General features: G+C 44.4%; 1 protein-coding gene across 3 annotated transcripts; it reads right to left on the bottom strand.

Moving 5' to 3' along the window:
- Positions 1–157,939: 157,939 nt before the first annotated feature.
- melk (maternal embryonic leucine zipper kinase) lies at positions 157,940–277,104 on the bottom strand. Of its 3 annotated transcripts, none has more exons than XM_078569821.1 (18): positions 276,730–277,104; positions 262,817–262,909; positions 256,801–256,886; positions 256,450–256,566; positions 240,933–241,076; positions 233,999–234,067; positions 225,244–225,336; positions 210,802–210,900; positions 209,580–209,648; positions 203,389–203,487; positions 200,284–200,370; positions 189,049–189,177; positions 184,184–184,312; positions 182,739–182,973; positions 180,719–180,815; positions 175,475–175,643; positions 169,416–169,519; positions 157,940–158,914 (listed from the first exon to the last, which is right to left on the bottom strand). In XM_078569821.1, the coding sequence occupies exons 2-18, from the start codon at positions 262,875–262,877 to the stop codon at positions 158,737–158,739; spliced, it is 1,965 nt and encodes a 654-aa protein (XP_078425947.1). In that variant the 5' UTR covers positions 262,878–262,909; positions 276,730–277,104; the 3' UTR covers positions 157,940–158,736. The 3 variants fall into 3 exon arrangements, with proteins under 3 accessions (XP_078425947.1, XP_078425953.1, XP_078425958.1); XM_078569827.1 differs by having other exon boundaries at positions 276,821–276,895; XM_078569832.1 differs by lacking the exon at positions 184,184–184,312 and having other exon boundaries at positions 276,821–276,895.
- Between the last annotated feature and the right edge of the window lie 11,254 nt (positions 277,105–288,358).

The following is a 288,358-nucleotide window of genomic DNA, read 5'->3' as shown; positions in this document are numbered from 1 at the left end:
AGTGGGACATGCAGAAGTCAGGAATTACCATTAGGGCCTTGCTCACATCGAGGACATCCGAGGAGAAGAAGATGCTGGAGCCCAACAGCTACTGGATCCTGGAGGAACACGTGCATTGCATGCTGGGTGGATTCTCATGGACATGGCTCTAAGCGAAGCAGCTCACGGAAGGTGGGAGGTCTCCGGTGATGCCTGGATTTGCTTCGGGAGATCACAGTCTTGGCCAGAGGCCGCTAGGGATGATTGGCAAGTGGGGTGGTGGAGAGCAAGATCCAGCTGTTAGTGGGAGAGGAAGGTGTACTAGCGGGTTGGGAGAAGAAGTCTATGTTTGACTTGGAGTGGGAGGTATATCGGGGGTGGGGGGGGGGGGGGGGGGGGGGGGTTTGGTGCTGAGGTTGGGAGGTTGGGAGGGGGAAGTGGGGGTATGGGGAGAGAAGAGTGTAATGGGTGAGGATGTGCAAGTGGGGAGGTAGGTGTAAGGGGGGAGGAAGGTGTAAGAGAAGGAGTTTGGAGGGAGTGGAAGGAGTTTGGAGTGGGGAAGGATCATGTCCAGGGGGAGGAAGGTGTCCGGGGGGGAGGAAGGAGTCCATGGGGGTGAAGGAGTCTGGGGGGAGGAGGAAGTTTGAAGGGGGGAGTAAGGGTGGAAAAGGGGTAAGGTGGAGGAGGGGATAAGGGTGGAGGAGGGGATAAGGGTGGAGGAGGGGATAAGGGTGGAGGAGGGGATAAGGGTGGAGGAGAGGGTAAGGAGGGGGTGTCCAGGTGAACGTGCAAGGTAGGGGTCTGTGGAGTCAATGACTGCCTCTTGGGGGGCAAATAGAGGGTGGGAATGGTAGGAGGGAATGGTGAGTATGAGAAGATGGTGAGTGAGCTGAAAGGGTGGGAGGGTGAGGGTGCATCGGTAGCAGTAGAAGGGACGGCGAGGGTGGTTGGTGGGGACTCGGAGGCAGACACGGGCCCTGGGGGAGGGAAGGAGGAGGTCGGGGAGGTTAATGTGGATGGGGTTGGGATTCTCAGGAAGGTAGAGGATACATATGTTCACCTGGACATTCTGGAAAGAAAAGGGTTCTGGTTGGTGACGGTGGGAGATGGTAGATGATGCTGGGGTGGGGGTGGGGGCGGCATTGGCAGTGATGAGGAGATGGGTGACTGGGGGAGGGGAAGGGATGAGAAAGGTAACAACTACCATGTCAAAATTGAAAGTGAGCAGAGCCTCGTGTTGGACGGGCACAGGTACTTCATGGGAGTGTGATCAGTGGCTGGGCGGAGATGCAGCTCAGCTCAGAAAGAGAACCCCAGCAGGCAGCATTGAAAATACTCGGGACAGTGAGATGAGTGTGATGGATGAAGGCTCCGCGTGCGTGGGAGAATGCTTACACGAGGGTCCGAAAGGCCCTGCCAGATACACCTCCCTGCAGAATCCCTCATGGTCTGGCTGTGTGTAGCTGAACTTCTAGTGGGTGGATGCAGGGGGAGCACTCATGAAGCCTGTAAATGAAACTGAAAGACAACATTACGCATTGTTCAGTGAAAGTGAATATATTTCCAGATTATAAAGTGACAAAATGTATTCACCCGTGCAACCACCTGTGATCAGAATTTCTTAACTTGTCTAGGCCTACCACTTCTTCTAGGTGCTGCCCTGACATCCGCAGCAGGGGTGGAGACAGCCTGTGCAATGGTTGGCCCTCTTGCCTCTGATGTCTTTGGTGTGGATCCTCTGGACAGCCAAGACCTTGAGGACCCCGGCTTGCTGTGGCTGTCCTCCTGTGGGCCAGCTGCACCCTCTGTGGTGACAGAGGATGAGGTTGAGGGGATCACAGGCAAAGAGGACTTGGAGAGAGAAGGCAGCCTCTGAGATTCCTCAGTGGATGACCCAGGAGTGTCCAGCTGCTGCTCCTCTGCCCTTTGGATGCCCGAGGGCCCCAGCCTGACTCCTTGAGGGGAAGGAGCTCCTGGAGGGACGTCAAGGTGCCCCGTTTCCCTCTCGTGTTGCTACTGTAGGAAGTCACCCATGGCTCCCGCGATGGAGTGCAGGTCTGCGCACATCTCCGCATTCTGCTGGACCAGAGTCTCCATGGCGTCCGCCATCATTCCCATGGAGACCTCCAAACGTGCACATGTGGGCACCACTTCATCAGAGAGCAGGCACACACACTCCCCCGATTCGCATGCCACTATGTTGAGGGGTTCCAACAGCTCTGCGTGATGTTCACCCACCTTCTGCTGACTCTCCAGGATGAGTTGGAAGACCGAATCTAGAGGCTCGTCATCTGACTCAGACCTCACAGATGCCTCTTCCACAGCAGTCCTCCGAGTGCCGGGGAGCTGGCTGAACCTGTCTCCTCCTGCTGCGGACATAGGTCCGTGCGGTGACCACCAGATTATGAACCCGAGCCTGCCCTAGATCTAGAACCCTCCGAGGTGTGTGTCTCTGCGCTGGTGAAGGATGTCGGTAAGCGCTGTGACAGGTCTTCCAGGCTGCTTATTTCCAGTTCTTTAATTGAGGAGATGTCCTTTTGGCTGCAGGTGAGGGCATGGATGGAGCTGAGGAACTGGCTGGCTGAGGGTGTTGGTCGCTCGGCAGAGCTCCCTGTGAACGAAAGTAGAGATAATTAGTGCAACAGAGTCAAAAACAGGAGAGAGAGCACTCACAGTTGTGTTGAGAGAGGGATGATGTGGTGCAGGATCCTCATGAGGGTGTTTGCCACTGACCTCACCATCACCCCAGGCAGGGTCCACATCCTCACCAGTCAGAGCGATTGCACGCTCCTCAAAGTGAGCGAGGAGCCTAATGTGGGCCACTCCACCTCCCTGGTCTGGGACCTCTCCCTGCTGTTGTGAACCAGCTTCTCCTTCATGAAAACGGATGGAGAGAGTGTGAGCAAGACACATGGCACTGCGTGGAATGTTTGTGTGGTGACCGGAGCCATGGATGGGATGAGGATGTGAGCTCGAGAGGATATGAGCCTGATGGAGATGTGAGAGTGTGTTTGAGAGTTAGTAGTGTTGTCCCTTGAGGTGTGAAATCCCTGTGGATGCGAGTGTGTGAGTTGGGAGTTATGAGGTGGTTGACTTACCCTGGTGGAATGGATGACAGCATTCATCCTCTTGTTGCACTGGATGGCTGATCTTCTGTGTCAGGATGATATGTTGCTTGGAGGGGAACTTCCAGGTGGTGACGTTCCCATGTATCTGTTGCCCTTGTCCTTCTAGATGTTAGTGGTCATGGGTTTGGAAGGCGCTGTCTAAGGAGCCTTGCTGAGTTTCTGCAGTGCATCTTGTAGATGGTACACACTGCTGCCACTCAATGTTGGTGGTGGAGCTGCTTTGTCCTGGATAGTGTCAAACATCTTGAGTGTTGTGGGAGCTGCACTCATTCAGGCAAGTGGAGAGTATTCCATCACACTCCTGTCTTTTGCCTTGTAGATGGTGAACAGGCTTTGGGGAGTCAAGAGGCGAGTTACTCATTGCAGGGTTCCTTGCCTCTGACCTGCCCTTGTAGCCACAGTATTTATATGGCTAGTCCAGTTTAGTTTCTGGTCAATAGTCACCCCCCAGGATGTTGACAGTGGGGGATTCAGTGGTGGTAATGCCATTGAATCTCAAGGGGCAATGGATTGGTCATTGCCTTGCACTTGTATGGTGTTAATGTTAGTTGCCACTTATCAACCCAAGCCTGGATATTGACCAGGTCTTGCTGCATTTGAACATGGACTGCTTCAGTATCTGAGGAGTCTCAAATGGTGCTGAACATTGTGCAATCATCAGCGAACATCCCCACTTCTGACCTTGTGATGAAAGGAAGGTCATTGACGAAGCAGCTGAAGATGGTTGGGCCTAGGGCACTACCCTGAGGAACTCCTGCAGTGACGTCCTGGAACTGAGATGACTGACCTTCAACAACCACAACCATCTTCCTTTGTGCTAGGTATAATTCCAACCAGTGGAGAGTATTCCCCCTGATTCCCATTGACTCCAGTTTTGCTAGTGCTCCTTGATGCCACAGTTGGTCAAATGCTGCCTTGATGTCAAAGGCAGTCACTCACACCTCACCTCAGGAGTTCAGCTCTTTTGTCCATGTTTGAACTAAGGCTATAATAAGGTCAGGAGTTGAGTGATCCTGGCCGGACCCAAACTAGGCATCAGTGAGCAGGTTATTGCTAAGCAAGTGCCGCTTGATAACACTGTCAATGACCTCTTCCATCCCAGGAACCAATCTGGTGAATCTTCATTGCACTCCCTCCATGGCAATAATATGCTTCCTAAGGTAAGGGGACCAAGACTGTACACAGTATTCCAGGTGTGGTCTAACCAAGGTCTATACGATTGCAGCAAGACTTCACTACCGTACTCAAATCCTTTTGCGATGAAGGCTAACATACCATTAGCCTTCCTAATTGCTTGCTGCACCTGCATGTTAGATTTCAGTGACTTATTGACAAGGACACCCAGATCCTTTTGTACATCTAAACTTTTTAATCTCTTACCATTTAAGAAATACTCTGCACATCTGTTCCTTTTACCAAAGTGGATAACCTCACATTTTTCCACATTATATTCCATCTGCCCTGTTCTTGCCCACTCACTAAGTCTGTCCAAATCCTCTTGAAACTGCTTTGCATCTTACTCATAACACAAATTCCCATCTAGCTTTGTGTCATCAACAAACTTGGAAATATTACATTTGGTCCCCACATCCAAATCATTGATATATATTGTCAACAGCTGGGGTCCAAGTACTGATCCTTGCGGTACCCCACTAGTCACAGCCTGCCAATGCGAGAATGACACATTTATTTCTACGCTCTGTTTTCTGCCTGTTAACCGATCCTTAATCCATGCCAGTATATTACCTCCTACCCTCCTATCCCATGTGCTTTAATTTTACTAACCAACCTCCTGTGGGTGTTCTAAAAGCTGTCGGCAGTACACGGTCCTATTCTGAGAGGCTATAATGGAAGATCTTTGTTCAAAGGTGAATTTTGGAGTGGCTGTCAGCTATTTTGTTTTGTGTAAACCATTAATAATTATTTCACATTCTTATTTTTTAACTTTACCAAAGCATCCAGTTCATGGTACTGGTCCCTATTATTAGCTCAGCTCAGTCACTTCAAGAACTATTTACTTCAGATTGTAACCCTCGTGCAATGAGAAGCCATATAGGTAACAGTCTCTTGAGCTCAGCTCAGTAACAGTCACTTTGTAAATAAATTCTTGAGTGAATGTAATATTCAAATAATTATATCTCTGTTCTAATAAACATCTAGCCTTCTGACAGTTATTAAATAAATATTTAATCACGTTATTGAGTTAAATCATTAAATACTGACCAGATTTCATAGGCGCATAATTTACTGACTGACATGCCTTCAACATGTAAATAATGCTCGATGTTTCTGTTCCCTCAGAGCAACTAGTTATTAAATAAGTCGGCACAAAAATAACAACAGGGTTCACCAATACACTGAGAGTCTTGAGGCCAATTGTTAATCAGTGTATAAGAGAATAATGGTGAATTTCAAAATTAAATTTAGAATGCGCTTTAATCAATAGCTCATTGGACAAATTAAACAGATTGCCACTTGCCTTTGTTTTATAATTCCTTCTTCAACCTGAAAGACCCACTCTGTTCCTTTTCTTTCTTGAAAAGCATTAATCATTGTTCTTTCCTGCTCAGTTTCTTTCTAGCAGCTTCCAAACGCTTCCATAGTCTTCTCCACCCACTTACTTGCGAATCCTGCTTCCTGGTTGTGACCTGCCATTGCCTGAGCACTGTGGCTTTAGAGACACATCACCACCATTAATCTGTTCCTATGCCACCAATGCAGCTCTGCTACATCCATCCATTTTCTGGGCTCTGCCTTGCCCACTTGCCCCTCTCCTATTCCCTGAAGTCCAGCTGGGTGCTAAAATTCCAAGGGTGGAGGTTGCTGCTGCATCTGATTTTGGATAACGTGCCCACCCCATCATCTGGAAATCTCTTCTTGGCTATAAATCATCTTCCTAAACCCTTCTCCTCTGTCTCCTCCATCCTCAACCCAACAATCGAAGTGTGAGGAGTTACCCTTATCTGAACTCTCAGTAACATCCCTGTGCACTGTATGGCTGGCTCTGGTCAATCAGTTCCTTTAAAATAACTGAAGAAGCGACAGTAACCTTATTTTCCCTTATTCCTGCTTCCAGATCCTGTCTTTTTTCAACTGTGCCACAACCTCTTCTGCAGCACACCCAGTCACGTGGGCCAGTTTTTTGCACTGGCTGGGGTCACGGGGGCCTGGTTTGTGTCCCACAGCCTGGTTCATGTGATTGCCCAATCCCCCAACACACTCCAACACCACCCCACCCCCCACCTCCCCACCCCAGGACATAACCTCCAACTGCAGCCCAGCAAGTGCTGTCAAGCCTTGGGACATTGACCGATACAGATGGCCATTGTTGCTGCCTCTGGCTAAGCTCTGGCCACTTGCCCACTCCCCCACCGACCCCTGCTACCATACGTGCGCTCTTGCTGCCTCCAGCTGATTGGCTTGCACCGTCTCCACCACACATGAGAGCCACCTCCTACTCCCTCCAGCCCATTTCTACGAAACTGCTGACTACCCATCTTCCCTTCCTGTGCTCCATGTTAATTGATATCATTAACTGTTCCTTCTCTTCAGGTTCTGTCCCCCAACCCTTCAAATCTACCATCATCACTTCTCCTCACAAAAACCATCCCTGATGCCTCCATCCTTATAAATGACCAACCCATCGCCAACCTCCCATTTCTCTCCAATGTCCTTGAATGTGTTGTCACCTCCAAAATCTATATCCATCTTTCCGAGAATTTCATATTTGAATCATAAAATCATGTTTCCACCCCTGCAGCAGCACTTAAATGTTTTTTTTAAATCAAAGTCACCGAATACATCTTATGTGAGTGTGACCACGAAACCCTCTTCATTCTTCTTGACCTGTCAGCAGCCTTTGACACAGTTGACCACACCTCCCCCAAACAGCTCTCCTTTGTCATCCAAATGGACGGTTTTACCCTTGTTTAGTTCCATTCTTATCTATCTAGTTGTATAGCCAGCTTCTGGTTCCACTCCAACATTGTTAGCTCAGGTATCCCCGAAGGATCTATCTTTGGACCCCTCCTATTTCTTATTTACATACATCATCTAAATGCATATTGTCAGGTCCCACATGTATGCTGAGGACACTCAGCTTTACCTCACCACTACCTCTCTTGACCCCTCCACTGTCTCTAGATTATCAGACTCCTTGTCAAATGCCCAGTGTTGGATAAGCAGAAATTTCCTCTAGCCAAATATTGGGAAGACTGAAGCCATTGTCTTCGATGCCTACCACAAACTCTGTTCTCTAGCCACCAACTTCATCCCTCACTCTTGCAACTGTCTAAGGCAGAAATAGACCAATTACATCCTTCAGTTTTTTTTGACACACACAAAAGTGAGCTTCTGACCATGTATCCACTTCACCCCCAAGGCTGCCTACTCCACATCCAGAACAGTTCCCGACCCTGTCTCTGCCTCAACTTACCTGGTGCTGAACCCTCATCTATGCCTTTATTATTTCTCTAGACTTGACTATTTTAACACTCTCCTAATCTTCCAAACTCCATAAACTTGAGTTTATCCAAAACTGTTGCTTATATCTTAACTTGCACCAATACCTGTTCATCTATCAATGCTCACTGACCAACATCGGCTCAGGTGAATTTTAAAAATTCTCATTGTTTTCAAATCCCTCAATGGCCTCGCCTCTTCCTGTCTCTGTAACTCCTCCAGCCCTACAACCCTCCCAGATATCTGCGCTCATTTAATTCTGGCCTCTTGAGTATCCCCGATTTTAATCACTCCACCAGTGGCAATTACGTCTTCAGCTGCAGAGTCCTAAGCTCTGGAATTTCCTTCCTAAATCTCTCCACTTCACTATCTCTCTTTTCTCCCTGAAGATACTCCCTAAAGCACACATCTTTGATCAAGTTTTGGTCATCGGCTCTAATATTTCATTGTGTGATTCTGTGCCCAATTTTGTTCTGTAAGACCCCTGTAAAGTGCTCTGGGAACATTTTATTATGTTTAACCTGCTGCAGGCGTGCATTGACCTTCATCCACTTCCGTTGGGACCAGGCAAGCCAGACACAGCGAGCCAGAGGCTTCGCGGCCATTGCTGGCTTCCCCCACATCCAGGGTGCAATAGACTGTACACATGTGGCCATCAAGGCACCAGCAGGTGAGCCCAGTGCCTTTGTCAACACGAGGGGCTTCCACTCCATGAACGTGCAGATAGTGTGTGATCACAGGATGCTGATTCTACAAGTGTGTGCCAGGTACCCAGGCAGCTCCAATGACGCCTCAGATACTCCCAGGTGCTGGAGCTCTTCAGTGCTCCAGCCCAGCTGGATGGATGGCTACTGGGTGACAAGGGCTATCCCCTCAGAAGGTGGCTCATGATGCCTCTCGGCCATCCAAGAACAGAGGCTGAGCAGCGGTACAATAGGAGCCATGCCTCCAAAAGGACTATGGTGGAGAGAACCATCGGTCTTCTCAAGATGCACTTCCGATGCCTGGACCGCTCAGGGGGCGCACTCCAATACCCACCGGATCGTGTGTCGCTGATAGTGGTTGCATGCTGTGCTCTCCACAATCTTGCGCTGGAAAGGGGGGACGCAGTGGACGATGAAGACGTCGACGTAGCGGCTGTGGCTGCACGCGATGAGTCTAGCAGTGAGTCCGAGGATCAGCACGCACAGGGAAACGCTGAGGGGGTAGACGCTGACCTGGGCATACTCCAGGGAGGCAGGGACACCCAGGAGGCTTTAATCCAACGAACCTTCAGCTAGTACACCACACATGGACTTCCAGGACAAGCCTGGGCTGTAGGCTTCATATTTGATACATAAGTGCCAAATCTGCTTTGTCAGAAACATTAACTAAGGGCCTTGTCAATAAAGCTGAATGTCCCACAAATCACTCATAACAGTTTTGGAAACCATCCGCCTGCAGAAGAAAAGAGGCACCCTCAGCCATGGTGACATGTCTGAATTTAATATCACAAGCAAAGAAACTTAAGCCAAAAAAAGTGGTGTTCCAATTCAAAGAAAATCACAAAGACCTCATCTCGGGCCAACACAAATGCACCAGTGATAAACCCATGGTGTGCCTAAGGTGCCTTATGTTTTTGTTTCCAGGTGCTATGTCTTGGTGCTGCGCCATCGCTGGGAGTGGCATCTGGGACAGCCTCCTGACTGCTGCCCTTTTGGCCTTGATGACCTTGGCGGCTGTCCTCTGGCTCGTGGAGCCTGTGCTGGCCCCACCTGGGAGGGAGCTGCCAGTTCCACAGCTGGCATCTCCCCAGTCGTCGCAGCCTCAGCGGATGCAACGGTCACTGGCAGAGGGGCGGAGGAGTTGCTGCGCCGAGGTGAGGTCGCTTTGGACCTCCCAGCTCACCGTGGATGGTTGGACACTGAGCTGGGAAACTTGGTGCCCAGACCATCTCCCACACTGGCACTGACCAGCTGAGGTCAATGCCGATGTGAGGGCTTGCTGGTCCCTGGGAAGTCCTGACGGGTCTCCTGGAGGAGCCTCTCCACGAGAGTTGCCACTCTCTTCAGGGAGGACGCGTGGCATTCGGACATAAGGCTCATTGCACCGGTAATCTTCCGCATAGATTCCTCCAACAAGCCAAGAATAGCCTCATGTATCTCTACCAGATGCTCCCACACACCCGGCCGCATTTCCTGCACTTGCTGCATTGCGGATGACTCCAGAGGCACATCATCAGGCACCAACTGAGCATGTGCCTGGTGCCCTGCAGTCCTCTGACTGCTGGCGCCATGGGCACTCTCTCTCTCTGCCAGCTCCTCCAGCAACTGCGAAGTGCCCTCACTGCTGCGCCCCGGGACACTAGCTGATGTTCTAACTCCCACCGAGGTGCTAGGATCTACGCTGGTGCCTGCCTGGTAGAGATGGTGTGGCACTGGTGAGGCTTGAGGGCCCTCAGGTGTGAGAGGGGGCATCTGCAGCTCCTCCTCACGGCCCTGCTCCGCTGATGCTGAAAGGAAGATCAAGGACATTGGGTCAGTTAACATGGAGACAATGGGAAAAGTTTTCCCCCCCATTGGGGGGGAAGTGTGGTAGCAGGTGCGGGCAGGCAGGCACCATTTTATGTGACGTCTGCCAGGAAGCGTGCGGGCAGGGGGGTGGATTCCTCAGCCGAGGGTGCAGACGCACTGATCTCCCTGAGGCTAAGTGCAGCTTCAGGGAGATTGGCTCCAAATTAAAAATTATTGAACAAATGATAAAAAGACTTCCCTGATATGTCCCCTCACTGTCACATGAGTTGGGACATGTCCATAACTTTTACTGAAACTTTTATTAAATATTTAAATACCTTTATGAAACCTCACCCCACCCGTGGATGAGGTTTCATGCTTTTTCTGAAGCCCGCCAGAGCTCCCGGCCTCCCCACCAACCTTAAGGTTGGACAGGCAGGTCCATTAATGATGTTAATGACTTTTTCAATGGCCTCAATAGGCCGTTGACAGGTTGGCGGGCGCACAGCTGATTCGACTGCGCCCCAGCCAACCTGAAAATGGAAATGACGCGGGTGACGTTGGGAGTTCCACCTGACGTCATCCTGCGTCATTTTACGCATCAGCGAGTGGGCCCTGCCTCTGCTCGCCGACCGGAAGATCCTCCCCAATGTCAATGTGTATCCCTGTCCCCTGAATCATTATGCACTCATCCTTCCATAAGCAATGGTCAAGCCATGTTGCAAATTTCAATCACTGAACATTCAGCACTGCCATGGCTGCTGGGAGAACAATGGTGACTTCACTGCTGGGCAAATTTACCTGCCTGTGGCCTCACCGACACTGGTGGACCTGGGTGCATGGCGTCTCTCCAAATCCAGGGCCTCCTGCTCAAAGCAGCTGAGAATCACTAACTGGGCCAGCCCACTGCCATCCTCAACAGCTCGGCGGCATTATGTGCATTCTTCTCCTGAAATGAGAGAAGAGCATTGATCTGTATAAATTGTACATGGGCTCTCTTCGCGCATGGCCCACCCCAACCAGAGTGGGACATTGCAGGGCTCCAGTGTCTCGTCACCCCACTGCTGCCGAAGACTCACACAAAGATGGTAGGCCTGCCCCCCCCGCCTCCCTCACCCCCTTGGCCAAATGCTGCCTACATCACATTAGGCACCACACGGTCTAACCTTCCATACCAAGGAGGCGCAAGCACGTGGAGTGCAGAGGACAGCAGATCGATCGGTGCCAACGCCACCTTGAAGCTCCCCTCCCAGCATGTTTTCACCCTGACTTTGACATGTCCTGGAGTTCCAACACTGTGCATAGGTGCAGCTCCTCCAGGTTGCCCCCAAAACAGTCATGTGGGTCTCAGTGTACCTCATGCTATGGGGGCAGAACCCATCTCTTCACCACCCTCTCAGGGTGACCTCGGCATGGGCAATATCTGCTGGCCCACCCAGCGAAGGACACAAGCCGTCAATGATTCAATGTAGTCACTACACTCAGAGTTGGGTGGGTGGGGTGGGGGAGCGCAGCAGGGGAGAAAGCCTACCTGCTGGGTTAAGTGACCGATGCCAACATTGTCCTCACCCTTCCAGAGCGCAACAAGTCGTTGAAGCGCTTGTGACACTGGATCCAGGTGCGTTGCACCACGTTGCGGGAGCTCACTACCTCCGCCACCTCCTCCCAGGCACGTTTTGTCATGTGGGGGGGCCTCCTCCTCCCATCCAGGGGAACTAGCACCTCCCGCCGTGCTGCCATCTCCTCGAGGAGGGCAGCAAGGCAATCATCGGAAAAACGAGGGACACACTGGCCCCCCCCGCCCTACCCTCCAGCCTGGCCTGCCCGATGGCCTACTTGCCCTGATGGCCTACTTGCATCACCTCCATTGCCCCTGTGCAGAGCCCTTCGCCCTGCCATTGCGAGCAGCCTTTCCAAGGCTGCCAGGCCTTCCTTTATATAGGCCGCTGGGTCGCCATTGGACCCGACGGGCTGAGCGTGCCCGCTGCTGCCTGCCCATTCTCGCTATGCACGGGAGTCGTGAAGTACATTGGGCGGGCTTTAATTGGCCCGCCCACGTAAAATGGCAGCGCAGACCTGATTGCGAGCGTGATCGGGTCTGCGCCCCCCCACGCCCGCTCCCACTCCGCCCCCCCACCCTCCCGCCAGCCAGAAAATTCTGCCCCTAGTGTATCTAACACTTCACCCCGCACTTTATCTCCATCCTTAATTCCAACCGTTGATTCAATACCAATTGCATTTCTGTGCTGCCTTTTAACGTAGGCACTTTCCAGAAACCAAAAATGTTCTTAGTCTGTTCCTTACTCGATGCTTTTCAGTCTCAGTAAACCTGTTGGCATTTCATCCTGCTCTCTTAATTTTATCTGATCCACTATCATGCTCATTTATGTTTATATTAATGCTTTTTTCTTATTTACTAATTTTACCTATACATTTTCCTCTATTATTTTCTTCATCAGGCTGATCACATGTATCAGTTCAGTCAGGATCTCATTTAAGATGGGAGAGGCTTGAGGGGCTGAATGGCCTACTTCTGTTTTTATCAGGTGGGGTTTGGTTTGGGTGGGAAGTTGAAATGTAAAAAATTTCAAACCCAAACACAGCCCACCTCGATGCTGTCCACTTCTGCTTTTAAACAAAGTGGGATGGGAAGACAGGCAACCAAGCCACTCTCAGAAGGTGGACCATTGTCTTAAAAAATTTAATGAGGTTGGAAAGCTCAGATTTTTTCCACTGTTCCAATGGCCAGTTGGGTTTTCCAGACCTTGGGAAAACCAACAGCTGAAAGGAGGAGAGGACTGGGGCAAGGAACAGGTAAGTGCTTTTCCATCACTGCTTGTGGGTCAAGAGGAGAAGTGCTTCCTACCACCTACCATATCAACCCCCACCCTCGCAAGCAGACCTGTTAACTTCCCAGTGATTGGAACCTCCTTCCTGCCCCCACCATGCCCTTCACGGCCCTTCCTGAAATCTCTTCCTCTGTACCACCCCTCACTATGTATTCCCTGGCCTGCAGTCTCCTCCATTCCCCCTGCCTCTGATCTTCTCCACGGAGTACCTGTGATCTTCTCCCTCTTCTCCCAGTCTTTCTGGGATCTCACATCAACGTCCCCTCCTGACCTCCAATCTCCCTGGGCCTGCCCATTGATGTCCTCCACTGACCCAAGGCCCTCTCCCTCCCATTTCTCTGTTCCCCTGCTGTGGCCTGGCTTCGCAGCCTATCCACTGGACAGCTAGCCAGCCTTCCTCTCAATATACAGCCAGGAAACAGGTTTCAAAATTGGTAAGCAGGTTCTGCCATTAAATTCAGCAGGGCCCAAGAGAAACACATTCTTCTGGGTTTCTCAACTGCTAAACTGCCCCTCAACACCACCATCCCCACAGCCATTGCTTCACACCCTCCCCACTTCCCTGTAAATTCCATTGCTTATGTCCTGGCTGTATATTGAGAGGAAGGCTGGCTGGCTGTCTAGTGGATAGGCTGCGAAGCCAGGCCACAGCAGGGGAATGGAGAAATGGGAGGGAGAGGGCCATGGGTTTTAAACTTTAGGGCTGAATTTTCCAGTTTGGAGACTAAGGCCGAGATTTTCTAGCCCTGCCTGCTGCTGGGATCTTCTGGTCCCGTCAAAAGTCAATGGACTTTTGGCTGGTCCGCCACATTCGCAGGTCCCGCTATGGCAGGGCCGGAAAACCCTGGCCTGACGCAGGTGGGATAGTCGGTGTGATTCCCGCTGGCAGTGGGGTGGGCAAATACACGCCACCTTCCTCTTTTGAGCTTGTTAATTATACATCCGCAAGGTGCTTGGTGAATTTCGTGTCAGGGTGGTCAGGAAGTTGCCCTCCCTGCTGTTATCTCATGGGGTTGAAGGTCCTGGCACCATATTTAAACAGCACCCAGATAGATATTCGCTCACTGCAGGTCAGGAGCTCCACATTACTCCTCCAGAGCCCTTACGGCTGCAACTCCTACTGGAGAAGGTGGCAGATGTGGGCACCCACATCCCAAGACATATGAGGGTGCCTCTGGCATTGATTTTTGCTCATCTCGTGATAAGAGCACAGTCTGCGAAACACCCATGGTCGGGCCAATGCTCACCATTGCAGCGGTCCATATTTGCCAACCTCTTGACCTTATAGAGGCCTTTCTGCCTCTTGCTGTTCAGGTCCTTTCCCCTCACAGCCCTGTGCCAACTGGATGAGAGCCATTACCAAGGCAGAGTTGCCTGCAGCCTGCATCATCGTGTGTGAGTGAATTGAAGTTATACGTTAAGTGAGAATCTCCTTTACAGGTTTCTCTCCATCTCAAAGCCAGCAGGCAAGTTCTAAGCCCTTCACCTGACCTCTGTCTAGACATGGCAGCCCCACCCCACCTCTTCCAGGTAAAGGACACCCTGGAGGACCAGAGATGGGTGTTCCTCCCGTTCACATATGAATGCATGTGGAGATGTTGCTCTTTGACCAGGATGATTGGAGCCATGTGCAAGAAGCCTCATGTGGACACTTTTCCGGTTGCCTCCACCACCCTCAAAATTCTATAGATAGACCATTTGTTCAGTAGCATAGAAAGACTAACCGCATGATCCCTTGTCAGCCATGACCATTCACCCGTGAGAATGGAGGTTTGGAGTCGCGAGTTGGCTGCCCTTCACCAGCAATGCCCCTTGGAGGCATCTGCCTCCCTCCCTCCCCTCATCCCTGCCTCTGCCTGCAGCGGATGGCAAATGGCACAGAACGAACAGCAGCTCCACACCTCGCTGGGATCTCCATGCTATGGGACACATGAGTCAGGAACAAACCTGCTGCAATGTGGGCTTCGCAAAGAGAAGAGAACACAAATGAGCATCTTTGACATCTAGTTGCCTTATAACTATTAGGGTGTCCCTTTGACCACTTGTGGTGACCTTGAATTCCACCCACCCAAAAAGAACCTCCTCCTACCTCAAGGGATCTCACTGACTGACTAACAGTTTGGTCAAGGTCAGTCTGAGAAATGACATGTGTCACCTTTCAAACTCATTCCACCACCTTCTACCCTCCTCCTGTGACCCACCAACTTCGCCCCATCACCAAAGACCTATACAATATCACCATCCCTCTCCCTCCTGTCGCCCTTGAACCGCCCCCCCGTTACCCTGGACCATATCACTTTCCACCTCCACATGCCTTTCCTCCTCTCAGAGCTGCCACCTGTTACTGTCCCCATGCCCACCCTGACCCTGCCCCCTCCTGTTATCCAAGCCACCTGTCTTGTCCCCCTCTGTGACCCACCCAATGAGAACTTCACTTATCAGCTTCTCACCCTGGACCTGCCACCCTATCGCATCCCACTCCCCCACTGAATGTGACTGTTCCTTCCTGTCACCAGTACCCCAAGTTCATCCCCAAGGAACCCAACGTCGACAATCGTGACCCCACCCTCTCAGATACTCCCTCCAACTCCCCCTTTCCTAGACAATATTCCCCCTTGCTTTCCCAAGAGACACTCTCTCTCCCCCACTTCCCGGACTCTCCCACCCTCTTCCCCGGACATTCTCCCCCCTTCCCTTCTCTGGATATTGCCCCTCTCACCCCTTTCCCCAGACACTTCCATCACATCCCCCCCAAATTCTCCAGACATTCCCCCCAACTTTCCCAGACACTCTTCCCTGCACCCCCCTGTTCCCCCATAAGCCTGCCTCTCCTGTCCAGCCTTCACTCCTACCTTCCCCCCTTCCAGCCTTCAACAGACAGCCTCTTGTCCAGCCTCGGTGTAGAGTTTGCTAACGGCACTCGAGTGAAGTTATGCGAGGTCCCCAAGAAGAAGAAAGCAACACCTATGGATCGCAAAGTCGTGGAAGACGTGAAGCTCGCCAGGTGCACTCCAGTTATAGACAGTGGTAAAACGGAACATCCTAAATTCTCTCTGGCAGGGAACTTAATTTGGAGGGTGAACTTAATTTTGGTGAAGTGGCCTTTTAATGGGCATGCAGGAGATGCAGGGCCTTGTTTGTCCGGCAACTTGACCAGCCTTTGACCCACCTTGAAAATTGAGAGAACAAAATTCACAGTTTATCCTACTGTCGGAAAATAGATTTTTTGCCTCCTGCTATATTAAGTGCACCCACCTGCCACGATTCCTGCCACTGGCGGGAGTGGAAAATTCTACCCTTAAACCTCATCCAAATGTCTTCTCCCTTTGTACCTCGACATGCAGTTGAGTTATGGCTGCTGATTTGAATAATTTAATGATGTTCCCACCTAATCCAGGTGGGTACCAGGACTGTCCTTGTAATGTCCCTAGGTACACGATGGTTGGTGTTTCAGCAGCAGGTGTGAGGTGTAGCACTCCAACTTTCAGGCCACTGCGGCCCAGTTCCCACCCAACAGATTGATTTATGATTCGCCCTAACATGTCCAACCGATGCAGAATGACAATCACTCAAATATTGAACTGCGTAACCAAAGCAGCACAAGTCAGAGAAGGTAAGGATAGAACTGTGCCGGGCTGTTTCTAGACCATGCCTAGTCACTGGGAAACCAGGGAGACATTCAAACGATGGAGGCTATGCATAGAGGAGTCACAAGGCTGAACTCCAGTATCAGAGGCCTGAGTTATAGGGAAAGCCTGGAGAGACGTAGGCTTCACTATAGACATGGGTGGTTTATGTTATGGGGGGAGGGGATTCTGGGGGGACCGTGGTGGAGCAACGTTCTGGGCATGAAGGGTTTCCCAAGTGCAGTGTAGATCTTTTCATCCTTGGCAGGTCCCCACCCAGAGGTCAGTCTGATTGACAGAGCTGTCTTCCAGTTGGGCATAGAGCACCCAGGAGTAGGCCGCATACCCAGGTAGGCAACCTGAAGCTGCTTTTTGGAGCTTGGGTGTTCTGATCCCTGACACCAAGAGGAAGAGGATTCTGAACCAGGAAGGGGTTTCAATCCCTGACTTCAGAAAGGATCTGATCCCTAATCTCGGAGGGGGTGGGGCTTGTGGGGAGTCCGATGCCAGGGAGGGGCGTCCACTCACTGATCTTGGGGGTTCGTCTGATCCTTGATACCAAGGTATCTTTTTCTGTTGGGGGGAGGGTACTGACAGGGAGGAGCCCAATCTCAGGGGAGATGGTAAGCTTGGGGGTGGGGGCATTAGCTGAAAGTACCCCAGCTCCTTCTGGCCCACAAGCAGTGTTTGAAAGCTGTCCCCACCTTCCTTGAGCTGGTGCATCCCCCTAGGCCTGTGAAATCCAGCGAGTCAGGGTTAAACCTGCAAAGAAGATTAAACCTGAGGTTGCCAGCTTCATTCAAATATTTAAATCGCCAATCAGCCTCCTGGGAGTGAGTTGCCTTCCTACCTCCCTTTCAGTCTCCATTAAACCTGGAAGTGGGCAGGTTTTGGCTGGGTTTGAGATTTTAAGAATTTTAACGCCTCATAGAGCCATAGAGCTATACAGCACAGAAGCAGGCCCTTCGTCCCATCGTGTCTGTGCTGGCCATCAAGCACCAATCCATTCAGCCCTGTATGCTCATCTAAATAGTTGCTAAATGTTGCCTCATCCGACCTCAAACCAGCTATTTTTGGGGGTTGAAATTCACCCCTTGGGCTTTTCAGCCTGGAAAGGAGGTATCTGAGAGGTAATCTTTAAAGGGGGCATAAGATTGTGAACAATATGTAAAAGGTTAGTCTGGAATGCTACATTAAGCTGTGTGAGTAGGTCAAAGTATCACAGGTTCAAACTAGTCAAAGATAACTTTAAGACTGATGGCAAGAGGACCTTCACGCCGAGAGTCGACACTTGGTGTTGAACAGAATAGGGGAGGTGAAAACCCTGGAATCATTCAGAAACTGATGCTGCAGTAAGGGGAATGTAGGTTTGTACTGCATGGATGTATTAAAATGGGCTGAATGGTCTCCTTCCGACATATGTACCCTATGGGCAGGATTTTTAGGTCAGTGCGGGTGTGATTGGAGGGCCCGGGAGCAGCCGGGGAATGGACTGCTGCCCGCGATCGGCCTCTGACTGCAATTTCATGCTGGCTGGCCGATTAACGGGCAGCCAGTGTGAGGCGCTCGCTGAAATGCTCAGCGCTGCCGGGGTGGTGGTGGGAGGAGGGCAGGCGCTGATATAACCGGGGGCGCGGGGGAGTGTGGAACGAAAGCTCCCTGAAGGCAGAGAGACGCCTCAGGGACCTGAAGAATTTAAAAGCAATAAAGAAAGATTTTAAAATCTGGAAGAAAATGTCCATGCATCAGAATCAGTCACCTGAACATATACATGATGAAAATTCTGTCCATAGATTTTAATTTTTAAAAAATTTAATAACGGAAACCTCATCCCGCCCTTGGATGAGGTTTCATCAAAAACACAAAGTCTGCCTGGCAGACTCGCCCGTCCACCAGATTGGGACGGGCCACAAAAAATCGGGGACAACTGGAACTTTAATGGGCTCGATTGCCCTCTTAATTGTCGGCGGGCATGCTCCCAACTTTCGCCTGCACCCACCGACTGAAATATCGCGTGAGTGCGGAATGACGTCGGGACGCTTGCCCAATCTCAGCACACGCTATTTTACGCTCGAGTGGGTCGGGCGCGTGTCCGCACGCCGAGCTAAAAATTCTGTCCGATGGGCAGCCGATATTTTCTGGACCTAGGTCAGAAATAATGAACCAATTTGTGGTTTTCAATCAGCCCTTTTGCACTAATTCTTTGTTGCAGGAATCTCTATTCCACTCTTTTTGAAATCTTTATTTTTCCTTCCTGAGCTAGTGTCGAAGGATAATAATTAGCAGAAGTTGAACAAACTGTATTAATATTCATAAAAGGTGCAGACATGCTAATTGGGTGGAAAATGTTTAACATACAGTCAAGCAAAGGGTTCATTTACACAGGCAACAAATATTTATAGAGGAAGCAGTTTCATCATCAGAGCTCCTGTTAAAAATTTTAATTGCTACATAGTTGCTACATTATATGTAACCTTTATGTACTTCTGAATTTTTTTTGTCTGACAAGCTAAAATTTTTAGCACTATTAAAATATTTTTGCCCAAACTACTATGGTGAATTCATGCTGTGTGATACTAACATGCAAGCATGCCCAAAATTCCTTTGTCTGTTATTTTATAAGGGGTAACTAAGAATTATTGTGTTAAAATAAGCAGACAAAGGAATTTCATCTGAATATACCCACGTGTTCATATGTTAATATCACACAGTGTGATTTCACTTCAAGTGAGTGCTAATGACACCATCAGGGAAGCTAGTGTTGAAGTAATGTGTCAGTGAGAAGGGACTGGGACCAATATAGGGTATGGCACATATTAAACAATGTATGCATTTTGCACTGAGATATGTCAGGGAACTTTCTGAAAAGGGCTAGGGAAAATGTTTATATTTTAAAAAGCAGCCAATCTCAAAGAGGAATCATAAGGGAATGATGTAATAGACCATCTCAGTCAAGCATTGAAGAGGAACATTAGTACAACTTGCATTTATACAGCCCTTTTAATATAGAAAAACATCCCAAGGTGTGTTTCAGAGGAGAAATCAAAAAATGGACAGTGAGCCAAAGAATTGAGCCAGAATTGGTTGCAAAGATAAAGGCATGTGAGCGGTACACTCTGTCATTAATGTGCAAATTGGCCAGCAAGTTGTAGTGAGGAAGAGATACCATATAAATTGCAAATTGCCACAAGTTGCTTGCTAATTTACACCAGTTGGCTGCTAGTTTCACGAAAACAGCATCCTGCCCTTAACATTCTTGTGAGTTAAATTACTGGATTTGCACGTTAACTTCCCATTAAAGTCCCCACACAAAGTGAAGTCAAGTAATAAAAAGCATAAGCATCCTTTTAACAACATGATAATTATTGATAATTGTCAATCAACCTCTTTGGCCTAGAAAGCAAACAATTAAAAGTGTAGAAACTCATTCCTTCAGGTTTTGAATTGTTGTTGGAGATTTTCAAAATGTCAAATTTAAAATTTTATGATTTTTAAAACTTTTTAAAAATCTCTTTTCCTCTTACTTCAATCTTTACTTCCCTCTCTGTATTTCATTTTCTGGACCTGATTTGACATTGAATTCACCTTCTTTAATTCACACTCGTTCTCAGTCTTGACTGCTCAGATTTTTAATCTCAGGAGGTGTCCTGTTTATCCCAATGTTTCAAGGTCCCAGATGGCCTGCTGCCCTCGCTGCACCATTATCAGCTCACACTTCCACTAACTTTGTTGTCAAAGATGTTGAAACCAAAATGTGCCCAAACAAGTCCAGCTGATGGAGCTTACCACAAAAAACACTGTTCTAGCAAAATCTGTCCCAATGAGAAGCATCACCGTATGGTTGGTCAATGAAGCGGGTTATATAGGGGGTCCCAAAGGAAAGGAGAGAGTGAGATAAAGGTGAAAAAAGCAAAAAAGAAAAAAAACTTGTATTTACATAGTGCCTTCCACAAGCTCCAAACATCCAAAAGCAACCTTGATCTTTTAAAGTGTAGTCACTATTGTAACGTATGGAAACACAGCAGCCAATCTGCACACAGCAAGCTCCTCCAATAGCAATATGACAATGACCAGTTAATCTGCTTTAATGATTTTGATTGTGGGAAAGATATTGGCCAGGACACCAAGAGTGCATTTGGGGCCTCGGTTTAATGTCCCAACTGAAAAGCAACACCACTGACAATGTAGCACTCCCTGTGTACTCTGCTGCAGTGCCAGTTTATACTTTGTGGTCAGTCTTTGGAGCGAACTCACAACCCTCTTCTGATTCAGACTGAGAATACTACCACTGAGACTGAGAATACTACCACTGAACTGTGGCTGACAAGGAATAGGCAAGGAATGGGGAAGCCAAAGGAAATGTGAGATTAGGAAACATTAGAGATCAAAAACGAAACTGAAACAGGAATGAAAAATAGGAGATTTGGCCTAAAGGTTGAAATTACTGGTATTTCATTCTTTACAGTTGTATTTATAAGGATTGTGGCCCTCTAATTACTGAGGTATGTTAAAAGTTCATACAACATACATGGCCCTGATATGAAATGGAACATACTGGCACTTTTCCAATCCAGTATCAACATCAAGCTTTGTAATTATCCTCCTTTGAACTCATTGGGCAAGGAATGCTTGCGTGATGGGGAATGAAGCCCTTCACTCTTACTAAGATTGCACATTCATGATATCCCAATGCTTGCAGCCACTAACAAGGCTTCCAGCAGAAGTACAAAGTCATTCAATCGGCCCTTTGATTTCTCTAAAGACACTACCAATTTTAGCTCCATCTTATTCTTTTTTATGTTATGGAACCACATCAGCAAGAACTAACTGAGGTTCCCAGACACATCTCATTATGGACTTTTACAGACATGCTGTCATCTAGAATATAAGATGCTGCTCATTGCATGTCTGTGCATGCAAGCCTATGGGATTTGGTAGTACGATGTGTTAGGATCTTTTATTTCTCATCTCTATAACCTGATTGTTGGGATTGAAGGCTCCTCTTTCTCTTCTGGCTGGAAAAGTCCAATGTGAGGTGAATCTGGAAGACTCAGCCCTGTCCATGAGAATGCTGCCTTCATTACACACAGTGTGAAATGTGAGGCATTTTATTCCCCCATCAATAACTTTCTTCAACTGATAAGCAATAAGAACGAAGCATATGGTCTTTATTCCCATTTCCACCAATTATTTATGATTTGGAGACACTACTAATATGAAGTTACTTGATTTGGTTATCAGCAATTAGGGATGAGCTTCCAGGTTAATTAAAACATGAGATTTATTTTTGGCTTTATAGGGTTCAAAATTTAGAAATATGAATCAGAACATAAATGCCAATAGATGTCAAACCCACATTGACACTCTAGTTCCTAACAATCACAGGGAAACTATTCTCTGAGACCGGGTCTTCCAAACCCTTTGGGTCAGTGACCGAATGTGTAAGCAAACCAACAACATTCCTCTTCAAACTCCTTCCCTTCCCCATCAGTCCACAGGCCCTATCAGCTCAATCCTCCACTCCATGCAAAACAGCTTTGTATTATTTTAAAATTCATCAGCAAAAGCAGCAGATTTGCTGACTGGGAAAAGAACAGACTGAGCGTGCTATGGAGCAAACAGAATTTCCCCCTGAGGATGTTATAGTGTTACTGTCTGGGAATGCGACAGACAGACGGTGTCACTGTTTGAGAATGGAGAACGACAGACAGGGTCACTGTCTAGGAATGGAATGGACAGATAGCGTCACTGTCTGGGGATAGCACAGCCAGATAATGTTACTGTCTGGGAACGCATCAGGCAGATAGTGTCACTAGTCTGGAATGGAGCAGACTGTCACTGTCTGGGAATGGAGGAGACAGATGGTGCCAGTGTCTGAGAATTGGACTGACAGATAGTGTCACTGTCTAGGAATGGAGCAGACAGATAGTGTTATCGTTTCTGAATGGAGCAGACAGATAGTATCACTGTCAGTGAATGGAGCAGACAGGTAATGTCACTGTCTTTGAAAGGAGCAGACAGATGGTGTTACTGTCTGAGAATGGGGCAGACAGATGGTGTTACTGTCTGAGAATGGAGCAGACAGATAGTGTCACTGCCTGGGAATGGAGTGGACAGATTGTTTAAAATGTCTGGGAATGGAGCAGACAAGTAGTGTCACTGTCTAGGAATGGAGCAGACAGACTGTGTCAATGTCTGAGAATGGATGAGAGAGAAAATGTCATTGTCTGGGAATAGAGCAGACAGAGAATGTCACTGCCTGGGAATGGAGCAGAAAGATGGTGTCACTGTCTGGGAATGGAGTAGCGAGAAGATGTCATTGTCTGGGAATGGAGCAGACAGAGAGTGCCACTCTCTGGGAATTGTGCAGAAGGAGAGTGCAACTGTCCTGGAATGGAGTGGACAGATAATGTCACTGTCTGGGAATGGAGTGGACAGATAGTGGCACTGTCTGGGAATGGAGCAGACAGATAGTGGCATTGTCTGAGAATGGAGCCGACAGATGGTGTTACTGTTTGGAAATGGAGCAGACAGACAGTGTCACTGTCTGGGAATCGAGCAGACCGATAGCCTCCCTGTCTGGGAATGGAGTGAACAGATAGTGTGCCACTGTCAGGGAATGGAGGAGAAAGATGATATAACTATCTGGGAATACAGCAGAGAGACGATGTCATTTTCTGGGAATGGAGCAGACAGATAGTGCCACTCTCTGGGAATTGAGCAGACAGAGTGTGCAACTGTCTGGGAATGGAAAGGACAGATAATGTCACTGTTTGTGAGTAGAGAGGACAGATAGTGGCGCTCTCTGGGAACAGAGCAGGCAGACAGTGTCATTGGGAATGGAGCAGACAGGTAGTGTCACTCTCTGTGATTGGAGTAGTCAGATGGTGTTAGTGTCTGGGCATGGTGCAGAGAGATGGTGTCACTGCCTTGGAATTGAGTAGATGGATATTGTCATCGTCTGGGAATGGAACAGACATATGGTGTCACTGTCTGTGAATGGAGCTGACAAATAGTGTCACTGCATGGGAATGGAGCAGACAGATAGCGTTATTGTCTGGGAATAGAGCAGGCAGGTAGTGTCACTCCCTGGGAATGGAGCTGACAGAGAGTGCCACTGTCTGGGAAATGAGCAGACAGATCGTGTCACTGTTTGTGAATGGAGCAGAAAGATGGTGTCACTGCCTGGGAATGGAGCTGAGAGAAGGTGTCATTGTCTGGGAATGGAGCAGAGAGATAGTGTTTGTGTCTGGCATGGTGCAGACAGATGGTGTCACTGCCTTGGAATTGAGTAGACGAATATTGTCACTGTCTGGGAGTGGAACAGACAAATGGTTCACTGTCTGGGAATGGAGCAGACAGATAGTGTCACTGTCTGGGAATGGAGCAGACAGATAGTGTCATTGTCTGGGAATGGAGCTGGCAGATTCTTTCATTGTCTGGGAATGGAGCAGACAGATGGTGTCACTGCCTGGGATTGGAGCAGACAGAGAGTGTATCTGGGAATTGAGCAGGCATACAGTGTCACTGTCTGGGAATGGAGCCAACCGATACTGTCACTGTCTGGGAATGGAGCAAACAGATAGTTTCACTGTCTGAGGCTGGAGCAGAAAGATGGTGTCACTGTCTGGGAATGGAACAGACATATGGTGTCGCTCTCTGGGAATGGAGCAGACAGACGGTGTCACTGTCTGGGAATTGAGCAGACAGATGTTGTCACCATCTGGGAATGGAACAGACAGATGGTGTTTCTGTCTGTGAATGGAGCAGACAGGTAGTGTCACTGTCTGGGAATGGAGCAGAGAGAAGGTTTCATTGTCTGGGAATGGAACAGACAGATAGTGTCACATTCTAGGAATGGAGCAGGGAGCTAGTGCTGCTGTCTGGAAATGGAACAGATGGATATTGTTCCTGTCTGAAAATGGAGCAGCCAGATATTTTCACTGTCTGAGAATGCAGCAAACAGGGAGTGTCACTGTCTGGGACTGGAACAGACAGAGTGTCACTGTCTGCCAATGGAGGAGACAGGTAGTGTAACTCTGTGGGAATGGAACAAAGAGAAGGTTTCAATTTCTGGGAATGGAACAGGCAGATAGTGTCACAGTCTAGGAAGGTAGCAGAGAGATAGTGCTACTGTCTGGGAATGGAGTAGACAGATATTGTTATAGTCTAAAAAGAGAGTAGACAGGTAGTGTCACTGGCATGGAATGGAGCAGACAGAAAGTGTCTTTGCCTGTGAATGGAGTATACAGAAATTCTCATTTTCTGGGAATGGATCAGAGAGAGCGGGTTATGGTTTTGTAATGGAGCAGACAAACAGTGTCACTGTCTGGGAATTGAGCAGACTGATGTGTCACTGTCTGTGAATGGAGCAGACAGAAAGTGTCACTGTCTGGGAACGGAGCAGACAGATAGTGTCATTTTCTGGGATTGGAGCAGACGGATAGTGTTACTGTCTGGGGATTGATCAGGCAGAAAGTGTTGCTGTGTGGGAATGGAGCAGACACATAATGTCACCGTCTGGGAATGGAGCAGAGAGATTGATTTACAGTCTGGGAATGGGGCAGACAGGTAGTGTCACTGTCTGAGAATGGAGCAGACAGAGAGTCTCATTGTCTAGAAATAGATCAGACAGCCTAATTTTCTGGGCATGGATGAGGCTGAGTGGTTTACTATCTGGGATTGGAGGAGATAGATAGTGTCACTATCTGGGAATGGAGCAGACAGATAATGTCACTGTTTGTGAATGGAGCAGACAGATAGTGCTACAGTCTAGGAATGGAATAGACAAATAGTGCTGCTGTCTAGGAATGGAGCAGACAGACAGTGTCACTGTCTGGGAATGGAGCAGACCGTTACTGTCACTGTCTGGGAAAGGAGTAGTGTCGCTGTCTGGGAAAGGAACAGACAGATTGTGTTACTGTCTGGGAATTGAGCAGACAGATATTGTCACTGTCTGGGGATGGAGCAACAGATTGTGTCACTGTCTGGGAATTGAGCAGACAAACAGTGTCACTCTTGGGGAACGGAGCAGTCAGACGGTGTTAATGTCTGGAAATGGAGCAAACAGACAGAGTCACTGTCTGGGAATGGAGCAGACCGTTATTGTCACTGTCTGGGAAAGGAGTAAACAGATCGTGTTACTGTCCCAGAATGGAGTAGGCAGATGGCATCACTGTCTGGGAGTGGAGCAGACAGGCAGACTCACTGTCTGGAAATGGAGCAAAATGATAGTGTCACTGTCTGGGAATGGAGCAGACAAAAAGTCTCATTGTCTGGAAATGGAGCAGACAGCCTAATTTTCTGGGAATGGATCAGAGAGAAAGGACTACTCTCTGGGAATGGAGCAGATAGGTAGTGTCATTGTCTGGGGATGGAGCCGGCAGAGAGTGTCACTGCCTGGCAATTGAGCAGACAGATAATGACCCTGACGGGGAATGGAGCAGAAAGATAGAGTTACATTCTGTGAATGGGACAGACACATAGTGTCACCCTCTGAGATGGAGCAGATAGGTAATTTCACTGTCTGGGAATGGAGCAGTTAGAGAGTGTCACTGTATGGGAATGGGGCAGACACAAAGTGTCACCCTCTGAGATGGAGTTGGCAGATAATTTCACTGTCTGGGAATGGAGCAGATAGGTACCGTCATTGACTGGTAATGGAGCAGAAAGAAAATATAAGTTTCTGTGAATGGATCAGACAGAAAGTGTCATTGTCTGGGGATGGAGCAGCAGACATTGTCACTGTCTGTGAATGGAGCAGACAGATAGTGTCACTGTCTAGAAGCGGAGCAGACAGATAGTGTCACTGTCTGGGGATGGAGCAGACAGAGAGTCTCATTGCCTGGAAATGGAGCAGACAGAAAGCATAATTTTCTGCGCATGGATGGGACTGTGTGGGTTGCTCTCTAAGAATGCAGCAGACAGATAGTGTCACTGTCTGGGAATGGAGCAGACAGATAGTGTCACTGTCTGGGAATGGAGCAGACAGATAGCATCATTGTCCCTGAATGGAGCAGACAGAAAGTGTCACAGTTTGGGAATGAAGCAGACTGATAGTGTAAATGTCTAGGATTGGAGCAGACAGATACTGTTACTGTCTGCGAATGGAGCAGACAGATAGTGTCACCCTCTGGATTGGAGCAGACAGATAGTGTCACTATCTAGGAATGAAGCAGTCCGAGAGTGTGACTGTCTGGGAATGGAGCAGACAGATATGGTGAATTTTTGGGAATGGAGCAGACGGATATTGGCACTTCTTGGGAATGGAGCAGATGGATATTTTTACTGTCTGGGAATGGAGCAAACAGATAGTGTCACTGTCTGGGAATGGAGAAGACAGACAGTATTACTGTCTGGGAATAGAGTAGACAGACAGTGTCACTGTATGGGAATGGAGCAGACAGACAGTGTTGCTGTGTGGGAATGGAGCAGACGGATCGGGTGGAATTGTCCCAGATTTGCAATAAGTGCAGTAGCAGGCTGGTAAAACAGTGTTTATGCCGTGTCGTCCCAAACCCGCCACATTATTTATGCATTCGTGGGAAACATGCCACTGCTGCTGAGAATGGAGCAGACAGATAGCATTTCTTCCTGAGAATGGGTCAGATATAGGGGGAGTTAATGTTTCTGTCTATGAATAAACCAGTCTAACAGTTTTCGATTAACTACAGTTCCTTTCCCGGCTAAGCTAAGAAATGGATGACCAGTTCCAGGGTGTCTATTGGATGTTGACAACAATCTTTGACCTGGGGTAACCTTGGCATCTCCTTTACTCCCATGCTGGCTGGCATGGGATTTTCCGGCTGCATGCTACTGGTGTTGCCACAGTGTCACTTGCATCTCTTGGCCCCCTGCAGGTTAGGGGGTTTCTCCACCCACCCTTGAAACTGTACAATGGTTGATGCTGGGTGGGTACCAGTGGGTGCAAAATTCCATTTAACTGCAGGGTTGCTTCCTGAGATGTTTTTGGGCCCCGTATCTAAGTCTTCAAAAGATGATCTCCTCCATAAATTGTGCAGAATCTGTAAGAAATACAACCTGCTATTATGATGGACCCAAACAGTAGAATTTAGTGGACAACCCATGAATCCTCCAATGCAAAATTCCAGGAAAATTGTCCTTAAATGCCATGCTAACCCACAGGGTGGGATTTATAGGTTGGCGTGGGGGTGCGATTGGCAGGCCCATGAGTGGCCGGGGAATGGACAGGTGCCCGTGATCAGCCTCCGGCCAATCGACGGGCAGACAGTGTGAGGCACGCGCTGAAATGCTCAGCGCTGCCGGGGTGGGGGTGGGAGGAGGGTGGGCGCTGACATAAGCGCGGGTGTGGGCGAGCGCTGAATGAAAGCTCCCTGAAGGCAGAGAGCTGCCTCAGGGAGCTGAAGACTTCAAAACAATTAAATAAAGATTTTAAAATCTGGAAGGAAATGTCCGCACATCACAATCAGTCACCTGAACAGAAACAAGATGAAAATTCTGTCCATACATTTTTTATTATTTTTTATTTAATAACGGAAACCTCATCCCGCCCTTGGATGAGGTTGCATCAAAAATGCAAAGTCCGCCTGGCTGATTTGCCCGTAAGCTTGGACACGCCACGGAAAATTGGGGACAATTGGAGCTTTAACAACTTTAATTGTCTTCTTAATTGTCGGCGGGTGCGCTTCCGACACTAGCACGCACCCGCTGACTGAAATATTGCGCCAGCGCGGGATGATATCAGGACGCTCACCCGACGTCATCTCACGTGATTTCACGTTCGATCGGGCCGGGCGCGTGCCCCGCATGCCAACCTAAAAGTTCTGCCCATAAGAAATATAAAATAGCAAATCCCTGTTCAGAGACAGAATTGCTATGGATATTCCAATTGTGCCACAAAAAGTTTATTTGTTCTTGCATCGTGGACAACACTGCTAGGCCTGCATTTATTGGCCATTCCTATCTATCCTGAGGGCATCAAGAGTAAACATATGTTGTTGCACTGAAGTTAAGTGTACACCAAGGAGAGGTAGCAGGTTCCCTTCGCTGAAGGACTTTAATGAACTAATTAGGTTTTTATGACAATCCAGCAATTTTCTTGGGCTAGGATTTTCCAGTGGTTGGACAGGCTTGGCAGGCAGGCCTGGGAGCAGTCAGGAAGCCAACCGCCGCCTGCAACCAGACTTCGACCGCGATTTCACGCTGGCTGGCCCAGTAATGGTGCAGCGCTCAGCGCTGCTGGGGTGGGGACAGGGGGAGCGCGAAAGTGTGCACATGCGCAGGGGCGCACATAGTAAAAGCTCCCTGAGGCACAGAGCTGCCTCAGGGAGTTTGAAGAATTCTGAAAATAAAAACAAAGACGTTACAATTGTTATTAACATGTCCCCTCATGTGACTGTCACATGAGCAGGGAAATGTTAGAAATTAGCTTGAAAAATTTTTTTAAAATCACTAATCGAAACCTGCCCGTGGATGAGGGTTTGCAAAAATTCCAACAACCACTTGGCCTTTTCGCCTGCCCGCCAACCATAACGTTGGACAGGCAGCGAAAAATTTCATTTCATTAGATCATTAATGGCCTTAATAGGCCTGTTAATTGTCAGCTGCGCTGCCAACTCTCGTGCTCGCCCGCCGACCGAAATATGGTGCCGGTGCGTGATTACATCGCGATGCTCGCCCGACGTCACTGCACATCAATTTACACTCGATCGGGTCAGGCGTGTGCCCGCCTGATGAGCGCAATATTCTGCCCTTGGTTATTTAACCTGGTAGTAACCTACAGATCATCAGATTTATTGAATTCAGTTTCATAATTTGCCACCTCAAGTTTTGAACGTAGAAGCTCTTGGGTTGCTAATCTAATGCTAGAGCTATTCAGTTACTTTTGACCATATGGTGTTTGTCCATCCTTCCTGTTTTGTTTTCAGCATTGAGCTTTCCTGTTTGAGTTCTGTTGTTTCGATTTGTGTCTTCATCACTCCACAGCTGCAGCTGTGTCTTATCATAAAGCAGGGCGATGCAGCTTAGCAAGAAAATAATGGACATTTTTTTTGGGCAACAGTTTTGCTGAAAAAATACTCACTTGTGCTTTACCAGGTTATTCTACTTTAACTTTTCAGAGGTGCTTTGATCTCTTGAGAAAGTGGTATTGGAGAGAAGCATCATCGTCATGGAATGCTTTATTCACACATTAGGCTAGTAGCAAATGGTGTGACAGCAACATTTGGCCAGATTGTCAGTTTGTCTCATTAGTTGAGGAGTGATAAACCATTCTAGTATTATAATCATGCCTGGCTAACAGTTCATCAAACAAGATTTTTTTGGTTCAAAGTCCATGGTGTCTTAACTAAGGAGCAATTGATATGACATTAAAGCAAGTTAATCTGGGTGAATTCAAGCATTTAATTTTTTAAAAATTCATTCATGGGATGTGGGCTTCACTGGCTGGGCCAGCATTTATTGCCCATCCCTAGTTGCCCTTGAGAAGGTGGTGGTGAGCTGCCTACATGAACCGCTGCAGTCCATGTGGTGTAGGTACACCCACAGTGCTATTAGGGAGGGAGTTCCAGGATTTTGACCCAATGAGAGTGAAGGAACGGCAATATATTTCCAAGTCAGGATGGTGAGTGACTTGGAGGGGAACTTCCAGGTGGTGGTGTTCCCATGTATCTGCTGCCCTTGTCCTTCTAGATGGCAGTGATCATGGGTTTGGGAGGTGCTGTCTAAGGAGCCTTGGTGAATTCCTACAGTGTATCTTGTAGATGGTACACACTGCTGCTACTGTGTATCAGTGTGGAGGGAGTGAATGTTTGTGGATGTGGTGCCAATCAAGAGGGCTGCTTTGTCTTGGATGGTGTCAAGCTTCTTGAGTGTTGTGGGAGCTGCACTCATCCAGGCAAATGGAGATTATTCTATTACAGTCCTGACTTGTGCCTTTAAGATGGTGGACAGGCTTTGGGGAGTCAGGATGTGAGTTACTTATCGCAGGATTCCTGGCCTCTGACCTGCCCTTGTAGCCACAGTATTTATATGGCTAGTCCAGTTCAGTTTCTGGTCAATGGTAACCCCCAGGATGTGGGGGATTCAGCAATGGTAATGCCATTGAATGTCAAGCGGCTATGGTTAGATTTTCTCTTGTTGGAGATGGTCATTGCCTGGCACTGGTGTGACGTGAATGTTACTTGCCACTTGCCAGCCCAAGCCTGGATATTGTCCAGGTCTAGCTGCATTTGGACATGAACTGCTTCAGTATCTGAGGGGTCATGAATGGTGCTAAATATTGGGCAATCATCTGCGCATATCCCCACTTCTGACCTTATGGTGGAAGGAAGGTCATTGATGAAGCAGCTGAAGATGGTTGGGCCTAGGACACTACCCAGAGGAACTCCTGCAGTGATATCCTGGAACTGAGATGACTGACCTCCAATAACCACAACCTTTGTGCTAGGTATGACTCCAACCAGTGGAGTTTCCCCCCTGATTCCCATTGACTCCTGTTTTGCCAGGGCTTCTTGATGCCACACTCAGTCAAATGCTGCCTTGATGTCAAGGGCAGTCATTCTCCCCTCACCTCAGGAGTTCAGCTCTTTTGTTCATGTTTGAACCAAGGCTGTAATGAGGACAGGAGCTGAGTGGCCCTGGCAGAACCCAAACTGGGCATCGGTGAACAGGTTATTGCTAGGCGAGTGCTGCTCGATAGCATTGTTGATGACCCCTTCCATTACTTTACTGATGATGGAGAGTAGACTGATGGGGTGGTAATTGGCTGGGTTGGATTTGTCCTGCTTTTTGTGTACAGGACGTACCTGGGCAATTTTCCACATTGCCAGGTAGATGCCAGTGTTGTAAACTCTTTTTGAGTCAACCAAAAAACTAAATTAACAAAATTGGGGACAAATTAAAAAGCAGCCCCTTAAAGGGAAACTGCAAAAACAAAGACAAAATTTAAAGGAACCTTACAAACATTAAAGCAAAATGTGACTAAGAAGGTCAACAAAACACCCCAGTCCCTACAATGTCCACCAAGCATGGAAGGCCTCGACAGTGCCAGCAGACACCCCATGCTCCCTCTCCAGGGACACCTGGCCTTGAACATAGCCGCAGAAAAGGGGCAAACAGTCGGGTCAGATGATCCCCTCAATTGTCCGCTGCTTGGACCTGTTAATGGCCAACTTGGCCAGGCCCAGGAACAGGTTCACGAGAAGGTCCTCCTCCCTCCTGGCCCCTCTCCAAACCAGGTCAGCAATGTGGGACTGAAGTGCAAACAAAACAGAAGCAAAAGGTTTTTCAAGAAACTAAAAAGGGGGTTCAGCCTACAATAACTTACATACACCTGGTCCATGGACTCCACAAGGCCGCAAAAAGTGCAGGCATCTTGAGAATCCGTGAACCGACACATCCTATGGTTGTATGGGACTGCTGTGTGCAACACCCTCCATCCCAGGTCCCAGGTGGAAAGAGGGAGGACACCTCCACTGGGGACCTCCGCCACTTGACACATGCCAGGGCGTGTCCGGGCAGTGGGTGAGGGCAAGGAGCTGAAGGGTGTGCAGCAGCAGCCCATACAGAAAACCCATCTGCACCGTGCTAAAGGACATATAAGGCATTTCTGCGAGGTGACTCAGGTTGCAGGGCACTGGCTCCTGAGGAAGAGTTCAGGGCTTGGGGCCAATGTGGAATTCTATCCAAACAGGGGCACGCTCAGACAGAAGACCACCGCGCACCTGCGCCACCTCAAGGTCCAGAATGATGTCAGGGCTGAGCACAACCATTCTAAAGTTATGGATGGCATTGGCTGCGAGCCAGATGTCCACTGATGCACATTGCGCCAACTCCTGTGGAATCATTTAGCCCACTCTGCTGCCACCCAGCACATCCCTGATCCTGGTCACCCTGGCAGCCACAGCCCTCCTCTCCGCCAGCCACTCAAAAGGGTGGATGTGCAGATTCCTGAGCAGCGGCTCTCTGATGATAGTCATCATTCCTGACTGCGGAGAGCTGCGCCGCGAGGCGACCATGTTCCAGACATTTTAACAATACAAGTGAATTATCGAACTTTTCTTCACACTTAAATGTACAGGCTTTGATAATGCTTCTGCCCAGTTTCAAACCGGGGTCTTTTCGTGTGGTGAATGTGATAATCACTACTTTACAGAAGCGTTGCAATGCCAGTGTTGTAGCTGTGCTGGAACAGCTTGGCTAGGGACGAGGCAAGTTCTGGAGCACAAGTCATCAGTATTATTGCCGGAATATTGCCAGGGTCCATAGCCTTGTACTATCCAGTGCCTTCAGCCATTTCTTGATATCATGTGGAGTGAATCAAATAGGCTGAAGACTGGCACCTGTGATGCTGGAGATGGACCATCCACTCGGCACTTCTGGCTGAAGATTGTAGCAAATGAATCAGCCTTATCTTTTGTACTGATGTGCTAGGCTGCCCCATCATTGAGAATGGGGATATTTGTGGAGCCTCCTCCTCCAGTGAGCTGTTTAATTGTCCACCACCATTCACGACTGGATGTGGCAGGACTGCAGAGATTAGATCTAATCCGTTTATTGTGAGATCGCTTAGCTCTGTCTATCACTTGCTGCTTATGCTGTTTGGCACACAAGTAGTCCTGTGTTATAGCTTCACCAGGTTGACACTTCATTTTTAGATATGCCTGGTGCTGCTCCTGGCATGCCTTCCTGCACTCTTCATTGAACAAGGGATGATCCCCAGGCTTGATGGTAACGGTAGAGTGGGGGATATGCCGGGCCATGAGTTTACAGATTGTGGTTGAGTACAATTCTGCTGCTGCCCCACAATGCGTCATGGATACCCAGCCTTGACTTGCTTAGTCTTTTCCAAATCTATCCCATTTAGCACAGTGATAGTGCCACACAACACGATGGAGGGTATCCTCAATGTGAAGGTGGGTCTTCATCTCCATAGTGATTGTGCGGTGGTCATTCCTACCGATACTATCATGGACAGATGCATCTGCAGCAGGCAGGTTGGTGAGGTCAAGTATGTTTTTCTCTCTTCACCTGCTGCAGACCCAATCTAGCCGTTATGTCATTTAGGACTCAGCCAGCTCAATCAGTAGTGGTGCTACCGAGCCACTCTTGGTGATGGACATTGAAGTCCCTCACCCAGAGTACATTCTGCACCCTCGCTACCCTCAGTGCTTCTTCCAAGCGGTGTTCAACATGGGGGAGTATTGATTTACCAGCTGAGGGAAGGTGGTACGTGGTAATCAGCAGGAGGTTTCCTTGCCCAAGTTTGACCTGATGCCATTAAACTTCATGGGGTCCGGACTCCCAGGGCAACTCCCTCCTGACTGTATACCACTGTGCTGCCACCGGGATGGTGATGGTGGTGTCTGGAATCTGTAAGGATGACTATGTCATGTCATGTCTGTGAGACAGCTCTCCCAGTTTTGGCACGGCTCCAGATGTTAGTAAGGAGGACTTTTCAGAGTCGACAGGGCTGAGTTTGACGTTGATGTTTCTGGTGTCTAGGTTGATGCCATCTGGTTTCATTTCTTTTTTGAGGCTTTGTAGCAGTTTGATACAACTGTGTAGTTTGCTAGACCATTTCAGAGGGCATTTAGCCACATTGTTGTGGAGACACATGTAGGCCAGACCAGGTTCTAAGGGTGGCAGATTTCCTTCCTTCCCTAAAGGGCATTAGTGAACCAGATGGTTTTTACAACAATCAACAATGGTTCTATGGTCATCATTTTTATTGAATTCAAATTTCACCATCCCACTGGGGCGGGATTTAAACCCGGGTCCCCAGGGCATTATGCTGGGCCTCTGGATTACTAGTCTAGCGACAATACCACTACACCATTGCCACCCAGAGAATTTTCATTGAGTTTCTAGTTTACATATTTAGAGATATAGTATGACTAATATAATTGATATAATCGATTTTATAGCATTATGTTATTTCTCAAGCTGAAACTCAATTTCTTGGCTTATAAAGAGACATTGATTAACTATTTATCTCTTTGATTGTCACATCTGTCTGTCTACAAAAGCAAAATACTGCAGATGCTGTAAATCTGAAATAAAAGAAAATGCTGGAAATGCTCAGCATGCCAGGCAGCAGCTGTGGAGAGAGAAACAGGTGGAATTTTCCATGCCCGCTAGCAGCGGGCGTATTAGTGGCACGGGTGGAGAACATGGCACAATCGGTTTCCTGACGGCGGGAAGGCAGGTCGCGATTGTCCGCTCAGCCTGCTGACGGTGGGCCGCGTTTCCCACCATCGGTCCTCTGGAACCTCAGCATATCTTTATCAGGCCATCCTGCCAGGCACTCACACCCCTGCTGGATCATCCGTGCACGTTGGCGTGTTTCACAACAGCACAGAGGCGATGTGCACTTGGCGGCCTGCACTTTGGGGGAACTGGAGGTGAGTGCACATCAATGTTCTGCAGAGCTCGCCAGGGTCGCCTGTTGCGTTGCAGGCTTCAGGAGTGCCGGGGGGTTGGGGTTAAGGGCCGCCCTGCCTGGCTGGTGGTGGGGAGGTGGGGGATCAGGAGGCTAGTGCAGCCCTGCCTCTGAGGCAACATTTGAGGGTGAGGCTGAGCTGGGGGCAAGTGCAGCCTTGCCATTGAGGTGACTGGTGGTGGGGGTGGAGGGTGGGGTGGTGGTTAAGGGCAGCCCTGCCTCTGAGGCGACTGCTGACAGTGTGGGGGAGATGGGCAAAGGCAGCCCTGCCATTGAATATGGTGCACAAGCATTCAGGGTGGAGGGTAGGGTGGGTGAGGGAAATGGCCACGCATTAGGTAAACCTGTATAAAGTGACCATTCCTCTGCAACTGAGACAGTTCAGGCACAGCCACATTGATATGATTGGGGCTGGGCTCCTAGCTTATCTGCCCACTCAAGCAATGCAGAGACATCAAAGTGCCACCAAGTTCTGCAGAGCTACTCCCCCCCGGACTGCACCCCCACCATCCCCCCCTGCAGCCCGTAGCACAGACTGCAGATTCATGAGCACTTTAGTGGACTGCAGAGCAGTTGAGCTGCACACATTGTACAATCCCCTTGCTAAAGCTGGCCATGGAGGTGCTCACAGCCCTTTGCAATGTCATCATCCCGGTTTGGACCAGTCTCCCCCATGGTTCAATCTAACAGTGCAGCCTTGCAGCGCACTAATCTATGGCCATCCAAGTGGTGGCCAGCACTCTCTGTGAAGCGTTAAGGGGCCTTCACACTGAACCGGGACAGGTTCTTAGTACACCCATACTAACCACGTGTCTCTCTCTTTCACCCTGCAGGAGGAGTACATCAGGATCATGGTGTCTGGTGAACTAGCTGTGTGCCTGATGGCCTACAGAGCATGAAGAAGATGGAGGAGAGAGCGACTGAGGCTCCTGGCTCCGCAGAGGGGGGAGCAGCAACCTCAGGAAGAAGGGGCAGCAGGGGCTCCGGCACATGCCACCCAAGAGCCACAGCGAGCCATTGGTGGTCTGCGCCTAGTGCCACCCAGGGTCTATAGACACTGCCTTTCATTCCTGCAGGTGACCGAGAACCAGTGTCGCCGAAGACTGTGCTTGTCTAGGAAACTGGTCAGTCACATGTGCCATTTACTGCAGGATTTGGCGCCACGGGGACATGGAAGGCATCCACTGCCAGTAGTTGTGAAAGTGATGACAGCGCTCAATTTCTATGCCAGTGGCTCCTTTCAGGGCTCCACCAGTGACCTCTGTGGGATGTCACAAGCATTCTCCCACAAATGCATCCATGAGGTCATGGATTCCATCTTCACGAGGAACACAACTTTGTGCATTTCGCCTGAGACCAGGACAGCCAGAAAGCAAGAGCGATTGGATTCGCCCTGACCTCGGGTTTCCCACAGGTGCAGGCACGATTGACTGCATTCATGTGGTGCTCAGTTCTCCGTCAAAACACACGGTGAACTACATCAGCTGAATGTGCAGCTGGTGGGCGACCACCAGAAACGCATCCTGCAGGTCTGTGCACAGTTTCCAGGGAGTGTGCACGATGCCTACATCCTCAGTTGATCACAGATCTCTGGAGCCTTCCAGCATCCACAGAAGCTGCAGGGATGGCAACCCAGGGACAAGGGCTGCCCACAGAGGCTGTGGTTGATGATACCCGTGCAGCGGCCTCAGACTGCAGCAGAGCGACGGTAAAAAGGGTCAAGGCTCGCAACTTGATGGAGCAGACCATCGGGATGCTGAGGATGAGGTTCTGGTGCCTGGACCGGTTTGGTGGAGCCCTGCAATACAGTCCGCAGAGGGTGTCACGCATTGTCGTCGTTGTCTGCTGTGCCCTTTACAACCTAGCGCTGCAACGGGGAGAGGAGCTGGCTGAGGAGGAGTTGGGGGAGCTGCACGTCTCCTCCGATGAGGAGGGCGCTGGCGGGGATGAGTCTGAGGAGGTCCTCAGAGGCGACAATGACGGGGATGAGGCTCTCGCACTGGCCAGACGAGGCAGGCGCATTCAGGAGGCCCTCATAACTGCATAACTGCTAGGTCTGGGGAGGATGATGACAACATGCTGTGAGGTGGCCCCATAGCTCCTCATATCGCATTTGTGAACATTTGACTCCAGTCTGGCTTATGACAGCGTGAATATCCTCTGTGAGAATGCTCCTGTCATGGACACGCTGTGGAGGCCCTAATAGGCGCTCGGTTTCAGGAGAATAATGACGATATGCAGTAAGGACACTCCATAGATCTTCACATAGCCTCTGAGAATGTCTGACTCCGGCCTGGTTGAAGGCAGCTCGCTTGCGCTCTGTGATCAGGGTCATATCATGGAGATGCAACCATGAAACTTTAAAAGCATCTTATCCATTGTCAGCCTTCTGCATCTGACCCCTGCAGGAGCACAGTGTCACTGGTCACAGATGCTGAAGAGATGGGGGCCAGGCCCACCTTAAAGGTGCTGAGAGCACACAGAGAGAATGAGAGAACTCTGTGACGCCTGCCCACAACATTCTGGCAGCAATGACCAGCACCATTGAGGTGCAGGCATCAGTAATCTTTCCAGTGAGTGTGAGGATGGACCATCACTGTGTTCTGAAAGCTGCACAAAGCACAGGGAAGAGGCACTGGACGAGAGACCTGCCTTTATCTTGCACAGAAAGTTTCACATCTGAATGACACGAACACTGCTCATCAGAACAACGAGCCATAGGCAGGGAGACATCCTTAGGAGTTTATTTACAATAGTGAACAGTATGTACAAGTGATTAACACCCATGCACAGAGATTGGAGCAGCCTGCTGACTGCTACACCCTGTCTGTGATGACCTTAGCAGTCGTCCTCTGGAGGGCTGAGACCTGGAGGGCCCAGCCTGCTTTCAGGGTCCTGCTGTGTGGCAGTGGCACCCACCTCAGCCTGTGGAGCTGGGGCTGCTGCGGTCACAGGAAGAGGGGATATGGATGGGCCAGGCACTCTCGGAATCACCTGGATGGATGGCCCTGGAGTGTGCATCTGCTGATCCTCCTCCCTATGGGTGCCCGAGGGCCCCTGGCTGACTCATTGAGGAGCAGGGGTAACTGGAGTGAGATTGAGCTGGCCGACACCCTCTCGCGTACACACAGTTGGCAGCCAACTATGGCATCAGTGATGGAGTTGAGCCTGTGCAGCCATGCAGGAGCGAAGTTCTGGACCAAGGTCTCCATGGCGGACTCCATCCTACCAGTGTTGACCTTGGTGCATTGGCACTATCACCTCAGACTGAATGTGGGCGGACTCCTCCATCGTACCTTGCAATCTGAGGAGTGCAGCAGACATCCCTTCCTGATGTTCCCGAGCTTGCCTTTGCAGCTCCAGCAACTGTGACATGACCAAGTCCAAAGGCTCATCTGACTCCAATTGCCGGACACCTGGGAAATCCCTGTCTCCACCTGCTGTGGATCAGACAGTGCGATGTACTCACCAGATTGTGATCCCAAGACTACTCTAAAGCTCCGTCCCACCGAGGTGTGTGTCTCTGCACTGGTGGAAGGTGCGGGTGAGCGCTGTGACGGGACTTCAGGGAGGGAGACTCCAGATTCCTCTTCAGAGGTTTCTTCGGGGCTTGATTGGAGGCCCTGAGTCATGGACTCTGTCGTCTGTTTGGCAGATGTGCCTGTGAAAGCAAGGAGAGATAATTAGTGCATGGCAGTGGCCTGTGAAACAGGACACATCACTCACAGCATGGTTGTCTGATGGATGTTGCACTGCTGGACCCTCACTTGGTAGAGCAGCGTCAACCTCACCGTCAGCACAGAACCGGTCCAGATCCTCACCGGCCAGCTGGATGGCTCTGTTTTCAAAGCCCGTGAGGACCTTAATATTGGGCATTCCGCCACTGTTCTGCAACCTCTCCCTCTTGTTGTGTGACAGCTTGTCCTGCTCCATAGAGATGGAGAGATTGTAAGCAGGACGCCTGCCAGGCCAGATGATAAGTACACCCGGCATATGTGGGTGTTGAATAGCCCCATGGATGGGATGAGAACAATGATGGTGTGCGTGAGAGAATGGATGGTGATGTCCTTTGCACTGGCAGTGAGTGAGGGCCCTGTGGATGTGTATTGGGTTTGTGAGTGCGTGAGCTGAGTGATGAGAAGAGTGACTTACCCTGGCGGAATGGAGGAGATCATTCATCCTCTTGCATCACTGGGTGGCTGTCCTCTTTTGCAGGGCAATGGCACTGGCCACCACTGCCATCACCTCCCAAGCCAGTTTAGTGCTATTGCTGCCCATCCCGTGACCAGAACGGGGGTATAGGGCATCCAGGCAGGCCTCCACGGCATCTAACAGGCGCTCGAGAGATGCATCGCTGAAACTGGGGGCTGCAGTCTTCTTCAGTTTCAGGGCCATGTTCTCCATGCAGCAGTGGTGGTCTGAAGGCACTGAGATGTGTGCTTGTGCTGGACTTTAAACACCCTGGCGTGATGCAGCAGTGGGGTGATGGCAGGCAGGCGAATGAGAGCCAGCTCACCATGGAAACGGCATGTTTCCCAGGAGTGCATAAATAATAAGGCGGGTTTGGGACAATATGGCATAAAACTGGCCATCGCGGCTGGAGGGTAAAACATCATTTCACCCGCCTGCTACCGCACTTAGTGCAAATTTGGGAAAATTCCACCCAATGTTTCAGGTTGATGACCTTTTATAGAATTGGAAAAAGTTAGCAAGATAACAGATTTTAACAAGTGCAGAGGCAAGAAAAGGGGCAGGGGAGAGGCGATGGATTTGATTGATGAGTGGACCAGGTTTTGTGAAGGGAATTGTTCCTTTGGAATGTTAAAAGGAGAGGAAAAGATGTGTTTGGTGGTGTCATCACGCTGGAGGTGGCTGAAATGGCAAAGAACGATCACATGCACAGAGGTAGCAGCTCGTGACAGAATGCATCTCAAGTCAGAGTGTGTGCTTTGAAAGTTAGGAAGTGAGGGAATTTGGTGCAGTGAGGTAGAGATGTTGTTCTGACCTCACTGCACCTAATTTCCTCAATTACTAAATGTCAAAACACAAACTCTGTCCACAGCTGTATTCAGTCACGAGTTGCTACCTTCGTGCTTGTTCTGACCTTTTACAAAAAAAGAGTAGAGTGAGAGAGGGAGCAGGAGACCAGCATTGAGAAGTGAGAGCTGAAGCCTGGAAGCATTAATTAGGTGAGCAGGTCGGTAAGTAGTCGGTGATTTTTAAGTTTGCTTTTCTCCCTATAATTGGGGACACTAGTTTAAACTGGTAATGGGGAGATATAAGTATTGCATTAAATTTATAGCTTAACTAGTTAAACTACTTGATATAACAACAGATAATCATGAATATGTTTCTAAATCTAATTTGTTAAATAAAACACAGCAGGTATGGCAGGACAGGTGATGTGTAGCAGCTGTAGTATGTGGGAGCTAGTGAGCACCTGTGTGATCCACAGAAGCCACACCTGCAGTAAATGTCTGCAGCTTAAAGAACTTTGGCTAAGACCTAATGAGCTGGAGTCTGAGCTTCAGGCGCTGCGATGCATCAGGGGTGGGGAAAGTTACTTGGACACTGATCCAGGAGGCAGTCAGACCCTTAGGCTCGGTACTTCGAATTTGGTCCATGGTTGGGGCCAGGAGGGTATGACTGTGAGTGAGTGAGGTACGGTGATCCAGAAGGTATAACTGGAGGAGTCTCAGCACTTACAATCGTCTCACAGGTTCGATGTTCTTTCAGCTTGTGTGGACGAGAGCATGGGCTGCAGGGAGATGAGCAGACTGACCATGGCACGGTGGTGCAGAGGGCAATTCAAGTGGAAGAATAAAAAGGAATGCAGTTGGGACAGTAGAGACAGTATATTTAGGAGATAGATACTGTTCTCTGCAATAACCATGCAGGGCTTTAATCTTCACATTGATTGGACAAATCAAGTTGGCAAGGATAGCCTGGAGGATGAGTTCGTAGAGTACATTCGGTCTTTCATGGAGTGTTCCTTAGAAAATATAACACTATGTTCAAGAAAGAAGAGAGACAGAAAACAGGAAACTATAGGCCAGTTAGACTAATGTCTGTCACTGGGAAAATTCTAGAATCCAGGCGAGGTCAATTTGACTTTGTGAAAAGGAAAAGGTGTTTGACAAATTTATTCGAGTTCTTTGAGGATGTAACAAGCAGTGTGGCTAGAGGGTAACCAGTAGATATAGTGTATTTGGATTTCCAAAGGGCATTTGATAAGGTGCCACATAAAGGTTTACTATAAGTATAAGAGCTTATAGTGTTGGTGACATATCAGCATGGATAGAGGATTAGTTAACTAACAGGAAACAGAGAGTCGGGATAAATGAGTCATTTTCAAGATGGTAAACTGTAACTAGTGGAGTGCTGTAAGGACCAATGCTGGGGCCACAACTATTTATGATCTATATTAATGACTTGGATGAAGGGATCAATTATATTATAGGCAAATTTTCTGACAATACAAAGATATGTTGGAAAGCAATTTGTTAGGAGGGCACAAAGAGTCTGCAAAGGAATATAGACAGGCTAAATGAGTAGACAAAAGTTTGGCAGATGGAGTATAATTTTTAAAAATTCATTCATGGGATGTGGGTGTCGCTGCCTATGCCAGCATTTATTGTCCATCCCTAGTAGCCCTTGAGAAGGTTGTGGTGGGCAGCCTTCTTGAACTGCTGCAGCCCATGTGGTGTAGGTACATCCACAGTTAGGAAAGGTTTCCAGGTTTTTGACCCAGCGACAGTGAAGGAAAGGTGATATATTTCCAAGCCAGGATGGTGAGTGACTTGGAGGGGGACTTCCAGGTGGTGGTGTTCCCATCTATCTGCTGCCCTTGTCCTTCTAGATGGTAGTGGTTATGGGTTTGGAAGGTGCTGTCTAAGGAGCCTTGGTTAATTCCTGAAGTGCATCTTGTAGGTGGTACATGCTGCTGCTACTGTGCATCGGTGGTGGAGGGAGTGAATGTTTGTGGATGTGGTGCCAATCAAGGAGGCTGCTTTGTCTTGGCTGGTGTCAAGCTTCTTGAGTGTTGTGGGAGCTGCACTCATCCAGGCAAGCGGGGAGTATTCCATCACACTCCTGACTTGTGCCTTGTAGATGGTGGACAGGCTTTGGGGAGTCAGGAGGTGAGTTACTCGCTGCAGAATTCCTAGCCTCTGACCTGCTCTTGTAGCCACAGTATTTATATGGCTAGTCCAGTTCAGTTTCTAATCAATAGTAAGCCCTAGGGTGTTGATGGTGAGGGATTCAGTCTGTCTAATCGATCTATCCATCAGATCTGTCCTTTTATTGATCTATCGATAGATTCATCAATCTATCAGATATATCACTCCATTTGATCTATCTATTTTTCTGTGTCAAAGTTGTGTCTCATGGAGTCCATCAGGTGTCAAGCTTCAGACATAAGTAGATATCAATATTAGACTTTGTCATAGGTGTAAAACAACCTTTTAAAAACAATCCAGTTATTTCCAATTGATTTTCTCACCTAGGTAACATGGCCACATCCTGGGGATTTATAAGCTGTTAATAAATAGAAATGTCCTTCAGCAATTAGCCTGAAATAGACCCCAGGACACAGATCACATCCTCACAAGGAGCAACTTTGAGCAGTGGCCTTATGGAGGAACTGGGAGAATGGAATAGAGTCAGTGATATAGCAGTGACAGGCCGCTGACCTAGCATCACAGTTATGCTCCAGACCCCACACTACATATGAACAATGCTATGGGAGATCAACTAAAGTTAGAATAATTTATGAAACACCTCAACAAATTACTTTGTAATTTCTCTTCCAAATTCAGATAATGAAAGTACTCATTGTGCATTACTTAAAAATCTGGATGCGCTTGCTTCATCAGTTGAGCTGAGGGTGCCAATCACACACCCTGATGCACCTTACCTATCAGGGTGTAACCAATAACAGGGCCCCTGGGTAAGTTTGGGGGTATTGGAAGGGGGCAGGGGGAGTGGTGGTGATTGCAAGGTGGCAAGGTCAGATTGGTAGTGATCTGTGGTTGTTCTGTTGAGACAGGAGGACCATTCCTGTTCCTTCCAACTCTACAATTACTTAATTCCTATAGGCTTTGTGGCCTTTTCTTGAGTGGCCTTCAGAGGTCCCTTTGGCTTGGCTGCTGAAGACCCACAAATATCAGTCAGAGCTTGCTCATCACGAGTCCCGACTAGGGCAAACTTATTTAGGAGCTTGGTTATAAATGTGTGCAGGAGCCTTAATTAAATAGTAAAATTAAAGCCTAAATTTTTCCAGTCCCACTTGCTGGGGGAATCGCTGCGGGCGGTACGGATAATTTGACGGACCAGCAAAAGGTCCGTTGACTTCGGGCAGGAATTTCCGATCCCGTGGTGGGTGGGGTCAGAAAATCCCATCCTCTGTCTCTGCTTTGCTGGGGCCACCTAAAAAAAGGCCCTAACCAATTTAGCAGTGGCCCAGATGCCTGTCTAACCTCTTCTCTAATAAACGGATTAGTGTTGTGCCTGTTTTAAGATTATTACTTGTAGAAATTTCAGCAAAACCAGAGATACAGAATTAAGATAACCGGCAAAAGAACCACAGGGGAGGTTGTTACGATCCCCAATGAGATCGGTAACTTTTAAAAAAAGAAATTCAAACATTCAGTTAATAGCTGAAAGGATGACAGGACAGGGACCTCACGTTTCAAGACTTTTACTGCAACACCAGACTAAAAGCACTATTATCTAAACACAATTTTTTAGGCAACTTATACTTTAAACCAGAGAACAGAAATGTTACCTTTTTACATCTAGCACAATTGAAAAAACACTCTTCACAGGTATACCTAATACTGCCTTTTCAGTCGACATTCAATTTTTCTAGAATCAGTCCAAAATGATTCTTAGCTCCTGAGGGTTTACTTCCAATCTTTTCTCTTCTCAGCCTGGGAGCCTTTAACTCCAGAACTGTCTTTCATAGAGCTTTCCTGGAGGCTTCTCCCACTAGCTAAAGCTAGGCAAATCTTCCAGTTTTGTTTTAACTCCCCACAAATTTGGTCTTTTCAACCAGAGCGTGAGCTCCTTATAGGATTGGAATCCTCTCCAACTGGGAAATTTATGGAATATAATTTCAAACCCATGGGCATGTTTTGACCCCATGATTCGAAATATAAATTTAAAAAGCCAAGCTGCAGTCAGCAGTACAGGGCTGGGCAGCAATGGGTTAGTTCAGACATTTAGTAAAAATAAATGACTCATTAAAAGGGTTTGGACATTGGCTGACTGCTATGGTACCAGGGAGATGCTATTGCCTGCCATTGACTAATGCAATCAAGAAGTCTGATTATCCAATACAATGGCACAAAGGAAATATCATCAATACAATACACTCAAGGAATTATGCAACTAAGGTCTGCACCATAGACAATAGTACTGGAAATAGGGTCATTCAAACCCTCATCAACTTTAAATGTTACTGTGTCACCTCAAACAATAGGAGAGTTGCTCATACAATAAGAACCGATAATATTCATTTGGATATATCTGCCATGGAAAACCCTGCATTGTTTTAACCAGCAGGAGCTGATGACATTTGTCTGGACTTTGCATGGAATCAACTAAATGGACATTGAAGCAGCAGGAAATATGTTTTGACAATTCTGAGTTAAATTATTATAAAAGAAGAGCACATCAGAGTATCTGGGCTGCAGTTGGAAGAAGGTTCAGGGATGGTCACCTTGACTTAGGCCCACAATCAACACCAGACAGACCAGCTGGGTTTGGGATTGGAAATGGTTTCAGCCAAATTGTAGTGAGATTGGTCTGAGGTTTTGAGGGCTGCAATCAGAGGAAGGGTCAGGGCTTGTCACCTTGCCTCAGGACTTAAAATCGACACCGGATCGGCCAGCCGTGTTGGCAATTGTAAGTGGTTTTAGCCAAATTATGGTGATATTGGTCTGAGGGGTTTTCTTAATGTTTCAGGACAAGACGTAGTGTTATGACTGTGGTTTTGTAAATTTAAACCGTGTCAAGCTGACTGTGTGTTTGGTACTGGGAACAGGTTGTTTTAATTCTGTGGTTTTCCCATGTTATTTTAGTTAATCACAGAAGTATCTGTATTAGAAACAAGGTGGGGGTTTAGCCTCTAATGGGACAGAGTTCTGGGTAACATAACTATAATTGCAACTGCATTTCATGATTGCTGTATGCAAACCTTCTCTGAGGGCTGTGGGTAATTCAATAAAGCAATTGTGGATTATCAGAAGAAACTTGTCTCGCTGGTCATTCTGTTCAAGCCATACACATGTGAGTCTGGTGTCACGAACTTGGGTGTGGGGAGGGTCTCAGAGGGAAAAGGGGAACCTGCACACATTCCTGTGCGGGGAACCACAGCGGCTTGATACCTATAGCTGCTCTCTCTCTACAGGATCCTGGCAGACTAACCTTGTTTGAGAGTTTTCAGGGATATCTTAGAAACACTTCTCTCTCAAAGTCCATCTCCATGGCAATGTGAATCACGTGGACCTTGCATCCAGGTAGAAATGTTGATTAGTTCTCCTTGAGGCCCCAACTCTCTTTTATCTTGGAAGTAAATGCACAGTTTAAAGCACAGCTGCTTATAACCCGGCATTCTCAACACTTCCCTGGGACTTTGGAGACTCACAGTCTATCCACTGTTAGCACACAGGCTGCTACCATTGGGCAGAATCATCCCAGATTTGCACTGTGCGGTAGTGGGCGGGTAAAACGACATTTTACTCGCTGGCCGCGATGGCAGGTTTTCTCGCTGTGTCGTCCAGAACCCACTGCATTACTTATGCATTCCCGTTTCCATGGTGAGCGGGCTCTCGTTCGCCCGCCATGCCATCACATCGCAGCTTCATCATGCTGGGTGCCATATTTAAAGTCCAGCCGCGTGCACACATCTCAGTGCATCCAGCCCATGACTGCTGCAGGGAAGATGTCCATGAAAGGCAAAAAGATTGCAGCCCCCAGGTTTAATGACACGTGACTGGAATGCCTTTTGGATGACATGAAGCCCACTGGGATGTTCCCTACCCCTGCTCTGGCCACAGGACGTGCAGCAGCATGACCAACCAGGCTTGGGAGGCATGGCAGCTGTGGTCAGCGACAACACCCTTCAAAAGAGGACAGCCACCCAGTGCTGCAAGTTGATGAATGATCCCCTCCGTTCTGCCAGGGTAAGTCACTTCTCTCACACTCTCAACTCACACTCACAAACGCATCACACACCCACAGGGATCTCACTCACTGCAGTGTTCAGGGGACATCACCATGCACTCTCTCACACTCACCTTCATTGTCCTCAATCCATCCACGGGGGCCACTCACCACCCACACAGGCCAGACATACTTATCATCTGGCCTGGCAGGTGTCCTGCTTACACTCTCTCCATCTCTCTTCATGCGGAACATGCTGACACACAAGAATAGGGAGAGGTCGCAGACCGGTGAAGGAATGCCTGAGATCGAAGTCCTCGGGGGCTTTGAAAACACAGCCACCCAGCTGGCCGGCGAGGATCTGGACCGGCCCTGTGCTGACAGTGAGTCTGATGCTGCTGTACCAAGTGAGGATCCAGCAGTGTAACATCCATCAGGCAACCATGCTGTGGGTGATGTGTCCTGTTTCACAGGCCACTGCTATGCATTAATTATCTACCCTTGCTTCTGCAGGCACATCTGGAAACAGCCGACGTGGTCCATGACCCAGGGTCTCCAATCAAGCCTCGAAGAAACCTCTGAAGAAGAATCTGAAGGCACCCTCCTTGAAGTCCCGTCACAGCGCTCACCTACAATCTCCACCAGTGCAAAAATACACACCTAGCTTTAGAGTAGCCTCGGGATCACAATTTGGTGAGCACATCACACTGTCTGATCCACAGCAGGCAGCAGCAGGGGCTTCCCAGGTGTCTCGTACTTGGGGGACTGATGGAGGCCAGAAATTTGCTGAGTCTGAGTCAGATGATGAGCCTCTGGACTCGGTCATGTCACAGTTGCTGGAGCTGCAAAAGCAAGCTAGGGAACATCAGGAAGGGATGTCTGCTGCACTCCTCAGATTGCAAGGCATGATGGAGGAGTGTGTCCACATTCAGGCTGAGGTGATAGCGCCAGCATACCAAAGCACCAAGGTCAACACTGGTAGGATGGTGGCCGCAATGGAGACTTGGTCCAGGACGTCGTTCCTGCACTGCTGCACGGGCTTAACTCCATCGCTGACACCATAGTTGGCCTCCAACAGTGTGTATGCGAGCGGGGTGTGCGGCAGCCCGATCTCACTCTAGCTACCCCATTTCCTCAAGGAACCAGCCAGGGCCCATCAAGCACCCACAGGGAGGAGGACCAGCAGATGTAATCCCAGCGGCCATCCATCTAGGTGACCCTGAGAATGTCTGGCCCATCTGAATCCCCTCTTCAACAGCTCCAACTCCACAGGCCAAGGAGGGTGCCACTGTCACACAGAAGGACCCCGAAAGCAGGCGGAGGCCCTCCAGGTCTCAGCCCTCCAGAGGAGGCCTGCTAAGGTCATCACAGACAGGGCATAGCAGTCAGCAGGCTGCCTCCACCTCCACTGTGGAGGTCCAGGGAGCACTAAGACGTAGCGGCAGGGTTAGGAAAGTTAAGAAGATGTAGTTGCATAGTTAATCACTTGTGCATAATGTTCACTATTGTAAATAAACTCCCAAGAATGTCTCCCTGCCTATGGCTCCTTGTTCTGATGAGCACTGTTCATGTCACTCAGATGTGAAACCTTTCTGCACAAGATAAAAGGCAGGTGTCTCAGTCCAGGGCCCCTTCCCCGTGCTCTGTGCAGCCATCAGACGTAAGTAATGGCCAGCCTCACACTTCCCAGACACATTAGTGATGCCTGCACCTCGATGGTGCTGGGCATTGCTACCAGAATGTCGTGGGCAGGCATCACAGAGTTCGTCATTCTCTCTGTGTGCTCTCAGCACCTTTAAGGTGGGTCTGGACCCCATCTTTTCAGCATGTGTGACCAGTGACACTGTGCTCCTGAAGGGGTCAGGTACTGAAGGTGGGCAAGGGATAAGATGCTTTTAAAGTTTCATGGCTGCATCTCTATGATATGATCCTGATCAAAGGGCAGAAACGAGCTGCCCTTGGCCAAACAGGAGTCAGACATTCCAGCGGGCTGGCCTCATCATTATATGCAGATATATTACAATGATGTTCCCGACATCCGATGGCAGGAAACGTGGCCTGACAATTGCGGGCTGAGCGGACGATCGCAAACTGGTTTCACATCGTCGTGAAACTGATCGTGAAACATCATATTGTCTGCTCACGCCAGCGGGCACAGAAAATCCCAGCTATTGTCTCCAAGTGTAAACACCTTGTACCTTCTTCCCAGTAAAATCATCTGGGCCCCCTCTAATCTCTACAATCAAGCCATTCAGGCTTGCTGTCAGGCAGGCTTCGGAACAGGTCACATAACCCCCTTCATTTTTACCTTAAATTAAAGACACAGTCCCAAAATATAACAATCTTGTACATCTTGTAATTGTAACAGGTGGTGAGTTTTTTACGCGACAAGTTGTTATACAATGGAATACAATGCTTGAGAAGGTGATGAAAGGAGGTTCAATGGCAACTGTCAAAAGGAAATTGGATGTATATTTAAAAAGGGAAAATATGCTGGGTGTGAGGAAAGCTGAGGAGTGTGACATGGAGATGGCTCTTTTAAACAGGCATGAGTGACAAAATGCACTGTAACGTAAGATTCTGTGATTCTGTAATCACTACATCAGCCTCTTTGCTGTAATATTACTGCAATAAAATCATTACCGAACATTTAGAGTTGCTCCATGCAGTTCTCAGCTGTGGAATGACTGACTGATGACATCTCTACCAGTTTTACAATTGTTCCTTGGAAAGAAGTGCCTTTGGCAAAATTGAGATGGAAAATAACCTCCTGAAATGCAGTCTGCAGCTGAAGGGCTTGCAGGTTTCTTGGACTGGTTTCTCATTAGCTCAGCATTAAAGCATTGTCCTTTGGTCAGCACATTACTGTTATGGAACCTATAATTCATTGCTCTACATACAGGGGATGCCAAAGTGCTAATGCTCAAAATCAGGGATAATTCTTCATACATTTAACAACAGAGAAGGAGGAGGGAGAGAAAGTGGGCAAGGAGGGACGGAAAGAGAGATTTATGAAACAGAAAATTATGAATTCAGGAGCATGTGACCTTTTATTTTAAATCCTGACTCTTAAATCTCCTTTCAAAGCACATACATCAATTTGGGTAATGGTCATGTCATATTTCTGCATCAGCCACAGGGATGCCTGCTTGCAACATGGGCTTGAATTTCCAACTTGCATTTTAGCAGATGATATTCCCTGATGGAAGTGCAAAGTTAGAGGGCGGAATTGTCCCAGATTTGCACTAAGTGTGGTAGCGGGCAGTAAAACGATGTTTTATCTGCCGGCCGTGATGGCGGCTTTTCACGTCGAATCACCCCAAACCCGCCGCACTAATTGTGCATTCCCAGGAAACATGACGTTTCGATGGCAGGTGGTCTCTCATTCGCCCGCCATGCCATCACCTTGCCGCTTCATCACACCGGGCATCATATTTAAATCCAGCTGCAAGCACATCTCCCAGCGCTTCAAGCCCACAACTGCTGCACGGAAGACATGTCCCCAAAAGGTAAGAAGACTGCAATCCCCCAGGTTTAGTGACGCATCCCTCGAGCGCCTTTTGAATGCCATGGAGACCCGCCGTGATGTCCTCTACCCCCGCTCTGGCCGTAGGATGGGCAGCAGCATCACCAATCCAGCATGGGAGGTGGAGGCAGCGGTGGTTAGCGTCAATGCCCTGCAAAAGACGTCAGGCACCCAGTGCCGCAAGAGGATGAATGATCTCATCTGTTCCACCAGGACTCTTCTCATCACTCTCAGCTCACACATTTACAAACCCATCACACATCCACAGGGATCTCACTCCTCAAGGGACAACATCACTAACTCTCACACACACCCTCACATCTCTATCAGGCTCATATCCTCTCGAGCTCACATCCTCATCCCACCCATGGCTCCGCTCCCCACACAAACATTCCATGCAGTGCCATGTGTCCTGCTCACACTCTCTCCATCTGTTTTCATGTGGAAGAAGCCTGCTCACAACAGCAGGGAGTGGTCCCAGACTGGGGGTGGAGTGGCCCACATTCGACCCCTCACTCACTTTGAGGAGCGTGCCATCACGCTGGCTGATGAGGATGTGGACCCTGCCTGCAGCAATGGTGATGTCGTTGGTGACCACCCACTTGAGGATCCTGCACCACATCATCCCTCTCGCAATGCAACTGTGAGTTCTCTCTCCTGCTTTTGACTCTGCTGCCATGTACTAATTATCTGTACTTTGGTTCACAGGGAGCTCTGCCAAGTGACTGGCGCCCTCAGTTAGCCAGTTCCTCAGCTCTATCCACGTCCTCACCTCCAACCAAGAGGACTCCTCCTCCATTGAAGAGCAAGAAATAAGCAGCCTGGAAGACCCTTCACAGTGCTTACCCACATCCTGTACCAGCGCAGAGACACATACCTCGGTGGGACCTAGATCCAGAGCATGATTGGGTTCACAATCTGGTGGTTGCTGCACGGACATGCATCCACAGCAGGAGGAGGCAGGTTCAGACGAGCTCCCCGGCACTCGGAGGACTGCTGGGGAAGAGGTATCTATGAGGTCAGAGTCAGATGATGAACCTCTGGATTAGGCCTTCCAACACATCGTAGAAAGTCAGCTAAACAACACGCAGAGCTGCTGGAAGCCCTCAACAGAAGGCTTGTGAGTCAGAGGAATGTGCCTGCCTGCTCTCTGATGAAGTGGTACTCACACGTCCCTGTATGGAGATCTCCATGAGGAGGATGGCAGAAATTGTGGAGACCCTGGTCCAGCAGAACGCGGAGATGCGCACAGCCCTGTACTCCATCACGGGAGACATGGGTGAGTTCCTGCAGTGGCATTGTGAGAGGGAAACAAAATAACTTGGCATCCCTCCAGGTGCTCCTTCCCCTCAAGGAGTAGGCCGGGGCCCTCCGGCACCCAAAGGGAGGAGGAGCCGCAGCTGGACACCCCTGGGTCACCCACTCAGGAATCTCAGAGACTGTCCACTCCCTCTCCCTTTGCCTGTGAGCCCCTCAACCTCGTCCTCTGTCACTACAGAGGGAGCAGCCGGCCCATGAGTGATTCTGGAGGGAGAAGTGTGTGTGGCAGGGCTTTACGGATCCTCAAGCACTTTCCCACACACACGTACCCTTCCCGTATCACGCTCACCTCAATGTCCTGAGTATTTTCTATGCTGCCTGCTGAGGTTCACTTTCAGTTGTCCATCTGAGCTGAGCTGCATCTCCGCCCACCCACTGATCAGACTCCCATGCAGTACCTGATCTCGCCCAACACGACTCTCATTTCACATTCGATTTAGACATGATTCTAATTTGGTTTTACTTTTGCTCCCCCATCTTTTCCCATCCCCCAGTCACCCATTTCCTTTCTTCCATCACTGTTGACCCCTCCCCCCAGCATCATCTTCCACCTCCACACCATCACCTACCAGTCACAACCCTTTTCCTTCGGGGATGTCCAGGTGAACATGCACATTCCCTTCCTTCCCAAAAATCCCACCCCATTAACCTCCCTGACCTCATCCTTCCCACCCCCAGGGTCCGAGTCTGCCTCCGGGTCCCCACCAACCACCCTCGCCATCCCTCCTACCACTACTGTCGAACCTTCACTGTCTCACCCTATCGCCTCACTCTGCCCTCGGTCATTCTCACCCTTCCTCCATACCACGTCCACCCTCAGTTCACTCCCCAGGAGCCATGGACCCATCAGATCCCACCCTTGCACGTTTACCTGGACATCCCACCCTCCAGACCACTTCCCCCGGAACACCTTCTTCCCGACAGACCCCTTCTCCCCCGGAACCCCTTCCCCTTCCATACCCCTCCCCCTCCCGGAACACCTTCCCATCTCCGGACCCCTTCCCCCGCTGGAATTCCTTCCCCCGCCCCTCCCCACTCAGCACAGATTTCACCGCCCCCCCTCCGCAACCCCTTCCCCCGAACCCCTTCCCCAGAACCCCTTCCCCTCCAGAAACCCTCCCCCCTTCTGGACACCTTCCCCCACTGGAACCCCTTCCCCCGAACCCCATCAAACCCCTTCCTCTGCACAACCCCTTCTCCCCTTCCAGACCCCTGCCCCCACTGGAATCCCTTCCTCCCTCCCCACTCTGGACCCCTTCCTCCTAGGAACCCCTTCCCCCCGGAGCTCCTCCCCTCCTCCAGACCCCTCCCCCCAAGAACTCCTTCCCTCAAAACCCTGTCACCTCCCCCTTAGTCCTCCCACCCCCTTGGACTTCCCCCTGGATAGTCCCTCCCTCTTCCTGGCTCCCTCAGATACCCTTTACTTCTTCCTCCACCCTTATTCCCCCCATCCTCCTCTGCACTGGACTCCCTCTGCTCTTCACACTCCTTCCTCCACCTGGACCCCCTCCCCTCCCCTCCCCTCTCCACGCTCCTTTCCCCCTCCAAACTCCTTCCCTTATACTTTCCAAGCCCCTTACACCTACCTTCTCAGTTGCCATCTTCTCCCCCATTACCCCCTCCTCTCCCCATTCTCCCTCTCCCCCAGCTTCCCCCCGACACCTTCACTCCCCCCTCCCAACCTCACTCCCCCCCACAGCTTCACTGCCCCATCCCAACCTCACCTACCCGACACTTTAATTCCCCCTTCCCAAACTCACTCTCCCCTGACACCTTCATTCCGCCCCTCCCAACCTTACCCCCCAATACCGCTTCCTCTCCCAGTCGATCCTAGACCTTCCTCTCCCACTCCTTTGACCATCACCCGTTGTGAGCATCAACGGTGACTTTCCAACTTCTGTGAGCTGCTTTGCAGCAGAGCCATGTCCATGAGAATCCACCCAGCATGCCATGGATGTTCCTCCAGTGTGCCGTTGTTGTCGGGTTCCAGCATCTTCTGCTCCTCGGATGTCCGCAATTTGAGCGAGGCTCTGACAGTAAGTCTCGACTTCTGCACATCACACTCACCAAGATGTGTTCTGCACCGGCGTGCTTTTCTGCCAACGTGGATGGTGTGGGTGGTGAGTCCGGCGTGCTGGCCTTATAATGATACGCTGATATATTACAATGAAGTTCCAGACGTCCAATGGCAGGAATGCGGCCCTCCATCGACGGGCTGAGCAGACAATCGCAAACTGGTTTCACAACGTCATGAAACCGATTTTTGGCCTTCTCGCCATACTGTCCACGTACGCCGCCGAATATGCCCAACGGCAGTGGGCATGGACGATTCCACCCAGAGTGACATAGATGAGTATGTGCAGTGCTTTTGCGAGCTAGGTCATTAATTAGAAGTAATACAGTTTTCTAATTTTTATGCTAGAACTTCTAATGGTTGCAGACAGAGTTATCTTCCTCAAATGAGACAAAGGATGCAAAGCAATTATTACTGGATTTTTGTAGTTCCTTTACCACCCTGGATCTTACAGGACTGGCATGCCTTGGCCTCAGAGAGAGCGCTACTTTGAAATTCTTAGAACCATAGAAACGATGTGGCTATTTAGCCCCTCAAACCTGTTCTGCTGTTCAATTAGATCATAGCTAAACTGCATTTCAACTCTATTTACCTGCCTTTGTTCCAAATCCCTTAATACCTCCATCTAACAAAAATCTATTGAGAGAGGAAAAGTCCCTTAGCCTTTTAATTTATTTTTTGGACCTGTCCACTAGCTTTCAGTGATTTTTGTACAAGGACCCCGGAATCCCTCTGCTCATTCACAGTTCCTAATTTGCTAGCACATAGAAAATACTCTGACCTCTTTCTCAGGTCCAAAGTGGGTGACCTCACACTTTGTTCTGAATTGGCTATTAAAACAAAGGGGAGGCGGTGACATATTGTCACTAGACTAGTATTCCAGGAGGCCCAGGATAATGGCCTGGGGACCTGGGTTCGAATCCCACCATGACAGATGGTGAAATTTGAATTAAAAATCTGATGATGACCATGAAACCATTGCCAATTGTTGTAAAAACCCATCTGGTTCACTAATACCCTTTAGGGAAGGAAATCTGCTGTTCTTACCTGGTCTGGCCTACATGTGACTCCAGACCCACAGCAATGTGGCTGACTCTTAAACATTCTCTGAACAAGGGCAATTCGGGATGGGCAATAAATGCTGGCCTAGCCAGTGACACCCACATCCCATGAACTAATTAAAACGAAAACTTTCTAGCATGCCAGCCCTCCCCTGTTTGGTGCAAGGCTCCTGACCTCTGTACCCCAATTCCTGACATCCACAACTACAACCTCACAAATGATGGAGTGTGTGAATGTGATGAGATGGATATTGTACACTGAGCCCAGAATTAACATATTTGGAACAGCAGCTTTGGAGTGCATGTTGGATGCCAGTATTGGAAAGCAGTGAGGAACTCTTTAGTATGTACCATGTCATTCATATAGTCCACATGAGACAAGACACCAATACACATTTTTCCACATAGTATATGTACAAGTGGACAATGGAACACATAGCTTGGTTTAATTGATATCATACTTGGCTCTGAGTGAGAAAGCAGTGGGTTCAAGCCCCATTCCTGGGCTTGCCTGCATAACCTACATAGCACTCCAGTGCCTGCTGTGGGACTGCTGCATTGTTAGAGGAGCTAATCTTTGGATGGGATGTTCAACTGAAGTACCATCTGCCTGTCTAGTTTAGATGGATTTTAAAGATCCCATGATAGAATCTGAAGAAGATCAGAGAGTCCAGCTGGCATCCTGACCAGCATTTGTCCTGCAGCCAACCCCAAAAAAACCTGGTCATTCGTCTCATTCTGGTCTGCCAGATCTCACTCTTCACAATGTGACTGCTGGGGCTGCCTGGATAAAACACAATGCACTTCAAAAATCGTTCATTGTAATGGGAAGTGCTTTGAGACATTTCGAGAAACTTGATAAGATGCTGTATAAACCTAAGTCTTTCTGTACTGACAAAGCAGCAGTTATGTGGGTAGCTGAGCCTATTTATTCACAATGTGCCATTTTATGCTGCTGTACAGCAAGGGGGATTCCAGTGCAGCTCAACACAGACTGTCACAGCAGCAATTGTCAATCAGTAGCCACAGTTAAACACAGCAGGAAGTTCAGGACAGGAGGTTGGGCATGGAACAGAGGATGAGACAGTGAGGGTAGGGAAGGGAATGTTGATGGCTGAAAGAAGGCCAATGTTACAGGAGCAGTGCTGAGGTGCATAGAGGTGCAGATATTATTCAGTCTGCTTTCGAACGTAGCAGCAGTTTCTGTTTGAATTACATGATTCCTAACACAACAGGTTGGAATGTGGTGTGGGATGGTCCAGGACCCAATACACCCTGCCTTCAGCAATGTATTTCACTGAGTAACAACACAAAGACATGCTCAACTGTAGGCAGCCACTATTGAACTAACTTTATTTAGAGCTCACCAACAGGACAGAGAGGGCAGCACTTTCATATACTACACTCCAGTCCCACTTAAAAAACAACTTATACATTAAAATATAAAATGATGCATTCACATAATTTCTCGGATACAATATGACTAAATCAATGTCAACAATATCTGAAATTTAACAAGTTGGGATACATACATCACAGACTTGTTATCAACTCAGTGGTTTTTCACCATGATTTTCTGACCAGCAATTAACTCTCTAAGTTTCATGCCTCATGTATCATGATTCAGCATCACTTTGTCTTGCTTTTCTCATACTTTGCTATTGACGTCACACTTAAGCAAGTCAAACCTTGTCCTGGGACCGTGTTTAAACACTAATTCATAAGGTGAGCAACCTATTGTAGACTATAGGGTTATTCTGTAGAGAGCAGATAATATCCACTCTGAAATGCCCTTTGAAGGGGCCTATGCAACATGAAGTATCCCTTCGATAAAGCTGCCAAGACCTACCAGCAGATCAGCACAACAGATGGTAAGAAGCTCTCTGTGAACAAGCAAAGGTCAAGAGATATCAAACAGGTGTTGGTGAGTTTCATGTACCTCCAGGACCTCCTTCCACCCAGGAACAGTGCTATCAATGTGGAGGTGACATCCATTTTCCAGACAGTGCTGGAGGATTTCAATCTCTGCCTCTTCTACCTGCCCTTGGGTGTCAATCAGAGCACCTCGAGTGAGGGGGCGGGGGAGTTCGACTGGGACTACAGCTCCCTTCCCGACCTACTTATCTTCCAAATGATGGTCATCTGCCTAATGAGTGTGCACAGTGTCAAAAAGAGGACAGAAATTACTTGTCATTTTGTCATGGAGCAAATACTTCTACAAAGGCCTCTTCATAATCTGTATACTTCTTTCTGCATCACCATTAGATGCGATGTGACTCCATCCTAACTCAGAAATATTTCAAACTCTGTTGACGTAAAAAAGCAAGACAAGGTGAAGATAAGTTAAGATACACCAGATATGAAACTTAGAGAGTTCAGTGCTGGTCAGGAGGTCATGATGAAAAACCACTGAGGCGATAAGAAGAAGTATGTGGACCATTATCTGACACCAACACCTCTGGCAACCCATAAATTGCAAACCAACTTCTCAAAACCTCTGTTATTTTGGCACTTGTGGCATTGGGCATAGTCTCAATATTTATCCACTTGCTATAGGTGTTGACTAAAACAAGGGACTCTTTCCCTTCCACTTCAAAGTAATCAACATGCACTTGTTCTGTCCCCATATTCAAAGTCCCAGAACCCAGCACCAGGAAAGTGTAGGGTGTCTCACAGTGGGAAGGGGAAAAGATGCCTGAGGGGATGTGGAGATGGGGGTGGGATCTTGATGGATAGGCCAGGAAAGGTGAGGGAGTACCCATGGGTGGGTGGGGGGGTGCGGCCTTGTTGGGGAGATGCCTGATGTGGAAAGGAAGTCTTTGAAGGAAGCGTCTCGAGGCCTGAGCAGGGTGACTTTTCCAGGCTTCCCCCTACTCATGAACTCCTCCTGCCAGCCTGAAAATTGAGACTGAACAGAAAATGGCCCTTAATTGGTTATTAATGCCCACTTAAGGGCCTCAATTGGAGCAGCTTGGAGATTGGAGGATGGGTCAGCCAGCCTAAGCCTCACCCATCCCAAAATTGTGGTCGGAGTGGACAGTGGGAAGGCCATCTGGGGAATTTTGCACCTGCAAACGCGCTGATGAGGGAGCTACAATTCAGCCCAATGACTCTTAAATCCCATAGGAGGCCTTGATCTACACTCATTTAATTCCTATGTGTGAAACGCTTCTGCAATCTCTCATCATCACACTCTTTAGACCAAGCATTCATGACATAATTAAGCACTTTACTGAGCACCACCTCCTTGCGACTTTCTTCACCAATTTCTCGCAGATACTGGCATGTCACTTGTGACTCAGTGGCTAAAAATGATTCAGTCTTCACGGGATATCTTGAAAGGACACCCTTGTTTGCATGATCTGCTGACTTACAATACTTCATATGGTACTTGTGGGCCATCAAAATCAATGCCCATCTCTGAAGTCATGCTGCTACTAGGGATTGTCCTCCCTTCTTTGAACCAAATATGACTGTATGGCTTGGTGGTCAGTTGACAAAGTGAACTTCCTACTGTACAAGTATTTGTGGAACTTAATAACACCATATATAATTGTTAAAGCCTCTTTCTCAATGTGTGAGTAATTTTGCTCTGACCTCATTAAAGTACATGAAGCATGTACTACAGGCTTCTCCACAGTATCTTTCATTATGTAAAATAACACCACACCTAACACTTGTAGTGCAGCATCAGACATTAAAACCAACCCAGAAGGAAAAAATAGTTCAGACCAGTACTCTCATTTCCCAGTTTTTACTGGTGTTCCATTTTAAGGCATACAAGACACCAGTTCAGACCAATATTCTTATTTCCCAGTTTTTACTGTTTTTTCATTCTGGGAATTATTTCTAGGGATTATAATGGTTCGAAACAACATCACTAGTCAATATTTTCTTCAATTCTTGAAGCAACACTTATGGTTTTGAGCTTTGATACCATACACTTGAAGTCAAACTAAGACTTCATTCAACCTTACAACATGTTCTTTCTTTGTCTTACTGATAATTAGAATATCACCTAAGCAGCACACTCCTCTCCATCCCACTTACTACCTGATCCATGATGCTCTGAAACACTACGGGAGCACGTAGACACCCCAGATGGTAACCTTTCGTACTGGTGCAACCCTTTGTGCATATGAATGGGAAGCAATTCCTTGCTCTTGTCAGCTAATTTTAATAGCAGATATGCATGAGACAAATCTATCTTATGGAACACCATCCCGTTGGCAAAATTAGAAAGCAAATCTTCACTGAAAAGCAATGGGTAAATATCATTCCAATCACCTTATTTACTGTTATTTATAATCTCCACAAATCCAAATGGACCCATCTGTTTTGTGAACTATCACAATAGGCGCGGCCCATTCACTGCTCGTCACCTTAATTGCTCTTTCTAATCTTTCCAGCTCCTTACTTACTGCTTCTAAGAATGCATAAAGGCAGTGGCCTAGCCTTAACTTTGGCTTTGTGATGCCTAATTTTATCATTTGGTCCTCCTTGCTTCTACTCTCTTAGCACCTTCTCAATGTCAGACATACTGAGCGGAATTTTACGGTCCCACCGATATCAATTGACCTTTGAATGGCTCACCGTATTTCACGGCTCCGCACCCATCGCGACAGGGTCATAAAATTCCACCCACTCTTACTGGTTACAACTGTTAATAACTTGCCCTAGTTTAACTGTATTTTCTGAAGCCAATTCCTTCCCATTAGGGAGGCTTTGCTCCGTCTTACTACAAACAATGGCAAGTGATAGGATGCATCATCGTATTCCACGCTAACACTAACTTCAGCTAACGCTGGAATAGTGTTATTGGAATAACTAGTCAGTTTCACACAAGTTTTGTGTAAGGGAATGTGACCAGGGTTTCTTGTACTCGCCTTCTGGGATAACAGAGGCTGCTTCAGCTGTATCAACAATGAACGTAAGTTGTGAATTTCCAACTTTCATTTTTGCTGTGGACACTGGAATTATATCTTCAGCCCTTTTATTCACATCTTCCATGTGCTGTATTTTTTGTTCACTGACAGGGTACAACTCTTGGGCCAGGATTATACGTCCCGCGGGTGGGCGCGCATGCGCCTGGCCTGAACAGGCGTAAAATTAAGCGAGAAGATGTCGGCCGAGCATCCCGGCATCATCACACACTTGCATGCTACTTCACACAGCGGGCGCGCACGAGTCGGGAGAGTACCCGCTGACAATTAAGCTCATTAACAGCCCAATTGTAAACGATTTTTCATGTCCCATTCAACCTTACAGTTGGCGGACGGGCCAATCGGCCAGGCGGGCTTTACATTTTTGATGAAAGCTCATCCAAGGGCAGGATGAAATCTCCATTAGCATATAAAATATAAAGAAATATCTAGGGACAGCATTTTTATGAGGCATGATTTCAGGTGCTTGATTGTGCTGCATGGACATCTTTTGCAGCATTTTTGTGCCTTATTTTATTATTTGGAGGCCCGCAGCTTCCTGAGGCAGCTGTCTGCCTTCCAGTTGTCTGCCTTCAGGGAGCTCAGTGGAAGCGCTCACCTGCACACGCAGTGACGTCAGCGCTTGCCCTCTTCCCACCCCCACCGGCAGTGCTGAGCCTTTCTCAGGGCACGTTTCATGCTGGCTGGCCTTTAATTGGCCATCCAGTGTGAAATCACAGCCTGGGGGCGATTGTGGTCGGGGGACTGTTTCCCGTCCGCTCCTGGGCCCGCTGATTGCACGTGCGCCTAGACGAGCGCAAAATTCAGGCCTTGGTCTTCCAGCTTGATCAACTTTTATTTCTATATCTACCAGGTGTGCATTCAAAGATTTCTGTACCAGCTTTAGATCTACCACAACCTCGGCCTGGTGCATGTCTGCAACCTGGAGCTTTACCACAACCTGGATCATTACCGTTTCCTCATGCCATCTGGATATGACCGACTTTCCTACAGGCATAACACTTTGACTGGAAATGGGGGTGTTTAAATGGTTGGTGGCTACCATGGCAATAGTAACATCTAAGTTTCTGTTTTCTGAGACGGTGAATTTGGCTGCTGTGGCCCTGATCTTGTGGAAATCGGTTGGCCCTCCCTTGCTGGCTCAGGAAAAGGCCCTTGCAAATTGCAACTCTTGCTATTTGCCAGTGGCATGGTTTTGGCCTCCTTGCAGGCCTCCATCCACATCAGCTTATTGGCTTGATGCTTGGCCTGGATTTCATTGTTCTTGAGGCCTTCTACGAATGTATCTCTAAGGTTGATTCCTAAGTTCACACTTTACCCACAGTGACAAGAGGGCTTTTTAAATTTAAGAATGTAATCTGCAACAGTCTCACTTTCACGGAATGCAACTCTCAGTGCAACCTCATTCTTAATTGTGCCATAATATGAGCCAAGAAACTCATTAATTTCAGAATAGTCCATAGTACTGGGGTCATGTGGACAACAATGGTTAGACACCACCTCATCTGGTCCCATCATGGTGAGGAAAACATTTACTTTATCCTCATCTCTTCCTTTATTCACTTTCAGCCAATTGCCTAACCTTCATTCATAATTACACCAGCCCTCTTTTTTTAGAATTGAATTCCCCCAATGTCCCCAAATATGGCTTCAGTGCCATTTTTTTCAATTACATACGGTGCTGACTCACTGTGTACCAGAACACAAGGTGCACAACCTGTCTATATCCCTCTGTAGACTCCTTGTCTCACCGCTTGCTTTCCCACCTATTTTTGTGCCATCCGCAAGCTTAGCGATAGTACATTCACTTCCCTCATCCAAGTCATTAGTATATATTGTAAATAATTGTGGCCCCAGGACTGATCCCTGTGGGATCACTAGTTACAGGTTGCCATCCTGAAAATGTCCTCCTTATCCCAACTCTCTGTCTGCTATTATTTGGCTAATCCTCTATCCATGCTAATATACCACCGCCAACACCGTGGGCTCTTACCTTATTAAGTAGCCATGTGCGGTACCTTATCAAACAACTTTTCCAAAATCTAAGGATTCCTGGAAGATTACTACTAGTGCATCCATTATCTCTGTAGCTACTTCCTTTAATATCCTAAGATGCAGCCCATCAGTTCCAGGGGACTTATCGGCCTTTAGCCCCATTAGTTTCCCTAATGCTTTTTCTCTACTGATAGTTATTGTATTTATTTCCTCCCCCCGTTTTGCCCCTTGATTATTTAGTATTTTTGGAATGCTATTAGTGTCTTCTATCGTGAAGACTGATGCAAAGTATTTATTCAACTCCCCTGCCATTTCCTGGTTCCCCATTATTATTTCCCCAGCCTCATTCTCTCAGGGGCCTATGTTCACTTTGGCCTCTCTCTTCCTTTTTATATATTTAAAGAAGCTCTTACTGTCCAGTTTTAAATTACTTGCTAGTTTACCCTCAAAGTTTATTTTCTCCCTCTTTATTTTTTTTTGGTCATCTTTTGTTGGTTTTTAAAACTTTGCCAATCCTCTGGCTTACTACTAATCTTTGTCACATTGTATGTTTTCTCTTTCAATTTGATACTATCCTTAACTTCCTTGGTTAACCATGGTTGGTTTATCCCCTTCCTAGAATCCTTCTTCCTCACTGGGATGTATCTTTGTTGAGAGTCATGAACTATTTTCTTAAACGTCTGCCATTGTTCATCAACTGTCTTTTCTGCTAAACTCCTTTCCCAGTCCACTCCAGCCAACTCTGCCCTCATTCCTTTGTAATTACCCTTGTTTAAGTTTAGCACAGTTGTTTCCAACCCAAGTCTCTCACTCTGAAACTGAATGCTAAATTCTACCATATTATGGCCACTGTTTCCTAGGGGTTCTTTTACTCTGAGATCATTTATTAAACCTGCCTCATTACACATTACCAGATCCAAAATAGTCTGATCCCTGGTTGGATCCACAACATATTGTTCTAGGAAGCTGTCCTAAATACACTCAGTGGCACGTAACTTACGTGCTCCCCAGCATCAGATTTGGGGGTGGGGGGGGGTTACTCCAAAGGTGAGCTAGGGTATCCCTCTGACAAGTTCCCAGGTAAAGGTTTGCACGGCAATTGCCCAGAAGTGAACACTTCCTCTGGACAATTGCACAGCATTGGGAACCATCTGAAAATATGGTTTAAATCGCAAGCTTCGGATGGTCCTGCCGAAGTTATACCAAAAGTTACCCAGAAAATGTTAGAAGAATTAAAAGCTCTTCTAACTTCTGAATAACTATTGTAAAGGCCCAGACCAACCCCACGGGACCACCCCCATTCCCCCTTCTGACCTTGGGCTCCCCACCCCCGACCTCGGACCCCCACTCCGACCTTGGAACCCCCACCACCCCCCCGACCTCAGACACCCACTCCGACCTCGGACCTCCCCCAACCTCAGACCACCCCCCCACTCCGGCCTCGGACACCCACCTCCGACCTCAGACACTCCCCCGACCTTGTTCACCCCTGCTGGCCTTGGAACAACCCCCCCGACCTTGGAACTCCCCCACGACCTCGGAACCCCCACCAGCGACCTCGGACCCCCCACCACCGACCTTGGACACCCCACCCCGACCTTGGATCTCCCCCACACCGACCTCGGAAGCTCCCCGCGACCTTGGGCCACCCCACCTCAACCTTGGAACCACCCCCCCTGAACTCGGACCCCCACCCAACTGACCTTGGACCCCCAACCCCAACCCCCAAATCCTATCCACTTACCTTCTCCCTGGCCTGTCAATTTCCCCAGCCCTTTAAACCTACCTGCTTTACAGCAGCAAGTGCCGTAAAAAAGGGGGCGTGGCCTCCTTGAATATACTGGAGCTCGACCACTGGGATGTGCGAGAAATCTTTCGATGCAGGCCACAAGCAGCACCAGCGAACAGAAATGTCAGCGTAATTTTCAAGACCAGGTAAGTAGGTATTTACTTCTTCCAGCTTCTGTGGGCCAGCACTTTCCGACGCTAGTCGGAAGTTATGGCCCCATGAGTTCTTCCTCATGGCTACCTCTGCCAATTTGATTTTCCCAATCTACATGAAGATTCAAGTCACCCATGATTAATGTACTGCCTTTTATTCATGCCTTCATTATCTCCTGATTTATTCTCTGCCCTATAGTATAGCTACTGTTAGGGGCCTATAGGATACTCCCACCAGTGTCTTCCACCCCTTGTTATTTCTTACCTCCATCCATATGGATTCTACATCTTCCAATCCAAGATCATTTCTTGCTATTGTACTTATTCCATCCTGTACTAACAAAGCTACCCCACCACCCTTTCCTTCCTGTCTGTCCTTTCGAAAAGTCACGTACCCCTGAATATTTATTTCCCAGCTTTGATCTCCTTATAACCATGTCTCCGTAATGGCTATATGACCATTAACCTCTATTTGTGCCCTTAATTCATTTATTTTGTTCTGAATGCTACGTGTTTAAGTAAAGAGCCATTAATTTTGTCTTTTTACCATTTTTTTCCCCCTTTGACCCTATTTGCTGCTGTTTTATTATGTTTGTACACTCTGGGTATCATCATCTAAATAACTGCCCTGCAATGCTGCCATATCCTTATGCTTTGCAAGCCTACGTATCCCCTCTCCTGAGCAACCCCCCCCCCCCCACCCCACCCCCCACTATTTAGTTTAAAGCCTTCTCTGCGGCGCAAGTTATTCAATTCGCCACAACACTGGTCCCAGCATGGTTCAAGTGAAGCCCATCCCACCAGAACAGCTCCCTTCCACCCCAGCCTGATGCCAGTGCCTCATGAACTGAAACCCATTCCTCCTACACCAATCTTTGAGCCACACACTTAACTCCTTGGCTTTATTTACCCTATGCCAGTTTGCCCGTGGCTCAGGTAGTAATCCCAAGATTATTACCTTGGTGGTTCTGCTTTTCAATTTAGCTCTTAACTGTTCAAATTCTTTCACAAGAACCTCCTTTCTAGTCCCTTCAATGTTGTTGGTACCAACATGGATGACGACAACTGGATCCCTCCCCTCCCACTCCAAGTTCCTCTCCAGCCCTGAGGAAATGTCCTTAACCCTGGCACTGGGCAGGCAACACAGCCTTTGGAACTCATGCTCACGGCTGCAGAGAACAGTATCTATCCCGTTAATTATATTGTCCCCTACCGCTACTTTGTTTCTATTTCCTTCCCCCATTTGAATGTCTCCCTGTACCACGATGTCTTGGTCAGTTCGCTCATCCTCCCTGCAGTCCCCACTCTCGTCCACACAGTTTGAAAGAACATTGTAACAGTTGGACAATTTCAGGGGCTGAGACTCCTCGAATGCTACCCCCTTGGTCCCCATACCAGCCTCGCCTGCAGTCACACCCTCCTGTCCCTGATCACAGACCAAATTAGAATTACCTATTGTGAGCGGTGTGACCGCCTCCTGGGGCAAAGTGTCCAGGTAACTTTCCCCCTCCCTGATGTGGCACAATGTCTGCAGCTCGGACTCCAGCTCGTCAACTTGGACATAAAGTTTCTTGAGCTGCAAACACTTACTACAGATGTGTTCACTCTGGATCCCCTTGGTGTCCAGCAGTTTCTACATGCTGCAGCAGCAACACATCACCCATCCTGCCATCACTATCATATTTTATTCAATTTATTAATTAATTACTCTTGTATCCCTGCTCTTTACACTTGAAGCATCCCCCACTCTTTATACTTTATTGTAAGTAATTTTTTTACACCAGTATCAATCTTAGACTTAACAAGCTATTTTTCAGAAAAGAGGGGAAAAAAAAGACTAGAGACCAAAACACAAACTAAAGACCTTACTTTTACTTTAAAGACTAGAAATACTCACCAATCCTACTCACCAATCAGCTGCTTTCCCTGGCATTCTCCCCCTTGCAAAAGAAAAGTAAACATACTTGTTTGGGCCTCTTTTGGCTCTAGCTCCTCTTTCCCACCATCCTTGCCTGTGGGAAAGCTACAAAGGCTTCTGCTTAGGTTACAGTTAAAATTGCAGTCAAGTCCCAATGACATCATCAGAATCTGATGTGCCTACGTAAAGAAAGACCCCATTGTCATGGGTGTCCTTAAACTGCCTGCTTAGTGATGCAGATTAAAATTCAGAATGGCGAGTTTCTGCTGGCTTTCCAGTAGGTAGCATAAGAACAGAAGTAGGCCATTCACCTTTTAAAACTTGTCCTTCCATTTAATTAAATCATGGCTGATTTTTACCTCAACTCCATTTACCTAGCGTTGCGCCATATCTTTTCCTTCTTATTCCTAATAAAAATCTATCAACCTCAGCTTTGAAAATTTCAATTGACCCAAGAGCCACAATCTTTTGGGAGAAAGGGTTCCTGATCTCCATACCCTTATTGTGAAAATGTGCTTCCTGGTTTCACTCCTAAGTGGCCTGGTTCAAATTTTAAAATAGTTCCTCCTTTTCCTGGATATCAACACAAGGAAATAGTTTCTCTGTACTTACCCTATCAAATCCCTTTATCATTTAAAAACCTCAATTACATCACCCCTTAACCTTCTAACCTCAAAGGAATACAGACTGTGGGTAGGGTTAAAATCACTCCCATGGACAACAAGTAAAGCCATAGGAGGCATTTGGAAACCTCACTCACATTCATTGTCCTGTATTCCCAGGGACCAATGGGTTTTATGAGGAGATGAGATCCACCAGAGGCATGTGTGAAGTGGCTAAGGGGCATTCAGTTATCTCTCACATCAGCTACAGTTCTGCAGTTTTGCACAAGTGTTACCGGGAGCGTAAGAAAATGTATATGAGCTCAATTTTAACTCTGTACAAGTAGGTGGGTTTTGAATGAGTCAAAGCTGAGCCTATACAGTCTACAGAGAGTCCATCATGGGACACGTGCATTACTGATTAGGGCACTGGGATCACTTTAACCATGGCTGCAGATCTTCTTGGATCAGCCAGTACTTGTCAGTTATGCTCGATCTTGGAATCTTAGCTTCCTGGTGTATTACTCTATCAGACCTGTTAAGTCCAAGTTGGTGTGGTAATTGTTAATCAGATCCACACCTGTTGGTGATGTTAAAACTAAGGCACAGCTGCTTTCTTTACTGGAGGGAGTTTATTGACTTAGTTCACAGTCAACATTACGTGCACCCTCCAGTGTCCCAGCTATCCCCATTTATAGATGCACAAATACCTGTTTAACAATGTAATTGTCATTAAACCTTCACAGTGTAACTAATGAGACATTTACAGTAATAACCAGCTGCTCTTATTTCCAGACCCTCCAAAATATTCCTTGGAAGAATAACAAAGCAGTGCAAGAGAAGACCATGGAGTGGAACTGCTTAACATAGTGACTACACTTCAAGAGTCTTAATTGGCTGTAAACACTTTGGGCATCCTGAGGTCATGAAAGATGCTATATAAATGCAAGTTCTTTCTTTTTCTTCCTATTAGAGGGGCCATCCAGTTTTCAGTGAACATTTAAGGACCATATATACCAAGATCCAGCTAGCTGACTAAGGGGACTTATTGCCCTCCTAGTGTCTCATGCAAGTCATGCAGCACAGCCCTTTCACATCCAGACTACCCTGTCCCTTTCTTTCTTCCTTTACTACTGTGACAAAAGTGGCACTGGCCTCTATACCAATGCTGCCATCTAGAAAGTTCCACTATAGCATGGAGTTCTGCAACTGATGTTGTGATTTTTTTGGGCTCCTTCTACCGATTTCTCCTATGTAAACCATTCACGCAGGAACTCCAAAGATATGTGGCTTCCTTTAATGAAGCTGCGCCGAGCAGCATTCAACTTTCTGAATGCCGGGTTATCGTTCATCAAAACTGTTTCCAAAAACGAGGCATTTGAGGCAAAACACTAACACAGGCATACAGTCCGTCAGCCATTTTTCCACTTTTTACAGCTTGTGATTCCTTTGACAGGAACCATTTCAACCCACAAGAGTTTTACTGCAGTTTGAGTATAGTTATATACAGTAAATCAAAGGGCCATTGTTAGGTGTGAAATTGCTGCTAAGTCAAATGAGAGAGTCAATGGACTGGTAATTGGGCTGACATGGGCTGGGTGGCCATCTGGAACTATGTTGATGGTGATGAGTAAGTACAATGCTTCAAATTAATTCAGTAGCAGAGGTGAAGGAAGACAGACTGTGCATCTGCCCCTGTGACCTTCATTTATCTTCAATTTTTTTTATTGTGGTTTAAATAAGCAGACAAAGCCACCTGCCTTTAATAGCCCAATAAAGTGATCAACCAGTTATAGCAGACTTAATTATGTACTGTCCTTTCCTGTTACTTAAATCTGCAGTTCACAGCCCACATCATATTGCTTCATCCTAACTCTTGTTGCAGATGAGGTTTTGACATTTATCTTGGCCGATTCAATGTTACAGCTAAGAGCTAGGTGTCAATTCTTTAGATTAGTTTTGAGTCATGTATGGTCCTTCATTAGAACAAGCTGATGGCATTGTGAGTCCTTAGTTTAAGAGCAGGATCAGTTTCACCTGTGGCCTAATTAATTATCTTTGGGAACGCGGGATATGCTTTTACCCTAGGTGTGACATTAAAGGCCATATGTTAGCTCAGGTTAGTGTTGTAGACAACTAACTGTGATGCTAGTGTCTCCTACTTACTATGTTGAGGCCAAGGCAGCCCCTAGCCTGATAACATGCTATGCTTTGGCAACAAAAGCTTGTAAGTTAACAATTGTGGGCTTTTGCCCATTTGAAGCAGGGCATCTTACTCTGTGATGCCAGAGGTCACATTTTCACAAAAATGAGCAATAGGTGGAGTAGAAAATCAGAAAATAGTTTTGTAGAAATACCTATCAAGGATGATGCTGTTTTTGTGCGGACCCAACCTCAGCAAGAGTTCCAACCTAGCTTCCCCAGCTAGACTCTAACTTTGTCATATAGGAAATATTCTCAGTCACATTCAACAATGCTAGTTAATAGAGATGACATGTTTATGTCAATGGCGGTAGTTATTGGAGCGCCTAATCTCTGACTAGTACCTATGGAGTTTAATCAGGTGGACTTGATCTAAGGTCACTGACAAAAGAATAAAAGTAAAATACTGCGAATCCTGGAAATTTGAAGTTCTCTGCAGAGAGAGAAACAGAGTTAACCTTTCGAGTCATTCGGAGATTTTAATGTTAAGTGGCAACTGGTAAGCCAACCCATTTCAATTTAACGTTGAAAGGTGAGGTTTGAGAATGTGTATTCAAAATGGATTGAAGTTATACTTAACGAAGTTATATGGGGTTACATTGATGGATTTTATTAATTATGAATATCGTGTTCTCAAATTGGATTGGGCCAGCTGATGGGAACGCACTGAGGCTGGGATTTTCCGTGCCCATCGGCATTGGGCGTGTTAGGTGGCGCGAGCGGACAATATGGTGCGATCGGTTTCATGATGGCGTGAAACCAGTTTGTGATCATCCGCTCAGCCCGCCAATGATGGGTCGTGTCCTCCATCATCAGACGTTGGGAACCTCATTGTAATACATCAGCATATCATTATTAGGCCTGCCCACTGGAAATCTACCCTTGTCAGTGGGAAAGCACACCGGTGTAGAACACGTCTTGACAAGTGTGACATGCAGAAGTCGGGACTTACCGCCAGGACTTTGCTCACATCATGGATATCCGAGGGGCAGAAGATTCTGGAGCCCGACAGCAACGGCACACTAGAAGAATGTCCTTGGCATGCTGGGTGGATTCTCATGGACATGGCTCTGCTGCGAATCAGCTCACTGAGGTTGGAAAGTCACAGTTGGTTTTCACAATGGATGATGGTTGAGGGGGTGGGAGAAGAAGGTCTAGGATTGGCTGGGAGAGGAAGAGATATTGGGGAGGGGTGAGGTTGCGGAGGGGAATGAAGGTGCCAGGATGGAGTGAGGTTGGGAGTGGGGGGGGAATAAAGTAGTTGAGGGGGAGATTGGGGTGCAGGGAGAATGGGGGTGCGGAGGGGGTAATGGGAAAGAAGACAGAAACTGGGAGGGTAGGTGTAAGGAGGGTGGAAGGTGCAAGGGAGGGAGTGGGTGTCCAGGGGGAAGAAGTGATGTGGAGGGGGAGGGTGTCCAGAGAGAGGAAGGGTGCAGAGAGGGGAGGGTGTCCAGGGGGAGGGAGGAGTGTGGAAATGGAATAGAGTAAGGGTGGAGGAAGAAGTGAGGCTGGAGGAAGAGGTAAGGCTGGAAGAAGGAGTCAGAAAGGCGGAAGGACTAAGGGTGGCGAAAGAGGTAAGGGTGCAGGAAGGGAGAGGGACTAAGCGGGGGCGGGGGGGGTGGGGAGGCCGGGTGGGTGGGAGGACTGGGGGATGGGATGGTGTTCTGGGCTGGAAGAGGTTCCGGGGGGGTAGAGAAGGGGTGTGGAGGGGGGAGGGATGCGGAGGGGGGGATGTGCATGTGATCATACACAGGAGAGGGTCGGATGGGTCCATGTCAGCATCCTGGGGAGCGAACTAAGGGTGTGTGTGGTATGGAGGAAGGGTGAGAATGACCGAGAGCAGAATGAGGCGGTAGGGTGGGAGGGTGAGGTTTCGACGTTAGTGATAGAAGGGACAGCGAGGGTGGTTGTTTGGGACTTGGAGGCCGACATGGAACCTGGGGGTTGGAAGGAGGAGGTTGGGGAGGTGAACGTGGGTGGGGGAGGGATTTTTGGGAAGGAAGGGAATGTGCACGTTCAGCTGAACATCCACGAAGGAAAAGGGTTGTGGCTGGTAGGTAGCAGAGGGGAGGTGAAAGATGATGCTGGTGGTGGGGAAGTGGGGATGCAACTGAGATTAGGGAAAGGAAATGGGTTACTGGAGGATGGTAAAGGAGGGGGGAGCGAAAGTAAAACCAAATTAGCGCCATGCTGTCACATCTAAAGTGAAATGAGAGTCGTGTTGGGCGAGATCAGGTACTACATGGGAGTGTGATCAGTGGGTGGCGGAGGTGCAGCTCAGATGGACAACTGAAAGCGAACTCCTGCAGGCAGCCTTGAAAATGCTCAGGACATTGAGGTGAGTGTGACACATGAAGGATCTGCGTCCATGTGTACGTGTTTGCATGCGTCTCTGAAAGGCCCTGTCACATACACACACTTTTCCCTCCAGAATCACTCGTGGGCCTGCTGCTCCATCTACGGTGATGGGTCTTCTGGGCTGCTTTTTTCCACCTCTTCACTGGAGGAGGTGTCCTCTTGGCTGCAGGTGAGGGCATGGATGGAGCTGAGGGACTGGCTGGCTGAGGGTATCGCCCGCTTGGCAGAGCTCCCTGTGAACCAAAGTAGAGATAATTGGCACATGGCAGCACAGTCAAAAGCAGGAGAGAGAGAACTCACAGTTGCATTGAGAGAGGGATGATGTAGTGCAGGATCCTCACGAGGGTGTTCACCACCGATCTCACCAGGGCCGCAGGCACGGTCCACATCCTTACCAGCTAGCGCGATGGCACGCTCCTCAAAGTGAGTGAGGGTCCGAATGTGGGCCACTCCACCCCCCGGTCTGGGATCTCTCCCTGCTGTTGTGAGCCAACTTCTCCTGCATGAAAACAGATGGAGAGAGTGTGAGCAGGACACATGGCACTGCGTGGAATGTTTGTGTGGTGAGCAGAGCCATGGATAGGATGAGGATGTGAGCTCGAGAGGATATGAGCCTGATGGAGATGTGAGGGTGTGTGTGAGAGTTAGTGTTGTTGTCCCTTGAGGTGTGAGATCCCTGTGGATGTGTGATGGGTTTGTGAGTGTTTGAGTTGAGAGCGATGAGAAGAGTGATTTACCCTGGTGGAACGGATGAGATCATTCATCCTGTAGTTGCACTGGGTGGCTGTCCTCTTTTGCAGGGCTGCCACTGCCTCCTAAGCCTGGTTGGTAACACCGCTGCCCATCCTGCGGCCAGAATAAAAGTTCTAAACTGGGAAAAGGCTAATTTTACTAAGATGAGATATGATTTGCCCTGAGTGGACCAGGAGCAGCTACTTGCAGATAAAACTGTGTCAGAGCAGCAGGAGGCTTTCAAAGAGGAAATAACAAGACTTCCCGCAAAGCTAAAGGTGGGGGAACCGAGTCCAGAGAACCCTGGGTGTCAAGGGACGTAAAGATTAGGATTTAAAAAAAAGAGAAGCTTATGGCAGATATCGAGGGCTCAATATGGCAGAGTCCCTATAGGAGTATAAAAAGTGCAGGGGGGAACTTAAAAAGGAAATTAGGAAAACTAAGAGAGTGCATGAGTAACCATTGATGGGTAGAATAAAGGAAAACCCAAAGGGGTTTTTTAAATATATAAAGGGCAAGAGAATAATCAGAGAAAGGGCAGGGCCAATTAGGGACCATAAATGTAATGTATATGTGGACCTGGAAGACACGGGTACAGTCCTCAATGAACATTTTGCATTGGTCTTCACAATGACAAAGGATGACGCAGGTATAGACATCAGGGTGGACTGTGAAATATTAGAGGAAATTAACATAGAGAGGAGGTACTCACAGGTTTAGTGGCCGTAAAAGTAGTTAAATCCGGATAAGATGTATCCCAGGCTGTTGAGGGAGGCAAGGGAAGAGATATCAGGGGCCCTGGCTGTAATTTTCAAATCCTCTATGGCCACAGGTGAGATGCCAGAGGACTGGAGGATTACTAATGTTATCCCATTACAAAAAAAGGGAGGAAGGGATAGAGCAGGAAATTACAGGCCAGTCAGTCTAACCTCAGTGGTGGGGGAGTGACTAGAAAGAATTCTGAGGGACAGAATATTTTTGCACTTGGAGAGACACAGATTAATCGGGGATAGTCAGCATGGATTTGTTAAGGGAAGGTCGTGTTTGACAAATTTGATCGAACTTTTTGAGGAGGTAACCAGGATAAGGTGGTTAAGAAGGCATATGAGGTACTTGCCTTTATTAGAATGATTGGCCTGTAATTTCCTGCTCTATCCCTTCCTCCCTTTTTTCGTAATGGGACAACATTAGTAATCCTCCAGTCCTCTGGCACCTCACCTGTGGCCATAGAGGATTTGAAAATTACTGCCAGGGCCCCTGATATCTCTTCCCTTGCCTCCCTCAACAGCCTGGGATACATCTTATCCGGGTTTATCTACTTTTAAGGCCATTAAACCCGTGAGTACCTCCTCTCTATGTTAATTTCCTCTAATATTTCACAGTCCACCCTGATGTCTATACCTGCGTCTTCCAGGTCCACATACACATTACATTTATAGTCCCTAATTGGCCCTAACCTTTCCCTGATTATTCTCTTGCCCTTTATATATTTAAAAAACCCCTTTAGGTTTTGATGAAAGTAATGCATTTGATGTGGTCTACATTGACTTTAGCAAGGCTTTTGATAAGGTCCCTCATGGCAGACTGGTCGAGAAAGTAAGAGCCCAAGGGATCCAAGACAAAGTGGCACGTTGGATCCAAAATTGGCGGAGAAGCAGGAAGCAGAGGGTGATGGTAGAGGGATGTTTCTATGACTGGGTGAGGTTCTGCAGGGCTTGGTTCTGGGGCCCTTGATGTTTGTGGTGTACATAAATGATTTGGACTTAAATGTAGGGGGTACGGTCAAGAAGTTCGCGGATGACACGAAAATTGGTAGGGTGGTAAATAGTGAGGAGGATAGCCGTAAACTGCAGGAGGATATCAATGGACTGGTCAGGTGGGCAGAGCAGTGGCAAATGGAATTCGCCTACAAAAGTGTGAGGTAATGCACTTGGGGAGGGCTAACAAGGCAAGCGATTACACTATGAATGGTAGGACCCTGGAAAGTACTGAAGATCAGAGGGACCTTGGTGTGCATATCCACAGATCCCTGAAGGTAGCAGGGCAGGTAGATAAGGTGGTTAAGAAGGCATATGAGATATTTGCCTTTATTAACCGAGGCATAGAATACAAGAGCAGGGAGGTTATCCTGGAACTGTATAAAATGCTGGTTAGACCACAACTGGAGTACTGCCTGCAGTTCTGGAATCCGCATTATAGGAAGGATGTGATTGCATTGGAGAGGGTGCAGAGGAGATTTACCAGGATGCTGCCTGGGCTGGAGGGTTATGAGGAAAGATTGGATAGGCTGGGGTTGTTTTCCTTGGAGCAGTGAAGGTTGAGAGGGGACCTGTTAGCGGTGTATAAGATTATGAGGGGCATAGATAGGATGGATAGGAAGGCACTTTTTCCATTAGTAGAGAGGTCAATAACCAGGGGATATAGATTTAAGGTAAGAGGTAGAAAGCTAAGAGGGGAGTTAAGGAGAAATTTTTTCACCCAGAGGGTGGTGGGAGTCTGGAACTCACTGCCTGAAAGGCTGGTTGAGTCAGAAACTCTTCTAACATTTAAGAAGTGTTTAGACATTCACTTGCGTTGCCATAGCCTCCAGGGCTATGGGCCAAGTGCTAGAAAATGGGATTAGTGTAGTCAGATCTTTGTTGACCAGCACGGCTGAATGGCCCCCTTCTGTGCTGTAAACATCTATGAGTCTGTGAGACATCTCAGCGGGCCTCCACAGTCTCCAAAAGGCGTTCCAGTGACGCATCGCTAAACCTGGGGGCTGCAGTCTTCTTGCCTTTCGTGGACGTCTACCCTGCAGCAGTCATGGCCCGGAAGCACTGAGATGTGTGCGCGCGGCTGGACTTTAAATGTGGCGGCCAGCGTGATGAAGCGGTGAGGTGATGGCATGGCGTGCAAATGAGATTCCGCCCATCATCGACTCAGTGTGTTTCCCGGGAATGCATAAGTAATGTGGCGGGTTTGGCACAATGTGGCCTGAAAACCTGCCATCGTGCCCGGCAGGTAAAACATCGTTTTACCAGCCCACTACCAGACTTAGTGCAAATCTGGGACGATTCTGCCCTGTGTCTCAGATGGCCGGTTATAATTACAAAAGGATAGATCCTATCTGATTCATGTAATTTTTTGAGGAGGTCACCAGCATTGTGGATAGGGAGTGTCTATGGATATTGGCTGAATGGACCTCTTGAAGGCGTTTGATAAGCTACCGCACAAGAGGTTATTTGCTTGGAGCGAAATCAAGAAGCACAAAAGATAATAGAATTCTAACATTCTCTCCTCCGAAAGACTGCGTATGCTGAGTCAACTGAAATGTTCAAGACAAGAGTGGATAGATTTTTGTTTGGTAACAGTGTCAAGAGATGTGGGGAAAAGGCACGTAAATGGGATTGAGATACAGTTCAACCATGACCTGATTGAATGGTGGAACAGGATCAAGGGGCTGAATGGCCTACTCTGGCCCCTATTTTCATGTTATTTAGAAGGGACTTCTTCTTCTTTGATAGGCACAAACCTAGGGATAAATGATCAAGGATGTGCAGCATGCCCAGTCTCTCAATGCTATTTTGGAGCTGCTTATGACTGGAGTGCAGGAGAGCCGGATTGCCAAAACGAGACCCAGGATCTCATGCCAGGTGTTCCTTCGAGTAGGCCCAACCTTCTTTAGCTGCCTCACCAATGACCTTCCCGTCTTCATAAGTTCAGAAGCAGGGATGTTCGCTGTTGAGTGCACAATGTTCTGTATCATTTGTGACTCCTCAGATACTGAAGCAGTCCATGTCCATATGCAGCAATACCTGGGCAACCGTCAGACTTGGGCTGATAAGTGGCAAATAACATTCACACCACACAAGTTCCAGGTGATGATCATCAATTACCTGACTAAGAGCCCAATACTGCAGGAAACCAAGAGGAGTATATGAAGTGTAGGGGCGAAACTAAAAAGAAAATTAGGAAAGCAAAGAGAAGGCATGAAAAAGTATTGGCAAGTAAAATCAAGGAAAATTCAAAGATGTTTTAGAAATATATAAAGAGCAAGAAGATAACTAAGGAAAGAGTGGGGACAATTAGAATTTGAAAAGGTAACTTGTGTGTGGAGGCAGAAGATGTAGCCTGGTACAAACAACACAAAAAGTTAGCATGCAGGTACAGCATATAATTAGGAAGGGAAGTGGCATGTTGACCTTTATTGCAAGAGGATTGGAGTACAAGAACAAGGAAGTCTTGCTCCAATTGTAAAACATTTTGGTGAGACCACACCAAAATACCTGAGCCTGAGCTTTTCGCTCGTTGGGCGCGCGCGATTGGTGGGTCTGGGGCTGGACGGGAAACAGACCACTGACCGCAATTTCACGCTGGCCGGCCAATTAGCGACCAGCCAGTGTGAAACACACATTGAGAAAGGCTCAGCATTGCCGGTGGAAGCAACAAGAGGGTGGGCACTGACGCCACCACGGGTGCTGGTGAGCACTTCCACTGATCTCCCTGAAGGCAGACAACTGCCCCAGGGAGCTGCAGATCTCCTCATAATAAATGAAACAACAAAAATGCTGCATAAAATATCCATGCAGCACAATCAAACACCTGAAAGCAGATCTCATAAAAAAAAATCCCCAGGTATCTCTTTTTATTTTATTTCCCCATGGAGATTTACATCTGCCCCAGATCGAGGTTTGAGCAAAAATATAAAGGCCGCCAGGCCGATTGACCTGTCCGTCAACCGTAAACGTGGACGGGCCATGAAAAATCGCTTTCAGTTGCCTCCTTAATGGGCTTAATTGCCCACTTAATTGTCAGCAGGTGCACTTCCAACTGCGCCCTCTGAGCGAAATATCGCACGTGTGTGCAATAACTTGGGGACGTTTGCCCGGCGTCATCTTGCGCTATTTCGAGGCTGGGTGGGTTGGGCACATGCCCGCCTGCAGGGTGTAAAACTCTGGCCCTGGAGTACTGTGTGCTGTTTTGATCTCCATATCTAAGGAAGGTTATACTTACCTTGGAGGTGGTACAGTGAAGGTTCACTAGATCGGTTCCTGGGACGAGGGGCTTGTCCTATGATGAGCAGCTGAGTAAATTGGGCCTATACTCTCTGGAGCCCTAGAACCTGCAGTCACTGTTTCAAAATAAGGAGCACCCAGTTAGGACAGAGATGAGGAGAAATTTTTTCTCTTAGGGGGTCGAAAGTCTTTGGAACTCTCTTTCTAAAAGGCGGTGGAGGCAGAATCTTTGAATATTTTTAAGGCAGAGTTAGATAGATTCTTGATAAGCAAGAGGGTGGAAGGTTATCCTGGATAGGTGGGAAAATGAGTTGAGGTTACAATCAGATCAGCCATCATCTTTTTGAATGGCGGAGCAGACTTGAAGGGCTGAGTGGCCTCTTCCTGTTCCTAATTCATATGTTCCTATGAGTTTAGAAGAATGAAAGGTGATCTCATTGAAACATACAAGATTTTGAAGGGGCTTGAAGGGTAGACACTGAGATGTTATTTTCCTGGCTGGGGAGCCTAGTACAGGAGCGCAGTCTCAGGGCAAGGGGGCAACCATTTACAACAGAGGTAAAAAAATTTCTTCACTCAGGCATTTGTGAATCTTTGGAATTTTCTACCCTAGAGGCTTATGGGTGCTCCATCATCGAATATATTCAAGGCTGAGATAGACAGTTTTTTCATCAATCGGGGAATCAATGCTCCTTCGACAGCACCTTCCTAACCTGCAACCACTGCCACCTAGAAGGACTAGGACAGCAGGTGCATGGGAACACCATCTGCAAGTCACACACCATCTTGACTTGGAAATATCTTGCCGTTCCTTCACTGTCGCTGGGTCAGAATCCTGGAACTCCCTCCAGAACTGCACTGTGGGTGTAACTACACCACATGGACTGAAGTGGTTCAAGAAGGCAGCTCACTAGAACCTTCTCAGGGGCAACTAGGGATGGGCAATAAATGCTGGCCTAGCCAGCGACAGCCACATCCTGTGAAAGAATTTTTAAAAATGGCGAGCGGGTAGAAAAGTGGAGTTGAGGCAGAAGATCGACCATGATTACGTTGAATGGTGGAGCAGGCGCGAGGGGTCATGTAGTCCACTCTTGCTCTTAATTTTTATGTTTTTATGTTTATTGGCTGAGGCCTAGACTATATGAGCAAGGAGATTATGCGAGAGCTGTATAAAGCACTAGCTAGGCCACAGCTAAGTATTGTGTACAGTTCTCGACACCGCGTTATAGGAAGAATGTGATCGCACTCGAGAGGAAACGGAAAAAAGTTACAAGAGTGTTACCAGAAATGGGGAATTTTAACTATGAGGAAAGATTGGATAGGGTGGTTTTGTTTTATTTGGAACGGAGGAGGCTGAGGGGAGATTTAACTGAGGTGTATAAAATTATAGGCAGGATTTTCTGGCTGGCGGGTGGGCGGAGCAGGAACGGGCACGGGCGGGTGTGGACCCGATCGCTGGCTTGATCTGGTTTGCATGGCCATTTTACGCAATTAAGGCCAATTAAGGCCCGCCCAGCGTGAATCGCGGCTCCCGAGGACAGTGGGAGTGGGCGGGCGAGGGCAGAACTGCAACTGTTTTGAAGAGCTGCTGCAGCCTTTCAAAGGCTGTGAATCACGGCCAGTGGAAGGGCTCCCCAGAGCGCTGCTGGTGAGCAGGCCAGGCAGGAGGGTAGGGCAGGGGGGCACTGTGCCCCTCGTTTTTCGGATGATTGCCTTGCTGCCCTACTCGAGGAGGTGGCAGCACAGCGTGAGGTCCTCGTACCCCAGGACAGGAGGAGGAGGCGCCCCCACCACCAAACGTGCCTGGGAGGAGGTGGCAGAAATTGTGAGCTCCCGCGATGTGGTGCGATGCACCTGGATCCAGTGTCACAAGCGCTTCAATGACCTATTGTGCTCGGGAAGGGTGAGTACCATGTTGGGATTGGTCACTTAACCCAGCAGGTAGGCTTTCTCCCCTGGTAACCCCGCCCCCAACTCTGACTGTAGTGACTACATTGAATCATTGACGGCATGTGTCCTTCGCTGGGTGGGCCGGCAGATATTGCCCATTCCGAGATCACCCTGAGAGGGTGGTGAAGAGATGGGTTCTGCCCCTGCAGCATGAGGTACACTGAGACCCGCATGACTGTTTTGGGGGCAACCTGGAGGAGCTGCACCTAGGCGCAGTGCTGGAACTCCAGGACATGTCAAAGTCAGGGTGAAGACATGCTGGGAGGGGAGCTTCAAGGCGGTGTTGGTACCGATCAATCTGCTGTCCTGTGCGCTCCACGTGCTTGCACCTCCTTGGTATGGAAGGTTAGACCGTGTGGTGCCTAATGTGATGTAGGCAGCATTGGGCCAAGGGGGTGAGGGAGGCGGGGGGGCAGGCCTAGCATCTTTGTGTGAGTGTTCGGCAGCAGCGGGGTGAGGAGGCACTGGAGCCCTGCAATGTCCCTCTCTGGTTGGGGTGGGCTGTCCATGTACAAGTAGCACTAATCAATGCCCTTCTCTCCTTTTCAGGAGAAGAATGCACATAATGCCGCCTAGCGGGTGAGGAGTGGTGGCGGCCTGGCCCAGTTGGTGATTCTCAGCCACTTCGAGCAGGAGTCCTAGATTTGGAGAGGCGCCATGCACCCAGGTCCACCGGTGTCGGTGAGGCTGGGGTGCCACAGGCAGGTATGTTTGCTCAGCACTGAGGTCACCATTGTTCTCCCAGCAGCCATGGCAGTGCTGAATGTTCAGTGATTGAAGTTTGCAACATGGCTTGACCATTGCTTATGGAAGGATGAGCACATAATGATCCAGGGGACAAGGATGCACATTGACATTGTCTCCACGTTAACTGATTCAATGTCCTTGTTCTTCCTTTCAGCATCAGCGGAGCAGGGCCGGGAGGAGGAGCAGCAGAGGCCCCCTCTCACACCTGAGGGTCCTGAAGTCTCGGACTCACCAGCCTCACACCATCTCTGCCAGGCAGGCACCAGCGCAGATACCAGCACCTCGGTGGGAATTAGATCATCAGCTAGTGTCCCAGGGCACAGTGGAGAGGGCACTTCACAGTCACTGGAGGAGCTGGCAGAGACAGAGACTGACCATGGCGCCAGAAGTCAGAGGACTGCAGGGGACCAGACACATGCTCAGTCAGTGCCTGATGATGTGCCTCTGGAGTCGTCCTCGACGCAGCAAGTGCAGGAAATGCGGCCGGGTGTGTGGGGGCATCTGGGGGAGATACATGAGGCTATGCTTGGCTTGGTGTCCATGGTGGGGGAGTCTACGCGGACTATTGCCGAAACAATGCGCCTCATGGCCGAGCGCCACTTGTCCTCCATGGAGAGAGTGGCGACTCTTGTGGAGAGGCTCCTCCAGGAGACCAATCAGGGCTTCCTGGGGATGCGCTCGGACTAGTAAACCTTCACATGGTTTCAGGTGGTCAATGCCAGTGTGGGAGATGCTCTGGGCACCAAGTTTCCCAGCTCAGCACCCATCTATCCACGGTGAGCAGGGAGGTCTGAACTGACCTCACGTCGGCACAACAGCTGCCTGTCGTCTCTGCAGGCTCCTCTCAGGGTGCTCTGGATGAGGGTGACAGCTCCTCCGCCCTTCTGCCAGTGACCGTTGCATCCGCTGAGGCTGCGACAACTGGGGAGATACCAGCTGTGGAACTGGCAGCTCCCTCCCAGGTGGGGCCAGCACAGGCTCCACGGGCCAGAGGACGTCTGCCAAGATCATCTTGGCCAACAGGACAGCAGAGTGAGCAGGCTATCTCAGATGGCACTCCCAGTGAGGGGTCAGCACCAAGACATAGCACCCAAAAATGTAAACATAAGGCACCTTAGGCACACCACGGGTTTATCACTGGTGCTTTTGTGTTGGCCTGCAATGAGGTCTTTATGAGTTGGTGCGATTTCTAACAACTTTGTCATTTTGTCTCATTAAGTTTCTTTTGTTATAACATCAAATTCAGACATGTCACAATGGCTGAAGGTGCCTCTTTTCTTCTGCAGGTGGATGGTTACTAATAATGTTATGAGTGATTTGTGGGACATTCAGCTTTATTGACAAGGCCTTTAGTTAATGTTCCTATCCAGGCAGATTTTGCACTCAGGTATCGAGTATGGAGCCTGCAGCCCAGGCTTGTCATGGAGGTTCGTATGTGGTGTACTAGCTGAAGGTTCGTTGGATTAAAGCCTCCCTGGAGTATGCGTGGGTCAGCGTCTGCCCCCTCACAGTTTCCCTGTGCGCGCTGATCCTCGGACTCACTGCTAGACTCATCGTGTGCAGCCACAGCCGCTACGTCGATGTCTTCATCGTCCACTGCGTCCCCCCTTTCCAGCGCAAGATTGTGGAGAGCGCAGTATCCAACCACTATCAGCGACACACGATCTGGGGGGTACTGGAGTGCGCCCCCTGAGCGGTCCAGGCATCTCAAGCGCATCTTAAGAAGACCAATGGCTCTCTCCACCACAGCCCTTGTGGAGGCATGGCTCCTATTGTACCACTGCTCAGCTTCTGTTCTTGGATGGCGGAGAGGCATCATGAGCCACCATCTGAGGGGATAGCCCTTGTCACCCAGCAGCCATCTATCCAACCGGGCTGGAGCACTGAAGAGCCCCAGCACCTGGGAGTGTTTGAGGATGTAGGCATCATGGGAGCTGCCTGGGTACCTTGCACAGACTTGTAGAATCAGCATCCTGTGATCACACACTATCTGCACGTCCATGGAGTGAAAGCCCTTCCTGTTGACGAAGGCACCGGGCTCACCTGCTGGCACCTTGATGGCCACATGTGTACAGTCTATTGCGCCCTGGATGCGGGGGAAGCCAGCAATGGCCACAAAGCCTCTGGCTCACTGTGTCTGGCTTGCCTGGTCCCAACAGTGGTGGATGAAGGTCAATGCCCGTCTGAACAGAGCGTCTGTAACCTGCTTGACACAAGTGTGGACAGCTGATTGGGAGACACCACAAAGATCACCCACCGACCCCTGGAAGGAGCCAGAGGCATAGAAGTTGAGTGCAGCTGTGACCTTTAGTGCCGCTGGCAAGGGGTGTCCACCCACACAGTTCACGGAGATCTCAGACCCAATCACCTGACAGATATAGTTGACTGTCTCCCTTGAGATACAGAGCCTCCTTCGGCACTGCACCTCAGACATATTGAGGTAGCTGCTTCGCCGCCTGTATACCCTGGCAGCAGTATAGTGGCGTCTTCTGCGGCCCCTTCCCTCTTGGCCCTGCACCCCTTGTGCCTGCATCTGTCTTCCCAAAGGTGGCTCCCCTGGAGGCTAAATGTGCACTCCTGGCCTCCTCCCCCTTCTAGCCCTCCCTTCCTCCTTAGAGGAGGTGCCTCCAGTGGAGAGTTCAATTCCCATTCTCAGGCTAAGGTAAGGCTTCCTGAAACATGCAGGCCCAAAAACAATTCTTCACTGCAGAGTGCTGATCTGGAGGTTGTGAGCCCAGACCAAGCAGCTGGTATGCTTTTTGAAGTATTGCAGATCACACAGGGAAGTATCATTAACTTTGCAAATTAAATATTTGACAGAGCACACTCGTGACCCCACTGAGCCCTCTTATCTCACCCGTGGATGAGGTTTATACAAATGCGTCCTACCCGCCTGCCTGTTGCGCCCGTGTGTCAAAGATCGCATAGGCACCGAAAAATCGCCATCAATTGGTGCCTCAAGGGCCTTAAGTGGCCCGTTAATTAATGACGGGCCTACATCGGAGATCGTCGCGCTCCCGATCAACAAAATATCGCGATGGCGTGCGGTGATTTCGGGACGCTCGCCCGACATCACCGCCCGTCATTTTACGCGTCGGCGTGCAGGTTCCACCCCCACACGCCAACGGGAAAATTCTGCCCTAAAAGTGGCCCGGATAGAGTGGATAGGAAAGACCTATTTCTGTTCCCAGTGAGGACAATAACCAGAGGCATAGATTTAAAGAAATTGGTGGAAGGGTTAGAGAGATTTGAGATGAAATTTTCACCGAGGTGGAGATCTGGAACTCACTGTCTAAAAGGGGGGTAGAGACTGAAACCCTCATCAGATTTAAAATGTACTTTTTTATTCTTTTGATGGGATGTGGGTGTCACTGCCAAGGCAGCATTTGTTGCCCACCCCTAATTGCCCTTGAATTGAGATGCTTGTTAGGCAATTCCTGAGGGCAGTTAAGAGTCCACCACATTGCTGTGGGCTGGGAGTCACAAGTGGGCCAGGTAAGGATAGTTGATTTATTTCCCTCAATGACGTTAGTGAAGCAAATGTGTTTTTAACAACAATCAATGATACTTTGATTGTTACTGAGGCTAGCTTTCAATTCCAGATTTAATTAATTGAATTTAAATTCAACCAGCTGCCACCATGGAATTTGAACCCATGTCCCCAGAGCGATAGCCTGGGTCCCTGGATTACTGGTGGAGTAACATTACCACCATGCCACCATATGTCCTCTGCATTTGAGGTGCTGTAACCTGCAGGGCTAAGGACCAAAAACTGGAAGATGGCATTAGGCTAAGGCTGGTTAGCTCTTTTTTGGCCAGCATGGACACGATGAGCCTCCTTCAGCGGCATAAATCTTTCTTTGTTTCTCTGAAAGAGTTTTCAAACACTCAGTCACCCAAACCTTCCCCCTGGCTCCCCTTGCCCTAGCCTAAACTTGTCTTTCCCTAGTTTTTCTGCTATCTTTTCCCATGCCTTTCCAAACCTCATTTCACCCATGATGCTCACCTCCTGCTCCTTTGACCCTATTCCTATTAAATTGTTGACCCCACAGCTTCTCTTTCTGGTCTCCATACTAGCTGACATTGTAAAGGTTTCCCTCACCTTCTCTCAAATCATGATCAGCATCCCGCTCCTCATGAAACACGCCCTCAATTCCTCACACCTGTTCTTGCGAACTACCACTCCATCTCCAACCTGCTTTTCCTCTCCAAATTCTTTGAACATTTTGTTACCTCTCAAATCCATGCTCGCCTTATTCATAGCTCCATGGTTGAAACACTCTATTCATGTTTCCAACTGTGCTACAGCTTTGAAAAGTGTGAAGAATGTAAAATATATATTTGGGAATATGGTGGTATTCTGTAAAGAGGGCTGTGTGTGTTTATGTCCATGATGCATTAAACTGGGGGAAGGTTAGTTGTCTCTGGGAACTGAAAGATGAATGATAAAGGAGCTAGATGCATGCATTTGTAATGAGAAGCTATGGTAAAGTTGGATTTGAAGGTTGGGTTTTGAAATTTGCATTATAACATGAGTAAGGACTCGACTTTTCAGCTTTTAAATTTCAAAGGGACTTTTACAATTTACAAAGATTTCATAAGAAAATAAGGGAAGGTTATTAAATTTTATTTGACCTGAAAGTGGAGGCAATAGAAAAGGTTCAAAGAGGTGCTGAAACCTAAAATGAAAGTGGAAAAGGATATTTAAGGAAATATGTTTAGTTGAGTTGGTTTCCTGTGTGGGGAAGATGTCCTGAGACAAGATCCGTGCTGGGAGAAGGTGTGAAAGTCGTGAATTTGAAGCAACCATTGAGTTTTCAAGCCAGAAAAGTCTTTGTGTCGGAAAGCAATTTGTTTTCTGAACTTTCTTGGATTTCCACAGCAGAGTGGAAGAAAGTGAGAAGCTGTGTGGTATACTTTTTACTAAAGTGACAGCAGTTTTGCCTTTGGGTAATATTACTGGATTTTTATGGTTAAAAATCTATAAGGGAGCTGTTGCCAAGTAGTTTACTTGTATGTTCTGACCAAGTGAATTTTTTGGAGGGGAATGTTTTATAAAACTGTTTTAACTGTGTAATTTTAATCTTGTGTCCTTAAGTTTATTATTCTTCTTGTTAATAAATCTTTTAATTTTAAAATCCTAAAAATGTTATTGGGATTCTATGTTTCTGGGATCAATATTTTTCCCCTCATTTTCAAAATACAGAAAAAAGGTTATGACCAGTAAGACAAGTTTCCCTCTGGGATTTGGTTTGCTCAGCAAATAACATCAGCTGCGGTCGTAACAAATTGCTCTAGTAAAAATTACAGATGACATTCTTTGTGTCTGTGATATGGCGCATTATTCTCCCCTTGTCCACACTGCAGTTTTTTGAATGGTCAACCACACCTTCCTCCTCCAACACTTTTTTGTTGTATAGTTTAAAGGGACTTTCCTCACATGATTTCACACATACCTATCTGGTCATAGCCAAAGGAACTCCATCAAGAATCTCTGTGCCCTAGCATCTGTACCTTTGGAGCTTCCTAAGGATTATCCATGGGCCCTTCTCAAAGGAGTTAAAATTTCATTCAGCTAAATAGTGAGAAGACCAAAGCCAACATCTTTGAACTTTACCACAAATTCTTTTCCCTCACCACCAATTCCCTCACCTGACTATGGCCATTGCCTCAGGCTGAACCAGTCTGATCACAATCTCAGTGCTCTATTCAACACAAAACTTCTGACCCCATGTCCTCTTCATCACATAGATCGCCTACTTCCACCTCCATAATATTGTCTGTATTCTCCCCTGCCCTAGTCCATCTTCTGCTGAAATTCTCATCCATATTTTGTCACCTCCAGAATTGATTGTGCTAATCTTCCCTTGGCAGACTTCCCATCCTCAACCTTCTGTAAATTTCATCTCATCCATAACTCTAATGGCTGTATTGTATCCCATACTAAGTCCCATTACCCATCACTCCTATCCTCACCGACTTACATTGACTCATGGAGCCCAGTTCTTCAATTTAAAATTCCTATCCCTGTGTTTATAGCTCTTCATGGCCTTGCCCGCCCTATGTCTGTAGCATTCGCCAGCCCTACAACCACAAACCCCCACCGCTCTCTAACAATGAATGCTTGGCACCTCTTACACTGTTCTAATGGTCATCTCCCTCCTTTTCCACCTGCTCGTTTAGATGCCCAGGCCCCGTGCTTTAGAATTAACTCCCCAAACTTCTCCACTATGCTCCTCTTCTCCTATAAGACTCTCCTTAAAATCTACCTCTGTGACTGTTGTATGTTGTATGTTCAGTAGGTCTCATGAAGAGGCTCTGAGTCTTAAATGGTTGAACATTATATATTTATTGCTAACACATAACTATGTATGTATATACAGGGTATCACCCAAGCTATAAGTTAACTCCGTGCTTACTTCTAGACAAGTCTCTGTCCAGTCACAACTGACTCTAGTCTCAGGTCATGTGTCCCTTTACATCACACTGTGGGTGGTACAGTGTCCCAGTCCCACATTAACCCTTGCTATGCTAGATACCCTTATACTACACCTCCCCCTAAGCCCTTACCCAACATATTTAAATTACAATTGTGCTACCCCTTCTCCACCCCACATCGCCCCCCCAACCCTCTCAAGTCTCTGACTTTATAATTTCAGATGGACTGGGGGCTTGACAATTCTTCCAGATCTCATTCTGGTCACATTTGGAGGAGTGGTAGGCTTTGTTGATTTGGAGTTTGAGTTGTAGTCTGTGTTTCTGGCACTTGGTTTTCTTCTTCTGATATGCTTTTTCCACTCCTTGGGGTTGAACTTCACTTTGTCAACTTCCCATCTGCTCTGCTAAGGATGTAGGAGTCATGGACACTCCCTAGGAATCATGCGCAGACCTTGTCTTTTGTGGGGGTCACACACCAGCTGAACAACTAGTGAGTGGAAGCCCTTGCGTATTTGACTGTTTGTTGCCACAGAGATCTAAGCGCAACATAAGTGCAATTGATGGCACCCTGCACCTGTGGGAAACCAAAGATCGGCGTAAATCCCAGCGCTCTTTCTTGCTGGCTTGTCTGGAACAAAGTTCTGTGCCTCCGCAAAGATGACATCCGTGACCTCCTGGATACACTTGTGGGTGGACACTTATGAGATCCCGCACAGGTCACCTGTGGAGCCCTGGAAAGAGCCACAGGTGTAGAAATTGAGCGTCGTGGTCACTTTCATGGCCACTGGCATTGGATGCCCTCCATGTTCCCATGGCACCAAATCCTGCAGCAGGTGGCATATGTGATCAACCAGTTCCCTAGACATGCGCAGTCTTTGGTGACACTGGTTCTCAGTCACCTGCAGGAATGACAAGCACCGTCTATAGACTCTGGGTCTAGCGAGGTGCTTACGAGCGACGGCTCACTGTGGATCAGTCCCTGCCGCCCCTTCATCTTGAGGGAGGTGCTCCTCCCATTGCTGAGCCAGGTGTCTCCACCACACTCTTCTTCTCTGCCCCCTGTAAGCCATAAGGCATACCACTAAATCACCAGGCTCCATGATGCTGATGTTCTCCTCCTGCAGGATCAAAGAGAGATATGTGTGTGTTAGCATATGTGTACTAAGAACCTCTCTTGGTTAAGCCTGAAGGCCCCTTCACGCATGCCAGAGAGTCCTGGCCACTGCTTGGATGGCCAGTGTGTAGTGCGCTTCATGGTTGTCCGAAACCCCACCCACCTCTGCCCCACTTCATTTGGCCGACTGGTGGCAGCTTCAGCCACTGGGCTGCAAACTGTGCTATTAGCTCAGGCGCAGGCTTTCTCCTAACCCGCACTGCAAAGCTGCACTGTTAGCTTGAACCATAATGGATACTGGTCCAAACCTTAGTAAAGACATTGCAAGGGGCTGTGAGCGCCTCCACCAGTGACTGCACCATGGCCACCTTTCGCACGGGGATTGTACAACTTGCCCAGTCATCCAACTGTTCTGCTGCCCCCGAAAACTAACATTAATTTGTAGTCTGCGTCTGCAAAGGGGTGAAAAACTCTGGAGCATTTGGTGGCTCTTTCATGCTTTTGCGTCGCTTGAGAGGACAGAAAAGCTTCAGAGGCCCGACTCCAAGCAGGTCAATGGATCTGCTGCTGAACGGTCTCAGCTGCGAAAGAATGCTCACTTTTGACAAGCTTTTCCAACTACGTGGCCACTTCCCTCACCCTCCATCCCCCCACTCCACGCCCCAAGCCCCCAGCTTGTAATTGTGTACTTCCTACAGTCTGTGCTACCTTGCACCACCGCCCTGCCCCTGCACCCACCCCACCAGCCTCACCTTCACTGGAGCCGTTGCCCTGGCACTGTACTGGAAGCCAGCTGGGAAAAAACGACTTGCCTGTGGCCCCCACTGAATGCGAGGCGCCTCTTCCTTGATGTCCTATGGGCGATCATCGCAAGAGCTGCACAAAGTTGTGTGCGCTCACCTCCAAGCTCCCATTGAAGTTCAGCTCACCAGGTGCACACCTTTTAAAGGCAGTCGTGAACACGCCATTCTGAAACCATGCCAACGTGGGTGGTAAATTTGACGTGGGGGGATGATTCCGGCTTGAGGGCTCAATAATGAGATGCAAATGCATTAAAATTAAGTTCCCGACTTTGGACGGTGGGAAACGTGACACACCATTGAAGGGCAGAGCGGACGATCGCAAACTGGTTTCACGACAGCACAAAACCGATTTTCCGCTTTCTCTCCATATTGTCCACTCACACCCACCACCATACCTGCTGCCAACGGGAGCGGAAAATTCTGGCCTACAAAAGAAGGGTTCTATATTACAATATGTTATGTGTGACATTAGAGCATGGAAACAGAGTCGGCTTTTCAGCCTCTCAAGCCTGTTCCCCCCATTCAGTTTGATCGCGGCTTACCTCCATCTTAACTCCATCTTACCTCCATCTTAACTCCATCTACCAACCTTAATTCTGCAACACTTAATGTCCTTGCCTAACAAAAATCTTTCAATCTCAAACTAAATTTAAAACAATCTCAAATTTGAACATTATATTCAAAACACTCACACTATTTATTTTCTTTATGTTTATACTCAGAACTTAAAAATAATGATTGTTCATATAAATAGGAAGTTGTTCTGGAAGGAGAGGCAAGTTTTAAGTTTGTAGCTCTGAATAAAAGATGAATTTAAGATGTTTACAAAAAAGTTGTTGCAGACATATTTGGTAAAGCAAGATGAATACAGATAAAAGGTTATGCTAAATTTTTATACATTTCTTGACCTCTGTAATAAAAGTTATAGTCTAAAAAGGTGAACAGTAAAAGGCTGCTCCTTTATATTAAATATAGAAATTTGCCTCAATTTGTGTATTTAGATGAGAGGGAACACATTTATTTATCTTCCTATGGTTGATAAAATTGACTGATACCTGGGTTATCTTATGAGGAAAGGTTGGACAGGCTGGTCCTGTATCCATTGGAGTTTAGGAGATTGAGAGGTGATCTTTTTGAAACATACAGTCCTGAATTTTTTGTTCATCGGGTGCGTGCGATCGGCAGGCCTGGAAGCAGATGGGAAATAGTTTCCTGCCACAATCGGCCCCTGACCGCGATTTCACACCGGCTGGCCAATTAACAACCAGCCAGTCTGAAATGCTCAGCTGCTGGGTATGGGTGAGAAGAGGGTGGGTGCCGACCTAACCACCGGTGCTGGTGAACATCTCTAGTGACCTACCTGAAGCAGATCTGCAGATCTCCACAGAATAAAGAAAATGACAAAAATGCTGCAAAATATGTCCATGCAGCACAATCAAGTACCTGAAAGCATACCTCACACCTAGTCCCAAGATATCTCTTTTTATTTTATTTCCCCACAGACATTTCATCCCATCCTGGATCAAGGTTTGAGCAAAAATGTGAATGCCGCCTGGGAGAATGGCCCGCCCGCCCGCCAACTCTAAATGTGGGCGGGCCATGTAAAATCGCTGTTAATTGCATCGTTAATGGGCTTAATTGTCGGCGGTCGTGCTTCTGACTGCTGCACGCACCCACTGAGCGAAATATCGCAAGAGCGTGCGATGATGTTACAACACTTAGAATCAGAATCACAGAATTGTTACGGTGTAGAAGGAGGCCATTCGGCCCATCATATCTGAACCGTCTCTCTGAGCATTTTTACTTAGTGCCAATCTCCTGTCTTTTCCCCGTAGCTCTGCACATTGTTTCTATTTAAATAATCATCCAATGACCTCTTGAATGCCTCAATTGAACCTGCCTCCACCACACTTGCACGTAGTGCATTCCAAACCCTAACTACTCGCCGTGTGAAAAAGTTTTTTCTCACCTCGCATTTGCTTCTTTTGCAAAACACTTTAAATCTGTGCCCTCTGGTTCTCTATCCATTTACAAGTGGGAACAGTTTCTCTCTATCTACTCTGTCCAGGCCCCTCATGATTTTGAAAACTTCGATCAAGTCTCCTATTAGCCTTCTCCTCTCCAAGGAAAACAGTCCCAACTTCTCCAATCTTTCCTCATAACTGAAGTGTCTCATCCCTTGTAAACCTCTTCTGCACTCTCTCCAATGTGTTCACATTCACATTCACATTTTCACCTGATGTCATCTTGTGCTATTCCACATCCGTTTGGATCGGGAGTGTGCCTGCCCGTGGAACTTAAAATTCTGGTCATAAGATCCTGAGGGGACTTGAAAGGGTGGATGCTGAAAGGATGTTTCCCTTGTGGGAGAAACTAGAACTAGGGGGCAATGTTTAAAAATAAGGGGTCTCCATTTAAGATAGTGATGAGGGTTTTTCTCAGAGGGTCGTGAATCCCTGGAGCTTTCCCAGAGAGTGGTGGTGTCAGGTCCATGTATATTTTTAAGTTAGAGATAGATAGATTCTTGACTAGCAATGGAGTCTAAGGTTATTGGGGGTAGGTGGAATGTGGAGTCGAGTCCACAATCACGACCTTATAGAGCAGGCTTGAGAGGCTGAATGGCCTACACCTGCTCCTAATTCGTATGTTTGTATATTTACTTTCTAGAAACAAAGTGAAAGCATCTAGTTCCCTTATTGTGGGGAAATCTCTTACAAATGTCTCTCTAAATTCTCTCACTGGCAATGTATACCTCTTACCCCATTTTCATTTCCTGGGCTTTACCACCTCCACCTTGCAGCAGTATAACTTCTGACTCACAGTAAGCAACACCTAAGGAGATCTACTAGCAGCTAAACTAAAAACAATAATGACCTTGTACCAGGTCAGGTAAGAAGGCACTGATGAAATATGAGAAGGGCAGGCTGCTGTAATCACTGTTGCTGAAACTGGGCTTGTGTGAAACAGCAGCCGGAAGTTGCACCTCTTATGCAGTGACTTAAGACAGTGAAACAGTCAGACACTTGAACTAAAGGAAGCATTAAAGTCACACAGCTTTTATTTGTCATTAGGGCAGAGCCAAAGGAAGGCTCCCTGTTATCTGGGAGTCCCATTGGCATGGCTCATTCCAGACTCGGCGTTTCTGTGAAGGCTACTATGCCGAGGGGGACGTGCTTGGGGTAGGAGGGGTGGGAGGGGGTTATCCACCCCAATAGAAAGGATATACCAAGTTTTCAGGCTACATGGGACAGACAGGTGCAGGTGGGCTCCAGAAACACAACTGTCCTGTGCTTGTATTCGCCTGCACTTTGCAAATTAGGTGACCTCCGACTGACCCGGGGTTGATCTAAATGAGGTGTTTAAAATATTAATTAGGATTTGGTCAGATAGATACAGAGGGCGGAATTGTCCCAGATTTGCACTAAGTGTAGTGGTGGGCGGGAAAAAGGACGCTTTACCCCGCTGGCCACAATGGCGGATTTTCGCACTCTATTGTCCCAATCCCATCTCATTAATCATGCATTCTGGGAAACACGCCGTTTCGCTGGCGTGCGGTCTCCGATTTGCTCACCACGTCGTCACCTCGCCGCTTCCTCACACCGGGCACCACATTTAAAATGCAGCCGTGCACATACCTCTCAGTGCTTCCAGCCCAGGACTGCTGCACAGAAGACATGGCTCTGAAAGGCAAGAAGACTGCAGCCCCCCCAATTCAGTGATATATCCCTGGAACGCCTTTTGGACACAGTTAGAGGCCACAGCCATGCCCGCTACCCCTGCTCTGGCCGCAGGAGGCCCATCAGTGTCACCATTCTGGCTTGGGAGGCGGTGGCAGTGGTGGTCAGTGCCTACGCTGCACACAAGAGGTTCGCCATCCAGTGGAGAAAGAGGATGAATGATCTCATCCATGCTGCCAGGGTAAGGCAGCCATCTCATCACTCTAAACTCACACACTCAAGCCCATCACATATTCACTGGCATCTCACTCACTGCTAGATCAAGGGACATCACCGCTCACTCTTTCACACACACCTTCACATCTCCATCTGGCCTCATCTCCTCTGGAGACTGCCTCCTTGGCCCCCAACCTCTTGAGGACACTTGCACAGGTCAACATGTGTTCCCACACACACCCTGTGATAACCCTTCCCCCAGTACAGCCCTCACCCTGCAGCTTCTTCCCTTGCCTGAGGCGACTTCTCCCCTTTCCCCAAGCAAGCCAAAGCCCTACAGCTGTTGAAATGCCACCCCCATCTTACGGCTGATCTCATAAGTAGAGATCTGCCTGTGACTCCCCCTACAGGTGATGTGGTGCTGCCTGTGAATCCTGGTGCTGATGACCGCGAGTGCTGCCCGAAGCAAGGTAGGCAAACAAACCTCAAAGTCCCGAGTGAAATGCAGCTCGCCAGGTGTCACTTATATTCAGTTGTGAAACATGTCTGCATATTTTGATCACCCAGGTGATCCAGCATGGGGGGATGATTCTGATGAGCAGAGCTTATAATGATATGCAGATGTATTAAAATTAAGTTCCCGATGTCTGGCGGCAGGAAAGGCCATTGACGGGCGGAGCGGACGATTGCAAACTGGTTTCACGATGCCATGAAACCAATTTGTGGCCTTCCTGGCATAATGTCTGCTCACGCCCACCATGATACCCGACGCCAACGGAAAATTTCGCCCAGAGAAACTATTTCCTCTGACTGGGGGAACTCAAGAGCTAGGGAACATAATCTTAAAATTAAAGCCAGGCAGCTCAGCAGTGAGATCAGGAAACACTTTTATACACAAAGGGTAGCAGAAGTCTTTTACTCTCTCTCTCCTTAAAGGTTGTGGATGTTAGGTCAATTGGAGCTTCAAGACTGAGATCGATGAGTCCTTTGCGCTTCCAGAGTAATGGATCAGCTGTGAAGGGCACTGGGACTTCCTGAAGATAAGATGCAATAAACGCAATTTATTAAGATTGCAATATATACAATTTCTTTCTTACAAGACAAATTTTGCAATTCTACTGATCAGAAAAAAATATTCCCTATCCAAAAGCAATGTTACTCAGTAGATCCTGTGTTGCCGTACTTGCATTTCAAATCTAATGCAATCTTGTTACAATACATCAGCCTCTTATTAATGATCCAGGAAGTTGAACAATTAGATTGCTAATAGGAAAGGGTATTCTCTCTGCCTGCAAGAACAGTCTCTGGTATTGCAATGCCCTGACAATCTGCATACATGAATACATTAAAGAGATGGTAACTGTCCAGTGATGTTCAGCACAAGCTTTTTTTAAATTAATTGTAGGCCTTTTAGCATCAATTCAAGGATACTTCATAGTTATCTCCATGCTACAGCATACACATGCTATATACAAAGGAGAGAAAATTATGATACTGTCTTGAGGAGCTACACTAATGTTTAGGAGAATCTTCGAACAGGGCTAATTCCTAATTGCTGTCCTGTTGTCGACATGTAATTCACAGATGTGAACACTGGAAGGTCAAGTTAGATTGCAAGAATGACTCAAGAGAATTGTGAATAGTTCTCCATAGTCTAAGGAGTAACAATCAGGTCAAACACAGGTTCGGAACATGAAGACGGCTGTGGTACTGTTAGTTGTTAGCACGGGAACGAATCTTCTATGAGGCACAAGAAAATGAAAGGAATTGATGGCCGTCTAACCTTACCACCAGAATATCAGAGTGCACCAATTAATTTGAGAGATTAATCTCAGAGAACAGCTGAATTTTTATCATCAAATATTCATTGGCTGGCATGTTGGGTGAAGGATTTTGGGTACAAGTGACATCTCCTTTGATATTATTTTGTCTACATTAACATTTACAATAAAAAAAAAACTCAAATTTGCATCAACTCATCCACACCTTTGGGTGGAAAAAGCATTACCTGAGGTACAAAATGTAATGATTGAGCAGTTAGGTGCACAGTGGATTAGTCTCTGAGACTTGGAATTGAATCTGTACTGGCTGTAAGTAACCAATCTACAAATATATTTCAACAGTGAAAAAATATTAAGTGCATTTTCAGCCCATAACACTTTCAAATATCATACTTCAATTTCAGTTACACTAAAGTAGAAAAAAAGAGAGGCAACCATTTGAAATGTACAGTGAAGCTCTCCATGAACAAAACATAAAAGAGCCAGAATGCCTGCAAACTCTTTACTAACCCTTGCATGAACTCACCCAGTGTTTGCTTAACAACAACTATACTTTATGGCCTTATGGGTACACAGCTTCACCTTAGCAGTGGAAAAATACGCTTGCTATTACGGTCCACAATGTACCTGCCTTAGAAACCACTGCATCATTTGACTTACCATGGGCAACACTGTAAGAGGTGTAGATGTTATTATGTGCATCTGTAGGTATGGGCATGTGTACATTTATGCACATGTGTGTGTAATGCATTTATCATGTTCTGCACTGCAAAACAAATCCCTTTTTTTATAGTTGGAGAACATTCTTGAAAAAAAGGAAAGCCAATTACTGACCTGGAGCCTGAAATTTACAAGCATATACAACTACCCTTTTGAGTTCTTATAGATCAGGGAGCGAAAATAAGAAGATACTATAGTCTGGATTTGTCTATTTAGGCCCAGACTTTAAAGGCCCAGGCCTGGTCAACAGCTAACCATCACAAGTATGCTCCACATACAACACCACCCATGAACAACGTCACAGGAGGTCAGTAAATATGAAGCAGATTTGAGGGGGTCTTAATACAGTTCCTAATGCACATGGGCCACCAACACAAATCTGCCTATGAGTTGCCGCTAAATTGGAAAGGACAAATGTTGGCTGGTAAATGGAAAATTCATACAGCTACATCAGGGATACTATTCTGACAGGTAGGTTAAGGGACATTGTTGAACACTATTGTTGGGTCATTGACTATGTAGAATCTAATCTAGAAATGAAAACGGCAAAAAGGGTCAAAGTCAGGCTACATTTAAGTTGTTCCCTGTAAATCCGAAACAGCAGTCTTGAACATATTTCATTCTCTCTCCTCATACCCTAACCCTTTGGAATTTAGAGTAATTGAAAAGGTGAAGGCCATGCTAGTTTGGCTTCTTGATTTGCTAATGAGCAATCAGGTTCACAAAAGGGGAGAATGTTCAAAGTAAAACTAGTCACAACAGCAATGAACTGCAATTAAAAAAACAGCCAAAGCAATGTTTTGCCACTTGCATACATCACTGAAATTAAATGGCACGGATTAACCCTTTTGAGTCTTTTGGAATTTGCACATGACATTGGGTAACAAAAGTGGGAAAGTTTGCCATGACTTGGACTAACACACTTTACTCTGGCAAACTTAAACTTCATTAAAAGATATAAATCAATAAAAGGGCCAAAAGCATCTCCCACTGGTTGAAAAACATTGTGGCCAGGGTTAATGAGTCAGAATGTTTGACGTATTAAAATATTACATTATCCTTGTTGTGCGCTCCCACAGTTTTGTTTTTAAGTTCCACTTACTTAGCTTTCCAGTGGTACAATCTCTGTGGGAATTAGAGTCCTGTCTAATCCAATAATGTTCACATTTTCCCTTCCTCATTCTTCAATATTCTTTACTGTCTGGCTAGTACATTAGGGAGTGAAAGTGAGCTATCCAGTAGCAATACTCAGGAGCCTTTATCTAACAAGCAAACTGATTTTTATTACGTCTAGAATGCAGTTGAGGTTGCCTTTAAAATTACTGAATTAAGCGGAGACAATGGGAGATATACTGCACAAAATTATGAACCAGCTTGGAGGTGAAAGGATTTAAAAATGAAAACTCTGTCAGATGTGGGAAGTCTAAAGGCAGGCAATGTGCAAAAATGGCTGCAGTGTAAGTGTTGTGTGGTTAAGGAGACAGAAGTGGACTGGTCATGCTCCCTTGCCCCGATCAGGAACACAGACAGTTCCTCTCCGACAGGTAACTGATTGGATTAAGAGGACTGCCTGACAGCGTGTCTGTTCAGCCACAGAAGCTAATCAACCTTCTCATCCTGACTGGTAATAAATCCTCCATTGGGGACCGGTCTGCTTGATGATCTCTCCTTGGGGAGTTTTTAGGACTTCACTCAGGCAAAATTACTCGGAGTCTATTAAAAAGCAGTTCTAGAGCTGCCTGACAGGCCCAGGGAATGATGGGAGGTGCTTGTCAGCTGCCACAGGTAAAGGTGACTTTTTCAGGTTAAATGGGAGAGATACAAAGGGGTTAACAAGTGAATGATTTTGCCATATAGAGCCTCACTCTGCATTCATTGCTCGGGCGAACAGTAGGCGGCTGCATAGAGCAAAAGCCACAAGCATCACATTGAGTTTTTTAACATACTGTCTGTAGGGATTTTTGAAAGATTCATTTACCAAACTGGATGCTGTGGTTTGAGTAAGTGTGTATCACAAACAGAATATGGGATTCATTGAAATGCAATAGTTAAGGCCATGAGAGATCTTTTTGCTGCCCTATGAGGCTAACTAAGGAAATTTAAAAGAAAATCTGCATACATTTCCATTCCAATTGATGATGGGCATCAGTTCACCTCTTCAAGGTGGTGAGTACAACGTCTCATTTCACTGTCAGTCGTCCCCACCCCCATCCCCCTCATCTCCCCCCCCCGGCACCTCAAACCCCCATGGGATCATCACTTGACTTGTCACCTACTTCCTGCTTCAAATAAGATTTTAATTTTCATAAAGGCATGCAGAAAAATCTCCCAGAGTTCTACATACTTTGCCAGTAAGTTATGCAAAGATAATTGTTGGAAAAATTGAATGGAATTAGTATTAGAAGTTCAAATGGTCAACTGCCAATTATTTAACCAGCATATCATCCGGTTTAATTATTTTTGAAAACTGCTCACAATACATCCTTCAGTCCTGTACACTTAAGATTTTAAAACATTGACTGATCACTGTTATATCTTTAGCTTGCAGCTCATTCCAATCTGAATGAAACAAGGAAAGTGCCTTAAATTTTCCCCGGCTCTTTAAAAAATTACTTTAATTGTTCTCTCATTTGTTCATCATCTATTTATTTGGTTCTGCTAAATTGTGTTGTGTTTCATTGGAAGTGAATTGCTTGGATTGAGCAAGATGGAAAAGCCTTTCATGAAACCAGTCTAACTCGGGATCCCAGGAAGATGCTTCTGTGTCTTAGCCTGGGGGAACCTTAAATTTTGATTATGTAAAAAGTCAATGACCACATCAGGATGCCAATTTGTGAGGATTCCAAGACAGCTACAGAATGCAGGCACATCGAAAGAACTCACAGTTATGGAGCACTTTGTTCTAAAGCACTTTACTAAATTAAGTACCTTTGAAATGCAGCCTGTTGTTGTAGAGGTAAATGTAACAACTAAAATTCTTACAGCAAGATCTTGCAAACAGTTAGTCTGTTTTAATGGTGTTGGCTGAGGGATAAATATTGGCCAGGACACTGGGAGAACTTCCCTACTCCTCTTTGAATCGTCGTGGATCTTATGTATTTACCTGTCACGGCAAACAGGGCCTCGGTATAAAATCTTGCCTGAAAGATAACACATGTGACATTGCAGCACTCCCTCCGCACTGAATTGAAGTGCTGGTTGGGAGTAGGGTTTGAACGAGGGCCGGCAACTCTAGTTGCAAATGTGCCTGGGGGTTTGATCACATGGTGCTTTAAGCACATGATGCTCTAACTATATGATGGCTGATCTGCAAGTTTGATGGCACTTACCTTATAGAACTTGGATGAGAAGTTCAGAGCAGACAAAGGGGAGAAACCAAGAGCAGGGGGAGGGTGGGGAGACTGATGGTGACAGGCGAAACCAGAAGTGGGAGGAACTTTGATTTCACTAGTAACTAAATAGTAACTCACTGAAATGGCACTGACTAATAATATTGGTAACATAATTCCTCTCATAATGAGCAGTAATATAATAATTCATTAATAGTCCATATGTAACTGGTAGTAATAATAGTAACAACCCAATATGCTACCAGTAACTAGTAGTAATCTTATAGCCCACTGATAGTCATCCTAAAACTATAGCCAAAAATCCTTTGTATTGTAAAGGTGCATCTCGGCTCTCCAGTCAATGCCACTTTTAACAGGCCTGATCCCTCTCCCTATCTCCTTGGACTTTGATTCTATATGAGGGTGACAACTCAGAGCTGGTGTGTACTTGGACTTCAGACATCAAACCTGGCCAGTACAGACTGACCTGAACCAAACCAAGAGGTCACACAAAGAGCAGAGGGCTCAGTGTTTGTGATACTTCTCACAGGGCACATTGTCCTAAACTCGGCTTAGCATCAACATTTCCCTGGGCTTGGACTCAGTAAAGGAGACTTTTCATATAATAATAGAAATTAAGGCACAGGAGCCTTCAGTGCCTGTGCTAGTGCTGCTGTAACCTCACTCCCCAGGCTAATGCCAGTTGCGGCTCAGTTGCTAACACTTCTGCCTCTCAGGCAGAAGATTGTGGGTTCTAGTCCTACTGCAGAGATTTGAACACAAACATCTAGGATGATATTCTAGTGCAGTACTGTCAGAGTTGCAGTCTCTTAGATGAGATATTAAATCAACACCATGTCTGCTCTATCAGTTTGATGTAAAAAATCCTGTGCAACATTTAAAGAAAAGCACGGCAGGTTTCCCTGGTGTCTCAGCCAATACTTATCCCTTAATCAACATCATGAAGAAACATGATTATCTGCTCATTATCACATTACTGTTTATGGGAGCTTACTGTGTGCATGTTGACTGCTGTATTTCCTACATTACAACACTTCAAAAGTAGTTAATTGGCTGTAAAGTGCTTTGGGATGTCCTGAGGTCATGAAAGGTGCTATATGAATGCAAGTCTTTCTTTCCGGTCCGTTTTTATTCCTCTTTTTCAAATATTTTTACCCAATCCTTATAAATAATGTTCTAGTCTTTACTTCAATTGGCACTTGGTGTTAAACCTTCCAAAGCTCACATAGCTCTCAGTTCATGTGATTTTTTCCCTCCCTGTTCCCTTGGTTCCTCTGGTAAGAATCCTAGGTCTCTGTCCTCTTGTCCACAGTCACTCATAAATGGAAACAATTTTTTATTAGTTGTTTGGAATAGGGTCCCCAGGTTTCACTTACTCCTTTACTGGTTGTTCCACTCTCAGTACCACTGTCACTCACTGCTGCTACTGGATCCATAAAAAAGGCTGGCCCCTTGAAACCACGCCAGTCTCAGTTTCCCCCTTTGAGCCCCAATCCTTAACTCCAAACCCGGTTTCTCATTCTCCAGTCTCCCTCCCTCCTCCAGCCCCCATCTCCAACCCTCATTCTCCAGTCTCTCTCGCTCTCTCTCTCTGACCCTCATTTCCTCTGGCTTGCTTCAAATCATTATTGAGACTTCTGTCTATGGCAACATTGTGCAGTGTGCTACTTATGCTCATTGGGATGGATTTAATGGAGACGACGAGGGTCTCGCCTGCCGACTGGTGAGCTGTTGGGAGCCCTGTATTAGACTTCACCTTGACACATTTGTGTAATTAATAAGGCTTAAGTTATCAAATTGTGCTGTACATAGGCTTAATGGTGGAAAGCCTTAGATTGCATGTATTATTGGAATGTAGTTGAGAAGTCTTTATGTTGACATCTCTTCAAGTGCTAAAATTCTGTAACGTAGCTTTAAGAAATGTGGAGTTATAGCTGGGGCACATTTGGACATCTAGGCTTCAGTGAATCTAGCATTAGCAGCAAAGAGAAGCCAAAACTGGGATGCTGATTGGCTAGAAAAATGGCCTGAGGGCTAGAATTGTAAGTAAAGGATACAAGCTAAAGTTAGGTTTTTGCAGGGAAACCAGAACCAATCTTCCAATTAGTCAAGAATTGCAAACATTTGGTTACAAGTTGTTAGTTGTGTTGACACAGGTGCACAACTTGGGCTGAGTGTTGCAAAAGCTACCTGCAAAAAAGGTATAAAAGTAGAACATGTCAGGGGATAGCATTGGTCTCAGGGCACTTGCTAAGGGGCTCTTGCCAGGAGATAAAGTTAGGGGTTAGTAGTAGGGCATTTGCTAGGAAGTTAGCATTTGTGGAGGAGATTGCCAGTTGATGGGTAATTGTCATAAGCTAGCGATTGCTGCAAGAATCCAGAAGTGACTAACGTAGTCACATAAAGGAGGCGATGGTGTAGTGGTATTGTCACTGGGGAAAAGCTCTGGGGACCTGGGTTTGAATCCCGCCCTGGCAGGTGGTGGAATTTGAACTCAATAAAAATCTGGAATCAAAAGTCTAATGATGACAATGAAATGATTGTTGTAAAAACTCATCTGGTTCATTAATGTCCTTTAGGGAAGGACATTAGTTTTCCTGAAGGAAATCTGTCCTTACCTGGTCTGGCCTACATGTGACTTCAGACCCATAGCAATGTGATTGACTCTTAAATGCCCTCTGAACAAGGGCAATTAGGGATGGGCAATGAATGCTGGCCTAGCCAGCGACGCCCACATCCCATGAATGTATAAAAAGAAAATTGCCACTGGTTTTGGGGTTTGCTGTAAGAAATCTAAATCAGTATTAGAATCCAGTATTTGGGCTAAAATAACTGCATTAAGAAAAAGTGATCAGGAAGCTACTCTCAGCGAGAGAGTGAGAGAGAGAGAAAAGCCCTCAGCAGCAGCTGTGAACCGTGCAGCTACAGCAGTTAAGGTAGACTGGGGAAATTAGGGTTGAAGTCTTAAAGCTACAAAAGGGATATTGCAGGGATGTTAGAGTTAAGTTGAATGAGTTCAAATCTCGAAGAACGTCGTGAGTCAAGAGACCAGGTTCAAGGAACCAAGAAGAGAAGGCCCCAGAAATCCCAGGATCCATGGGAAAGACAGCGTATCATGCCATGCCTTGACTAGTGGAATAAGTATTAATCTTTGCTGTCCAATAAACCTTGTTAGTTTGCATTCTAAATTAGTGATTGTCCTTTTGGCCAATGAGGTTATTCCCCAGCAAGAATTTTCTTACTCTGGGGTTTAATATAGAATCCAAATCCCAAAACCCACATCACTTTCTTCAGGGATGGCCTGCTGCATTGAGTGCCACTCAGGCACTTAATTGGACAGCGGAGGGCCTTCCCCAGGATCAAGGACCCCAGGGGCGGAAGTACCGCTTGCTGAGAGCTGCTGGTAAATCAGAGGCTGGCAGCTCTATTGAATGGCAGAGCCACTGGGGAGGTGATGGCTGCTGCCGGTATGATGCCCACATGAGGCCTAGGATTCTCACTGGATCCTGGGCCAGTGCCTGATTGAGGGACCAGCCCCCTCCCCCACAACCTTGAACCCGGAAGCAACTCCGCACGGGTTTGCTTGTCAAGTTCCCTACATGGCAAGCTCACTGTTCGCTGCTGGGTTAATACCATCATTGGTGGGATGAGGCCCTTAAGTGGGCATTAATTACCCACTTAAGGGCCTCAGTTAATGGCAGGGCAGGAAGGCCATCCACAGGCATTCCTGGCACAGAGTTAATAAGGGTGGAGGTAAGAAGGTGGCAGGGTCCCTTACTGCCTTGTGTGGGCGATAGTTAGAATGGCACCCTTCCGTCTGATTAAATGACCCCCCCTCACCACCAAACTGGCCATAGGGGAGGGCATTAAGTTCTGCCCATTATTTTACAGTTCTTTAGAATTTCTCAGTCTTTCTGCATGATCGCCCCAGATTCGCACTAAGTGCGGTAGTGGGCGGGAAAAAGTGCGTTTTACCTGCTGGCCGCAATGGTGGGTTTCTGCGTTGTATTGTCCCATTCCAGCCTCATTAACAATACATTCCTGGGGAACATGCTGGGTTGCTGGTGGGGGGCATCTCTGATTCGCCTGCCTCACCATTGGCTTAGGCCTTCACTAAATTGGGTGCCATATTTAAAGGCCGCCCCTGCAAAGATCCAGCGCTCATCAAGGGATAGGAAGCCTCTGGGAACTGATGGCTGCCAAAGGGAGGAAACATGTTCCCCATAGATTTAGCGACACCCCCCTGAAGCGCCTACCGAATGCAGTGGAGGCCCGCCATGATGTCCTCTACCTCTGCTCTGGGCCAAGGCCGGCAAGCAAGGTCAGCATGGGAAGTGGTGGCAGCAGTGGTCAGTGGAGAACAGCCACCCAGTGCAGGAAGAGGCTGAATGCTCTCATCCATTCCGCCAGGGCAAATCACTCTCAACTCTCGCACTCATAAACCCATCACACATCCACAGGGATCTCACACCTCAAGGGACAACACCACTAACTTTCACACACACCCTCACATCATATCCTCTCAAGCTCACGTCCTCATTCATGTCCATGGCTCCACTCACCACACAAACATTCCACGCAGTGCCACGTGTCCTGCTCACACTCTCTCCATCTGTTTTCATGTAAGAGAAGCTGAATTACAACAGCAGGGAGATGTCCCAGACTGGGGGTGGAGTGGCCCACGTTAGGCCCCTCACTCACTTTGAGGAGTGTGCCATTGCGCTGCCTGGTGAGGATGTGGACCCTGCCTGCGGCAACGGTGAAGTCGGCGGCGAACACCCACGTAAGGATCCTGTACCGCATCACCCTTCTCTCAACACAACTGTGTGTGTTCTCCCTCCTGCTTTTGACTTTGCTGCCATTCACTAATTATCTCTATTTTGGTTCACAGGGAGCTCTGCCAAGCGACCGACACCCTCAGCCAGCCAGTCCCTCAGTTCCATCCACGTCCTCACCTCCAGCCAAGAGGACACCTCCTCCATTGAAGAGCTAGAAATAAGCAGCCTGGAAAACTCATCACAGTGCTTACCCACACCCTGCACCAGTGCAGAGACACACACTTCAGAGGGTTCTAGATCTAGAGCAGGCTCAGGTTCACAATCTGGTGGTCACCGCATGGACATATGTCCGCAGCAGGAGGAGGCAGGTTCAGCCAAGCTCCCTGGCACTCGGAGAACTGTTGGGGAAGAAACATCTGTGAGGTCGGAGTCAGATGATGAGCTCCCGGATTCGGCCTCCTGGAAGGTCAGCAGAAGGCGGGAGAACATCACGCAGAGCTGTTGGAAGCCCTCAACATAGTGGCATGCGAGTCGGGAGAGTGCGTCTGCCTGCTCTCTGATGAAGTGATGCCCACATGTGCGTGTATGGAGGTTGCCATGAGAATGATGGCAGACACCATGGAGACTCTGGTCCAGTAGAACACGGAGATGTGTGCAGACCTGCACTCCATCGCGATAGCCATGGGTGAGTTCCTACAGTGGCAACGCAAGAGGGAAATGGGGACTTCAATGTCCCTCCAGGAGCTCCTTCCCATCAAGGAGTCAGCCCGGGGCCCTCGGGCACCCGAAGGGAGAAGGAGTGGCAGCTGGACACCCCTGGGTCATCCAGAAGATGTCCGCTCCCACAACCTCCCCTTTGCCTGTGACCCCCTCAACCTCGCCCTCACCACAGAGGGGGCAGCTGGCCCACAGGAGGACAACCAATGCCAGCCAGGGCCCTCAAGGCCTTGGCTCTCCAGAGGACGCACACCAAAGTCATCAGAGAAAATAGGGCCAACCACTGGACAGGCTGTCTCCACCCCTGCTGCAGATGTCAGGGCAGCACCGAGAAGAAGTGGTAGACCTAGAAAAGTTAAGAACTTTTGATCACAAGTGGTTGCACGGGTGAACACATTTTGTCACTTTATAACCTGAAAATATATTCACTTTCACTGAATAATGTGTAATTGTGTCTTTCAGCTTCACTTACAGGCTTCGTGAGTTCCCCCCCTGCATCCCACATGAGACCACATCTGGAGTATTGTGTACAGTACTGGTCTCCTTATTTGAAGAAAGATATATTTGCGTTAGAAGCAGTTCAGAGAGGGTTTACTCGACTAATACCAGGAATGGGCGGGTTGCCCTATGAAGAAAGGCTGGACAGGTTAGGCTTGTATCCACTGGAATTTAGAAGGGTAAGAGGCAACTTAATTGAAACCTTTAAGATCCTGAGGGGTCTTGACAGAGTGGATGTGGAGAGGATGTTTCCTCTTATGGGAGAACCTGGAACGAGGGGTTATGGTTTAAAAATAAGGGGTTGCTCATTTAAGACAGAGATGAAGAGAAATTTTTTCTCTCAGAGGGTAGTGAGTCTTTGGAACTCTCTTCCTCAAAAGGCAGTGGAAGCAGAGTCATTGAATATTTTTAAGGCAGAGCTAGATAGATTCTTGATTAACAAGGGGGTGAAAGGTTATCTGGGATAGACAGGAATGTGGGATTGAGGTTACATTCTGATGAGCCATGATCTTATTGAATGGCGGAGCAGGCTTGAGGGGCCAAGTGGCCTATTCCTGCTCCTAATTGGTATGTATGTTCATATTTTTGTATGTTGGTATCCCCCACCAGCCCCCGCATTCGCAGTTCAACTGCACGCCGCCGGGCCGCAAGTGATTCTGGAGGGAGAAGTGTGTATGGGGCAGGGCCTTTCAGAGCCTTGTGCAAGCACTTTCCCATGCACGCAGATCCTTCCTCCATCACACACACCTCAATGTCCTGGGAATTTTCAATGCTGCCTGCTGGGGTTCTCTTTCAGTTGTCCATCTGAGCTGACCTGCATCTCCACCCACCCACTGATCACACTTCCATACAGCACCTGTTCCCGCCCAACACGAGGCTCTGATCACTTTCCATTTTAGAAGCATGGTACTGGTGAAGCTTGTCTTCAGTTCCCCCAGTCACCCGTGTCCTTTCCCCCATCACTGTTGACCCCCGTGGCATCACCTTCCACCTCCCCACGTCACCTACCAGCCACAACTCTTTTCTTTGCCAGATGTCCAGGTGAATGTGCATGTTGCCAGTCTTCCCGCGAATCCCACCTCCCATCCACATTGACCCTCCCAACCTCCTCCTTTACACCCCCAAAGCCTGTGTCTGCCTCCGAGGCCCCACCAACCACCCTCGCTGTGCCTTCTACTGCTCTCATCGCACCCATGCCCTCCCGGCCTTCCAGCTCGCTCTGCCCTCTCTCATTCTCATCATTCTATCCTCCCACACCCAACCTCATTTCTTTCCCCAGGAGGCAGTCATCGACTCCACAGACCCCTCCCTTGCACGTTCACCTGGACATCCCTCCCTTACTCCTTTCTTCACCCTTACTCCTTCCTCCTCCCTAATTCCCTCCTTCCCCTGGACTCGCTCCTCCCCCCGGAATCCTTCCTCCACCTGGACTCCTTCCCCACTCCGAACTCCTTCCCCCCACCCCCCAAAACCCTGCCCCTTCCAAGCTCCTCCCTCCCCCGAAGTCTTTCCCCCTTCTGAACTCCTTTCCCCTTCCGAACCCCTTCCCTTACAACTTCCTCCCCCATACACAAACCTCCCCAGTTGCTACATTCTCCGCAGTTATACCCTCCTCCCTCTGTACTTCCTCCAACCCTCCCAACCTCACACACCCCCCCCACCAACACCATCATTCCCCAGCTCCCAAGCTCAGCCCCCCTGCACAACCACCAGCCCCGCCCCCACCCTCACCCCACCAGTACATCTTCCTCACCCAGTCAAACCTAGGCCTTCCTCTCCAGCTCCTCGACGATCATCTGTAGCAGACCATGGCCAAGACACTGATGTCCTGAAGCAGGCCCCAGACATCAACCGTGACCTTCCACCTTCCGTGAGCTGCTTTGCAGTGGAGTCATGTCCATCAGAATTCACCCAGCAATGCACATGTTCCTCCAGGGTCTGGTAGCTGTCGGGCTCCAGCATCTTCTGCTTCATGGACGTCCGCGATGTGAGCAAGGCCTAATGGCAAGTTCTGACTTCTGCATGTCACACTTGTCAATACATGTCCTGGGCTGGCGTATTTTCCTGAGTAATAAATTTGACGTGGTCGTGGTGGGGGGAGGGGATGATTCCAGCGAGCAGGGCTTATAATTAGATGCAGATGTATTAAAATGATATTCCCAATGAGTGGCGGCAGGAAATGCGGCCCGCCATTGACAGGTAGAGCGGACGATTGCAAACTGGTTTCACGACGGTGTAAATCCGATTTTTGACCTTTTGCCAGATTGTCTGTTCACGCCCGCCATGATGCCCAATGCCAGCAGGCTCAGAAAATTCCAGCCCATTACTCTTTGGAATTAGCCTCATGGCTCTGTTCTGCTCTGCCTCCTGTGACTGAATGTCTTGTGTCTTTGTGACAAGGACTAGATTCAAGGTGCGGTCTAATCAGAGAGTTAAATGTTTTGATTGTTTTTTTTTTTTGCGTGTTAGGACTGAGTCAGAAAGTTCAAACTTCAAGTCCTGCTCCAGGCCTCGAGTACAAAAATCGAGGCTGACACCCCAGTGTGGGACTGAAGCAGTGCTACATTGTCGATAGTGCTGTTCTTTGGATGAGGCATTAAACTGATGCCCTGTCTTCAGTCTCTGGTGGATGTAGAAGGTCCCATGACACTATTTTGAAGAAGAGCAGGGGAGTTATCTATGGTGTCCTGACCAATATTTTTCTCTATTAACATCACAAAACCAGATTATCTGGTCATTATCTCATTGTTACTTGTGCTCAAGTTGGCTGCTGCATTTCTCACATTACAACAGCAAATACACTTCAAATACTACCCATGTGATATAGCAGTTCTGATTAAGGAGAACATTACAATGCTCTAGAGAAAAGATGTCCTAGAGGGATCAAGGACAAAATGTATTTGGTCAGAGCTGAGAAACAATAGAGGTACCATTGCACTACTGGGTGTACTCTATTGGTCATCGAATAGCGGGAAGACATAAAGGATCAAATTTGCAAGAAAATTACAGAGAGGTACAAGAACTATAGATAGTTAGAATGGGGGATTTTCTCCTAATATAAACTGGGATAGTAATAGGGTTGAACAATGTGTGTGGGTGGGGTGGAGGATGCGGGTGGCTCCCCTCTGCCCCCGGAAGTAATGTTGGTAAGGAGCCAACCTGCTCCACGCCGGTCCACCCAACAACCAGAAAACGCACTGTGGGTGGGCTTAACAAGAGCCAAGTGGGATTTCTGGCACTCACTGGGGAGGAAGTCCTGCCCTCTGGAGTTGCAGATTGGCTGGCAGCTCCATCAGTCCCGGAAGCACCAAGAGCGTGCCCCCCCAACCGGGACTGCAAGAAGAAGATGGAGAAGGCCCAAGGCTTCCCGAAGCCAGTAAGTCTGGGGTCTTGGCAGGAAGGGTTTCAGCTGGTCAGGGAGGGGGTGTGGGGCAGGGGGGTAGTTGGGTTTAAGGCTGGGGAATTCAGGAAGAAAAGGGGGGTTCGATCTTAGGGAGGCCTCCCCCAATCTGCAAAGGGCACCCCCCAAAGATTAAACCCCTCTTTCTTTCCTGCCCGTTGAAGTTTCCACTTAAAAAATCAGGCTGCCCGCTTCTGTCCGGCTGCTCACACCAAAACATGGGTAGTGTATTATCAGGGTCAATTGACTTGGTATAACAAGCCTAATTCACCCTTGGTTACCTATCTGAATATGGCAGGTGAGCTGCCAATTTCGGCACTCACCCACCCCCCGTACTATTGGGGTGAGCTCGGCGGTGGGTGGGAAGGTGGTGGTGTAGGCACCCACCCTATTTTACGTGCCCCCCCCCTCCAGAAAAATGCCTGGTGGGGGCATGTAAAATGCAGCCCAAAATGTAAAGGGCAGGAAGTGTGTTCAGGAGAACTTTTTCAATCAGTATGTTTCTGGCCCAATGAGGAAGAGGGCACTGCTGGATCTGATTCTGGGAAAAAAGTGGGGTCAAGCGGATCAAGTGACAGTTGGGAAACATTTAGGGGACAGTGATTATAATGTCATAAGGTTTAGGTTGGCTTTGGAAAAGGACAAGGAACAATCCAGAGTGAAAATAATTAATTGATGCAGGGCCAACTTCAATGGAGTGAGAACAGATGTGGCCCAGGTGAATTGGAATCAAAGATTGGAAGGCAAAACTGTAATAGAGCAATGGGCCATCTTAAACAAGAGACAGTTTGGATCCAGTTGAGTACATTGCCACGAAGGTCAAGGTAGGGGAGTCATCCCTGCTCTCCTGGCCAATATTTATTCTGCAATCAACTTAATCAAAACAGATTATCTGGTCATTATCACATTGTTGTTTGTGGGAGCTTGCTGAGTGCAAATTAGCTGCCGCATTTCCTTATAACAGTGACTACACTTTAAATAGTACTTCATTGGCTGTAAAATGCTGTAAACTGTCCATTAGCTTCGAAGATCAAAGGAAGTTGGGATCATGAATAACTAATTGGCATTTCTACTTAGATACATGTTTTTCCCATTTCCTGGGAAAGAAGGTAGAGGAAGCCATTTTGAGATCAGGTTACAGACTTCCCTATAAATCTATGATTATCACAAGCAGTTTGCAGTTTTGTCTTGTGGCCTGTAGCTACCTGAGAGGTAGAGAGCAAGGGATAAAAGCATCCAGACATAAACCTCAAGCAGAGAAAATGCTGACTCTATAATTCACCATGCAAGATGTGGGTGGGATCTTGCACTCAGATTGAATGCTGAATTCATGAGGATTTAATGGAGGCTGGAAGATTTACCTAGCTTGGAGCTGGAGGAAGCGATCTACATTGTAACCCTCACAGTGAAAGACAGTTTTGTGATTAAAAGTTAGCTGGCTGGAAAAGTGAAAATGAAGCAAACCATTGGAAACTGAGATTAATTTTAGACTGGCTCCTGGAGGTTGGAGTATCCACTTAAGGGAAAGTGTAACGTATAACTGTAGCGAGAGATTTTCATTAATGTAAAAGTTAAATGAGCAATTTCTTTTCTGTAGTTTGAAGTACAAATAAATATAGGGCAGAATTTTCCGTGCCTGTTGGCGGTGGGTGTGATTGGCAGTGTGAGCAAACAATATGGCAAGAAGGCCAAAAATTGGCTTCACGATGTCGTGAAATCAGTTTGTAATCGCCTGCTCTGCCCGTAAATGGCGGGCCGCATTTCCTGCCATTGGACGTCGGGAACTTCATTATAATACATCTGCATATCATTATAAGCCCAGCTCACCGGAATCATCACCCCATGCTGGGTCACCTGGGTATGTCGGCGTGATTGCGTGTCGCCGTGTTTCACAACCGAACATAAGCGACATGCGCCTGGCAAGCTGCACTTCGCTTGGGACTTTGCGGTTTGTTGGCCTGCCTTGCCTCGGGCAGCACTCACGGTCATCAGCGCCAGGCTTTGCAGGCAGCGCCTCATCGCTTTTAGGGGGGCTCATGGGGAGCTCTATATTTACCAGACCAGCTGTAAGGTGGGTGTGGCTTTTCAACGGTTGCAGGGCTAGGGCTTGTTTGGGGAAGGGAGAGAAATGGCCTCAGGCAAGGGAAGAGGCTGCAGGGTGAGGTCTGTACTGGGGAAGGAATTATTCCAGGGTATGTGTGGGGGCACACGTTGATCTGTGTAAGTGGCCTCAAGATGGTGAGGGGAGATGAGGCAGTCTCCAGAGGAGATGAGGCCAGATGGTGGTGTGATGGTGTTTATGAGAGTGTGGGTGGTGATGTCCCTTGAGCTGGCAGTGAGTGAGATGCCAGTGAATGTGTGATGGGCTTGAGTGTGTGAGTTTAGAGTGATGAGATGGCTGCCTTGCCCTGACGGCATGGATGAGATCATTCATCCTCTTTCTGCACTGGATGGCCAACCTCCTGTGTGCAGCATTGGCACTGATCACTATTGCCATCATCTACTAAGCTGGAGTGGTGAGATTGCCGAACCAGATGCGGCTAGAGTGGCCACACCATCCAAAAGGGACATATCACTGAGTCGGGGGACTGCAGTCTTCTTGTCTTTCAGGGCCATGTCTTCTGTGTAGCAGTGCTGGGCTAGAAACACTGAGAGGCGTGCATGCGGCTGCACTTCCAATATGACACTCAGCATGAGGAAGCGGCAAGGTGATGGCATGGCAGGCAAATAAAAGCCCGCCAGCCATTGAAATGGCGTGTTTTCTGGTGATACATGATTAATGAGGTGAGATTGGGACAATATGGCGTGAAAAGCCGTCATTATGGCTGGTGGGTAAAACATTCTTTTTCCCACCCACTACCGCACTAAGTGCAAATCTGGGAAGATTCTACCCATAGTGTTTAGTTAGTTTTGCTTTTTAATCATTTGTTACAGTAAAAGTTTTAAAGTGTGAAATCTTGATGCGTCATTGTTTCAGCTGTTACCTCGAAGTTTGAAGGTCTCTTTCAAAGTTATTGGGCTCCATGGAGTTCGTAACAGGGTTGGTGCCAGAGGACTGGAGAATTGCAAATGTTACATTCTTGTTCAAAACAAGATGTCAGTATAAGTCTAGCAACTACAGGTCATTTACTTTAACCTCAGTGGTAGGAAAGTTTTTACAAACAATATTAACAGTCACTTGGACAGGTGTGAATTAATGAAGGAAAGCCAGCATGGAGTTGTTATGGACAATTTGTGTTTGAACATTGAAAATTGATGAGGGTAATGCAGTTGATGAAATGAACATGGACTTTCAAAAGACCTTTGATAAAATGCCACAAAATAAGTTTGTCAGCAAAGTTAGAGCTCATTGAATAAAAGGGACAGTAGCAGCATGGATATTAAATTAGATGAAGGGCAGGAAACAGAGTAGTGGTGAATGGTTGTTTTATCGATTGGAGGAAGGTATATAGTGGGGTTCCCTAGACATCAGTTAAAGGATTCTACTTTTCTTGGTATATATTAATGACCTAAACCTGGGTGGACATGGGCACAATTTCAAAATTTGCAGGTTACATAAAACTTGGAAATATTGTGAACTGTGAGCAGGATAGTGGTAAACTTGAAGAGGATACAAACAGGCTTGTGGAATGGGTCGATAAGTGGCAGGTGAGATTTAATGCAGAGAAGTGTGAAGTGATTCATTTTGGCAGGAAGAATGAGGAGAGGCAATATAAAATAAAGGATACAATTCTAAAGGGAGTTCAGGAGCAGAGGGATCTGGAGGTATATGCACACAAATCATTGAAGGTGGTAGGCAGGTTAAGTGTTAATAAAGTGTATGGGATCCTGGGCTTTATAAATAGGAACATGGAGTACAAAAGCAAATAAGTTATGATAAACATGTATAAAACACTGGTGCAGCCTCAACTGGAGTACTGTGTCCATTCGGGGCACCCTGCTTTAGGAAGGATGTGAAGGCATTAGAAAGGGAGCAGAAAAGATTCACGAGAATGGTTCAAGGATGACAGACTGCAGTTACATAGATAGATTGGAGAAGCTGGGGCTTTTTTCCTTGGAAAAGAGAAGGTTTGATAGAGGTATTCAAAATTATGAGGAGTCTGGACACAGTAGATAGGGAGAAACTGTTCCCGTTGGCGAAAGGATCAAGAACCAGCAGTCACCGATTTAAGGCGATTGGCAAAAGAAGCAATGGCGATACAAGGAAAACCTTTTCACAGAGTGAGTGGTTAGGATATGGAATGCACTGGCTAAGGGTGTGGTGGAGGCAGATTCAATCAAAGCTTTAAAAAAGAATAGGATAATTATATGTTGAGAAAAATTTGCAGGGATACAGGGATAAGACAGGGGAGTAGGTGAGTTGCCCTTACAGAGAGCCAGCAATGATACTATAACCATTCTACGATTCTAAGTTGCCTGTCAAATGCTTTGAGATATCTGTTGGTCATGAAAAATGCATTATAAATGCCAGTCTTTCATTTCTACTCCTTCAGTTACGTAGTTCAGCATTTTATTGGTTTTGTTGATTGTTGCTCTACACTGATTATACTTGATATTCAACATGGCTGCTCGGTCTCTTTCAACCAAGGCTATTTCAACACCATTCAAGAAGGATATCTAGTTTTCTCCCCATGAGCAGCAGTTCATACCTCTCTGGCAAGCCAGATTTTCAGGCACTGTTCCTTCATCATGAGCTATTTCCTGGGGTAATACCTGTTGCAGCTCATCCACCTCCAATGTCCTCTGCATCTCCAGGCTTACCTCTCTCCATCATATTCCATGAGTACCGTCATGCTCGGAGTTATTAAACTCCTCTGTTCTCATGTTCCTCAGGACTCATTAACTGTTCAGCAACTCCAAACCTGACTTTCTCTTCATTTGGTGTTATCTGTACAACCATAAATCACTGCACAAATTCCTCCTTAAGGTCCTTTAACATGGGATAGCTAGTTAAAATGATTTTTTCCTCCAACTTTTCCCTGTGGATTTTACTGTTGTGTTTGAGGAAGAATTCTTGTAGCAGTAATACCAAGCAGAGCCTATTTGTCCAACACACCCCCATCCCAGCCTCTCATCAAGTTTATCTTTTTGTTAATGTTCACAAACAGGAGAATATTGCCTTTAATTATTTCAATCTTAGTACTTGAGAAATTATCCAGTGCTAATAATCCTGTTCAAATTGGCATTTAGCTTGACAGTAAGGACCCGGACAACCTCCCTTTCTTCTTCTATGCTCTCAGATACCCAAGACCTGCTACCTGGATAGCACAGCCAGGAGGAAAAGGAGGAGGAAACCACCACAGTGGTGAGAAACACGGTCACTCTGAGATTCCCTGCCACCTGCTCAGGTAATGGCATTTCGCATACTTTAGACTCTAAGGGTGGAATCGTCCATGCCAGCTGGTATCGGGCGTGCTTAGTGGCGTGAGCAGACAATATGGCGAGAAGGCCAAAAATCAGTTTCATGTCGTTGTGAAACTAGTTTGCGATTGTCTGTTCAGCCCATCAATGGCCATCAGACGTCAGGAACCTCATTGTGATAGAGCTGCATATCATTATAGGGCCAGCCCACTGGAATCATCTCCCCCACGCTGGATCGTCTGAACATGTCAGTGTGCACTCGTTTCACAACAGCATATATAAGGCATGCACTTGGCAGGCTGCACTTTGAGGGGAATTCGGAGGTGAGTGCACAGTAACGTTGCGCAGCGCTCGCCCCATGGACTTCAAGGTTGAGGCACATTGGAGGCGTGGGGACAAAGGCTGCCCTGTGGTTGAGGTGACTTGGGGGTGGGGACAAGGGCTGCCCAGTGGTTGAGGTGACTTGGGGGTGGGGACAAGGGCTGCCCAGTGGTTGAGGTGACTTGGGGGTGGGAACAAGGTCTGCCCTGTGGTTGAAGGTAATGCACAAGCGGGTGGCAGAAGGGACACCTTGTATAAAGTGATCATTCCTCTGCAGCTGAGACTGTTCAGACGCAGCCTTTTTAACACGTGTGGAATCGGGCCTCTAGCTTATCTGCCCACTCAAGCAACGCAGAGCATGAAAGTGTCACCAAGTGCTCCAGAGCTTTTCACCCCTTAGCCACAGGCTGCAAACTAATTAGCATTTTAATGGACTGCAGGACAGTTGGATGACTGGGCAGGTTGTACAATTTCCTTGCTAAAGCTGGCCATGGAGCAGTCATTGGTGGAGACGCTCACAGCCCCTTGCAATGTCATCATCCCGGTTTAGACTGGTCTCCTCCAGGGTTCAAGCTAACAGAGCAGCCTTGCAGAGCGGGTTAGGAGAATGCCTGCACCTGAGCTGACAGCACAGAATGCAGCCCAATGGGAAAAGCTGCCACCAATCGGTTAGATGGAGTGGGGCGGAAGTGGGTGGGGTTTCAGGCAGCCATGCAGCACACTAATCTCTGGCCATCCAAGTGGTGGACAGCACTCTCTGGGATGCATTAGAGGGCCTAAACACTTAACCAAGAGAGGATCTTAGTATACTCAAGCTAACCCACGTTTCTCTCTCTTTCATTCTGCAGGAGGAGTACATCAGGATCTTGGAGCCTGGTGAATTAGCTGTGTGCCTTGTGGCTTACAGAGAACAAAGACGACGGAGAAGAGAGCGATGGAGACACCTGGCTGGGCAGAGGGAGGAGCAGCACCTTCAGGAAGAAGGAGTGGCTGGGGCTCCCACACACGCCACTGAAGAACCACAGCGAGCCGTCATTGGTCAGTGCCTAGCTAGACCCAGGGTCTATAGATGCCGCCTTTCATTCCTGCAGATGACCGAGAACCAGTGTCACTGAAGACTGCGTATGTCTAGGGAACTGGTTGGTCACATCTGCCACCTGCTGCAGGATTTGGCCCGAGGGGGACATGGAGGGCATCCACTGCCAGTGGCCATCAAAGTGACTGCAATGCTCAATCTTTACACCAGTGACTCCTTTCAGGGCTCCACAGGTGACCTCTGTGGGATATCACAAGCCTCCACCCACAAATGCATCCGTGAGGCACGAAGGTAGGCAAATTTGTGCATTTTGCCTGGGACCAAGAGGGCCAGGATGCAAGAATGATGGGATTTGCCCAGATCTCAGGTTTCCCACAGGTGGAGGGCGTGATAAACTGCACTCACGTGGCGCTTAGATCTCCGTGACAACATGGGGTCAACTATACCAACCACAAGGGATTCCATTTGCTGAATTTACAGCTGCTGTGTGACCACCACAAATGCATCCTGCAGGTCTGTGCACAGTTTCCAGGCAGTGTGCATAATTCCTACATTCTCAGTCTGTCACAGATCCCCGATGTCTTCCAGGGTCCACGGAGGCTGCAGGGTTGGCTTCTTGGGGACAAGGGCTACCCACAGAGGACGTGGCTGTCAGCACGCATATAGCGGCCTCAGACTGCAGCAGAGCGAAGGTATAATGAGGCTCATGCTGCAACTCGCAACTCGGTGGAGCAAACCATCCGGATGCTGAAAATGAGGTTCCAGTGCCTGGACCGGTCTGGTGGAGCCCTGCAATACAGTCCACAGAGGTTGTCAGACATCGTCGTCACCTGCTGTGCCCTTTACAACCTGGCGCTGCAACAGGGAGAGGAGCTGGCTGAGGAGGAGATGGAGGAGCTGGAGGTCTCCTCTGATGAGGAGGACGTCGATGGGATTGAGGGTGAGGAGGCCCTCAAAGGCAGCAATGACGGGGATGAGGCCCTTGCACTGACCAGACAAAGCAGGAGCGCTCAGGAGGCCCTCAGTGCTGCTAGATTTGTGGAGGATGATGACGACATGCAGTGAGGAGACACCGTCAATCCTCACATTGCATCTATGAATGTTTGACTCCAGTCTGGCTTATGGCAGTACACATACCCTCTGTGATAATGCTTCTGTCAAGGAGATGCAGTGGAGACCCTTATAGTCGCTAGATTTCAGGAGGATGATGATGACATGCAGTGAGGACACTCCATAGATCTTCACATAGCCTCTGAGAATGTCTGACTCCTGTCTGGCCGAGGGCAGCTCGCTTGCGCTTTGTGATCAGGGTCATATCATGGAGACGCAGCCATGAAACTTTAAAGGCACCTGTTCCTTGTCCGCCTTCAGTACCTGACCCCTTCAGGAGCACAGCTGGTGACAGATGCTGAAGAGTTGGGGGCCAGCCCCACCTTAAAGGTGCTGAGAGCACACAGAGAGAATGATGTAACTCTGTGACATCTGCCCACGACATTTTGACAAGCACCATCGAGGTGCAGGCATCACTAATGTTTCCAGCAATTGTGAGGCCGGACCATCACTGTGGTCTGAAGGTTGCACAAAGCACAGGGAAGAGGCCCTGGACTGAGACACCTGGCTTTATCTTGCGCAGAAAGGTTTCACATCTGAGTGACATGAACACTGCTCATCAGAACAAGGAGCCATAGGCAGGGAGGCACTCTTGGGAGTTTATGTACAATAGTGAACATTATGTACAAGTGATTAACACCCATGCCCAGGCTGTCCAATTACATCTTAACCTTCCTAACCCTATTGATACATCTTGGTGCTCCCCCGACATCCACAGCGGAGGTGGAGGCAGCCTGCTGACTGCAATGCTCTGTCTGTGATGATCTTTGCAAGCGTCCTCCGGAGGGCTGAGACCTGGAGGGTTCTGGTCTGCTTTCGGGGTCCTGCTGTGGGACAGTGGCATCCTCCTTGGCCTGAAGAACTGGAGCTGCTGAGGACACAGAAAGAGGGGATTCGGATGGGCCGGACACTCTCAGAGTCACCTGGATGGATGGCCCCAGGGGGCTACACCTGCTGATCTTCCTCCCTATGGATGCCTGAGGGCCCCAGGCTGACTCCTTGAGGAGAAGGGGTAACTGGGGTGAGATTAGGCTGTCCTGCACCCCTCTCATGTACACACTGTTGGAGGCTAACTATGGCATCGGCGATGGGTTCAGCCTGCACTGCAGTGCGAGAACAACATCCTGGACTAAATTCTCCATGGCGGCCACCATCCTACCAGTGTTGATCTCGGTGCGTTGGCATGCTGATGCTATCACCTCAGCCTGAAGGCGGATGGACTCTTTCACCTTGCCTTGCAATCTGAGGGCTGCAGCGGACATCACTTTCTGATGTTCCCAAGCTTGCCTTTGCAGCTCCAGCAACTGAGACATGACCAAGTACAGCGGCTCATCATCTGACTTAGACTCAGCAAATTTCTGGCCTCCAGCAGTCCTCCACATGCCAGGCACCTGGGAAGTCCCTGCCGCCGCCTGCTGTGGATCAGACAGTGCAATGTGCTTACCAGATTGTAATCCCGAGGCAACTCTAAAGCTAGGTCACACTGAGGTGTGTGTCTCTGCGTTGGTGGAGGGTGTGGGTGAGGCTGTGACGGGACTTCAGGGAGGGTTTCAGCGGATTCCTCTTCTGAGCTTCTCTCAGGGCTTGATTGGAGGCCCTGGGTCATGGACTCTGTTGGCTGTTTCCCAGATGTGCCTGTGAAAGCAAGGGGAGATAATTAGTACATGGCAGTGGCCTGTGAAACAGGACACATCATTCCCAACATGGTTGTCTGATGGATGTTGCACTGCTGGATCCTCACTTGGTAGAGCACCGCCGACCTCACCATCAGCACAAGAATGGTCCAGATCCTTGCCGGCCAGCTGGATGGGTCTGTTTTCAAAATCCATGGGGACCTTGATTTCAGGCATTCCTCCACCAGTCTGTGACTTCTCTCTCTTGTTGTGTGCCAGCTTGTCCAGCATAAATAGAGATGGAGAGAGTGTAAGCAGGACACCTGCCAGGCCTATTGATAAGAATGCCTGGCATGGGGGGTGGTGAGTGGTCCCATGGACAGGATGAGGACAATGAAGGTGTGTGTGAGAGAGTGAATGGTGATGTCCCTTGGCAGTGAGTGAGATTCCTGTGGATGAATGTGTGAGTTGAGAGTGATGAGAGTGACTTACCCTGTTGGAATGGAGGAGATCATTCATCTTCTTTCGGCACTGGGTGGCTGTCCCCTTTTGCAGGGCATTGGTGCTGACCATCGCTGCCACCACCTCCCAAACCAGACTGGTGATGTTGCTGCCCATCTTGCGGCCAGAGCAGAGGTAGAGGACATCACAGCGGGCCTCCACTGCATCCAAAAGTTGCTCATGGGACATGTCATTGAACCTGGGGCTGGAGTCTTCTTGCCTTTTGGGGCTAAACCTTCTGTGCAGCAGTTGTGGGCTGGAAGCACTGAGAGATTTGTGCGTGGCTGCACTTTAATTATAGCGCCCGGCGTGATGAATCAGCGAGGTGATGGCGTGGCGGACGATTGAGAGCCCGCCCACCATAGAAATAGCATGTTTGCCAGGAATGCATAATTAATGCAGTGAGTTTGGGATGATACAGCGTGAAAAGCCGCCATTGCCCTTTTACCTGCCCATTACCGCGCTTAGTGCAAATCTGGGACCATTCCGCCCTAAGATTTAGAGGCTAGTTACTGAGTCAGGACCTGTACCTGATGAGTGACCGGGCATGGGTGGGTTGTAGCTAGGCCAGCAGGAAGAATAGCTCATGTGCCAGCTCGTTGGAGGTCGAGGTTGCAGACAGACTCTGCCAAAGAGGGCTCAGGTGAGAACTTCACTCGGGCAGCATACAGGTGGAGGCTGCTGACCATGCAAACTGCCATGCTTGGGGCTTTGACAGCCCTGTCAGACAGCCACCTGGCACTGTCTAGGAGCCTGGAGGGTCAGGCTTCAATGTGGCAGGGGCAATGTAAAGAACTTGGGGCTCATCACTTCCACAGTGCAAGTGGTGGCCAACTCCATGACAGAACTAGCAGACCCAGCCACGATGCAGAGCCTGGTGACCACTGTCACAGTTTCCATCGTCACAGATTCTACTGTAGCACAGAAGGGTCTTTTGATGTATCAGTGCTGAAGTGGGAGCTCAGATGGAGGTCATGAGATCCATGGTATCTGCCTACCTGGTTCATCCTGCTGCGATTGTGAGTGTGGGTCTCCGTGCTAGGTGGGCATACAGACTCTCACAGATTACTACAATTGCGGGGGTGCCATGCCAGGGAAGTGGCAGTGGTTCATGGAGGAAGAATCTGCTGTTCTCCCTCAGGATGACAGCATTTGTCCTTCACCACTGCCATTCCTGTCAGTACCTTTGCTGTTGGCTGTCAGCCAGCCAGCCCAGACTGAGGTGGTGCAGTCTGAAGCCATGCCCTCAAGGTCCAGAGATGCGGGGACTCCCACCTGATTCTCCCAGCCCAATCGCCATTCTGCCCCCTTCCCGTAGACTCCATTAAATTCCGACTGCTGTGTTTGAATGTGACTTCTCTATCCCCTCAGGTTTTGGCAGTAAGATATTCACAACATTAGTATTCTGTTAAGCTGGAGACACAATTTGGACTAGGCCTGGTTTTTTAAAAGCTCCTCAGCCTAGATTTTCCGCATTATTAGAAGTATCTATGGCCTGGTAGATGTTTCACTTATCTCAAAGATGCATCCTTGAACTGGGCTGATTTTCACACATCAGTGTCTGGTGTATCATTTCGGTGGGATCCCTGAACTTTTCCAAGGAGACCAGCTGGAAGTAGCTGCAGCAGTTCTCTGAGGGTCTGCTATAACATAGTGCGAATGGCCACATTAATAGTTGAAGGACATTAATACTGTTTTCAAAAGAAGTGTGAATAAACAGTTGAGCCTTTTTAAAATTAATTCTCATGATGTGGGTATCACTGACAAGGCTGGCACTTATTGCGCATCCGAAGTTGCCTTGAAAAAGTTTAATATAAATGAGCAGGGTGTAAAATAGGCAGCCGATTTGATCCTGTCAGTTTCCCACAGGGTAGATCAGGTTAAAATTACCCCCAGGGTGTTCATGAATGAGTATGTAATGCCTGGCGTTACGCCCTTTTGATTGGATCAACCATTGGAACCAAGTGAGATGCTTTATGAAAGGGCTTTTCTAAACATCTAGTTGCTCTTTTCTGAGGTTTGCAGTGAGTTCAATGAGCACTGCATGGACGGAACTGTTGATTTACAGGAAGGTGAGATTGTAGAAAGTGCAAAGAAAAGATACACTCCCGCAGCTTGGGATTATGTTGCAAATCAACACTCCAAGCGCAAAGCTTCATGTATCAAGAGGCTGCAATGAGAAATGGAATACACAGGTCATGATATGCCATCCTTATCTATGTAGAATATGATCCATATGTTTATTTCCATAAGATAAGGAGGTATCAACTGCTTGCAGCTTCTGCTGTTGATATTTTAAAAGTGTAGTATATAGTGCTGTAGTAAGTTTTTAAAAGTAATTATGAATGCATGACTTTTTTCACACATGCCATTGTTATTATTGGGTTCATTGGTTCTTTACAGGGTGTATACTGGGTGAATGGACATGGAAGTGCCATAGGTTGGCATGGAGGCCATGAGGAGCCTTAGGGGATGTGTGGAGAGGCATAGGTTCGCATGGATGGTATGAGTGGTCATTGAGAGTGGGTGGAGGAGCATATATTAGCATGGAGAGTATGTGGCCATTAGAGTGGATGGGGCAGCATATGCAGGGCATGAGGGGCAATGGGAGGTGGGTGGATGGGCATAGGTTGACTTGAGGGTATGTGTGGTCATTGGGCGTTGATGGGTGGAGGGGCATAGGTTGGCATGGGCAGGTTGGGTAAGACCTTTTGAAGTTACCTTTGAAAAAGTTCCCTCATTCAGACATCATCACAACTCTGAGGGCCCATGAACCACGGCTCATTGAAAAGCTCATTGAAAGCTAGGAGCAACTGTGGACTGTTTGCTGAAAGGACTCTAATTCTGTGGAGAGTGTGGTTGTTGGTAAGTATATAAGGGGAACCTCACTTTATGTAGTTGAAGGTATAAGCTGTACCAAAAGAAAGTGATTTTTTAGTCATTAGTTACAGCAGAAGTTTTAAAAAGTGAAATCTTGTCATGTCATTCTTTCAGTTAATAACTGGAAATCTGAACCTCTTTAAAAGTTATGGGTCTCTACAGAGATTATTACAGTGTGTGTGGAATGTGCATACATTACATGAGATTCCTATATAATATATAGTTGTATATAAAATAATAGACATGAGAAAATGGTGTTTCTGCACCAATTTCACACAGCCTGTGTTGTAGAAGTCTCACTATAACTGGAACAATCAGCTCCTTCATATAAATGAAATTTCCGAGCCTTAATTGAAGATATTTTGGTGATCCTGACAGGATCCATGTTCACAATTAATCCAATTTCCTGGTGAAGTTGTTTGGACTGAATAACTTCACAGCTCTTGTTTTCTCTGTGTCCGGTAATCTTGACCTTAAATTACCTGCAGTGTCATTCATTTTCATATGGGAGTAAGAAAGACTACAAGAACAGGCTTTTAACAACATTTAATTTTTGTTATTATGAACTAACTAATTCTGGAGATTCTGGGCTCATTCTCTATGAAGACAATCTCAGAGCCACTGGGGACCTACCTACAATATCCAGCAGTGGCCAGATCTGACGGTTTTACCATGCATGCTAAGAGTCGAGATAATCAATTCCCTAGTCGGCACTTTACATGGAATACTCACTTTTTCAGCTTGATAGCAGAGCTAAATTAGTTGTTTAGTGGCTCGGTTCTCATTTAGAGGGGATGGGTGCTGTTGAAATCATCACACCGGCCTTCCTGCTTCACTCTGTGATAGGCAGCCTGTGAGGCCAGGAAGGTGATAAATAGACAATTAGAAAACAGATATATTTTGCAAAAGGAACAAAGCTCTTTGAACTGACAGCCTCACAAAGAAGCAGGTCTCCTTAAATTGGTGGGCGATGAAAACCAGCTGTACTATCATCACTCCAAGAGACACAAAGCCATATGTGGCCATTTACAGAACAACTTATGGAATAGACTACACCAATAAGACCAGAAGAATCTGCAAATCCCTGACAGTCTGCTACTCATCATTAACAAGAATAAAACATCTTATAGTGTGTAATGTACACACTCAATCATCATGTGCATGTGCTAACTCTTTGAAAATCAGAATATAATCAAATCAAAAGTTGCCTTTTAAAAAAAATGGGGTAAGAAAATTCCTACCAAATATTTCTTCTGATTTTAGTCTGGCATTGAATTTTTAAATTGCATTTTATAAATATTTGATGATGGTACTCTGGCAGAACAATATGATGCATATTTTTGCTAAAGTATACAAAATACAAATTTAAATGAGGGCGAAATAATTTTAAAGGCCTCATGCCATGGTGTCAAAGAATGTTACAAGCCTGGAACATTATTGCCTGGTTTGGGGTGATCTAATATTACCTCTTCAAAACCATTCAAAACTGTCTAAATGAAAATGACACTGGATTTGAATTGGCCCAGTAGAATGTTGGTATATTCCAAAAAATAACCACCCCTGTATTCTTTGACAAGATGACATATTTCCTTTCATCAAGTTTAGTGTATGGTGAAGCTGATTTAAAGGAGATATATGCTACAACATTTAGCCAAAGTAACATTTCTTGAAATTACACAATGGCTGAGATAATAAACTTCAGCTGTTTGGAACAGGCTTGAGGGGCTGAATGGCCTACACCTGTTCCTATGTTAGGCAGCAAGTTTTAATTGCAAATACAGATCATAATTTTCAATATCATGCCCATGCCATCACAACTGCTGCAAACGAGGATAGTGAGCGTGCTTGGAGCAGGCTTGATTGACGTCAGGTTCAAATACTGAGAAGGTGCATTTTACACACAGAGAAAGAATTGGCAGATTGTGATCTGCTGACTTGCAGTTCAGACAGTTGCTGTCTCTCCCTGTCTATCTCTCTTACAGCTGCTGTGAAATCTGAAAACATAACCATCTGTTAACAGGGAATAACTTCAAACACATTATTTACAAAGGACAAACCATTTAGCATTGTAGCAAAATAATTATAGAAAGGAAAAAGAACTGCAAATATTGGAATCTGAAACAGAAACAGAACTCAGCCATTGTCAATCAGCCTTCGTATAGAAAAAAAGTCAGATGAATGGATTGGGGTTGAGTACAACAAATAGGCTGGCCCTGGTTTCATGTATATCCAAGTTTTAAAACATGCAAAATTTTATTGTCAAGCCCACATGATTTAAAGGGGCAGTGGCAGCATGGAACAAAATTGGCTAAGAGACAGAAACTAGCGAATAGTGGCGAAGGTTGTTTTTCAGATTGGAGGAGTATTTATTTGTTTTTACTCTTTCATGGGATGTGGGCTTTGCTGGCTGGGCCAGCATTTATTGCCCGTCCCTAACTGCCCCTGAGAAGGTGGTGGTGAGCTGTCTTCTTGAACTGCTGGAGTTCATGTGGTGTAAGGAAGGGAGTTCCAGGATTTTGACCCAGTGAAGCAGCGGTGATATAGTTCCAAGTCAGGATGGTGAGTGGCTTGGAGGGGAGCTTGCAGATGCTGGTGTTCCCATATGCATCTGCTGCCCTTGTCCTTCGAGGTGGTAGAGGTTACAGGTTTTAAAAAGTGCTGTTGAAAAAGCCTTGATGAGTTTCTGCAGTGCTTCTTGTAGATAGTGGCAGCAGTGTGTACCATGTGTAGGTGGTGGAGGGAATGAATGTTTAAGATGGTGGATGGGGCGCCAATCAAGAATGTTGTTATGTTCTGGATTTTGTTGACCTTGAGAGTTGTTGGAGCTGAATTCATCCAGGCAATTGAAGGGTATCACACTCCTGGCTTGTGCCTTGTAGATGGTGGAAAGACTTTGGGGAGCCAGGAGGTGAGTTACTTGCCACAGACCTTCCAGCCTCTAACCTGCTTTTGTAGCCACAGTATTTTTATGGCTCCAGCTCAGTTTCTAGTCAATGGTAACCCCCAGGATGTTGATAGTGGGTTTCAGCGATGGTAATGCTATTGAATGTTAAAGGGAGATGGTTAGATTTTCTCTTGTTGGAGATGGTCATTGCCTGGCACTTGTGTGGTGCGAATATTACTTGCCACTTATCAGCCCAAGCCTGAAAGTTATCCAGGTGTTGCTGCATATGGACACACACTGCTTCAGTATCTGAGGAGTTATGAATGGTGTTGAACATTGTGCAATCATCAGGGAACATCCCCACTTCTGATCTTATAATGGAGGGAAGGTGTAATAGCTGAAGATGTTTCGGCCTATGGCACTACCCTGCAATGATGTCCTGGGACTAATATACAATGATGTATACAGTGATGTGCCCCAGGAGTTGGTATTAGGTCCACTGCTTTTTTGGATTATATATTAATTACCTTCTTTTGGGTATATAGGCGTAATTTCAAAGTTTGCAGATGATACAAAAAATACGGAGAATTTGTTTCTAAGTGTGTGGATGTAGATCAAAGGGACATCATATAAGATAGCCACAAATTTCAAAATTTGGGGATGACACACATCTTGGGGATGTAGTGTGGAGGATAGTAGAAGACTTATAAAGATGACATAGACAGACTGGTGAAATGGGGAGAAACACAGGAGGTGATATTTAATGCAGCAAAGTCTGAAATGATCCGTTTTGGAAGGAAACCTGTGAAGCAGTAGTATAAACTAAATGGCACAATTCTAGACGCAGCAGCAGAGAGATCTCGGGTTTGCATGTAAAAGGAAACAAACGCCAGCTTATGGGGAAAGAGCATGGAAGTGGAACTATTTGGATAGCTCTTTCAGAGTCTACACAAGAACAAAGGGCCAAAAGGCCTATTTCTATGATTTGATGAAGTAGAAGAAGTGGCTAGGTACAATTTACATTGGCAACAGGTCACTGAAGCAGAATAGGTAAAAATCTATTTGTATGGTGCATTTTTCCTGTTAATGAAAGCCTGTATCTGAAAATGTAATACTATTCCGCTGCTCTATGAGTAAGTCGTCTACTGTAAGCTACTTATACAGTATGGAAGGATGCTTCATGTTGCATAAAAATGTTTTCCTTTTGATTCCTTGCATAGCATTGAATGATGTAGTGTTCTTCACAAAGTTATTATAGATGAGGGGTCCATAAGCTATCTAGCTAGATCTCTCCTCACCTCCAGACTAGTGAAATAGGCATTCACATGGCAGACACAATTTAATGAAAATAATTGTGAAGTGATTTTAGTAGCAATAACAAGGAGAGGCAGGATAAACTAAATGGTACCATTTTAAAGGAAGTGTATAAAGAGAGAGGCTTGAGGATGTATGGTCACAAATCTTTGAAGATAGCAGGACAAGTTGAGAAGGCTGTTAAATTGAGCATATGTGATCCTTGGTTTTATAAACAGCGGCATAGAGTATAAATTAGGAAGGAGGTAATGCTAAATATTTACAAGTCATTGGTGAGGCCTCAGCTGAAGTAATGTGAACATTTCTGAGAACCACATTTTAGGAAGAATGTATAGAGTATGGAATGGACAAGGGTTTGGGACTTTAGTTATGTTGAGAGACTAGAGCAGCTAGGATTGTTCTCCTTAGAGCGGAGAAAATTAAAGCGAGATTTACTAGGGGCAGAACTTTGCTTGGCGTGTGGGGGAAGGCCCGACACGCCAACGCATAAAATGACGTGCGATGATGTCAGGCGTGCATCCCGATGTCACCACGTGCCATCGCGAAATTTCGGAAGACGGGCGCACTATGACTTCCGAGGCACGCCCAGCATTAATTAATGGGCCACTTAAGGCCCTTGAGGCAGTAATACACAGCGATTTTTCCCAGCCATGCGATTTTCAGGGCGTCGCACAGGTGCAATGGGAAGGCAGGTTGGCCACATTTTTAAAAACCTCATCCACAGGCGGGATAAGGGGGGTGAGTGGGCTCATAAATGCGAGTTATTAGTAATTTACTTCATAAACTTACTGCTACTTGCTTGTGTGAACAGGAGAACTTCAAAGTCTTCGGAGCTGCTTTTACAGAAATAACAAGCTTCAGGTCAGGACTCTGGGGGAAATATCATTCCTGGGGCCTTGCAGGTTTCAGGCAGCCTTCCCTTACCCTGGGAATGGGGGTTGTGCTCACCACTGGAGGCACCTCCTCTGAGGAGGCAGAGAGGGCCAGAAGGGAGAGGAGGCCAGAAGTTCATATGCAGCCTCCAGGGGAGCCACCTTTGGGAGGGCAGGCGCAGGCACAAGGGGTGCAGGGCCAACAGGAAGTGCAAGGCGGAAGGGGCTGCAGAAGATGCCACTATCCTGCTGCCAGGGTTTACAGGCAGTGATGCAGCTACCTCGATATGTCTGAAGTTCAGTGCCGAAGGAGGCGCCATCTCTCAAGGGAGACAGTCACCTCCATCTGTCAGATGATAGGCCCTGAGATCAGCTCCGACTGTGTGGGTGGACACCCCATGCCAGTGGCGCTGAAGATCACAGCTCCCCTCAACTTCTATGCCTCCGGCACTTTCTAGGGGTCAGTGGGTGATCTTTGTGGAGTCTCAGTCAGCTGTCCACGTTGTGTCAAGTTGGTGACAGATGCTCTGTTCAGGCGTGCATTGACTTTCATTCACTACCACTCGGACGAGGCCAGCCAGGCAGAACAAGCCAGAGGCTTCGCGGCCATTGTTGGCTTCCCCCATGTCCAGGGTGCAATAGACTGCACACATGTGGCCATCAAGGCGCCAGCAGGTGAGCCCGGTGCCTTTGTCAACAGGAAGGGCTTCCACTCCATGAACGTGCAGATAGTGTGTGACCTTCTACAAGTCTGTGCAAGGTACCCAGGCAGCTCCCACAACGCCTACATCCTCAGACACTCCCAGGTGCCGGGGCTCTTCAGTGCTCTAGCCCAACTGGATGGATGGCTGCTGGGCGACAAGGGCTATCCACTCAGAAGGTGGCTCATGTCACCTCTCCGCCATCCAAGAACAGAGGCTGAGCAGCGGTACAGTAGGAGCCAGGGCACCACAAGGGCTGTGGTGGAGAGAACCATCGGTCTTCTCAAGATGTGCTTCCAATGCCTGGACCGTTCAGGGGGCGCACTCCAATACCTCCCAGATCGTGTGTCGCTGATAGTGGTTGCACACTGCGCTCTCCACAATTTGGCACTGGAAAGGGGCGACGCTGTGAAAAAGAAGATGTGGACGCAAATGCTCTGGCTGCAGGCGATGAGTCCAGCAGTGAGTCCAAGGACGAGCACGCTCAGGAGAACACTGAGGGGACAGACGCTAACCTGGGCAACCTCCAAGGCAGCAGGGACACCCAGGAGGCTTTGATCCAATGATCTTTCAGCTAGTCTACCACAGATGGACCTCTAACACATGCCAGGGCTGCAGACTCCATACTCGATACCTGAGAGCAACATCTGCCTGGTTAGGAACATTAACTAAGGGCCTTGTCAATAAAGCTCAATGACAAATAAATCACTCATAACATCAAGGGTTCCTGTACTCCTGCAGAAGTAATGAAGCACCCAGAGGCTTGTTGAGAAATAAAACATTTAATGATTGCATATTAGCATACAGAAATGAAAGTGCATTAAAAGTTGTTGAGCAGCACACCTACTGAAAAACAACTGAAATGGGGGCAAAAGAAAACCACCAGTGACAAGCCCGTGTTGTGCCTAAGGTGATTTACATTTATGTTTGTGGGTGCTATGACTAGGTGCTCCCCCCTCGCTGGCACCAGCATTGGAGACAGCTGCTCACTCTGCTGTCCTGTTGGCCTTGATGGCCTCGGCAGGCGTCCTCTGGCCTGTGGAGCCTGTGCTGGCCCTGATTGGGAGGGAGAGGCCAGTGCCACGCTTGGCATCTCCCCAGTTGCCACAGCCTAATCAGATGCCACGGTCACTGGCAGAGGGGCGGAGGAGCTACTGCCCTCATCTGGAGCGCCCTGAGAAGAGCCCGCTCATGCAGCAATGTGAGGTTGCTTCAGACCTCCCTGCACACCATTGATGGACGGGCACCTAGCTGGGATACTTGGTGCCCAATCCATCTCCCACACTGACACTGACCGCCTGAGGTCAATGCTGCTGTGAAGGCTTGCAGGTCCGAGTGCATCCCCAGGAAGCCCTGATTGTTCTCCTGGAGGAGCCTCTCCATGAGAGTCGCCACTCTCTCAATGGAGGAGGCAGTGCGCTCGGCCATGAGAGTCAACGCAGTGCTCATGCTCCTCATGGACTCCTCCATCACAGAGACCATGGCACGCATTCCCTCATGTATCTCTGCCAGATCGTCCCGCACACCCTGCTAGACTTCCAGCATTTGCTGCCTCAAGGACTCCAGAGGAACATCATCAGCCACCAACTGAGCATCTTTCTGGTCCCCAGCAGTCCTCCGGCTGCCAGCACGCTGAGCACTCTCTGCCTCCGCCCGCACCTCAAGCGAGTATGAAGTACGCTCACTGCTTTGCACCTAGACACTAGCCGATGATCTTATCCCCACTGGGTGTTGGTATCTGCGCTGGTGCTATAACAAAATTCCGAGTTGGGGGTGGGGCCAGGGGGAACAACCTAACTGCTGTGCTAAGTGACCCATGCCAACACGGTACTCACCCTTCCTGATCACAAGAGGATTTTGAACCGCTTGCGGCACTGCACCCAGGTGCGTCTCAGCACATTGTGGGAGCTGACCCTTTCTGCCACCTCCTCTCAGGCAAGTTTTGTCATTTGGGAGGTCTCCTCCTCCTGTCCCTTGGCACAAGGATGTCGTGGTGTGCTACCACCTCCTCGAGAAGGGCAGCGAGGCACTCAGCCAAAAATCTCGGGGCACACTGCCCTGCCGACGTGCCCTCCCACCTGGCCTGCTCTCCGAGAGCGCTGTCGGACACCCTCCTGTGTGACATCGGTGGCAGCCTTTGGAAGGATGCCTGCACCGTTTTTAAATAGGTTGCCGAGTCGCCATTGGACCCGGCGGTCATTGGACTACCGATGTTGCCCACCCCTTCCCGCTGTTCTCAGGAGCCGCGATTCACGCAGGGCCTTAAGTGGCCCGCCCACGTAAAATGGCGGCGCGGAGCCGATCGCTGGTGGCAATCGGCTCTGTGCCCACGCCCGCTCCCGAACAGTCCGCCCGCCATAGGAAAAATTCACCCCTAGGAGTGTTCAAAATTATGACATGTTTTGGTAGAGTAAAGAAGGAGAAACTGTTTCCAACGGCAGAAGGATCAGTAAGCAGAGAACATAGATTTGAGGTGATTGGCAAAACAACAAGAAGCAACATTTCTTATGTAACAGGTAGCCTGAAAGGGTATTGGAAACAGATTCAGTAATAACTTCCAAAACAGAATTGGATCAATACTTGAAGGGGAAATATTTACAAGGCTGTAGGGAAAGGACAGGGGAGTGATAGCTCCTTCAAAGAGCCAGCACAGACATGATGAGCTGAATTGTTTCCTTCCCTGTTGTATCATTTCACAATTCTATATCATTGCACCCAATAACTCTTAAAATGATTACTTTGAGAGACTGGGCTAGATTTTACACCTCCCCCCCCAACCCCCACCAGTGGGTTTAAAGGCAGGGGCATGTAAAATCCAGCAGGGGGAACCTCCTTTGTGAGTCTCCTGGGCCCATCAGAGCCATGTCCCCTCTCTCAAGGTCATCCCCCCTTTAAACCTCCCCCCACTGGCCTCTTGAACCCGTCCCTCATGCCCCCCCAGTGCCCTCATTGGGACCCCCAATCCTGGACCTGGGCTCTTTGCCATGGTGGGACTGCTGGTGGTCCCTGCAGTGGCCAGCACTTCTGGCTGGTGCTGCTGGGACTACAGAGCTGCTGGCCATCTGATTTTCATGTCAGATCTCTAAGGCGGGACTTCCTCCTGACGTAGGGGCGGAAGTCTCACCTTAAAACAATTAATGTAGCTCCCAGCATTAACTTGTTGCAGGGCAACTATTGGGATTGTAGGTGGGCTTTGCCTGACAGTTTAGCAAGGGGGGCGCGGTAATGGGTGGCAGCTCACTATTTCTGCTCACAAACCACAGTAAACTTTTTTTTAAAAGCTGAAGTTTATGATAATTGATGCTTTGGGGATCTGGGGAAATATCCCTCTGTGTTCCTCACTTGGTGACAGAGTCTTCAATGCCCTTGGCTCCACCCTCTGAAATCCTTATACCCTAAACCTCTTGCTGTTTCCCTATCAATATGTTCCTTTAAAATACTTCCTTTGACCAATTTTTCCAGATCCTTGTTCTCTCTTTCCTGTGTGGAGTAGCTTGGGATATGTTATGTTAAAAGTAATATACAAATGAAAGTTTTGTTGTTACTCAAAATTAATAATGCTGATACTATTATAATCCATTTTTAAAATGTCTATATTACCTTCTGGATCACCTGTCTTCTTTGAGGCCCCTCCTATTCTCCCTCCACCCACCTCCTGCACCATGTTGCTTTGTGAACAAGCTTAAATGGTAACGTTAGAACTGGTCTCCTTCTTCTACCACAATAAACTGCTTATCGCGCACAATAAGCTGTGATACTGGAAGAAATCGCAGCAACACATTAAAGCCATGTCTGTTTTAGACAACTTCACTCCATTCACAATTAAGCAATTTCAATCATGTCAAATTGAAGATAGAGGAGAGTTAGGACTGTGGCCACACATTTTCTTGCAATCTGGTAAGCATGAGATAAGATTGTCACCCTGAGTTGCAACAACTTGGAGCAGCCCAGAGCTAGAGTATCTCCTTCCTGCATTCAAAAATAAAGTGAACAACTTGTATTTATTTCACACCTTTCAGGACCTCAGGATGTCTCAAAGTGCTTTACAGCCAATGAAGTACAGTACTGTTGTAATGTAGGAAATGTGGCAGCCAATTTATCACAGCAAGGCCCCTCAAACAGCAATGTCCAGGTAACCTGATCTAGTGATGTTGATTGAGAGATAACTATGATAGTGTAGTGGTTAGGGGAGGTGGTGGCGGTGTACTGGTAATGTCACAGGACTAGTAATCCAGAGGCCCAGGCTAATGCTCTGAGAACAGGCTCAAAGCCCAAAATGGCAGCTGGTGGAATTTAAGTTCAATTAATAAATCTGGAATTAAAGGGTAGTCATAGTAATGGTGACTATGACGCCCTTGTTGATTGTGGTAAAAACCCATCAGGTTCATTAATGTTCTTTGGGGAGGAAATCTGTCATCCTTTCCTGGTCTGGCATGCATGTGATCCAGACCTAGAGCAATGTGCTTGACTCCTAAATACTCTCAAGCTACTACAAAGTCCTAAAGGGGATGAAACCGGACAGCTCAACCTAGGTACCAGAAATAGCAATGGCACATCCAGCCCTGTCAACCCTGCAAAGTCCTCCTTACTAATATTTGGGGGCTTGTGCCAGAATTGGGAGAACTATCCCACAAAGTAGTCAAGCAACAGCCTGACATAATCACACTCAGTGAATCATACTGTTATGATCCTAAACCAGACCTCTGAGTTTTTGGTAAGATCTGGGCCAGGACCAATAATGTTTTGTTTAAAGTAGACAGAGTTTGAGATTCAAGACACCTGCTCAGGGAATAAAACCACAAGAGTCCATGGATTTTGAGCAGACAGAAATAAACTTTGCTGTATTAGGTCAAAAAGATAAAACCATTTACAATATCTATTTTATACTCTAACATTCAGGGTTAATATGAGGTACCTGTGAGTTAACAGGCATACTGTGGTCGAACACACCACACTGTACAATAAATAGCCAATGTGACCAAATACAGATCCCATGGACTTCTCAACAACCTACCCAGACGTCAGTTAACACTGTGAGTCAACTAATCTCGTTGAAACTCTACCTCTCTTACGAGGAAATTTAAACATTTCACTTTCAAATATCAAGCCTCTGAATTCCCTCAAAGCCAATCCAAATCAGACTGCCTCAAAGACTGTACACTTCCCAGGGTTTCAATCTCGTCTCCTGAGATTCTGTTCCCATGGATTTCCAAGTCTTTTCTCCAGCCTCTATTTACTTGAGCAATTCCAGTTCTTTAATAGCCGGCTAGGTTCACCGAACTGGCACTGTCCATGGGTTTCACCAAGCTCTAATCTCCCTAGCTACTCCAAGCTATTATTGGCTCCCAGGTCTTCTTCTGAGCCCTAACCCTTTCCAGCATGGAGCCAGTGACCTTCTGCCACCTTCCCAGCTGCCTAAGAATTCTCCTGAGCCCTAACTGCACAAGGCTATTAAATGGCTCTTAGGATTTCTCCTGAGCCCCAAGCACAGAGCCAGCTAACAGCAGCACTTCTTCCTCTGATGCAGAACACTCACTCACCCCGCAAACACACCGATAAATTGAAACCCTAGAACTTTCTTAAGCTCCACCCATTTCCAGGACAAGGTAGCATTCCAGGGTTCACCGAATGCTTTTAAATTAATTGTAGCTTTCACTCCCAAAACAGAACAACTCTCTAGGCTACATTTCTTTGCAAGCAGTGTAGACATCTCATCCCCAGTGCTCCAGAAAAGTAAACCCATCTGTCGCTTTATGATCTTACCTTTCTAGCTGCTAACCCCTTAAATCAACATGGTCCCAACCTTTTAGTATAATAGTCTTCCAAGCTGCTTTAGTTGAATTTATCCCATTTTCTACAGTTTAACTTCAGTCTTCCCAGAAATAAAACTTACCCCCAAAATATTACTATGAACCATGAACTAGGTATTTATAACAATACCTTATAATGTTCCAGACTCCACCATCACCAGCCCTGGGTATGTCCTCTCCCACCAGTAGGACAAAGCCATCAGAGGTGATGGCACAGTGGTATAAGTCTGGAGGGAGTTGCCCTTGGACAATGCCCTCAACATTGACTCCGGACCCCTAAAGTTTCATGGCATCAGGTAAAACTTGGGCAAGGAAACCTCCTTCTGATTAACACCTATGGCCACCCCCCCATCGCCCCCAAACACCCCCTCCACCACCCCCACACCCGCCCCCCCACCCCCACCCCCACAGCTGATGAATCAGTACTTCTCTATGTTGAACACCAATTGGAAGAAGAACTGAGTGGGGGCCAAGGACACAGAATGTACACTGAATGAGGGACTTCAATGTCCATCACCAAAAGTGGCTCGGGGGCGCCAATACTGGCTGAGCTAGCCAAGTCCTAAAGGACACAGCTGCTAGACCGGGTATATGGCAGGTGGTGAGGGAACCAACAAGAGGGAAAAACTTGTTTGACCTCATCCTCACCAATCTAGTTGTCACAGATGCATCTGTCCATGACAGTATTGGTAGGAGTCTTTACCGCACAGTCCCTGTGGAGATGAAGTCCCGCCTTCAAATTGAGGATACCCTCCATTGTGTTGTGTGGCACTACCACCATGCTAAATTGGATAGCTTCAATCAGATCTAGCAACTCAAAACTGGGCATCCATGAGACATTGTGCCATCAGCAGCTGCAGAATTGTATTCAGTCACAATCTGAAACCTCTTGGCCTGGCATATCTCCCTGTCTACCATTACCATCAAGCCAGGGGATCAACCCTGGTTCAATGAAGAATGCAGGAGGGCATGCCAGGAGCAGCATCAGGCATACCTAAAAATGAGGTGTTAACTTGTTGAAGTTACAACACAGGGTACTTGAATGGCAAACAACAAAAGCAGCATACGATAGGCAGGGTTAAAACGATCCCACAGCCAATGGGCCAGATCTAAGCTCTGCAGTCCTGCCACATCCAGTCATGAATGGTGGTGGACAATTAAACAACTCACTGGAGGAGGAGGTTCCACAAATATCCTCAATGAGGGGAGAGCCCAGCACATCAGTGCAAAAGAAAAGGCTGAAGCTTCTGAAACCATCTTCAGCCAGAAGTACTGAGTGGATTATCCATTTTAACCTCCTCTAGAAGTCCCCAGCATCACAGATGCCAGTCTTCAGCCAGTTCGATTCACTCCATGTGATATCATGAAACACTGATATCAAGACACTGGATACTGCAAAGGCTATGGGCCCTGACAATATTCCAGCAATAGTACTGAAGGCTTGTGCTCCATAACTATCCACATCTTAGCCAAGCTATTCCAATACAGCTACAACACTGGCATCTACCCAGCAATGTGGAAAATTGTCCAGGTAGGTCCTCCCACAAAATGCAGGGCAAATCCAACCCGGCCAATTACCGCCCCATCAGCCTAATCTGGATCATCAGCAAAGTAATGGAAGGGGTCTTCGACAGTGCTATCAAGTGGCACTCATTCAGCAATAACCTGCTCACTGACGCCCAGTTTGGGTTCCGCTAGGGCCACTCAGCTCCTGACCTCATTACAGCCTTGATCCAACCTTGGACAAAAGAGCTGAACTCAAGGCAGCATTTGACCAAGTGTGGCATCAAGGAGCCCTAGCAAAACTGAAGTCAGTGTGAGTCAGGGGAAAGCTCTCCACTGGTTGGAGTCATATCTAACACAAAGGAAAGGTTGTGGTTGTTGGAAGTCAATCATCTCAGTTCCAGGACATCACTGCAGGAGTTCCTCAGGGTAGTGCCCTTGGCCCAACCATCCTCAGCTGCTTCATCAATACTTCCCTCCATCACAGGATCAGAAGTGGGAATGTTCGCTGATGACTGCAAAATGTTCAGCACCATTTGTGCCTCATCAGATACTGAAGCAGTCCATGTCCAAATGCAGCAAAGCCTGGACAATATCCAGGCTTGGGCTGATAATTGGCAAGTAATATTCACTCCACATAAGTGTCAGGCAATGACCATCTGCAACAAGAGAGTTTCTAATCATCTCCCCTTGATATTAAATTTTGTTACCATTGCTGAATCCCCCACTATCAACATCCTGGGGGGAGGTTACCATTAACCAGAATCTAAACTGCACTAGCCATATAAATACTGCGGCTACAAGAGCAGACCAGAGATGGGGAATTCTGAGGTGAGTAACTCACCTCCTGATTCCCCAGAGCCTGTCCACCATCCACAAAGCACAAGTCAGGAGAGTGATGTAATATTCTCCTTTTGCTTGGATGAGTGCAGCTCCAACAACACTCAAGAAGCTTGACACCATCCAGGACACAGCAGCCCACTTGATCGACACCTTATCCACAACCTTAAACATTCAGTCCCTTCACCACCATCTGACAATGGCAGCAGTGTAGTATCATCTACAAGATGCATTGCAGCAACTCACCAAGGCTCCTTTGACTGCACCTTCCAAAGCTGTGATCTCTACCACCTAGGACAAGGGCAGCAAATGCATGGGAACACCACCAGCTGCAAATCCCCCTCAAAGCCACTCACTATCCTGACTTGGAAATATATCACCGTTTCTTCACTGTTGCTGTTTCAAAATCCTGGAACTCCCTCCCTAACAGCACTGTGGATGTACCTACACAACATGGACTGCAGCAGTTCAAGAAGCTGGCTCACCACCGCCTTCTCAAGGGCAAGTAGGGATGGGCAATAAATGCTGGCCTAGCCAGTAATGGCCACATCCCGTGAACAAATAAATTTTTAAAAATCAAATAGGACAGTTGAGTCAGAAAATTATGGGTTCAAGCCCCAGTCCAGAGACTTGGGCACATAAGCAGCCTCATACTTCAGTGCCATACTGAGGGATGCAGTGCTTCCTTATCTAGTCAATACCACCATGCACATATGTGTTACCAAGGCAATGTAGAGAAGTGCCAACAAAGAGCACTTGCCTCTCCAAATCTTCACACCAGCCTACAACTGAGTGGGGGCTGAAGTATCTAGCGACACTGAGTTGGCAGTTTTAAATTATTTTACTCAGTATAAAGGAGTACTCAGCTTCATCATCAGCTGTTAGACCCTGCTGTGTCAGGGAGCAGGAAACGGAAATGTATTCTGCCTATCAACTTTAGCTTGGTAAAAGGGTTATCTAGAGTTTTATTTCCAAGAAAGCCAAATAACTTCTTAGGTTGATGAAAATTTTCCCACAGTTACAAAAACTGCCCCACGTGCACATACTCAGCCATGCCCCCTTTAAGTCAAAGAAATGCATAGAAGTGGGTGAAACTTAAGCACCTTGTCTTCTTCAGACAAGTCAAACTCAAGACACTCCTTTTGGTAAACAGCACTGATGGAATTGACAAACACTCCTGACCCCGTTCAAGGACGATGAAGCAGCATGATGATGCCTTTTGCTCCAAAGTAAATATCATGAGTACAAAAATTCTAAATTGATAAAACCCATTGGTTTACACTAATAAAATTAGGAAATGTTGGAAATACTCAGCGGGTCAGACAGAATCTATGGGCCAAAATTTTCCGTTTGGCGGGCGGGCTGAGCAGGAGCGGACGCGGGCGGATGTGGACCCGATCGGCACCCGTAATCAGAACCGTGCCGCCATTTTACGTGGACGGGCCAATTGAAGCCTGCCCAGCGCATTTCCGACTCCCGTGGATAGCGGGAGTGTGCGGGCTGCGGCGGGTGTGCTCAGGCCGCCAGGTCCAATGGCGACTCGGCAGTCTGTTTAAAAGAAGGCCTGGCAGCCTCCTGTAGGCTGTTCGCTATGGCCACCTCAAGATCAAACTGCAGGGGGTCTGCTGAGCAGGGCAGGCTGGATGGAATGGCAGAGGAGCAGGGCAGGCTGCAGGGTCATCCACAGGAGCAGGGCAGGCTGCAGGGTCTGCCACAGGAGCAGGCCAGGCTGCAGGGTCTTCCACAGGAGCAGGGCAGGCTGCAGGGTCTGCCACAGGAGCAGGGCAGGCTGCAGGGTCTGCCACAGGAGCAGGGCAGGCTGCAGGGTCTGCCACAGGAGCAGGGCAGGCTGCAGGGTCATCCACAGGAGCAGGCCAGGCTGCAGGGCAGGCCAGCGGGGTGGGGGGCAATGTGCCCCTTGCTTTTCTGATGATTGCCTTGCTGTCCTCGAGGAGGTGGCAGCACGGCAGGAGGTGTTGGTTCCTCAGGATGGGAGGAGGAGGCCCCCCCCGCCCTACCCACATGATGAAACGTGCCTGGGAGGAGGTGGTGAGTTCCCGCGACGTGGTGCGGTGCACCTGGATCCAGTGCCGTAAGCGCTGCAACGATTTGTTGCACTCTGGAAGGGCAAGTACCATGTTGGCATTGGGCATTTAACCCAGCAGGTAGCCTTAGCCTTTGAGGCTCCCCCCACCAAGTGTTACTGTCGTGACTTGAATCATGTTGGGCATTTCTTGTACGCTGGGTGGGCAAGCAGATAGTGCCCATGCTTACATCAGCCTGAGTGGTTCATGAGGAAATGAGTTCTCCCCCGCACCATGTGTTGGTCTTAGTCGCACATGACTAGTCTGGGGGCAACCTGCAGGAGATACAGCTAGGCGCATACTCAGAACTCCAACACATGTCCTATTCACGGTGATGAGATTGTGGAAGGGGAGCCTCAAGGTGTCGTGGCCAAGAGCCATCTGCTGCCCTCGATGCTGCACGTCGTTGCGCCTCCTTGCTATGGGAGCAAAGACCGTGTGTTTCCTAAAGTGATGGACGCAGAATGTGTCCAAGGTGGCCGTTGAGGGGGGTTGGAAGCAGGCGTACTATCTTTGTGTGACTGATCAGCAGTAGTGGGGAGAGGAAGCACTGGAGGCCTGATATGGGTCACTGTGGCTGGGGTGCGGCGTGCGCATGCACAGTCCATGTGTGATTAGCCACAATGAATGGTCTTCTCTGTATTTCTGGAGAAGAATGCTCACAATGCATGTGAGCTTTCGCGGACTGGAGGCGGCCAGGCCCAGCTGATGATTTTAAGCTTCGAGCAGGAGGCCCTGGAGCTTGAGAGGCGCCATGCACACAGGTCCACTGGTGTCGGTGAGGCTGGGGTGGAACGGCCAGGTACTTGAGGTCCACAGTGACATCCGCTATGTTTCCCCACCATCCATAGCACTGATGATTGTTTGAACCGTTATTTTAGCAACATTGCTCGGTCACAGACTGATAGAGTCAGATGTGTGGGTCATAGACAAAGGTCCCTCAGCCCTTCAAAGATGCGCATGTCAAGCACCTTCCAAAGTCGCCTTATCTCATTTCTGACCACTATCCCCATGGCCTTGTATGCCATGGCATTGCAACTGCGCATCCAAATACTTATTACATGTTAGGAGGGTTTCTGCATCCACCACCTTTTCAGACAGTGTGTCCCACATTACTGTGTCCAAAAGTTGCTCATCACAACCCCTGTCAACCTCATGCCCCTTACCTTAAATCAATGCCACCAGGTTACTGATCCCTCCGCCAAGGGGAAAAATTCCTTTCTGTCGACCCTATCTATGCCCCTCACAATGCTATAAAGCTCAATAATGTCACCCCTCAATCTCCTCTGCTCCAGGGGAAATATCCCCAGTCTATGCTATGACTTCTCATAAGTCAAACTCTCCAGCCCAGCCAGCATCCTGGTCAATGACCTTTGCACTCTCTCTACTCCAATCACATCCCTCCCATGAAGCGCATTTCACAACTGCACGCAGAACTATAGCTGTGGCCTGGGCAGCGTTTTCTGCATTTGCAACATGACCTCCCTGTTTCTATATTCTATTGCTCGGCTAATAAAGGCAAGTATCGCATTTACCTTCTTAAACGCCTTATGTACCCGTCCCACTACCTTAACGGGCCTGTCGACATGCACAGCAATGTCCTTCTGATCCTCCTTACTTTCCACAGTCCTACCATTCCTTGTGTATTCCCGTACCTTGTTTCTCCTGCCCACCATCACCTCACACTTATCCACATAATATTCCATTTGGCATTCCTTAGGCCATCTGACCAGCCCGTCTGTAACTACCTATAATGTTAGGGGCTCCTCCTGACTATTTGCCACCCCACCAATATTCGCCTCCATTGGTTCTGGAAGGTTGAGCATATAATGAGCCAGGGGGAAAGGGATGAAGTGTGGCATTGTGTGGACGCTAACTGATCCATTGTCCTTGTTGTTCATTTCAGCATCATCAGAGCCTGTCCACCAGGAGCAATTCCAGCTGCCCCCTCTCACACCTGAGGGCCCTCAACTGTCACCTACATCACACCATTTCTGCCAGGCAGGCACCAGCACAGATATTAGCACATTGGTGGGAATTGCAACATCAGCTAGTGTCCCGGGACACAGTGGAGAGGGCACTTCACATTCGCTGGAGGGGCTGGCAGAGACAGAGAGTGCCGATGGCGCCAGCAGTCGGAGGACTGCAGGGGACCAGGCACATGCTGAGTCGGGGCCTGATGATGTGCCTCTGGAGTCGTCCACGACGCAGCAGCTGCAGGAAATGTGACTGGGTGTGCGGGAGCATCTGGGAGTGTTGCGTGAGGCTATGCTTCATTTGATGTCCGTGGTGGAGGAGTCCACGTGGAGCATCAGTGATGCAATGAGCCTCATGGCAGAGCATCATGCTTCCTCCACGGAGAGAGTGGCGACTCTCGTGGAGAGGGGCTTCCAGGAGAACAAGCAGCTTCTCCTGGGGTTACGCTCGGACCTGCAAAGCCCTCACAGCACCAGTGGCCACAGCTGGTCATGGCCAATGTGGGAGATGGTGTGGGCTTCAAGCTTCCCAGCTCGTTGCCCATCCATCGACGGTGAGCAGGGAGGTCCGGGGTGACCTCACATCAGCGGAGCAGCTGCCTGTCCCTGCGGGCTCCTCTCATGGTGCTCCGGATGAGGGAACCAGCTGTTCTGCCCCTCTCCCAGTGACCGCTTCATCCGGTGAGGTTGCGACGACTGGGGAGATGCCAGCTGTGGAACTGGCAGATCCCTCCCAGGTGGGGCCAGCACAGGCTCCATGGGCCAGAGGACGGCCGCCAAGGTCATCGTGGTCAGCAGGACAGCAGAGTCAGCAGGCTGTCTCAGATGCCAGTCCCAGCGAAGGGGCGGCACCACGACGTAGCACCCGTAAAATGTAAGCATTAGGCACTTTAGGCACACCACGGGTTTCTCACTGGTGCTTTTGTGTTGGCCCGAGATTAGGGAATTATTTGTTTATGCTTGAAAAACTTTTTGGTTTGATTTTGTGTGATCTTATGATGATGAAAATTAAAACCAGATGTGTTACCATGGCTGAGGGTGGCTCCTTTGTTCTGCATTTGTATGTTTTACATACATTGTCATGAGTGTTTGAGTGGACATTGAGGTTTATGTCCAAAGCCCTCAGTTGCAGCTGATGAAGTGGCAGATTTAGCACTTAAGTGCCGAGTATGGAAGCACCAGGCAATGCTGGCCCTCCTAATCCATTTGTGTGGAGCTAGCTGAAGGTTCATTGGATTAAAGTCTCCCGGGTGTCCCTGCCTCCTTGGTGTAGTCCCGGGTCAGCATTTAGCCCCTCATCATTCCCCTGTGCTTCCTCATCCTCAGGATCAGTGCTGGACTCATCGTGTGCAGCCGCATCCACTGCGTCAACTTCTTCATCGTCCACTGCGTCCCCCCTTTCCAGCGCAAGATTGTGGAGAGCGCAGCATACAACCACTATCACAGAGACTCGATCTGGGGGATACTGGAGTGCACCCCCTGAGCTGTCCAGGCATCAGAAGCGCATCTTGAGAAGACCGATGGCTCTCTCCACCACAGCCCTTGTGGAGCTGTGGCTCCTACTGTACCGCTGCTCAGCTTCTGTTCTTGGATGGCGGAGAGGCGTCATGAGCCACCTTCTGAGGGGATAGCCCTTGTCACCCAGCAGCCATCCATCCAGCCGGGCTGGAGCACTGAAGAGCCCCGGCACCTGGGAGTGTCTGAGGATGTGGCTGTCATGGGAGCTGCCTGGGTACCTTGCACAAACTTGTAGAAGCAGCATCCTGTGATCACACACTATCTGCACGTTCACGGAGTGGAAGCCCTTTGTGTTGACAAAGGCACCGGGCTCACCTGCTGGCGCCTTGATGGCCACATGTGTACAGTCTATAGCACCCTGTACGCGGGGGAAGCCAGCAATGGCCGCAAAGCCTCTGGCTCGCTCTGTCTGGCTTGCCTGGTCCCAGCAGAAGTGGATGAAGGTCAATGCCCGTCTGAACAGAGCATCTGTAACCTGCTTGACACAAGTGTGGACAGCTGATTGGGAGACACCACAAAGATCACTAAGCCCTGGAAGGAACCAGAGGCATAGAAGTTGAGGGCAATTGTGACCTTCAGAGCCGCTGGCATTGGGTGTCCCCCCACTCAGTTAGGAGAGATCTCAGGCCCAATCTTCTGACAGATATAGTTGACTGTCTCCCTTGAGAGACGGAGCCTCCTTCCGCACTGCACCTCAGACATATTGAGGTAGTTGCTTCCCCACCTGTATACCCTGGCAGCAGGATAGTGGTGTCTTCTGCGGCCCCTTCCACCTTGGACTGCCTCTTGGCCCTGTGCCCCTTGTGCCTGTGCCTGACCTCCCAAAGGTGGCTCCCCTGGAGGCTGAATGTGCACTCCTGGCCTCCTCCTTATTCTATCCCTCCCTTACTCCTCAGAGGAGCTGCCTCCAGTGGACATGTCAGAACCCATTCCCAGGCTAAAGGGAGGCCTCCGGAAAGCTGCAGGCCTGATAAAGATTCCTGACTGCAGGGTGCTGAGCTGAAGGTTCAAAGTACACAGAAAGCTGCTGGAATTCATTCTGAACTACTACAGATCACACAGGCAAGTTTAAAAAACTTTCTGCAATAAATACTTCACAGACCATGTTGACAACCCCACTGAGCCCTCTTATCCCACCCATGGATGAGTTTTGTTAAAAAATCTCTTACCTGCCTGCCCGTTGCGCCCGTGCGCCGAGCTGAAGATCGCACGGGCGCCTAAAAATCAGCATCGATTGGCGATTTAAGGGCTTTAACCAGCCCGTTAACTAATGGCAGGCACGTGTCGAACTTCATTGCGCGCCCGCCCAGCGAAATATCGTGATGGCGTGCAGTGACGTGGGGACACTAGCCCGACGTCAGCGCGTCCTTTTATGGGCTGATGTGCAGGGCCTGCCCCCTGCACGTCAAGCAGAAAATTCTGCCCATGGAGTGAGAAAGAGATAATGTGATGAATTTTGAGATCTTGCTGAGGTTGGGAACGGAGGCAGGAAGGGGATGAAAATACTAGCACTGGCTGGCATACCAGTTTCCCAACACTGTTACTGGCGCCGATAAGTTTCATCAGAGCAGGGGGAGCAGGGGGAGGGTGGCCCCAAGATTCTGCCCGATCCATTAAGAGGAGCATTGAACATGGCTAAAGAGCTCATTGAGAGCTTGTTGAGGGGCATGTTTTGAATTTGACTGGGACGCATGCACTGCAATCGCTCTCTGGGGCAGACAAGATGAATGGAGGTGGACACACATCAGGGAGCCAGTTATGACCAGACCAAGTACCTAGATGGGCCCCATGAAAGGGTGAATGGCGCAAAGGGGGGACTCAGACATCATGAATCAGGTGCTGTTGGGTCAGCACAGATTGTAGGGAGAGTAGGCAGTAAGCACTCGGGCAGTGCAGGAGGTCATCGCCTGCTGGCATCATGGGGGCATAAGAGCAGGGGAAAAAGCAGCTGAAGACAACTAGGGGACCAACTGAGCACAAGGCAGGCAGCTGTTGGCAATGGGGGCATGACTCTCAGATTTTGGGTCTAGTGGCGATAAAGAACAGCACCCTCCACAGGAAAGGCAGAGGCCCGTGTGGCCCGTGCATCAGGAGGGCAGAGAAAAGGGATGAGAGGCAGGAAGGAGAGCGCCAAACCCTCAGTATAGGATCTACCACCAAAGCAGGGGCTACCTTGAGATGACCAAGTGCCGCAGGAGACAGTGACTCTCCAGGGAGATTGTTACAGATATCTTGTTGCTGAAGACCACACAGTTCACAGCACCAGTTGCCATGCCCTGCCAGTGGCCATTAAAGTCATTGTGCCTTGAATTTCTTCACTTCTGGCTCCTTATAAGGATCAGCTATGGATCTTGGTGGCATTTTGCAAATGGCTGCGCATCACCGTTATGAACAATATATAATTTTAAGTTGAATTTATATATATATATATATTTGTGTGTTTAGGAAGGTAAAAATGGTTTTGTTTATGAACCTTGATGCCTGGGAGTCTGGATAGACATGTGACTAAAAGGCTTCAAGTCTTTTGGATTTGTTTGTAAATTTTTAATGAGGTCTTACAACCCCTTAAGTTAAAAGATGGGTTAAAAGGGGTTGAAAGTTCAGTGATTCTGAAAAAAAGAAAAAAAGTAGAATAGCTTCACTGTTGCCTAGCAACAGTGATCCAGTGACCCAGACACTGAAAAGACAGGAGTGGAGAGAGGGGCTATTCAGTGTGTGTGTGTCAGAGAGAGAAGACAGGTATTTTAAGCTCTCCGAGAAGAAAAAAAAACTACAAGGCTATTGGGACAGTAATTAACTGAATAATCAGTTATAGGACTCAGTAAAGTGATCAGTTTAGCAGAGGTGCTACTGAAAGATTGGGTTTAAGGAACTCATTTGTTTGCTCTGCAGTTGAAGAAACAGTAAGTTTAGAGTGTGGTTTTTTGGTGTCTCAGGGAGAGATACAAGTTGGCTGAAAAGCATCAAGTGAATGCTCAGAAATTCATCAGAAGAAAACCGTTTGCCATTGTGCCAGTCTCAAGCGAGAAGCCTTTGTGTCAAGCTAGTGGTAACTCTTCACTGGCTTGTGTCTGTAAAGATATTGCTGGGGTAAAGGAATAGTGGGAATTTGAATAACAATTCAAACGTCTTCTGTTTGTATTGAGATCTTTCCAGCCTGTTTGTTTGGTGTAATGTAGTTCGCTTTTCTTGTTTTAATAAGTATTTTATTCTTTGTATTAAAAGATCATCAGCAGACTCCTGTGAATTTATTCAGCAACTTTCCTCCACGATTTTTTAAAAAAAAGCTAGGATCTATCATGGCAGATTTCACACTGGGATCTGACTTGTCCAGTACTTGCAGCAGCTGGGACTGTAACACCACTGCTGGTCTGGCTGGTTACTGATGCCCTCCTTGCCAGAGCTGGATAGTAGATTCAATTCCAGACAGACATGGTCTTGCAGGCATAGTGGGCAATTATTTTTTCTGCCATCTTTGGATTCCCCCTGGTGCAGGACAGCATTGATTGCACCCATGTGGCCATCAAGGAACCAACTGACCGTGCAGTGGGATTCATCAACAGGAAGAGCTTCCACTCCCTCATTATTGAACTGGTTTGTGACCACATAAGAGCTTCCTTCCCGTGTGCATTTGCTTTCATGGCAGCTCCCATGACTCCTTTATCCCCTGTCAGCCTGGAATGCCATACCTCTTCACTTCACTCATTAAACCCTGTGGATGGATTCTAGGGATTAAGGGGAAATCTCTTGAAGAGATGGCTACTCACCCCTCAATGAGAACCCAAGACAGAGGCATAGAGATGATACAACCGGAACCATCTGCTCATGAGGGCAACCATTTTGAGTAGGTCATTGGGCTCCTGAAGACGAGGCCCTGGTGCCTGGTCTGGTTGGGTGGCGCCATGCTTCTGCAAGGATTGTACTCATTGTGTGCTCCCCATAATAAGGTTCTCCAGAGAGATATATATATTGAAGAGGGTGAGGCCATGGTAGGATACAGCTCATTGGAGGAAGAGGAGGAGCAGAATGTGGAAGAGGAGGAAGAAGAGGAGGCAAAGGGGGAAGATGCAGAACACTGCGGTTGCTTGGCTGGAACAGGGCAGTGGCTGGCATGGAGCAGGGTTCAAATGTCTTGTCAGGATACCACTAACATCAGAGATCATCTGAATCAGGCTTGGTTCGAGTGAGCCCCTCTGAGTGCGATGATATGGAATTCACTCTGAGCTGTCTGTGCTAACATTTCCAACGAGGATACAGCCTGGAACATATAAATTCTTACCACCAATGAAGGATGCGCATCTGCCCAGAGGTTTTGCATCACTGTTGATGTACCCTTGTTCTCCTTCACCTCTTCCCCTGGCCGACCATTAATAAATGGAGGCTCACATGCCAAGCTTCAGGTGTCAATATCTATATGGTGCTCATGAAGGAAACGAGTGCACAGTTACAGGTAGAGGACACCTCTGTGACCCACTCAGTGCTCTGCTCGAAATACTGGCCTCCATGCTTGGCCACTTCCACATGGTGCCTCCCTGTGGTCTCGGAGGAGGTGGAGGCTGCCTGTTCACTTGTGGCTGAGATGCATGCTGTGGTCATCCTTGCCATGGAGATGCATGTGGGGCATCACAAGAGGCTGCCGCACCTTCATCATTCAGATCAACCATGTTCTTATTAAATGGTGAACCAGGCTTGATGGGCTGACTGGCCTACTCCTGCTCCTATTTCTTATGATCTTATGAGTCTGACTGGCACAGAGGTTTGTGTGACGAGATCGCTGACTGTGAATTTGGAGGAGATCAACCCGGGCATTTTGTGAGTTTTACAATTTCCTGACCATTAATTGTAAATGGAAGGGAAACTGTGCAAACCTTGAATATTTAACACTGACCTCTACACATAAATTCCAGAAATGTGTTCCTCCCTCGCAGAGCTCTGCAATGAGAGTGCTGTCATTTTTTGACTGTTAAAAATTCTTTCGAGTTATCAACAGTCACAGATTGCAACTCTATCGAGTACAATCACAGTTCTTGGTTTCCGGGAGCGGGACATGAACCCACAACCCTCTGATTCAAAGGTGGGCTCAGTTCAGGTGGACCTTAACCAATACCATCAAAACAGATTAACTGATCATTTACCTCAGCTGCTGTTTGTGGAACCTTGCTGTGTGCAAATTGACTTGTGTTTGTTTTTAAAATGGTAATTACACTTAAAAAATAATTAATTGGTTGTTATATGCTTTGCTGCACCCTAGGGATGTGAAAGGTGCTATAGAAACATATGTTTCTATTAAAAATTACAGAAACAATAGTCTCAAATAAACAAGTGGTTTGTCTGAGGAAACCTGCTTTAATTATATCTTGGTTCTTATATGAGAATCAATCAAAACTGGATAATTTCTGAAGGTGGATGAGGAGCAACTGAGTGTTAACAAATAGAGTTGACAGCAGAAATGTTTTAAGTTAGATCCAAACTGATCTTTATAGCCTTGTTTTATTCCTGAGAAGCAAGCATACAGATGACCTAGCCTGAGATGCCCTGCTGTGCATAATGCAGTGAGTCTGACTGACCTATATAGTAATTATATTTATAGTATGTGGACATACTATAGTTGGATCAGTTCTACCATTCACATAGGTCAGTACTCAGGAACTGTCACTTCATATTGTAGCATATTTGTCTCACTGCTGTTACATTTCATAACATGCAAATTGCAGTACAATCAATTTGCAAATACAAATGAACCACTAATTATACCAGAAATCCAGTGTAAGCTGTAACTTTATCTCAATACATGTTGGTTCAACAAGAGTTCATTTGACATGTATGCCAAAATCTAGTTTTTTAGATTGCTGATACCTTAAATGTTATTGAGAAGTCACAGGTTTTACAATCCTTATAGAGACTGATAACTTATAAAAAGAGATGAATTTCCCAGCAACGAGGGAAAAAAACCAAAGGACAAAATTCCACGTTTTAAGATTTTTACTGTAACAAACAAATTGAAATCAACATAGATCAAACATTTCTTAACAAGCCATTAATAGTTTGAACTAAAGAAAGGATATTTTTGCATTAACCAACTAACGCAACTGAAATATGTCTTACAAAACACTTTTCCACAATTTCTCACTTCTGGCAGATATGTAGCATCACAGGAAGTGCTCCACAGTCATTCCCAGCCCGCCAGCAGGTACACTTCTCCCTGCTACACTAGGTTGAAACTTCTAGTGTCCTTTGACAATTGTTCCACTCACTGTTTTAGTTTTCTGGATCTGATTATCTCCCGCAAGGCATGCTTTGTCGACTCTCCATTCTTAATCTTCAAGAGCCCCAATTGCTCTGTTGCCTTTTTTCTGAACAGAAACTGCACTGTCACCAACATTCTGCTTGATCGATAGCATAAAAAACAGTCCACCTGCTTCCCCAAAACAGAACTTCTTTGTCTACCCATCTCAAAATATCAACTATCTTTTTACTGTGAGATACTGAGTAAAGGTGCTAAAACTGGAAACCAATTGTTCAATGGGTGTCTGTTCAAGTTTCTCTTTTTATGGCAACTGGATCATGTGGGCTGGCCGCCCTGTGTAGATGTTTATCTGGATTTCACCATCCCCCCCTTTTAAGAATGTTTTGTTTCACCTTAAGATAAAGGGGACATTTTAAAACATAACCGCCCTGTAAAGTCCAGCGTTCATGACACAGATTAATTCAGTTATCACCAAGTGACTAATCTAAGGGCAGAATAGTGCAGACAAAATCCACACAATGGCTTTAGCACTGCAGCTAATAGAATTGGAAATTTAAAGCTAATGGGGTAGAGCTTCCACATGGGTACGATTGAGAAATTGCACCCAAAAAATGTGCTGGGTAGGTTCCACTTCAAGTTTCTGTTAAAATTCGTTGACCTACTCACTAACATAAAATCCAAATACTAGCACAATCAGGCAGCATGACAGATTGCAATTGTTTCTCTTTTTCCATTAAAAATTATTCCTTTACATTTTTAAGGCCTGAATTTTGCACTTGTTGGGCGTGCGCTATCGGCGGGCCCAGGAGCGGATGGGAAATGGGCCCCCGACTGTGATTTCACGCTGGCTGGCTAATTAATGGTCACGTCCGATGTCTTTTCACGCTATTTTACATGCATTCGGGTCAGGCGCGTGCCTGACCTCGGAACGTACGATTCAGGCCTAAGACACTTTTATTAATAAAGCAGAAAATTGGTTTATCATTTTAATAAGAGTGTCCAGTCCTCCCTCCGTCAGAAACCTGATCTAAAATCACTGAAAATGACTTTAAAAAAACTGTACTAAAGTATTTAATTGTTTTATTGGTGTACACCAGTCAGTTTTAGTGAATTAAATGTTTTCTGAAATGAAAAAACGTTTAAACAGACCGTACTAATGCCTGCACATCTAAGTGAATGAGCACAATTTGAAGAGTCCTCCCGAGCCAGTGCTGTTGACACAATCTTGCAAATTTGACCTGGGAGGTTTGGTGAGCTAATGGTGGGGCCTGATTCAGGCAAACTGAATCTTGATAAAAGCAAGATACTGTAGATGCTGGAAATCTGAAATAAAAAGAGAAAATAGTGGAAAAACTCAGCAGGTCTGACAGCATCTGTGGAGAGAGAAAGTAGGGCCATACAGACTCGAAACGTTAACTCTATTTCTCTCTCCACAGATGCTGTCAGACCTGCTGAGCTTTTCCACCATTTTCTGTTTTTATTAAACTGACTCTTGAGCTTGTGTAAAAGATGGTGGACATGCAATTTCTGAAGAGCTCACTTGGCATAGAATCACAACTTCAAAAATAACCTTACAGCCTGTAAAAAAATATTCTATGTTTGCATCAACCCTTGACTGGCCATTGGCACATGGACGAGCCATCCAGTCAATGCATAAGGAAATACACTGAAAGAAACCCGTTCCTGATATGGATAGTAGCTTGTACTAGTAGATAATTTCTCATAATGTTCTGGCTATCACCTGGAGGTGTAAGCGAAAGAATTTCATGACCACTGGACGTCTCAAAGCGCTTTACTGCCAATGAAGTAGTTTTGAAAGGCAGTAATGGTTGTAATGGAGGAAACACAGCAGCCAATGTGCACACAACAAACTCCCACAAACAGCAATGAGATAATGATCAGATAACTGGTTTCTCGTGCTGTTGGTTGAGGGATAAATATTGACCAGTACACTGGGAATAACTCCCCTGCTCTTCTTCAAAATTGTGCCATGGGTTCTTTCACATCCACCCGAGCACTAGTAAGATGGGGCCTTGGTTTAACATCTCATCTGAATGATGGCACTTCCAGCAGTGCAACACTCCCTCAGTACTGCACTGGAGTGTCAGCCTCAAACAATGAAACAAAAATGTTGGGAGTTTTTTTTGTAACTATTCTTCACCATACCCACAATTGCATTTGGGTAGCAAGATCATAGATGCTTCAATGAATGATGCAATAATATAAGCTTCATACTACTACCAAATATTAATGATTATTTCACAGATGAATTACATGTGCAGTGCAGTTACCATTCTTACTGAACAAGATGTCCTATAGTAAAACTGAACATTTGTATTAATTGTACTTCAATTGCATCATAAAACTCAGTATAAACAGCAATAGGCTAAGATTCAAAGGAACTAAATAGGACAGTTGAAGAGGTTTTAAATTGGTATTATGGGGTTTGGAGGGGTTGGGTAGATGGGGCAGAGCAAAGGAAGAAAAGTGGATATTGGGGTAATTTTTACAATTTAACATTCCTGGCACAGAGCTGTGTGTGACGGGAATCCCATCACAGCAGATGGTGAAATTTGAATCCAATAAAAATCTTGAATTAAAAGTCTGATGATGACCATGAAATCGTTGCTGATTGTCGTAAAAACCCATCTGGTTCACTTTAGGGAAGGAAATCTGCTGTCCTTACCTGGTCTGGCCTACATGTGACTCCAGACCCACAGGAATGTGGTTGACTCTTAAATGCCCTCTGAACAAGGGCAATTAGGGATGGGCAATGAAGGCTGGCCTAGCCAGCGACGCCCACATCCCATGAACAAATGAAAAAAAATTCTTTGTTTGTTCACTACCTTCAGTATTTGCTAGTTTTTCTGTCCAGCAGATCCTTTCCATTCTCCTCCAAACTCACATTTCAAAACTATTTAGCAAGTTGGTCTCCTTCCCTAAGGTCCAAATCTCACATTGGCCCAGATCTTCTAGTCTCCGGATTGTCGGTGTAGCCCCCAAGATTTGTTAAGCGATCCTTCAGATGTCCTAATACATTGACTCCATGGGAATTGCCAGGGAAGTTTGAACTCCTAATGGGCAATTCCCTTGCTCCCTGGGATCCTCCAAAAAAGTTTGCGACTCCAACTTAAAGTTGGAAACTTTGGACAGTTTCGCCTTACTTTCTTGAATAGTCACCCAGGAAACGTTAGATAGAAAAATCCTAGTGTACCTCTTGGGTAACTATACAACTGACTCCTTCAACCACCTGACTAACTCCTAGACTTGACCTGACTCCCCCCCCACCACTTGAATCCCCTCCAAACCGATCTGACTAACCCCCACCATCCAACTACTCCCTGAGCCCCTGACTCCCTCCTGACCTGACCTGACTCAACTTCACCACTCTATCCAGCTGCCTCCCTGCCCAGCTGCCATCCTACCATCTTTCCCGCTTACCTCACCCACCCTATCCCTTTCCCCACTTACCTCACCTGCCCTACCTTACCCACGCACACCTGCACATTCACTCACTCAATAACACATTGACACACTGAGAAACCTTGGGACATTTCAACTCTTAATTACCAGAATATGGCAGCTAGTGCTGTAAAAAAAGGGTGTGGCTTCGATGCAGATTCTCTTTGCTGCTCCCTCCAAGGTTTCCTGCGCTGAGTGAGCTCTGCAGGATCCTCCATCAGAAGATTGGCCATAAAAATTGGAGGAAGGTAAGTGGGTAACTTTTTGTCTGATTGGGGTCCGAAACAGGGGTTCTGACCCTGATCAGAAGATCTGGGCCAATCATACAAAACAACTCTCCAAATCAAGCTCTTTACAAGTCGGCTTCTTGAGTACTTCATTCAGCTATTTGGCTAATAACTGTCTCTTCTTACTAAATACAACCTTTCTCATCACTATCCTTGTTTTTATTTCTTTGTTGCATCTTCCATCTGCAGGTATTATGCTTCCTAAACAATCGAATTCTTGCACATATTCTAGTTCTCTTCCTTCTATGAATATTTCTTGGTGATTTTGAGATATGCATCACTTTGGTTTTGCCAGTGTTCACTTTCATTCCAAAGTTCATACCTACTGTTACTAGTCTATCTACTAGTTCTTATAGTTCTTCTACGCTACAAGTGCTTTGTCAACTGCAAATCTAACTGTTATCATTCACACTGCCCACGCCCCCCCCCCACCCCATCTTAACCCCAGTTTCTGTGTCTTCACATGCTTCTATGATCATTGCTTCTGTGTGGACATTGAAGAGGACTGGTGATAAAACAACACCTTTGTGTGATTCCTCTTCCAATTACACATGGTTTCTACTCCCTGTTGGTTACTCTCACTGTTGATGTTTGTCCCATGTACAGATTTCTTCTGAGTCGTCTATCTCTCCAGTCTACTCCAATGTCTTTCAGCACTGTCAAGAGCTTAATCCAGTCAACCCAATCGAATGCTTTTTCAATATCTACAAAACAAACATATAATTCCATTTGTAACCTGAAACTGTGTTCATTCATTAATCTTATAATGCCAATTGCTTCTTTTGTCCCTCTTCCTCCCTGGAATCCAAACTGGTCATCTCCAACGTAGCTCTGCGCCTTCCCACCCACTCTCTTTGTTACAACTCTCAACACAACCTTCGATACATGTACAATCAGACTGATTTTACAAAGTCAGAACATTGGCATGCCTTTGGCTTCATTCTTAGGGTGATCTATCTTGTCTGCATGAAGTCCTCTGGCAATTATCCTGATAAACGGATATCTTTGCACAGCTCAGTAAACATCGATGTTACGGTCTTTCCCGTGTTTTTAATCAATTTTGCAGATATTACATCTATTCCAGCCACTTTTCCAGCTTTCATCTCATTTATTGCTGTTCTTATTTCACTCTCTAGCATTTCTAGTTCAATGAAATTGATGTCAACGTTATGCTGTTCTTCTCACTCAATTATTTTCATTTTTTGCATATCAATATTCTCCTCCCATCTTGTTCTTATTTCAACAGGGTTTGTTAATCAAACATTTTCCTTATCCTCTATTGCTGTTGTTTTCAGTCCGTTATGCCGAGTGCCATCTTTGCTTCTGCATACATAAGGTCTACCCTTCCTAGCTGATCTAATTCTCCAAGTATATTGCACTGCTCTTTAACCATTGTTCTCATGCCTTTTCTGTTCCTCTTCTTAACTCGTGCCTGTATTTCAGCTTTACTTCTTCAGTATTGATATTCTTCCATTTTCTGTTCTTCCATCTTTTGCAACATTGAAGTTGTAACCCATGGTTTCTTGATAACTTTTCCTCTTAAAAACCCTATGCCATTCGGCCCTCTTTCCTTAATAGATTCGTTAATCTGTTTCCATTGTTCATTTGTACAAGTGGCATCCTTATCTCTTCCAGCTATTGCTTCATTTACAGATTCTTCATCGATGTCTTTATGTCTCAGTAGGCTCCACTGTTTTTTTCGTATTCCACCTTGGATCTTCACTTGGAATACTGTTTCCATTTTCACAAGATTGTGGCCTGTCTGTGCTGGCTCCCGGCTGTGCTTTCAAGCTCTTAACCTGTATCTTTGCCTCACCATTATATAGGTCAGTTAAAATCTTCCTGGATCACCAAATATTTTCCAAATATACCATCTTCTTTTATGATGCCAAAACTACAAATTTGTTATTATGAATCCTGTTCTCCTGCAAAAATCTACCAGTTTTTGGCCTCGCTCACTTCTTTTTCCAAGGCCATATGGTCCTACTTTGTTATCCCATCCTTCTCCAAAAAAACCATTCCAATCTCCTGTAACAATCGCATAGCTTTGGTAGTATAGAACTCGAGTATCACTGAAGAAAGAGACAGGCTGTCGAAGCTTTCTATCTTGCACTCATCAGGATAGAAGCAAGAATGCCAAATTTCAAAGAGAGCAACAATTGATACTGCATGAGAAAAGGGTGCTGATTTGTTGGCAAGTTGACTCTGATTGGTCGAGGTGTTGCCATGGAGAACGCATCAGGGAACATTTGCACCCTGTCACTATATCATGGCAATCTGGACATGCCGCCATTTTCTGAATCTGTATTCACTGAGCTTATGAACTTAGCAACTTAGAGTTCAACTTTAATGACTCTATGTGTGTCCAATAGATTGTGTTGCCGTGGGATCCTGTCTAGGCCCAGCTCTCGCTAACATTTTCGTTGGTTTCCATGAGAAATGCGTTTTCAGTAGAACAACCTCTAACCTCCTACCCCTGCATATTTCCATTATATAGATGATATGGTTGTTATATTTGAATCTGCAGTTGCGTGTAAGAATTTCCTTGCACACCTTAACACGATACATCCCGTGCTCAAATTCACCTTTGTAATGGAGCAGTCTAACAAACTCCCTTTTCTTGGTGTGCTTGTTGAGAAATCCGCCAATGGGTTCTCAACTACTGTCTACTGTAAGCCTATCTTCACTGGTCAATATACTTGCTAGGATTTCTACGGTTCCACGTACTATAAGATTGGCCTTATCAGCATTGGGCTTGAGTAATTTCCTTATAAGTTTGACGCTGAAAGAGGGCGCATCAAAGCTATCCTGTGAGATAATGGCTTTCCTGATCAGACCACTGCTTGCTGTGTATCAGACATACTCAAGAATGGGCCTAAGACTGCTACTTTTGGATCTGAAAAGCGCCCAGTCTACCTCAAATTACCCTGGAAGGGTAAGATATCTCAAACATTTGTGCAACAGGTGAAGCTAGCTGTTTCACCCTGCTACTATTCAGTAGCAACACATGATATTTTCCACTAACAGGATGCTGCCGTCAAGCCAAAACAATTTTACAAATTAGTAACGTGGTATATGAATTTCAGTGCCGTTGTGATGCCAGGCACATAGGCCGTATGTCCCAATGACTGGCGAATAATGTCAAACAGCACATCCCTTCGGCTATTTGCAATAGGCAGAGTACTGACCTTACTCAGTCTGCCAGTGCATGAAAAACTCAGAATATAATGTCTAACGTTAGATGTGATTCTGTGATTGGACAGCACTTACTCAATAAGCCAGAGTGTGCTCAGAACTACACTAACGGTCAATTTAAAATTATCAGTTGGGCTCGTTATGTGGCTTACTTTCACTTGCTCGAAGGCACATATTCATAGATAGGGACCTGTCCTCTGTAGACAAAAGGAATATGTCCAGGTATTGCACCTTTTTTGAATTAAACAAAAGGAGACAGCAGTTCCCTGATGCATCCTCCATGGCAGTGCCTCAACCAGAGTCAACTTGCCAACCAATCAGCACCCTTTTCTCACACAATATAGTGTTCCTCCCTTTGAAATTTGGCATTCCTGCATTTGTCCTGATGAGTGCAAGATGAAAAGCTTCAACAGCATATCTCTTTTCAGCAATAATCACATGGCTCTTTCCACTCTCCTGTTTGATTAATTCTTTAATTCTGTCATACATTTCCATTAATCTCCTCCTTTAGATGTTCACTTGTGGGCATACATACTTGAATGATGGCAATGTTCACTGGTTTCCCCTTTCGTTTGTCCAGCATCAGTCTATCTGATTTGCATTTCACTTCACTCACAAATGGTCAGTGGCTTCCTTATTGAGTGTTATTGCTACTCTCCATTCCTTTTCTTTTCATCCTGAATTTATTGTTCTCATTTCATCACTCAAATTCACCTTCTCTTTTCCACTGTGCTTCACATAACTCCAGGATCTTTAATTTATTCTTTTCCATTTTTGCTTTAGGTGCTCTAGCTTTCCTGTCCATTGTTCATATATTCCACATTGCTATTCTTTTGATACTAAAACGCTTGTGTATGAGGATTTAGCTGGATGTCAATTTGGGAGGCCTCACTCCCTTCCTTGCTGAGCGCGACGACACCCATCCTTTGACAGGAATTCCTGACTACCCTGTTGGTGTCGATTTGTGCTGATGCCATCCTGAGCCATTTTCTTGGATGTTTTCAGTGGTACTTCACCATTACCTTCCACCGTGGTGCCAGTTTAGTCGTCAACAACTTGACCATTGTGACAGGTAGTTCTGGGCTAGTGATGTCAGGTCAGTTGTGTGAACTCTGCTACTGATAGTCAGGTAGGAGGACAGAATGCTGGAATTTATTTAAGGCAGGTCTAATTAACTAAACAGAATCTCAGGTCAATTGAGTTTACATTTTTGGTGAGGGGACGCTACAGGGTGAGGTCAACCAGTTTACTTGCTCTGCAAGCTGCCAGATCCCAGGACAACCTTTGGCTTTTAAATGCTTTGTCTGTTTATTTTTAAGTCACCTGTGTCAGTAAGCTATTTTCTGTTGGCGGAAACGTGGCAAACCTCTGTACGTTCTAAAACATTTTTTTTTGGAAGCTGGTTGGAAAAAAACTTGCATATGACTCCGTTACAAAAAGTTTTCCCATACTAAATTTGTCGACAGTTATGGCAGAAGTGTGACATAGGAAGTGTGATGCAAAGGACAAGAAATGTGAAGCTACAGACTGTGCTTGTCTTTTAAAACAGTTTACTCCAGGCACGCAAACAAGCTACACTACTTTCACATGACCTGCTGCAGAGACTACGCAAGATCAGATGGCAAGACAAGGTTCGTAATACTGAGATTCTCTCCGTGACTGACGTGCCTAGCATCCTCACTCTGCTGAAGAGAGCTTAGATAAGGAGGGCAGGGCATGTTGCCAGAATGCCTGATGAGCACTTACTAAAAAAGCTCTTTGACAGTGAGCTAATTGAAGGAAACATTCACATGGTGGCCAGAAAAAGCACTTCAAGGACACCCTGAAGGTCTCACTTAAGAGTTTCAACATCACCCCTGAGACATGGGAGAACCTCACAAAGAATCGATCTAAATGGAACAGTCTCATCAGCAAAGTCACTACCCTCTAATGAATAGAGCAGAGTTGCACTGGCTAACAGGAAACACGAGCTTTGCAAGTCCAGAACCATAAGCAGCAACAATACATGCCCAATGTGCAAAAGATCTTATCCAGTTCAAATTGGACTGATTAGCCACCTTCCAACACATCACACCTGAAACTTAAAAAGTTCCAGTTGATGTCATGTTCATCTTTGACTACTAAGGACAAATGCAAGGTTGGTGTGGTTGGGCTGTTTTTTGGTTTGGAGGAGAAGGAGGGGAGGAACTGCAAGGAAGATGCAGAGAATAGGGTGAGACAATAGGGGGGAGGAAGGAGGAACTGCACAGGCTATGCCCATAGTAGGTATTCAGGGAGCATTTTTAAATTAATTTTTCAGTGCAGCAGTGTATGAAGCCATTTCACTTCACCAAGGAGGCCAAGAGCAAGATATGTCACTTGCTGTCACCACACACTGGGCTCCACACCAGGGCACGGAGAGCACTGCTTGTAGCCACAATAATTTGGCCCTTAACCTTTATGCCATTGACTCCTTTCAGGTTGCACAAGGTGATATCAGTGACATCTCCCAGTTTGCAGTCCACCACTGTATCAGGGAAGTCACTGAGGCACTCTACAGCAGGATGAACGCCTACATTACTCTCCTCATAAACAGAGCAAGACGGAACAAGGAAGCAGTATATTTTGCCCATGTGACAGGCTTCTCGAAGGTGCAATAGGCAATGGCCTTGAATGCTGCCCAGAACCAACCTGCCATCTTTCAAGTGAGAGAGATTCTACTCCCTCAATCTCTAACTGGTTTGTAACGACAGGCATCACATCATGCAGGCCTGTACCTAGTTTCCTAGCAGCAGCATGACTCATTCAATGTTTGTGCTGCCTTTATTCCGGTCAGGTTATAGGATGGCCACTGGACAAGGGTCATCCCCTCCACATATGGTGCTGCAGGAGGTTTGCCATTTACCTGAGCAGTTATCTAGATTTGTGGTTTCATAGAAACATAGAAAATAGAAGCAGGAGTAGGTCTTTTGGCCCTTCAAGCCTGCTCTGCCATTCAATATGATTGTGGCTGACCCTTTATCTCAACGCCACACTCCCGCTCTCTCCCCATACCCCTTGATGCCTTTAGAGTCTAGAAATCTATTTCCTTCTTAAATATATTCAGTATCTTGGCCTCCACAGTCTTCTGTGGTAGAGAATTCCACAGGTTCACCACCTCTGAGTGAAGAAGTTTCTCATCTCAGTCTCAAATGGCCTACCCCGTATCCTGAGATTGTGACCCTTTGTTCTAGACCTCCCCAGCCAGAGGAAACATCATCCCTGCGTTCAGTCTGTCTAGCCCTGTCAGAATTATATTCCTGATGCATAACAATGTCATCATGGGCGAGCGGAGAGGGCAGCAACATGTGCAGCAGGGAGGAAAAGTATAAACACAAAAAATAGGAAGAGCAGAAGTGCCACTGACCACCAGTACTCCTAGCTGATCACTCCTATCCCTAATCCTTTCATCCATCATCCAATACTCTTTGTTCAGCCCAGTCTTATAGATCTTAACCTCGCTTCACTACTAGCATGGACACAAACGTCAAATCCAGAACAAAAAAGGAATCATAAAATAAGCTAATTGCATCCATATCCATTAGTTAACAGAAATAATTAAGAAGCACCCTTAGTGCCCAACTTCTATGCTTGTTTACCTACCTTAGTGTTTCTCCAAACTGCTTCCCCAGTATTTATAATTTGGGAGTTGGAAAGTTGTGGAGCTTCCATTGATGATGCTGCAGACAGCCATGGTGGGCAACCTCAAGCAGCTCTGGGTTATGAGGGTTCGGCTACTGTCTGCAACATCAGTGAAAGTTGGGGCAGACTGGCTCAGCTAGCTGTGAAACTCTAATGAGGTCATTGGGTGGCAGGGGAGCAGACATGCAGTCACCCTTAGAGAAGCCAGCAAACAGGAATAATGTTCAGGAAACCCTATCAACAGCAGCTCTCATAGCCAAGACTTTTGGTCTTCCACAGCATTTGTGAACTGAGAGGATGAGGGAGTTGACTGTTTTGTCTATATGGAGAGAAAGATCTTGTTGCTTTGTGAGAAAGCTTGAAATGCATGCAATGCTAGTATTTCCGCTGGTGCTTGCAGGATTGAGTGACTTCCCGCCATCAGAAAAGCTGGTCTTCTCTTCCTGAAGTGACACAGGTATGTCCATATTATTCAGCACCTAAAATGAAAGAGGGGCAAAGGATATCTTTTAGGATGTCTCTAGCAGAGAGAAGTGGCTGGTAAAACATTTGCAGTTTGTCGTGCAGAGTGTATAGGGCAAGATGAAAGCAAGTACAGAAAGTATATAAGATGAGGAAATCTTGCATCTCCTCTGACGTCGTTGGTCACCAACACCATGAATTTCCCAGCACAACAGGAAACAGGATCTTCCTCCTGCTGCCCTCCACCTATACGAAGGCCACAAAATCAGTATTGGAGAATCTGTGTTCCCTGTCAGTGTTCCTTCCAGTTATCTTTCTGTTCAGAAATATTTTCTTGCTTTAAAAAAGGTGCTGTCTACCATTAAAGGGTGTCAGAGATGCCCAATTTCCAGCCCCTCAAATATTTAAGCCGACAATGAAGTGCATGGGTAGGGCTGGCAGTACACCCAACTCACTTTGAGGCCCCAGCACAAACTTGCTGTCTAGGACCACACGTCTCTGCCCTTACACTGCTTTTGGTAGGCGTGATTGGATCTCAGGGCCATTTTGCTCAGATTTGAGTGTTACACATCAGGTACTGTACATTAGGAAAGATCTAAAGGCCATGGAGAGAATGCAGAAGGATTCCAATGGTGCAGGACTTTAGTTATGAGACAAGTGGAGAAGTTGAGGCTTTTGCATGGAAACAAAATGGCAAACAAATGTAATGATTCAGAACGGAGAAGTTTTGATATTGGAAAATACTATTTTTGACTGGTGAGTGTCTCAGTAGTTAGATAGCAGAAACATGTGATCTCCAAAAGTAGAAGGGGAAAGGTTAGAATTTTATTATGCATAGCATTGGTTAAGAAAAAAAATTCAAAAAAGGTGCAGAGAAAGGGACTAAGTGAATAGCTCTATTGAACTGCTGTTGAAGCTGCGAAGGGCTGAATGGATTCCTTCTGTGCAGTTAAAGTCTATGATTCTAAAATGGTATAATCAGCACAGGATAATTAAAATGCCATTGAAAATAACTCCAGGCTATTTCCCTGAATTTGTGGATTAAAACCCCTTCTAGTGCTAAGCTTAAATAGCTGGTGTTCAAAAGTTTATAATCAGTATCCAACAGTTTAAAAATTAGAAAAATTGAAGGTTTTTGTAAGCGCTGGATTTCATAACAACAAGGGTAGATGCAAACTTCTTCATCAACTGAAGCTGCTTACATCAAAATTACCATGGTGCTTGAAGGATAATGTCAACTAAACGTACACAAAAAGGAGGGCAAGGGAAAGGAACCAGTTTGGAAAATGTGAGCTCACCTCAGGAACAAATATCCTCAAAGCCAAATTGTTTGGATGGAGAGAAAGAGTGTGTGAAAGGAAGAGTGCGAGCATGGAGTGTGTGAAAACCTTGTAATCCAAATTTATACTGCATCGACTGAAATGTGCACTTTTTACCCTTGTGGAATTAATGCTAGATTATGCAACACCGCATAGTCTCTATGAACTAAATATTCAGTCCTACTGGATATTCATGCCACTGCTGGGAACTGTCACACACTAAATGGCCTTGTGCTACATGTTAAATATATGTAAATCAGTGTGCTCATTCATCACTTCATTGATTGTTATAAAAATCAGATTTATCTTAACTTTATAGTTGCACAATTAGCTGAAGTGTGCTTGAGAACTGTAAACAGATCTCAATACCGTAAATTTAATCAGACACTTTGATATCCCCCTCAATTGCCTCAAGGCCTTATCTGTTCAAGGATGGTGCTATTTTTCAGCTGGTAAGCTGCCAATTTATTGTGCATTGTTTCATCAAAAAGTGAAAATGTGACCAGTAACAAGGAATGTTTAAACAGGCAAAATAGAAAATTAGTAAATATTCTACAGGTAAATGTGCTATGCACATCCTTATTGTGTGCCCCCATAGTTACTGTCACAACTCACTGATAAGCTGGAAATGTACATTGTTTCCAGAGGCAATTTCCTAGTGTCACGTCAGTCCATTTTAGATCATTAGTTTGTAAATACGGAATTTCATTTAACATTCAGAAAGAGGCGCAAGTTATTTAAATCAACTTAATTTTATGCAACATACTGAGTGTATAGTTCAACTGTGGTAACCGCAGCTGTGACTCTTTTAACGATCCCAATAAATCCTCTTTAAATCACAGACAGGAAGAGAATTATGCAAATGATATATTAAGCAATCTTTGACTGAATGTAATGCTCTGTGAATACTGGATTCTCCAAAAAAATAGGATAGTCACATCTGAAAGTTAATTTTCTAATTAAGATTTAGAATTAAAATGGTATATTAAAATAAAAAAGCAAAGAATATTTACAAGTTTATTAAGAAATGATAGCATAGTCACTTCGTATGGATACAATGAGTGCACTATTTACAAATTATACAAACAAGCTACATGATGAAAAAAGTATACTGAAATAAAAATGGAGAACTAAATGTAAACACAACTATTAGAGCTATCTTATACATTTATTCATGAGTTTTCTTTGTAATGAAAAGCTAATTATGGCCCAATTTTCAGACAGGGAGATTGTAGCTATTTTACAATGTAAGAGAATACTCCATTCTAAACTTCTATGATGATCCCGAGTTACTCCACATATAAATATTCCTATTTAATCCTTCATTATATTTTGGTGTATAAATGAGTTCTTAAAACTTACTAACTTGTGGCTAATTCCAGTCAGGAACTGACACTATAATATTTCAGGTCTTGGGAGCTGGGAACACAACCATATTTCTGTACCTAGCCTAACCCTTCCTCGCCCTCTATAGTTTGTACATTCAAAGCAGCGTCTCAGCTGAGTCTCTTAAAGCTGTTTCAAAGATCGAATTAGCAGTCTGCTTTTTAAGAGAATCACTAAAAAGGGGTTTCCCCTACATGAACACATTTCTAAAACGTGATCCAACATGTTACCAATGCATCTTGATCCAGTTGGATCCAATTAAATTAAGTGTATTTTTGTGGAAAAAGTAAAAGACTTTCTAGAATAGGGAATACTTTGGAGTAAAGCCATTATGACAAAGGATTCCTTTAATAACAATTAAACATTGCTAAAAGCTATATTTAGACCACTTTAAGTTTTCAATGTAAACATTGATTAGACATTGGAACTGGATAAAATATCTTCAACTAAACGTTTGTAAACCCAGGCATCACCCTTTAGTCGCTGTCTTCTGATTCCAATCACCTCAGGCTTGCTGAGCTGACATATCTCCAGTTCAAACTGCATGGTGACCTTTCCAAAGTCTGACCTAGTCCGACATTTTAAGGTATATCTGTTGGAAAACAAGGTCAAGATTACACAGTATGAATATGGGATCATAAAATGCAGATTATTGTAACATTCTATTTGTTATTGCAAAATCAGGGCAGTTTAAAGAAACTGGCATTTGCACACAGTATGAAAGAAGATCACCCATTGTGTGAAAATCAATCTTTCCTTGACTGTATGTACACAAACTCAGATCTTTTATGCTACTACCATGTGAAATTTCATAAAAATTGATGGAAGGGAGATCTTTAAAGACTGTAATCTTACCTTATGGCCCATATAACAGTAAACTCGACTTAGTGATATGGTTTGGGACTCGTGAACCAGTGATGTTACTGCTTAGTGATCACTCTCCAATTAACCATATTTGCTTTTTTAAAAAAAATAAGACAGAAGAGAATTCTCCACATTTGATGTTAGTTTACCAAATCCAACAATGATCCAACACCCAAGCCCATTAATTGATAAACAAGGATTATATTTTACATATATAGTTTAGTTAGATGTGTCTAAATTAGTGGGGTAGACTCTGTTTTAGGCAACATATCCAATTTCATCACAAATTGCACCCTTTTTGAAAAGTATAGCCCCCCAACAATTCCCCTACTGAGTTTCTGCTCAAACTGTTTTGCATATCAAATGCAAAAAAATCTGCCAATCAGCGCAATTGGGGCTAGTTTTAAAATGTAATAAATATATAAAGAATTTAATATAAGAGTGGTAACAGAAAGTTTTAATTAAAACAGTTGAAAACAGGTTTATCACAAAAATAGCATTTTTAATCAGTGTCAATTTGCCACCCCTGAGCAACCCAAAATTAATTTTGAAACATATGCAAAAACCATTTTCTAATTATACAGGGGTCCATTAATCAATTTCTCTAATTTAAAACAAAAATCACATTAGAAAAGTTTTTAAAACTCACCTTTCAGTTGTCTTTGTAACCAAAACAACAAGCTTCTTTTTAAAAGCTTCCTAAGGGCCTGCAAATGAATGCAATTAGTGGAACTTCCCAGTGGTGATTAATTCATTCCGGGCATAACCAATTTTGTGGGTTGGTCCAGTTTCCAGTGTGACACTTATAAAATGAGTGCAAAAGATCGTGGAAACTTGAATTGCATAAAATGCAAACAGTGCTTAAAATTCCCCAATCTTTTGCATCCGTTACACTGGTTTTGGCCGAATTGCGCTGAAAGAAAACAGTGCAATTGAGCGGAGGCTCCAGGCCATCGACTTTTATTTGATAATTAAAGGAGAAAAGGTAGGTGAAACAACTAAATTTAATGTTCATGTAGCGCAAACAAATGTGCATTGGATGGCAGAGAGAGGAGATATCTAAAACATGTTGGTAGCTGTCAGGTATTGGCTGAAGATCCAAACTTAGAAGTTGCCTCTTGTGAAAATCTGAATGCATGTGTTTGGAGTTTTGAAAGCAGAGATAGCTTACAACTACTGGGGCACAAGTACACCTAACAAAATGTTATTCTTGTATTCTTGAACAATGAAAAGACGACAATTATAAATTGGCAAATGAGTTACAATCCAGATAAGTGAGAGGTTGTGCATTTTGGCAAGACTAAGAAGCCCACATACTGCTTGGATAATGAGTCTGGGTCTAAATGGGGTAGAGGAGCATCTGGATCTAGGGGTAGAAATAGACAAATCACAAAGTAGTGAGGCAGGTTAATAAGGCCATAAAAAAGCCAACCAAGTATTGTTGTGCATTTCTTGGGGGAAAGCATTAAAAAGCAGAAGTTATTTTATACTTATATAGAACCTTTTTAGGCCACAATTGGAGTGCTGTACGCAGTTCTGGTTTCCATGGTACAAAAAAGATATAGAGGCATTGGGAAAGTGCAAAACAGATTCACAAGGGTGATACCAGAACTGAGAGGATCTTTTCATCAGGAAAGACTCAACAGGCTGGAGCTTTTTTCTCTAGAGTAGAGAAATGAAGCAGCACGTGAGGGATGACCTGACAGAGGATTATGAAAGAGTAGATGTAGAGAAATGTTTCCATCTGAGGGGAAGATCTAACCTAGAACTCATAAGTAAGATAGTCACAAATAAATCCAAGGAGGAATTCAGGAGAAACTTATTTACCCAAAGGTTATTAAGACATGGAATGAGCTACCAAAGGAGCAGTTGAGGTGAATAGCATTGATGCATTAAGGGAAAGCTAGATAAGCACACAAGAGATAAAGGAATAAAAGGCTATGCTGTTAGAGTTATAGAAGTATGGGAGGAGGCGAGTGTGGAATAAACACTTGCATGGACCAGTTGACCTGAATAGCCAGTTCCTCAGTTGTAGACTCTATGCAATTATGATGCTGACAGACATTCTAGAGAGTTTCTTAGAACTGTCAATCATGCGTTGATGTGTAACACTCAGCCAGTGCTTTAGAAAACCATTGTCAAGCAAGGAAAAGGCAATGCAATTTGCATGGGGATCCATTCACCCAGCCTGGCATGCTAATGATCTATCCGACAGTTTCAGCCCAGTACCTCCTCAATAACATTTGGAACATCGAAGAGCTTGCCACAAAGTGTCCACAGGTAGAAGTTAATGGAAGTAACAAATATAGGCAACAGATATTTTGCATAAGTACTTCCTGTATCAACCATGTCTAAATTTTGGGAGTCATTAATACAACAGCACCATCTAGAGGAAACAAAACTAACTGAATGCTGCAAAGTGGAGGAATGGCAAGGAAAGTTAATTGTTGAAATGCTTAGATGGGCCAACATACAATGATGGATATGTTGAGATTGTGCAAGAAAAAATGAACTACCAGAAAATCACTCTCCAAACATGAGCAAGTTAACATAGAATGGCCAAATCTTGCATTCTTCTCAACTACTTTGCAGAGTCTATGAATCCAAGCAGCTTCAGCTTTTTTTGGGTCTGTGATGTAAATCTTCTGTTTTATGGTAAAAATACCTTTCAACAACTTAAAGTTGCCCAAAGGAGGTCTAAAAAGGATATTTTCTGCAGTGATTATGTTGACAGTTCAGAAACATCACATTTTAGGTTGCAATCTAGATATAGCTTGAAGAAGATAACTACTCCAAGTCTTAGTTTTCCTAGTAAAGAGGTGGATAAAAATTGTGCAATGAGGCAATGGCACTTTTAATGTCACAAATAATGGTCCCATTTACCCATCACCTTTAAATCAAACATTAGTTGCACATTTTGGGATAGAAATGGAAAGTTTCACAATCAGTTTGTTTCTCGTTTTAGCCTTTTATGTTAAAAATCAAAATATATTATTCCTCTGGGCCTTCATTATCAGTGGTTATCAACAGTATTAATAGAGTGAACCAGGCTTGTGTGTGTGACCTATTAGAGAGCAGAGAATGTTTTGCAAAGATGAAACAAACACATAAGGTCAGATAGAGTTGGAGCTGAAGTGTTTTAATATCATGTGAAACTCAGTTACACTACATCCTCAACTCCAACCTATCTAACAGGTAGCTTTACAAAAAAAAAAGTCACAGGTTTTTCAATTTCTGGTGTTGAAAATAACCAGGAGGGTGTAACCTACAAGACCGTTTAAATAGTCAAGCACAATATTAAATCATGCAAAGTTGAAGAAAATTCAAACCAATCATGAAACCTACAATTTGCCATGAAGTTACAAAATCATCTGAATTTGGAAAAGTGTCTTTTTAAAAAAGTTTGGTGAATCTTTCCCTGGACATGTTTGCAATATAGGAAATCTAACTAACTACAAACCTAGGGAAAGTTCACAGCACCATGTCAAAATAAGTGACCAAAGACAATTTGGCCCTCTCCTGCATAACGGCTATGTCAAAGACTCTTCCATCAAATGTCAAGCAGCCCATGTTACATGAGTTAATGTTGGGATAGTGCAGCAAGTAAAATTCAGAAGTAGTAACAATGAATTGCTGATGTACAAAAATGTGTGTTCTGCCAGTCTTATGTGCTATTTGACAGCTCCGATTTAATTGTTTTAAAAATACTGGTATCTCAGATCAGATAGTACTAACCCAAGGAAACAAAGTCTTTAAAATTTTATTCACTGTATTTTCTACCAAGGCCTCTTGTTACGAAACTAGCTGGGGTCATTTCAAAAGGTGGCCATGGTATCAATCAGGCAGCAGCGAGGAGTCCATACTCAAAAACAGGACTTTTAGAGTAGGGGAGGAAAGATTTTAAAGGAACACAACCTATCAATAGCTTTAGCTCCTAGCAGATGCTTAACACCAACCTTTTTCAGTTTTGCTTTTCCATATTAGGACATTTGCTCTTTATTAATCTTCATATGACCTAGGTCTAGATGTTGGAATAATGGTTTGCCAGTTTGTGGACAATACCAAGATAAATGAGACTTTCAGGCATGGGGGATGGTCACTACTGCAAGAAAATCTCTGTGTTTGGGGAATGGACAGTGTTTGGCAAATGATTAACATGCTAAAATATATTTACACTCTACAGGGAACAGAATTGAAACCAGTTGTGAAAGTAAAATATCTGGCCGTGATATTGAATCACTCTTGAAAGGTCATGGCCAATACTGTGAAGCTTTAGCTGAAGCAAACATGGTTCCAGGTTGTATTCACAGAACAATTCATGACAAACCAAAGCCTACATATTGTCCTAGTGTAAGACCTTGATTAGCCTCAGTTAAAATACTGTATCCACTTTTGATCCCCTCATATCAAGGTGGATATTGAAGTTTTTGGAAAGGATGCAGAGGAGATCCACAACTGATTCCCAGCTTAAAGCAACTTATAGAATTATATAGTATGGAAAGAGGCCATTCAGCCATTGTGTCTGTTCTAGCTCTTAACTACAAGGATAGCCTCAAAGGGTCGGTCTGTAAACTTTTACTGAAGAGTGGACTCAGGGTGATTTGATTGAGGTTTATGAAACAATGAGGGGACTAGATTGCATTTATGTGGATTCAGCTGGATAGGATAAGATGGATCAGGGGTCATTCATACAATTTATATTAGAGAAAAACTAGTTTGGATATTCTGCAGTTCCTCTTCTCAACAATGGACCATGGAACAGGTGGCTCGCTCTTATGGTGAATTTGCTGTATTCCTTCAAGAGAGCACTGGAAAGAGTGTTTCCGGCTGGGGCAGAGACCACATTGTACAAGAGGCAAGTACCTCTACCCTTGTATCTTATAAATCAGGATCAATGTGATATCCGCTGGACTAATTTCAAATCACTTAAAGGGACCAGAGAGGGGTTTTCCAGATTTTCTTTCCCTAATAGGCCTGGATTTTTCTCTGTCCTTTTACTTCCCGCGGAAGATTATATGGCTCCATATTGGTAGGAAATGTCTGCATTGAGATGCATTAGGCAGCACAACTATAGGAAGAGTTTAGACGGACTAGTTGGTTTTTTTCCATACTTTTCATATGTTCGTGTTGTTTAATGCCAGGTGAACCTCTGATTAATAGGCTGTTCTTAGCCTGGGCCATATATATTTAACCAGATGTTTACCTAGCCAAGAAAAAAAAGTCACCCTCTCAAGGATATTTTAATGAAAATACTCCCAAATTCTCAAAGCAACATGATGACTGAACCATGGCCTATTTAGTATCTAGAAGTCTGAATTCCTCTAGGAGCTGAAGAAAAGCATCCAAGACTAAAACTAAAAATGTTACTCGCTGGATCCTGAGACAAGTCATGGCTTTGAACAGATAACTGCAGGCTCAGACTTGTGTATTCAAGTATAATCTCAATCACAGACGGGGTACCACTGACCACTTCCTTGTATCCCTCACCACTCACACTGTTCCTTTCCCCTATCAACTTCACTCCCTTTTGCTTCTGCCATGAAAAATGTGTCCCTAAAGTTTGCTTACCATTGAGCTTTTAAGCTGCCAACTGGCTAGCCTTTGCCATTCCATTTCCACAATACTTCTGAAGCGAACTGATCTACCACTGTACAACCCTTACTCTCTTCCATTCCAGTTGGTTCCCATGGTACAGATGCTGTCCTGACCTCCACAACTCCATGTGTACATGTGTTACTTTTAGGAAAAAGAGGGGGGAGGAAAAGAGCCAACCTGGTGAAGCTACAGCACAGCACTACATGCTCGGCAGCAGAAATAGCATGCAATAGACTGAGCTAAACAGTCGTACAAATAATGGATTAGGCCAAGGCTCTGCAGTCCTGACAAATCCACTCCTTGAATGGTGGTGGACAATTAAACAACTAAATTAGGCATTGCCATTCTCAATTATGGCAGAGCCGAAAACATGAGTGCAAAAGACAAGACTGAAGGATTTGCAACAATCTTTAGCTAGATGTGACGAGTGGATGAGTCATCGCTACCTCCCACTGAAATCATTACAAAATAGTGTTGATGTGCTTGCACAGACTCAGTGTCAGCTGTGCTCCAGACTCAAAAGGCAGAACAATTATGTTTGGCATTTTATTCCTATAGCCTTTAGACAACAAAGGAAGTATGGTTTTAGTAAAACACAGCAAAAGAAAATCCTCGAGGAGCCAGTCTTCAGCCAATTTGATTCACTCCACATGATATCAAGAAAAGGTTGAGGACACTAGATACAGCAAAGGCCACGGGCCTTGACAACATCCCGGCTGTTATGCTGGACTTGTGCTCTAGAACAAGCTGTAATCGAGCCAAGTTCCAGTGCACCTGCCTGACAAAGTAGAAAATTGCTCAATGTCCTGTCCATTTAAAGGAGAACAAATCCAATCTGGCCAATTACAATTCCCCATCAGTCTACTCTCAATCATCAGCAAAGTGATGGAAGGTGTTCATTGACACAGTTTTCAAGTGGCACTTACACAGCAATAGCCTGCTTGTTGATGCTCAGTTTGAGTTCTGCAAAGTTCACTCAGCCTCAGACCTCATTACAGCCTTGATCCAAGCACGAACAAAAGAAGTGAGGTGAGCGTAACTATCCTTGACATCGAGACGGCATTTGACTGAGTTTGGCATCAAGCAGCCCTAGCAAAATTGAAGTCAATGGGACTTAATGAAGAACTCTCCACTCGTTGAGTCATATCTAGCACAAAGGAAAATAGTTCTGGTCGTTGGAGGCCAATCATCTCAGCCCCAGAACACCATTGCAGGAGTTCCTCAGGCTAGTGTCCTAGGCTCAACAATTTTCAGCTTCTACATCAATGACTTTCCCTCCATCATAAGAACAGAAATGGGTATTTACTGAAAACTGCAGTGCTCAGTTCCCATTTGTGACCCCTCAGATAATGAAGCAGTCTGTGTCCACTTGCAGCAAGACCTTAACAAAATCTAGGCTCAGGCTAATATGTGCTAAGCAACATTCATGCCACACAAGTGCTGAGCAATAGTCATCTCTAACAAGATTGAGTCTAACCATCTCCCTTTGACATTCAATGGCATTACCATCTCTGAATCCTCCACTATCAATGTCCTGGGGGTTACCATTGACCAGAAACTCAACTGGACCAGCCATATAAATACAATGGCTACAAGAGTAGGTCAGAGGCTGAGAATTCTGCTGCGAACAACTCACCCCCCAACTCCCAAAACCTGTCCACCACCTACTAGGCACAAGTCAGGAGTGTGACAGACATACTCCACTTGCCTGGACGAGTGCAGTTCTAACAACACTCAGGAAGCTTGACACTGGTGCTGCATCGACCACTTTAAACATTAACTCACATCACCACTGTTGCACCATGGCTGCTGTGTGTCCCACTTACAAGATGAACTTCAGAAACTCGCCAAAGTTAATTTGACAGCACCTTCCAAACCCATAACATCCATTGCTTAGTAGAAAAAGGGCAGCCAGCACCATGGAAACACCACCACCTAAATGTTCCTCTCCAAATCATATACTCTCCTGACTTGGAAATATATCACCACTCCTTCACTGTTGTTGAGTCAAAATCCAGGAACGCCCTCTCACTAACAGCACAGAGTGTACCACATGGACTGCAGCAGTTCAGGATGGCAGGTCATCAACGTCTTCTCAAGGGCAATTAGGAATGGGCAAAGAATGTCGGCCATGCCAGCAACACCCACCTCCCCATGAACAATATATGAACATACTAATTAGGAACAGGAATAGGCCATTTGGTCCCTTGAGCCTGCCCTCCCATTCTATAAGATCATGGCTGATCTGATTGTTGCCTCAACTCTTCTTTCCTTTCTACCCCTATACAGTACAACTCACTGTCAATCAAGAATATATCTAACCTTAAAAATATTCAATGAACCTGCCTCCACTGCTCTCTGGGGAAGAGAATTCCACAGACTAACCACTCAGAAAACATTTTTCATCTCCGTCTTAAATGGGAGATGCCTTATTATTAAACTGTGTTCCAGTCTCTCCCACAAGGGGAAACATCTTCTCAGTATCCACCCTGTCAAGTACCCTCTAGATCTTCTATGTTTCAATAAGGTCATCTCTCATTCTTCTAAACTCCAACGGTCCAACGGATACAAGCCCAGCCTTTCCTCAAAAGATAATCCTTCATCCTAAGATTCAGCTGAGTAAACCTTCTCTGAACTGCTTCTAATGTAATTACATTCTTTAAGTACAGAGACCAAAACTGTACACAGTACTCCAGATGTGATCTCACCCTGTATAACTGTAGCAAAACATTCCTACTTATATATTCCAATCCCCTTGCAATAAATGCCAACATTCCATTTGCCTTCCTAATTACTTGCTGTACCTGCATACTAACTTTTTGTGATTCAAATACCGGGACACCCAGATCCCTTTGTATGCAATCTCTCTCTATTTAAATAATACACTGCTTTTCTATTCTTCTTACCAGAATGGACAAGTTCCCCTTTTTACCATATTATACTCCATCTGCCAAAGTTTTTGCCCACTCACTTAATCTATCTAAATCCCTTTACAGTCTGTTTTCCTCAATTTACCCTCTTACTTGTCTTTGTGTCATCAGCAAATTTAGTAACCATACATCCGGTCCCCTCATCCAAGTCATTGATATGGATTGTAAATGGTTAAGGTCCCAGCACTGATCCTTGACATTCGCTAGTTACAGATTCCCAAGCTGAAAATGACCCATTTATCTCTACTCTCTGCTTCCTGTTAGCTAACAAATCCTCTATCCATGCTAACATGTTGCCCCCAACACCATGAGCTCTTTTGTTCAGTAACCTTTGATGTGGCACCTTATCTAACACCCTATGGAAATCCAAATATACATCTATCCACATTGTTTGTTACTTCCTTAAAGAACTCTAATAAATTAATCAAACATAATTTTTGTTTCACAAAACCATCTTGACTCTGCATTAAGATTTTCTAAGTGCCTTGCTATAACTTCCTTATTGATTCTAGCATTTTCCCTATGACAGATGTTAAGCTAACTAGCTTGTAGTTTCCTGCTTTCTGTGCCTCCTTTCTTGAATAGAGGAGTTACATTTGCTATTTTCCAATATGATGGGAACTTTTCAGACTCTAGGGAATTTTGGAAAATTACAACCAATGCATCTACGATCTCCACAGGAACTTCAAGATCCTAGGATGAAGTCCACAGGTCCTGCAGACTTTTCAGCCTTTAGTTCTAATAGTTTTCTTAGTATCCTTTCCCTGGTGATTGTAATTGTTTTAAGCTCCTCCCTTTCACCTCTTGACTTACAAGTATGTCAGGGATGTTTTGTGTTTTTAACAGTGAAGACAGACAAAATATCTGTTCAACGCTTCTGCTATTTCCTTATTTTCCTTGATTAATTCCCCAGACACACACACTCTAGAGGACCCATATTTACTTTAGTTACTCTTTTCCTTAAATACTTGTAGAAACTGTTACTGTTTTTATATTTCTAGCTAGCTTTCCCTCATACTCTAATTTCACCCTTATTAATTTTTAAGCCATTTTTTCCTGGTTTTTAAATTATATTCAATCCCCTGACCCATCACTAATTTTCACAAAATTGTACACTTTTCTTCTTTCAATTTGATATCATCTTTAATTTCCTTAGTTAGCCATGAAGCCATGATTTTGAAGCAAGAACTAGACTGAGAACCTTTAAGTGTTCAGGTTACCGTGCAAATATTGCTCAGAGGGAATAGCAGCTCTCTGTATGTTCTCTCCCAAGCTCTATGTCGAAAGCAAATATCGTTCCTCTAAAAATAATAAATCTCCTGAAACTTCCATCGCCTCTGATATCATATTTCTATCGAATACATCTTACTATAACCCGTCCACGTGTGTCTACAAAACACCAGCCCCCAAAAATGGCCTTGTAATCCCGCCAATCTCTTCCCTATCTGAGACATTTAACAATCCCCAGTTCCCTCACTCCTTCCGTCAATTCTAGCCCTCTTCATTGGTGCCATATTGCAGCCCAGCCTACCTCCTGCTGAGAGTTTCCCCATGTCTGCACCCATCTACTCTTCTCCTGTCGTCTTCCCATTAGTTCAATCATCTCCCTATCTTCTAACCCTGTTTGGCCTGAATGCTGCACATGGTCCCAACATCCTACATGTAACTTTACAGGAAACTGACTATTATATAAAAAGAACTTACCCCTTTTGCACAAAGTCAACTCGTTTGGTAGGTAGAACCAGAATTATTTCATTCAAAACTTCATCTGCATTCAGCATGGTTGTTGTAGTTACATTATATTGAGCCTGTGAAAAGGTGAACATAATTTTATCTCACAATAGGGGTAACTCGAAGTTGCTACGTTAAAATTAATTTGTATGGTACTGTTGTGGTTCTATTATAAACTTGTATAATGGCAATAATATAATTTACTATCCTTTAACCAAGACAAGTAGAAAGACCATGTCTGAGGTTGCAATCTATTCTTTTTTGAATGCTACAAATTAGAATTGCACCTTCAAGTCCACAAGTAAATAATGGATGGTAGTGTTGGATAAAGTAAATATTTGAGATCCTAGATGACCTCTTACTGATACAGCCCATCACAATTGAAAATGTTCCGGTTGGGTTTATTAGCTCGTCTAAAAAAAGACTTCAGGTGTGTGCACAATCTGCATCAACAGATTTGTTGGGATGGTGAGGTGCATTGTTGTGCATCTGATGTAGAATTGAATAAACTTATCAGTTTGCAGTGAGACTGTGAAAACGAAACAGCATGTCAGTCAGCATTTCGCAGTTGGAGCAGTCAGATGAAGCTGTGCGTTCCAACTGTTATTGTCTCGAGTGTATGCAGTCCTACAAAGACTGTTTTAATACTATGCACGGGTTACCAGAGCATCAGATGCTGGAGTAAGCATTTCACTAAGGGTATGTTGCTGTTTGTTACAAAAAGACTACAGCTACATTTACTCTCCTGTCTGACTTAGAAACACTTAAAAGCTAATCTGCTGTAACTGATATGAATAATGATTCCAACAGCTCTGAAGGCAATTCAATTTTAGTTTGGATGAAACTAGATTAACCTTTAGGAAGAAAGGAAGTGAAAACTACAGGCTTTTCAACACTTGGTCATATTGTTACAATCCCCATAGAGACAGATAACTTCTAAAAAAAATTGAATTCCCTGTGGCCAATTTAAAGGAATTGCACAACAAAGTTTCAAGTTTTAAGACCTTTACTGTAACACACAAACAAAAAGCAACATTGACTAAATAGTATTTCAGAGGCAACTTATCCTCAACTACAGAAAAGATCTTCCATTTAACATTAAAACAACCAGAAATCTCCCTCCACAGTCATACTTTACTCTTCATTTAAATAAATGCTCTATTCTCCTGGAACTAGTCCAAAGCTATTCTTCGCTTCTGAGGGCTTGCTTCCTTTCTCAGCCGGGTAACTCTTACTCCCTAAACTGACTTTCAATTGGAGATTCTTTCCTCTAGCAAAAGATAGGCGAATCTTCTAGTCTCGCTTAAATCCTCTCAAACCCGATCTCTTCAATCTGAGCACAGGCTCCAATCCATATTCTTGCATGGTGAACTTCTATCTCTTTGCTTTCTCTCTCTGTCTTGGATCCTTGAAGACTGAACAGAACCTGCCTGAAGTTCAGTGAATCACATGGGCCTTGTATCTGGGTAGAAATGCTAATTAGCTATCCTTTCGACTCTCAATTTCATTTCGTCTTGAAACTAAATACAATAAGTCTTCATTTTAAGTCGCCCCGTTTTACGTCATTCCGCTTTATTGTCAGCTAATAGGGCCTGTATTCACATTTAGCGCCAGGAGTTTTGTTTTAACGTTGTGTGATGGGCCTGATGTGGGGTCAAGACTCCCAGGCCATTTTGGACGCCCTCTCCTGCGCCCTGGTCACTGCCAACATTGCCTCTTGCTGCCTCTCCAGTTTGCAAGTTACCTCTGAAACCCTGCAACTCGAAGTTGCTCTTCCTGCCTCTTGCCGCTCATCTCCCCAGCCCTTGCTCACAGCAAGGGTTTGAGAGCGTGAAATGGCAAGTGGAAGGTTCAGCAAGCTGGGTGATTGGGGAGCGGGGGAGGCGGTGAGCTAGAAGGTCTGGGAGAAGGCAAGAAGAAAAAGAGTTAACATATTTCTTCTTTTAAAATTTATTTTATTTTGAAAGTTATTTAATTTGCAAACATAAGAAATTAGCAATGTAAAGTATTTTAGCCCATGGGGTACAATATTTTAATGTCTTTTTCTGATGAGAGAGGTTCTGCAGAACCCAGCTATAGCTTTTACATTGGTTATAATGGGAAAATCTGATTCGCTTACATCATTCATTGCACTTTTCAGAAATGTAGCTACAACGTTAAGTAAGGACATAGTTTAAAGTATATCCGTTTACAGAACCTGACATTCCTAACATTTTCTTGGGACTTGAGACTAACAGTCTATCCAGCAACTTTTGTTCACGGGTGTGAACACTTTGGACTTTCTTCCCAGTAAAACAGCCTGGACTCCCCTTTAATCTAACACTCAAGCCACCCAGGCTGTCAGAATTCAGAACAGGTCACATGACCCCCCATTTTACCCTAAAGGCAGAGTTCCAAACATAAAAAATTTATAAAACCTTGCATTATTAACAATATTTTAGAAATTTTCTACAAATTAGAATTTCAAAACAAAATCTACAAAGCAGACATTTCATGGTATTCCATGATCAGGTAAATGTTAGAATTTAGTGCACTAACAACTAAAAACAATGTTACAGGTTTAGTAATACTTTGCATATAATGGGAATATTTTTATAGTCAGAAATTTCATTGACTTCTAATAGAATAGAAGGACAAATTAGTGGCAATTTTAGATCCCAAGATGTCAGTTTCATTAGGCATGCACATTTGTTAACCCCACACAATTGCACTTGCGTTTCCATAAATTGCATTAGTGTTCCCTATCCAAAGTGTATCAGTTAGTATAAACTATATATCAGAATAGGTAACTCAGCCAACTAACTGGGTTTGATGCTTTAAGTGAATTATTTAACACAATTTGCTTCAAATAATACAATCCAACACTTTGTTTGCTTCTCTAATCCCAGTTGCAGCGATAAGCATGTTTCTAATAGGGATTCCTATCTTGAAAGAAATAATTTTTTTTGAAGGTTACAGTTAGAAAAAAACTTCCTGTCAAGGTTTAAGCCATGGAAGCATAGAGGGCAATGGAAGTGCTGGGAATGGAGAACAAAGGGATAAAGCTGGGACAAATTTAGATGCGAATGCTGTGATGGCAAAGAATGCCTAGGTGAGGCAGAGAGAAGCTACAGGTTTGGCCAGGATGGGTGTGCAAGTGGATCGAGAGTAACAGTGATGACAAAGTAATAGCATTTTAATATCAGCTGCAGAGATGGTCATGGGTGCATGGTTTGATGCAGGAATTCAGTTCAGAGAATCACATGGGAGAGGTCCAGCCAGCTGGGAAAATTGTACTGATGGGTGGGGGTGGTGGCGAGTGGGCAGTGTTGGGGAAGTTTTAAGCATGAGGCAGTACCAAGAGTCCAACAAAGGTGCTGGGGAGACAGGGTCCAGAAAGAGGTTCCTAGGGTAGTCTAACCTTTTCCATCCTTAAGACATATACAAGAAAGTTTCTTTAAATAAAAGTTTCAAAATAAAATGCACAGAATGCAACTTCATATCATTTCAGGATAAGGTAAGTAATTGTAATTTTATGTAATGGTTAAAGGTCATTGTTCTTGAGGTATACAAAGAAGTGGCTGGCAGCTCCAAATGTCTGGGTGTGGTCAAGGAGTTGGGAGCATGACCAGTGTCAAAATGGAGTCCAATTTATGCAGTACTGAGCTGGATTACTGAACAGTTAGATGTAGAACCCTGGAGGATTGAAAGGTCGACAGAGGTCTGTGAAAAGTGCCAAGGTGAGATAGAATAAAGAGCATCAGCAGCTTGCAACGAGGGGCACTCATGCGGAGTACAGCAAAAAATAGCCTAGATTGTTAAGGCCACCACAGCAACATTTCAGGCTGGAAGGGACAGGAAGGGGGAGTTGGATAAACACTGGTTAGGCAGTGCAAATGCTGCAGATTTGAAACTTTGTTTAGGATTCTAGACAATGAAATGACAGAGTCACTGGTAACAACCCTTGATTAGAAACATATCACTCTCTCAACTCTTCTTTCCTTTATTTTATAATTTAATCTGAATTTATATCAATAATTGTTCGTTGTTAATTGTTGAAAAAACTAACAGCCTACTAGGTGGACTCCCGTTCTTGATTGTTATTTATTGACCCATGCCGAAAAGAATGTCAGTGGGTGTTGGGTGAGGACCCAATTGGCTTCTGGTTCAATACCCCAGTTGTCCAAAGGCTGGCCAATTCATTCATGTGGCTCACACATGAATGGGCAGCTGGGAAAGACTCTGGAGGACTGCCATTCAACCATACTTCGGGTTTAGTGACTGTTTTCAGGAGACGCATCGAGAGAATTAGAGTTTTTTTTAGGGTTAAGTTTGCAAACTAAGTATTTGTTCATATAATAATCTAAAGAATATTCTGGATCATCTTCCCTACCAAAGACTTCAATCATTGCTGACAAATATTCAGCAATTTTCTCTTGGTTTGAGATCCTTATTTCAGCAAATTCCCTAAAATGTAATGTTTTGAATCACTTAAAAAATATACACATCAGATTTGAAAATTTCAGAATTGAATGTGCTGACATTTTCTACTTTCAGTTTAGAATTCATAGGTTCACAGAAGAAGCAGATAATATAACCTAATTTAACTCCAGGATATGTGGTAGTTGAATTTTATCACTCTCCATATAGAAGTCCAGAGTCTTAAGAACTGAATGTCATTAACCTGGTAGATCAAAGTTCAGTAAATTCCTTTATTCAACCATTTTTCCATGGCACAGGACAAAATTTATCTGATTATAGCATATTTGGAAAAAAAATTACCTTTTGCTTTACATTCTATACTCATGTTTTTCAATTCATAGAAACACTGGAAGTTTCACAGCTTTTGAACATAGCACAATGAAAGCTTCTAATCTATGATGTACCATAAGCTAATCAGGAGGTAATTCAAATATTTGATTCAGCACTATATAAAAATTTGAAGTTTTGGAAAAGTAGAGTTTTAGCAACCATTGTCACATCCTCAACAGCAAATAAAAGTTCCCTAACCAACCAGCTCTTTAGTGATAGGAACTTAACTGGCGACAAATTGCCAAAATGGACAATGTTAATATGCACAATAGCTTGCAAGTGCCTTGAATGTAGGAAAAAAGCTGATGAAAAGCTGAGAAAAATGAATACCAAGCCAAAGGAAGGATTAAGAGCGGTAACCAAAAAGCTGGTAGAAAATTAATTTTAAGGAGGGTCTCAAAGAAAGTAAGTGAAAAGGCAGACAGGTTGAAGAGAAATTAAGTTGCATTTGTAAATCGCCTTTTATGTTCTCAGGTGGATGAAGATGAAATGATGAAAGTGAAGGTAGGCAATCTTCGTAACAGAGAGGTTATGGAATCAGAGACTCAGCTTGGGTCAAACGATATGTCAAGGTGTATGGTGCAGCCAGTCTGGTTCGGCCAGAGGCAGTAGCCTGGGAGTTAGTGCACTGGAGTTTGTAGCAGAGCCTGTAGTTACCAGCTTTGGTCTTTCCAATGTTTAGCTGGAGAAGTTAAAGATCATCCAAAACTAGATCTCACAGAAGCAGTCTCGCTGCAAAGAGGCAGTGGAGGGGTTGAGAGAAGGGATGGTGTAGAGCTGGGAATCAGTGTGCACACAGAAGCAGATCAATATCTGCGCATGAGGTCACCAAGCATAAATAGTCACATGAAGAAAAGGGGGCCAAAGAGGGTTCCCCAAGGGATCGACTTGATGGTGCAGGGGTGGAAAAGGCTATTTATGGCTATAACTGAATAATAAGATTAAGGCAAAGGCAGTCCCACGGAGCTGGGCAACAGTCATGCTGGAGGAGGATTTCAAAGGCTGCACACACTCTCAAAATGGAGGTGGAGAAGAGAAGAGAAAGAGAATAATGCACTACCACCACAGTTGGAGTATGTCATTCTTGACTTTGCTCACATGTAGCTCAAAACTGCTCTCAAGTATAAGTTGTCAAATGATATTTGAGATAGTAGCCACAATAGAGTACATTAAACATAGTTGACTTTATTCTTTAAATATTACATTTAAATGAATTAATCATATTAACGCTAAAAACTAACCTTGATTCTTCTTGGTCCATCTTTAAAGGGATTTTTCCGCTTGCTGGGCGTTAACATTGTGATCATCTTGTCCAAGCCCCGTTCTAAACTTCCAAACACCTTGGCTCCTTTTTTCTTCTGGCTACTTTCGCCATTAGCCTGATTTAAATCCATGTCCAATGAACGGGTCCTGTAAATGCAAACACTCAAAAAGCTCTTATCCTATAATGGAAGTGGCCTCATTCATTAGAAAAAAATGCAAGATAGAAATATAATATTGCAAATATTGGACAAATTACATTTCATAAAATACTCTGGGGGGGCTTGCGTTAATATACAACAGGCGTGGAATGATGTTGCCTAATCAAGCTCATCAAGGGCTCTTGAACGGCTTTATGACAGCGACTGCACGTCATCTGATCAATTGTTTTTGAACATGCATAATGGCCACTAAATAGGAGACCTGCATATCTTATTCTGTTTTCATAAATTATTTGGAGTTAGAAATCACAAGTACAATGGCTACATTTTTAGATAACACAAAGCTAATGAAAGTGGTAGACTCCAAAGCTGAACTGGATAAGCTACAGGAGGATTTGAATATATTTGGAAAATAGGCAGACAGGTGGCAGATGAAATTCAATGGATAGAAATGCAAAGTGCCTTAATAGGGACAAAAAATTCAGAAAGGGACTATTATTTAAATAGAAAGAAAATAATGTACATATTAAAGGAAAGGGATCTGAATGTCCTGGTTGACAATAAATTGAAGCTATTACAACAATGCTGAGAGGCAAGGAGTAAGAAAATCAGAGCTTGAGCTGAAATAATGAGGTAATCCTATACAAAAAGGATATGCAGCTGTTGCGGGTACAGAAGAGATCAAGCAGAATAACTGAGGGGATGAAGGGATTGTATTATGAAGAATCATATAAACTGGCAATATTCTAACTAGAAAAGTGAAACTTTAGACACACTTATGATTGCTGTTTTTAGGATTCTAGAAGGGATGAGATAATGTAGATGACAAGCTATCTCACAATGTCCAGAAGGAACCAGAGGACACAGCCTGCACTAGAGGAGGGTAAATTTAAAACTAATTTATGCAGAAATATTAATTCAGCGATTGGTCATGGAACAGGCTCACTAGGGAAATGGTGGAAGCAGAGTTTTGATTAAAATTTGATGGATTTCTTTCAGAAAATAATATTTTGGGATACAGTACATGATTAATTTGAGACCCCCCTCCAAGGCCAAGATATCCTTCCTGAGGTGTGATGCCCAGAACTGAACACAGTAATCAAAATGGACTTGAACAAGAGTTCTGTGCATAGCTTCCAACCCCTTTGTATTCCAGCTGTCTTGAGATAAAGGTCAGCATTTCATTAGCCTTTGTAATTATATCTTGTACCTCTCTATGAGCTTTTAGTGATTTCTATACTTGGGCCCCCAAAAGCTCTTTTATACATAGTCCCTAGCTTCTCATCATTTAGAAAATATTTTGATCTAGTTTGGGTCCAAATTGACAGAAGTGGGGAACTGAGGAAGGAAAACTACGACCCAGAAGCAGTGTGTAAAATTGCTCATGAATGCACAGCTGATTCTAAGCTTTTTAAAAAAAGAGTAATGCTTTTATTTTCAGTTCAAGCGATGACTTCTAGTTTTTGCAGATGCCATTTGACAGTGATTGGAGAATAGATGCAAATTGTCGGAGCTTGATAAGATTTCAGTCTTCTGCTCTAGGTCTCAAACCTTCAAACTGCAGTTAACAACCAATGTCTTACCAGGAATTGCATTTACTTTAGTAATATGCTGTTCATAGTTACAAGACCTATTCATTGTCAGATACATGCTACAATCCCACAGCAACAGAATCAGACGTCACAAAGATTCCCTTTTCAAAAGCCAATGATATATCCTCATTACCTAGTTTCCAGATTATATTTGTGTTGATCCCTTCATTTGGAGCATTGAGTGGGTGCTCAAACATTCAAATAAAGTAAGGATGTAAGCATGACAAAGGTCATGGTAATAGGGTACAGAAAAACTGATTTTGAGGCGCTGAGACTAGAACTTGGGAAAATAAAGCGGGCAACAATATTGGCAAACAATGTAGAACGGCAATGGAAAATATTTAAAACAATGTTGAACAGGGTCCAAAAACAAGAACAAACTAATGAGACACCATGAATGAGTAAAGGGGCCAGAATTTTTCGCTCGTCAGGGCTTGGTGGGAGGGGGTGGGGACGGTTGGGAAGCTGACTGCTGCCCGCGATCGGCTCCGGATCGCGAGCAGCAGCGATGAGCACTACCTGTGCGGGCGGGGGGAGGAGGGAGAGCGGCCCTTGCGCGCAACGAAGACAGTAAGAATGAAAAAAAAAAACATGTCCCCTCACGTGACTCTGTTGCAGGAGCTGGGACAGTTAATGTTTATTTGCTTTAGGAAACCTCATCCCGCTTATGGATGAGGTTTCCAAAAAAACAAAGGCCGCTTGGCCTTTTCACCTGCCCGCCAACCGTAAGGTTGGATGGGCAGCATAAATTTGATTTTAATGAGCTTGTTAATGGCCTTACGAGGCCTTTCAATTATCGGTGGGTGCACAGCCAAACAAAATATCGCGCGAGTGTGCGATGAGGTCAGGACTCACACCCGACGTCATCGTGTGTCATATTACGCTCGGGCATGCCAGGCATGCACCTACACGCTGAACGTAAAATTCTGGCCAGGGAAAAGTTGAGGGTAAGAAAAGGGACATACACTAAGTACATGAACAGCAGAGGAGTGCAAGAAAAAGGAGAACACAAAGAGATAAGGAGAAAAGACAAAAACACAATGCAGAAGGCAAAGAAGAACTATGAAATCAAATTATCAGGCAACATAAAACAAGAGTCAAAAATTCTACAAGCATAAGAAAGGAAGGAAATTCAAATTGGGAATAGAGTCATTAAGGGACAGTCAGGATGAAAATCAGATAGAAATAGCAAAACAGCTGGAATATTAAATTATTTTGCTTCAGTATTTACCAGGAGGATCAAATGGATATGAAATTAGAAATGATATAACCACATTTAAAATGAGGAGAAATATTAAATATTAGGAAATGCTAAAACCCCTGGGTCTGGACAGTTTGCACCCCCGCATTCTAAAATACTCTAAAGAGACAATACAGGCACTATTACACATATTTAATAATTTATTAGAGAAAGCTGTAATGCCAGAGAACCGTGGATAGCTAATGCTATTCTTATTTCTAAGAAGGGAAACAAAATATGTCCAGGGAACTTTGGACTAGTCAGTTTAACATTAGTAGTAGCAAAATAATAGAATCCCTAGAAATCAAAAATGTTATATTGAAGTCAACATGGATTTCAAAAGGAAAAGTCCTGCTTAACCAACTTCATTGAATGCTTTAAAGAGGTAACAGATAGTAGGCAAGTATAATGTAATGGATGTAATTTATTTAGATTTCTAAAAGGCTTTTGAAAAGGTGCCACAATCAACTAACAAATAAGGTCAGAGAATGTGGAGTCAGGGGAGAAGTAGCAGAATGGATAACTGGTTGGAAGTTAGGAAGCAGAGAATACAGGTAAAGGGTAGCTGTTCAGAGTGGCCAAAGGTGAAAGTGGTGTCCCACAATGATCAGTGCCAAGACCGCTGTTGTTCATAATTTATATCAATGATTAAGACTTTGAAAATCTAAAACACAATTTCTAAATTTGCAGATGACACCAAATTGAGAGGGACAGTCAACACTGAAGAGGTCTGCAATAAATTACAAGACAACATTAATAAACTTGCAGTATGGGCATCAAAGTGTAAGTTAATTTCAGAGTTAAGCGTGAAGTATGACATTTTAGTAAGAAAAATGAGAAGTTGATGTTACTTAAAAAATAAGAATCTAAATGAGGTACAGGAACAAAGCGATCTGGGAGAATGAATACACAAATCACTAGGAGTTGTGACCTAGGTTTATCACACTACAGCAAAAGCAAATCACGCATTAGGGTTTATTTCTAGATGGTTAGAAAAGCAATGCTAAATTTGTATCGAACCTGGGTTTAGACCATACTTGGAATAATGTATACAGTTCTGGTCACCGTATTACTTAAAAAAATGATGCAAATGTATTGGAGAGGGTGCAAAGATTTGTAAGGATGATACCAGAACTGAGGTTATAGTCATTAAGAAAGTTTGAACAGACTGGGTCTCTTTCCTTTTGAAAAGACAAGGCCAAGAAGTGACATAATAGAGGTCTTTATCATGAAAGGTTTTGACAGAGTAGACACAGAATGTGTTTCCACTTGTGAGGAAGAACAAAACTAGAGGCTATCAACATAAGATTGCATCTTATAGTAGTGACATACTTATAGTGGTTTAATGTAGTGATACATTCCAAGGTGCTTCATAGGAGTGTTACTAAAAGAAATTTGATACTGAGCTACATAAGGAGATATTAGGGCCAAAGAGCAAAAGCTTAGTTAAAAAGTTAGGTTCTAAGGAGTGTTTTAAAGGAGGAGAGAAAAAGAGGAAGAAAGGTGGAGACGTTTAGGAAGCGATTTCCAGACCTTAGGGCCCTGGTAGCTGAAGGCATGGCCACCAATGAAGAAGTGATTAAACTCAGCAATGTTCAAGGAGGTCAAAAGCAGAGGAGCGCAGGTATCTGAGGTTTAAAGGGCTAGAGGAGATTAGAGATAGGGAGGGGTGAGGGATTTGAGAACAAGGACAAGAACAAGAACTTTAAAGTTGAGGTATTGCTTAAACTGGGGCCAACGTAGGTCAGTGAGCACGGGGGATGATGACTGAACGGGTAGGAGTTTTGAATTACCTCAAGTTTACAAGGGGTAGAATGTGGGAGACTGGCCAGGAGTGCATTGAAATAATCAAATCTAGAGGTAGATTCAAAGGCATGATTGAGGGTTTCAGCAGCATTTGAGCCGAGACCAAGACAAGGTCAGGTAATGTTATGGAGGCCGGAATGTGTAGTCTTAGCAATGTTGTGGATGTGTGGTTGAAAACTCATCTTGGGTGAAATACGACACCAAAGTTGCGAACAGTCTGGCATTCCATTAAAATTAGACACAGCAGATAGCAGTGAAACTGCTATTTTCACTGCCCTGCATGACACAACTTGTATGGCATGTGGTGGGATGGGATACAAGAAACATAACAGAAAATAATTCTAGATTAAGGAAATACTGTAAGAGCTTGTCCAATAACTATAAGAATAACTTGGTGCTCACTTCTGTATCAATTCAGCTACTTACCGTCTTTCTGGACTAAATGATGTGGCTGTTAGTTCTTCTGAGAAAAGCTGATTTGTATCGCGCTTTATAGGCGTCTCCTTGTTGCAGCTGATCATGGCTGTCAGTTAAAACAATGAGAAGAGAAAGAAGTTAAACCTGACATTGTCTTATTTTCTAGCATTTACTTCAAAATCGGCTTGACTTTCAATGGTTTGCATCGAAGTTTAGCAGTCTTACAAAAAACAAATTTAGTCAGCAATTGAGTTCCAATATAAGTCAGGACTGGAGAACATATAATGTTTTTCTGTGAAATGGATATGTAAGCATTTAATATTAGCCAGAAAGCAATCTTTGCACTACTTAAGCAAAACATTGATCTATTTTTAAGTGAACGCAATATTTTTCAACATTACAGTTGTGCAATTTTACTCTGCATGCCAAATTGAAAAGGTAGTTGGAAGGCAATGCAAATTTGGGGCTGTAGGATAATTATGAATGGAGAGCGATAAGTAGGCAAGGAAACCGAGGAGTTAGAAGTGTTCTAATACTCTTGATTTTTGTTCATTCAAGTGTGAATCTTCTCACAAAAGGAACTCAAGATTCTCTCTATACTTGCTTGAAGTTTGAAACACACAAATGGTCTGAAGTAGTATAACTAACTTATATATTTTTTCCCCATATGATGCAAGATGTCTGATCCCACAAAAACATTATATTAACTAAGACTTCCCATATATTTATGGGCACCTAAATGGTCCAAGCCCATCCTATTTTTCACCAATCAGCCCTGCTGACTTGACTGCTCAGCATCCCTCAATTACTTCTCTGTCAATACACTAGCAATTATCACCAAAATCCAATTGTACCATCTTCAACTTATTCTGCAATTCACTTCTTAACTCAATCTTATTTTTAAACTAGTCTTTCATGAGGTTTGAATAATGTGTTGGGATCAATTGACGTTTAAGATTATATCTCCTTGAAGTATCCTCTTTTCCAAAGAAAATATTCCCAACCTCCCTAGTAATTCATCAAAACTTACATTCCTGACATCTGAAATCATCTGTTACTTTATTCTGCAGTTTAAGAGCAATAATGCCCTCATCATTAGATGATCATAATTAGAGAGCCCCAGATCTAGGATAGAAGATAACTGCTATGTTCACTACTTGTAGTGAAATCACATGTTCATGAATGTTTTACAATTTTGTTACAAGTAGCAACTGCAGGAAATCCACCAACACCACCCCCAGTGCCCCTGGATCTGACTAATACATTATAAACCAAAAACACAACTTCTTTCATACACTCATCTATTCATGTAATTTGGTATCATATCTGGCTTTTCTGCATCCAAGAAGTGCTAACGGTTTGATAGCTTTACATACAATAATTCCTAGATCATCTTCCTAATTGGCATGGTATTCATGCCAATGTTCTCTTGAATAACAGTTTTTTTTTAGTCCCGTCCTTCCATGCTAAATTTGTTTCTGCTTATCCCTGCTTGGCTGCTCCTGTAAAGTAGGTTCCATTGACTAATGGGATTCAGCACTCCCAGTTTGAGGCCAACTTGGGGTGGGGGGAGGGGGGTGTGGAGAAATTATTATTGGCTGTATGTACTGCAAACATACAGTAGGGTTAGGCACCTCTTGATCAACCTCTTGAGTGATTAACAGAACATGATCAGAAGTGATAAAGGTTACCATGAATTGGTTTTAATGGAGAAGGCAACTCAGATCAAAATGTGACCTGAATTCCAGGTCAACTCACTTTACTGTTATTTTGTATAATCTGTGTGCTAGGCAACTGTCGCAAAATGGAGATACAACATTAAGGGCAAGCTTTTGATTGCGATATTGGACCTGAAGGTATATTCTGACATTAAATGGTTTACCTGTTAATAGTAGTTATGCTGTCAAAATTAGAACCATGATATTCTTCTTCAGTTGAAAAATAGTGACAATCTAGCTATGCAGGAGGCTTAAATCTCTTGCAATCTACAGATATGAAAATCTAAGATTTAACAACTAACAAAAGTTACCTTTACAATGAATATCTGCATTTTCTTTGGGATTGAACAGACTTTTCTTTTCATAGCTTTTCTTAACAACTGGTGTTTTGGCTTCAGGCTGCGCGAAGTGATCGTCGGTTTTCACATTCATTTTTACCAGCTTTTTATTTTCTTTGTTTTCAGATTTCTTTGAAGCAATTTTTTGTTTACCTAGAGATCGTAAATTATCTTCTGAAGAATCTTTAAGTGATCTACATCTTGCTCGCTGAAGTACAAAGATAAAGTTTATTTTTCAGAAAGAAAGTTTAGTCATTGGCAGCATTTTCTCTGAGGAAACCCAATGGCTGCAAAGAATGGATTGGAGTGGAATAATATGAAACATTGGCATACTACCGTACAGTACTAGATTTAACAAGGCGACATGGCACACAAGACACAAAGACCCCTCCTTTAATAAATACATGCAGCAGCTGAATGTTCCCCAACTAATTTAATAGGCTCCATTTTCTAGGTTGCAATGATGTAACAATTGAAACAATGGGTTTTCACATTGGTCATTCCAACAGGACTGATGTTATTGGGGTTCAAGCCAAAAAAAAAGTTTTAAAAGTTCACCATTTTAAAAGAAAATAATTTCAACATGAATCTGTACAGACTACTTAAGGACGTCACTACAAACACACACACACCATTTTTCTGATTAAAAAAGGGGTGATGGACAAATGTGCCAGAGATTGAAAGAATAACAATAGTGGCAGTAAAATGTTATCAAACTGGCAGATGTTTTGCATTGTTTGAATTATATGAATGCTTCATATATCACTCTCTCTCTATAAGTTGTGGGGAAACGTATGCCAAACAAGCAAATTGGCAGATGTTGCACGTGGTATCTGGTTTCCACTTTTCAAATAAAGCCACAGCTAAATAGAAACTAGCGAATTATTTAATATTAACCGTAATAATACTATGCAGGATTGAAACTATGGTGATTATAATGTACAAAAATTGAGGACAACCACTGAAGGTAGTCAATCTTCCTTTGTTCTGCCATCTTTTGCGTGTGGTAGCAGCCCAAAATAATGCATGTTTAAGATGTGCAGGCCCGATAACACCAGCTTCCAGGACCAATCTTCTGGGGGAACATATTGCAGTTGAATCTAGACAGCAATGTTTAGTAAATGTGTGAAGATTGCTCAAATGTGATTGTATTGTGTATATTGTCCAAGGGTGTGAACATTTTCCATCTTATAAATTGACAAGACAGGATTGCGTCATCTTTTTAGGAACTAAAACTGATTGGAGTAATGTGCATAATATATATGACTCAAGTCCTATTGTTAAAAGGTAGAACAAATGTAAGAAAGAGGTAGTATGGTGTTTGATTTTTCGTAAAGTGTAGTAGTTCTGAAGTGCAAGTAGTTTTGGCAAAGTAATACAACACTTCATTAAAAAAAACTAGAAAAAATTCTGCAAACCTCTGCAACTTGGGGCGTGACTGCAAAATACAGATCCTCAGAGATGGCATAATCATCCGGGAATTCCACTGATCTGCACACATAGTGGTCATTATCTTCCGTATTTTCAAAATTTACATTCGTCTTGGACTGGTAGAACAATTAGAGCTTAAGTTTGCTTCAAAGTATAAAGATTAAACAGTAATAACACAGAAACAGTTTAACATTTTCATCTTCTTCAAAAATACATTTGAAGGATTCACTTCAAACCCACATTATGAAACAACCATTTTCAAATCTAGCTTTTGTAATTCCTACATCAACAGCATAAACATTGACTATTGCTGAAAAAAGTGACATGTTGAAGATGATGATGATAATAATAATAATGATATTATTAAGTAGAAGACACTAATAGCATTCCTAAAATACTAAATAATAATGGGGCAAAAGGATCGGGGGGGGGAATAAATACACTAACTATCACTGGAGAAAAAGTACTAGGGAAACTAATGGGGCTAAAGGCTGATAAGTCACCTGGGCCTGAGGGGTTGCATCCTAGGATACTAAAGGAAATAGCTACAGCGATAGTGGATGCAGTGGTAGTAATCTTTCAAGAATCCTCAGACCCTGGAAAAGTCCCAGAGGACTGGAAAATTGTCAATGTAACACCCTTATTCAAAAAAGGGAAGGAAACAAAAAAAACAGGTAACTATAGGCCAGTTAGCTTAACATCTGTCATTGGGAAATGTTGGAGTCTATTATAAAGGATGTAATAGCAGAGCATTTAGAAATACATAATCTAATCAAGCAGAGTCGGCATGGCTTCATGAAGGGGAAATCATGCCTGACAAATTTATTAGAATTCTTTGAGGAGCTAACAAGAAGGATAAAAGGGGAACCAGTAGATGTAATATATGCGATTTCCAAAAGGCGTTCGATAAGGTACCACACATAAGGCTACTTAATAAGAGCCCATGGTGTTGGGGGTAGTATATTAGCATGGATAGAGGACTGGCTAATTAATAGATGGCAGAGTTGGGATACAGTGGGCATTTCAGAATGGCAACCTGTAACAAGTGGAGTGCCACAGGGATCAGTGCTTGGGCCACAATTATTTACAATATATATTAATGACTTGGATGAAAGAAATGAATGCACTGTCGCCAAGTTTGCAGATGACATAAAATTAGTTGGGAAGGCAAGTGGTGAGGATGACACAAAGATTCTACAGAGGGATATAGACAGGTTAAGTGAGTGGGCAAAAATGTGGCAGACGGAATATAATGTGGGAAAGTGTGAGGTTATGCACTTTGGAAAGAAGAATAGAGGAGCTGAATATTATTTAAATGGAGAAAGACTGAAGAGAGCTGCAGCACAGAGGGATTTGGGGTCATTGTGCATGAATCCAAAAAAAGCTAGCATACAAGTTGAGCAGGTAATAGGTAAGGCAAATGGAATGTTGGCCTTTATTTCAAAGGGAATGGAGTATAAAAATAGGGAAGTCTTGTTAAAACTATACAAGGCGCTGGTTAGACCACACCTAGAATACTGTGAACAGTTTTGGTCCTCTTATCTAAGTAAAGATGTACTGGCATTGGAAGCAGTCCAGAGAAGATTCACTAGGTTGATCCCAGGGATGGAGGGATTTTCTTATGAGGAGAGGTTGAGTCAGTTGGGCCTGTACTCATTTGAGTTTAGAAGAATGAAAGGCGACCTTATTGAAACATATAAGATTCTTAGGGGGCTTGACAGGGTAGATGCTGAGAGGTTGTTTCCCCTTGTGGGAGAGTCTAGGACCAGAGGGCATAATCTCAGAGTAAGGGGGTGCCCATTTAAAACAGAGATGAGGGGGAATTTCTTCTCTCATAGGGTAGTGAATCTGTGGAATTCTTTACCGCAGAGGGCTGTAGAGGCTGGGTCATTAAGTATATTCAAGGCTGAGATAGACAGATTTTTAATTAATAAGGGAATCAAGGGTTATGGGGAAAAGGCAGGAAAGTGGAGTTGAGGATTTTCAGATCAGCCATGATCTCATTGAATGGCAGGGCAGACTTGATGGGCTGAATGGCCTACTTCTGCTCCTATGCCTTATGGTCTTTTTGTCTGGCACTCATCAGGACACTTCGCAAAAACACCAACATCAGGGGAAAACAACAATTTATACTGTATGAGAAGAGTGCTGATTAGTTGGAAAGTGGACCCTGATTGGTAGAGGCGTTGCCATGGAGAATGCACCAATTGATGGTGACTGACAGTTCACTGCCAAGCATTGCTTGAAATTTAAACCAGGCAGCTTGACCCTGATTAGTCAAGGCATTTCCCTGAAGAATGAGTCAGTGAATGGTTATCACTTATTTTGTTTAGCTGAAACAGGCGCAATGTGTGTACATGTTCTTTCTGTCTGCAAAAAACAGGGCCCTGCGTATTAATATAAGTAGCTTCCAGTGCATGCAAATACACCATACCACCGACAATCTTAAATTGGTTGTCAACGTAATTCTTAGCACACATGGTTATTTAGCAACTGTTGTTCAATTGCAGAATCACATCTAATTTTGGACACTTTTGAGTTTTGTAAGCACGGGCTTGTTCGGTACAGTCTGTACCTTGCTCATCGCAAACAGCTGTTGGGACATGATGTTTGACATGATCCGCCAGTCTTTGGGATGTGCATTTACATAGCTAGCATCACACCGGCACTGAAATTCATATACCACATTACTCATTTGTGTGATAGGCAGAACATCTTTTTGGCATGACGGCAGCATCAGGTTAGTGGCGAATACCACTTGTGTTGCTACTGCTTAGTAGCAGTGTGAAACAGCTAGCCTCACCTGTTGCTCAAATTTTTGAGATACCTTGCTGTTCCAGGGAAATCTGAGGTAGACAGAGCAATTTTCAGGGCCGAAAGTAATGGCCTTAGGCCCGTTCATGAGTTTGCCGCAGGATGCCTTTGATGTACCCTATTTCAGCATCAATCTTGCATGATGAGCAAATGGCTCAGGCCCTATTTACAAGGTAGCCGATAAACCAATCTTATAGCGTGTGGAACTGTGAGAATCCCAACGCATATATTGACAAGTGAAGGTAGGCATGCAGTAGACCGTGCTAGAAAATCCCTTGCCAGATTTCTCAACAAGTACGTCAGGAAGGGGAGTTAATTTGACGGCTCCATTTCAAAGGTGAATTTGAGTACAGGATGGAGCCCATTAAGACATAAGGAGATGATTACATGCAACTGCGGATTTAAATTTACCAAACATATCATCCACATATTGGAAATATGCAAGGGGCAGGAGGTTAAGTGTCATTCCATCGAAGACACGTTTCTCATGGAACTCAACAAAGATGTTTGCAAGAGCTGGGCCTAGAGGGGATCCCACCACCTTCCCACCTCCTCCCAGATTAAGTCCTTGTTGGGAAAGCTTGTAGGCAGCCTTCCCACTGTGCCACCAATTAAGGCCCTTAAAGGGAAATTAATGCCCAATAAGGGCCTCTACCCACCACTGCTGGTATTAACCCATTGGCAGGTGGGCCTGTTGCCATGTGGGGAGCACAACATCCAAACTGTGGGGGTTTCTTGTGGTGTACCAGGGAAGAGTCTGCTGAGAACCATCACCTGCCCTTGCTGCTGAATCCCCTCTTCCACAACCCTCACCCTGCAAAACCCTTCCCGCCACCACTCACCTCTGACCTCAGTCAGTCCATGATCATGGGCCTCTGGTGGATGTCATTCTGCCAGGTGGCTCTGCTGAGCAAGAGCTGCCAGCCTCTGATTGGTCAGCAGATTTCAGCAGGTGGGAATTCCCACCCCCAAGGGTATTAATCGAGTGCAAGGCCCGCCGGAGGCCTGTTAATTGCCTGACTGACTTGTAATTTGGCAGGCCTTCCAAAAAGGAGGCAGCATGGGTCTCCCTCCTATGATGGGATGACGACAAGATCTCATAGGTAATAAATTGAAGATTTGTATTCCATTCTTCCAAAATGTAATATCCTGCTCCATGAAGGATGGCACAACCCAGATATTAATCCATTAATTTCACTCTCTAGTTAATCCCCCAGAAAAATTGAAGTAGTAAAAACAGCAGCTAAGTTTTCTGATTGGAAAGGAGGAGATGGAGTGTAAAAGTCGAGATTGAAATTTAAACTCAAATTTGATCCAAGGGCTTTTTAAAAAAAAACATGCTTTTTTAATTAAGCGGCAGTACAGATACGTATAAAGAGCTTTATATCATTGCGTTAATTTACAAACAATAATCTTAAAGTTTAGAAAAGATCCTAGAGTGTGGGAAGGATATAGAAAGAAGGACGCAGAGCCTACGTATATGTAGAGTTGACAGTTTGTTTCAAGCTCTCTCCTGGCATGGGAATTAAAGAGCAGGTGAATGAACCTAGCAATTTCAACTTTTGCAAGCATTTTTCTCGCTGATGAGAATACAATGAATATTCTAGATAGCTTTAAATTGTGTGTAAAGTTGATAAGGACTGCAACTCAGTCAAATCTGCAACACTGGCTCTTCTGTAGATCAGGGAGCTGTAGCTACAAGATAAATATCTCTTCCTCTCCTCCTCCTCTCAAAAGTAGTTTATCCTATTTTTTTTTAAAATATAGAAGTGGATTCTGTAACTACTGGCTTCATCATTTCTCCTTCAAACTGCTTGCACATCTCTGCACGTGCATTTGTGTGCAGTAACGTAGAGACCTCAAATTGAGAATTAGTGACCCCATGTCTTACATTTGCAGTTGGGTCTCTCCTTCCAAGAATGGAAAACGCATATTCTCTTTAAAAGTTGACTTTTTTCATTTGATTACCATATTTACATTGTGAACAAAATTAAATTGTTTAGATTCATTTATGAAATTTTCAAAATGAATATCTCACCTTCAGTTCCCCCAGAGGTGTTGAAGGCACACTACGCTCTTCATTGCAAGAGAACAAGCGGACAGGCTTGCCATGGTTCTTCTTATGTAACAGTAGCAGGTAGGCAGCCGTTATTCTATCATACCTCCACTAAACAAAAGAATATAGAGTTAAATTTAAAAAAGTAAAAAGGTGCGCTATTTGAGAAAATCATAGCTTTTAATGGCACATTTGCCTGTTAACTACTATCTTCGTAATCTCTTTAGTCCTTTTCTATTGAGAAACCAAAGTCAAAAAGACCAATAGCTGTCGTGCAGATCACCAAAGCTGAAAAGATTAAAAAGAGTGTTAAAATAGGAAGTTGTGAGTCAATGACAACTAAGATCTGGCTTTGAAAGCCTATCGATTGCAAGATGAAGGAGAGATTGAAAGGGGTAAAAAGTACTCATTTTACAGTTCCTGGAAAGGATAAGTTAAGAGTTGAGAACCAGAGATGAATCTGGTTTTAATTGCAACTAAAAAACAAAACATACAGGGTGTACTCAAGAGCTGGAAGAAAGGATTGCTAGTTGATCAATGAAGGTAGTAAATTTGGAATTTATATATTTTGTGGAGGATGGAAGGGCTACCTCAGGTGCAGATATCTTTGAAGTTCAGCAAGCAGAAAATCTGACAGGTTGGGCAGGAATGAAACTTGTGTGGCCATTACAATATACCAGAATGGGCTATGGAGGGAGATTATTTCAGATCACTAGCAACTGTAGCATTAGAACAGCAGACTGAGAAGGACAATTTACAGACGTAACCAGTATCAGCCTTTGAAAGGGACGAGAAGGACTAACTACTGGATGGCCAGGAAAAAAGCAATTATTCAATATGGTTGCACATGGCATATTTAACAGTGTATTTATAGAAGTTACAAGCAAAGATAAAAAGTTACCTTAGGATGTTTCAGACTCATTAAGGTTTCACATGAAAATGAGAAATTTTGGAAAAGAGAGGAACATAGAAACATAGAAAATAGGAGGAGTAGGCCTTTTGGCCCTTTGAGCCTGCTCCGGCATTTATCATGATCATGGCTGATCATCCAGCTCAATAGCCTGCTCCCGCTTTCTCCCCATATCCTTTGATCCCTTTTGCCCCAAGAGCTATATCTAACTCCTTCTTGAAAACATACAATGTTTTGGCCTCAACTACGTTCTGTGGTAGCAAATTCCACAGGCTCACCACTCTCTGGGTGAAGAAATTTCTCCTCATCTCAGTCCTAAATGGTCTACCCCGTATCCTCAGACTGTGGCCCTTGGTTCTGGACTCCCCCACCATCGGGAACATCCTTCCTGCATCTACCCTGTCTGGTCCTGTTAGAATTTTATAGGGTTCTAGGAGATCCCCCCTTCATTCTTCTGAACTCCAGTGAATATAATCCTAATCGACTCAATCTCTCCTCATATGTCAGTCCTGCCAGCCCAGGAATCAGTCGGGTAAACCTTTGCCGCACTCCTTCTATAGCAAGAACATCTTTCCTCAGATAAGGAGACCAAAACTGCACCCAACATTCCAGGTGTGGTCTCACCAAGGTCCTGTATAATTGCAGCAAGACATCCATGTTCCTGTACTCGAATCCTTTCGCTATGAAGGCCAACATACCATTTGCCTTCTTTACTGCCTGCTGCACCTGCATGCATACCGTCAACGACTGGTGTACGAGGATACCCAGGTCTCGTTGCACATTCCCCTTTCTCAATTTATAGCCAGATAATAATCTGCCTTCCTGTTTTTGCTACTAAAATAGATAACCTCACATTTATCTGCATTATACTGCATCTGCCATGCATTTGCCCACTCACTCATCTTGTCCAAATCACACTGAAGCATTTCTGCATCCTCCTCACAGCTCACCCTCCCACCCAGCTTTGTGTCATCTGCAAATTTGGAGATATTACATTTAGTTCCCTCATCTAAATCATTAATATATATTGTGAATAGCTGGGGTCCCAGCACTGATCCCTGCGGTACCCCACTAGTCACTGCCTGCCATTTGGAAAAAGACCTGTTTATTCCTACTCTTTGTTTCCTGTCTGCCAACCAGTTTTCTATCCATCTCAATACACTACCCCCAATCCCATGCGCTTTAATTTTACACACTAATCTCTTATGTGGGACTTTGTCGAAAGCCTTCTGAAAGTCAAATAAACCACATCCACTGGTTCCCCCTCATCAACTCTACTGGTTACATCCTTGAAAAATTCTAGTAGATTTGTCAAGCATGATTTCCCTTTCGTAAATCCATGCTGACTCTGTCTGATTCTGCCACTGTTTTCCAAGTGCTCAGCTATTAAATCTTTTATAATGGACTCTAGAATTTTCCCCACTACTGACATCAGACTGACTGGTCTATAATTCCCTGTTTTCTCTCTACCTCCCTTTTTAAATAGTGGGGTTACATTAGCTACCCTCCAATCTGTAGGAACTGTTCAAGAGTCTATAGAATCTCGGAAGATGACCACCAATGCATCCACTATTTCTAGGGCCACTTCCTTAAGTACTCTGGGATGTAGATTATCAGGCATGACCGAAGCAAGACCCACCATTAGCTTTAATAGAAGAGGAAGAGTGATGTGCAAAACCTTCCATGCTAGCTATGACAACATTAGTTACTTCAGTGGCATAGACCAGAGGGTCAAATAGTTTTTTAAAAAAAGAGCTGTTAGATTAGGGAAAAGCATCAAAGAATTCTCAAAGACCATTCCTATAAGTATGTCTGAATCTTGAATGCATTTATGGAAGGCATTTTTAACACCCCATCACACTCTGAGCAGCTTACCAGTTCACTAACTTATGTCAAATAAGAAAAGATTGATTTACTATTTGATACAATAGAAGCAATTCAATCAAAACATTTAATTGGAAACCAATATGTCTTGATTACCTGAATATTCTGTGCTATCTTATGACCTGTTGGTAGTTGAGTTAGTTCTGAGATTCAGTTCAGCATACAAACAAAGCTAACCCTTAAATATCCTATAGTAATTCTCCTGCTAACTCGATAGGTAGGATTCTACCATCTCATTGAACCAATCAGCTGAGCCTTAGGGCATCAAGGAAAATTGATACTGAACTTTTGTCTCTTTAAACCAGACATTTCTTTATCGCATTTTCGTGAAATTACTTCAACTGTAATACAGCCCATCTGAACCTTCATTTACTTTGTGAATGATCACTGGGTTTTGAAATTAACTTTTTCTCATTAAGTTTTTTTAAAGCCGGTATAACTGTAGCTAGATAAGAGAGTGTTTATTAAATAAAAAATAGTCCCAAATTGAATGTGGACCTCTGCTGCATTTGGTATTACAAAGACACATCTGCAATAGCTATCAGATAAAACACACAAACCAGAGTTGGGCTTGAAAATTTTCACCCACCCCTGTCTGTCCACCCAAAAGTACTTAAATGGGAGAAAATATCCTAGCTAAAGCTGTACCCCTCAACATTTTATGTTGAAGAGCTGGGCAAATATCTGGTTAGGAATGCCACTGAACATTAAAGACAAGGATAGATAGAGAATCTTGAATAGCCTAACATTGTGGTTCTTGAGCAGCTGAGAATATCCAAGGAACGGAACTAACTGGTTAAGGATTAATATCTATGACATAAACTGCATGCTTGCTAAATACACCGGAGTTTTGACAGATTTATTTTACGTGGAGAAATTTTGCAGAGCCTTTGCACAGTTGGGGGGTGGAGGTGCAATTGGGCTCAGTGGTGCCTGTTTTGTTTGGCGCTAGTTACAAAATGGCATCTGTGATGTAAGCATGTAATCTCTGATATGAGATGCAACGAAAATTATATTTGTAAAGGGGGTAGTGCACACGCACACTATAATGTCCACTGGAAGTATGCAGAGCAAGTAGATCATGATGCCAATTAGCATGTAATGCCAGAGCTGCTATTTTGAAACCCCATGCTCCAGCCTAAACCCTCTCAACCTCACACAGCCGGACAACTTTAAGCAGCAGGGGGGAAGTGTGGGAGGGCTTCCAATCGGCACCCCAGACTGGGGGCGTGCTGCCGCTTTATGTGGGCGGGCCAATTAATTTCTGCCAGGAAGCGCTGTGCAGGCGGTGGGCGGGGGAAGAAGATTCCCTCAGCTGGGAATGCGCTCTTTTACGCATGTGCGCGAAAGAGCACACAGATCTCTGAGGCAAAGTGCTGCCTCAGGGAGATCGACTCTGATTTAAAACTTTAAGTAAAGGAGATTAAAAAATTTCCCTGCCATGTCCCCTCATGTGACACTGTCACATGAGTTGGGACATGTCCATAACTTTTACTTAAACATTTAATAAAAATTTAAATACCCTCATGGAACCTCATCCTGCCCGTGGATGAGGTTTCATGTTTTTTCAGAAGCCCGCCCGGGTTCCCAGCCTGCCCGTCAATCTTGAGGTTAGATAGGCAGGTCCATCAATCATGTTAATTAGTTTTTTTAATGGCCTTAATAGGCCGAACGGAAAATCTAAATGACACAAGGTGACGTCGGGACACACGCCTGACATATTCCTGCGTCATTTTACACGTCGGTGAGCAGGCCCCTCCCCCGCTCGCCGACCAGAAAAACCTGCCCTAGCAGTTTGTGTGTTGAAAGTACACCAAGAATGCTGTTAGGTAGGAAGTCCAGGATTTTGATCCAACGACAGCAAAGGAACTGTGATATATTTCCAAGTCAGAATGGTGTGAGACTGGAGTGGAACTTGCAGATGGTGGTATTCCCGTGCACCTACTGCCCTTGTTCTCATCAGTGGTAGAGATCACTGGTTTGGATGGTGCTGTTGAAGAAGCCCTGCTGAGTTGCTATCGTGCATCTTGTAAATGGTATACACTGCAGATGCTGCATGCTGGAGGTAGAGCGAATGAATGTTTAAGGTAGCGACTGGGATACGAATTAAGTGGGCTGCTTTGTCCTGGATGACATCGAACTTGAATGTTGTCAGATCTGCACTTATCCAGGCAAATGGGGAATATCTCATCAGACTCCTGAACTGCGCTCTGTGGATGGTGGACAGGTTTTACATAGTCAGGAGGTAAGTTACTCATTGCAGGATATCCAGCCTTTGACACTGTATTTATGTAGCTTGCCCAGTTAAGTTCTCGCCAATGGTGACACCCATGATGTTGATGGTAGGGAATTCAACAATAGTAATCTTATTGAATATTAGGTGGTGTTGGATAGGCTCTCTTGTTGGAGATATTTATTACCTGGCACTTGTGTGGCATGTATGTTACTTGCCACTTAGAACAAGCTTGAATTTGTCCAGGTATTGTTGCATGCGGGCACGGACAGTGTTGTTAGCCAAGGAGTTGCAATTAGAATGGAAAACTTTGCAATCATCAGCCAACATCTTATTTCTGATCTTATGATGCAGAGAAGGTCATTGTGAAGCAGCTGAAGATAGTTGGCCAGGACATTGCCTTGAGGAACTCCTACTGCGATATCCTGGGGCTGAAATGATTGGCCTCCAACAGCAACTACCAGCTTCCTTTTGTGCTATATATAAAAAAATCTAGTCAGTGGAGAGCTTTCCCCGATTTCCATTTACTCAGGCATTTTAATGTTATGTTCAGTCAAATGATATCTTGATATCAAGTACAGTCAATGCCATCTCACCTAAAGAATTCAGTTCTTTTGTCCATGTTTGGTCCAAGGCTGTAATGAGGTCTGGAGCTGACTGGTACTGGAGGAATCCAAACCGAGCATTATTGTGCTTAACTGCATCAGAGTGAACACATCTGCAGTAGATGTCTCAGTCTCAAATCTATCTGGCTCAGAGTGTTTGAGCTGGAGTGCACATTAGAGACACTCCAACGAATGAAGGAAGGGGAACAGTATCTGGACATTTTGCCCCAACTTTGGTCACACCTTATGGTTCAGAATGGGCTTGTTGTGACAGAGTGCACAGTGTAAGGAGAACCCAGGTAAGATAGAGAATGAGGATCTGATTGTATTCAACAGGTACCATGTACTTGCTACCTGTGAGGATAAGGATGCAGAATGTCAGAAGGATAGCCATGGCCCCTGGAGGACAAGGCTGGTTCAAAGGTGGAAAGGGGCGAGGAAGCAAAATGTACTAATTGTGGGAGATTCAATAATCAGGGGACTGATAGCATTCTTTGGAAGCATGATCAAGAAATCCACATAGTATTTTGCCTGATTGGTGCCAGGATAAGGAACATGTCGGACTGGCTTGTAAGGATATTAAGACAGGGACTGGGAGGATCCAGTCGTTGTGTCCATGTTGGGACCAACAACATAGGGAAGAATGTTGTTGGCAAGAGGTCCTGTTTAGAGAGTACCAGGAACTAGGAGCTAAATTAAAGCACAGGATCTCAAGGGTTATAATCTCTGAATTTTCACCCAAGCCAAAGGCAAATTAGTGTTGCGATAAGTAAATTACAGAGGTGTACACATGACTAAAGGATGGTGTGGGAAGGAGGGGTTCAATTTCATGGGACACTTGCTCCAGTATTGGGACAGGCAGGAACTGCATCGTTGAGACAGACTCCACTTGAGCTGGATTGGGATCAGAATCCTAGTGGAAAGGATTAATAGGACAGTCACAAGGACTTTATACTCGTAAGTATGGGGGTGGGAGAAGGCTTGGTTGAAAAAAATAGTATTAATAATAATTCAAAAACAAACAAAAGGGAAGAGAGTAGAGTAACCATTACAAATTGTGCAAAGGTGAAACAGGTACATAAATTGATTAAACCAGGGAGAGAGAAATATGAAACATGTGAATAAAACATTTGAGTCCAAAATAAGCATTCTGTTTACAAACACAGAATATAAAGAAAAACATTGAGTGAATTGGTGGCACGGATTCAACTTGGAGGTTATGGTATGGTAGCCAGTACGAAGACATGGCTGCATATACCAGTTTACAAGGTCTACTGGAAAGATAAGCAAAATGGTATAGGGGAGGAGTAGCCTGAGTAATAAGGATGAAATCACTTCAATGATGAAAGGATATAATAGAAAAGGATTTAAGACTGTAGTTGGAAATGCATATAGGTCCCCTGGTAGCAGCTGTGAAGTGGTAGATTGCATAAATGCAAAGATTAGATAATCATGAAGCAAAGACAGTGGTTTTATGGGGAATTTTAACTTTCATATAGATTGGGACAAGTAGATCAGCACACGTCTGGAAGGTAGTGAATTTCTTGAGTGCACCTGGGAAAGTTTTCTGCAACATTATATCCTAGAACCAAGAAGAAGCATGCTATATTAGATCTGGCATGAGCTAGATTTAGTTAACAGTCTAACCATATGTGAACATTTATCTAATAATGATCATATGATGATTGAATTCAACACAGTGTTTGAAAGGGAGAAACACAAAACAGCTAAGATTCTAGATTTAGTTAAGGCTGACTTCACTGGGATGAGCCAGAGACTGTCCACAGTAAACTGGGCAAATCAGTTAATGTGTAGAATGATAAAGGATCAGTAACTGTTCAAAAAGGAATTTAGCATAATAGAGAACCAGTTCAAACCCTTAAGTGTCAGGAGCTCTGCTTGCCAAACAAAGTGTCAGAGACAACTAAAAAGGTAGGAAATCACAAAACAAAAAGAAAAAGCATTCCCAAAAGCACAGATCCTGGCAATGGGAAAAGATACAAAAAACAGTAAAGGACTTAAAAAATGGTAAGAGCTACAACAAGGGAATAAGAGAAGAAAATTGCAAGGCATATCAAAATCAAAAATTTTTACAACTATATTAGAAAAACGGGTGGTCAAGAGCAATGGAGGCCTTTGACAACTGCTAACTGTGACACTGTCCATGAAAATTAGGAACTGATGGACATGCTGGATAAAGAACACAAGTACAAGTCAGGAGTGTGATGGAATACTCTCCACTTGCCTGGATGAGTGCAGCTCCAACAACACTCAAGAAGCTCGACACCACCCAGGACAAAGCAGCCTGCTTGATTGGCACCCCACCCAAAAACAGTCATTCCCTCCACCACCGACGCACTGTGGCAGCAGTGTGTACCATCTACAAGATGCACTGCAGGAACTCACCAAGACTCCTCAGACTGCACCTGTCAAATCGACAGCATGCTGCCAACTAGGAAGACAAGGGCAGCAGATACATGGGAACACCACCACCTGGAAGTTCCCCTCCAAGCCACACACCACCCTGACTTAGAAATATATCGCCGTTCCTTCACTGTTGCTGGGTCAAAATTCTGAAGCTCCCTCCCCAACAGCACTGTTGTAGCTACACCACATGGGCTGCAGCGGTTCAAGGCAACAGCTCACCGCTACCTTCTAAAGGGCAATTAGGGAATGGACAATAAATTCTGGCCTTGCCAGTGACACCCACATCCCATGAACAAATATCAAAAACAAAATCCTTAGAATGATCACGCAGCACAAAAGGAGACCATTTGGCCTGTAGTGTCTTTGCTGGCTCTCTGCAAGAACTCAGCTAGTCTCACTCATTCGCCCTTTTGAGTAAGATCTTGCATTTTTTGCCATTCGCCTTCTAATCTTGTCCTCTAGTTCTTGATCTTTCCATCAATGTGAACTTTTACTTCATATCCACTCTGTCTAGACCCATTATGATTTTAAACACTCCTGTCAAATCTCTTCTCACGCCTCTTTTCTCGAAGGACAACTCCAACTTCTCCAATCTATCCACATAACTGAAGTCCTTCATCCCTAGAGCCATTCTTGTTAATCTTTTCTACCCCCTCTCTACAGCCTTCACATCCTTCCCAAAGTGCAGTGCCCAGAATTGGACACAATACTCCAATTGGGGCTGTACCAGTGTTTTATAAAGGTTCATCATAACTTCCTTGCTTTTGTACTCTATCCCTTTATTTATAAAACCCAGGCTCCGTATGTCTTATTATTGCCTTCTCAGCCTGCCCTACCACCTTCAACAATTTGTGCACATAGAGCCCCAGGCCTCTCTGTTCCTGCACCCCCTTTAAAATTGCAACCTTTAGTTAATATTTCCCCTTATTCATCCTACCAAAATGTATCACTTCACACTTCTCTGCATTAAATTTCATCTGCCAGGTGTCTACCCATTCCACCAGCCTGTCTTTATACTCTTGAAGTTTATCATTATCCTCCTCACAGTTCACAATGCTTCCAAGTTTTTTTTGCATCAGTATTTACTGTAGAGGAAGCAGTCAGTATGCCAGACAGCCCAGGGAAAGCAACATTGGATCAGGGACAGGGATTCAGCAAAATTAACATAAGCAAAATAATATAAAAAAATAACAATATTAAAAAATGGCAAATCTCCAGGACCAGATGGTTTCCATCCCAAGGTCTTAAAAGATATAGGTGAGAAAACTGCAGATACCCAAATGATTATCTTCCAAAGCTCGCTTGGTCTGGGAACCATTTCTTTAGATTGGGAAAATTACACATGCTGCTCCATTATAGTAAAAAAGGTGAGAGAGGAAAAGCAGGGAATAATAGACCTGTAAACCTAACAACAGTTCTCAAGAAATTGCTGGAGTTTATAATTAAGAATGGGGGTGACTTAGCACCTTGAAAATTTTTAGGTGAACAGAGTAAGCCAGCATGGATTTAAGGGGTAGGTCATGCCTGACAAATCCGTTTGAATTTTTTGAAGAGGATAGCGGACAGGGAAATGTTGTGTATGTTATTTATAGGGACTTCCAGAAAGCATTTGATAAAGTCCCTCATAAGAGACTGTTAGCTAAGGTTGAAGCCCATGGAACTGGAGGCAAATTAAGGAACTGGTTAGGAAACTGGCTGAGCCACAAGAGACTAGTGACAATGGAAGGTACACTAATTGGCAGGATGTGACTAATGGTTTCCTGTGAGGATCTGTGTTGCAGCCTTAAGCCACTTGACCATACAAGGCATCTCTGTCTCTTTCCACTTCCTCCACTAAGACCTCCAGTGTAATGTCTGAAAATCCAGGTACCTGCTTTCTCCCATGGTCAGCCACTTTTTTCCAGGTCAGATTCAGTTTTAGAACAGCTCCAGAACTTGCACAAGTGAAAATGTTTCCACACCCCACCTCCTTTAAGAGGTGCAGGCTAGCTTTAGATAGTGCAAGTTAATAATGATAGTTGGCAGTTAATGCTGACTTCATTCAGAAATTATTATAATGAACAGGCAGCATGAAGTTGGCATGCTGCTGGTATTACATGGAAGAGGTATGGATGGGTTAATTACACCATGATCCCTGCAACTGTTTGCGGGACTATCCAAGTTTAACCAAGGGGCTTGAAGTGCTGAATGATCTTTATGTTCTTATGTACTGTCTGGGTATATCGCATTTTGGAGGCCAGAGGGTGTCTGAAATAAACAACAGTCAGGTCATTGATGTGCAATGGAGTCCTACTCTTGATAAATTTTGTACTAAAAAATTTAAATTATCCAATAATTTTAAGTGAGTGATGTGAACACAACAAAATGGGAATTCAGTGCTTAAAAAATAGAATCCTCTGATAATTTGAATTAAGTGATCTTTCAACAAATTATAGTAAATGAGGCAAAGGAAAACAGCTCAAGTGGCTGGTTTCAGTCTGGGTTTGCCAAAATATAGTTGGAGTTGTAAATGGTCACCATCATGAAACTGCTTTGAGGCAATTAATATACCACAGTAATAGAATGATTGCACAGAAACCAATAACCCATGTTGCAAACATCCAGTAGAAGCAATTAAATTTCAAAAATATGCATTGGCAAATCCAAAACTGGTATCAGAATGAAATCAATACAATTAACAAATGCAAACAAACTTTCAATAATATGGAAGGAGTTTTCTACTGCTGACCCAGAATAATTAGCAAAACATGAAATGGGAGCTTTGGTTGCTGCATAAATAGATGAAACACTGATGGCTGAAGACATAGCCCACTGCTCCTTGCTAAAAATGCAAAATTAAAACTCAGTTTGACTTCAAGTACCTAGTAACTAACTCCTACAGCAGACATGCTATTTCACGGTAAGCGAACATGATCACTTGAAATTTCACTATAAAATAGATGGCACAAGATCGTGATAAAGCAGAAAGTCCTCCCTTAATATTGAGCACAACATAAAAACATTGGGAGGAATAGTCCAATTGTGGAATAATTGTAGTCCAATTTAAGCATAAATCAGTACAGGAGAATAGTTGTATCAGGACTCTAAATATCCAAAACAACATGAGGAACCATTTATTTTACACACAAGGATTATTAAACTTGGAGGCAGATTCTTACCTCTGTCACCAAACTGGACATACTCTTTTTTGAGCGTTTGAAGAACACAGATAACTCTGTAATGCAGTCCTCATCAAGATGACCAATCTGCAAGTTAAAATATTCATGAAAAAAAGAAAAATAAGATTAATTTAATACAGCAGGTACCCTATTTTTTTAAAGTGTTCAATGACTGAAAGCACAAAATACATCCTGTAATTCACAATAGCCAGTAGATTATTAAAGCGTTGCTACTTAGCAATATTACAGGATTAAAGGATTGCTTAGTATACCTAGTTGCTGCATTGAATGAATGAATGCAAATATGATTCATGCTTTACAAGTAGAGGCACAACTCTAGAACAAGTTGATGAAGATGTAGAAATAAATGCACTAGGATCCTAAGTTTTAGTTAGAAAAAGAAAATAAGTGGAACAGTAAAGAGGTAATTTATAATACTATACAAACCTGTGGCAGTTAGAACATGGTTTCCAGTTCTGGGTGCCCTATCTTTAAAAATGACGATGCAAAGAAAACAGCAGAGGATAGAAAGATTTACTATGATGATGTCAGTGATGAGATGTTCTAGTTATGGCTGAAACAAAGAAAAACTAAGGTTCCCTTTCACTAGATTGGAGAAGGTTAACAGTAGATTGATATAAAACTTAGAGGTTTTAATAAGGTAAATTGGGAAAATCTATTTCCACTAATTGGTGAGTTGAGAACAACAAATTGTGTTTACATAATAGCTTTAATATAGAAAAAGATCCTGAGGCACTCTGATGCAAAATAGATGGCAGAAATTGAATATCGAGGGAGAGTTTAGAATTTTTTATCCAGGATTGGTTAGAACATGGAATGCCCCAACTAGGAACAGTGGGAGATGCAGAATCCATAATAGCTTTTAACAAGCTATAAAATGTTGTAAAATGTACTCAGGAAAGGCAGGAGAATGGAACTAAGTGAAAGTAGTGCTTTGCGAGAGTCGACGCAGGCATAATGAACAGAATAGCCTCCATTTATGCTGTAAAATTATTTGATTCTATGACCTTCTCAGTTATTTTAATTCTCAGTTGACTAAGAACACATTTGTGTCTGAGAAAATTGTTCACTCAGCAGAAACCTACTGAACTCCCCTGTCCATCCCAACCATTTTATTTTGCTGACAGATGCTGATCAAAAATTTCTGAAGTAAACACATATTGGTGCTGACATCACAATGGCAGAACTTTAGTATCACATTGCTGGAAATTACAACTGGAGCTGGGAACATTTTACAAATTCTTTAGTTAGACTCCTACAGATAATCTTGCTCTGATGATTATTCACTGGATAATGGACATTAAGGACAAGACTCCAATCAGAAAACCAACCGAGAGGAACTTTTTTAAAGTCATGTTTCACGTATTATATTGGTAGGCTTGTTAAGGAGCAAATCTACATTCACAATGCACCTCTCCCACAGTTTGTCCATTGGAGTTTGCACTGACTGGTCCTATTCTTCTTTGTTCTAGTGATGCAAGTTGCAGTGCACTAAAAGTATCATTGTTCCATAGGAGCAAGGTGAAAATGATATTTTCCTTGGTGTGCCTCTAGGGTGCACAATTTATTTTCTACAGCAGCTGGAAGTTTTTTTTTTTACATACACTCGTTTTGTTGCTCTTACTATCTTGTTTTGCCACTTTATTCTTTGTACCTTTCCCATTTGCCAGGATCTGTGATTTTAAAAAAAATTTTGTATGTTTTTTCATGTTGCCTCTTGCTTCTTTAGTTGTTCATGTTTTTCTTTTTTGGCAAGTAAACCTTTCAGGTGTATAAACTGGTTCTGTATCATAATTTTATTTTTTTTGCACACCTCCTATCGATCTGTCATTTTAGCCATTAACAGATTTGCCCAGTTTACTGTGAACAATCTCGGTCTCATCCCATTGAAGTCAATCTTACCTAAATCTAAAATCTTATTAGCTGTTTTGCATTTCTCCCTTTCAAATACTATGTTGAACTCTTTCATATATTATGCTCGCTATTAAGATAAATGTTCATTCACTGTTGTCGGCTGTTAACTATATGGAGTTAGTTTGCAGATCAGCTATGATCTCATTGAATGGAAGAACAGGAGAGAGGGGCTAAATTGCCTACTCCCATGTTTATTCATTGCTAAATCTAAGATGACATACCCTCTTATTGGTTCTAGGCTACTTCAAGGAAACTTCAGTACCTTGGATGTGCAAAACCAAGTTATTTCAACAGGAGGAGAGAAATAATTTCTTTGAAATTCAGGCACAATGTTATTTAAACTATACCAGCAGAGCTAGAAAATACTTGTGGTTGCAGAATTACAAATAATTGTACAATTACAAAATGATACAATAATTTGCAAACCTCATTCATTATACTAGTCCCTAATGACTTGTGAATCTTTGAAACACAAATGCAAGGGAAATGAACAGCTTGAAGTAATCAAGTACTTCAGTGAACTTCAAGCCGTGTTAGTTTACAAGCAGATTGTACCCATTACTTTTTGAAATGGCAAGTGCTCCTTCCAGTGGCAGAAAAAGGTAACTTAAATAACCTGGAAAATGAAGTCTGCAAAATATTACAGCAACCATTTGTGCCAGTGAAGGCACACTTTCCACCCGTTCCTTAAAAGCCAACTCACTACAACAAATTTAAGACAATGCATGATTCTTGGGGCGGGGGGGGGGAAAGTTAGTCATTGGCATGCATTTAACTGTTATTAAATAACTTTATAATAATTACAGATTTATTTCTGATTCTCTAAAATTTCAAACTAGTCAACCCAGCCTTTGGGAAAATTCATTCGGTATCAGATTTGGGAAATAACTCCCCAACTTTTACAGACCATATTCTGATTTGTAGCAGGAAGTTCCTGAGCAAAGATTTTTAAATTAACTAAATCCTAGGAGACACCCAGTAATACCCATTAAGATTGTAATTACGAAACTTATTAAATGTCAATGTTATCCTGAAAGTCAATATTGCTGCTTCTAAATTTAGGAAGTAAATCAGAAGGTCAGACAACAATTTAGTGTAGAAACTTCATTAATCAGGAATTATGCCTTTATCACAAAATACAAAGATCACATTTTGTCTTGGAACACTCACTGGGTATCTGGTGTTCCAGTCAACTGGGCAGTTGTAATCTTGTATTAGCCAAGGGTGGCTTAGAAGATGTTTCACTGTGATGCGCTTCTTTGGATCCACCTGTTGGAAGGAATAAGAACTGTTACAAGCATCAGAATGCACTTCTAAATGCAAAGTAAATCAAACAGATCTCATTTAAGATCTAAACCACGAGCAGTATTTAAGCTCCAATGATAGCTGAACATCTAGTAACGTTCAAATTTAAGATGATCAACTTTAGAGAACAATTCATCCCAAAGGTCTGTGCCAGCTAGGAAACATTACCAATAGCTGGTGTTTGTCTATGTAACAGTCACTACTGCAGCAGCATTTCGCTGTGAGAGAACTAATTTGAGACCCATCAATGAAGGCACTACATAAATGCAGGCATTTCACTTCATGTTTCAAAATTTCATTCAATACTTTTTAAATGCTCCATTTAATCGACTTTTTGGAAATTAAACAATTATACGGTTCAAAAGACTGTAAAGATTTTTTAAAAATCACCTATTTGTGTAAAGAACATATCTTTTTATTTCTGGTGGACTGTGGATTAAAATTACAATGGCTGCAGTTTGAAAGACATGTCTACTGGAACAGTGCGAGGGACATATACAATGTTGCTCTGCTGTAACGGAGTGTGCCATGGAAGACAGGATGATGCTGAGGAGGAGGCTAGCCTAATGGGTAACCGCCAGACAACGTTTTAATTGGCTCCTGACCAGGTGACCAGGGTTTGTGAGAGAGCAGTGCAGCAGAATAGTTCCTAGCCTGAAAGGAAAAAGACCTAAAACTTGCCTCATGTATGTGTCAGATTTCAGTAATTCTACAATAGCTAGCTGACTTTTTCTCCTCATATCTCTATAACCTCTCAGAAAACCCCTTTCAAGAGGCAAAGGGGAAAATCACTGTTAGAGACATTGAAAGGCAAGTGCTCAACCAGTGAACTAAAGACTGAAAGTACTGGAAGACCACCTTGTGTCACCAACAAAGAACTGAAAGGAACTTGGAAGACATTGGTTAAAATCAACCCACCAAATTCTGTACTCTGGAATTGGTGCTATTGAACTATTTTAATGGTGCTATTTTATCCCACCCTTAAAATCCAGGTTTTTGTGTGTCTTGTATGTGTGTGTATAGGGATTTAAAAAAGGGTGGAGTTTAGGTTATAGAGTTAGAAATTAGCAGTTCATATTTCTTTCCTTTGCCACTGGTTAAAGACAATTTGTTCAATAAACAGTTATGTACTTATTAAGTTTACAAACCTGGTGCTCGTATTCTGGTAAACTAAATTAAACAATTAGGTGGGTTGAATAAACTTTTTCACATTTGTCGTGGCTCGGGAAGCAGTGGGGCTTGATATCACAGCGCACTATCCCCAGCGAGTCATGACATTTGCATTAAATACAGCATCAAGCATCAAAAGATTTATTCTTGTTTGAGCAGCTATCATTTATTGTGTAGATGTTGAAAATTTAGCAAACGTTCAATTATGTTGGCTAAATTGTGTGTCTGAAACTGGTCTTTTGTTCAATCATAAGTTAGGTTTAGGCCATCACAAGAGGTACCATCATGTCTAATTTCCATGACTATTAATTTAGGTGTACGCAGCTAAAGCATTAATACAATAACGACTAGGGAGACAGAATAACTCAACTGCCCTTACATTCAATTTCACATGGGAATAACCCACCAGACAAATTAACTGTGGTGAACCCTGACCTTCCAGTAACTCTTCAGTTCTTGGTGGGTTATTCAATCCTAGGACTATCACAGCTAAACCCACTGCTGTCCATATATGTTCAGTTATTCACTCCCCCATTCAAACTGGGCACAGAATCCAACTCTGCTATCTACCTTTACCAAAGTCAAGCAACTCATAACTCTGTATCAATTCTGGAACATTCTTGGGGCGCTCAGTTTACCACATGGTACATTTACTCCTGAGCTAGGAGGAAAGCTCCAATTTCCGTTTGCAAACCTGAACCTCACTTGTATTTGCAATCACAAACAGTATTTTACTGCATGAGCTTGGTTTATGATTGAGTAAATATTGGATATTGCGGATTAAACAGGAGTGCCAGATTTCTGCTGAAAGGTCACAGGCCTGAAACATAAACCCTGTTTCTCTCTTCAGACTTGAGTATTTACAGCATTTTCTGTTTTTATGACAGATTATCACAATATTGAGGAGTTAAAAAGTGACTTTACTGATACCACAAAATAAATCTGTTGCGCTTAGATCTTTAAACAATTTACTTTCTCAGAGCTAAATTAATTTATCATGGAGGACAATTAATTCTCATTTAACAATCCATTACACTAAAGCTCCAAATTCATCAGATTACCACAATTTCTTGCAACTTTCAATTATATATTTGATACAGCAAATCATTGAAGTTCCTCAGGGTAATGTCTTAAGCCCAACCATTTTCAGCTGCTTCATCAATGACCTTCCTTCCATCATAAGGTCAGAAGTGGGTATGATTGTGCAACGTTCAGCACCATTAGCAATTCCTTGGGTATGAAGCAGCTCGTGTCCATATGCAGCAAGACCTAGACAACATTCAGGCTTGGGCTGATAAATGGCAAGTAACATTCACACTGGACACACGTAATGCAATGACCATCTCCAATGAGACAGAATCTAACCATCTCCCCATGACATTCAATGGCATTACCATCACTGAATGCCCCACTATCAATATCCTCGGGGTTACCAATGACCAGAAACGGAATTGGTCAAGCCATATAAATACTGTGGCTACAAGAGCAGGTCAGAGGCTGGCAATTCAGCAACTCACTTAGTGACTCACTTAGGAAGTAACTCACTTCCTGACTCTCCAAAGCCTGTCCACCATTTACAAGGCACAAGTCTAGAGTGTGATGGAATATTCTTCACTTACCTGGATCAGTGCAGCTTTAACACCATCCAGGACAAAGTAGCCCGCTTCATCGACCATCCACCACCTTAAATATTCACTCCCTCCACCACTGACGCATAGTGGCAGCAGAGTGTACGTGTACAAGATGCACTGCATCAACTCACCAAGGCTCCTTTGACAGCACCTCCCAAACCCATGACCTCTACCATCCAGAAGGACAAGGGCAGCAGCTGCAATGGGAACACCACTATTTGCACGTTCCCCTCAGTCTACATACCATCCTAACTTGGAACTATAGCCTGAATTTTCCCGTCGGCGATTTGGGGGCGGGGCCTGCTCACTGACAGGAAAATGACGCGGGAGGAACCCCCGACGTCATCCCAGTCCCTTTAAATTTTTAGGAAGGCGGGCGGACAGTGAAATCAGCTGTTAGGCCATTGACAGAGTAATTAAGATAATTAAAGACCTGCCCGTCCAACCTTAAGGCTGGCGGGCAGGCCAGCAGCCCCAGCGGGCTTCTGATAATACATGAAACCTCATCCACTGGCAGGATGAGGTCTTATGTCCATTTTTAAAAACTTTAATACATTTTATGTGATATTTATTAACATGTCCCATCTCGTGTGACATTGTCACACGAGAGGCACATGTTAATAATTTAAAAATTTTTCTATTCTTAAAGTTTTCTGGACTGTCAGTAATCTCCCTGAGACAGTACTTTGTCTCAGGGACCAGTGCGCATGCGCGAAAGAGCGCACTTTGACAGATGGGGAATCCCTCCACCCCCTGCACAGGAAGCGCATAGCGCTTCCTGTCGGGCAGGCCGCTGGGCGGGCCTTAATTGGCCCGCCCACTCAAAATGGTGGTGGGCCCCGTTTCGGTGGCGGGGGTCGGCTGTTCACCCACTGCCGAGCCGGTGGGGCCCACATGCCCACCAAGGGCAAAATTCTGCCCTATACTGCTGTTCCTTCACTGTTGCTGGATCAAAATCCTGGAAATCCTTCCCTAACAGCACTGTGGGTATACCTACACCACTTGCGCTGCAGCTGTTTAAAGGCAGCAGCTCATCACTACCTTCTTGAGGGCAATTAGGGGTGACAATTAATGCTGGCCTAGCTAGTAACAGCCCCATCCCCTAAGAGGAATAAGTTTTAAAAAGATTAAGTCTAAGGAATAAGGAAAGAGACTGATACTTCCAATCAGAGTTCATTGTGCTCTTGCCAAATAAAAATTTTGTTCTTATAAACTTTAGGAGACACAGGCAGCTTTCCGGTTCCAAAAAGAAACAGTCCAACCTTTTAACAATATCAACACCAATTCAGTATACCCTTTGTCAAACATTAGCCGAACTATCTTTAAACCTTGTCTGTATCATGAAACACTACTTTCCACATTCATGCTAGATGTCACCAGGCAGAAGAATCTGTTACTTGTATCTCCAACTCCAATTTGAAGAACAAGATAGATCTCTAGTCCATTTGTAATTATGTTGCATACTAAACACAGTACCCAAACATAGATGTTGATGGATACTTGGAATGTTCTGGGTTCTGAAATCAACCAAGTAAATTGCATTTCCTTAGTTATTTATGCCCTGCATCTTCAGTCGCAAGCACTTTTGGCATGTGGGCTTGTGTGCACAAGTTTAAGCCTCTGAAATCTACAAATGCCTAACAATCTCAGAGATATAATAATAAAAGCAAAAGACTACAGATGCTGGAAATCGGAAATAAAAACAGAAAATGCTGGAAAAGCCTCAGCAGGTATGGCAGCATCTGTGGAGAGAGAAAAAGTTAATGTTTTGAGTCTGTGTGACTTCTTCATAAAGACTCAAAACGTTAAATCTGTAAATCTCAGAGACATACTGCTTATATCACTTTTTTAAAAATCACTAAGTTGAAATCCTGGAAAGGTGATTGTTCTCAGAAGTACAGAAAGTCAACAGAACATTAGACATTCATTGTTCCCTTGGTACAAGGGTCTCTGGCCGACAGTCTTAAAGAATAGCCAACTACCGCTGAAGCAAAGATTGCCTTGACATGTGCAATGGAAAGGATAACAAAGATTAAATTAATTATAAAGCACGGAATAACCAAAACTTGATTAAATTATGCAATATCTTCTTGAGGACTAAATATCCTGATAAACTTAGGGATCATTTCAACATTAATGAAAAGGTAATTTCACTGTTAACGAAGTTCGTCGTGCATTTCAAAAACTAGAGATCAAAAGTGGGAGTACCTCCGTAAAGATGAATTCAAATTGGATTCCTAATGAGGATATTTGCCATCACACGCCTTAAAAGTGTATGAGTTTACAGAGTCAGAAGATCAAAAGGTGCTTTGAATGTTTTAAATGAAAGACACTACATAAAAACGCATTATATGCTAAATAGATCCCAATTTTACCTGCCTTTCTAGATTACATATGCAATTCTACACCAGAGGTGCTTGCATGCAAGTTTCCAGGTGTAGTTCAACTGGATATGTGGTGTCCTCTCAGTGACTGAGATGTCAATAATTGGGTAGTATACTTGCAAATAGGATATTTAAATAAAGGAGGAATCAAAATGCCCTCTACAAATAAGGCAATCCAAACAGATACTGACACACACTAAAATGGCTATTTTGGATCCTCTTTGTGGCCAAAACAGAGTCCAATCTCCAAGGCATCCCAGCACAAAAGAAAATGGATAATCTATTGATTTCTTTTACATTTTATTGATGATTATAATTTGCTTAAATAGTCAGGGAAATGGCTTAATGGCCTTGCTGGAGGAGATAAAATGATATTTTACATTTGTAAGATTTTTTTAAATTTAGAGTGGACCAGGACTTCAGAAGTTTAGTACTAAGCGATTTGTTAGAACCTACATTCTTGTGAATGTTAGATTTCCAACCATACAGTTATACTGCACAGATTACATCTGCAAAATGTCAGTCTCTAACCATATGGAGTTTTGGAAGTTTTCTTGGCTGGAATGTTGAGGTTACCTTACATATATTTATTTTTAGCTGAAGTTCACAAGTGGCATTCCATTGCATTTTTGTTCGAGAACACACCTTATAGAAGGTGAAGAACTTTGGCAATGCTTGTGATAGGTATTATTGAGAGACTCACAATAGTCATTATTACTGTCACCAAGCTACACCAACAACAACAAAAAAGCCAACATCATCATAAGCTTAATTCAAATTAGGAGAAAAACATTTTTCAGGATTCTTAAAATACTTTAAAATTGATTCCAAAGTAATTGATTCCAAAGTAACTGGTGCAAGAGAATTCTACCTGCAACATTTGATTCAAAACCAGTACACTTGTAGGAGAGAGCCATTTAGGTACATTATATTTTCCCCTCTGTAAAAGAAAAAAATATATAGTTTAAAAAAATACTTGCATTATAGCGTCTTCCTCAATAGGTAGCAGGTTCAATATATCAATAATATCAAACTCAAAGAGGCACATTATTCATACAGTTCTTCCCATTTCATACATTATATATAAAATATTCTGGACTTGAGGGTCATAGATAGATCAATGTAACAAAGGACAGTGGTGAAAACATGATTAAAATTAGTCAACAGAAAATTGGACAGCTCCAAGTCAGACATGCTAATCTTCCCTATGAACGCTACCGTCTAGCAAGGCTCCATGTCGGGAATGCAACCTCACGTTCATGTTAAACTACCTTCCGGCACAAGATGAAAGCAGCTGCCAGCCAGGAGACCAGCATATGATAACATTATTTAAGGATCAAAATCAGAAAGAATGTGACATTAACATTACAAGTTTGCCATCTGCTGTTCTTCAAGCAGCGTATAGTCTAAGATAAAAATGGCCAACACAACTCAAAGCTCAAAGTAAACATCTATAAAACTGAACTCTGAGTTTCTGTATTTTTAGCATGCATTCAATTTTGCTGACTCTCAGATTCAGAAGGAGGGGTTACAAATATAAGAATTCTCCTGAAAAGACTTAAGGAGCAACTCCCAGAAAGCACTTCTTGGAAGTATCAGATTGTGATTAAAACTTCTAAAATTTTGTTTAAAATAAACATTTTTGCCAATTTTCAGGCCTCCACCAGGAGGTGATTTCTTGGTGGGATATTGTTCCATTGTGCCCCTCTGGTGCCTCACCCATACAACTTTTATTCATGAAAAACTTTGACAGTGTCAGTAACCTATTCAACCATGTGCGCATGCACAAACAATTTCTTCAGTTATGATTTCAATTTCCATCAGAATGTAGCTGCATAGATCTTTTACCATTATGAATAAATTATCCAAGGTACTGGAATTTCTAATATCATTGCAGCTCAATTGCCAAAGCAGAAATTAAACGTCGGTTCAACAGCCCCAGCATGACAACTAAGCTGCAAACAGTCTGGTCTAGTGTATTGGCTAAAATAAAATACTATGCACATAAGCAGTGGAGAAAATGTAAGGATAAAGCGAATGCAGGAATGTGTTTATGCAAATACATATGGACAACGCAAAAAAAAAATCCATACCATGATTTTCTTATACAGAGTCATCACATTATCGTCATCAAATGGGAGAAATCCACAGAGAAGTGCATACAAAAGAACGCCCATACTCCAGATATCTGCCTGTTAAAGAAAACCATAGAAAAAGCTGTAGAGTATAAAATATCTTAATTTGAAGCAAAGACTCAAGCATATATATCATAATACATAGGAAAATGCCTCATTTAAGTGATAATCCTAATATTGTGCAACTCCCTCATCATGTATTAGCTTCAGTCAAGTAAAATCACTTTATTATATTATTTGAAGATTCATTGTCAAGCCAAATTATAAGTCCCATTTTCTACCAGAGCCACTTGACAAAATGTCAGATGATAAACAGTCCAATGTTCATCTAGTGTTCTTTTGATCCGTCATCCTGGTAGTTACATGATAGAACAATAATGGAGTTGTTGACTAATCAGAGCAATCAGTTTATATCATTTAGTCTACAATAGACCCAAACACAAGATGAGGAAAACCCCAGTGGAGGAGCACTTTGCAAACCATAGGTACAAAGTCAGCTGTTTCGATGCATCTTCCAATTAAGTAATTTGACAGGACAAAAATTATGTACTTATCCCAAAATATTTTTTGAAAATCAATTTAATTTGTATTAGATGAATCAAAGCTCTCAGCTTCCACCATCTTCCTACAGCACCATTATTAGTACTCGCTCACTGTAACAATGTTTCCACAAATTAATTTTGAACTTGCCTCCCTTCACGTGTAGGCTGTGTCCTCTGCTTCTACTGACCTGGACAAGGTGAAACAGGTTGGCATGGTCTATGTTATCTAGTCCCTTTAGAATCCCAAAAACACGCAATATCACCCCATACTTCCCGTGAGAACTTGCCCAAATGACACATTTGATGGCAGATGGAATACAATGTGGGGAAGTGTGAGGTCATGCACTTTGGTAGGAAGAATAGAGGCATGGACTATTTTCTAAATGGGGAGAGAATTCAGAAATCTGGAGTGCAAAGGGACTTGGGAGTCCTAGTCCAGGATTCTCTTAAGATTAACTTGCAGGTTGAGTCGGTAGTTAGGAAAGCAAATGCAATGTTGGCATTTATTTCGAGAGGACTAGAATATAAAAGCAGGGATGTGCTGCTGAGGCTTTATAAGGCTCTGGTCAGACCACATTTAGAATATTGTGAGCAAGTTTGGGCCCCGTATCTCAGGAAGGATGTGCTGGCCCTGGAGAGGGTCTACAGGAGGTTCACGAGAATGATCCCAGGAATGAAAGGCTTAACATATGAGGAATGTTTGAGGACTCTGGGTCTATACTCGATGGAGTTTAGAAGGATGAGGGGGGGGGATCTGATTGAAACTTACAGAATACTGAAAGGCCTGGATAGAGCGGACGTGGGGAAGATGTTTCCATTAGTAGGAGAGACTAGGACCAGAGGGCACAGCTTCAGAGTAAAGGGAAGACCTTTTAGAACAGAGATGAGGAGAAACTTCTTTAGCCAGAGAGTGGTGAATCTATGGAGTTCATTGCCACAGAAGGCTGTGAAGGCCAGGTCATTGAGTGTATTTAAGACCGAGATAGATAGGTTCTTGATTGGTATGGGGATCAAAGGTTACGGGGAGAAGGCGGGAGAATGGGGTTGAGAAACTTATCAGCCATGATTGAATGGCGGAGCAGACTCGATGGGCCGATTGGCCTAATTTCTGCTCCTATGTCTTATGGTCTTATTTGTGCCTCATAATTCAATCCCCCTGTCTCAAAATGTTGCTTTGCTCTGTATCTTTTCAATACAATACTTTTGTACTGCAGCGAGGATACACAGAGCCATACATAACACTGTGATCACAAATGATTTGTAAAGTGGTAGAATTACCCATTTTGTCTCAATATTGAGATTTTAATTCATCCCGGCAGCAGATTTTCTTTACACACTGCACTAAGCATTTTTGCAATTTATCATCAGTCGGGATCCTCCAGATTCCTTTATTTTCAATGCATGTTATTTTCTTTCAAGTAATAGCTCCCTTGCTAAATATTTTTTGTCCCTATGGTGAAGCACTTTGCATCTCTCTACATTGAATTTCATCTGCCACATATATAATATATAAATTCAAATCCTCCTGTAGCTTATCCAGTGTATCTTTGGATTCTACAATCTTTGATAGTTTTAAATGATCTGTAATTTTGTCATTGTGCTTGTGACCCCTACCTTCAGATCATTTAAAGATATAAAGCAGAGATCTCAAGACAGAATCCTTTGAGACCCCACTTGTAATATGCTCACTGGCTATTCAGAATCCTTGTGTCACCATCACCTGGATTCTAATTTGTTAACCAATTAGGTATCCATTGCAAAATATGGCTACTAATTTCCACTTTATTTTCAGTATCAACCTTTCCAAAGGAACAATATCAAAGACTTTCCTGAAATCCATGTACAGCAGATCCACAGTGTTGCCCTCATCAAGCTCCTTACCCTGAAAAGAAAGTCAGCTAAACTTTCCCTTTATTAACCCATCCTGTCCATGTTATGAGTTTATTTCTCATCTGTAAGAGTTTCAATAACTTCACCCACAATGGGCATCAAACTCACTGGTTTGTATTTTCCTGTGTTACTTTAGCTATCTTTTTAAAAAAAGAAATAGGAGTAACATCTGTCTTTCTCTAGTCCCCAGTTCTTTCCAGGTTTGTTTCAGAATTCTTGTAATTTACTCCCTTATTTCCTTAAGGATCTTTTTTACGTTTATCTAGCCCCTAAGATTTGTTTATCTTAAATTTTGAAGATGTTTTACAATCAGGCTAATAGTAATGTGAAGGGTTGCAACTTAACTCTAACATTCTCCAATTCCATTTCCAGATCAAGTAATCTGCCTCCTCTCTAGTAGGGTCTGAGGCAAAGATTTATCACTTTTGCAGCCCCTGTAGCATCAGTTGTCATGTTCCTCACCCAATTTATCCTTTTTTCTCTCTTAATATAACTAACAAAAGTGAAGGATAACTTTTCTATATTCAATTTGCAATTTCTCTTTGCCATTTTGATGCCTCTTTTACACTCCAAGTAACCTTTTGGTATTGGTTACAATTACATTTTCCTTCATGGCTTTAAATGTTTTTTTTTCTGTCACAAGTTGTTTGGTAGTCCCATTCAACTAGCCAGAAGTGCCTTCATGTTTCTTCCCTTTGCTTTGCAATGGGCACACATTGATCCACTGCATTCAGAATCTCCTCCCTTAAAGAACTCCATGATTCCTCCACTCTCCAAACCATATTCAAACTCACTTGAAGTTGATCCTCTTAAAATTTGGCAATTTTGTTTCAGTAGCCTCTCCAATCTTACAATCTCCAATATGATCACACCATGATCACTCAACTTAAGTAGATAAACAGCTCATTAGCACTTTAGGCTCCATAAGAGTAAAAGGTTCAGTTGGTATACCTATGATCGGCATTGTGAAATCAGCTAGAAAGTAGGAATGGGCAGCTGTGAAGCATCCAGAATCAAAATGTCATGATAGCAGTCACAGGAAACTATCTATATTGAATAATAAGCCAGGGTTAATTACAGAATCTGTCATCACTTAGAGTTAGCTCCATAGAAGTATTGACCATACACAGCATTAAAAGCCTTAAATGAAAATTGAAATTAATTTGAAGGCCAAAATATGGCTATTACAAGAATTTCTAGTCAATATCAGAATAAATCAAGGGCATCCAAGCCCTTTGTTTTAAAATGCCTCAAAAGTGCATACTATGAAGCCTTGCAGCACATAAACAAATTTGCAAATTAATGGGAACATCCAGTGAAATTTTAATGTGATTGATTTGGCCAGCAACCTAAATGATCAGTAGGTAGCAATACTATCAATTCCATGTAGCACTATGTGTACTGCACTGCTGAGCAATACTGCGTAGCACTCAGACATTTTAAATAGCTGATTAGATAGTTGTTCACCCCTTGTTACAGATATACTGCTCAAAATTTTAATGCAAATATATTGTATTAGCACTTTTATTTTATTTCATAGCTCTCTCTCCATTTCAAACTGGCATTGTTTAGCTGTTTAAAGCCCCATGAAGACAATTATTTGCAGGTTTTATTCTGAAGTCTAGGAGAATCAGCTATCAACGTTATTATCCCAGATTTTTAATAGATAGTACAGTTTGCCTTCCTACAAATTGGCTGCAGTGAGGGGCTTGTTAGCTTAGGTATGTAGAATGGCTGTAACCATTTGCTAGTGGTGATGTCACGAAAAACAGTAGTGAAAGACAATCGTGTAATCACGACAGTGTGTCAGGACATTATTACTAGTAAGAACGTGCTACCGCCAAAACAGTATGATTACTGATTCTAGGAAGACCACTGATGGTCAGGAAGATGCAGTATGGAGAGTGTTATTTGCTGCGACTTTTTAAAATAAAATTTGGCAAGTGCATTTTCGTTGCCATTAACCACCTGAGATTTGCACTACAACAACTGCTAAAAAGAAAAGCTGCTGAGGCATCCTCAGAATATTTTGCAGGTAACCAGTTGAGAATGTTAGGCTGCAGTATTCTGGACAATTCCAGGCACAACACTTCTGGAAAGAAGAAAAGGACTTAAAAAGGGTACAGAGGTTTCCAGGATGTTATCAGAGGTGAGGGACATCATTTAAGAGGATTTTTAATGGATAGGTCATGCTTGATGAACCTGCTTGAATATTTTTGAAGAGGGGATTAAAGTATTGGGCAGGGGAATGTCTATGGATGTTGCTTTTATGGATTTCCAGAAGGCGTTTGATAAAGTCCAGGGATGAGAGCGACAGAAGACAAAAAAGTTTGAAAATATCGTGCAATCAAAGCACTTTTTATGACCTGTAGTGAATGCAAATGCTTCTAAGCCACTTCAGATGAGTGTAATTATTAGATCTCAAGTGGGCAGAAACATTAGGTTTCTCTTTGTTTACCTTCTATTACCATCAAGACTGTCTATCTCCATGACAAACTCCATTCCCTAGCCACTGATTTCATCCCTCTAAGGCTGAACCAAACTGTTCTGATCCTAATATGAACTTTCAATCATATATCTGCATAATCATAAAGACAGTTTATTTCCATCATTGTGTGTCCCCACACCTGCCTCAGCTCATCTGCTGCTGAAACCCTCATCCATGCCTTTAGATTTGACTATTCCAATACACTCCTGGTTGGCTTCCAATATTCTATCCTCTGTAAACCTGAGGTCATCCAAAACTCTGCTGCCCGTATCACTAATCATCATGTCCTGTTCACCTATCACTCTTGTGCTCGTTGACCTATATTGGCTCCTGCTTAAGCAATGCCTCCACTTTAAAACTCAGCCTTGCTTTCAAATTCCTCCATGACGTCACCCCTCCCTATCTCAATAATCTTTGCCAGCTCCACAACCCTCAGAAATAATTGGCACTTCTTAAATTACACTCTTTTGAGCATCCCTGATTTTAATCACTCCACAATTGTTTATGCCAACTTTTAATAATGCAATTCAACTTTCGCTGCTGGTCAATAAAGCTGAGCAGTTTTGGAGAATACAGAGATTAGGGCACAGTACTTTATAACCAAGCAAATGAGTTTGGCACACAAAAGTTCAACAGAACTGTTCCCCAGACAGACAGATCTGCAGGCCAAAGGTGCACAACAGTCTGAAAAATAGCTTTCACCAGTCATTGCCTATAGGGAATCTGCAGTTATTGAGAGAGAGAAAAAAAAGTTTGCCCAGGGCACGCTTGACCTGGGAAGCAAGTGCCATCAGCAGGGGCAGAGTGGGGAAGGGGAAACAAAAGCTGCACTCTTGTACCTCTGCACAGTGCTTGTAAACTACACTTGAAGTTGGCTGCCAGCTGCCTGATCTCCTCCCAGTCAGCAGCCATACTCAGGGATGTCCCACCCGCCTGGCTGCCTTGTGCTCCGGGCTACATTTGATCTTGGAACTGTCCCCGTGCTTTATGTCATTCACACACCGGGTTCGATCCTTTCCTCTGCCCCACGTCTGAAACACACTGGCTTTGTATAGGCAGCCAGGGACAGACACATTGCTGACAGACACAAACACACCCCTCCGCCAGAATCAATCAGTGGCAAGTCTGTTCCCTTTCTGTTGTTGTGTTTGTGTGATTTTTTTCAAATACACATTTGCAGCAGTGGACGTTGGAAAAAAGTTTAAAGGGTGGAATTCCATGATCCCAAAGTCAGAATTCCGCCAAATGGCAGAAATTTTTAATCCTTGAAAGCCCCTCATAAGAGGCTGTTAGCTAAAGTTAAAGAACATGGAATTGAAGGCAAACTATTGACTTGTGGCAAATGTATTGCAATGTAGGCAAGTGAGAGGTCATCAACTTAAAAAGAATGGAGCAGAGTTCCTTCCAATTGATGAAAAGCTGAAAACTGCAGGGGTCCAGATACAATAGATCGTTGGATGTCGGCAACAGGTACAGAAAATAATCAAAAGGGCTAATGGAATTCTGAGCTTTATATTCAGAGGACTATAATACAAAGGGGTAGAAGTCACCCTTCAGCTACACAAAGCCCTAGGTTAGACCACTCCTGGAGTATTGCAGGCAGCTGTGGGTACCATAGCTTAGGAAGGATACATTTGCCCTCTGAGGGAGTACAGCGTTTATAAACCAAAATGATACCTGGACAATGCCTGTGAGGTATGCAGAGATTAAAGTTCAAGGCCTCCCTGAAGACATGCCTAAAGGAAGGGGGCAGGGCCATCAGAGACCGAGAGAAAAATGCATAAGACAGAACTGGGAAGCAAAAGTAGTGGTGTTGTTTCCTTCATGTAGCAAAGAATACAGGCAGGTAAGGACAAAGAGCAAGCTAGGAAGGCCAGGCAGTCACAACAGAAATCAGACAATTCATTCTTGGCTGCACAGTGGAAAGCCATGCAGGTCAGCAATTGGGCTCTATGGCCATGTTAGAACATACGACAAATGATTTTAGGCATGCAGGAAATTCAATAACAAAGACAATGATGACTTGAACTCCAAGGATTAAATGGGGAGGAGCGATTACACAAACTTGGATTGTATTCCCTGGAATTTAGAAGATAAGGACCAATCTGATCAACATTTTCATGATATTAAGTGTGAGGTGGGGGGTGGGGGGGGGTGGGTTGCCCCCGATGTGCACAGTGCCACTCACTTCCTTCCCACCTTTTTACAACTTGCGTTTTAAAAATTGCCTGCCCACTCCGACCTCACTATGGCGTGGGCAGCATATTATTCGGGTCAATTAGTTTGGTAACAAGCTTAATTGAGCAGTAATTATTTAAAAATGGCAGGTAAGCTGTTGGTTTTGATGCCTGCTTACCTACCTTATTATGGAGGACTGCTTGGGGGAGGGAGGGGGGGGGGGGAGGTGGTTAGGTAGTGGGCTTGATGAGTTACTTATTAAAAAACCTAAATGTTCCAACAAGAGATAATTAAGGATGTAGAATATGTCTCATATTCTACATCCATGCATAGTAAAAGGTGGTTCAGCAAAAGCTGGAGTTGCTTGGATGAGTAGAGAAATTAAAATTAAATGTTAAAGCAGAGGCATATGACAACCCTAGGGCTAATTATACAAAAGAAGCCAAATAGCAAAAAACAAAAAAGGGAACAGAAAAATCTCTAAGAAAATTAAGGAGTTATGAAGAAAGACTAGGAGGTAATAAAGGGAAAATAGTAAAATATTTTATAAATATAGTTAAAGGAGGTGTTGGCCATTTAGAAATGAAAATAACTTATAGAGAATGAAGGAAGGGTGAAGGGACTAAAGAATGACTTTACTACATTTCCCAGAAGAGGGTGTTATTTTGAATGAAAGGGCATATGGAGGAAGTGAAGCAATAGAGAGGATAACTGTAGATAAACAAGTGAAAGAATGGGTGGAACTCAGAAGGGTGACTGGGCCCTGAGGTAATGATCATTGAATGCTCATGAAGTCAGAGTTCTGGCCACAGCTTTTCAAACATCCTTAGATATAGAAGTTATTTTAGAGAATTGGACAGTTGCCAATGTCACAGCTCTGTTCAAGAAGGGGTAAAAAATGATAAAACCTGTTAATTCTAGATCAATTAGGCCAACATTAGCAGTAAGTAAACATCCATTGCTTATAATGTAAGATAAACCCAGAAAGATATGTATTAAGTTATAGCAGAAAGTCTATTCTAGCACTCTTAGAGGAAATAATGGTGTGCATTGATAAAGGAAACATAGTGGCTATTCTCTGTATGGATTGTTTTTTAAACTTCGTTCATGGGACGCAAGCATGGGATGTGATCAAGGACAGCATTTGGTGCCTATCCTTGTTCTCTATACTTACATTGGAGGTGGTACAGCGAGGGTTCACTAAATTGGTCCCTGGGGTGATGGAGTTGTCCTTTAAAAGGTCGAGTAAATTGGCCTTATATTCTCTGGAGTTTAGAAGAATGAAAGTCGATCTCATTGCCTCTGAACTTAAAACTCTGAAGAGGCTTGATAGGGTTGACGCTGAGAAATTGTTTCCATTGGTCAGGGAATCTAAAACAAGGGGGCACAGTCTCAGGATAAAGGGCCAGTCATTTAGGACTGAGATGAGGAGAAATTCCTTCAATTTGTGAATCTTTGGAACTCTCTACTCCAGAGGGTTGTGGATGCTCCATCATTGAATACGTTTAGGGCTGGGATAGACAGATTTTTGCTCTCTCAGGAATTAAGGGGAGCAGGCGGGACAATGGAGCTGAAGCCCAAATCAACCATGATAGTATTTAATGACAGAGCAGGTTCGATGGGCCATACAATCTACTCCTGCTCCTATTTCATTTGTTCTGATCCCTAATTACCCATGAAAAGTTGGTGATGAAGCGCCTTCCTGAACCGCTGCGGTCCATGTAGCGTAGGTACACCCACAATGCTGCTAGGAATGGAGTTCTAGGATTTTGACACAGTGACAGTGAAGGAACGATGATATAGTTCCAAGTCAGGATGGTGTGTGGCTTGGGGGGGTGGGGGGGAACTTGCAGGTGGTGGTGTTCCCATCCATCTTCTGCCCTTGTTCTTCTAGGTGGTAGAGGTCACGGTTTGGAACGTTCTATCAAAGCAGCCTTGCGAGTTGCTCAATACATCTTGCATATGTTACACACTCTGCCACTCTGAACTGGTGGTGGAGGGAGTGAAAGTTTAAGGTGTTGGGCAGGTTGCTGATCAAGCAGGCTGTTTTGGCTTGGATATTGTTGAGCTTGAGTATTGTTGGAGCTGCACTCATCCAGGAAAGTGAAAAATATTTCATTACACTTCTGACTTGTCTCTTGTAGATGATGGACAGGCTTTGGGGAGACAGGTGGTGAGTCACTCACCGTAGAAGACCTGACTTGCTCTTGTCACCACAACATTTATATGGCTGATCCAGTTTGGTTTCTGGTCAGTGGAAACCCCTCCCCAGATATTAATGATAAAGCCGTTGAACATCAAAGGGAAACTGTTAGATTCTCTCTTGGAGATATCATTACCTGACATGAATGTTACTTTCCACATATAAGCCCAAGTCTAAATATTGTCCAGGTCTTGCTGCATATAGACAGAGACTGTTTCACTATCTGAGGAGTTGCGAATGGTACTAAACACTACAATCATCAGCGAAGATGCCCATTTCTGATATAATGACGGCAGAAAGGTCATTCAGGAAGAAGCCAAAGATGGCTGAGTCAAGGACACTACCCTGAGGAACTGCAGCAGTGATGTCCTGGGGCTGAGATGATTGACCTCCAACAATACAACCATCCTCCTTTAAGCTAGGTACAACTCTAGCCATTGGAAAGTTTTTCCCAATTCCCATTGGCTTCAATTTTGCTTGGGCTTCTTGAAGCCATACTCGGCCAACGCTGCCATGATGTCAAGGGCAATCACTCTCACCTCCTTCCGAAATTCAGCTCTCTGTCCATGTTTGGACCAAAGTTGCAGTGAGGACTGGAGCTATGGCCATGGCAGAACACAAACTGAGCATTGGTGAGCAGGTTATTGCTGCGTAACTTCCTCTCAACAACACCTTCCATCATTTTACTGATGACGGAGGGTTGACCGATAGAGCGGTAATTGGCTGGATTGAATTTGTCCTCTTTTTTGATGATTGGACATACCAGGGCAGTTTTCCACAGTGTTGGGTAGATGCCAGTGCTGTAGCTGTACTGGAATAGCTTGGCTAGGGGCATGGCTAGTTCTAGAAACATAGAAACTAGGAGTAGGCCATTCAGCCCTTCGAGCCTGCTCCGCCATTCATTATGATCATGGCTGATCATCCAACTCAATAGCCTGCTCCCGCTTTCTCCCCATACCCTTTGATCCTTTTCGCCCCAAGAGCTATATCTAACTCCTTCTTGAAAACATACAATGTTTTGGTCTCTACTTTCTGTGGTAATGAATTCCACAGGCTCACCACTCTCTGGGTGAAGAAATTCCTCCTCATCTCAGTCTTAAATGGTCTACCACATATCCTCAGACTGTGACCCTTGGTTCTGAACTCCCCCACCATCGGGAACATGTTTCCTGCATCTACCCTGTCTAGTCCTGTTAGAATTTTATAGGTTTCTATGAGATCCCTCCTCATTCTTCTGAACTCCAGCGAATATAATCCTAATCGACTCAATCTCTCCTCATATGTCAGTCCCGCCATCCCAGGAATCAGTCGGGTAAACCTTTGCTGCACTCCCTCTATAGCAAGAACATCCTTCCTCAATAGCAAGAACATCCTTCCTCAGATAAAGAGACCAAAACTGCACACTATATTCCAGGTGTGGTTTCACCAAGGCCCGGTACAATTGCAGCAAGACATCCCTGTTCCTGTACTCGAATCCTCTGGCTATGAAGGCCAACATAACATTTGCCTTCTTTACCGCCTGCTGCACCTGCATGCTTACCTTCAGTGACTGGTGTACAAGGACACCCAGGTCTCGTTGCACATTCCCCTCTCAATTTATAGCCATTCAGATAATAATCTGCCTTCCTGTCTTTGCTACCAAAATGGATAACCTCTCATTTATCCACATTATGCTGCATCTGCCATGCATTTGCCCACTCACTCAGCTTGTCCAAATCACACTGAAGCATCTCTGCATCCTCCTCACAGCTCACCCTCCCACCCAGCTTTGTGTAAACTGCAAATTTGGAGATATTACATTTAATTCCCTCATCTAAATCATTAATATATATTTTGTGAATAACTGGGGTCCCAGCACCGATCCCTGCGGTACCCCACTAGTCACTGCCTGTCATTCGGAAAAAGACCTGTTTATTCCTACTCGTTGTTTCCTGTCTGCCAACCAGTTTTCTATCCATCTCAATACACTACCCCCAAATCCCATGCGCTTTAATTTTACACTCTAATCTCTTCTGTGGGACTTTGTTGAAAGCCTTCTGAAAGTCCAAATAAACCACATCCACTGGCTCCCCCTCATCAACTCTAATGGTTACATCCTTGAAAAATTCCAGTAGATTTGTCAAGCATGATTTCCTTTTCGTAAATCCCTGCTGACTCTGTCCGATTCTGCCACTGTTTTCCAAGCGCTCAGCTATTAAATCTTTTATAATGGACTCTAAAATTTTCCCCACTGCCGACATCAGGCTGACTGGTCTATAATTCCCTGTTTTCTCCCTACATCCCTTTTTGAATAATGGGGTTACATTAGCTACCCTCCAATCTGTAGGAACTGTTCCAGAGTCTATAGAATCTCAGAAGATGACCACCAATGCATCCACTATTTCTAGGGCCACTTCCTTAAGTATTCTGGGATGTAGATTATCAGGCCTTGGGGATTTATTGGCCTTCAATCCCATCAATTTCCCCAACACCATTTCCCTATTAATACTGATTTCTTTCAATTCCTCCCTCCACTAAACCCTGTGTTCCCCAACATTTCTGGTATGTTATTTGTGACTTCCTTTGTGAAGACAGAACCAAAGTATGTATTTAGTTGGTCAGCCATTTCTTTGTTCCCCATTATAAATTCCACTGTTTCTGACTGCAAGGGACCTACATTTGTCTTCACCAATCTTTTTTTCTTCGCATACCTATAGAAACTTTTACATTCAGTTTTTATGTTCCCTGCAAGCTTACTCTCGTACTCCATTTTCCCATTCTTAATCAATCCCTTGGTCCTCCTTTGCTGAATTCTAAACTGCTCCCAATCCTCAGGTCTGTTGTTTTTTCTGGCCAATTTGTATGCCTCTTCCTTGCATCTAATGCTATCTCTAATTTCCCTTGTAAGCGATGGTTTGGCCATCGTTCCTGTTTTATTTTTGCACCAGACAGGAATAAATAATTGTTGCAGTTCACTCATGCACTCTTGGAATATTTGCCATTGCCTATCCATCGTCATCCCTTTAAGTAACGTTTCCCAATCCATCTTAGCCAACTCGCGCCTCATACCATCGTAGTTTCCTTTATTAAGAATCAGGACCCAAGTCTCAGAATCAACTACGTCACTCTCCATCTTGATGAAGAATTCTATCATAATACAGTCCCTCATCCCCAAGGGGCCTCGCACAAGTAGATTGTCAATTATTCCTTTCTCATTACACAATACCCAGTCGAGGATGGCCTGTTCTCTCATTGGTTCCTCAACGTATTGGTTCAGAAAAACATCCCGTATACATTCCAGGAATTCCTCCTCTACGGTATGGTTACTAATTTGATTTGCCCAATCTATATGCATATTAAAGTCACCCATAATTACAGATGTTCCTTTATTACATGCATCTCTAATTTCCTGTTTAATGCCATTCCCAACATCACCACTACAGTTTGGGGGTCTATATACAACACCCACTAACGTTTTTTGTCCCTTAGTGTTTCTCAGCTCTACCCATACAGATTCCACATCTGGAGCACAAGTCTTCAAAAACACTGCTAGGATGTTGCCATTGCTGTATCCAGTGTACTCAGCTGTTTATATCACATGGTGTGAAGGTCCAAAAGGGTGCTGAGGAAGTTTACCAGAATGGTTCCAGGACGAGGGATTTTAGGTTAGAGAAGCTGGAACTGTTCGTCTTGGAGCAAGGGAGGTTTGATATGAGTGTACAAGATTATGACAGATTTAGATAAGTTAGACAAAGAAAAACTGTTTCCATTAGCTGATTGTACAAGGACTAGGATACACAGATTTAAGGTTTTGGGCAAGAGAGACAATGGGTGACGTAAAGAAGAACTGTTTTTTAAACATGGCAGGTGGTAATGAGCTGGAATTCACTGCCTATGAGAGTGGCAGAAGTGCTTTCAAAAGGAAATTTCACAGGCAATGGGACTGACAGGCATTGGGACTGACCGGATTTGCTCTACAGCATAGACTCAATAGGCCGATTGGCTGTAATGACACTATGAATCAAATTGCCTGCAGCCTAGCATCTGTCTTGCTGGAGACTTCAAGAGGAGACGGAGATGGATAATCCACTCGGCACTTCCGGATGAAGATGGTTGTCTTTTGCACTGATGTGCTGAGCTCCTCCCTCATTGGGGATGGAGATGCTTGTGGAGCCTCCTCCTCCGATTAGCTGTTTAATTGTCCACCACTATTCACAACTGGGTGTAGCAGGATTATCAAAAGATATTTGAGAAGATGCCATGTGGAAGGTTTGCTGATAAAATTAAAGGCACAATTAAAGACAGCGTGGCAGCATGGATAGGAAGTTATCTAAAAGGAGAGAAAAAAAAGTGTTGTGCTGAAAAGATGTAGGCTGGAAAGATCTAAACAATGATGTCTTCTAGGACACATTTTGGGACCAATGTTAAATTATCTGGCTTTAGCTACATGGGGCACAAATCAAAATTTGCCAATGGTACAAAAATAAGTAGTTTGGTGAACTGTGAAGACAACTGTATGACTATGTATACCTTCATTCCAACAAAAAGTTACAAGGAGATGTGAGAGGTATTTGAAATCAAGGGGTTTTGAAGTCAGAAAAACTCATTTCCAATGATCTTTGGGTTAGTAACCACAAGGCATAAATATAAGATCACCACCAAGAAAGTGAAGAGAGGGTAAGGATATTTTTATGCAGAGGGTTGTTAGAACATGGAATGCCCCATCAGAAAATCAAAGAAATAGAACCCAAAATTGTTTTTAAAAGGAAACTGAATCAATATTTGAGAGATTTTAAAGGGTATGGCAAAGGGCAAGGGAATGGAGCTAAAGAAAGAGTCCTTTCAAGAGAGGGCACAGGTACTGTGGGCCAAATGGAGTACTCCTAATTGGGCTGCAAGATGAATAAATAGCACCACATTCAAGATTAGAAGAGTCAGTCAGGCAGGTTATGATGCCATCTTTTGTTTCCCACATCTCAGGAGTCTTGATGGAGCAACCAAATGCAAGATTGTCTTATGAGTAGGAAAGATCTTCACCAGATTGAGGGAGTAACCTGTTTAAAACAGTCCTTAATTTTGATATTTGAATGCAAACTATTTCAATAGAGTACTTCACTTACCTCAGAGCCAATGTAAGCCTTCCCTTGAATAAGTTCAGGTGCTGCATAAGCAGGGCTGCCACAGCATGTTTTTAAATGGTAATCTAAACCACCCTGCAATAGATAAAACTGAAGCTGTAATAGACGTCTATGCACACAATCAGAATATAAAAGTTCTACAAACTCTTAAGTCAAAGAAATGTTCAGTTACATTGCCAATTTTATCCCTTATTGGAACTTCCTCTCCTAAATTCATAGGCCCCCTGTTTGGCATTCCTCACATACCAGTCCAGGTTACCATTCTTCATAGTTACCCTGGTCAGCTTTACCTAATGTCTACTTTCCAATAGCAGTCGCAGGGCAATAACCAGCAGCACAAAATCTAGTTAGTAGTTTCCCTCTATATTCCAGATGCCAAGACCAACATATTTTACTTTACTACTAGCAAAAGAAGCCCCATAACACTCGCAAACTCTGTCAGTTAATTAATAACACACCACCTTTACAGACTTCCAAAAGATCATTCAAATCAACTTGGTCTCATCATAGATGTGACAACATTAATCTATTTTGGTTGTTCAGAACTGAAGGCTGAGGAGTTTCAAGATAAGTAAATTCCTTGGCTGTGTTGAAGGGTTAAATTGCAATCAACCTAATCAGCTTGATTTGCAAATAATGGAGCAAACACAGTAGGGTAACGTCAGATATAGGGAAACTTGGTGCATAACTGCCTCCTTGATATTAGTTTCATTGGGATCAATCTTCTCTCCAGTCAATGTATGGAGATTCCATTAGATTAACCTCAAGATATAACTTACAAAGACACCAGGCATCTCAGCACCTTGCTGATGTACCTAATAGCGCATCCTTATATCAGGTCCATATTAATACATCTTAGTGATAAGAGGGTTCAGGGTTTTTAAGAGGCTATTTACCTACAGATCTTCCTTTAAAGAGAATAAATTTACAGCTGCATAGCAACCACAGGATGTCCCAAAACACTTCAAAACCATTCATTGGTTCAAGCACTTATGTAGACGAATACACAAATTATGCTCATAATGTTCCACAAAAAAGCAAAGAAGATCAGGGCCAGAATCTTGGGTCGGCGAGCGGGGGTGTGGCCTGCTCGTTGACGCGTAAAATGACACGCGGCGACATCGGGTATGCGTCCCTATGTCACCATGCATCATTCAGATTTTCAGTTCGGCGGGCACGCACCGGAGTCGGCTGCGCGCCCGAACTGTCAAAGGCCTATTTAGGCCATTTAAATAACAATTGAAACACCTAACAGAGCTGCCCATCCAATCTTAAAGTTGGTGGGCAGGCAAAGAGCCCAGGCAGCCTTTGCATTTATCATGAAACCTCATCCACAGGCGGGATGAGGTTTCATGAAGTGTTTAATAATTGAATGAAAGTTTTAATTAAAGTTCATTGACATGTCCCAGCTCATGTGACACAATCACATGAGGGGACATCTTAATTTTTTTTCTCTGTGCCTCAGGGAGATTTCTGCGATCTTTCGCGCCGAAGAGCGCAGGCCCCGACTCAGCCAACTCCCCCCACCCGCACAGGGAGCACTCTGCACTTCCGGGTGCGTGTCACGCTGGGCTGGCCTTAATTGGCCCGCCCACATAAAATGGTGGCGAAGACACTGGGAGGACTCACTACATTTCTTCAGAAAATGTCATGGCACCTTTCATGGCTACTCGAACAGGACGTCTCAGCTAAAAGGCAGCACTTCCAACAATGTAGCATTCCTTCAGTATCACACTGCAGTGTAAGATTACAAGGTGGGCAAACGGTGTGCAGCCGACTAACTGATTGAAGACTTGGAGTTTGGTGAGAGGGGAGTTCAGAGAAGGAGTTGTTTGTTTCCCCATTCTATCTTTCTCACCCCATAGGAATTGGTTCTTGCTCTACTACAGGGAAAGGAGCTAACTGTTTGGTGAGTATCTGGTAAGTGTGTATGTTCCATTCTATCCCTAAGGTTTAAAATACTACACAATTTGGTGGTAAAGTTAAAATATATAAGAAAGCAATATAAGTGATTAATATAATTAGGTAATTATTTAAAACACATTAAGAATGGCAGAACAGGTGATGAGTCAAGGCTGCAGCATGTGGGAGCTAACATTATGATCCAGGGCAAACATGACTGCACTAAGTGTTTGCGGCTCGAGGAACTTCGGCTCAGTCATTGAGCTGGAGGCTGAGCTGCAGTCTCTGCGACACATCAGGGAGGGGGAAAGTTACCCGAATGCTTTATACCAGAAAGCAGTCACACCACTTAGGATAGGGTCTTTGATTTGGTCAGTGGCCAGGGACAGGAGGGTGTGACTGTGAGTGCGGCAGGTAATGGGGACCCAGAGGGCAGGAGTGCAAGCCTCTGCAATTGTCCAACAGGTTTGAGGTTCTCTCAGCTTGTATTACTAAGAGTGGGGGCTGCAGGATGGATAAGCAAACTGACCATGGCACTGTAGTACAGGAAGTCATCCAAGTGGGGGAGCAAAAAGGAATGTAGTGGTAGTAGGGGACTGTATGGTAAGGGGGATTGACACTGTTCTCTGTAGCAATGAGTGAGAGTCCAGACAGCTGTGTTGCCCGCCTGGTGCCAGGGTTCAGGACATCTGCTCAGGGCTGGAGAGGAACTTGCAGTGGGAGGGGGAGGATCCAATGGTCGTGGTCCATGTAGGTACCAATGACATAGGTAGAATAAGGAAGGAGGCTCTGCATAGTCAGTATGACGAGCTAGGCGCCAAATTAAGAAGCAGAATCTCAAAAGGTAATAATTTCTGGATTATTATCTGAGCCACGTGCAAATTGGCATAGGACAAATAAGATTAGAGAAATTAATGCGTGGGCCAAAGACTGGTGTGGGAGAAGTGGGTTCCAGTTTATGGCGCACTGACACCAGTATTGGAGAAAGAGGGGTCTGTACTGTTGTGACGGTCTACGCATGAACCATGCTGGGGCTGGTGTCCTCGCGAGCCGCCTAACTAGGGAAGTAGAGAGGGCTTTAAACTGAATAGTGGGGGCAAGGGATCAAATTTGGGGAGATGTGGTAAACCAAAAAGAGTAGAGACAAGGCAAGAGAGACCAGTATTAATATGGGAAATGATAAATAGACTGTTGCAGGGAGGGACAGAGAGTACAAATCTAAAATCAAATCAGCAGATAAGGCTAGACAGTACAAAAATAATAATAAGGATAAAACTAAAGTATCTGTATCTAAACGCACATAGCATTCAAAACAAAACAGATGAATTGATAGCACAAATAGAAATAAATAAATATGATCTGATAGCCATTGCAGAGACATGGCTACAGGATGACATAGATTGGGACCTGAATATTGAAGGTACGTGACATTTAGGAAGAACAGGTAGTTAGGAAAAGGTGGAGGGATGGCTCTGTTAATTAATGATGGTATTAGGTCATCCCTCTCTAATGTGCTAAGTTCAGCAAACCAAGACATAGAAGCAGTTTGGGTTGAGATGAGGAATGATAAAGGCAAGAAGTCACATGTGGGAGACATGTACAGGCCCCCTAATTGTAACTACACAGTAAGACGGAGTATAAAAGAGATAATGTGAGCTCACCGGAAAGGTACAGCAATAATCATGGGGGATTTTAATCTACATATAGACTGGAAAAATCAGGTGGGCAAAGATAGCGTAGTTGGGGAGTTCATAGAATGTTTTCGGGATAGTTTCTCAGAACAGCACATTCTGGAACCAACCAGAGAGCAAGCTATACTAGACATGGTATTGAGCAATGAGATAGGATTAATTGATAACCTCCTAGTGTCTATCCCTAGGTAGCAGTGATCATAATATGACTGAATTTTATATTCATTTTGAGGGAGAAACGAGTGTGTCCAAGGCTAGTATTTTAAACTTAAGTAAGAGCAATTATGAGGGCATGAAAGCTAAAATTAACTGGCAAATGAGGTTAAGGGATATATCAATAGAAGTTCAGTGGCAGACATTTAAAGGGATATTTCAGAACACACAGAATATATACATTCCAATGGGAAAGAAAAATTGCAAGGGGAGGACCCACCATGTGTGGTTAACTAAAAAAGTTAAAGACAGTATCAAACTTAAAGAAAAAGCATATAATTATGCAAGACTGGTGGTAGGTCAGAAGATTGGAAAGAATATAAAGAACAGCAAAGTATGACAAAAAGATTAGTAAGGAGGGAAAAATTAAAGTATGAGAGAAAGCTAGTTAATAACACAAAGGCGGACAGTAAGAGTTTCTGTAGATATTTAAATAAGAAAAGAGTTAACAAAGTGACTTAACCGAGGTTTTCCACCCGGTCGTTGACAGGGCCCTCAACCGTGTCCGGCCCATCTACCGTGCATCCGCCCTCACGCCTTCTCCTCCCTCCCAGAAACATGATAGGGTCCTCACTTATCACCCCACCAGCCTCCGCATTCAAAGGATCATCCTCCGCCATTTCCGCCAACTCCAGCATGATGCCACCACCAAACACATCTTCCCTTCACCCCCCCGGCGGCATTCCGTAGGGATCGTTCCCTCCAGGACACCCTGGTCCACTCCTCCATCACCCCCTACTCCTCAACCCCCACCTATGGCACCTCCCCATGCCCACGCAGAAGATGCAACACCTGCCCCTTCACTTCCTCTCTCCTCACCGTCCAAGGGCCCAAACACTCCTTTCAAGTGAAGCAGTATTTCACTTGCATTTCCCCTAACTTAGTCTACTGCATTCGTTGCTCCCAATGCGGTCTCCTCTACATTAGAGAGGCCAAACGCAAACTGGACGACCGCTTTGCAGAACACCTGCGGTCTGTCTGCAAGAAAGACCCAAACCTCCCTGTCGCTTGCAATTTTAACACTCCACCCTGATCTCTTGCCCACATGTCTGTCCTTGGCTTGCTGCATTGTTCCAGTGGAGCCCAACGCAAACTGGAGGAACAGCACCTCATCTTCCGACTAGGCACTTTACAGCCTTCCGGACTGAATATTGAATTCAACAACTTTAGATCTTGAACTCCCTCCCCCATCCCCACCCCCTTTCCGTTTATTCCCCCTCCCTTTTGTTTTTTCCAAAAATTTATATAGATTTTTCTTTTCCCACCTGTTTCCATTATTTTTAAATCTATAACTGTAATGCCCTGTCAGTCTTTCCACCCCACCCCCACTAGAGCTGTACCTTGAGTGTCCTGCCATCCATTCTTAATTAGCACATTCTCTTAGTTAATATCACCACCTTTTACACGTCTTTGTTCCTTTGTCTGTGACATCTTTTGATTATCTGCTCCTATCACTGCTTGCTTGTCCCTACAACCACCCCCCCCACCAACTTCTCTCCCCCCACCACCTTAAACCAGCTTATATTTCACCCCTCTCCGAACTTTACTCAGTTCTGCGGAAGGGTCATGAGGACTCGAAACGTCAACTCTTTTCTTCTCCGCCGATGCTGCCAGACCTGCTGAGTTTTTCCAGGTAATTCTGTTTTTGTTTTGGATTTCCAGCATCTGCAGTAGTTTTTTTGTTTTTAACAAAGTGAGTGTTGGTCCTAAAGAAAGTGCATCTGGGGAATTGATAATGGAAAGTAGGGAGGCGGCAGATGAATTAAACAGATATTTTGCTTTGGTCTTCACTATTGAGGACACTAGTAACATCCTGGTAATAGCTGTACATCAGGAAATGGAAGGGAGGGAGGAACTCAGGAAAATTACAATCACCAGGGAAGTGGTATTGAGCAAATAGTTGGAGCTGTGGGCTGACAAATCCGCAGGTCCGGATGGACTTCACCCTAAGGTCTTGAAAGAAGTCGCTAGTGAGATAGTTGGTACACTGGTTTTAATTTTCCAAAATTCCCTAGATTCAGGGAAGGTTCCATTAGATTGGAAAATAGCAAATATAACTCCTTTATTCAAAAAGGGAGAAAGACAGAAAGCAGGAAACTACAGGCCAATTAGCCTAACATCTGTCATAGGGAAAGTGTTAGAAGTTATTATTATTAAGATGTTATAGCAGGGCACTTAGACAAATTCAAGGCAATCAGGCAGAGTCAATATGGTTTTGTAAAAGAGAAATCATGTTTGACCAATTTATTGGAGTTCTTTGAATGAGTCACATGTGCTGTGGATAAAGGGGAACCGGTGGATGTATTGTACTTAGATTTCCAGAAGACATTTGATAAAATGCCACATCCAAGTTTATTGCAGAAAATAAAAGTTCATGATGTAGGGGGTAACATATTGACATGAATAGAAAATTGGCCAGCTAACAGGAAACAGAAAGTTGGCATAAATGGGTCTTTTTCCTGGTTGGCAGGATGTGTCGAGCGGTATACACAGGGATCAAAGCTAGGGCCTCAACTTTTTACAATTTATATAAATGACTTGGATGAAGGGACCGAAGGAATAGTTGCTAAATTTGCTGACGACACAAAGATAAGTAGGAAAGTAAATTGTGAAGAGGGCATAAGGAGGCTACAAAGTGACAGATAGGTTAGGTGATGGGGTAAACATCTGGCAAATGGAGTATAATGTAGGCCAATGTGAAATTATTCATTTTGGCAGGAAGAGTAAAAAAGCTTATTATCTAAATGGTGAGAGATTGCAGAGCTATGAGATTCAGAGGGATCTGGGTGTCCTGGTGCATGAATCACAAAAGGTTGGGATGCAGGCACAGCAAGTAATTAGGAAAGCTAATAGAATGTTATCATTTATTGTGAGGGGAATTGATTACAAAAGTAGGAAGGTTGTGCTTCAGTTGTACAGGGCATTGGTGAGACCACATCTGGAGCTGTACTGGCCTCCTTATTTAAAGAAAGATGTAAATGTGTTAGCAGTTCAGGGAATGTTTACTAGACTAATACCAGGTATGGGCAAGTTGTCCAATGATGAAAGGCTGAACAGGCTAAGCTTCTAACCACTGGAATTTAGAAGACTAAGAGGTGATTTAATTGAAACCAGTAAGATCCTGAGGGAGAATCTAGAACTAGGGGTCCCTGTTTAAAGATAAGGGGTCGCTCATTTAAGACAGATGAGAAGAATTTTTTTTCTCTCAGAGGGTTGAGTGTCTTTTGGACTCTTCTTCAAAAAGGTGGTGGAAGCAGGGTCTTTGAATATTTTTAAGGCAGAGCTAAATAGATTCTTGATTAACAAGGGGGTGAAAAGTTATTGGGGGTATGCAGGAATGTGGTGTTGAGGTTGCATTCAGATCAGCCATGATCTTATTGAATGGCAGAGCAGGCTTGAGGGGCCAAGTGGCCTACTCCTGCTCCTAATTCGTATGTTTGTTTGTATGACATTATGCCATTTAAAGTCAGACGTGGAGCTTTTTAAAAATACATTTTTCATATGTTAGAAGTTATTAGCTTAAAGGATGTGTAGATTCTTGGCAGATTATCACTCCTGATTTTCCCAGGATAGCATTTTAAATGTGAGCAAGGTTAGAAAACTGCAGCTGCATAAGTCAATCATTTGCAGAAAGGAGCTTGTGGTATGCTCAGTTTGGATCCGTCTTTAAAATGAGACTTTGAATCAAGGCTCTGTCTGCCATTTCAGCTGGACATAAAAGATGCCGATAGAAGAGCTGGGGAGTTCTCCCGGTATTCTGGCCAATACTTGTTCCTCAACACTCAAATACAAATGATCTGGCCATTTATTTCATTGCTGCTTTTGTGTCCAGGCTGTGTGCAAATCGTCGGCCGTTTCCCACATTACAACAGTGACTACACTTTGAAAAGTAAGTAATTGGCCATAAAGGGCTTCGGTCTGTTCATAGGTTGTGATAGCCTTATGTAAATACAAGTTCTTTCTTCAGTACAGCAAAGCAGGGAGATTGAAGAATTAACTAGTTAGATGTAGGATTTGTTGAATTACATGATTTGCTCTATTCTGTCAAACGTACAATATTTCTACAACCAAACTGAAGCACAGTGACCAAGAATAAAAAAAGCTTCTTTCCACCCTTAGACTTTTATTGTTGCCAGCAGCTCATGAAATTTAGGGCACTAATGTACTTAGGCAACAAGCACTTGCTGCTGCTGCTTGTAGCTACTCCTACCAGATCTGCTGTCACGGTATGTCACGTCTGTCTGTCTTGTGCCATCCTCTGCAACCGCTCTGTGACATCTATCATCAACTACGCCTAGGTCGACCCTCTTTCTGCTGCCCTCCACCTTGCCCTCTAGAAGAGATTTCTGTAGCTTTTCAGCTCTGATCAAATGGCTGAAATACTGACATTTTCTTTTCTGGATGTCACTTTTTAAGAGTTCTTGTTGCTGATGCAATTTTAAGCACCTCTTCGTTTGCCTTATTGTCTGTAAATGGAGTTTTAAGCATACACTTTAGCATCCACATTTCAAAGGCCCCTATTTTCTTTCACAGGTCTTTTCCGTATACCTCAGAAATCTGTACAATAAGTAAAGTGGATAGAATATAGCATCTTACGAATTTTTTTCTGGTTCCAAGTTTGAGTACCACAAGAACAACGTGACCAAAAGTACAATGACTGTAGAAAATATGGATAATATAAACTTCAAAATACAACACAAAAGGTCAACTGCTCTGGTCACCATGATGAACACATAACAAGACATCGCTGCAGTGCAGATGCATCAGCGTTGAAGCTTCAAAGACCTTTGGCCAAAAGGTTATAAATTACACCAATTAAATTGTTTGTTCTGTGGAAAGATTGTAGCCTAAATGTTGTATTTAAAATACACCAACAACTTCACAAAACTAAATGGGTAACACAAACTTTTTGCAGCAAAAGCTGTACTTACCTTTGGTTTTGCACATAGGCCAAAATCAATTAGCTTTAAATTATGATCTTCATCTATCAGTAGATTTTCCTATGCAAGAAAAAAAGTTAGAATACTTATTACAAACACAGAAACTGAAAAGCTGGCCTTGCATCAAGATCTGGTCACCATGATCAATAAGTTCTGGAAAATCATGAGTTGAATCTCGAGCTGCACGATGGGAGAGAAAACATCTCTCCAAACCCTGAGAGAATCTGCATGTCCAAAACATGCACCAGAATGCTGGTCCATCATTACAGCTCCAACATGTTCAACTGCTGGAAACTGTGATCCTATCAAACCTGCTTGGCAAGTTAATACATTCTGTTAAATGATCTTCATGTAGAGGCCACATGGTACCCTACAAACATACTGTTACACAATAATGAAATAGGAGTATGCATGTGTCATGGGAGCCTAGAGGCTCTCCAGGAAATGACTCATACTGCACATAGATGTGAACACAGCAGAGAAACAAAGTGGGTCTTAGCCTGGTTTCTAGCCAACAGAATATCCAGCCTGGGAATTAAGATAAGGATAAAATTATAAGTACATAACATTGCCAATCTTTATCTGGTTGGATCTTAGAAACAGACTTCCAGGCAAGGTTCCAAAATGATATCACTGTAATTTTTCAGTGCTTCATTGTTGTGCTGTTGAAGTTTACTAAATAAATTTACTTAATTCATGAAACTGTTGTTTCTGTTTCATACACAAACCTACATTTCCCAACTACTTTCAAAAGTCACACAAGTTCAAGCTAGAATTACACAATGCTTGCAGCTGAACCAGTCTGGCTAATGTGTATATAATGTAATGAGCTACGCTATATAACAGATCCATCAAGACAACCCTGGCAAAAGTCTGAGAGATTTAAAGCACTTAAAAAGTCAATTGAAATATATTTCACCCACAATATGCCATTTAAAATTGAGATATCTAACAAAATGTGGATTTTTTTCTGCAATATCCTTCAGTGACTAAAATAATTCTGGCTGGAATTCTGCATTTCTTCCCTTCGTGTTCATGGAGCTCCAACAGTTTCCATAAACTGGGTGCCCTATAAACTGAAACTTGTTCTTATGTATCTGGCATTAGTAGAACAGCATATGCAAGATTATTTACCCCACTATTCCAATGGAAATTGCATGCTTTTTTTCACCATGTTTCCTCTTCTCTTGTGAGACAAAAAATACTATGCAGATTAAAACCTGATTTATTCAGGTTAAATAATACATGGGCATTACTGGGAAGCAGAGAGATACAGCACAGTAGAGTTTAAAAAGTTCCTTTCAAGAACACAGGATGTAAAGTTGAAATTAACCACAGGATGTCTTTACATTTTCTCCATAGATTTCCTGCCCAACGGACAGCCAGACTGACAGATTAACTGCCTGTCGAGTGAGAACACAACCAGAGAGCGGATGCCAGTAAAGTAGGGGATTGCAGTGGTTTAGGGAAGATCACAGGGGAAGTCGGCCATTGTGGGGTCTTAAACTTGGGCAGCAGAGGAAACACACTTGCTTGTTCTGGTCCATAATCAGTGCCATAAAAGCACTTGCCTCATGGATCTGGTCCTTTTTACCCCCTTTTATGTGACAGGATTCCCAAGACTCAGGAAACCCAGCCTTCATATGTCCTTGATACCACACTTGGTCAAATGCTTCCTTGATGTCAAAGGCAGTCACTCGCCCCTCACAACTGGAATAATGCTCTTTTGTCCATGTTTGGACTAAGGTTGAAGCCAAGTGATTTCAGCAGAAACCAAACCATGTAGTGAGCAGGTTACTGGTGAGTAAGTGCCACTTGATAGCACTGTCGATGAAAATCATCAGTGAACTTATGAAGATGAGTGTAGAATAATGGGAAGGTAATTGGCTGGATTGCATTTGTTTTCTTTTTTGTGGACAGGACTTACCTGAGCAATTTTCCACATTGTCAGGTGGATGCCAGTGTTTGACTAGTTCTGGAGCATAAGTCTTTAGCACCACAGCTGGGTTGTAGTGAGGGCCTATTGCCTTTGCTATATCCAACACTTTCAGTAATTTTTTGATATCACTTGGGAGTGAATTGAATTAGGTGAAGTCTAGCATTTGTGATGGTGGGGAATGCAGGGGGAAGGCCGAGATGGATCATCCACTCTACACTTAGAGAGCAGTGCAAAGGCTTCAGCCTCGTCTTTTGCACTCTCATGCTGGACCCCACCATCACTGAGGATGGGATGTTCATGGAGCCTTCTCCTTGGTTGTTTAATTGTTCACCACCTTCACAACTGGATGTGGCAGGAAGTGCTAAATGCTGATCTCATACATTGGCCATGAGATCATTCATCTTAACCAAAATATGTCGTTACCGCCATCATGCATTCAATTCTGTATTATAACCACAATTCACAGATTGTTGAGGAATACGATTCTGTTGATCGTGGACAGCGCCTCATGGATACCCAGTTATGAGCTGCTAGGTCTCTTCTGAACCTATCCCACATATAACATGACAGTGCCACACAACACAATGAAGGTATCCTCAGTGCAAAGACAGGACTACATTTCCACGCAAAGACTGTGCTATTATCGCGTCTACCAATATTGTCATGTACTAGATGCATCTGCATCAGGTAGGCTGGAGAAGACCAGGTCATGCAGATGCTTCCCTCAAATTGGTTCTCACACCACCTGCCACAGGTCCAGTTGGGCAGCTACATCCTTCAGGACTCAGTTCAGTCAGAAGTGGTGTACCGAGTCACTTTTGGAGTTAGACACTGAAGACTCAACTGGGAGTACATTCTGTGCCCTTGCTACCGTCAGAACTTCTTCCAAGTGGTGTTCAACATAGAGGAGCAATGATTCATCAGATGAGTGAGGGTAGTAGGTGGCAATTAGGAGCTTTCCTTGTCCATTTTTGACCTGGTGCCATAAGACCGGAGAGAGCTATAAAGGAGTGGACCTGGCAGAGGACAGCGAGAGACTGTGACCGACTGCGTTCTAAAGAAAATCAAGTGTGACATGACGGGATGAAAGTAAGTGATTGATTGTTGAGTATTTTTCTCTTTCCTCTCTCTAAACTAGAATATTTGTTTCAAATTAGGTGTTAGGGTTAGTACAGCTGTAAGTGAATTAAGAAGAGTATATGCACATAGCAGGTCTAGATGTATTAATTAAAATTCACAGTTTAAACAGGGCACAAACTAGATTGTTAATGAGTGAAGAGAGTTTTTTCATACATAATGGATGGGCATCAGAGTCCTGTTGCTTCCAATTCCTGCGCCATGTGGGAACTTCAGGGTACTTCATGTGTCTTAGGGGACTACATGTTTAGGAAGTGTCTCCAGCCAGAACTCAGGATTTCAGAGCTTAAGCAGCTGGAGTCACTTTGGAGCAGCGAGGATGAGTGTTTCCTGGATCACACGTTCCGAGAGGTCGTCACCCCACAGACAGTGAGAGTCCAGGATAATAGGTGGGTGGCCATCTGGAAGAATAGGAAGGGGCAGTTAGTAAAAGAGTCTTCGGGGTGTGGGCCACTCTCAAACAGATACTCAGTATTAGAGACTTCTGGGAGTGATGATACCCTGAAGGAGTACAGTCCAGACCATGGCACCAATGGGTAAGTTACTGTACAGAAGGGAACAGCAAACTGTAGCAGGAGATTCCATAGTTAGGGGTACAGACAGGCATTTCTGTAACTGTCATCATGAGTCCTGCGTGGCATGTTGCCTCCCTGGTGCCAGAGTGAAGGACATCACGGACAGTATGCAGAATATTCTGCCGGGGGAAGGAAGTGAGCCAGAAGCTGTGGTCAACGTTGGTACCAACAACACTGGACCTCAATATCTGCTCTCTCTAAGATCAGATTTTTAGGAGTTAGGGAGTAATTAAGAAGTAGGACCTTGAGGGTAATCTCTGGATTACTCCCAGTGCCATGCCCTAGCTAGTGTAGAAATAGGAAGATAAGAAGGATCAATGCTTGGCTTGAAGCATGGTGCAGGAGGGAGGGCTTCAGATTCTTTGGGCATTGTGACAAGGTGAAGCTACAACATGAGTACATGTATGCTAAACAGAAGCATTATGCAATAGATTCTTCATGCAATAATAGCAAAGCGATCCCAAAACCAATGGATAATCAGAGCTCTCCAGCAAAGGCTATGGTCCCTGACAACTTCCCAGCTAAGTACTGAAAACATATGCTCCAGAATTAGCCAAACCCCAAGCCAAGCTATTCCAGTAAAGTTCAACATCAGCATCTACCCAACAACATGGAAAATTGCTCAGGTATGACCTGTCCAGAAAAAGGAAAAATCCAATCCGGCCAATTACCGCCTTATCAGTCTATTCTCAATCATCAATAAGTTGACAGAAGGTGTTACTGATAGTGCTGTTAGGTGGCTCATAACTCAGGAATAACCTGCTTGCTGATGCTTAGTTTGGGTTCTGCCAGACATCATTACAGTCTTGGCCCAGACATGGAAAAAGAGCTGAATTCCAGAAATAAGGTGAAAATGACTGTCCTTGAAATCGTAGCAGCACTTGACCAAATGTGGCATTAAGGAGCCCTACGAAAATTGAAGTCAATGGGAAGCAGGGAAATGCCTTCACTAGTTGGCAGTCATACCAAGCACAAAGGAGGATGGTTGAGGTTGTTGGAGGCCAATCATCTCAGCCCTTGGACATTGCTGCAGGAGTTCCTCAAGGTACTACCCAAGGTCCAATCATCTCCTGCTGGCTCAATGACCTTTCCTCATCATAAGGTCAGAAGTGGGGATTGCTCACTGATGATTGCAGAATGTTCGGTACCATTCAAGACTCCTCAGATACTGATGGATTGTGTGTCCAAATGCAGCAAGACCTAAACAACTTTCAGTCTTGGCCTGATAATTGGCAAGTAATATGCGTACCACACAAGTGCAAGGCATGACAATCTCCAACAAGAGAGTGTAACCATCTCCCCTAGATGTTCTTTGGCATTACTGTCACTGAAACCCCCCACATTCAAAATCTTGAAGGTTAGCATTTATCAGAAACCAAACTGGGCAAGTCATAAAAACATTGTGGTTACAAGAGGAGGTCAGAGCTTGGGAATTCTGCAGTGAGTAACTCACCCTTGACTCCCCAAGGCTGACCATCATCGACAAGGCAGAGTCAGGAGTGTGAAGAGGTATTTCCCATTTGCCTGGAGTGCAGCTCCAAAAACACTCAAGAAGCTTAACACTAAATAGGACAAAGCAATCCGCTTGATAGTCACCCTATCCACCAGCTTAAACATTCACTTCCTCCATACCAGATGCACAGTTGGCAGTAGTGTGCATAATCTACAAGATGCATGCAGCAACTCAAGGTTCCTTCCACAACAAGCTCCAAATCGTGACATCTATCACCTAGGACAAGGGCAGCAGGTGCATGGGAACACCACCACCTGCAAGTTCCCCTCTAAGTCACACACCATCCTGACTTGGAACCATACTGCTGTTCCTTCACGGTCACTTGGTCAAAATCCTGGAATTTACTTCCTAACAGCATTGTGGGTGTACCTACACCACCTGGACTGCAGTGGTTTAACAAGGTGGCTCATGACCATGTTCTTAAGGGCCATTAGAGATGGGTAACATATGCTGGCCTTGCTAGTGCTGTTCACATCCCATGAAAGAATAAAAAAATATGAGTATTGCTGAAAAAGACACGTCTAAGCTTTTCATCTTGTACTCATCAGGACACTGGCAAAAATACCAACATAAGGGGGGAAATAACTATTTATAATGTATGTGAAGAGAGTGATTTGTTGGCAAGAGGCATTGCCATGGACAATGCACCAATTGATGGTGACTGACAGTTAACTGCCAAGCATCGTTTGAAATTTAAACCAGGCAATTTGACCCTGATTGGTCAAAGCATTGCCCTGAGGAATGAGTCAGCGAATGCTTGTCACTTTTTTTTGTAGCTGAAACAGGCGCAATGAATGTACATGTTTTTTCTGTCTGCAAAGAACAGGACACTGTATTAATATATGTAGCTTCCAGTACATGCAAATGCGCCACACTGCGAGCCCAACTGATAATCTCAAATTGGTTGTCAGCGTAATTCTTAGCACTTTGAAGATTATTTAGCAAATGTTGTCCAATTGCGGAATCACATCTAATGTTGGACACTGTTTTGAGTTTTACAAGCATGGGCTGGTTGGGTATGGTCTGTATCTTGCCCATTGCAAACAGTGGCTGGAACATGCTGTTTGATACAATCCCAAAGACTGGCGGTCTTCTTGTGAATGTCCTGATGAGTGCAAGATGAAAAGCTTAGACATGTCTCATTTTTCAGCAATAATAAAAGACCCAGCCCAGCTGTCATTAGATACAGTTGCAGCAGATGTGTTCAGTACCAAGTGTCTTCTCAGATGATTTCAATAATCACATGAAAACTTCATGTTTAACAACTTTGAAGCTATGGTGCAGGAAAAAGTAAATCAAGATACAATGGATTTTTAAGCTATTACAGCTATAAGTCTTTAGAAGTTAATCGGGATGTGGTAGTGTAGCGGTAATGCTACCAGAATAGCTACACAATGTTCGGAGTTCTAATCTCAATAGTGAGAAACTAATTTGCATAAATCTTAATATGTGGGTTGGCACCAGAAAAAAAAAATCCATGAAAATTGAAATTGTTTAAAAAAACATTGGTTCACTATTGGCCTTTGTGGGAGCGATTTTAACTTCCATTATTCAGCCTGGCCTACATGCAAATCCAGTCACATAATAGTTGGTTGTCCTTAATGTCCTCTGATGCTTAGAAAGCCAATGCAGTATGGGGAATCAATGCAGTCTTTTCTCCACTGCAATTTTTAAAACGTTTGATAATACATTAACTTCCCTTGTTTCACATATCATGTACATGGCTAAATTACAAATAATTCTCTTTCTGGTAATACATACTGGTTTAAGATCACGGTGAGCATAGCCCTGGCTGTGAACGTAAGCCACGGCTGATACAATTTGACGGAAAAAAATCCGAGCTTCTTCCTCTGATAATCGGTCTTTCGCGATAATGTAGTCAAACAACTCTCCACCAGGGCAATACTGCAATAAAAAATGAACAGCATAAAAAATAATTTTAAAAAGAGACCATGCAAAAATTAAAGTTAAATGCTCTCAAAGCAAAGATATCGATTTGACATCCAATTTGTTTCATATTAACTTTTGATAAAATTTGGATTTACTACAGGTAATAGAACAACAAATTGCATTTATGGAAAGCCTTTAACTTTGTAAAACATCCCAAGACACTTTACAGGAACATTACCAATAAGAATTCAATACCAAGTAATATATGGAGATATTACACAGGTGATCAAAAACTCAGTTTTAAGTAGCATCGTAAAGGAGAAGAAAAGCCGACGGGCTTAAGAGGTAAATAGAAATGCTAATGATATAACAATTAAAACTGATGATGCTCAAGAAGGAGCAGATATGGCTGAAGATTGTAGGGCTGGAGGAGGTTTCAGAGATAGGAAGAGGCAAGACCATGTATGGATTTTAAAAACAAGGATAAGAATTATAAAATTGTAGCATTGCTGGATCTTGAGCTAAAGTAAGCCAGCAATGACAAGGTTATGGGTGAACACAATCTGGTGCGAGTTCGGATATGAGCAGAGTTTTGGGTGAGTTAAAAGTTTACTAAGGGTGGAAAATAGGAGGCCAGCCAGGAGTGCAATGGAATAGTCAAGTCTAGTAACAAAGGCATGGATGAGGGTTTCAGTAGAGCTGAGGCAGGGTGGAGTCAGGCAGTGTTACAGAAATGGAAGTAGATGGCCTGGGAGATAGAATAAATGAGGTCAGAAGCTCATCTTGGGATCAAATATGATGACAAAGTTGCAAACAGTCTGGCAGTTGTCAGGCCAAGAGATGGAATCTGTAGTTAGGGAAGAAAGTTTGGAGTGGGAACAGAAAACAATGGTTTATGTCTTCCCAAAATTTAACTGGAGGAACAGGGAGTAGTTGAAGTGCCTGGTACAAATGTATTTAAGAGATGCTAGATAAGCCTGAGGGACATACACAGTAAATGGTAGGGCACTGAGGAGTGCGGAGGAACAAAGGGATCTGGGAGTTCAGATACATAATTCCCTGAAAGTGGCGTCACAGGTGGACAAGGTTGTAAAGAAAGCTTTTGACATACTGGCCTTCATAAATCAAAGTATTGAGTATAGGAGTTGGGATGTTATGGCGAGGTTGTATAAGACATTGGTGAGGCCAACTTTGGAGAATTGTGTGCAGTTCTGGTCGCCTAACTACAGGAAGGATATCAGTAAGATTGAGAGAGTGCAGAGAAGATTTACTAGGATGTTGCCGGGTCTTAAGGAGTTGAGTTACAGGGAAAGATTAATCAGGTTAGGACTTTATTCCTTGGAGCGTAGAAGAATGAGGGGAGATTTGATAGAAGTTTACAAAATTGTGAGGGGTATAGACAGAGTAAATGCGAGTAGGCTCTTTCCACTTAGATTAGGAGAAATAAACACGAGAGGACATGGCTTTAGGGTGAAAGGGGAAAGGTTTAGGGGGAACTTCTTCACTCAGAGTGGTGAGAGTGTGGAACGAGCTAACATCTGACGTGGTAAATGCGGGCTCACTCTTAAGTTTTAAGAATAAATTAGATAGATACATGGATGGGAGAGGTTTGGAGGGTTATGGACTGGGTGCAGGTCAATGGGACTAGCGGAATAATATTTCGGCAGACTAGAAGGGCCGAATGGCCTGTTTTCTGTGCTGTAGTGTTCTATGGTTCTATGGAAAAGGGAATAGACAGTATTGCTGATAGAGTTAAATGAGGAAGGAATGGTGGAGATGCGATTGCTGCATGAATGCTGGCATAGACGGTTTGGGGTGAAGGGCCTGTTTCTATGTAACTTTGAAACAAGGGCGGAATTGAAGCTAAACTGGGAGAAAATCTTGTGACAGAAGGACAGTTGGAAATATTTAAAAAGGTAATCAATGAAATTCAAGAGGAACATGTGCCATTAAAAGTTAAAAAAACAAGCAAGCTAAGTATGGGGCACTGTGGATGAGTAAAGAGCTAGAGGAAAAATTGAATCTAAAGAAAGAAAAGCATAAATAGGTACAGTCACCAAAAGGAAAATGACAAAGAAAAACATCTAAACGGCAATGAGAAATTATAAAAATTAAATTATCAAAGGATATTAAAAGGAATAAGGAAGTGTTGTACAGACACCTAAATAAGATGGAAAATCTGAATATGACCACTATGGGATAGGCAAGATAAATCCGCAGGTAATGGTAGAGAAATGGCAGAAATATTGAATAGCTACTTTGCCTCAGTTTTAGTGAAGTAGATTATGAAATCAACACTTACTGAGGGATGATCTTAAAAAGAGCATTTACAGACATGAAATACAATAAGAAGTAGTCAGCATGGATTCTGAAAGACTGTTGTTACTAATTAACTTGATAGAATTATTTGAAGGTGAAACAGAAAGAGCAGGATAATATAAATGTTACAAATGCGAGGTTCCATAAGGCCATGTTTCAGGACTGTCTCTTTAATTTTAGGTAAAGTGAAGGAATGAAGGGGACCATGCGACCTGTTCTGAATTCTGCTGACAGAAAGCCAGGGTGACGAAGAGAGCAAGAGCGCCAAAAGATACAGGCAGCTTGCACTCAGATTGAAGAGACAAAGGGTCTGAGGGTTTAAACGAACCAGGAAGATTCACCTAGCTTTATGGAGGAATCTCCAGGGTAACTCACACCGAGAAAGCCAGTTCAGAGATTAGAAGTCATCCAGTTAGAAAAGAGAAAGAAAGGCAACAAGCCCTCGGTAGCTGAGAATAACTTTGGACTGGTTTCTGACGAATGAAGTGTCCACTTAAGGACAGAGTAAAGTATAACCAGGGAGGGAGATTTTCAGTTGTTTGAACTGTTACATGGGGAGCCTTTTCTGTAGCTAAGAGTACAAGTTGCCTACTGAAATAGTGTTTAGTTCTGTTACTTTTAATTTGTGTGTTACAGTAAAACTCTCAAAACTTGAAATCTTATCGTGTGATCCTTTCAGCCATTCACTGGAAGTTGGAATTTATTTTTAAAAGCTATCGGTCTCTGTGGGGACAATAACACAGAAGATGTCATATACTTGGGATTTCCAGAAGGCGCTTATGATATATCACAATCCTGTCAGGAACCATTAATGTTTAAAGAGAAATTTGAACATGCCGTAATTAACTACAAAAATACAACACAATTTCACATTTTAAAATAAAAACAAAAAAAACTTTATTGTACATAATTAAACAAAGCAAGCAATATTAACTTAGTGTTATGAACTCAATTCTATTTTTTACTTTCTCCCAAGGATTCCCTTATATATTACGAGAATCTTAAAGGTTCATTCACTTCTGTAGGGACCAACCCACAAGGTATGCAACCCTCCGAAATTCACTAGTTCTCCTCAATGTTCCAGCTATTCACCGAAGAAAGATTTTATGAGGATTCTTCTGTTAGCTTTTTGGCTAAGTGACACTCCAACTGTTAATTTATACCTCATGACTGCAGATGCCTCAACTCCTTGTTCTGGTTGCCAGCAGATACCCCCAAGCTTTCTCACAGCTTTCCAAGCCAATTCTGTTGACTGCTTTCTGCCACAAGGCTCTGGGAGGACCACTGTAGATTTCCTCCTGTAGCTATAAGCTAAGCAAATCTTCCAGCTGCTTTTCCCTCATGAAATTCAAACTGAGCTTGAGCCCCACTCACATTCCACACAGTGAACAATAAAGTTAGTATTTTCTCTGCTAAGCGCAGGCCTGACTAAGCATCCTCCTGTTGGCTCTTAAAATCAGTGAGATGCCGTCTACATCAAAGCAAAACTGCAACTGCCTGCTTTCTGAGCTTTCCTAAACAAAAGAACCTTGGACACCACAGCCCATCTCTATGGCAACATGGCATGCTTTCGGATGTCCTCAAACAGATATGTAATTCAAATCATTTGACCTGCAACACAATCTGGTCTATTTTTAAAATTCATTTACGCCTAGGCCAGCATTTATTTCCCATCGTTAATTTCCCTTGAGAAGGTGGTGGTGAGCTGCCTTCTGGAACTGCTACAGTCCCTGTGGTGTAAGTACATCCGCAGTGCTGTTAGAGAGTTCCAAGATTTTGACCCAGCGACGGTGAAAGTAACAGTGATATAGTTCCAAGTCAGGGTGGTGAGTTGCTTGGAGGGGAACTTCCAGGTGGTGGTGTTCCCATGTATCTGCTGCCCTTGTCCTTCCAGATGGTAGCGGTTGTGGGTTTGGAAGCTGCTGCCTAACCCATAACCCAAATGAATAGTGTACATTGTTAATGTAGTTTACCATCCTTTCTCCAGAATTTCTGTCTCTATCTAGGAACTGTCTTGTTGACCAACTGCCCATAACCTCCTTTCATCTGGGAACTACATTCATAATTTAAGTATTTTATTGAGTAATTGGAGACCCTCTGGCTCTACCACAAGCTTAATGATAGGTCATCCATTGTTCAAAGGTTCCCACTGTCAATCCCAACTTTATTAAATAAACACAGACTACCTTTTAAGTGTAATAAACCCAGGCTTGTATGAGCTGCATTTACATCAGAGTTGTGTTTACCAGTTTTTGAGCCGGATGCCATTTATCTGTAGTTAAAACTTTAATTCCTAAAACTAAAAGTTATATTCTAAAACAATTGAATTATTAACTAGATTTTCACAGTGGATAAGGTACCATATGGTAGACTAACGGTAAAGATTGGGGCATGTGATGTCAGGGGACAAATTGTTAAATGAATAGCAATTTAAAAATAGAAATAAGAGCAGATTGGAAGAAGGTAGAAAGTAGGTTTCACACAGATCAGTGTTGATCAGAAAGACCACTGTTATTCATAATTTACATTCATGATCTGGATTTAGGATTAAATAATTCAATATCAAAATTAGATTATACCAAACTGGGGGTATAGCTAACATTGATGAACAAGGCTTCATAATGCAAGGCAACATTAGGAAACTTTCAGACAGGCAGTCAAGTGCTAAATTTACTTGAACTGGACAAATGAGAGATGATGCACTTCAGTGTGAAAACCAACACCACCACCTTAGAAAATAAAAAACTGAATAAGTTAGAACAGCAAAGAGACCTGGGGGACAGATCATTAAAAGCAGCATCACAAAGCATTTGAAAATGCTAAATATGCTGAGGTTTATTTCTAATAAAATAATCTAGAACTCAAAAGCAGAAGTGTTTCCTAACTTTACTCCTGAAATGCCTGTCTCTAACTTTTAGGCGATGTCAGTTCATACTAGGCTTCCCAAACAGCAGAAATGGACTCTATCTACCCCATCAATCAGTTCCCATTAATATCTTGAAATCTTTGATCAATCACCCCTTAATCTTTGAAATTTAGGGAATATAATCTAAATTTAAAGCACCACATTTGGCAACGTGTTCATGCCTTTATTCCTGCAAAATATGTTTAGCCAATCCGACAACTAATAGCAATAAAATTGAGGGTAATTCCTAGCCATCACCGCTGTAATAGAACCAATTTATAATCTTATCTCGAAGATTGCTGTGTGTCTTAACCAGGAAGGCAGGTATGCCAAGCGCTTAATTGATTCCCATACCATTATAATTGATACAGGTAGGGTTTTGGTATCTATTTGATTGACAATCTCTCGCATTTAGTTCAAAGGCAGTATCCTAGGCGTCACAATACTGTTTGTGATGGATGGTTTAGACACAACTTAAAGAATTGTTTCTAAACAATATTCAGGGCATACAAGCTTGCTTAGTGAATTTAAAAATATTGTACAATTCTGTCTGATAAGAGACACTTTTGCTCCTTGATGCAATAATTTACCACTACCACTGGCAGAAATCCTTTATCAATTTAGTGATTACATCAAGCATGTCAAGGTAATTTGACACCAAGTTAAAACAAACAACATAAGAAAAGTAGTGAGTCGTTTGGCAGTACAGAACTTGAGTATTGCTGAAAAAAGAAATTTTGTCGAAGCTTTTTGTCTTGCACTCAAAAGGACAATCGCAAGAATACCAATGTCGGGGGAAGCAATAACTTTATACTGTGTGAGAAGGGAGTGCTGATTCATTGGAAGAGGTGTTGCCATGGAGAATGATCCTGGATCAGACCCCCACATTTTTGGTAAATCCGGTTAAAGACCAATAACATTTTGTTTAAAATAGACAAAGTTTGAGATTCAAGACACCTGCTAAGGGAATAAAGCCACAAGAGTCCACGGGTTTTGAACAAAACTAAACTTTACTCAACAAGGTCAGAAAGATAAACCAATTTACAATGTCTATTGTTTACTCTAACATTCAGAGTAAATATGAGGTACATGTGAATTAACAGGCAAACTGTGGTCAGACACACCACACTGCACAATAAATGGCAGTTGCAACCAAGACAGAGTCAATGTATTACTCAACAACCCACACAGACATCAGTAAACACTGAGTCAACTAATCTCACAAACACGAGAGAGAGAGAGAGAGGGAGAGAGAGAGATTCCAGTCTTCACCTTCGAAGATCTAATCTGAGAATTCTCTCCAAAAAACGCTGCAACTCGGGTGGCCTCAATGACGGCTCGCCTTGCAGGGTTTCAATCTCATCTCCCAAAGATTCTGTTCCCCTAGATTCCTGAATCTGCATTCAAGTGCCAACTCACAAGCACACCATCCAGGGCAAAGCAGCCAGTTGACTGGCACCCCATCCACCACCTTCCACTACAGTGGCAGCAGTATGTACCTTCTAAAAGATGCACTGCACCAAGGCTCCTTCGACAGCACCTTCCAAACCCACAACCTCTACCACCTAGGACAACTGCAGCAGGTGCATGGGAACACCATCACCTCCGAGCCATACACCATCCTATATGGAACTAGATCACCGTTCCTTCACTGTCGCTGGGTCAAAACCTTGGAACTCACTTCCTAACAGCACTTTGGGTGTACCCACACCACAGGGGCTGCTGCAGTTCAAGAAGGCAGCTCACCACCACTTTCTGAAGGGCAATAAATGCTGGTCCAACAAGCGGCACCCACATCCTGCACAAGAATTAAAAAAGCACTTCTGCTCATATTATGGCAATTGCATAATCCAAACAAAGGTCTTTGTTTTCTTTTAAAGATCAATGGAAAGACATGGCAAATCCAGACACCAGCATCCGACAACGGCAAGTGAATTAGGCCAATCCTTGGCAGGTTGATGAAAACCAACTCATCATTACTTTATGTCTTGTGCAGTCCTTCCCTAGCCATTGGAAGGATTCTTAATGACAAATTGCAAGCTTGGGCAGTTGTTTTTAAATTGGGTTCTAGTTTCTGTGGCATCCATTCCACAGTTTAAATGAGGTAGTTTCTGTAACATGCAGGACCTGAATTAACATTGTCCTGCTGCACACTAAAATAGTTCTAGAGGACCGGACAATGCAGTGGATTAGATACCAATCTTTAATCTCTGACTACTCATTTAAATCCAGACCAAACTTTAAGAAGAAATTCTTCCACTTCAGGGCAACAAATTTCAGTTCTGTAATATTAGTATTGAAAGCAATGAGTTGATTTCTCCCTGTCCACACTTTCCCCTCCCACAATTTGTGGATGGAGTTTCTAACAATTCATGTTATCCTTTGAATTTCAAAAGCCAGCAGGGTTCCCCCACAACCCCCCAGTGTTTTCTACAGCCATATCACAGTAAATGTTCAGATTATCCCAATCTTCAATTGCCTCCAGAATGGAACTTTATCAAAGCCCTTATAAAAATTCTATGAAATATATTACAGCCCTTAAATTTCACTTGCCTACTCATTGCTTCCTTCCTTAAATTTGTACAATTGTTATACTCCTGCTCAATCCAAGACCATACTGATTTCCTCTTAGGATCTCATTTTTGAGTGGTCAAAAATGTCTTCAAGCAAACACTTTTTGCACACAAATCCTTTATACATAGAGATCCAGGCAAAATAAAGCACAGACTCAAATATCAAGTACTGAATTTTAACTTCTGGGGGTGGGGTTAGATCCAGGTGGGGATTGCCTCTGAAATTTGTTTCCTGACCCAAACATGCCTCCAGCTTGCCTATTTCTGGCTTTAACCAAGGCCAGAAGGTGGGCGAGCGACAACCCACAACCTTAGATTGGGTCAGGAGTTTTAAATGTAATTATGAGGCTGTAAACCTCTGTCATTCAGGTTTCAAACTTGAACTGTGGTCAGCTGGATTCCCCAAGGGTCAGGAAACCCAGCAGCTTCTGCAAGTTGAAGATTTAGTAGATTGAGGTGGTAAGTGCCTTCGCACATATCTCCCGGATCCAGGTGCCCGTTTGTGAAGCTTCCACATCAGGCACCCCCAACAAGTTTTTTTTCCCACAAAGCTTCCAATCCGATCACAAGGCCTCCAACCTTCCTCACCCCCAAAGCTCCACAAGACCTCCAACCACACCCACCATGAGGCTATCAGCCTGCCCCCCACCCCACCACGGACACTGACATGCCACTCGGGATTGACAGCCCATCCAATTGAACTCCCTTGTCCTCTACCACACATCTCCCATCAATCCCTGGCCCCAGCACTGACTGATCTGCAGTTGCAATCATCACGGACCAGCACCCCATCCAACTGGTGGTCAGCTTATCAATCAAAACTCTACAGCATATCGAGGAAACCCAAATTGCACGTTCGCCCCGACTTTCTGACCGACCTGCTCCCTGCAGGCCAGGTTGGTGAAAATTCTGCCTCTAATTTCCAATAATGATTTTATGCTCTATTTGTATCACAGTTACTGATCAGAGACAATAGCTGGAGTTTGTGTTTCGACCAGGTAGAACTAAATTTATACTACCTAGCTGAAACCTGAATACAGCTATTCTAGGAAGACAGTGCTGTGAATATATGCACAAATATATACACCAAACTTCTCTTCCAGCAGTTAATGCAACAATTTGTATTCATATACCTTTCATGGATTGAAGAATCCTCATTGAAACACACAATCTAAACCAGGAAGTGTAAGTTAGAATAGTTAGTTCAATATAAAATCACATACAGAAAAAGAAAATGGGATTGTGAGAAATAAGAGGCAAAGGGAAACCTTTTTTTACATTTCCAGCAATAATTAAAGGAATAAGGCTCCACAATTATTAAAGTTAATCTTCAATGCCAGAGATGCTCTTTGGCAGCAATTTAGACTTAACACACCATTAAAAATTCACTTACACTTGAAATGGACAAGACTAACTTTTTCTGGCTTGACCAATAGGCAACTTATGGGCAAATATTGCAAATTCACGTCCTTTACATATTTGAAAGCCAGGTACTAGCATAGTGCAGCTCATGGAGGAGCAGGACAACTTGGACAGCAACTTCCCAATTTCTGATTTTACTGTATATGCATAGGGCAGAATTTTCTGGCTGATGTGCGGGTGGCGGAGCCCGCACGTCAGCACTTAAAATGTCGCACGCTGACATTGCGCGAGCATCCCAACGTCAGCGAGCAGCATCGCAATATTTCGGTTGGCGGGTACACACAGCAGCGGGACGCATGCCTGCCATTAATTAAAGGCCTTGTTAAGGCCCTTAACTTGCCAATTGTCCAGGGTTTTGAGGGGCGAACTTCGGGTCAGTGCACGGGCCCAACGGGCAGGCGGGTAGGAGATTTTTTAACAAAAGTCATGCACTGTGGGATATGTGGACTCAGAGGGGTTGTTCGTGTTTTACACAAAGTTTTAATTGCAGAAAGTGCTTTAAAGTTGCCTGTTTGATTGTTAGCAATTCACATCGATTTCCAAGAGCTTTTTGTGTACTTTGAAACCAGTCTACAGACAATAATCTTTCTCGGGCCTGCAGCTTTCCGGAGGCCTCCATTTAGCCTGGGGGTTTGGGTTCTGACATCTCCACTGGAGGCAGCTCCTCTGAGGAGGAAGGGAGGGATAGAATAAGGAGGAGGCCAGGACTGGACAATCGACCTCCAGGGGAGCCACCTTTGGGAGGCCAGGCGCAGGCACAAGGGGCGCAGGGCCAAGAGGTTGTCCAAGGTGCAAGGGACCGCAGAAGATGCCACTATCCTGCTGCCAGGGTATACAGGTGGCGAAGCAGCTACCTCAATATGACTGAGGTGCAGTGCTGAAGGAGGCTCCAACTGTCAAGGGAGACAGTCACCTATATCTGTCAGATGATTGGCCCTGAGATATCTCCTGTGTGGGTGGACACCCCATGCCAGCGGCTCTGAAGCTCACAGTTGCCCTCCACTTCTATGCCTCTGGTTCCTTCCAGGGCTTGGTGGGTGATCTTTGCGGTGTCTCCCAATCAGCTGTACACACTTGTGTCAAGCAGGTTACAGACGCTATGTTCAGACGGGTATAGACCTTCATTCACTTCCGCTGTGACCAGGTAAGTCAGGCACAGCGATCCAGAGGCTTCGCGGCCATTGCTGGCTTCCCGCGCGTCCAGGGTGCAATAGACTGCACACATGTTGCCATCAAGACGCCAGCAGTTGAGCCCAGTGCCTTTGTCAACAGGAAGGGCTTCCACTCCATGAACGTGCAGAGAGTGTGAGATCACAGGATGCAGATTCTGCAAGTTTGTACAAGGTGCCCAGGCAGCTCCCACGATGCCTACATCCTCAGACACTCCCAGGTGCTGGGGCTCTTCAGTGCTCTGGCTCGGCTGGCTGGATGGTTGGCCGGTAGGTGACAAGGTGGCTCATGACGCCACTCCGCCATCCAAGAACAGAAGCTGAGGAGCGCCACAATAGGAGCCGCGGCACCAGAAGGGCTGTGGTGGAGAGAGCCATCGGTCTTCTCAAGATGTGCTTCTGTTGCTTGGACCGCTCAGAGGGCGCACTCCAGTACCCCCCAGATCGCGTCTCTCTGATAGTGGTAGCATGCTGCGCTCTGCACAATCTTGTGCTGGAAAGGGGGGATGCAGTTGACGATGAAAACCTTGACCCCCTGGATGAGGCTGCACATGATGAATCCAGCTGTAGCTCAGAGGATGAGGAAGCACAGGGCGATGATGAGGGGCTGCACGCCGACCCGCTATTACACCAAGGAGGCAGGGACACCTGGGACAATTTAATCCAAAGAACCTTCAGCTAGCTCCACACACATGGATCAGCAGGAACAGCATTGCCTGGCGCTTCCACACGTGGCACTTAGGTGCTACATCTTCCACCTTATCAGCTGCAGCTAAGGGCGTGGTACAGAAATGTCCACTCAAGCACTCATGATATGTCTGTGAAACAGACAAATGCAGCACAAAGGAAACACCCTCAGCCATAGTCAGAAAATTGAACTTTATTATGTCCAACATATAACAGAAATGTCTCTATTGCAAACATAGGTATAATTTTCCCTATTCTAAGGCCAACACAAAATCACCAGTGACATACCCGTTGAGTGCCTAATGTGCCTTCTGCTTTCATTTGCGGGTGCTACGTCTAGGTGCCTCCCCATCGGTCGAACTGGCTTGTGAGACAGCCTGCTGACTCTGCTGTCCTGTTGGCGTCGATGACCTTGGCGGGCGTCCTCTGGCCAGTGGAGCCTGTGATGGCCCTGCCTGGGAGGGAGTGGCCAGTTCCAGAACTGGCACTTCCCCAGTTGTCGCAGCCTCAACGGAAGCAACGTTGACTGGCAGAGGGGCGGAGGAACTGCTGCCCTCATCCGGAGCTCCCTGAGAGGAGCTCGCAGCGACGACAGGCAGCTGCTGCGCCGACATGAGGTCCCATTGGACCTCCCTGCTCACCACAGATGCATGGGCACCGAGTGCCGATGCTTGGTGCCCACAACATCCCCCACATTGGGAATGACCACCCGTGGCCAGTACCACAGTGAGGGCTTGCAGGTCAGAGCGTAACCCAGTCAGAAGATTCTCCATCCAATCGAACCCCTCTCCATGAAAGTCGGCAATCTCTCAGTGGAGGAAGCCTGAAGCTCTGCCCTGAGGTTCATGCCTTCACGTGCACTCTGCCTGGACTCCTCCATTGCAGAGACCAACTGAAGCATACCCTCATGCAACCCTGCCAGATGCAAACGCGATTCCTGCCGCTTGTCCTGCAGCTGAAGCATTGGTGACAACTCCAAAGGCACATCATCAGTGCTGGACTCAGCATGTGCCTGGTCCCCTGCAGCCCTCCGGCTGCTGGTGCCATCGGCACTCTGTCCCTACCATCTCCTCCAGCGATTGTGAAGTGCCCTCTCCACTGTGACCCGGGACACGCCGAAGGTAAATTTCCCACTGAGTTGTTTGTGTCTGCGCTGGTGCCTGGCTGGCTGAAATGATGTGCCGCAAGTTGCATGTCTTGGCCCTCAGGTGTGGAGGGTGGGCTGCGGTGTCTATGGGCGCGGCAATCTGGTGGTGATGCTGAAATTAACAACAAGGACAGTGCATCAGTTAGCGTACAGTCAGTTAAACCTTTCATCCCTTTGCCCCTCAGCCTCGTAAGTCACTCACCCTTCAAGACCCTAAGGAGACAAACATTGGTGGGGTGGAAAAGAGTCAATAGGAGACCCAAACATTAGATGCGCGTGCAGACAGGCTGGTCAGATGACCTCAGGAATGCCACATGGCATGTTATGTGCCATTGGAGTGGGGAGAGTGCAGAGGTACCTGACCTGGATGCATGCTGGCCTGGATAGTTGCGGTGCTGAGGAAACATCGCAAACACTTGTGATATTTGCCGTGGATCACAGGAGATTGAGAGGTCACATTATTGACCTGTCATACGGTTAGGAGGAGCATAGACTGAGTGAGCAGAAGGCAACATTTCCCCTTGGCGCAGGGATGAGTAACATGGTGGCATTTATTTAAGTTGAATGCCATGAGGTTCACAGCTGAGGTGCTGAGGACCTTTTGGACAGAGTAATGTGGGGCGCACTGGCTGAAAGGGTGGTGGAGGTTCCAACCACCCTAAGTTGCAATAAGTCTTTGGCTGTGCAGCAGCAATGCCATGGCATGTTAGGCCATTGGGATAGTGGTCACAAATGGGATAAGGTGACTTTGGAAGGTGGTGGAGACGCGATTCCTCAAGGGGACGAGGGACCTTTGCGTATGACCTACACGTCAGAGTGTCTCAGTCTGTGAATAAACAGTGTTGCAGCATTAACGATTGCAGCAGCCATCAGTGGTTTGGATGGTGGGCAGACAGGATTGGAATGTGGACCTCAAATACCTGGCCGCTGGACCCCAGCCTCGCCGCCACTTGCTGCCCGCCTCCTCCCCAGCTCCATGGCCTGCTCCTCAAAGGTCGTGAGGCGCTGGAGCAGGGTGTGCCCACCTCCAGTCCTCTGGTGCTCCCACTGATTGTGTTCAGTTTTTGCCTGTAGAACAGAGAAGAGGATTTATTGGGGCTGATCGCTCATGTACTCTGCACGCGCACGCCGCACCCTAACCACAGTGGCCCATCTGAGGCCTCCAGCGGCTCCTGTCCACACTACTGGTGATCAGTCACCAGAAGATAGTACGGCTGGTGGCAATCCCCTTCCCCAAATGCCACCTTGGACACATTCGGCATCCATCACTTTGAATAGCACACGGGTCTTAGCGTCCATGGCAAGGAGGCGCAACTAGGTGCGGCGCCGAGGCCAGCAGATGGCACTTGGCCACGACACCTTGAGGCTCCCCTTCCACCATCTCATTACCATCAATATGACATGTGTTGGAGTTCTGAATATGTGTCTGCCTCCCTTGCAGGTTGCCTCCAGACTACTCAAATGCAACAAACATCAACATATGCTGTGGGGAGAACCCATCTTCTCCTCAACCACTAAGGCTGATGTAAGCATTGTCCACCCAGCAGGCGCCACATGCCCAATGCAGTAACGACAGCATGATGTGGGGGGGCCTCAAAGGCTACCTTCTGGATCAAATGGCCAAGGCCGACATGGTACTCACCCTTCCAGAGCGCAGCAAATCACTGAATCTCTTGCGGCACTGAGTGCCAGTGTGCCGCACATCATCATGGGCGCTTACAGCGTCACCAACCTCCTCCCACGCCTGCCTGGTGACATAGGGGGCCCTCCTCCTCCCATCCTCCGGATACAATATATCCCGACGGCTGGACACCTCTTGGAGGAGGACAGCAAGGCGTGCATCGGAGAAGTGAGGGGCATACTGTCCCCCCCGCTGGCCTCGCCTGCAGCCTGCCTCCCTCCTCCTGCTCATGCTCCTGTCCTGTGACAGCTGCCTCTCTCTCTCCCCCCAAGCCTCAAGCAGGCTGCCTGGCCACTCTTTATACAGACTGCCGGTTCCCCATTGGAACCGGCGGTCTGAACACGCCCACCCCCGCAACTATTTTCCCATTCTCCACGGGAGTCGCTAACCCGCTGGGCGGGTCCTGAGTGGCCCATAAAATAGTGGCGCGGCCCGTTCCAGCGGCGGCAATCGGCTGCCCGCCCGCCACTGAGTCAGTTGGGCCCACCCGCCCGTCAAGGGCAAAATTCTGGCCATAGAGTCTGGAAATTGATAACCAATTTACTCTATAATAACTGACAGTCCTGAAAACTCACCATTACTTCTATTGCATAATCTGGGCCAATATCTCATCCAATAGATGTCACCTTCAAGGGTGCATCATCCATTTCGTACTGCGCTAAAGTGTCAGCCTTAAGTTTCTAGAGAGGAACTTGAAGCCACAATCTTCTGAATCAGAGGCAAGAGTGCGCCAAGTCCAACAGTTAGACTTTAAATGTTTGGACATCTAGGAAGCCCAATCCTATGCCTGAATATTTAAATTAGTTGCAGGTAGGTTATATTTGGTTTGACAATACACTGGATTTGTTTTCTACGTGGTGCCAAACAGAAGTGATTCAGTATTTCACCCTCCAACTATCTCATTCCAGCTGATGTCAGCCAGCTCCAACTCTGGACTTGTGCTGCAACTTTAGTGTTGGTGCAAAGTGGGAACTGTGTCATGTTGGTGATCAAGTTGCAAAGTGAACACATCCCTGGCATGAACTCCATCTGGTCCAGGAAATCTGGATACATCTAAATGCTTTGAATTGTTTCAAACCAAATGATATGACTACAATCTACATAGGTTATGGACTCCAAAACTAATTCTTGCCGAGTGGTTAGAAGCAGAAACCGGATATGGAAAGTAGAAAGTACAAGCTAGAATTTATACTAGGGAAACAGGGCACCAACAAAACAGGAACAAGCTTTGAAGAAAGCATTTCCATTTCTGTATTTTAATTAATACAAGCCAACTCTTTGGTTGAATTTGAAAAAAGGAAATGGGGCAAAAATAAATGCCTATGCTAAATACTATATATTTTGGATTAGAATAAAAGTTCAATCACTCCTTACATTCTTCAATATCCTCATCAACAGATTTTCAAACACAACAGAAGTTTATTTTGTAACTTCAAGTAGAAAATGCATCCAATTAATTTTAAATGACTTTATTCAGATAGTTACCTCCAGGATGATGAAGATTTTTTGTGCTGTCTCTACAACATGATACAAACGACAAATATGCTGGTGACTCAAATTCTTCATTGCTTCAATTTCTGTTTGAACACGAGGCAAGTCTTCCTATCAGAGAAAAACATATAACATATAGCACAATCTACTTTGTTTGAATTCGCCACAGCCTGATGGGATGAAAAGCCTTGCTTAACCAACAATAAGGGATTCAAGAGAAATGAACAGGCAGTCTCAAAAGTTCTTAATGATACCTTCAAAACTATATCTCAACATCAAACTCTCAAGACAGGAGTTAGCTGCTTCAGGTTATATCAGTCTTCCATTATTTTTCTGTGAACTTACCCCAAGTGTCTCTTTGTCCATGATCTTTACAGCAACTTTTTCCTTCGTCAGTATGTGACGAGCCAGCTTTACTTTAGCAAACCCTCCTGTAAGGGGAAACAACTCGAGCAATTTACCTGATATTTGTACAAGGACTAGTAAACTTTACTTTCAACATTGTACCTTCCACCAGACAAAAATATCAGACTTTCCGCACCTTAAATGAAATATCCCTCAAATAATTTAGTTTTTCCTGGATATTTTTAAAATGTATTCATAAATCTCCAGTGGCACAAGCTTAGTAAGAGATCAATGGAATTTTGCATGCTAACAGGGATAGAGAGTGAGGAATAAAACAACCAAATATGGGGTAGTAGGGAAAGGACAGGGGAGGGTAATTCAAATTAAACATGAAGCATATAATCAGTGGTAGTCGGAATGAGACCAAGGGCAGCCAGTCATCAGGGGAAAGGAACTTTCCCCATTGGCTAGATTTATTCGCGATCAGTTGGGGGAAGGAGGATTACTGCAGGCAGATAGAAGATAGACAGCACAGCTTCAGCAAGCTGTTGCAATATTAAAAAAATACTTTCACCCATTCTATTATCCCTTTGTCTCTCCTCTTTGGAGAGGGAGTGGAATATGAAATTGTGCCCTTGCCTGACATTCCCACGAGTAACAACAAATGTCAGCAGGCTATCTTCAATTCAAAGAGAATGGCCACTGAAGTTGTCAGAAAAAAATATGCCAACTACATTTTAAATATTCATGAATTATTGCCTAGTAATGAAGTATCCCAAGTTTAAGTTACATAAAAGTTCCATCTTGTGCTCCTTCCACATCTATCAAGATTTCCAGGTGTCTGAAATGACTAATAGCTTGCAATGTTTCACTCAGAACATATTGATATCAAGTACCTACAGTCTTGAGGCCTCAAGAGAATTGTTTTCTCTGATTCAATTATTTGCCTTTGATCCATGTCACTCCGCTGATCCCCTACATCCAGTTAGATTGTTGACAGCATGACTGGTTTGAACTTCACTTTTAGAAGTTTGTTCAAATTGCTGGGATCCACAATATGTCAGAATCCAGTATCTTTTTAGGGATCCTTTGGGACTGCGTAACTTATTTTTTGTATACTCTGCTATTGGTGGAAATAAACTTCAGCAGCAGAAGAAATGTGAATGTTAAATCTGAGCTGATTATATGCTACATATTTAATAATAGATAACATTCCATTAAAAGTATCATTCTAGAGACCTTACTGGTGTACATAGTTCAAATAGTTCTTGCATGAGTGCAGAATATTGTGTCTAAAGCTTTAACATCACAGGTAACTCACAGATGTTAAAAGCAGGAGTTCATAAAAGTATGCCTCACATTAGACAGAAGCACCGATTGGAATGGATTCATACATTTCCACTGGGACCAAATGTACAATTTTAATTGACAAAGGCAGCCGTTTATGAACTTTAGTTTTTTTCTATCAATTTATCCTTTTAGGAACTAATTCAGAAAGTATTGTCTGGTAACATACATATCAGTTGATTCTAAACTTAAAAGCAATCTATTAAATTTAAGGCAAGTGTGTCTTGCATTATCCAATAATTTACTCAGAGCTTATCTGGTGGAGAGGAAGTAAAGAAAAACAGACAATAGACAAGTATCAAGAAAATGGTTCTAGCAAAATTGGCTGGGTGTTTGCACTAACGGGACTGAATACACTAAAGGTTTGAAAGCAATATTGACCCAGAATATGTTGGAATTCCACAGCTCGACAGTGGCGTCAATTGGTCATTTCCCCTCACCTTCCGCACACGGCTCGTTAACACCTCATTTGCGGCTCCCAACCATTTCCAGTTGGATTGCATTAACATGAAAAAGCCTAAAAAAATTAATTTAAATACAAACCATGTTTATATCTGGGAATAAAAGGCTAATCATTATGTTGCATTTTACAGTTCCAAATTATTATTTTAAGGAAAAACATCATCATGCTGTAAGTATACCTGTTCAAGTGGTATAGCTATACCATGGCGATAGATAATATCTTTGATTTGAAGAACAGGTTTAATGGTAGCAACAATTATTGTTTCTAATATAACAGAAACAATAAATAATTTAGCGTACTATTAGAAGCTTTCTTTTAAATCGCAAGAAGCAATAGTCAAAAATGGTCTTAATCCTAAAAATCTTAAGTTAAAGTTTGATTTACAGATGGCTTTACTGACAAAATTATATCAAACAAAAAAATCAGTATTTCAGAGTTAGATCTACAGTACTTTAATTTTTGTTTTTCCCTATTGATACATAAATTCAATACATGTATGTTACTTATTGTATATGCAAGTTTAACATTCTACCAGAGACACTTGGCAATTTGCCAAATATTTGGTTTAGAAATGCCAAATTTTCATCTAAAGGCTCTCAATAGTTTTTATTTTAAGTAATTTTTTTTAAAAAAAGGTTCTTCAGGTGATAAAAGATTCCAAAACCCTGGTCTATCTCCTTAACCAATGAAATTTAAGCAGGAAGAAAAGTACAGCCAATGAGGTAAAAGGGTGAATTAGAGTCAAGTTAAATACAGAAAAAAGAATGGGAAAGAATAGATTAAGAGATAAAAAACAAGTTTAAAAGAATAAAACAGAAAAATTACATTTAATCCAGTTGATTGGGAAATGTTGTATTGGTCCTCAAGAAGTTAATGATGAGTGAATGAGAGGGTAGATATGCCAAGTACAACATTATCACTCAAGCTCCTTTAAGAAATTTTGCGGATACTATTTAATTTGCACTTAAGTTTTAAGACAACATTGTATACTGAAAATGACACCAACAGGAGTGAGGATTGCATGACTGTAACAAAAATACTGCCGCAGCAGATTAAGAAAGTTTTGGAAAAACCTCCAAGGACAATTCATTACCTACTGGAATAACACTCTATGGCCTCATTTGCTCCCTTTCTGGCCTCCAAGGTCAAGTTTCATATTAGGGTCATCAATCATGTCATTAACAGAGTCCTTGCGACATGAGTTACCAGCCCTAAATGGATGTGGTGAAGTTAATCAGCATTAATGGTGTAAATCCAGCAATTCCATGGTACATGGTGAATTTCACTGAGGGGGGGGGGGTCCGTGGCAAGGTTACAATTTTTGGAGTTTTCTTAAGACTAAAAGCAAAGTGGCACAAATCATCCAGATGTTTAGGGAAACTCTGACCTTATAGCATGGGAAGAATTTTGCGGGCAGCCGACTGCCGCCGCCGAAATGGGCCCCACCACCATTTTGAGTGGGCGGGCCAATTAAGGCCCACCCAGCAGGCTGCCCGACGGGAAGCGCAATGCGCTTCCTGTGCAGTGGGGGGGGGGTGCGTTCCCCAACTGTCAAAGTGCGCTCTTTCACGCATGCACACATCTCCCTGAGACTAAGTGATGTCTCAGGGAGATTGGTGAAAGATTTATTAACTTAAAAAATAGAAAATAAAAAAATTATTAACATGTCCCCCTCATGTGACAATGTCACACGAAATGGGACATGTTAATAAAAAGCACAGAAACTTTATTAAACTTTTTAAGAACAGACATGAAACCTCATCCCACCGGTGGACGGGCAGGGCCTTTAATTGGTTCAACTACCCTGTCAATGGCCTCAATTGGCCATTGACAGGTCGGCGGGCAGACAGCTGATTTCACTGTCCGCCCGCCTTCCTGAATATTTAAATGGGGTGGGATGATATCGGGGAATCGCCCCGACGTCATCCCGCATCATTTTCGCGTTGGCGAGCAGGCCCCGCCCCAACTCGCTGACGGAAAAATTCAGGCCCATATCTCTACTTCCGTAAATTGCCAGATTTTTTTTAGCAAACTTATAATGGCGGGCACCATTAATTCGCCTTTATTTCATTCAATAATCCTACAGTTTATACACCACAGGTTTAGAGATAGCAAAAACCCGAAATCAATTTGCCAGGAACCTTAACCTTGGAATAAAAACAGTAAATGCTGTAAATACTCAGCAGGTCAGATGACATCCATAGGAAGAGAAAGTGTTAATGTTTCAGATGAATAACCCTTTGCCAGTACTCTAAACTTCTCTGTGAATGCACTGTTATTGTACTGCTGGCATCGCCTCACCTTTCAAGTTGTCATCGTATAACAATGTCACAAGCCTACCATTTGGATGGTGACTTCCACCTGGGGAAACTACAATTTAAAAAAATATATATATAGTGTTTGAAATTTTATAAATATGTGTGAAAATTTCAGGATTTTGAAAGGGAAATAAGGGACCTTCAAGCCTTTGATGGTACTAATTCATCACCTAAAATTTTTATCAGGTAGGTTATTGCCATAGAGCAGCAAGTCTTTTTTTTAAAGAAATAAAATCACTGCTATTATTTGAGCTTCCAGATTTTTGTTTGTAAACTGAACAGGATGCACCAAGTACTGGCAGCATAGCTGGAAATGTTACTGAGACTGGCATGTGAAGGAGCTGAATTAACAGGGGTATAAATTATTTTTCTGTAACATTTGTACGTTCCAGCAATGTTAGAAATATTGCGAACACAGTGGCCAATGAACCTTGGAATATTGTATTTATCCTCTTTACACCACAGGTCGACCTACAAGACCATGTCCATTATTTTCAACAGGAAGGGTTGCATAATTGACAGAATGTTATTTTTTCCCAAGATTACACCAAAGCGTTGAATTTCAATGGGGGCTCTTCAGTTTGCTCGTCAGAATTCTGAGAGCAGCAGAAACCATGGAAAAATGGTGAAAATGAAAATTCAACCCCCATGTTAACCTGAGGTCCAGACTATTCATGTCAATGTTAAAATTCATAGAAATTATAACACAAAAATACCATTCAACCCCACCAGTTCACATTTAGCCTCCACATGAGCAAAGGGTCCATTTAGGGATAGGAGTCAAGAGAAGGGAATGCTGGAAAAGAGAGCGAGAGCCTTACCAGAAGCAGAAGTTTAAACATCAGCAGCATGTTGGTAAATCTGCTTCAGAAAAATAATGGAGCGTAAAGTTGTGTGTGCAAGACAGGTACTGGAACTTTAAGAACTTGGAAACAAAGTCTGAAGAACTACTGAATTGTGAACAGCACTGGACTAAACTAACAATTGAAGACCAACAATGTATAACTGACAAAGGTAAAACAGACATAAAATTCCTCACAAAGATCACTTTCCAAGTAGGGATATTTATAAGAACAAAAACATCAGAGGTCTGAACTAGACTAAGTGGAAACAGCTAAAAGGAAGAAAATTGGTTCACCACCGTTCTGGCTAACTGAACAAAAGTCCAGTTTAAAAAAAATGCACTGATCATAGCTGATTAGTTCATATTTCAGTTCAAAGGTACTCTTTCTAAACATAGGATTAGTTAAATACAGAGGTATTTGTATATCTAGTTGAGTTAAAATAAAACCTTAGAATGTCAACAATGCAAAAAGTACAGGAAGGGAAAGAGGTGACAATGTGCAAATAAGAAAAAGAAAAGCAGAAAGAAGTAAAATACAGAGGAAATATTAAGATGGGATTACAGTACAAATAAACCTTGAAACCGAGTCAGTGCCATAAATTTCAGAAAATACTTAAGAAAAAGTTACTAAAATTGCATAGCAATGAAGTTAGAAGAGACCTCAGAAAAGAATAACTGTCAAAGTTAATTTAACTCAAGCCAGTTAGAAAACAGATTGCACCTGAAAAGCTCTGAGATTCAGGACAGTGCATTCAGTTATAGGGCAAAAGTCTTTAGAGGCAGGTTACCCAAATTAAATCTGCAAAGTAGTCAGGACTGGATTGAGACAGAATCTAGAAATCTACCATTTTTACTGCACTTGCTTTGATAAAATATGTTCTGTGTATACATTTTTTCCAAATTTAAATGAAACTCCTTATACTGGCATCGATGTCAAGAGCATGCCAGTTATCGTGTGTCTCAGTCTGTGCTCCTGTAGGCAAAAACATAATTTTAAACTATATACAGATCATTTTACTGGTAAATTTGCATAGAAAGGCATACCTGCACCAATAGTTTCCTGTAATTCATAGTGCTTAAGCAGCTCTTCATAATCAACAGCCATAGTTGGCAGGCAACTCTAAGTACAATCAGCACCTGAAATATTTGAAAACATATTAGAATATTTCCATCTGTAAAAATTCTACTATTTTGCTCCAATTGGTATACAGTAACAAAAAGGAAATTACAGGATGAACGAAATCCCTTCAGAAAAATTAAACAACTTCCAAAATAAACAAAGTGATAAGCTTTTAGTTGATTTTCAAGTCTGAGCTGTTATTGATCTGATCTGGACTAACAGCACGGTATCCTCCAAATAAATAAACATGCCAAGACAAGATTGTTAATGTAAATGCAAATCAATTATCATGAATGATCAATATTACTGTAGTTACAAATATAAATGTTTCAATGTACTACATCATGTTTATTGCTTACACTTAGGATCTTACAGCACACAAGGAGGCAGTCTAGACTCTCATGGCTGTGCTGACTCTTTCAAAGAGCTATCCAATTAGCCCCACTCCCTGCTCTTTCCCCACAACCCGGGGCAACCATTTGCTCTTCAAGTATATACATTTCTTTGGAAGGTTATGATTGAATCTGCTTCCACCACCCTTTCAAGCAGTGCATTCCAGATTGTAACAACTCGCTACTTAAATAAAATCTCAGCTCTCATTCGTTTGGCAATTACAGTAAATCTGTGTTCTCTCACCATAAACTGGGATCATAGTATCAAGGTGCTCTAAAGAAAATGGTGGTTAATATGCTAATTGAAAGAGGCTGTTCCAGAGGCTAAACAATAGGGAATTTGTTAGCCTGTCTGGGTTTTCAGAAAGATTCCTCTTACCATTGCATTGGAAAACCCTTTCATCGCAGTCAGTCTGCAAGAGGGAACAAGCTTTTAAAAATATAAGACACCAAAGGGGCAGACAAGCAACCAAGTTCTGCAATGTTAAAAAGAGAATGAAGGGCAAGAGTTCTTCCCAGGGCTAGAGAACTGAATAGAGGAATATAGTCAAGCATAGCAACCCAGTGCAGTAGGATAATGCAAACTGTTTAGCATTCTTACTATCACAGACGTAAATAGAACAAATTTTGCCACTGATTAGGCTCTGATCATAACCACTATTCTACTCATTTATCATCGTGGAATGAAGTCTCCCAAACCAGCCCCCATTTTTTCCATATATGAACCTCACTAGTTTCTAGCCTGCCAGAGTTCCCTTTATCAAAGCCACATTACATCCTGTGCGACCATGACTACATTGCCCTAACCCTCCTAAACTTTCTCATCCTGTTAGCACCTTTTCATGTGGTTGCCCCCTTTAACACTTCTTCAGTTATCCAGTTGAATGGGACTGCCCTTGTCTGGTTCCATTTTTACCTATCCAATTGTAAACAGGGCATCTTCAGAAATGGCTTCTTTTCCAACACCCACATTGTTCCCTCTGGAGTGCCTCAAAGATTAATATTTGGATCCTTTGTGTTCCTCATCTGCATGCTGCTCCTTGGGACATCATCAGAAGCTTCCACACATACGCTGATGACACTCAGCATCACCTTCTCTATTGATTCCTTCCCTGCCTGTTAAGAATGATGTTTAAACATCCAGTTTGAGATGAAATGTTATTTCCTCCAATTAAACTAAGGTCATTAATGTCATCTCTTACCATGAAAAAAGTCACCACCAATTCCATCCCTCTATTTGTCCACTGTCTAAGGCTGAATCAGGCTGTTTGAAACTGGGTCTGCACTGGAGTGCTGCTTTGAGCTGCATTTGAGTCCTCAGTAGGAGTTTGGTGAGTGAGGGAGCTCGACAAAGAGGGAAGGAGGTGATCTTTCATTTTCTACCTTTCTTCAGAAAGAAGAGCAGAGGCCTTGGTAAGTAAGACTTGGTGAGTATTTCCACTGTCCTTAATATTCTCTAAACTAGAGGAAGTAAAAGTAAAGGGAGTAATTTAATGGTAAGTCACGGCAGGGCAGCTCGGTCACGTGAAATGCTCCTCCTGGGTAATGTGGGAAGTCAGGGACACTTCCTGTGTCCATGGTGGCCACGTGTGCAGGAAGTGTCTCCAGCTGCAGCTACTTGAAATTCATGTTTTGAATCTGGAGTAGTGTCTGGAGTCACTGTGGAGCATCCATATCTTCATGGGTAACACATAGCACATAGAGGTGGTCAGACCACAGGTAAAGAGTGCACAGGCAGAAAGGGAATGGGTGACCGCCAGACAGAGTAAAGGCACTAGGCAGGTAGTGCCGGAGTCCCTTGTGTCCATCCCCTCTAACAGATTTTCTGTTTTGGATACTGCTGGGGGCGATGGTTTCCCAAGGGAATGCATCGAGAGCCAAGTCTGTGGCACTACGTGTGGCTCAGCCACATGGTGGTAGTGGTGGGGGTGACGGAGCACGGGGGGGGGTGGGGGGGAGCAATAGTGATAGGGGATTCAATCGTAAGGGGAGCAGATATACATTTCTGAGGCCACAGATGTGACACCAGGATGGCATGTTGCCTCCCTGGTGCCAGGGCCAACGATGTCACTGATCAGCTCAAGGATATTCTGAAGGAGTAGGGTGAACAGCCAGAGGTCGTGGTCCATATCGGTATCAACGCATAGGTAAGAAGAGGGATAAGGTCCTGCAAGCAGAATATAGGGAGCTAGGAAATAAATTAAAAAGCAGGACCTAAAAGGTAGCAATCTCAGGATTACTCCCAGTGCCATGTACTAGTGAGATTAGGAATAGGAGAATAGACCAGATGAATGCGTGGCTGGAGAAATGGTGTAGGAGGGAGGGATTTAGATTCCTGAGGCATTGGGACTGATTCAGGGGAGGATGGGACCTGTACGAGCTGGACGGGCTGCATCCCAGCAGGAGTGGGACCAATATCCTCGCCGGGGTATTCCCTAGTACTGTAGGAGAGGGTTTAAAATAGAGTGGCAGGGGGATGAGAACTTGAGTGAGGAGACACTAGAGGGAAACAAAGATAGAAATGAAAGACAAAAGTAAAAAGCAAAAGTGGAAGGTAGAAGAAATGGGGGCTAGCAGTAAATAGGGCCATAGTACAAAAAACATTTAAAAAGACAAGTCTAAAGGCACTCTATCTGAATGCACGGAGCATTCACAATAATTAAGAGCTCAAATAGATGTAAACAGGTATATGATATGATATGATATGCAATTACAGAGACTAGGCTGTAGGGTGACCAAGGCTGGGAACTGAATATCCAAGGGAATACAATATTTAGGAAGGGCAGACAAAAAGGAAAAGGAGATGGCATGGCATTGCCAGTTAAGGATGAAATCAGTGCAATAATGAGAGAGGATATTGGTTCAGAAAATCTAGATGTAGAATCAGTCTGGGTGGAGCTACGAAGCAACAAGGGGCATAAAACATTAGTGGGAGTTGTCTATAGGCGTATTAAACAAGAAATTAGAGATGCATGTAACAAGGGTGCTACAGTAATCATGGGTGACTTTTAATCTACATATAGACTGGACAAACCAAATTAGCAATAATACTCTGGCAAATGAGTTCCTGGTATGTACACGAGATGGTTTTTTTAGACCAGTATGTCGAGGAATGAATTAGGGAACAGGCTATCCTAGATTTGGTTCTGTGCAATGAGAAGGAGTTAATTAATAATCTTGTAGTGTGGGGTCCTTTAAGGAACAGTGACCATAACATGACAGAATTCTTCCTTAGGTTGGAAAGTGAAATAGTCTAATCCGAAACTAGGGTCCTAAATCTAAATAAAAGAAACTATGAAGGTATGAGGTGTGAGTTGGCCAAGATAGATTGGGGAACTTCATGGCTAACCAATAGAAAGTAGAGAGTCGGGATGACTAACCAACAGAAAGCAGAGAGTCGGAATAAATGGGTCTTTTTCTGGATGGCAAGCTGTGACTAGTGGGGTGCCACAGGGTTTGGTCCTTGGGCCCCAACTATTTACAATCTATATTAATGTCTTGGATTCAGGGCTAGAAGGTACTATAGCTAAATTTGCAGATGACAACAAAATAGGTGGGAAAGTAAGTTGCAATGAAGAAATAAGAAATTTACAAATGGATATGGACAGGTTAGATGAATGGGCCAAAATTTGGCAGATGGAGTTTAACGTGGATAAGTGTGAGGTTATCCATTTTGGGCGGAAAAATAAAAAGGGTAGATGCAGGAAGGATGTTCCTGATGGTGGGGGAGTCCAGAACCAGGGATCGCAGTCTGAGGATATGGGATAGACCATTTAGGACTGAGATAAGGAGAAATTCTTCACCCAGAGAGTGGTGAGCCTGTGGAATTCGTTACCACAGAAAGTAGTTGAGACCAAAACATTGTATGCTTTCAAGAAGAAGTTAGATTATAGCTCTTGGGACGAAAGGGATCAAAGGGTATGGGGAGAAAGCGGGAGCAGGCTATTGAGTTGGATGATCAGCCATGATCATAATGAATGGTGGAGCAGGCTCGAAGGGCCGAATGGCCTACTCCTGCTCCTAGTTTCTATGTGACTTATTATTTAAAATGGAGATAAATTTCAGAATGTTTCAGTGCAGAAGGATCTGGGTGTCCTCGTGCATGAATCGCTGAAAGCTAGTATGCAGGTACAGCAGGTAATAAAGAAGGCAAATGGAATTTTGGCATTTATTGCTAAAGGAATAGAGTATAAAAATAGGGAAGTGTTGTTGCAACTGTACAAGGCATTGGCGAGACCGCACCTCGAGTACTGTGCACAATTTTGGTCCCCTTACTTGACGAAGGATGTAGTTGCACTGGAGGTGGTTCAGAGGAGGTTCACTAGATTGATTCCAGAGATGTGGGGCTTGTCTTATGAGGAGAGATTGAGCAGTTTAGGCCTATACTCGCTAGAGTTTAGAAGGATGAGAGGAGATCTAATTGAGGTATATAAGATGCTAAAAGGGATAGACAAAGTAGACGTGGAGCAGATGTTTCCCCTTGTGGGGCATTCTAGAACAAGAGGCCATAGTTTTAGGCTAAGGGGTGGTAGATTTAAATCAGAGATGAGGAGGAATTACTTTTCTCAAAAGGGCCGTGAATCTGTGGAATTCACTATCTCAGAGTGCAATGGATGCCGGGACGCTGAATAAATTTAAAGGAGGAGATTGACAGATTTTTAATTAGTAACGGGTTGAAAGGTTATGGGGAGAGGGTGGGAAATTGGAGTTGAGGCTGAAATTAGATCATCCATGATCGCATTGAATGGCAGGGAAGGCTCAAGGGGCTGAATTGCCTACTCCTAGTTCTTATGGTCTTATTAAAAGGCATGACATGGATAGGCAATGGATAATATTTAAGGAACAAATGTATGCACTGCAGCAGTTATATATTTCTTTCTGGTGCAAAAACACAACAGGAAAAGTGGCCCAACCATGTCTTTCAAAAGAAATTAAGGATAGTATTAGATCTAAAGGGGAGTCATATAAAATTGCTAGAAAAAGGCAGCAAACCTGAGGATTAGCAGCAGTTTAGAATTCAGCAAAGGAGGGCCAAGAGATTGATTAAGAGGGGAAAAAATAGAGTATGAGTGTAAACTTGCAAGGAACATAAAATACGATTGTAAAAGCTTCTATAAGTGTGTAAGAAGAAAAAGATTGGTGAAGACAAATGTAGATCCCTTACAGTTTGAAACAGGAGAATTTATAATAGAGAACAAGGATATGGCAGAGCAATTAAACGACTACTTTCGTGCTGTCTTCACAGAGGAAGACACAAATAACTTCCTAGAAATACGAGGGAACCAAAGATCTAGTGAGAAGGAGGAATTGAAGGCAATTAGTATTACTAAAAAAACTGTGCTGGAGAAATTAATGGGGCTGAAAGCTGATAAATCCCCAGGACCTGATAATCTATATCCCAGGGTACTAAAGGAGATGGCCATGGAAATAGTGGATGTATTGGTTGTCATCTTCCAAAATTCTGAAGATTCTGGAGCAGTTCTGGCAGATTGAAGGGTAGCAAATGTAACCCCACTATTTAAAAAGGAGGGAGGGAGAAAACAGTGAATTACAGACCAGTTAGCCTAACATCAGCGGTGGGGAACATGCCGGAGTCTATTATAAAGGGTGTTGTAACAGGACACTTGAAAATATCAACAGGATTAGACGAAGTCAGCATGGATTTATGAAAGGGAAATCATGTTTGATGAACCTACTAGAGTTTTTTGAGGACGTAACTAGCAGAATAGATAAGGGGGAACCAGTAGATGTGGTGTATTAGGATTTTCAGAAAGCTTTTGATAAAGTCCCACATAAGAGGTTAGTGTGCAAAATTAAAGCACATGGGATTGGGATAATGTATTGGCATGAATTTTGGATCTGGTAATGTGTAATGAGGTAGGTTTAATAAATGATCTCAGAGGAAAGGATCCCCTAGGAAACAGTGACCATAATATGGTAGAATTTAGCCTTCAGTTTGAGAGTGAGAAACTTGGCTTGGAAACAACTGTGCTAAACTTAAATAAGGGTAATTACAATGGAATGAGAGCAGAGTTGGCTGGAGTGGACTGGGAAAGGAGTTTAGCAGAAAAGACGGTTGATGAACGATGGCAGACGTTTAAGAAAATAGTTCATGATTCTCAACAAAGATATATCCCAGTGAGGAAAAAGGATTCTAGGAAGGGGATAAACCAACCATAGTTAACCAAGGAAGTTAAGGATAGTATCAAATTGAAAGAAAAATATACAATGTGACAAAGATTAGTGGTAAGCCAGAGGATTGGGAAAGTTTTAAAAACCAACAAAAGATGACAAAAAAATAAAAAGGGAGAAAATAAACTTTGAGGGCAAACTAGCAAGTAATATAAAAACGGACAGTAAGAGCTTCTTTAAATATATAAAAAGGAAGAGAGAGGCCCCTTAGAGAATGAGGCTGGGGATATGTTAATGGGGAAACAGGAAATGGCAGAGGAATTGAATAAATACTTTGCTTCAGTCTTCACGGTAGAAGATACTAATAGCATACCAAAAATACTAAATAATCAAGGGGCAAAATGGGGGAAGGAAATAAATACAATAACTATCACTAGAGAAAAAGTACTAGGGAAACTAATGGGCTTAAAGACCAATGAGTCCCCTGGACCTGATGGGTTGCATCCTAGGATTTTAAAGGAAGTAGCTACAGAGATAGTGGATGCATTGGTAGTAATCTTCCAAGAATCCTTACATTCTGGAAAAGTCGCAGAGGATTAGAGAACAGCCAACGTATCACCCTTATCCAAAAAGGGAGGGAGAAAAAAAACAGATAACTATAGGCCAGTCAGCTTAACATTTGTCAATGGGAAAATGTTGGAGTCTATTATAAAGGACGTGATAGCAGAGCACTTAGAAATACATAATCTAATCAAGCAGAGTTGGCATGGCTTCATGAAGGGGAAATCATGCTTAACAAATTTATTTGAATTCTTTGAGGAGGTAACAAGCAGGATAAAGGGGAACCCGTAAATGTAATATATTTGGATTTCCAAAAGGCGTTCGATAAGGTGCCACACATAAGGCTACTTAATAAGATAAGAGCCCAAGGTGTTGGGACTAGTATATTAGCATGGATAGAGAATTGGCTAACTAATAGAAGACAGAGTTGGGATAAGGAGGCATTTTCAGGATGGCAACCCGTAACTAATGGAGTGCCACAGGGATCAGTGTTGGGGCCACAATTATTTACAATATATATTAATGATAAATGAGTGAAGTGAATGTACTATCACCAAGTTTGCGGATGACACAAAAATAGGTGGAAAGGCAAGTGGTAAGGGTGACACAGGAGTCTACAGAGGGATATAGACAGGTTAAGTGAGTGGGCAAAAACTTGGCAGATGGAATATAATGTGGGAAAATGTGAGGTTATGCACTTTGGCAGGAACAAAAGAGAAGCTGAATATTATTTAAATGGAGAGAGGCTTCAGAAGACTGTAGCACAGAGGGATTTGGGAGTTCTCGTGCATGAATCCCAAAAAGCTAACACAGGTTTAACAGGTAGTAGGGAAAGCAAATGGAATGTTAGCCTTTATTTCAAAGGGAATGGAGTATAAAAATATGGAAGTCTTGCTGAAACTACACAAGGCACTAGCTAGACCACATCTAGAATACTGTGAACAATTTTGGTCCCCTTATCTAAGGAGAGATATACTGGCTTTGGAAGCAGTCCAGAGAATATTCACCAGGTTGATCCTGGGGATGGAGGGATTTTCTTATGAGGAGAGGTTGAGTCGGTTGGGCCTGTACTCATTGAAGTTTAGAAGAATGAGAGACCTTAGGTGATTCTTAGGGGGCTTGACAGGGTAGATGCTGAGAGGTTGTTTCCCCTTGTGGCAGAGTCTAGGACCAGAGGGCATAATCACAGAGTAAGGGGGGCACCCATTTGAAACAGAGATGAGGGGGAATTTCTTCTCTCAGAGGGTAATCAATCTATGGAATTCTTTACTGCAGAGGGCTGTAGAGGCTGGGTCGTTAAGTATATTCAAGGCTGAGATAGATATTTTTAATCAATAAGGGAACCAAGGGTTATGGGGAAAAGACAGGAAAGTGGAGTTGAGGATTATCAGATCAGCCATGACCTCATTTAATGGTGGAGCAGACTCGATGAGCCGATTTTTGCTTCTACATCTTGTGGTCTTATGGACTGAGAATTGGTTAGCAGACAGGGGACAGAGGGTAGGAATAAATGGGTCTTTTTCGGAATGGCAGGCAGTGACTAGTGGGGTACCGCAAGGATTAGTGTTTGGGCCCCAGCTATTCACAATTTATATCAATGATTTGGATGAGGGAACCAAATGTAATATTTTCAGGTTTGCTGATGACAAAACTAGGTGGGAATATGAGTGGTGAGAAGGATGTTAGGAGGCTTCAAGTCGATTTAGACACGATGAGTGAGTGAGCAAATACATGGCAGATGCAGTATAATGTGGATAAGTGTGATGTTATCCACTTTGGTAGGAAAAACAGAATGGCAGAGTATTAGTTAAATGGTGATAGATTGGGAAATATTGATGCACAAAGGGTCCTGGATGTCCTTGTACACCAATCACTGAAAGCAAGCATGCAGGTGCAGCAAGCAGTTAAGGAGGCAAACGGTATGTTGGCCTTCATTGTGAGACGACTTGAGTACAGGAGCAAGGATGTCTTATTGCAGCTATACAAGGCCTTGGTGAGACCACACCTGGAGTATTGTCTGTAGTTTTGGTCTCCTTACCTCAAAGGATATACTTGCCATAGAGGGAGTGCAACAAAGGTTCACCAGACTGATTCTTGGGATGGCAGGATTGTCGTATAAGGAGAGATTGGACTGACTAGGCCTGTATTCACTGGAGTTTAGAAGAATGAGAGAGGATCTCATTGAAACGTATAAAATGTAGGATGTAGGGATGATGTTTCCTCTGGCTGGGGGGGTCTAGAACAAGGGGTCAGAATCTCAGGATACAGAGTAGGCCATTTAGGACTGAGATGAGGAGAAACTTCTTCACTCAGAGGGTGGTGAACCTGTGCAATTCTCTACCACAGAGGGTTGTGGAGGCCAAGTCACCGAATATATTTATGAAGGAAATAGATAGATTTCTAGACTCTAAAGGCATCAAGGGGTATAGGGAGAGTGCAGGAGTATGGCTTTGAGGTAGAGGATCAGCCATGATCATATTGAATGGCAGAGCAGGCTCGAAGGGCCGAATGACCTAGCCCTGCTTCTATTTTTCTGTGTTTCTAACTTTAGCCTCCTATTTCACCCTGCGCTTAGCATCTGACCCCATAATCCTCTCCACCACAAAGACCACCTACTATGACCTACACAACATCACCTGTCCCTGCCATTATGTTGGCTGCTTAAACCTCATCCAGAGATTTCTTGGTCAGCATTCCATCTTTCACCCTTTATTGACCTGAGCTCATCCAAATCTCTGCTGCCCATATCCTAAACTGCACCACAAGAACTTTAATTACATTAAAGAGACATTAGATCCACTCAGGATCACAACAATAACTTGTATTTATATAGTGCTTATATAATAAATGTCCCCAGATGCTTCACATGAGCGTAACAAAGCAAAATTTGACAAAACTACAATATTAAGGCAGATGGCCAACAAAAAGCTGGAATGGGCTGGAGTCAAATGGCTCAGAGGTAGGTTTTAAGGAACATCTTAAAGCAATAAAGAGAGGTAGCGAGGTTTAGAGGGAATTCCAAAGCTTAGGGCTAGGCAGCTGAAGGCAATCAATGGTGGAGTGATTAAAATCGGAGATGCTCAAGAGGCCAGAATCAGGTAATCGAGATGGCTCGGAGGGTTGTGGGCCTAGAGAGGATCAGAGATGGGTAAAGGGGAAGCCATAGGGTGGTTTGAAAACAAGGATGAGGATCTTAAAATCGAAGCATTGCTTGACTGGGAACCTTGTAGGCCTATAAGCACAGGGGTGGTAAAATAGAGGGACTTGGTGCGAAGTAGGACATGGGCAGCAGAGTTTTTGATTACCTTAAATTTATAAAAAGGTAGAATGTGGGAGGCCTGCCAGAAGTACATTGGAATTAAGTCTAGAGGTGACGATGGCATGGATGAGGGTAGCAGACGAACTGAGGCAGAAGCAAAGTCAGGAGATTTCAGGGAGGTGGAAATAGCCAGCCTCAGTGATGGTGTGGACATGAGGTTGGAAGCTCATTTCGGGGTCAAAGTGACACCAAGGTTCTGAGCAACCTGATTCAGCCTTAGACAGTTTCCCAGGAGAGACATGAAATCAGTAGCAAGTGCATGAAGTCTATAGCAGGGACTAAAGCCAATGGCTTCAGTTTTTTTGAAATATTTAATTAGACCAAATTTCTAATCATCCATTTCTGGATGTCAGTCAAGCAGTCTGACAATTTAGCAACAGTGGAGCAGGTGGTATTGAGGTAGTGTACATGTGAAAACCAACGCCCTGTTTTGTGGATGATGTCAGCAAGGAGCAGAATGTAGATGAGAAATAAGATCAAGGATAGATCCTTGGAAAATCCTAGAGGTAATGGTGCAGGAGTGAGGAGAAGCCATTGCAGGCAACTGGATTAATAAGAATGGTACCAGGCTATTGCAGTCCCACCCAGATGGAAGACAGTGGAGGTGTTTATTATGACCCAGTAATGGACTGTTAACATTTAAAGAAGAAATCCGAACAACCAGCAATTAGCTGACAAAACCACACCGCAAGATTATATTTTTAAAAACAAAAACAGACTTTATCAAAAATAAACAAAATAAACACTATTAACAACACCATAGCTTGTAAAAACATATGCTATAAACTCAGTTCTACTTTCTATTTCTTCACAAAGAATTCCCTTATCTTACAAAATCTTGAAGGTTCATTCACTTTTCCTGGGATCAACAAAAAGGTACACATCAACGTTCTCCAGAATCACTCAGATTTCTCATTAGTATTCCAGCTATTCACCAACGTACATGATTTCACAAGGGTCCTTCCATTAGCTTTTGGCTAAGTGGCCCAGCCTCACAATTCTGGATTCCACAGATCCAGCACGGGCATCTCTGCGACTCCTGCATAGTGACTTAAACATCAGGAAATACCCTTGCTGCTATGGTTTCAAACTGCAACCACACTGATTACATTCATAACTCCAACTGTGACAAGATTAACTGCCTTTTGAGAATTTCTGTAGATTTCTTCCTTTAAGTTCCAGCTAAACAAATCCTCCAGTTGTTTTACCCCTTTCCAACTTTGTCTTATACCGAATACCAGCTCCTAATCGCAGCTGCGTCATGATTGATAGATAGATCTAGCATTTATTCTACCTCAGGTGTAGGTCCGGCCTTACTTTTTGACTTCCAAGGAGCTACAAGCTACGTAAGACCCAAAGCTGACGCAGCCTCTTAGCTGCTTTTCTCAACCAGTCTTGCCTGCTGGCTATGCCCTAACTAAATTCACAAAGATAACTTAAAACAAAGAATCACATTAAGCTCCATCCATCTCCATGGCACACGGCCTGTCCCAGGTAGAAATGCAAATAAATGCCTTTTAATTCTAAAGCTTTCCTTAATTCTGGGAAACCACACAAATAACTTATCCTTTTACAGAAATAACTGAGAACGTCACATCTCTAATTCTTTAGTTAAAGTTAAGCCCACCTGCCATTTTATGATCTTACCTTTCTAACTGTCGACCTCTAAAATCAACATGGTTCCAACCTTTTAATAATAAACTCCAAGTTTGTTTGAATTGAATTTACTTCATGGCTGCTTTTCCCAGTTTCTCAACCAGATACCCCACAAAATTTCTACAGTTTAAAAACTTTAATTCCTAAAACTAAAAGTTATATTCTGAAACATGAATTATGAACTAGATATTTGCAGCACGTTAGAGGAGAATGATGTGGTTTTGAGGAAGGAAGCAAAAACAGTATTCAAAAAAAAGGTGACAGTAATGGAGGAGAGCGTGCCATTAAAATACCAGCTCACTTAAGGGCCAGAAAAGGAAGCTGACTCCCTCTCTGCCAGGTAGCATAGGCAAAGGTTTCAATAAGGGAACAGAGCAAGCATAGTCATACAAACTAAAAGCCAGGTGTGACTTATTCAACAGTACAATGTAGTAATGGCAGTCACCCAAACAAAAACAGGTTAAACTTGTAAACCACCAAATCCAGTGCACTGGATTCTATAATACTACCACATTTTTCTCAGTCATTAACATAAGAAAAGATTGTGACTTGTTCCCAAAATCAGCTTTCACGGTATAATGTTTAAGGAATATATAGGATATAACAGTGATCCAAACAAAAACCAAAATCAATCAAGTTAGATACAAAAATGCTGACACTGAGCCAAAGCTAACAAGGACAAGGGGTCAATATTGAACTTGTGCCAGGTCTTCATTAAGCCTCAGTTGGAGTGTTGTGCATGATAAGAACCCAGTTATAGAAAGACTAAAAAAGCAAGAGAAAAGATGCAGCACAATTTTCTTGGATGATTCTGTAATGTTGCAGAAAGCTTTAGAGGTCGAGTAATTTCCCCCATTGGAGCACAGAAATTTGAGGAATGATCAGAACATGATTGATTGTTTTCACTTGTCCAGAAAATAATTGAGCACAAATTCACTTAGGTGCAAAAAAAATGAATGGGGTAAGAAAGTATTTCATAAGTCCAGCTGAATGTGAAATTCTCTGTTTGCTGCAGGGCCCATGAATGATTCCAAAAAAAGACAATTAGCTGCTTGAAGAGGAGAAATGCTTGGGAGTAAACAGGGAGAGAGGGTAACTCAACATATTGGCGCAGACTTGATGAACTGAATACCCTATTTCTGTCCTGTGACATTACGAATTCAGACTCATTACTCAACTTATATCACTATTTTACACTATCAGCTTGACTTGATGGTAGTTAGTGCAGTAAGAATGCTACATTGGCAGCATTCGGTCGGATGAGGCATTAAGCCTGTTTGCCCTCTTTGGTGGATTCCACAAAACTAGAATGGCAACACTCCAAAGTAGCCAAACAGTTCGCTGTGAAGTGCTTTAGGGCATCCTAGGGATGTGAAAGGCAGTAAACAACAACAGTACTCCTGACATAGAATGAAAACTGACACTGTCGGCTCGGCATCTCTTAATCCACCCCTTGGTTGAACGGCTCTTGCTCCATCGCAAAACCAAACTGGGTGAGACCTGTCTTTAAGCACTAGACTGTCGGTCCTGCCTCAGTTCAGCTGTGGTAAGGATGATCGCCCCCCCACCCTTCCATGAACCGACACCGGCCAGACCCTCCCTTCCTCAGTATCTACGGCAGAAGGGAAGTCTCTCTTCCACTCCATTCACCGACTTTGTCCCGGGGACTGTCACTTCACACCACTCCCGGGATCTCTGTTTGTGACGGGACGTGTCGGACTCCGCTCCCTTTACCCGACTCGCGGCCCCGGGACCCCACCCCCTCCGCTCTCTTTACCCGACTCGCCGCTCTGGGATTCGCCGCTCTGGGATTCGCCGCTCTGGGATCCTCCGCTCTCTTCACCCGACTCTGGATCTGCTCCACGTACCCGTTTGATTTTTGAATTTGTTCGACTCCAACATTCAAATCTCCCTCCTTCAACAGCGTAACTTCCGGTCCGCACTCCAAACCGGCCAATCAGATCGAGGCCAAGACGCATGCTCGGTGTCGAGGGCGGCGGTTGGGAGCAGTTCAAATTCACGGCGTCTGGGATTCAGCTTCAAACGGTTCGCTTCAGACCAGGACTTTGTTAACAGGTCAAGGTACCCTGTAACACGGAGGGAAGTTGGCTGGTGGTGTCTGTGTTAGCTCTTTGTGAGAGCAACTCACCTAGTTCGCCTTCCGTATCCTTTCTCTGTAATCCTGAGATTTTTTTCTCTTCAGATAATTTAGCAATTTTGTTTTTGAAGGACATTTGAATCTGCCTCACCGCACTCCAGATCCTGACCATTTGCTGTTTAAAAAAATTTTTCCACATGTCACCTTTGCTTTTTTCAATTGCCTTGTCCCCTGGTTCTCAACCCTTTCACCAATGGGAACAGTTTCTCACTATCTACTCTGTTCAGGTCCTTCATAGTTTTTAACACTTCTTTCAAATTTTCTCTTCTCTAAACAGAAGAGCCGCAACTTTTTCAGTCTATCCACATAACTGAAGTTTATCATCCCTGGAGCCATTCTCATGAATCTTTTCTGTACCCTCTGTGTTACACTTGAAGTCACAGGTTTAACTGCAAGAACAACATAATTTAATCTACCATGCTGGCTAACTTCCTGACCTTTAACCCCCAGGTCAGGTGACCCCAAATGCAGTACAGAGATTGCAGTATCTTAAATAAAAATACCTGGAAAATCTCAGCAGGTCTGGCAGCATCTGTGGAGAGGAACACAGTTAATGTTTTGAGTCTGTATGACTCTTCAACAGAACTAAGTAAAAATAGAAAAGAGGTGAAATATAAGCTGGTTTAAGGGGAGTGGAGGGGTGGGGTGGGACAAGTAGAGCTGGATAGAGGGCCAGTGATAGGTGGAGATAACCACAAGATGTCATAGACAAAAAGTCAAAGAGGTGTTGAAGGTGGTGATATTATCTAAGGAATGTGCTAATTAAGGGTAGAAAGCAGGACAAGCAAGGATAGCCCTAATTGGGGTGGGGTGGGGTGAAGGAATTGAATTAGGCTAAAAGGTAGAGATAAAACAATGGATGGAAATGCATTTAAAAATAATGGAAATAGGTGGGAAAAGAAAAATCTATATAAATTATTGGAAAAAAAGGGGATCGGAAAGGGGGTGGGGATGGAGGAGAGAGTTCGTGATCTAAAATTGTTGAACTCAATATTCAGTCTGGAAGGCTGTAAAGTGATTACAGTATCTTATCTGATTATCGTGTAGTATGTAATACACAAGTCCACACACAGTCAGCTATCATCATGCCATCCCTCTCTTATTAGACCAAAAACATTCCATGATTTTTCTGCTTGGTATATGTAGCTTAGACTTCGTCCCTTACTAAACTTACTGCAGTAAATTTTGGAAAGAAACTTAAATCATTATTTCCCTAACTCAGAGTAAATTCAATTCTTCAATTACAAATGTCAGTTAAGTTCAGTGCACCACAGTTCAAAATAGTTTCAGTCTTTTGTTCAGTATTTCTCTTTCTGGAACTGTTATTTCTTTTTCACTATTTAACTGGCATTCCTTGTGATAATCATGGGTATGTAATGCAATGCTTCTCAATGATCCATTCCAATTGGTTTCTCGTGTACTTGCAAACATCACAAACAGGAACTTTAAAATCAGAGTAACATTTGGTATAACACCCTTTTTGTTTTGAACATAATCATGACACATAAAATTTCACATTTAGGCACATGTTTTTTGTCAAGATTTGTTGTTTTTCAACTTAATATCACCGTGTTTTTAATCATAAATCGTTGCTCCAAACTGATTTCCAATTTCACGTTCTGTTGCTAATCACACAAAATCTTTGTATCGCTTTGGTGGTCTCCTCTCGTGGTGTGGTCATCGTGTCAGGGTTAGGAAGTGTTGTCATTCCCTCTGGAACCAATATTTTTCCCTCTGGATAACAAGCTGGTTTGGACTTCTGGATTTCAGTATGTCGTCTTTGCCTTAGACCCTACATCTGATTCATCTGCTGTTGTGTCTTTGTCACCATGATACTTTTAGACAAATGGGGCTGAATTTTCTGTTCGGGCCCGACCCAATCGCAGGCGGGCATGGAGCCGATCACCGCCAGCGATCAGGGCCACACTGCCATTTTATGTGGGCGGGCCAATTAAGGCCCGCCCAGCATGACATCTGCCGGGAAGCACTATGCGCTCCCTGTGCGGGCAGGGGGGAATCCCTAAAATCGAGAGTGCGTTCTTTTGCGCATGCACACGAAAGAATGCATTAATCTCCCTGAGGCTAAGTGCAGCCTCAGGGAGATCGCCTCGACTTTTAAAAATATTAAAAATAGAGAAAAGAAAAATCTCTTACATGTCCCCTCATGCGACAATGTCACATGAGTTGGGACAAGTTCATAATTTCCATAACAACTTTATTACAATTTTTAAAGCCCTACATGAAACCTCATCCCACCGCTGGATGAGGTTTCATGTTTTTTCTAGTTGCCGCCAGGGCTCCTGGCCGACCCGCCAACCTGGACGGGCAGGTCCTTTAATTTCTTAATTGATCCTGTCAATGGCCTCAAGTGGCCATTGACAGGTTGGCAGGCCCGAAGCTGATTTTGCTGCGCCCCCGCCTTCCTGAAAATTTAAATGGGGCGGTGTGACGTTGGGGGTTCCGCCCGATGTCATCCTGTGTCATTTTACGCGTCGGTGAGCGGGCCCTGCTCCCCAGCTCGCCAACAGTAAAATTCTGCCCATGAAGAATTTCTGTCACACAGTGCTCCTTCTGGTAAACTGCACAGTCACACTGTTTCTCTTCTTAGCAATGACAGCGTATGGTTTGGGGTAAAATGGTGTATCCATCTTACTCGGACTCTCCAGTCTCATCAGTACTTCATCACCTGACATCACATGAGACTGTATAGCTCTCCTTCTGCTGCATAAAACTTTGCACCACCCTTTTGCTCTGCATCGTGATCTCGAATCTCCTGATCAACACTGCTGAGTTCCTCAGCTCTCGATGCTTGGTGCATATTTTGCATCTAAATAGCCGCTCAGTTGGGCTTTTTTCCCATCATATTGTATGGAGTTGCTCTATACATGGCTATATATGACAGCAACAGCTCTTTCCAATCTTTACCCCTCAGCCTGAGCAACTCTCATCTGTTTCTCTAAGGATTAGTTTTGTTGTTCCACTTCCCCATTTGCCTGTGACCATTTAGGGGTCACTCTGTGATGATGAACGCCTGTGACTTGCACGTAATCTTCAAAGGTTGTGAAATGAATTGTGGCCCATTGTCTGAATACAGAGTGAGTGGTAGACCATGCCTTGCAAATATTTCAGTCAATGCAGACATCATTTTCATCACAACACCCAGTAACGGCTGTAGTAGTCAATCACCACCAGTATGGACTCTCCTGATGGAAGCGGGCCTAAGAAGTCAACTGCTACATCTTCCCATAGTTCAGCCAGTAACAATGTACTACGTATTGGTTCTGGTGGATTGAGCCTGCTGACAAGTTGACATCCATGACATGTTTTAACAAATTGCTGCACATCTTTCCCCATTCCTGGCCACTTTACTTTGGTTCGTAAGTCTTGCTTAGTGCCAGCCACACCCAAGTGACCCTCATGAGCGTCACTAGTCCAGGCCTAAGCTTTTGTGGCACTACAAATCTGCTGCCTCGGAGAACACACTTCCCAATTGTGCACAGTTCATCTTATATAGCGATGTACACCTTGGCTGGGCATACAAGTTTCCAGCTTGGATTCTCTGCCTGGTGTCATCCAATTCTACATCCTTGCCTGACCCTCTTTCAGTCTCTCTAGCTGTCATTGCTCTGGGTGTAGCATGAACTGCCACAAACTGCACAAACGATTCAGCTTCCTTCTCTACTGAGGAGCTGTTTGTTTGATCCTCCCTCAGTAGTTGTGACTGTGGGTCAGCAATGTTCATCTTTTCAGCAATGTGAGCCTACTTGTACTGCTGCTGAAGATTCAAAACCCATCTTTCGATTCTGACACATGCTTTGGATCTGGGAGAATAAATCATCTCTAATGGCTTGTGATCCATTACTAATTCAAACTCAATGCTGAACAAGTATGTATGGAATCTTTCACATGTCCACACCAATCCTAGGGCCTCCTCCTCATCTCTACATCTGTCAGAGATCTGCTCACATAGGCAATGATTCTCAGGCCTTCAGCATGCATTTGCACCAACACTGCTCTTAATCCTACTGGACTAGCATCTGCAATGACTTTTGTTGGTGCATTTGGATCATAATATCCCAGGATTCAAGCACTTATCAAGCTGTCTTTCAAAGTTTTGAAGGCAGCTTTCTGTTCTTCATCAAATCTGAACCGTTCATTCTTTCTGGTCAATGTCCTCAATGGATAAGCCAGGGTAGCGAAGTTTGGGATATACTTCACACAATAATTCACAAATCCCAGCAAACTCCTCAGTCTGGCATTTTGTGGTTCATGTGCCTCTGCTCGTGACAGCAGAGTTAGAGACTCTGACAGTCTTTGACAGACAGCAGAGTATAAATTCAAGAAAGAGAAATATAGCTCTGGGCAAAAATATCAACTCCAAGCCTAATATCATGAACGTGTAATTATGATATTACAGATTTTAAGGGCAGCTGTTTTAAAGGCACATTTCTGTTTCCAAACCTTTACATTGGGTTTAAAAGATTTTTTCAAAATGGAAGTATGGATAGGCAACATGACACCTTCTGGTGTTTATTCAAACCGTGTCCTACTCATATCTCTAGAGCTGGCCCCAAATAGTCATTAAAAATGCAAAGACCACCTCCCCGCTGCCCCCAGGGGTGTCCATTGAATTCTAAAAGGTGTGAAAAACCCTTTTACTTCTGAGGGAACAGGAAACAGGAAGGGACCTCAATAGAGCAGTGCTTTCATCAAAACTAACGTAGCTGTTTTACTTTGATTGTGATAAGACAGCCATTTTGTGTGCAGAGCCCCAGGAAGAGCTCTAAGAAACAACTTCAGAGAGGGTTCTTGGCCAAGGGAGGAGAAAGAGGAGGGTATTAGGAAATAAACTGCTGTTCTGCCATAAGTGTCCAGGCAATCTATAAATGCCGTAACCACAGAATTAATAAGGAATAGGAAACCTCTCCCAAAAACCTGCTGATCTGCAGAGTCCACCTGGAAATGGCAACCACTGACTGATTGACTGCAGAAGCCATCGCAGCTGCCAAACAAAACTTCAAGTTTTCAATCGCTTCACTTCGGAAAGAAGGAACTCATGCAATGGGCAGGCAACAATATCTCACAGAGGCAGATTTTAAATCTTATCTTTAAGTTTTTTTAATCTTTATCTGCTTTTTAATCTTTGTACCTGTACTTCAGTTAATAAAGTTATCACCTTTTACTTAAATAACTTTCAGCATTTTGTAATAAACCAACCTTCAGCTTGTTTAAGACTAAAGCTTGTCTGCTGGGTTATTTTTTAAATTGAACCACTCAGAAATTAAAAGGGGGCCACATTCACACAAATTCTTAGCTCACAGACCACTTTAAGGAAACACCATTTATGTGGCCATAACACTAAGGAAAGTATGGAAAGTGTCTACATTTCACTTTTAAAACTCCATTTTATTTAAACTCTTATTTTGAACACCAGGAACTTCAGTTAGTAAAATTCAAAGCACCTAGAGTGAATGTACAATCTGGTCACAAAAATCACATGGCAACCTACTGTACAAAAGAGTGTATGACAGCTTGAGCACTGAGAAGACTTATCACAGCGCCACATACAGGACCAAAAGATATTGCAGGTACTTACAATGAGTTTTTGAGGGAATATGCATTTCATGCATTGAATTTAATGTATAGTTTAATAAATAGTGAATGTTGACTATTTCCTCATGGAGGAAACATTCACAACAATCTGTTTTAAACAAACTTTCTGAGGAATGCTGTAGATTAAATCTTGTTTCTGTTTAATGTTCACAAACTTATTTCCAGCAGCACTGTTCATTTTTTCTGAAACTAAAGTTCCTTTGGAGTAATTTGGCCTTGCGAACAGTAATGACAGAAGAAACCTAGAGTATGTGACCTGGATTCAGTTTTTAAAAATATCAGCTGTTAGATTTGATCCCTTGATAGTCAGCACTATGCCATTGTTTCCAGGCCCAGATGCGAACATTGTGACAATAAAAATCAGTCATTGACATTCAGTTCACTAAATTTAGCATTTTCAGAACTTAAGAACTCAGAACTTTGGCTAATAATGCTGATTTCAGTCAGAAGGAGGTAAGCATGTATGCACTGGCTATTTGCCTCATCATTTCCATTACTCCTGCAGCATACATTTTGCTCTATCAATCATTTTACCCAATCCATTTATGGTCAGTAGTATTGACCTTGGCAGAACCATAGTAAGTTCATACAGTTTTACTATGACAGATGCTGGAATAGATTTATGAAGCATGACCCATTAGATGCAATTCTACCTATCCCCGGTGGTAGCAGTAAATCAGGATGTGATGATAGAGTTTCCAGTTGGATCGATGGATGAGTCTCAGTTGTGAATGTGCAGAGGAGGAAAAAGGCTGATTTTGAATGCAAGTATGCAGCCATAGATATCTCATTGAAAGACAGCTGTGTTACCTTGTGTGCCAAGTATTTAACCACTACATTGAGCAACCCTGCACTCAAATTAATTCAAATCAACCCAGCAGACAACATCCCTGATGATAACAGCTATGTCTTCCCAGGTGTCAGAATTAATATTGCAATATTTGAAGATGAACTTCGGTGTTTCTTTACTGAGTTTTATCTGCCTATCTCTGTTGCAATATCTGGATAACATGTTGGCATAGAAAACAGATTTGGGAATTTTATAATCAGGGATACGAGTGATGTGCCCCAGACCAACACAGCTAGACTTTTAAAATTATGACCTCAATTCTAGTCATATTGAAAAGCTTAAGGAAACCAGAGTTAAGCTCCCTGTCCAGCCACTTGATGCCAATGATACTAAGACCAGGTGTGTAAAAAATTAGAAACTAGCACATAGAGCGAAATATTGGAAAAGAGCCTCTGGGCTAAAATTTTATCACCCGTTTTTGGGTACAGGGGTGTCATGGACAGAATTTGTGTGTTTCTTTTACTGCCTATGATCAGTATGTTTGTAAGTAAGAGGTGTATGTTTTCTTACCCTCAGAGTGAGTGTTCCATTTATATAATTCCAGCAGCAAGCTTTTTGTGAGTTTAAAAATAAATATTATTATTTATTATCACACATTTACCCTGAATTTACATAAGAACTGAAGAAATAGGAGCAGGAGTAGGTCATTCAGTCCTTCAACTCTTCCCTGCCATTCAATGAGATCATGGTTGATCTTTTACTCCAGCACCATTTTCCTGCACTATCCTCATGTCCCTTGATGTTTTTAATATTTAGAAATCTATTGATCTCAATCTTAAACATACTCAACGACCAAGCCTTCACAGCCCTCTAGGGTAGAGAATTCCAAAGATTCACCACCCTCTGAGTGAATAAATTCCTCCTCATCTCAGTCCTAAATGGTGTTCTCTATATTCTGGGACTGTGTCCCTGGTTGTAGACACTCCCCACCCCTCCACCACCAGCCAAGGGAAACATCCTTCCTGCATCTACCCCGTCGAGCCCTATAATAATTTTGTATGTTTGAATGGGATCACCTCTCATTCTTCTAAACTCCAGAGAATAAAGGCCCAGTCTACTGAATCTTTCCTCATAGGGCAATCCCTCTATCCCAGGAATTAATTTAGTGAACCTTTTTTGCACTCCCTCTATGGCAACTATATCTGTTCTTAGATATGGAGACCAAAACTGCACACAATACTGCCCGTATGAATTTGACGCAACATTTCACTCACTCGTCTCTCTCTCTCTCTCACATGCACACACGCACACACACATAAAGATTAGATACAGATGAAGGTAATATACTGTTACAGCTTATAAGTATCTCTGTCTCTTTCCTGGCAAGCCTGTAGTTTCTTCAATGAAGTGAAGATCTGTTAAACCAAAGAATTCTCGGTAAGCTGTTAGATTTCTTGTAGTTAAATTTAAAAGACGTTGGACCTCAGGTGAACTCGAAGTTGAAACAGGTTGGAGAGTCCATCTCTGTCAGAATCTCCCATTTTCAAAGATTTGCTGTTTATTACCTTTATTGTTTGGGTGACTTGCAGCTAGTATGATGGCTTTCAGTTGAACTCTCTGCAAGCAGCTCCTCGCTGGTTTTGAAAGTGGAACTTTAAAAACCAAACGGTTCCCTCATCATGTGACTTCCACAAGTTCAAAGTCCTTTTTCCAAACAAAGATGTATATTGATTCCAATCATCCTTTCTTCTCGTTTGACGCCTTGAGATTCACCCAATCTAGTTTGGATGAATGAAACCACCATAATACAATGGAAAGTTGATAGGATCCATTCACATCCTTCTTACATTGAGTTTCAATGACCCCTTTTGTCCAGAGTGAAACAGGTCGGCTGGAATTCTATAATATTTTTGTTTTGACCCATCCTTAAAGGGATGTGTGAATTCCCAGGATGGCTGTGAACGTCCATATTTGATTAGGTATTCACTAGAAACTTATGACCGTCTGAAGCTCAAATGACAAGGGTCACATGATTTGCAGTGGCCATTTTAATAGTCTTCCTGCCAAAGTGGACAACCTCACATTTTCCCACATTGTACTCCATCTACCAAATTGTTGCCCATTCCTTCAACCTGTCTATATTTATTTGCAGATTCTTTGTGTTCTCCTCACAACTTGTTTTCCTATCTATCTTTGTATCATTAGCAAATTTGGCTACAATACAGCCTGTCCTTTCAACCAAGTCGTTACTATAGATCGTAAATAGTGGAGGCACCATCACTGATCCCTGTAGCACTCCACTAGTCTCAGTTTGCCAACCTGAAAATGAACCATTTATCCCAACTCTGAGTCCTGTGAGTTAGTCAATCCTCTATCCATGCTAACTTATTAGCTCTGTGTAGTAACCTTTTATGTGGTACCTTATCAAATGCCTTTGATCTACTGTTTCTCCTTCATTCAGTCTGCCTCAAAAGTTACAGCTTCAAAAAAAGGCCAATATTTTGATTTTCCTTTCATAAAACCATGTTGACTGTGCCTGATTGTATTATAATTTTCTAAATGTCCTGCTACTACTTTCTTAATAACGGATTCTAGCATTTTCACAATGACAAATGTTAGGCTAACTGGCCTATAGTTTACTACTTTCTGTCTGCCTCCTTTCTTGAATAGATGTGTTACATTTGCTGTTTTCTAATCTGCAATTTTTGAAGGATCAAGGGAATTTTGGAAGATTACAACCAATCCATCCACTATCTTTGCAGCCTCTTATTTTATGATCCTAGGATACAGGCCATCAGGCCCAGGGGACTTGTCAGCCTTTAGTCCTATTAGTTTCCCTAGTTCTTCCTGCATCTCCTGGCGCTACTTCCTTGATTCCAGGATGGTGTGATCCACCTTTTTTTTTCATTTACCTTACCTTCTCCCATTATTTTTGTGTTTTTGATAAGGGTTGTATGTGTTGAGAAATGGAAAATTTTCTACTTTGGGCATCCAGTGTCAGTATCATGCACTCCTAGGTCAGGTACATAATTAAACTCCCTCTAAATGACTGCTAGCATGCTTCAACTCCAATCTTAGAATAGCACCTCATCTGCCACATCAGTGTAACATCATCCCCAATTTCTAACACTAGCGATCCTATGATTTTCCTGATTGATGTTGCCAATTTAGTCTTAATTATAAAATCTTAGAAACCATACAATTATAAAAACGCACAGCATAGGAGGGGGCCCATGCTTGGGCTGGCTCTTTGAAAGAGCAATTGTGCTTTGTCCCACGTTCCTGCTTTTTGTCCATAACCCTGTAAGTTCTTCATCTTTGTACCTGTCCAACTCCCTTTTGAAGTTATTTATGGAATCAACTTACACCACATTTTCAGGTAGTGTGTTCTAAATCCCGACTCTTGGAGTTAAAAATATTTCTCCTAATCTCCTCAGATGTTTTCCAGTGATTTTAACTCTAATTGATCTCTAGTTATTGATCCATTCACAAGAGGGAATGTATTTTTCCTCTATCCACTCTACCAAAACTTATCACCTTGAAAACACTATTAGGTGACCCTTTAATTTTCTCTATTCCAAGGAGAATAGTCCTAACTTTTCCAACCTCCTCATAACCGAAATCCATCATCTCTGGTAAACCTCTTTTGTACCCTTTCTAATGCCTTTACATCATTCCTGAAGTCTGGTGCCCAAAATTGTCCACAATACTCCAGCTGAGGCCTAACCACTAATGTATAAAGTTCTAGTATGAAGTCTTTTCTCTTGTATTCTATTCTTCCATGTATTAGCCCAAGTGACCCACATGCTTTATTAAACACCTTTTCGTCTTGCTCATGACCTTTAAAAATTTGTGTATACAAGTAACAAGATTTCTTTGCTTATTTACTCACAACCTGTGTTTCCCTTCTGTATTGACATTATCAATTCCTTCCTGTACTTTCTATATGCTTCCTGATTATTAACTGACTTTTGCTCCTGATATTTGTCATAAGCCTCCTTATTTTATTTGATTTTAACTTTTATTTCCTTTGTCATCCAGAGTACATTAATTAGCTTTGGATGCTCTATGTTTTCCCTTCAAAGTAAAATGCCTAGTTTGCACCTGAACTGAGACCAGAATTTCCCTGCGTTGCGTTGGGCGTCATGGCGGGCATGAGCAGACGATATGGCGGGAAGGCCACAAATTGGCTTTATGCTGTTGTGAAACTAGTTTGCGACTGTCCACTCTGTCTGTCAAAGGTGGGTCGCATTTCCTGCCATCAAACATCAGAAACCTAATTCAATAAACTTGCATCTCATCATCCTGCCTGCTCGCTGGAATCATCTCCCCATGTCAAATTTATGCCCATGTCGGCGGGAAAACACGCTGGCCAGAACACATCTTGTCAAGTGTGACGTGCAGAAGGGACTTACAATTAGGGCCTTGCTTACATCGTGGACATCCAAGGAGAAGAAGATGCTGGAGCCCTACAGCTACTGGATCCTGGAGGAACACGTGCATTGCACGCTGGGTGGATTCTCATGGACATGGCTCCACCACTAAGCAGCTCACAGAAGATGGGAGGACTCCGTTGATGTCTGGGTCTGCTTTGGGAGATCAGTCTTAGCCATGGGTTGCTATGGATGATTGTTGAGGGAGGGGAGAGGAATGCCCAGCTGTGAGTGGGAGAGGAAGGCCTAGGTTTGACTGGGAATGGAAGGCGTACTGGGTTGGGGGGTGCGATGAGGTTGGGGGAACGAAGGTGTCAGGGGCGTGAGGTTGTTGGGGGGAGGATGTGGCAACTGGGGAGGTAGGTGCAAGTGGGGAAGGAAGATGTAAGGGAAGGAGTTTTTTTAAATTCAT

This window comes from Cetorhinus maximus, chromosome 2 (genome assembly GCF_964194155.1).
Source record: "Cetorhinus maximus chromosome 2, sCetMax3.hap1.1, whole genome shotgun sequence".
Lineage (NCBI taxonomy): Eukaryota > Metazoa > Chordata > Chondrichthyes > Lamniformes > Cetorhinidae > Cetorhinus > Cetorhinus maximus.
The sequence above is the reverse complement of the archived record's forward strand: the minus strand, read 5'-3'. Positions and strand labels throughout refer to the sequence as shown.

What these genes read in the sequence shown, in the direction of transcription:
- melk (XM_078569821.1), bottom strand. Translation starts at nt 262,877, where the DNA reads ATGGCTGTTGATTATGAAGAGCTGCTTAAGCACTATGAATTACAGGAA. An exon ending in AGGCTTACATTGGCTCTGAG is followed by an intron (nt 210,901 to 225,243) that starts GTAAGTGAAGTA and finishes TTTCTTTAACAG; the next exon opens with GCAGATATCTGGAGTATGGG. An exon ending in CACCTCTGGGGGAACTGAAG is followed by an intron (nt 184,313 to 189,048) that starts GTGAGATATTCA and finishes TTGTTCTACCAG; the next exon opens with TCCAAGACGAATGTAAATTT.